This window comes from Camelina sativa, chromosome 7 (genome assembly GCF_030686135.1).
Source record: "Camelina sativa cultivar CO46 ecotype springtype chromosome 7, ASM3068613v1".
Classification (NCBI taxonomy): domain Eukaryota; kingdom Viridiplantae; phylum Streptophyta; class Magnoliopsida; order Brassicales; family Brassicaceae; genus Camelina; species Camelina sativa.
This window is the reverse complement of record NC_141886.1, coordinates 14,659,013-14,891,148: the sequence shown is the minus strand read 5'-3', so window position 1 is coordinate 14,891,148 and position 232,136 is coordinate 14,659,013. Positions and strand designations below refer to the sequence as shown.

The 232,136-nt window shown below is 36.2% G+C and overlaps 24 protein-coding genes, 3 long non-coding RNA genes, 2 other non-coding genes and 8 pseudogenes across 46 annotated transcripts; 16 read left to right on the top strand and 21 right to left on the bottom strand.

Annotated features, from left to right (window-relative positions):
- The first annotated feature begins 7,775 nt into the window (after nucleotides 1–7,775).
- LOC104700991 (putative histone H2AXb) lies at nucleotides 7,776–8,727 on the top strand. The gene is made up of 2 exons (XM_010416613.3): nucleotides 7,776–8,080; nucleotides 8,366–8,727. Exons 1-2 carry the CDS (start codon nucleotides 7,874–7,876, stop codon nucleotides 8,585–8,587), a joined length of 429 nt encoding a protein of 142 aa, XP_010414915.1. The 5' UTR covers nucleotides 7,776–7,873; the 3' UTR covers nucleotides 8,588–8,727.
- On the bottom strand, nucleotides 8,709–10,483 carry LOC104700992 (uncharacterized). 2 transcript variants are annotated; one of them, XM_019227636.2, is made up of 7 exons: nucleotides 10,105–10,483; nucleotides 9,858–10,019; nucleotides 9,484–9,627; nucleotides 9,338–9,400; nucleotides 9,225–9,251; nucleotides 9,034–9,129; nucleotides 8,709–8,950 (listed from the first exon to the last, which is right to left on the bottom strand). In XM_019227636.2, exons 1-7 carry the CDS (start codon nucleotides 10,303–10,305, stop codon nucleotides 8,750–8,752), a joined length of 894 nt encoding a protein of 297 aa, XP_019083181.2. In that variant the 5' UTR covers nucleotides 10,306–10,483; the 3' UTR covers nucleotides 8,709–8,749. The 2 variants fall into 2 exon arrangements, with proteins under 2 accessions (XP_019083181.2, XP_019083182.2); XM_019227637.2 differs by having other exon boundaries at nucleotides 9,344–9,400; nucleotides 10,105–10,415.
- Nucleotides 10,360–10,432, top strand: TRNAA-UGC (transfer RNA alanine (anticodon UGC)). Its single transcript has one exon. It is a non-coding gene; the product is annotated as a tRNA-Ala (tRNA).
- Nucleotides 10,484–12,401: 1,918 nt separating the features above from the next.
- On the top strand, nucleotides 12,402–14,840 carry LOC104700990 (uncharacterized). Of its 11 annotated transcripts, none has more exons than XR_015562714.1 (8): nucleotides 12,413–12,655; nucleotides 12,774–12,883; nucleotides 13,185–13,363; nucleotides 13,485–13,544; nucleotides 13,808–13,980; nucleotides 14,060–14,147; nucleotides 14,239–14,351; nucleotides 14,557–14,840. XR_015562714.1 is itself a non-coding variant. In XM_087460095.1 (8 exons), the coding sequence occupies exons 1-7, from the start codon at nucleotides 12,440–12,442 to the stop codon at nucleotides 14,335–14,337; spliced, it is 930 nt and encodes a 309-aa protein (XP_087316221.1). In that variant the 5' UTR covers nucleotides 12,413–12,439; the 3' UTR covers nucleotides 14,338–14,351; nucleotides 14,557–14,840. The 11 variants fall into 11 exon arrangements, 5 of the variants coding, with proteins under 5 accessions (XP_087316223.1, XP_010414913.2, XP_087316221.1 ...); XR_015562711.1 differs by having other exon boundaries at nucleotides 13,465–13,544; XR_015562712.1 differs by having other exon boundaries at nucleotides 13,465–13,544; nucleotides 14,053–14,147.
- A 294-nt stretch (nucleotides 14,841–15,134) lies between these two features.
- On the top strand, nucleotides 15,135–16,102 carry LOC104704547 (putative F-box protein At3g16210). Its single transcript, XM_087458426.1, has one exon. The coding sequence runs from the start codon at nucleotides 15,182–15,184 to the stop codon at nucleotides 16,100–16,102; it is 921 nt and encodes a 306-aa protein (XP_087314552.1). The 5' UTR covers nucleotides 15,135–15,181.
- A 19,140-nt stretch (nucleotides 16,103–35,242) lies between these two features.
- Nucleotides 35,243–37,244, top strand: LOC104700989 (acyl carrier protein 2, chloroplastic). The gene is made up of 4 exons (XM_010416609.3): nucleotides 35,243–35,815; nucleotides 36,320–36,418; nucleotides 36,622–36,744; nucleotides 36,933–37,244. Exons 1-4 carry the CDS (start codon nucleotides 35,753–35,755, stop codon nucleotides 37,059–37,061), a joined length of 414 nt encoding a protein of 137 aa, XP_010414911.1. The 5' UTR covers nucleotides 35,243–35,752; the 3' UTR covers nucleotides 37,062–37,244.
- Nucleotides 37,245–62,353: 25,109 nt separating this feature from the next.
- On the top strand, nucleotides 62,354–66,348 carry LOC104700988 (putative serine/threonine-protein kinase At1g54610). 2 transcript variants are annotated; one of them, XM_010416607.2, is made up of 8 exons: nucleotides 62,354–62,695; nucleotides 62,780–63,208; nucleotides 63,306–63,590; nucleotides 63,713–64,030; nucleotides 64,479–64,706; nucleotides 64,809–64,909; nucleotides 65,447–65,564; nucleotides 65,876–66,348. In XM_010416607.2, the coding sequence occupies exons 2-8, from the start codon at nucleotides 62,840–62,842 to the stop codon at nucleotides 66,176–66,178; spliced, it is 1,722 nt and encodes a 573-aa protein (XP_010414909.1). In that variant the 5' UTR covers nucleotides 62,354–62,695; nucleotides 62,780–62,839; the 3' UTR covers nucleotides 66,179–66,348. The 2 variants fall into 2 exon arrangements, with proteins under 2 accessions (XP_010414909.1, XP_010414910.1); XM_010416608.2 differs by having other exon boundaries at nucleotides 62,356–62,695; nucleotides 65,879–66,348.
- A 477-nt stretch (nucleotides 66,349–66,825) lies between these two features.
- LOC104704546 (importin subunit alpha-1 pseudogene) lies at nucleotides 66,826–68,437 on the bottom strand (annotated as a pseudogene).
- Nucleotides 68,438–70,500: 2,063 nt separating this feature from the next.
- Nucleotides 70,501–72,124, bottom strand: LOC104700986 (acyl carrier protein 3, chloroplastic-like). Its single transcript, XM_010416605.3, has 4 exons — nucleotides 71,884–72,124; nucleotides 71,308–71,406; nucleotides 71,012–71,137; nucleotides 70,501–70,837 (listed from the first exon to the last, which is right to left on the bottom strand). The coding sequence occupies exons 1-4, from the start codon at nucleotides 71,935–71,937 to the stop codon at nucleotides 70,709–70,711; spliced, it is 408 nt and encodes a 135-aa protein (XP_010414907.1). The 5' UTR covers nucleotides 71,938–72,124; the 3' UTR covers nucleotides 70,501–70,708.
- Nucleotides 72,125–75,042: 2,918 nt separating this feature from the next.
- Nucleotides 75,043–76,231, bottom strand: LOC147941215 (uncharacterized). Its single transcript, XR_015560775.1, has 3 exons — nucleotides 76,050–76,231; nucleotides 75,751–75,953; nucleotides 75,043–75,627 (listed from the first exon to the last, which is right to left on the bottom strand). It is a non-coding gene; the product is annotated as an uncharacterized LOC147941215 (long non-coding RNA).
- A 2,364-nt stretch (nucleotides 76,232–78,595) lies between these two features.
- LOC104700984 (uncharacterized) lies at nucleotides 78,596–79,321 on the bottom strand. The gene has a single exon (XM_010416603.3). The coding sequence runs from the start codon at nucleotides 79,260–79,262 to the stop codon at nucleotides 78,864–78,866; it is 399 nt and encodes a 132-aa protein (XP_010414905.2). The 5' UTR covers nucleotides 79,263–79,321; the 3' UTR covers nucleotides 78,596–78,863.
- A 2,201-nt stretch (nucleotides 79,322–81,522) lies between these two features.
- LOC104700983 (phytyl ester synthase 1, chloroplastic) lies at nucleotides 81,523–86,609 on the top strand. The gene is made up of 13 exons (XM_087458204.1): nucleotides 81,523–82,444; nucleotides 82,797–82,848; nucleotides 83,045–83,100; nucleotides 83,467–83,625; nucleotides 83,729–83,833; nucleotides 83,925–84,034; nucleotides 84,119–84,240; nucleotides 84,385–84,493; nucleotides 84,658–84,791; nucleotides 84,966–85,329; nucleotides 85,710–85,823; nucleotides 85,904–85,995; nucleotides 86,178–86,609. The coding sequence occupies exons 1-13, from the start codon at nucleotides 82,048–82,050 to the stop codon at nucleotides 86,476–86,478; spliced, it is 2,115 nt and encodes a 704-aa protein (XP_087314330.1). The 5' UTR covers nucleotides 81,523–82,047; the 3' UTR covers nucleotides 86,479–86,609.
- A 107-nt stretch (nucleotides 86,610–86,716) lies between these two features.
- LOC104700982 (uricase) lies at nucleotides 86,717–89,800 on the top strand. Its single transcript, XM_010416601.3, has 9 exons — nucleotides 86,717–87,045; nucleotides 87,221–87,429; nucleotides 87,770–87,862; nucleotides 88,056–88,131; nucleotides 88,214–88,323; nucleotides 88,842–88,933; nucleotides 89,013–89,186; nucleotides 89,280–89,373; nucleotides 89,509–89,800. Exons 2-9 carry the CDS (start codon nucleotides 87,223–87,225, stop codon nucleotides 89,590–89,592), a joined length of 930 nt encoding a protein of 309 aa, XP_010414903.2. The 5' UTR covers nucleotides 86,717–87,045; nucleotides 87,221–87,222; the 3' UTR covers nucleotides 89,593–89,800.
- A 4,235-nt stretch (nucleotides 89,801–94,035) lies between these two features.
- On the bottom strand, nucleotides 94,036–95,812 carry LOC104700981 (uncharacterized). Its single transcript, XR_753681.3, has 3 exons — nucleotides 95,670–95,812; nucleotides 95,413–95,565; nucleotides 94,036–94,686 (listed from the first exon to the last, which is right to left on the bottom strand). It is a non-coding gene; the product is annotated as an uncharacterized LOC104700981 (long non-coding RNA).
- An 839-nt stretch (nucleotides 95,813–96,651) lies between these two features.
- LOC147941214 (uncharacterized) lies at nucleotides 96,652–97,389 on the bottom strand. Its single transcript, XM_087458425.1, has one exon. It carries the CDS (start codon nucleotides 97,387–97,389, stop codon nucleotides 96,652–96,654), a length of 738 nt encoding a protein of 245 aa, XP_087314551.1.
- Nucleotides 97,390–101,078: 3,689 nt separating this feature from the next.
- LOC104700979 (myosin-11) lies at nucleotides 101,079–110,191 on the top strand. Its single transcript, XM_087459586.1, has 37 exons — nucleotides 101,079–101,507; nucleotides 102,032–102,160; nucleotides 102,249–102,392; nucleotides 102,473–102,618; nucleotides 102,700–102,856; nucleotides 102,958–103,016; nucleotides 103,115–103,274; nucleotides 103,350–103,499; nucleotides 103,579–103,715; nucleotides 103,787–103,933; nucleotides 104,010–104,111; nucleotides 104,194–104,251; nucleotides 104,341–104,442; nucleotides 104,522–104,559; nucleotides 104,634–104,760; nucleotides 104,863–105,033; nucleotides 105,126–105,257; nucleotides 105,372–105,481; nucleotides 105,574–105,634; nucleotides 105,765–105,942; nucleotides 106,096–106,301; nucleotides 106,405–106,524; nucleotides 106,635–106,733; nucleotides 106,835–107,056; nucleotides 107,284–107,423; nucleotides 107,560–107,671; nucleotides 107,770–107,817; nucleotides 107,920–108,174; nucleotides 108,296–108,451; nucleotides 108,539–108,733; nucleotides 108,820–108,963; nucleotides 109,046–109,116; nucleotides 109,213–109,369; nucleotides 109,463–109,519; nucleotides 109,597–109,677; nucleotides 109,774–109,856; nucleotides 109,943–110,191. Exons 1-37 carry the CDS (start codon nucleotides 101,505–101,507, stop codon nucleotides 110,064–110,066), a joined length of 4,581 nt encoding a protein of 1,526 aa, XP_087315712.1. The 5' UTR covers nucleotides 101,079–101,504; the 3' UTR covers nucleotides 110,067–110,191.
- A 387-nt stretch (nucleotides 110,192–110,578) lies between these two features.
- On the top strand, nucleotides 110,579–111,465 carry LOC104700978 (NDR1/HIN1-like protein 6 pseudogene; annotated as a pseudogene). Its single transcript, XR_015562659.1, has one exon. The product of XR_015562659.1 is annotated as an NDR1/HIN1-like protein 6 pseudogene (transcript).
- A 191-nt stretch (nucleotides 111,466–111,656) lies between these two features.
- LOC104700977 (uncharacterized) lies at nucleotides 111,657–112,537 on the bottom strand. The gene is made up of 3 exons (XM_010416598.3): nucleotides 112,331–112,537; nucleotides 111,943–112,086; nucleotides 111,657–111,815 (listed from the first exon to the last, which is right to left on the bottom strand). Exons 1-3 carry the CDS (start codon nucleotides 112,523–112,525, stop codon nucleotides 111,672–111,674), a joined length of 483 nt encoding a protein of 160 aa, XP_010414900.2. The 5' UTR covers nucleotides 112,526–112,537; the 3' UTR covers nucleotides 111,657–111,671.
- A 5,087-nt stretch (nucleotides 112,538–117,624) lies between these two features.
- LOC104700975 (uncharacterized) lies at nucleotides 117,625–118,604 on the bottom strand. Its single transcript, XM_087456368.1, has 2 exons — nucleotides 118,071–118,604; nucleotides 117,625–117,801 (listed from the first exon to the last, which is right to left on the bottom strand). Exons 1-2 carry the CDS (start codon nucleotides 118,447–118,449, stop codon nucleotides 117,776–117,778), a joined length of 405 nt encoding a protein of 134 aa, XP_087312494.1. The 5' UTR covers nucleotides 118,450–118,604; the 3' UTR covers nucleotides 117,625–117,775.
- Nucleotides 118,605–119,027: 423 nt separating this feature from the next.
- Nucleotides 119,028–121,821, bottom strand: LOC104700974 (FLUCTUATING-LIGHT-ACCLIMATION protein 1, chloroplastic). The gene is made up of 6 exons (XM_010416596.3): nucleotides 120,834–121,821; nucleotides 120,502–120,604; nucleotides 119,950–120,005; nucleotides 119,627–119,791; nucleotides 119,340–119,453; nucleotides 119,028–119,255 (listed from the first exon to the last, which is right to left on the bottom strand). The coding sequence occupies exons 1-6, from the start codon at nucleotides 121,461–121,463 to the stop codon at nucleotides 119,163–119,165; spliced, it is 1,161 nt and encodes a 386-aa protein (XP_010414898.1). The 5' UTR covers nucleotides 121,464–121,821; the 3' UTR covers nucleotides 119,028–119,162.
- Nucleotides 121,822–129,015: 7,194 nt separating this feature from the next.
- Nucleotides 129,016–129,568, bottom strand: LOC109125434 (uncharacterized). The gene has a single exon (XM_019227053.2). The coding sequence runs from the start codon at nucleotides 129,495–129,497 to the stop codon at nucleotides 129,129–129,131; it is 369 nt and encodes a 122-aa protein (XP_019082598.2). The 5' UTR covers nucleotides 129,498–129,568; the 3' UTR covers nucleotides 129,016–129,128.
- Nucleotides 129,569–135,973: 6,405 nt separating this feature from the next.
- Nucleotides 135,974–136,314, bottom strand: LOC147941213 (uncharacterized; annotated as a pseudogene).
- Nucleotides 136,315–136,948: 634 nt separating this feature from the next.
- On the top strand, nucleotides 136,949–140,806 carry LOC147941212 (uncharacterized; annotated as a pseudogene).
- Nucleotides 140,807–144,973: 4,167 nt separating this feature from the next.
- Nucleotides 144,974–145,763, bottom strand: LOC147941211 (FLUCTUATING-LIGHT-ACCLIMATION protein 1, chloroplastic-like). The gene is made up of 4 exons (XM_087458424.1): nucleotides 145,743–145,763; nucleotides 145,534–145,698; nucleotides 145,179–145,292; nucleotides 144,974–145,078 (listed from the first exon to the last, which is right to left on the bottom strand). Exons 1-4 carry the CDS (start codon nucleotides 145,761–145,763, stop codon nucleotides 144,974–144,976), a joined length of 405 nt encoding a protein of 134 aa, XP_087314550.1.
- A 6,550-nt stretch (nucleotides 145,764–152,313) lies between these two features.
- Nucleotides 152,314–152,687, bottom strand: LOC109125433 (uncharacterized; annotated as a pseudogene).
- Nucleotides 152,688–153,646: 959 nt separating this feature from the next.
- Nucleotides 153,647–154,330, bottom strand: LOC147941210 (uncharacterized). Its single transcript, XM_087458422.1, has 2 exons — nucleotides 154,094–154,330; nucleotides 153,647–154,012 (listed from the first exon to the last, which is right to left on the bottom strand). Exons 1-2 carry the CDS (start codon nucleotides 154,286–154,288, stop codon nucleotides 153,647–153,649), a joined length of 561 nt encoding a protein of 186 aa, XP_087314548.1. The 5' UTR covers nucleotides 154,289–154,330.
- A 7,744-nt stretch (nucleotides 154,331–162,074) lies between these two features.
- LOC109125432 (uncharacterized) lies at nucleotides 162,075–162,458 on the bottom strand. Its single transcript, XM_087459694.1, has one exon. It carries the CDS (start codon nucleotides 162,416–162,418, stop codon nucleotides 162,077–162,079), a length of 342 nt encoding a protein of 113 aa, XP_087315820.1. The 5' UTR covers nucleotides 162,419–162,458; the 3' UTR covers nucleotides 162,075–162,076.
- A 651-nt stretch (nucleotides 162,459–163,109) lies between these two features.
- LOC104700972 (FLUCTUATING-LIGHT-ACCLIMATION protein 1, chloroplastic-like) lies at nucleotides 163,110–165,829 on the bottom strand. The gene is made up of 6 exons (XM_087460187.1): nucleotides 164,871–165,829; nucleotides 164,410–164,512; nucleotides 164,105–164,160; nucleotides 163,805–163,969; nucleotides 163,508–163,621; nucleotides 163,110–163,418 (listed from the first exon to the last, which is right to left on the bottom strand). Exons 1-6 carry the CDS (start codon nucleotides 165,765–165,767, stop codon nucleotides 163,326–163,328), a joined length of 1,428 nt encoding a protein of 475 aa, XP_087316313.1. The 5' UTR covers nucleotides 165,768–165,829; the 3' UTR covers nucleotides 163,110–163,325.
- A 1,555-nt stretch (nucleotides 165,830–167,384) lies between these two features.
- Nucleotides 167,385–170,956, top strand: LOC147941209 (uncharacterized). Its single transcript, XM_087458421.1, has 5 exons — nucleotides 167,385–167,867; nucleotides 167,957–168,191; nucleotides 168,287–168,525; nucleotides 168,984–170,517; nucleotides 170,607–170,956. Exons 1-5 carry the CDS (start codon nucleotides 167,385–167,387, stop codon nucleotides 170,954–170,956), a joined length of 2,841 nt encoding a protein of 946 aa, XP_087314547.1.
- Nucleotides 170,957–172,661: 1,705 nt separating this feature from the next.
- Nucleotides 172,662–174,223, top strand: LOC147941208 (uncharacterized). The gene is made up of 2 exons (XR_015560683.1): nucleotides 172,662–173,719; nucleotides 173,831–174,223. It is a non-coding gene; the product is annotated as an uncharacterized LOC147941208 (long non-coding RNA).
- A 4,214-nt stretch (nucleotides 174,224–178,437) lies between these two features.
- LOC104700970 (serine/threonine-protein kinase Nek1) lies at nucleotides 178,438–182,909 on the top strand. Of its 5 annotated transcripts, none has more exons than XM_010416591.3 (15): nucleotides 178,438–178,660; nucleotides 179,022–179,088; nucleotides 179,280–179,346; nucleotides 179,445–179,510; nucleotides 179,597–179,643; nucleotides 179,761–179,806; nucleotides 179,890–179,970; nucleotides 180,055–180,097; nucleotides 180,174–180,223; nucleotides 180,313–180,394; nucleotides 180,858–180,907; nucleotides 180,987–181,060; nucleotides 181,152–181,203; nucleotides 181,292–181,708; nucleotides 181,973–182,909. In XM_010416591.3, exons 4-15 carry the CDS (start codon nucleotides 179,445–179,447, stop codon nucleotides 182,639–182,641), a joined length of 1,677 nt encoding a protein of 558 aa, XP_010414893.2. In that variant the 5' UTR covers nucleotides 178,438–178,660; nucleotides 179,022–179,088; nucleotides 179,280–179,346; the 3' UTR covers nucleotides 182,642–182,909. The 5 variants fall into 5 exon arrangements, with proteins under 5 accessions (XP_010414893.2, XP_087314327.1, XP_010414894.2 ...); XM_087458202.1 differs by having other exon boundaries at nucleotides 178,523–178,660; nucleotides 179,077–179,159; XM_087458201.1 differs by lacking the exon at nucleotides 179,022–179,088 and having other exon boundaries at nucleotides 179,089–179,346.
- Nucleotides 182,910–183,334: 425 nt separating this feature from the next.
- Nucleotides 183,335–184,125, top strand: LOC104700969 (uncharacterized). Its single transcript, XM_010416587.3, has one exon. The coding sequence runs from the start codon at nucleotides 183,448–183,450 to the stop codon at nucleotides 184,039–184,041; it is 594 nt and encodes a 197-aa protein (XP_010414889.2). The 5' UTR covers nucleotides 183,335–183,447; the 3' UTR covers nucleotides 184,042–184,125.
- Nucleotides 184,126–184,264: 139 nt separating this feature from the next.
- On the bottom strand, nucleotides 184,265–191,012 carry LOC104700968 (5'-3' exoribonuclease 4). The gene is made up of 22 exons (XM_087458200.1): nucleotides 190,384–191,012; nucleotides 189,897–189,999; nucleotides 189,744–189,820; nucleotides 189,466–189,657; nucleotides 189,196–189,315; nucleotides 189,017–189,079; nucleotides 188,801–188,935; nucleotides 188,522–188,686; nucleotides 188,202–188,279; nucleotides 187,897–187,983; nucleotides 187,574–187,654; nucleotides 187,376–187,471; nucleotides 187,145–187,215; nucleotides 186,797–186,925; nucleotides 186,633–186,709; nucleotides 186,500–186,540; nucleotides 186,314–186,388; nucleotides 185,935–186,086; nucleotides 185,737–185,841; nucleotides 185,570–185,645; nucleotides 185,289–185,371; nucleotides 184,265–185,204 (listed from the first exon to the last, which is right to left on the bottom strand). The coding sequence occupies exons 1-22, from the start codon at nucleotides 190,594–190,596 to the stop codon at nucleotides 184,568–184,570; spliced, it is 2,856 nt and encodes a 951-aa protein (XP_087314326.1). The 5' UTR covers nucleotides 190,597–191,012; the 3' UTR covers nucleotides 184,265–184,567.
- A 2,313-nt stretch (nucleotides 191,013–193,325) lies between these two features.
- Nucleotides 193,326–194,430, top strand: LOC104704544 (uncharacterized; annotated as a pseudogene).
- A 6,893-nt stretch (nucleotides 194,431–201,323) lies between these two features.
- On the bottom strand, nucleotides 201,324–203,618 carry LOC147941207 (uncharacterized; annotated as a pseudogene).
- Nucleotides 203,619–206,557: 2,939 nt separating this feature from the next.
- Nucleotides 206,558–206,664, bottom strand: LOC147941206 (small nucleolar RNA R71). Its single transcript, XR_015562973.1, has one exon. It is a non-coding gene; the product is annotated as a small nucleolar RNA R71 (small nucleolar RNA).
- A 10,998-nt stretch (nucleotides 206,665–217,662) lies between these two features.
- LOC104704542 (receptor-like protein 8) lies at nucleotides 217,663–226,540 on the bottom strand (annotated as a pseudogene).
- Nucleotides 226,541–232,136: the final 5,596 nt, after the last annotated feature.

The following is a 232,136-nucleotide window of genomic DNA, read 5'->3' as shown; positions in this document are numbered from 1 at the left end:
GGCCTTGAATGTTTGGTAGATTTTGAAAGAGATTTTGGTTTTTGTTTTTCAAAAACTCATTTTCATACCAATCAAGATTTTAAAATTTTGTTTTTCCTAAAATTTAGGGAAACTATTTTGTTGTAGTAACTCATTCACGATTCTAGATTTTTAGTCATCCCATAATTTATAAAATGTAGTTTTGGATTCTTTACGTTAACTTTTCTCAAAAACCAAAAACCAATCTTTTTGAGATTTTCTATAAACAAAAATTAACGGAAAAATCTGAAACTAAAATCTAAAATCTAAAATCTAAAAACTAAATCCAAAAACTTATTTAAAAATTAGCATCCATTTATGGCCTTATAGTGTGAAATTTGATAATTATAAATTAGTATTTATAATTTTTGATAATAGATAATCCATATTAAAAGAGTTTTAAACAATTTCTATTTTTGACAAAAAAAAGGGCATTCTCAAAAATACCCCTTTTTGCATGCCCCTTTTTAAAAATAACCCTTTATGTTGATCATTTTCATAACTACCCATCTTGATTTACAAAATGATCAAATTACCCTTTTTTGAGTGACAACAATAATGTACAGTCACTAATATCGAAAATAAGTTCTCGCCAAAAAAAATTTCTCGCCAAAATCGAAAAATTTTCCTGCCAAAAAATGAAAAAAAAATTGGCGAGAAAATTTTGTTTTTCATTTTATTGATTAAAATATTTTTCATGTAAGGGTAAAATGGTCATTCAGAATTAAAATAGGGCAAAAATTAAAATGATCAAAAGGGGGTATTTTTGAAAAAGAGTATATCAAAAAGGATATTTTTAACAAATTCTTAAAAAAAAAAATTCAGTTTCAGATATGAGTTTGTTAAGACATATTAGAATTTTTGTAATACATCTCATCTAACTCGTCTTATATCTAACTAAACTATTTTGGGTGTTTTAGTAGACGAACCATAAAATACTATCTATCTATACATTTTTGGAGACATTTATAAAATAAATCCCGAAGTTTTCACTTATTTACAGGCATGCCATTGACATTAAATAATTAATTTAATAAATAAATTAACTCTACTTATATTCGATTTTTTTATAAAAACTAAGTGTTTTGAAAGGTAACAAACATAATTGTAAATGTGTACAGATTTTATTTCCTTAGTTTATAAGGAGGTGAGTGAAAAGCTATTTTTTTTTAAAAAGTTGAAAAACTGATTTAATAAAAAATAACTTTTAGCCTCCTATAATATATTTTACTTTCACGAGTTTCGTATGATGGGTTTTTGCGGATTAAAAATCTTTGAACATGTTGCGTGATTCGCCTAGCATGGCGGTTTTTTTGTTTTTTTTTTGTAAGAAAAGGGAGGCTAGCCTCCCTGGATTTATTCAAAATGCATTAAAATTACAATCTAACTTGTTGCGGTAACATAGTTCCACCAACATCTTCAAGCAAAAAAGCATTGACACAACCTGGGACAGACTCTAACAGATAAAAACCTAATGGCAATGAAAAGCCATAGTTCGTCAATCCGTTCGCGAGACGATTAGCTTCCCTATAGACATGCGATATACGGACTATCCAGTCTCGTGATAAGAAGCCATGACACAAACGTACCAGGAAAGACAAAAGATGAGCATCACTGATCCCTGTCTTGAGAAATCCGACCACCATCTCTGAATCCAGCTCAAGTTCCAACCTGGTAACCTGCCGCTCCCAAGAAATTTGCAAACCATAATACACTCCCCATAGTTCAGCTAAAGGTGCATAACAAATCCCAATATTTAGAGCAAACCCCCTAACCCAGTTCCCGGTAACGTCCCGCAAAACACCACCTACAGTAGCCTGTCCAGGATTTCCTCTAAACGCACCACCAGTACTCAATTTCGTCGACCTTTCACGAGGACGCTCCCAACCTATCATTCTCTCAACCCTTACCCTTTGGTCGCTATGCTGAACCATCCTCCTGCAAGCAGTGGTGACTTCTCCCGCCAAATCCTTGAGAAACTGCACTCGGTCTCGACACTTACCATTGGTTCCAAAGATATTACAACAGCACCATTTCCACCCCCATCAAATCCTTGAGAAACTGTCTAGCATGACAGGTTTGGACTATAGAACCAATACTAAAACTATTAGTTTATTTCATATACTATATATTTGTAGTCAAAGTTTGGAAAATTAACTTATAAATTATTTAATATATGAACTACAAAATATTATACATACTACAACACATTCTTAATATTCCAAAAAAAAAAATGTACACACATAAAAATATACACTAGCATATCATATATGCATATACCTCTGTTTAATTATAGAAAACAAAACTAAGTATTTTAAAATTTTATATTCTATCTAATAATAAATTTAATGTAATTAGGTTATAAACTGTATAAAACGTAAGAAGAAAAAAAACATTCTAAACAAAATTATAAATTAATTATATAAAAGTTAATTAATTGGGAATTTGAAAACTAAATAAATTAAAAATTATTATTTAAAATAGAATAATTTATAATTTAGTCATGCGGTGTATCGCGGGTGAAAACCTAGTATAATCATATTTATGTAGCAAAATTATCATCTTGATCGTTTATACTATAACAAGATCAAAACTTTGGAAGTTTAAAATGGAAAAGGAAGAAAATTAGAAAATTATATTTATTTACATGAAAGACATATATCTAGAAGATAATTTAAAAGTAAAAGTTGATTTTATAAAATCAAAGGTTGGTTTTGTAAAATCAAAGAAATAGTTGGCAATGCCTTGGATATATTTCAAATGACATAATCTTATTAGTAAGTAAAAATAAAAAATATATTTAAAACCCCCATCTTCGAAAATACAAAATAAAAAATGATTTTTAAAAGAAAAAAGTATATATTTGTTACAGTTTTATGAAAAAGTCTACTACACACAAAATTTTGAGGATATAGTTTTATTATATTATTTTTGGTGTATTTTCTGTATTAACAAAATTAGTTACTAGATATACCACAAATTTTGTTTGTCATATCAATTTTTTTTTTTTTTGGTATATAATTTTCTTATATTTTTTTGTCGTATAACTTTTTGTTGTTATTTTTGTAAATTATACAAATCATTTATCATTTTTATTTATTATCAAAAATACATAAAAAAAAATTATTATTTTTAGAAAAAAAGAAAAAAAAATATTTTTTTGGTAAACGCCGGTCAACACTTGTCAATGTCGGTCAATACTGTTCAACGCCAAATTCTGGCCAACCAAACACCGGAGTTGAATGTTTATTGTGTTTTATACATAACCTATGTTTGTTTATGGATGTCTTTATGCGATGACAATATTTCACGTAGTTAACAAAACATTTATATTGTTTACATGTGTGGCCATGTGTTGGCGTAACTTCAAGTAGCTGACAGTCATTTTTCCTTTTGAAAATGTGATAAAAATGTAGATAGATAGATAGATAAATATATAGAGAGAGACTTAAAAAAAATCGATAATTTTGCATATTTTAAAATATTATTAAAAACCTGTAATAATCTAAAATATATCCTCTGTTCCAAAAAAAAAAAAAAAAAAAATCAAAAATATATCCATGGTATTCTCAAAGTAGTGTGTAATGAATCGAATTGTAAAGACTTTATGTCCCAATATCACAATAACTTGATAGAATTATACAATCAATGATAACAATATATTTGAGAGGAAATACTAGAGAATTTGTATATTTAATATTTATGAGGGAAAACATATTGTGACAGTTGTTATAAGTGTGAGGATAAACACAAAGGGAAATGTTAGGAGAAAAAAAGCAGTTCGGAATGCCTCTTCACAGTTCAAGATATCATGCCAAACATGTTTATGTTTTATTACATGTAACTAAATTTGGACTCGTGCTAGAGCACATATAGAAATTCCTTTTATTTATATTGTAATTTTTATATAAAATATAATTTATGTGATTGTTTTTAAAAGTTGTTGTGAATAAAACATTATGCAATAAAATTACATGTTAAATATGATGACTTGAATTTTTTTTAGATATCTTATTATTGTTCCGCGGATTAGCCTAATTTTTTTGAAATTTATCAAATCAATCATAATAAATATTATTTCTGTTATTTTGATATATAGTTGCTAGTATAATCTAAAATCACTCTTCATCCGCGGAAGAGTGATTAATTTTTGAGATTTTGTTGCCTATATATGGTTCATTAAATATTTTGTGGAGATTTTATTTTATTTTTTTGGAATATTCTTTTAAGAGGATCTGAAATCGAGATTTAACTAATGGTTACAACTCATATAACCTATAACCTATCAAATAATCAAATAATTAATCTTATAACTCATATTGTGTACTTCCGTTTTATTATATAGGGGACTAGATTAGGATCCGTGCTAGAGCACGGGTTGAAATTTTTTTTATTTATATTATAATTTTGAAAGAAAATATAATTTATATAATTTATATGATGGTTAGCATTGTAAACTGAGAAACGGTTATCATTTTATTTTCTTTTTCTTGTATGAATATGAGAGATGTATTTTGGTGAATAGAGATCTGAATGATTTATATTAAAAGCTTGGAAGGGTGTTAGTTAAGATTTTATTTTCAACTGTACAATAAAATCTTGTAAATCACGATTAAGTGTGATTAATTTCTAAGATTTGATTTATTTTTTACGCCTAACAATATGTTTTTATGCCTAACAATATATATGGTGTAACAATATATGGAATAATCAAGATTTTTTTTTGAAAATTGTATAAATTATTGGAATATTTTTTTTAAGAAGATTCTTTGGGATATTCTTAAGTATATTCATGTAGTCCACAAATTGATCAATTAATCTGTAATATTTTATTGTAACCAACCTATGTATAATATGTAACCTATTTTGTAATCAATTTATAAAAATAATATAGTCTACAAAAAAAATTGTGTATTTCCGTTTTATTATATAGAGGATTCTTCCATGAACAACATTATTTTACTCATAAATCTAGGATATTTGATCAATTTAGCTGAAAGCTGTGTTTGGAGGATTTGTTCTTATTTGACATCAATTTGGATGGTATGTCTAGAGCGAAAAACATGCCTTATGCATTTTGGTTAATTGAGTGGAGTTAAAGGTTCTTCTTAGTATTATTTTGTGGTTTGTGTGAGATAATTGAGTTTCAAATCGCCAATCACGGAAGACTTTTATGAAACTGAAATGACCTATTTTCTTTAAATTGGAATTTTGTTTTCTATACAAATTTTGAAATTCATACATTTTCTTCTTAGAATCAGTTTGTTTGTATTTTTTTAACAAAGTAGATCTTTATGCTTTGAATACTTTTAAACTTTTATGAGGATTTTCATTGATTTTGATCTTTTCAATAGTTTTTTATCTTATTTGAAAATATTTGTTTATGAATAACTCAGGTTAGTGTTTTTGAGCATCCATCATTAATTTTGAATAAGAAGAATGATAACAGGATTTTCACTCATGATATCAATTCTCTATGCAGTTGTAGTACAAAGAGTTATCAATCCAAATGGTTGTATACTAGTTGATAGAATGCACAATCAATCTATGCAAGTCAAACCAAGCACTAAAAGGGGTTATGACTAACAACCTAATATGAATAGAGATAAAAAGAATAAAGAAAAGAACTACTCGACTGAGGTACACGATGCAAACAACTCGAGGCTCCACACGATGTTGATGATCGAGTACCAGATCAGGTTGGGGGTCGAGTTAAAGACAAAAGCTTAAACAATCGATATAAGAAAGCTCCTAAGGATGGGGTAATAAGATCATAAGTATTCCTAATCAGCCTATAATATTTTGCATGTCTCAAGTAATCTATTCTATAGACAATGAATTTCTAACCCTTGCTAATTCACTCTCATAGTAGAAACAATCAACTTTAATCACTTCCCTATCAAACTCTCGTTGGAGAAACATGACCAAGCAAACATTAAAATACGATTCACTGTTGTCAATAAATCCATTACTTATCTAATCTCTTAGGCTAAATGAATAAATCTTTGGCATTAGTTGGTTCAAGCTTTTCAACGAACATCTCTCGGTGCGGAAACGCCTAGGATCTAGTCTCAACCTCTCAGTCTGAAACTAGCATTGAGAACACTAATCCAGAAGGGCATTTTCACATAAACAGTCAATCTAAAACATCCTAATCGATTAAGAACGCTTACTAACCTATCCCATCCCTAGAAACTTTGGTTCACTAATTAGATCTCATCACAAACAATATGACAATGGAGATGAATTAGAATTGCATTGAAAAATAATAAGTATAATCGAAAACAATAAAGAACAGAAAGTAGAATTATAAAACTGGAAAAAGGAAAAAATACTAAAAACAAATCTCTCTAAGAAAATGTTGAAATCGGCTGGAAGTAGCCTGTGTAGCTCTCGCTCTCTCTCTCTCTCTCTCTCTCGTGTGTGGCGTCTCTTTTTTCGAGAAAATAAGAAAGAGTTTATATATGGAAATACTTTGACCTAGTCGCACATCCATCATCTGAAGATCTACACGAGGCTAGGGTCGAGCACCTCCTCGGGTTGAGCTTCGGATAATTCTTTTGAGTTTAGATCCGCTTGATCGGGTTAAGGTCTCAGACTGTTTTTCTTGCACGATCACACCATCGGGTAAATGCTCGGGTTACTTCTCATTCTTGCTCTTTTAAGGTTCCAAAGCACATGTTTTCATCCAAAATATAACAATGCAACAATGCAACACCCAACCTGAATGCAAATATCTAAGGTTAAAAACCTAAAAATGTTAAAATTGGACTCTATACAATGCAAAACATGACTAAAAAAATACCTAAAAATGTGTAAAATAGAGAGACATAAAAAAAATATGTGATAATATTCAATTTTTTTACTTTTCTAAATTCATCGAATTAGACATCAATTTGACCCAAAAAAAGACATCAATTTTTCTTGTTCAATTCATCTTATTTCACTTGAAAAATTTAATGCTAAATTGTATTTATACATATCTTTTAGACGTTTAATTTATGAACTTTTGAAAAATATCCTTTTGAAATTTCTTGTTGGTTAGGATATTGGATGTCATGTATCAAATTGTCTATGTTCACACAAAGCAGAAAATTAGTTTAACCGTTTAGATTTGAAAATATGCAAATCCTAATTGTTAAATCCAAAAATAAATTCATCAATTGTTTATTTTTAAAAAATTATTTACAAATATATGCAATGACATTCTTATAATACTTTTAAAAGGCCAAATGTAACATTTTAATTATTCCTTGCAGCGACTACATGGCAAGTGATCAACTCCCAAGACTTGCCAAATATATATATATATATATATATATATATTATTTTCTGGTTAAAAGATCAACTGTAGTTTGACAAATGACAATATTAATTCTTGAATAATAAAATCTAACTTTCGGTGAAAAAAATATATACATTTCAGTGTAAATTTTTGGATGTCCTCGGTTCACTTCGGATAATTTAGATAAAAAAGTTTAGTACCAAATTGAAATTTTTTATGACTGTTTAGTTCAATTTGATTTGGTTCAGTTTGGTTTTAGTTGGTTTTTCCGGATTTGGGTATTTTATCTAATCGTAACCGTTCGTTCCATTTTGCACCCCACTATTTTGGAAAGACGCGTAACCAAAAAAAAAACCCGCGAGAACTAAAGCAATAGTGCCACGCTGGCAATCCGCGTGAGTCACTCACTAACCAATGACAATCCATCCTCTCAACAGTATATATAAGAAACCACCCTCAAAACCCTAAAATCAACTCCACTCACAAATTTACTCAGCCTTCTCTCCCTCTCTCTACTCATTTTTTTTCAATCGCCTCTTCAAATTAATCTTCCGATTAAAAAAAAAAAAAATGAGCTCCGGCGCCGGCAGTGGAACAACCAAAGGTGGCAGAGGAAAGCCAAAAGCTACAAAGTCCGTTTCTCGATCTTCCAAAGCTGGTCTTCAGTTTCCAGTTGGTAGGATCGCTAGATTCCTTAAAGCCGGTAAATACGCCGAACGTGTCGGTGCCGGTGCTCCTGTTTATCTCTCCGCCGTTCTCGAGTACCTCGCCGCTGAGGTAACGAGCAATCTTCTCATTTCTCGATTTCGATTTCGTAGTTGCCTTTGATTTTTCAATTGCAAAATCGTGTTTAGTCTAGTCAATGATGAGAATCTTTTATTATGTGATTACTCAAATCTCTGTTTTTTTACTTAATCGTGTTTGATCTATCACTAGAAGTTTGCTAATCTTCTGATTTCTGGATCTTTGCGTATTGTTCATGATTTAGCTGATACTGATGATTCAATGGTATGGTCCCTGTAGTCTGATTTTTAATATGATGTTTGATATGATCATATATAGGTATTGGAACTAGCTGGAAACGCAGCAAGGGATAACAAGAAGACCCGTATTGTACCACGACACATTCAGCTCGCTGTAAGGAACGATGAAGAGCTTAGTAAGCTTCTGGGAAGTGTTACAATTGCTAATGGAGGTGTTTTGCCTAACATTCATCAGACACTTCTCCCATCAAAGGTTGGAAAGAACAAAGGCGATATCGGATCCGCTTCTCAGGAGTTTTGATTCTTTAATATGATGGTTACTCTCTTTGTTTGAGTTTTATGCTTGTAACATAGACTGGTCTCTCTGTTCTACAACAGTTTTGAGATTTCATATTACTTTAAAAATGTGTTTGCAAATCGAGTGATGAATATGGTTTGATACTTATTTAGTTCATTAAGAAGATCAAAATGTGGGTTTTGGTATAGCAGATTCAATTGCTTCCATACAAGAACCAATAGGTTTGGCTTTAGCCATGGCTTCTGCAAGTGGAACTCTTGCTTCTCTGTAAGAATGTAATAAGGAGACAGTGTTTGAAACAGCCCATCTGATATGAGACTCCTTTTCGGTTTCTGTGAATCCTAACCATCCCAGAACATCGTTTAACTGCAACAACACCAATTCACAAATGTACATTAGAACTAGAAGAGTAGTCTTCACACTAGAATAGGCTTTGAGTTTGTGTAAACCTTGACAACATCTGAGTAGAAACCTTCTGAGTATCCGAATAGTAAATGTTCGGCTACCATTCCTCCAAGTATCACACATGAAAAGTTGTTCAGTGTCTGCATTCAACAGATGTAACCAATCCATTACAGAAACACTTCGAGCTATAACAAAAAAAAATCACTCATTACAGTTACGTTTAAGGAAATGTTACCTTGGATGAGATATTGCCTTGAGTATCCTACATTGCAGAAGAACAGAAGTATCAAGTTAAAAAGATACACAAACACAACAGAGATATTATATATATGCAAGTATATAACATACAGATACCGATAGATTCATTCGGCCGTCCATATCATCTTTCATTAGCTGGTTTGCAGCACCGACCTGCGGTAATAACATAACTTCTAGTGGTTTGGGACATAGACAAGCTCACAATTTGAAATATGAAAAACAAACAAACCACTTACTTGTTTGAGGAACTCGAAGCCCACAAATTCTACTCTCCCGGTCACACTGGACACATTCTGCGTAACAGCTTCCAATGTTGGCACTTCATAGTGTCTTGGAAGAACTCCAAGCAAGTAACCAACCAGAAAATGCCCAGATTCATGCTGCAGACGTCGCAAAACAAGAAAGTGATATGATCTCATCACCAAAACAAACAACATTGGAAGCTATGAGAGCTACTTAGATAAATTTCTTCAATCATCACTTTACAACAATGTTAAGTTAAAAGTAAAGGCAATACAAACATGTTAAGTTCGAAGCTAGGAGAGCTACTTAGATAAATTTGTAATCACATACTTTAATTTGTAACAAAAAAACTCAAAAAGATGTTCACCTGAACAACAGCGAACCAATCTTCTTCAGATGAAGTTTTTGTTTTTTCCTCTTTAGATATTCTCACTGAATCTTCAACATAAACAGATTCAATGCTTCTTGAGACCGAATCAATCAACGACCGGAGATGAGTTTTGCTACTCATATCTAATTTCTTTGGAAGCTAAATCACACACAAAAAGATGGAATTAGACATGATTTTTTGAAAAAAAAGAAAAGCATGAGAGATAGAGATGAGAGAGAGAGACCAGTTTAGCAGAGCCGAAAGCTGTGAGGCAGCCACGTTTGCCCTTGAGTTGTTTGACGAGAGAGAGAGCAGTTTCGTAATTGCCTCTCGAGAGTTCTTTACTCACTCTCTCAAGTGATCTCCGGCGACGGTCCACCGGAGATCTAGCTCCGACCACTAGTAAGCGGCTGGGTTGGAGGAGATAAGAAGAGGTAAAGTTCATACTGATTTGTGGTTTTTTGAATTTAGTAAAAGTGAATTGTCTTGAAGCAACGATGGGGATGTAGCTCAAATGGTAGAGCGCTCGCTTTGCATGCGAGAGGCACGGGGTTCGATCCCCCGCATCTCCACTTTTTTTTTTAATTATAAAATACTAAAATTTTCCTAATAAAAAAAGAAACAAAAAATCACTGGAATCATTCAAGAATTATACCAGCAGATTTTTGCCAATCTTAGCAAATTAAAATTTAATCCCCTATTTAATATTCCGGATGTACACAACTTCTTTTTGGTAGACAATATAATAGTTATAGGTTATAAAGTTATAGTTATTATTTGATTCATTAGTTGGTTACAAATATGTCATATGGGTTAGCTTCGTTAGTTATACGGAGATTTAGGGTTTAAAATAATTATTTTACCTACATTATTATTAATTACTAGCAATAAATACACTTAAAGATTATATTCTAAAGAATAATACAACTTAAAGAAAAATATATATAGACAAATGAAATAATAAAAACAAATCTTTAACAAAATCTTTTTCTATTAAACACGACTAATAGAGTATTTACACAATCATATATAATGTTAGACAATTAAAGAAATAGAATAAAATCCACATAAAATATTATATGAAAAAATCTGTTATTAAAATTGGATTTGGGTCATTTGTTGGTTATAAAAATATAATACTTAAAAATTATATTTTCACAACATGATTATATTTGTTAATATTTTCACAACATAATTATATTTGTTAATACTTAAAAAATAATATTTGTCAATTTCCTGAGTGATATCGTATCATGTAGCTTCTCTATTTTCTCCTCAGTCTTTCTTCTTTACAATGGAAAATGGTTGATATCTACTTCTCCGGTTTCCACATAATCATGTTACCTCTTCTATTTCTTCCAACCCAACCACTTTCTTATCTCGGTTAAAATGATTTTGGAAACATACGTTACATATTTGGTCTCAAAATTAATATACAATATACTATGAGTTAAGTCATATAATTAACAATCAAAATACAATATATAATTTTAAACACTAAACAAATCAAAGAAAATCAACAATATTATACAACTTAATATGCGGTATATCGAGGGTCAAAATCTAGATCTAATAGAATAGATCTTACAAAATAGATGTTGCTTGCATCACATGATTTCATGACATAGTGCTTGATCCAAAAAAAAATTTAAAAACAAATAAAATAATCACATATACAATGTTCTGAATAAAAATTACAAAATAAACAAAAAGAATTTTAACCGTGCTCTAGCATGGGTCATATTCTAGTTATATGTATGTTCAAATGCAAATAAACCAAACCAAACCAAACTAAAATAATACCTAGACTCAAAAACCTAATCTTTTTTTTTTTTTGGTATGATTCAAAAGGATTCATTGTTTATATATCCAAAAATCTGAAACTGAATCCAAAGGGAAACAAAAACCATACCAAATCATCTAATTATATTTATGTTTAGCTAAAATGTTCACTGTTCATGAATTTAAAGTTGTACTAGATTAGGACCCGTGCTAGAGCGCGGATTGAAATTTCTTTTATTTTTATTGTGGTTGTTATATAAAATATAATTTATGTGATTGTTTTTAGAAATCGTTGTGAACAAAAGTTAAGAACCGGGTTGAAATTTAGGATCCGGGTTAAAAGTAATTGTTTTTAAAAGTTGTTGTGAATAATATTAATTTTTGAGATTTGGTTGCCTATATATTGTTACTTAAATATTCAGTGGAGATTTTATTTTATTTTTTTGAAATATCCTTTATAAGAGGATCTCAAATTGAGTTTTAACTAATGGTTACAACTCATATAACTTATAACCTATCAAATAATCAAATAATTAATTTTATAACCCATATTATATCGTCTACACAAAAAAGTTGTGTACAGTACTTCCGTTTTGTTATATAGGGGATAACCATTTGTTTTATTCACAAGAGAAATATCCAAGGAAAGTCCTTATTGTAAAATATAAACAAAACCCTTTCAATCAAACCGTGTTTACGGGTTTTCTAAAATGTACGGTTCAGAGTGGTTAACTCCGGTCCGTAATTCTCAAAGGAAATAAACCTAGAAAGAGCAGAAATCGAAACTTGGGCGGACGATGGAGAAAAAAAGAGAGGAAGCAGGAGAGTATCATTCCAAAGATTTCGAATGGGAATTTCTGAAGAATATCGTCGAGAAGGATCCTTCTCTCTCCCACCATCTCCATCAGCAGCATCAATACCACCACCACTATTCCCAAAAGCATCCTCCTCCACCAGATTCCCAGCCATGGCAAGATTTTCACTCCCGTCACTCCTCCGGCAAATTCTTCAAGGTACACACAACGATTAGCTTCGAATTCCAGAATCCGTTTGATTTGAAATCAACAGTTTCAGTTACAGTTTGCCGTTTTTGGATTCTAAGAATGACACTATTCGTCTTTCCTAGTATAGGAAAGAAGGTATCTGTTGAAGGAGTTTCCTGAGTTGGTTTCTTGTGGAGAGAACTCAAAACTTTTGGAAGTCGGTTGTGGTAATGGCAGCACCGTGCTTCCGATTTTACGGTATAACTCTCTTCGATCTTCACTTGCAGTTTCGATTTTACGGATACTAAGCATATAGTTTGGATTCCTTGAGTATGATTTTGTAAGTGTTAGTTGAGCTCAAGATGAAGATAAGAATATATGTTTTTGTTTTATTGAATGTTTTATATACGAGTCTTAGACTTTTGTTTACCCGAAGCCGGAGTAAGATTACTAGTGAATCACTTTGTGTTAATGACTCTTTATGAGGTTTATTGTAAAACTGTCAATCTTTCTGTTATTCTTATCTACTTGTGTCTGTTTTATCTTTGGATTTGTGCAGTGGAAACAAGAACATTACTGTATACGCTTGCGATTGTAGCAGTGAGGCTCTTGTTAGGACTAAAGAGAACATTGATCGCGTTATTGCTTCTGTTGATAACTTCCATTCTTTCTGCTGTGACTTTTCAACCTCTGAGTTTCCTGATTGGGTGGCATGTGATAATTGTCGAGACCGTTCAGGTTTTGGTCCTTCTTCACCAATTCATACCCTTTACATATACTCATTGATCTCTCATACATGTCTTACTTATCTTGTACGTCTTATATATCTTCGTTAATAGGAGGGAGTGTGGGGATGCAGGTGAACTATAGATGTTCATTGAATGAACACTGCATCGGCGGGGTGGATTTTGTCACTCTGGTATGTGAACATCGCTCATGTTGTTAAGACCAAACATATATGTTATATTTCTTCAGTGGAACTAGATTTTGTGAGTCATCTCAGGAAATTTGTTATGGTAGTGACAATATAGATGTTATTTATTACGAAAAATATGTCTTTCACGTTTTATAATTTGATTCTTAGCTATTAGGCTCTTTACAGATGGGTTATATGCTTTGCTATGTGAACATCACTCACTGAAACTCGGCTCTTTTTGCCCTAATTTTTTTTTGTTATGTCAGATTTTTACATTGTCGGCAGTGCCTAAAGAAAGAATGCCAAGAGCTATCAAGGAATGTTTTAATGTGCTCAAACCTGGTGGTCTGCTCTTATTCAGAGATTACGGTAATTGTTGAATCAGCATAAGAGGCCATCATTAAGAGTTTTTATCACATCATAAAGAGACACTAATAGGGTAAACACTTTAACTAATATTCAGGCTTATATGACATGACTATGCTGCGGTTTGAGCCTGAGAAAGTTATAGGTTTCAGGGAATATGTGCGGTCAGATGGAACCCTTTCCTATTTCTTTTGTCTCGATACTGTCAGGAAACTATTTATAGATGCTGGGTTCATTGAGGTAAACCTTCTTGTTCTTTATTGTGATTGGAGTATCTATTCTGATATCTGAATGAATAGCAAACTCTTAATATTTTGATTCTCGTGTACAGGTGGAGCTTGAAAATTGTTGTGTCAAAGCAGTAAATCGGAGAAAGGGTAAAAGCATGTACCGAGTTTGGGTTCATGGGAAGTTCCAAAAGCCATTTTAAACTTAAGTGGAAAGGCAAGTCCTGATCTGGTTCAATATGGAACGACTAGAAAGATTTTAAATTCTACGGAAATATTTTACAACTTTATCAATTGGCTTATGACAAGGATAGAAAATGCTGAGTGTAGTTAGATATAATAAAGTTATCCAGCTTGTAACTGTCAACTCCTATAGAATCTAAGACTATGTAAGTTAAGGTGCTACTAAAAATTTTTTGCAGGTAATTTGGTACTTTATAATTGTGAATTAGCAGTAATGAAAAATGTTTTCTGGTGCACCTTACAAGACATTGATTTTTGATTTGGGAACTGCCTAAACCACCTGAACTATCTATGAAGATTGCAGAGTTTAGTTTTTGGATTATCTTTGTACTAATATTATTGATACTAATCTTGATGAGCAGTTCGCGTTCTTTGTTCACTAATCTTGATTTCTCTGTTAGCAATTCCTGTAATTGTAACCTCACGTGTTCATATATTCGATCATCACGGTTTTTTTCCTTCATCTAGTATTTGTTTTGTTTAATTTCTCTTCTTTGACCGTCTTTGTGTTTTTTTTTGGTCGTGTCTTAAGTTTAATACATGTTTTAAGAAGTTATGCTAGAATTGGAAGGTTTCGGGCTTGTTTAAAGATTGAAGTTGCCTATCTACGTAGTGTATAAGAAATTTTACTTAATGTATATGGATTTCCGAATCCAAAAACAATTGTGAAGCAATAACTAAAAGCATTAGTTGTATAAGCACGCTCTCAATATCAATAAATGAGAACTGTACATGAGCAAACTATATAATGACTTGTTTGTTGTTCATAGTAATAAGATATATCATATTTTGATCAATTTTCCTATGTCGAATCAACAATCATCTCATCTCATTTCATTGCACAAAGATGGTTTATACCTTCTTGACCTCAACGAAACAATGTCGTTGAAGCTCGACTTGCCCTTTACATTACCGGCCAAAACCGAACCGGTATGTATTCTTCATTCTCGTGGAATGATTTGTCTGACTCTTAACAACAGTGAGCTAGCGATCTGGAAAATAGGTTCGGAAGAATTCATGAGAATACCAATGGTTGAACCGGGCCAAACCACAAATCTTTTTGGATTTGGTTATGACTGGCTTTCTGATGATTACAAGATTGTGATGATAATCAGTTCCAAAATCTATATTTATGCATTGAAAGGAGGCATTTGGAGAGAAAGTGTACCAAACATTTCTCTCCATTGCAAATTTAAAGACCGGACCGGTACGGTTGTGGAACACTGTATGTATTGGATAGCAGACCGGTCTCACAACAAAAACCCACCAAGGAAAAACACCATCCTGTGTTTCGATTTCGCCAACGAAGAGTACCAAGAACTTTTATTTCCCATGTACACTAAGTCGAAACTCAGTTCATGGTTAGGTGTTTCGAGGGGGGAGCTATGGGTTATCGATCATTACCCGTGTCTAGATAATGACATTTGCTTGTGGCGTCCAACAAGATCAAGAGACAAGAAGATTATGCAGTGGAACATTGACCCGTGGATCTATATGAAGGACAATGTTAAAGAATTCAAAAAGTTTGATGTTGGTTTACCGTGCTTAGCAAGAAACGAGAAATTTGCTGTTGAGTTTGCGTGTATAGCAAGAAACGATGAACTCTTCATAGTGGTAAGAAATGGAGAAGACAAGCTTTTGGTGTATAACGAGATGCGAGAGAAGTTCACTGAAGTTCCATTAATTGGTAGTTCTTTGAAAGGGTTAAGATGTATGACAATATGACTATATGAGTACAAAGTATGTACTATGACAATAGTTTCTATAGTTATGTCTTATGTGTCAAGAATGTTATATATATCTATATATATATATAGATTGGTTCTAATTAATTATAATAATTTATGCAACAAATATCTTATGGTTATTTCATTCAGTTTGAAAAGAGAAATTGTATGGCTTACCTATTTTAAATTATAAATTTAGATTATATGATCCTCTAAAAAGATTTATTGGTGTTGTTTTACATAAAGAAGTGATCTCTGCGAACAATCCAAAATATTTTCACTATCGGGTGATATCTTGTGTTTTTGTTGAGTTTTAAGCCTTGTTTATGCATAGTTTTGTTGCATAATCTTGTCTTTCTAGAATGTTTTAGGAGCATATGCATCTAGTGTGTTGTCTTTCAGGTTCTTGGAGTAATCTCACCACATTTGGAGCATTTGGACCTGTTTTGGAGCAAAGAAGCTAAGAAAAGTGAAGCTGAAGAAGTGACAAAGGATCAGGAAGCACACACGAACATCCCAATCGGTCAAGAGCTCCCCGACCATCCCAATCGGTCACTCCCAGTCGGCTAGATGATAACCGATGCCACTTTTGGACGTCAAAGACAGGAGACGCACGCGGCCATGGCGATAAGCAAGCGGTCCAGCACACGCGACCAAACGTTGGCCGATCGAGCTCAAGACGATGAAAGACAGGAGACGCAAGTGGCCACCTCACGCGGGTAGCAGCTGGCCGATCAATCCTCCACGCCACGAACAGGAGCTACCCGCGGCCAGGACCAGCGACCAAACCGTGGCCGTGTGACTTCCAGCGGTCTTCATCATCGGCCAAGTGACAACCGGTGGAGCTGGAGACACACAAGATCAGGAACCACCAGCGGTCTTCATCATCGGCCAAAGTGTGCCCGGCTGTCCCAATCGGCCATCTCAGCCGGCCAAGGCTTGCCCGGTTCACTTTAGTCCACACTTGTTTTATCCTTAACCCGGGTTTGACCCAGTTTGTTTTGGGTTGATCCGGGTCCTTTTCTGTTTTCCTATAAATACTCTAACCCTATTAAGGGGAGACATATCTTTATCTTATCTCTTGTTTAGCAGCTTTTAGGGTTCTTAAACTTGTTTACTCTTGGTTTGTGGATTGATTGAGTACTTCTAAGTTTATAATAGCAATTTCTTCTTCAAATCTCTTTATCTACAATCTCTTATTATGATTTCTCAAAGATCAAACTCTTTCCTTTGTGTGATCATGATGATGAGTGAGTAGATCCTTAGAACTTTGGGCTTGGTAGATTAGGGAGATAGATGATTGATCTTTGATGTTTAAGGCTTATTTATGTGTTTCCTATCTTGATTAGTGTTAATAATGCTAGATAGCCTTGATCAAGCTTGAATCTAGATATTTGGATTTCCATGCCCATAAGGTGTTTGATGAAATTCCTGAACCAAATTAATCAAGAGCTTTGCATTCCTAGCCAATGGAAATTGATGATTAGGGTGCTTAGTGGTATTTAGACTTGTTTATAATGCATGCTTACCTTGTGATTGCCTTTGGAAATTGTTGATTATCACTTGATTAGCATAGGATCTCTATCATGGAAATGGATTGGTTTGTTTAAGTGTTCTTAGCCATAGGATTGTTCTTGATTGTTGCTTAAGCATCTAGGATTGGTTAGCTATCTCCCAAGTCAATTACCTTGCCCATCTCCCAAGTCAATTACCTTGCCCAAGGTTCACTTGTTTAATCTTGATTTAAAGACTGTTTCTTAGTTGTGTCCTTGTTTGTTTTGAGTTTTTATTGCTTTGAGTTTGCTTTGTTCTCTCTCTTTAATCCATTTTGTTAGTTAAGACTGTTACAATAAACCAATTCCTTTTAAGTTTAGATTGAGCATCTTTGTGTATTCTTAGTGAGTTGATTAATACAAATTGTGGATTGATAATTTAATTGAAGTAAAATTATTACATCATGGGGCAAATGCAATAACCTATTAAAACTATTAAGTATTTTCTTCTAATAATATATATCATTAAAACACTTTACTCACAACTTGAAACTCCCTATCTATTTCATTTTTACAAGATGTTTAGATATAATGCACACAACTTAACGAGGCAGAGTCTCAAAAGTCCCTATAATGTTTTTACTAATCTCCTATCTCCCTCTCTATTCTTCATATTCCCCTCTCTTTCAAACATATGTGTGAAAACGGTTTTACGTGATTTAATTGTTTTAAAACCAAAAAAAAAACAGAAACCAAAAAGAAAAAAAACCAGCTCGACGTCCTCGTTCTCTTCGGATCAGCCGCCGGCCAGTACTCCGTCATCGGAGCTCCATTGTTGTTTTTTATTTTTTCGTTCTCCTTCAAAATGCAGGTTCGTTTTTCACATTAGAGTACTTTTCGATTGATTTTGTTTCTTGATTTAAAATTTTAAAAATTGAATTGGATTTGGATTGAAGATTGCTTAGCACATTAGGTGTTTTAGGGAGGTTTATGGGTCAATTGAGCTATCTAGTAGATAAGAAATGGATTTGGATTTCAGTGTTTGAATCGTAGTGAATTACAGAGATTGGATTAGAACCATTAGAACCCGAAACCATTCCGTTCGATTTTGATAGGAGAGAGAAGGTGGTGAAACTGGTAAAACTAGTAGTAGTACACATGAAGATTGAGTTTGTTGAAAGTAACGTGAATTTGAAGTTGAGCTACAATCCACTAGTGGTAGAAACGGTAGAAACATCGAAACATCGAAACATTGTGAGCTTAATGATGATGAGGATGTTAATGTTTATCTAGACTTCGTTGATTATGAGAAGCGAAGATGTATGTTGTTTGTGAACATTATCCCTTCCGAGCCTCAGCCTGAGTAAGTGCCCACAGGGCCCATAGTGCCCATAGTGGACCGGAGTTCTGTTGGTATGAACTTTGAAAAGGAAGATGAAATCGCACCTAACACCATTGTTGTCTACGTAGACAAAGAACAAGGGAAGGTTGTAGAGGGTGATTCTACTAAAGAGGGTGATGAAGGTGATGAATATTCTAAGCCACAACCTGTTGTAGAACTATGTAAGTATATTGACCCATGGGATGACGGTTTGGCTTTCAGTAAACTTCAAGAATTTCCAAACAAGAAGGCATTGCAAGATGTGGTGGATAGAGCTTCATTCGTTAATTGTTTTAGTTTTACAATAGTAAAGTCGGACAAGGTGCGTTACATGCTAAAATGTACTAAGGAAGGATGTAATTGGGGTTTACGAGCTTCTAGGATTCCAGAGTCGAAGATTTTCTAGATAAGAAGGCACAACAAGATGCATACTTGCTCTCGAGCTAATCAAAGTTCAAGCAACAATAAGAGACAAGGTACTCCACAATTAGTTGCATCTCTTTTGCATGGTGATTATCCAGGGCAAATGGAAACTCCACCTCCTAAAATTATCATGTGTTGAGAATCGCAGAAGCCGATTCACCTCTGTAGTGAACCGCATACTGCGACTCTGCCCCTACTCCTCGTCTACTTCACAGATCAGTTTGCATAACATAAACATAACACATAGATTTAACGAGTTCCCCTCATGCAGAGGGTACATCTCGTGTGGGAATCTTCTCCCACAGACATCCACTATCAATCACTCAAGGTTTACACACAGTGTTATATATACAAAGCTTAGAGAGTAACTAAAAAGAAACCTGAAGAAGAAAACACATAATAGATCTAGTTTTTCTTCTTCCCTTCTCTCTGTTTCTGGTTCAGCTCTCACCTCCATGTATAACCCTGAAACACCTTCGAAAACCCCAAAGAAGCAGCTCCACCTTCGTCTCTCATCAGAGTATCCTGAAGACACCTTAAACCTAGACAAGGTTATGCCCAGTTCTCAGCCCTTCGACCCCAACCAAGGTTCTGCGCACAGCTTCAAGCTCCATAGACGACGCCCTGTGCATGCTCTCTGCACTGCGACCTGCATCTCAGCATCTGCCCTGCACAGTCCCCTGCGCTGTGCCCTACAGCCGCCACCAAGGTACCACCAACTTCTTCTGTGTCACGTTAGCGAATCTTCGGCTTGCGGCTTGTCTGTTTCTTCAACCCTAGCTTCTCTTATATAGTGAAACCCTAGAGCTTATGTCGGTTTAGTCCTGCAGGCCACACAAACCGGATCCTGTATGGGCTACACATCAATATGGGCCCAATTCATGGTTCAGACCAAATAAACCCATATGAAGCAAACATTTACAACAAACTCCACCTTTTGCTTCATTTGGTCCAACTCACAAAATCCCCTTTGTGTTGATTCTTTCCTGAGAAGAAAAAACAAATCTTGTCTTCTCCTGTCGAACCTGCAACTTCCAATGATCCCCATCTTTGTCGACCTTAGGAATTTTCAATTTCATCTTTAGAAACTTCAAGAGATTCGCGAATCTCCCTCAAGCTTCCTTCTCCTGATGACTGTAATCCCACTTGTAGACGAACTCTGACCACTGAATCCGACAACTCCGAAGAAACCCTTACCAACCTTGTTCATTGATAACCAATGCAGAACACAACCAACATTGACTGTTCTTTTGTGTCCTCCAATGCCATCCTCTGACATTGCTATGAAATTCCAAGCACCAATCGAATCCTTAGAATATCTCATGACTGTCACTATATTCGAACTTTCTGAAATTTCAGTATATGAAGCCATACAGCTTCACCCTTGTTCTTTACAGCTTCTCTGAATCGCTTACGATGCTCTTCAGCTGTCCCAACAAGTTCGTGTAACTCCTTACACGAATCATCTTCTTCAACCTTGTTTCTCCTGGTCTTAGAAACACTTATGAAGACCTTTACTTGATTCCCCTGTTACTCACAACAGCTCCACCTAGAACCAGAACTTCTGATTCACCCACAAGTAAAACCTGACTTGCTTGTAGAACCTTGATCTTGAAAACCTTTAGAACAAGTAAAGCCTGAGATATCAACCTCTCAGCATAAACCATCACAACCTTTTCCATGGATTCGGATAAGTACCACAGACTTATTATCATGATTGTATATCATCAATATCCGTCTGCAACCTGATTCACTTGGTCGACCTTTGATTCTTCTCATGTGCACTGAGCTTGAACCAAATTTCCATGAATCCCATGCAGAACACATGAATCATACATGCTTCAAACCTGAAATAATCTCTGATTCATCATGTAAACAATCTCAACTCAATGCATTACTCCTGAGATTGAGTTTACATCTCATTTGTTTAACCATGTGCTTATGAACCCAACCTGTATGATCTGACAATACAAACTCTTGCTCAACCTCATGTTAAAACGAATGTCCGACCAACAGCTTTTGAACCTCTGCTAGTCTCCCTGTAACAACCTTTAGTGCTTCAATCTAGAATCCTCGAAGCCACACCTGCTGTAACAAACCCTGCAATAGTTCTTCACAATTGCAGACCTTACCAAGAAGAAACTTGGTACCAGCATCATACCTTTTCTCACCATTCTCATCAATCAATTTGACATGTCTTCACCATTGATAAATCCTCACTTAATCTCCATTTAAATGACTTTCCTAAGAAACTTAAAGATGCTACTAGACCCACTAAACTTAACTTGCATCTTTAACCACCATAGATCTACTTGAATCTTCCCCTTATACTCACATGCATCCTTATTAAGTGTTCTTGCAAGTGATACCTTCAGAAGATTCATCCACCAGATCATATCTGTAGATGCAAATAGGCGAACCAGAACTTTTCTGTTTCTGATTCTCTTCTCAATGCAAAACCTAACCCAGTTTTCCTTGCACCAGCTTTGTAGATACTTGCAAACTCTTGCACAGTCCTACAACGTCTACAATAGTCTTCTAGAGATTTTAAGTCACCATGTAGAGCAAACTCCACCTTAACAAAGAAAATCTCATTGGCTACAACTTCGACTCTTGGTACTCTTCTGCATTCCCATTCACTGTAAACCTACCTAGATTGTTGTCCTTTAAAATTTCTGACAATCTGATCCATTCCTGAGACTTAACGATTCACCCAACACCTCCCAATTCTGACCACTTCAACATAAATTGCCTGGTCCATCTTCATACTCATCTGAATCTTCGACACAACTTAGTGACCTAACAACCCTCTTACACACAGATTCACCTCTGAAGGCGTCCTATAGTAAATTTGTGACTCCTATAGTTGTACCTTCAACCAATTCCCGAACACCACTACATAGACTTTCAACAACCAAAAACTGATTTTCAATAGTTGAGGACGTCTAGATCCTTGTGTTCTCCTAGTTTCTAGATTCCCTAAACTGAAACAGTTTTGAGTATTCAGAAGCTTCAAAACAGAACATCACAATTACCTTGTGATCGCAGCGGAAACTGAATTCCTGTTTTGACAAGTTTGAGCCTTTTGGATGATGATTTGATTCCCTCTTCACAGCCATGCGCAAAAGACCTTCACACATCCATCCATGAACCTGAATCAAACACTGCAGATAACTCCACCTTAAACTAATCCCATAGTTGATTTAACCTTTGATCAAGAACACCTTCAAGATCATGAATCTTCTGCAACAGTCTCTGGATCCTCCTTGTATGCTTACAACGTCATGCCTGAGTCTTTGAAATCCTGAGCCTGAGCTCTGATACCACTTGTTGAGAATCGCAGACCCCGATTCACCTCTATAGTGAACTGCATACCGCGACTCTGCCCCTACTCCTCATCTACTTCACTGATCAGTTTGCATAACATAAACATAACATAGAGATTTAACGAGTTCCCCTCATGCAGAGGGTACATCTCGTGTGGGAACCTTCTCCCACAGACATCCACTATCAATCACTCAAGGTTTACACACAGTGTTTCATATACAAAGCTTAGAGAGTAACTACAAAGAAACCTGAAGAAGAAAACACATAATAGATCTAGTTTTTCTTCTTCCCTTCTCTCTGTTTCTGGTTCAGCTTTCACCTCCATGTATAACCCTGAAACACCTTCAGAACCCCAAAGAAGCAGCTCCACCTTCGTCTCTCATTTGAGTGTCCTAAAGACACCTTAAACCTAGACAAGGTTATGCCCGACTCTCAGCCCTTCGACCCCAACCAAGCTTCTGCTCCTTTATCATGGTTCTGCGAACAGCTTCAAGCTCCATGGACGATGCCCTGCGCATGCTCTCTGCACTGCGTCCTGCATCTCGGCATCTGCCCTGCATAGTGCCCTGCGCTGTGCCCTACAGCCGCCACCAAGGTACCACCAACTTCTTCTGTGTCTGGCTTAGCGCATCTTCGACTTGCGGCTTCTCTGTTTCTTCAACCCTAGCTTCCCTTATATAGTGAAACCCTAGAGATTATGTCGGTTTAGTCCTGCAGGCCACACAACCCGGATCCTGTATGGGCTACACATCAATATGGGCCTAGTTCATTGTTTAGACCAAATAAGCCCATATGAAGCAAACATGTACAACATCATGGATCTTGTGAAGACCAAATTTGGTGTTGATATATCATATCTCATGGCGTTAAGAGGGAAAAATCAAGTTGTTAGTGATTTGAAAGGTAGCCCAGAAAAAAGCTACAAGACGCTGTCTTGTTATCTGCACATTCTCAAGAAGGTTAATCATGGTACGAGAACATATATGCATTGCAATGAGTATAAAAAATTCATGTACTCGTTCATAGCTTTGGGAGCTAGCGTTGAAGGGTTTTGAGCGATGAGGAAAGTTATAACTATGGATGCAACTTTTTTAAAGAACAAATATTCAGGTGTTCTTGTTTTTGCCTCGGCTCAAGATCCTAATCATCACCATTATCCCTTGACGTTTGGTGTTCTTGATGGTGAGAATGATGCAAGTTGGAATTGGTTTTTGGAGAAGTTGAATACCGTTGTTGGAGACTCATCTTTAAATAGTATTTATGACTGATAGAAATTCAAGTCTCATCAAAGCCATAGCTAATGTGTATCCTCTAGCTCATAATGGATATTGTAGTTGGCGTTTATCCAAAAATGTGAAAGGTTATGCTCGAAACGTCAAAAAGACGTTGTTGCATGGAGATTCATGGAGTGTAGTAGGTTGTATACAGTGGCTGAGTTCGACGTTGCTTATGCTTCTTTTCAGAAAAAATATCCTGCTTGTGCTAAGTATCTTGAAGAATCTATCGAGAAAGAAAAATGGGCAAGATGTGTTTTTCCAGGAGAGAGATACAACCTTGACACAAGCAACTGTATGGAATCGATGAACAACAAATTTAAAGACGCAAGAAGGTACTCCTTAATACCCATACTTGATGCGGTACTTAGAAAAATCTCTGAATGGTTTAATGAACATCGGAAAGATGTCGTGTCTAGATCAATTGAAAATAAATTGGTGCCTTTAGTGGAGAACTACTTACACGATTTATGGGCAACTGGTGAGAAACTAAAGGTGACAGAGCAAAATGGTTTCGAACTTGAATACAATGTCATTGACAGTGACGGAAAGCCTTATTTGGTGAATTTGCGAAAGAGAAGTTGCAATTGCAGATTTTTCGATGTTTAAAAGTATCCTTGTATGCACGCACTGGCGGCTTTCATTACATTCCAAATTTATGGATGTAAGGATATCCAGTTACATGAGTTGTGTTCTAAGTATTATGGGACGGAGCTGTGGGCAATTGCATATTATAGGACAATCTATTTAGTACCAGAAAAGTCTCAATGGGATGTCCCGGATGACGTCAAAGATGTGGGCATCATTATGCCGAATCGGAAACCAAAGAGGGGAAGAAAGAGAACAAAAAAGTATGCATCTGCTGGGGAAAAGCGACCAAAAACTCGACGTAGAACGCAGAACAAAAGGCGGTGGAGACAAGGACTCCAATGGTTGTTATTTGGAGATTCTATTAATGTTCATGTTTGATTAATGTATGAATTATGCTTGGTTTGACTACACTATACTTTTTTTATGGCATAACTCCCTCTTGAAACTTAATATGATGTCTATTAATGTTTTTCTATTTCAACAGATGTGTATCGAAGAGAGTAAAACTGACACAACTAAGATAAAACTGGTAAAAATTGGTAAAATCGGTACAACCGAAAATAATAAAATTGAGAATGAATTAATAAAACCTAAAACCAATGTTGATAATACATATTGTGTAAATGTTCTATTGAGTTTTCTACTATAAATGAATAATTTTTCAAAATATACCTATTTTGAATTGTTATGGAAGAATCTCAACAAGTGTTTCCTTACACTTTTAATGTCACTTTGTAAATAATAACCAAGTAAGGATGACAAAGTTATAGAATTACAAGTTTTAACATATGAATACACAAAAAGCTTGTAATTGTATGTTAATTAAGTTTAATCAACTGTCAAACTAAAAACAATAATGTTAAGGTTTAGTGTAATGAATAAATCTGAAAAATCCCTAAAGTACAACTATGTCCAAGTTTAGTGCAACTGCATTAATCGGTACAACTGTGTGTGAACACGCAGTGTGAATGCACCCATATTGCACATGTGGCAATAATTTAAAGGTTTTTTTCATTTTTTTCTTGACCAGAGCCCCATAGAGTTTCTCCTTTTTCTCAATCGAGCTTCGTTCATCGTTTTCTCTCTCCTCACTCTCATCCATTCTTTCTCTTAGAAACTGAAGCTTCTCTCATCCACTCTCCATCTTGAAAGTCGATCTAGATCTCTAATTTCTCTCTTCTCAAATCATGGAGCAATTTGAGGCGTATCCATACTATGCTGATCAGAAGAGGGCGAGGAAGTTAGACGCGTTGCGAACAGCCATAGCCGATGGTGATTTGGGCATGCCTCTAATATGCACGTGTGGCGAACGAATTGTCGAAGAGATACATCCAATAGAAACAGAGTAAAAGCGATGGTTTACTTGTGTTAAGTAAGAAGTAAATCAAATTAAATCAAATACAATTGAGAGATCTGAGTATGATGTCTGTTCAGTTGATATATTGAGCAGGATGATGGATTGCACAGGCAAAAAATTTGGATTGATGCAATTGAAGAAGAAACGAAAAGCTTAAGGAAGGATGTTGAAAACCATTAAGAGAGATTGAGGGAATTCGAATCCCATCATACTCAGATCTATAATTTGAAGCTGCAGCTTAAGGACAAGACTGACGAGATTGCCAAACTAAGGGAGGTGGTAGCGTGTCTTTCCAGTCAAGTCAATCTCCTTGAAAAATTGTGTTATGATTGATATTATCTTCGTTGAGATGATCACTCTTATCTTCGTTGGTTGGTAGCCGGTTTAGACCTTGTTGAATGATGTTCCTTAAGGATGGATGTTCCTATCTTTTTCTATGAATTCTCTTGATTTCTCTTGTTGAATGTTGTTCCTTAAGGAAGAATGTTTTATCTTTTTCTATGAATTCTATTATTGAATGGTTATGTTTTGCAAAATGATACGAAGTTTTAACATAGTTTAACATAGTTTTAACATAGTTTAACTACGATGGCAAATCCATGAAATAACATAGTTTACATAGTTTTACTATTAATACAACGAAAATAACATAGTTTTCACACCTGATTAGTCTTGGACCTTGTGGTGATTCGGGTGTCAATATTGTCGACGACATTCCGTTTACCACCCCTCATCTTCTTCTCTCTTCCTTCTGCTACTTGTAAAGTACTCAGATGCTTGTTTGGTGAATCTACACGGAGCTCATCATCTTCATCTGCAGGTGCCAGTCATGAAACCAAATATAGTTAACACCTTATACTCTAGTATTACCAAGTATTACTAGAACCTTATACTCTATTATTACAAAATATTACTAGAGTTCTTACCTTTGATTTCTTTTGCTTCTTCACATATTCTTCCAACGGACTGATCCTTTTCTCAAGCCCATCAATTTTGGCCGAAATGTTATTGAACTGGATTTTCATATCCTGCTTCATGGTGTTTAGAAGATCCGCCAATTCAATAGTATCTACTCTCGGTTCTTCAATGGCGTCTATTTCCTCGACCACCACATCCACATTGTTTTGTCCTTACCGAGAAACCACATCTGATGTGTACATCTCCTAAAAAAATACAGATAATCCTCTACGAAGACGCCACATCCAACTGGCAACAACGACATCATGGGTATCGTCTTCCTTAACTTCTTCCATGATTCCATTGAGAAGAGGAATTTCTTCATCAATAGATGGAATCACACTAGCAATTTCCTATGTAAACGATAAACTTTATATACATAACAAACCAATTTATACAAGGAAAAGTAACTTCAATTGTTAGGATAACTAACTGTTGTTGTACCAAGTCTATCAGTTATTTCCTGAAGAGGAAACCCTTTCTGCCCGGTTTTCTTAAACATTCTCCTGCACATCCTAGGACAGTATTCATCCGCATCAGGAATTTCTTCAATGTATTGGTTCTCCAAATTTGGAATTGCTTCAAATAGTAAAAACTACACAACACACATATAACTAAAACTGGCTTTAATTATAAGAAATATCAACAATGAAAAAGACTTCAAATTTTAAAACTAACTCACCTCCAAAGAAATACGGAAACATGGAACAGGCCATAACGCACCCTCTTTTTTCATGACCCCTCCAAAATGTCTCAATGTATTGGAAATCGAATTTAGCATGTGATCGAAAGATAATCTCCCCAAAGAAAAGTTTTACAAAAATCTAGATCATTCACTGCTCTTAGACAAAAATCATCGACACCCATAGCATCTTTCCCCGAGTCTTTTGTCTGGCCTACAATGATGCTTGCTAGAAAGAAGAGGACCGCCATTTTCAACCTATCACGAGAACGATCTGGTTCCATTTCTTCAAGCTCTTTTCTAACGTCTTCAAGTCTAACCTTTTTTTTTATTTCCAAAATACTTCGTTTTCAAGACGTTACTGTCGGCTTCCTTATATTGAAGTGGATAGCTCTGACAGTCTAATCCAGACATCAGCGCATGTTCCCTCAAACTATAACGGATTGGTACACCATTTACAATGAACCATGATTCCTTCTTTTTTTCTATTTATGCCGTTCGAATAAGGAGCATCCACATTCCCATAAGCTTGTGGTTTGGGTCCCTTGGCATGTGCAAAATGTGATTGAATTGTGGATGCTTCTCAAACCAATCCCTCTCATAACTAGTTAGTGGATGCTTCAAGCCTTCTAGCATTGTTAAAGTTTCATAAATATGACACCTTGTCGATATCTTGATTTTCTTGTTGTACTTACTAGGCTTGAAATGTATTCCTAAAGGTTGCATCGCTTCTGTTTCCTCCTCCGATTCCTGCAACAAAACCAGTTTTTCCTAGTTATACCAGTTTTACACACACGAGTTGTACTAGTTCTGCCAGTTTTACACCCGCTAGTAGTACCAGTTCTGCCAGTTGTACAACCACTAGTTCTGCTAGTTTTACACACTAGTTCTACCAAGTATTACCAGTATTACTTAAATTTCAAAATCCAAATCAGTTCCAAATGACAAAGCAAGAGACACACTAGTTGTACTTACACTTGAATCTATGTGGTCGCTCTCACTTTGGCTTGTACTCCTTCTCGAGTTAGTTCCCGAGTTCAAACTTTCCTCCTTATCTTCGTCTCCTCCTTCTCCATCATCATTTTCTTCTCCTTCATCGTCTTTTTCTTCTTCTCCTCCATCGTTTTCTTCTCCTTTCTCATCATTTTCTTCTTCTTCTACTCCATCGCTTGATTCCGCAAAAATGGATCCCTTGTTATCTCCTCCTTCTTCATCATCTTCCTTTCGATTACTTGATTCCGGAGATAAGGATTTTGCGTTATCTCCTTCTATTGTTTCTGGATTCGAACCCGACTCATTATCTCCTTTGGCTTCTTCCTGAGATATAGATTTTGCGTTATCTCCTTGTATTGTTGCTGGACTCGAACCCGACGCTTTATCTCCTTCTTCAACAACCGGAATGGGTTCCTCCGAAACCCTTTTTCTTTCTTCTTTAACCGGAATGGGTCCGACTATCGAATCTGTTTCTCCTCCTACTAACGCCGGTCTCAAACCTGACTCACCTTCCTTTTCCTGATTCTCGTTATTCCCTTCTTCATCCACCAGAATTGTAGGTTCCATAGCCCCTCTTTCTTCTTTTACCACCAGAATAGTTTCTCCCAGATTCGAATTTGTCTCCTTCTTATTCTTCAAACGAGAGCTCCTTCTCGGCAAACTCCCTCTTGTTTTCACCATCTTCTTAATCGATTTAGGGGTTGATTGAAAGATAAAAACCCTAGTTCTATTTAGTTTCACCAAAATCGATTGATCGAGGAGAGTGCGGTTCTCTGAAAATAAAGTTTACAGTTTTTGATTTATTTTTTGTTTTAAATTTCTGGGTTTGTGAATAGATCCGAAAAAGGTTTGCTCAGGTGGATATTACTCAGGTTTTCATTCTAATTATCTTGCTTTTGGGGTAACACTGTAAAACTCCACTTTTTTTATTTGATAAACAAATCAAAAAGATATTCCATTAAATAGAGGGAATTTTGAGATTGTCAGAATTGATTTAGGGAGTTCTGAGACGAAAACTCCAACATAATTACATACACATAACCCTCTTTTGTGTTTATGATCAAAACAACAATTATAGAATCAATCATAAATCAAGTTTTGGGCAACAAATTTTTCAAAATACCACTTCATTGTAATTAGGTCCCATGATCTAATTAACTTGATATGTATTTATTTAATAAAGCTATGCGTAAATCCATTGACCCAATTATATGATGAAAACATTCCTCAACCTCTTTATGTTTTGTATTTATTTTTCATGTTGTCTTTTGAACTGATTGTTCTCTTTATATATATTTTTGCGTTTACCTCACGTCTTAAAAGCAATATAGTCGTGTAATTGCATATGACAAGGAAAAATATTATTATTATTAATTATCTCTTTGAAAATACAATGCTCATAATTTTGGAAAATTAAGTTGAAAAAATTAGAAAAGATGAAACTGATAGTTTTAGAAAGAAAAGAAAAGAAAACCCATCACTAGACAAAGAGATCACTAACATGATCGCGTTAATCCATTCTAGAAACCACATTTGATCAAAATAAAAGTTCTCACCGTCTAAAAATTATAATTCAGCGTGAAATCGAAAAAATATATTTATGTAATAATAACAATCTTTAAAATGTCTTTTATGTTGTGTATTTTCACCATAACTTTTGGTAAAAAACTAGATTTTATTGTTCACAAGCTGTAAAATATCTTTTGTGGTTATGTCCTTTTACAAAGTTGTATATATTTATTAATAGTTGTGTTTTTCACGGTATTTTGTTTGTGTTTTTCCATCACAATTTTTTGTTCTAATAGTTATTTCTTGATGTTCATATATTTTGCCATGTTTTCCCTTAGTATATTCACATCTTTTGCATGATTTTCTATCTCATTTATCCATTATTGCATAGTTTTAGAACTATTTATGCATTAGAGTAGATTTGCATTGCATTTGCATAGTTTCTTGCATAAACAGGTGATTTTGGATCCTAAGTAGCATGGAAGTGATGCTGAAGAAGATTGGAGCTGTCAAGAGAAAGAAACAAGGGATTTGGAGCTGAAGAATCAAGGTCCGGAAGTTCACTCGACCACCCACTCGACCCAGCACTCGACCGTGTGCGGAGAAGGACTCGACCGGATGGGAGAAGCAGAAGAAGAGGCCACTCGACCGGCACTCGACCAAGCCGCCCACTTATTTTGTCTTTTAGCATTTTTAGGGCTTCCCTTCCTTTTCCTATAAAAGGCCTTGTACCCTGCAGCCACAAAAAGAGAGACTTTTTAGAGTACAATCCTAGACCTAGTATTTACCCTTTTGGGGAATTATTCCTTTTTGCTTTTTATTGCTTAGATCTTTTAGCCACTTTTGCTTATTTTTAAGAAATCTTTGATACTTGTTGGTTCCATAACTAAGAATTTGAGTTTGATTTTTTCTTCAATATTGTAGATCTTCATCTCATCTTTCTAATCATGCAAGTTTCATTGATTTCTGGGTTTATGACTTTGTTCATCATGTTTTGTGTTTGTGAGTAGTGGCTTAAGATCTTGAGGATGGATTAGGGTGGATTGGATAAGGTTATGGTTGTTTGGATTGGTCAAGATTGATTGCTTAATATCTCTTCTGGGTTAGATATGCTCTATGATATTCTTATACTGAGAGGGTAATGGTAGATCTTAAGCTTCTTAGCATCTTACCAATGTCTAAGTTGTTAGATAAAGCTAATACTAGAGATTATCATGAAGCATGCTAAGATATTAGATGTTTTGTTGATTTTTGACATTAATGATCTGGTTGTTTAATGCATGCTTTGATATGTAATAGCTAGTGAGAGCTAGGTCTAAGAAGTATCTTGGCTTGATTGTTATTGTCATGAGAATGGATTAACATGTATTAGAAGATCATTGTCTAGAGATAGCTCATTGTTGATTGAGGTTTGTTGACCAATTTAGATAGCCATAGCTTGAGTCCATCCCATGAATCCATCCTTAGGACCTTTCTTTGTTTATTGATTTCCTGTTTAAGTATTGTATACTGATTGCTGCTTGCTCTGTTTTAATATTTGCTCTGTTTCTCACGTTCGCTCATCAACTCGACCATCCACTCGATCGAGCATCCGATCGAGTGCCTGCTCGAGCTCCTTCCAGAGTTCCTGTTTTATGTTCTGCATCTTTCTGTTTCATTTCCTGTTTCATTCTAGTTGCATTATCCTATTGCATTTCATTTAGTTTCTGTTTAATCATGTGGCATTGCTTAGTTTGTTTACTATAATTCTTGTTCCTGTTTCATTTCATTATTGCTTTAATCATTCTGTTTATTTTGCATTTAGTATCCTGCTTTAGTAGGTTTTCATTTTGCATTTCATAATCTTCATTAGGTTGTTAGTGACAAACATCTTTTATATTTAGCTTGACTTAGAAGAGTATTCACATCCTGATTGCTTGCATCACACTCATTATGGTTTGACATCCTTTATGCTACAACTACATAAGGGTAATTGAAACACCTTGCATCCATCTCTATATTCATCATCATATCATATCATCCATCATCATCACACTACAAACCAAGTTTCATTTCTTTACAAATAGTTGTGTTAATTTCGATTTTTATGCAGGGGTGGATCCACATTGAGAATGGTTGATGATGTACTTGCACTCTCTTTTAAAAATTCCCGTCTAGCACCGATTACACTCCGTAAAATCGTTAGACCCATCATTTCTGCCTCGATTAATGACTAATCTCCGCTTATTATTGATTATCTAATTATGTTTGTCTAATTTGATTATAATATGTCTAAACTAATTACCATTCTCAAAAATACCCATTTTTGCATGCCCTTTTTTTAAAATACCCCTCCATATTGACTATTTTCAAAACTACCCCTCTTTATGTACAAAATGACCAAATTATTCTTTTTTCAGTGAAAGCAAGAATGTACAGTTACCAAAATCAAAAGAAAATTTCCGCAAAAAATGAAAAAATTTCCCGCAAAAAATTGAGAAAAATTTCCCGCCAAATTTTTTGAAATTTATACTTTAAAATTTTTTTATAAAATCCTAATAAACGCTTTTAAATTTTTTAAAAGTTTTTATAAGGCATTTACAAAGTTGGTTTTATAAAGCTTTTGTAAAGTAAAAGCCTTGTTTTATAAAGTAAAAGCCTTGTAAAATTTTTTTAGCCGGATTTTTTTTGTGACAAAAATTGTTTGGCGGGAATTTTTTTCCGAATTTTTTTTGGCAGGAAAATATCTCGGAAATTTGTTTGGCGGGAAATTTTTGTTTTTTATTTTATTGATTAAGTGTTTTTCATGTAAGGGTAAAATGGTCATTAAAATTAAAGGAGGGAAAAATGAAAATGGCCAAAAAAGAGGATATTTTTTATTTATTCAACCAAACATTAAATTAAAAGATGACTCCAAGATTGATTGCCCAAATCGGATGGTAAGAGTTCACAAAGAAAATTTCAGAGACTAAAGATCTTGAAAAACGAGCAAGACAATCGGCCCTCACAGTTGATGCCCGCGAAATTTGGATAAGAGTGAAGGAGGGAAAGGACAGTATGAGGGAAGTAAAATTTTCCAACAAATTCGAGAAGGCGGGTCAATCATCGGGGGACTACACCATCGCAACTAATTATGAACAATCCGTCTCAAAAAGTTGACAATCCATACCAGACGCTAGGAGGGACTCCATAGCACAAATCAATGTTTGTAACTCCGAGTGTAATGGTGTAGGGCTTTGCCTAAGACTCCGTGCTCCCAGATGTAGTGTCGTATCTTCAATGCTACAATACCACCGCCCCAGATTCTCTTAATTTTTAACAAAAGGGTATTTCTAACAAATTCTCTTAATATTTTGTATACGGATTATTTTTAGAGCTAAATATAAATTAAATACTTTTTTGTTATTTAGACATTTAAATTAAGAATTTTTCATGTTTTACAAAAACTAATGTACAAAATTTTAATGAAAATCGTCAATTTTTTTATTTTAAAATTTTGTTTTTATGTGTTTATCATAATTTTATAGACAATACCCCGTTTTAAAAATTGCTAGGCGTTAGTCGGGCGGTGAGGGAGGGCATAGCGATTAATTGGAAAATCGGATTTATATCGGCGATTAACCGGTGACTAGTTTTAGGGCTTTTATCTATATATAAGTATAACAGATCAAAATTGCATATCATTTCAAAGATTTAGACTCAGGTCAGTAGTTTGCGTCTTCTTCTACAGCCACCATGTCCACCGTAAGTCGTTCTTGTGTTTTTTTGTATATTTTATTAATGAAGGGCAAAACGGTCATCTCTGCTTCATCCTCTCCAAACGACATACCTGTAAACCCTAATCGCCGTGACGTCGCCAATCATTTTTCTAACTTGTTTTTCAGTGAACTCAAGTCAAATACAACTTATTTTGTTAGCTAAATGATAAATCTAAGATATATTATACTATTCTAGATCAAAAAAAACAAAACTTATCAGTTTTTTTCGTATTCCTGATTTTAACTCCGATATGGGTGAAATCGCGGTGGAGCACTGCCGCTAAGTGCTTAACCGGCGCCTAGGCGGCCTTTGCGGCCGCGTTTTTGAGCAGGAGACAATACTATAGTTTTATATTTTATTTGATGTTTCTCTTTTATCATAAATAGAATTATACATATATTTAGTACTATATATTTTTATTTTAATAAAATAACCTTGAAACTAGTCATTAGTTAATCCCTGATTTTCTCCCTAGATCCCGACCGTCCGAGTAGTGCCTAACGATTTCTAAAACATGGTTTGCACCATATGAACATATAAACTTGTTAGGCATGACTCGATCCTCCTGTAGAATATCTTTTGGTTTATTTTACACGGGCAAAAATTTCTATTGATTGTATATTTGTCTCTCATTTTTGATAACTCTCAAACTTTTGTTGTTTTTAACATAATTTTTAGGTTTTATGAGTAAACTAAACAATTTGAATTTGAATATACAACATTATTATATATTACAACTAAATATTTTTGAAATAATTATAATAATATAAACTTTAACCAACTTTATATATATAATTTACGATTACATTTATCATTATAACTTTTCATTCGATATTTTAAAAATAATATGTTGCAAACATATTAATCCTACTTATTCTAATAGATAAATATATAATATGTAGATTTCTTTCTTTTATCTTGGATTTTATTGCCTTTCTTAATTAATTTAGTTTGTTATTCTGTAATTAATCGCAAAATCGCCGGTGATGGCACGTTTCTCGCTTCAGAAGCAGAAGCGGGTTCGGAATCGTTCTGATTCGCCTCGGAATCGCGATTCGTGAAATGTGGCGTTTGGAAGTGACGTGGAACCGTGCGATTCAGGAATGGAAGTGTGATGGTGCAGATTGGAACCGTCGATGGACATAAGAAACGCGCTTTGTTATCAATGGACATAAGAAACTACCTTCTTTTTTCTTTGTCACATGTATGTAGATTAGTACTAGATTTATGTTACTTTGGTTTAATTATGTGAGATATTGACATAAAAAAAGTGGATTAAAACGAAAAATTGGGTGTAAAAACCACATAACAAGCGACGACCATTAGGGTTCTGAAGGAGGAAGATGATTCCTGTAAGTAAATTACAATTTTACCCCTCTCTTTTAAATAAAAAAGTCGTCAGTTGTATGTGTCGGGACTCAAACTATGGGTGCTGGTATGAATATCAGTACTCAAAGTCACTCCACTAACATGATTTTTCAGAAATATGTCGCAAATAATACTATATAACTAAATCTTTATAAAATCGTATAAATTCTATTTAATTATATAGAAACATTGTATAATTATATTATATATAATATATATAATATATATATATTTATACGCTTCTAACATGTATCCGTTTCCTAAATTTTTAGAAAAATCCGCTTCCGCATTTCCAAACGCGTATCCGTTTCCGATTCCTTGTTATTGTTTTGTGTTTTGGATTTTTGCCAAAATTGTTTTTTAATCTGCCAAAAAGCACCCACCTCACCTGACTTGTCTGCGTTCACCTTCATTGGAATCTCAGAAACGTTTCATTATTTCTTTTAAGACTATAAATTAAAATCTCTCCTACTTGTTTCTTCACTCTCTCACATCTCTTCGTCTTCTCCGCCTCCTTCAATCTCACTTGCCGATCTCTTTACGATTCATTCTTCTATGGCTTCTTCCATTGCTGCTGCTTCTTCCTCTACTCTCCTACAAGCTCGTCCTCGCCAACTGGTATCTCTATCTCTATCTCTCTTCTCTTTTTTCTTTTTTTTTTTTTTTTTTTTTTTATATATATATATATATATACTGGTCTGGTGATTCATCCCATTTTGCTATAGATCTGATCTGTTTGATCTCAAATCCAGTTGTTGTTCTTCTTCAATTGTAGATCTAGTTTTGTCAGAATCGTTTGCTCTTAGATTGATTTGTTGATTTAAAGGTTTTTGTGCTCTGCTGTAACTTTTAATATCGTCGATGTGATGAATCTGTTTTACTTAGATGATTCTTTATTCTCTCCGAATTGGATTTTGTTGTTGTTATCTGAATTTAACATGAGGGAACAACTTTGAATTGGCGACTTTTTAACATTGTCTGGTAATTCAAGAATCCGAGAAGCTTGTTCTTGTCGCAGATTGTTTCCGCTGTTGCGGTTATCTCTTTTCGAGTTTTGCTTTGTAGACTTGTAGTGATTGAAAGTGTTTTGTGGAATCTGATTTGATGATTTGGTGATGGCAGGCGATTGCAGTAAATCCGATAAAATGCAATAGCTTTGGAAGAAGCAATCTTTCTTTTAAGATTCGTCAGCTTCCTACCCGCTTGACCGTTTCCTGCGCTGTAAGACTATATTCTTGTCTCTTCTTCTCTCATATATATATATATATATATATATATGATGATGTGTTCCCAATTCACTTTTACAGCCCCAAAACGTTACTTTAGAAGTTTCAGCAATGCGTTTTGGTTTGTGTTGCTTGATTTGATTGTGGGATAACAAGATATTATTAATTAATCGTTGTTCAAATTGATGGTAAACACAGGCTAAACCTGAGACGGTTGACAAGGTGTGTGCAATTGTCAAGAAGCAACTCTCACTTGATGATACCAAGAAAGTTGAGGGTGCCACCAAATTTGTTGATCTTGGTGCTGATTCTCTCGACACGGTAATTCTTTGTCTTACACATCCACCCGCTTTAACAACAACCATTGAGTTCCAACTCCTGATGCATTATAACCAATGCCCCCTTTGTAATCTTTGTCGCTTGCATATGCTGTGTTCATTGTAAAAGCAAAAATTTGAAATATATATATATATGCGTTTTGACATTTTCTCATGTGTTGGGTTTCGCAGGTGGAGATTGTGATGGGACTAGAGGAAGAGTTTGGGATCGAAATGGCTGAGGAGAAAGCACAGACAATCACAACAGTTGAGAAAGCAGCTGAGCTTATCGAGGAGCTCTTGTTGGAAAAGGCCAAGTAGAAATCGTTTATTACCATTACCAAAAACAAAATTATCAGTCTCATTGTTTCGTTAGCTAGAGAGCGATTGTGTCTATTGAGATTTATGCTATTTTGGTAATATTATTACAAGGCTTGTATTTGACTTTATTATCTTTCTTGTAAAACATATTTTACTTCCACCTTCAAGAAAACCTTTTACTTCTTTCTGGTATGCAAAACATAAGTTTAATAAAATAACTAGTGAAACTGTGGACACCACATTGTAAGCAAATAAGTGTTTCAGAGCTTGTAACCGTCGAACACACTTGTTGGCTTGGACAAGAAGGTTTCAAAACTTCAAAAGATGTTACAAGTTAACTAATTTATATAACTAGAGGTTCATTTGGTTTGAACTGAGAAAAGCTCACGACTTGTCTGAATAAAGTTAGCCAGAAAAAGCAACTTTATTTGACACGAACTCAAATAGATTACCTCGTTATTACGAACTAGCTTCATATTTTCTTACTGGATTTGGCATCTTTCTTTTTGAATTGACCAGAAGAAAAAAAAAATGACTAAAGAAAACTCAAATTGGTAAAACCCAATAAAAAGGAATTGGGACTTGGGAGAATTGGAACTAAATAATACTTTTAAATTTAAATGTCCAAATATATTTATTTTTTAAAAGTTTGGTCATATATTTTATAATAAATAAAAATCAGTTATATGATGCACAATTTTACATTGTAACACTCGCAAACCAAAATTTGGAATTTTGGTGGGTGTGTCGATCGATACAGTATTCGATTGGTTCAACCGGTTCGATTTAATTTCTCCGGTTTGCATGGTTGTTTTAAGAAAGTCTTAGATTCGAGTTTTAAAAGGAAAACTCGACTTCTTCCACTTCCTTTAGCCGTTTTCACACTTTTAGAGAGAAAAAAGAAAGAAGAGTTTTCCCAAAGAAGCATTCTTAAGTTTTTGGAGATTTTTGGTCCTGTGAGTAAGTTTTCTTCCTGGAGAGTGTGGATCCAATGCTAGAAACGTTGTGGGAAGGTTGTTGTAGTGCTAGCTTCGTTGTTTGGGCTTAGATCTCATTGATTGGCAAAGGTGAGTGCATGACCATGGCTTACCTAAGCTAAGATCTTTGTTTCTATGATTTTGTGTGATATGTAATTGTTTTCTTGTGAGTTCTATGCGTTTTTCATGACTCCTGAGGCTTAGATATGCTCCTGGGTTCGTGTGGGACGGATAGGAGAAGCTTGGAGGCGAGATTCAGAGTTTCTGATCGTGAGAGGCGATGCTCGACAGGAGTGTCGATCGACACAAGTCTTTTGTCGGTGGAAACTGATTTGAGGGCGGCGCGTTTGACCTACAAGCATCGATCGATGCCATGAAGAGGTGTCGGTCGATGCAATTATGGATTTCATGAAATACCGAGCATGCGTAGATCGACACAAGGAGTGTGTCGGTCGACGCAGAGAGGTGTCGATCAACACATTATGTGTGTGCGTCGATACAACCTTCGCCAGGTGTCAGTGTTGATCGACATAAGGCGTGTGTCGGTCGACACCAACTCTCAGCAGCGGCTGATGACGTGTTTACTTTGTGTATTGCCTGGTTTGTCTTATTGTTAGTTGATTGTGGCATGTGAGATCTTATTGCTTGTGTGTATAGCACAGTAGATGGAAGGATTGCCTCACTAAGTATTTCTGGTAATACTTACGCCTCTCTTTTGTGTTGTGTCATAGGTAAAGGCAAAGCGTGATCGGGGAATCAAGGCTAAGAGGAGGATCTTCTAGAGGCTTGGTTGTTTGCTCTATTTCTTTGATAGGATGAAGAGTGGAACTTCGTTGTCTAGAACGGTAGTTAGGATTGCTGGTTCTATGACTTTGTGTTATGTTTTGGATTGCTCCTGAATTGGTTTAAGTTATTCATTATTCATTATTTGTTTATTGGATTTGCTTACATGTTATCCGCTGTTGTTATTGATTGGGTTAGGTTGCTAGTGAGTACGGGATCTCTAGATATTTGGATATATATAAAAATATGGGTCGGGTTGTTTCAGTGTGGTATCATAGCCCTTACGGTTCTAGGTACGGGTTCGTTGTGTGCTTTGTGATGTGGATGTTGGGTTGAATGCTTGTGTAACATCCGCGATCCAGAATCCCGGTTTGGGGTGTGTATCGATCGATGCAGGTGTTGCATCAGGCGATACAAGGCCGGTTTGTCGCGAAGCGAGTAAGTTAATTGTTGCGTTTTGGGTTATGGAAAACCCTTATGATGCGTATAAAAGTAGTATTGTCGTATTCTAGCGGAGTTTAGCCATTTTTGGACAGAAAGAGAAGAGAGAAAGAAGTTCTTAAGCGTTTGGTGGGTTTTTGGGAGATTTATAGCTGTTCTTGAGGGACCAAAAGTTTTTAACTGATTTGGTCACAGAAAGGACCAAAGAGAAGGAGGAGATAGCTAAAGGAGCTCAAGCTAAGGCTCTGGAAGATGAGAGAGTAGTACATGTCATAGGTGGGGTTATTCATGAATGCAATGCTGTTTAACAGAAGATGATTATCCCAAAGAAGCTAGAGGACCTTGGTTCTTTCACCTTGCCTTGTTCTCTAGGTCCATTGTCCTTCAAAAAGTGGCTATGTGACCTTGGTGCTTCAGTCAGCCTCATGCCACTCTCTGTAGCTCAAAGGCTAGGATTCAACAAATACAAGTCATGCAACCTCCGCTTAATCTTGGGTGATAGGACTACTAGACTGCCTCATATTCTACTAGAGAACCTTCCCATCAAAATTGGACAAGCTGAGATTCCTACTGACTTTGTGGTGTTGGAAATGGATGAAGAGCCTAAAGATCCACTAATCATGGGAAGACCTTTCTTAGCCACAGCTGGAGCAGTCATTAATGTCAAGAAGGGGATGATTGATCTCAATCTGGGTAAAAGATTCAAGATGAAATTTGATATCAAGGATGCTAAGAAGAAGCCAACTATTGATGGGCAGACCTTTGTGATTGAAGAGAAAGATCAGAAAGCTGGATTTGGCATCTTTGAGGGTGTGGATGAGGCAGAAACAAAGATTTTGGTAACCAAAGAGAAAAATCAAAGTGTCACTCGACCATTCTCCAACTCAAGTGCAGTCGTTACCCTCCCTAAGCGTCGAGACCTGCTTCCTAATCACCAACCGAAAGAGACAAGTCCTCCCGCGCTTGACAGTTAGTCTGAACTCCAAACAACCAAGATTCTAAGGGATGCAGTGACGGAGTTAACAACCATGTTGAAGGAGATGAGAGGGAAAATCATGGAGCTCCAGGGAAAAGTTAAAATTTCTTCTCCAAGAAAAGCAAGCCAGAGGTTGAGGATAATGAAGAAGAGAAGATCTTATCTTCTTGAACCTGGGCAGAATGTTAAAGAGTATATGGTTAGACAAGACATTCTAGAGGGGTCTGCAAAGCCTCTCTATGACCCTCCCAAAGCATAAGGAGTATGCAAAGTCAAGCTCAGAGACTTTAAACAAGCTCACTTGGGAGAAAGTCTCAAAGGTATCAATGTAAATATTTTTTTTAGGATCTTTGTGTTTTTGATTATCGTGTTTAGTTTTCAGGTGTTCAGGGAGTATGGGAAACAGAAAAGAAAATAGTGAAAGTATCAGTCAAAAGAAGGCGCGTCGACTCGACCTGGAGAGTTCAACCACCACCGTGCATTCTCAACCATCGTCGACTCGACCAAAGTCATCCGCCCATTCCCCTGAGACGAATGACTCGACCAACACCTTGGAGCTGTTCCCTCGAGCCACCCAGCGCTGCGACTCGACCAGACCATCACGTTTGACCCGAGTCGTGACCTGTCCACTCGATCCAACGACGTAGATCTGTGCCATCTCCTTGGTATCGCACGCTCCTCAACTCAAGCTCGCCACTCAATCCGGAGAATAACCACGCGACATGTTGTTCCACTCAACCGACAAGAGATCACTCGAAGCTGCACCACTCGACCAAACCTCCCTTCGACTCGAGACGTCGTTCTTCAACTCAACTAGTTCGTTTATCTTGGTTTGTTTCACACCATCTGTTCGACGAACTGACACAAGCACCTGAGGTCACTCCTACAGATCCATAACAAGGTGAGGGACAAAGTCAGTTTTACGCTCCTCCTTGGGCGAGCACCGACTCATTCTTCTACTACTGAGGTACTCCTACCTTCCCTTTGTATATACTATTTCATTCATGCATTGTTTTTGTTGTGATTCTCAAATCCTTCTTCAAATTTTTCTTACACAAGAGACTGTGTAATTTAAGTTTGGGGGAGGGTTTGAGATGATGTATCTGATATTGTGTTTTGTGATTCTTATTTCAAACTTTTTCATCATATCATGTTTGAGTTTGCATCCATTTATTTGCATAGAAAAACCAAAAAAAATTTGAAAAAAAAATTCAAAAATTTCCACATAAACTGAGTGTTTATGTAGTTTGCATTTGCATATTAGGATTAAGTCTAGTGTTATTCATATAGGGTTGTTGCATTTAGCATAGGGGTTGATGATGATTGTAATCTTGTTAGCATGCTGGATTCAATAGGATAGGATCAAGGCCCTTGTTATTAGTTCTTTGATGCTTGTTGATTGAACTTGAAATGTAAGACATAACCAGGTTTTGAAAATTCTCAAAATTGCATTCTATTCTTTATTGAAGCATGTTTTAAATTGACGTTATTCCCTATCTATCTGAACCTAATCCTGACTTGCAATTATCTTGTTATGCATTGAAGTCGAACTCATGGATATAATATACATACTTGGATTGTCTTTCACATTTTTACCACCCTTGTCAATCCAAGTAGCTGATTCCCATCTTTGGAACAGTTCTCCGCACCTTTAACCAACCGTTCTTTCAAGCCAATTGTATTTTTGAGTGTCAGACCTTTTCCGAGTTGAGCTTGTTAGAAAGTGTTAGGTTCTGACCGACAAGAGTAGGATCTTGTGTAGTTCTAGGTCGTGTTATCCAGACTAGTAGGACTAGGTGAGAACTCGATTTTGGGTATTGGGTATGGATTTGTGCAGAAAAGTGAAGAGTAAAAAAAAGAAAGTAAAGGGTAGAAAGTCTTTAGGAGGGGGATGTGTTTTCAAGGTTTACAAGTCTAGTATAGGATTCGGGTTAAGCAAAGTAAAAAGAGCTATTGGTTCTGAGCATAAAATAAAAAAAAAATTAGACAAAGAATAGAAAGTAAATATGCTTAAGATGTCTAGAGTCATTAGAAGAAAAGAAAAAGAACCATAGTGATAATAAAGATTTCTCAGTCCGCTAGAATGATAAGAAGTAAAAACTCCTCCTAAGACTAAGTGTAAAGAGTAAGAGAATGAGTTTGAGATGTTGTTTCTGATGAAGGGTAGAGATAGGGCCAACTTCTGGGTTAGAATGTTATGACTGAGTTTCCTTGGGGACCTTTGGGTAGACAGGGCGCTGCTCTTGTATGTATTAGTTGGTTTCAACCTTTAGCCTTCTCTTACGCTCAACTCCTTTTCATGAGAGAACCTTATTCTGTATTGATAAAACCACTTGAGAAGGAGACCATCTTCGTGTCTAACGTTTCACTCGAACCAAATGAATTCAATGACATTGTATAGCTTGATTCACGGTTTTTGTTAATGAATGTTAAAAGGAATGATTGATAGGATTGCATGTGTAAATTAAAGATAGGAATCGTTTCAATAAAGTTTTTTAATAAAGTCCCTTCACCATGCATCATAGAACTAAAAACAAGGACCTTGATTTTAACTACTCTATTTAGCATGTTTTAGGTTCTGAGTCCTCATCTTCACAACTTCCTTCCATACTTTGTTCTTGATTGTTTGCTTGAGGACAAACAAAGAATAAGTTTGGGGGAGTTGATATGTATATATTTTATACTCTTTCATCATGCATTTGTTATTCATTTTGTTCTCTTAACTCATTGTTTTGCATTGTTTTTAGTCTCTTTTGCATAATATGCATATCTAGATAGTCTTTGCATTGGTCTTGCATACATCTTGCATATTGGAGTTATTTGATGTCACTATATTTTTCCATATTTTAGGTCTTGTTTAGTTCATGTTTTGCATCATATAGAAGTGATTCTTTAAGTTTTATAGCCATTTCTGTCCAAATATGCACTTAGGATGTTTAGAAGCATGCATTACATACATTTGTGCATTTGGAGTATTATTAGTTGTTATGGAGCTTTAAAAGTCTAAGGAAGGACTTGATTTTATTTCTACAGCTAAACAAGAGGACTAGAAGCATCAAGAACGTAAAAGAAAGCACTCCACAATACCACTCGACCAGGCACACGGTTGAGCATTTGGTCAAATTCATAACGAGCTCCTCAAAGATTGATTCGAATGAAGACGTTCCTTTGAGATACAGCTTCAGCATCTTTCATCAAAGTTGTAGACAATCGAGTTACCTTTCCAATGCCGGTGGTCTGAGGTCAATCCAATGTGTATTGCTAGAGTTATACTGTTTTACTGAACAGATATCACCACACCCGAAGTCACTCGACCGTGTGCTGCTGAGGGACTCAACCAGTTAAAAAATAGGAGAAAAGCCACTCGACCACATGCACTCGACCGTGCATGGTCGAACACTTCCAGCCGCATAAGTGTTTTGTCTGCTAGCTAAATCAGGGTTTCCTTCCCTCATTATATATACTCCTTGTACCATGTGGCCGCAAAGAGTGCAAAAAAAATCTTTTAGGAGTGAGAGAGAGTCAGCAAACCTAGTTTTTTCCCCTTTTGGGATTTATTTACTTTATTGCATCATTATCTACTTTTGTTCTTGCTTTTTCCAGAATTTTCTTAGTTTGTAATCTTTATAACTTTCCGTGTGTTGAGAATCTGGGTTTGATACTTTGTATTGAATTAAAGATCTCTCTCTTATCTATCTTATCATGTTAGTTTCATTAATTTCTGGGTTTGAATTTATTATTATCATGATTTGTCCATCTGAGGATGAAACAGAGTCCGATTTAGCTGAACTTCGGGGCAACGTTTGGAGGATGAAACGAAGTCCGATTTAGCTGAAATTTGGTACGTAGCTTCGTGGTGCTACAAGCTTCATATACAATGGTGGGTTTGTGAAATAAAAGGTTGGTTTGTATCTAAGTTAAGTGTTTGTATTGTGGTCTGGCATAGATGGTTTTGTGGTAAGGTTGGAGTGTCGAGTGACACCAAGGTGGTGTCGGTCGACACCAGCATGTTGTTGTGTATTTGGGTCATAGGAAGACAGCTGGAGTTAGGTTTGGATGAGGATAGATCGATGGAAGTGATGTCGTGGGCCTCTGGGTCACTAGAGGAGTTGATAGTGAATTGGAGTATTTGTGGGGAAGTGTTGTCTTTGGCTGGACGGAATCAAATATTTCAGCCCACCTCTCTTGTTACTCGGTCGCTAGGGGTGGTTGGTTATGCGACTTAGTAACTAGATGAGGTGAGGTTTGGTGTGTTTGTGGGAGTTTTTGTAAGGAGCGATTTCTACGCCGGTTGTCTCGTCGGAATTATGGGGTTCCGGTGAGATTGTTTCCCGTGGATCCTGTGTGAGGATTGGGAATCCGGGTGAGGTCGTTTTACCAAGCCACAAGAAAGCTTCAAAAAGTCCCATATAACATTATAACAAGCCAATCAACACATAAACTTGCAGATCAGAGAAATCTCTAGCTTAGATAAGCCATGGTCATGCACGTACCTTTGCCACAAACGAATCTGAACCTTAAACAAGAAAAGAACACTTCCAGGAAGCTCCTACGACGATCCCAGCTACAAATTTCTACAGGAACAGCTTCCAATCTCCCAAGAACCTCAAGAACACTTAAGAACACTCAAAAACTCTTTCCTCTCTTTCTTTTCTCCCAAAACGGCCAAACCTTGGCCACAACAAGACAAACCCCTTTTATACACGTTTCTGAGGGTTTTCCTAACCCGAAACACAACGTTTAACTTAAACTCGTCCGCACAAAAACGACCTTGCATCAACCGATGCACATAGTGCATCGATCAATGTATCCCTTAAACCGGGATTCCGGCTCACGGATGTTATAATTCTCCTCACCAACATAGATTCGTCCTTGAATCTCGAACAACCATCAATCAAGGACTCCCGTGCAACCGTCTCCACGGCCCGCACTACCTCCGACCGATCTACGAAGGTCACCTCTAGGCGATAGACTCACGTTTCAGGCATTATTTGCTCTCGAGTTTTGAAATTTCCTTTACTCATAGGTCGTAACCTTGAGTTTTATTAGCTCCTCATCAGGCCTAATCTTGCATGCCATAATGTTGGCTCCTCATCGGGCCTAAGCCCGCATGCCAAATATATAAGGAAGTACAATATTCGTCACTCGGGTTGCCACCCTACAGCGCGCCCTTGGATCGTCATCCGAAGTCGATATACCAACCATACTCTCAAGCCACAAAGTCCCAGAATATGATAGTACTAGGAAAACTAAAGTTCCCCAAGAGTCGCGAGCAAACAATTCTAAACACATCTGAGTTCTATTCCTAACCAGGTTTCCTTCTCGTGGCTCGCGTAAGACAACACAATGCCCTACCAACCATATATCCCCTCACTGGAATACCTCATGACCACACAAGGATCATATACATGCCCCAAGGGCCGCCACAAAGGCCAAACAAACGTCCTAAACAGGACCGCCACCAAGGCCAAACAAATGTCTTAAACAGGACCGTCACAAATACCACTTGTCCCTAAGGACCGTCACGAAGACCACTCGTCCCAAAGGACCGTCACGAAGACCACTTGTCCCGATGGACCGTCATGAAGACCATACATCCCGAAGGACCATCACGAAGACCACTCATCCCGAAGGATTGCCTCAGCAGGCCACACGTCCCGAAGGACTGTCACGAAGACCACACATCCCGAAGGACCGCCTAAACAGGCACATAGGCTAAACAGAAATGAAACTTTCCATTCTAACTCACATAAAACTTTCCATTTTAAGAACTTTCCACTTCTGGAAACTTTCCTCTTTTAGAAACTTCCATTATAGGAGACTTTACCCCTTTAACCACACTTCACGAAAATTTTGTACTCCGAACACCATCTCATCTTGTTACTTAGTCGCACAACCAAACACCCCTAACCGACCAAGTAAACAAGAGAGATGGGCTGGAATACTCCATTTCCACTCCAGCCACGGACTACAACTAGGACCATGCTAGACAAGTTCAAGTTGCGACCTGCTTCTCAAACTACTTCTTGAACCTTGCCTTCATCCTCACCTCTGGCTTCCAAGTCTGCTCCTCAACACCATCACAGTCCGAAAGGACTCTCATCAAAGGAATATTCTTCTTCTGAATTTTCTTGATCCTCCTCTCGAAAACCCTCACTGGTCTCGCCTCCAAAGTCATATTAGGCTGAAGATCCTCAGGAATCTTATCCAACAACTGATCATCCTCACGGAGACACTTCCGCAAGATAGACACATGGAAAACCTTGTGGAACGCACGCATAACCTCAGGCAACTACAGCCTATTTCTACCGGTCCCACCCGCTCAATCACTCTGAACGGACCCATATACCTCGGACTCAATTTAGTCTCTGACAATGACCTGTTCGGAACCCGCAACATGGCCATCTTGAGGTACACTTGTCTCCCACCTGAAACTCAAGATCTCTCCTCCTCTTATCGGCATAACTCCTCTGCCTATCCTAAGCTTCCTTCATGTTCAGCTTGAGCACCCGAATCTTCTCTGAGGTCTTGATACTAGGATTTTTGTGTCTCTATCCTAGTAGGTTCAATTAACCTTATGCATTGTAGTACTTAAGGTGTTAATCCAAATAGGATTATGCTAATCACAAAAGATGCAATCAGGATAGTACAAGTTAAGCCAATTCAGATATGGGGGTGGTATCTATCAACCTAATGAAGCAGAAATGAAAATGCAGCAATCAAAACAACTTAAAGAAATACTAAGCAGAAATTAAGCTACTAAACAAGTGCAATAAACAAGACTAAGGAGAATTAACTAATAAGCAGAAGTAACAAGAGAAAACTAGAAAAGAGCAGAGCATAAATAAGAAAATAAACTGGAGCTCGACCTAGCACTCGATCGAGCATAGTATGAACCAAGGTCGAGTGCATGGACGAGTGATGCAGAACAGAAGATTAAACTTAAAACTAAATGCAGAAACAATAAAGCAGAAAAAGACAAGTAATTAAATGCAAGAAACAGAAGCAAACAAGTAGCAAATAGATCCTAAGGATGGGAATTATTGGTTGGTATTAAACTTAATCTATCTAGGTTGCTTAACAAAACTCAATCAACAAAGAGCTAATCCTTAGACAATGATCTTAAGGGCTTACCAATCCACTCTCATGACAGAGGTAATCAAGTTTAGTAACATCCTAACCCAACTCTCATTGGTGAAACCATACTAAACAGGCTTTAAGAATCAGATCATTAATGTCAAAAATCACTTTAAACATCTAATCTCTTAGCATGTTTCATGCTAGTCTCTAGACTTAGCCTTATCTAGCAACTTAAACATTGGTGTGATGCTAAGAAGCTTAAGATCTATCATTACCTTCTCAGTATAAGAATAGCATAGAGCATATCTAATCTAGAAAGGATTTTATGGAATTCAAGCTTAAACAATCCTAAACAAACTAAGTTCTCTACCAACCTAACCCATCCTTAAGAATCTATCTCTACTCAGAATCTAATAAATGAGATGTAAGAACACAAACCCAGAAAATGATGAAACAGACATAATCATAAAGATGATGGTAAAATAAGCAACTTTGTAAAAGAAATCAAATGAAAATACTTAAAGGATCAAAAGTTATGAAGATTACAATTTTTGGTGGCTAGACCTAAAAAAACGAGATTGTTCTGTGGCCAGAGTTAAGAGACCTATTTATAGAAAAGAAGGGAAGCCCTAGTTAGCTAGGAGACAAAATAGAGAGGTGGCTCACAATTCGACCATGTGCTCGGTCGAGTGCATGGTCGAGAGACCTCTTCTTCTGCTTCTTCCAACGGTCGAGTCCTCGATCTGGGATGATATCTGTTCAGTAAATTCGGGATAACTTTTGCACCATAACTCCGATCGGCCTGAGACCACCGGCAATGGAAAGCTAACTCAGTTTTCTATAACTTTTGTGAAGATCTTGGAAGCTGAATGCCAACGGAAGATCTTTATTCGGGTCGATCTTTGAGGGACTTATTTTCAATCCGACCGAGTGTTCTTTGGCAAACGGTCGAGTGTGTGCTCGACTCCATTGTCGAGTGGTTGCTTTCCTCCTCTTTTGAGCCTTATTCCCTTGTTAGATTGTCCCTTTTTGATCACAACTTCTCCTTTGTGCTTCCAAAGTACCTAATTCACCTGTTTATGCATACAAATATGCAAATGCAATGCAGATTCTATCCAAATGCATAAACTGAGAATAAAAGACATAAATGTGCTAAAACTAACTCTAAACAATGCAAAACAGGAGATAAATGCATGCTAAAATATGGTAAAATATAGAGTTATCAGGTCTCCTGAACAAAACTAGCACCAAACATGCACCTCTCCCCCACCTGAGTCCAGCATAACGGTGTACGACATGGTCTCCCATACAGAGCCTCATAAGGAGTCATCCCAATACTCGTCTGGTAACTGTTGTTGTAAGCAAACTCTACCAAGCTCAGGTGATCTGCCCAATGGCCACCCCAATCCAACACACACATTCTCAGCAAATCCTCCAACGTCTGGATTTTCCTCTCTGACTGCCCATCTGTCTGGGGATGATAAGTTGTGCGCATATGCACCTTGGTGCCTATCTCTGCCTGCAACGCCCTCCAAAACACCGAAGTGAACTTCAAATCCCTATCAGACACAATACTCGCTGGCATCCCATACAAACTGACTATCTCTTTCACATATTTCTTAGCTAAGACCGCAGCTCCAGCAGTCTTCTTAATGGCTAGAAAATGTGCCGACTTAGTCAACCGGTCAACAATGACCCAAATAGCATCAAAAGTCCGGGACACTGGCAAACCAACCATAAAGTCCATGGTAATCATATCCCACTTCCACTAAGGAATGGGAAGACTCTTCAGTAACCCGCTTGGAACCTGATGCTCAGCCTTCACTAGCTGACACACATCGCACCTCACGATCCAACTAGCCACATCCTTCTTCATCCCGACCAAGTGATAGTACCTCTTGAGATCACGGTACATCTTAGTCGCTCCTAGATGAATGGAGAAGTGGGATATGATTACCATGGGCACACAAATTCGCCCGTCCACCAATATAGTACCATTATCTGAGACCTAATACTCTGAATCAACATTCTTAGAGGCATTCACCAGCCCCAAGCCCAATGGATCCAGCGATACTGCACACAAACTCAACGACTGATCTCTCCTACCAGAGACTCCATAACCTGCTCTTGAGTCGAAGCTACCCTCTTCCGACTCAGAGCATCTGCAACCAAGTTAGCCTTACCAAGGTGATAGGCTATCTCCAAATCATAATCCGCCACCAGCTCCATCCACCGCGACTGCCTCAAGTTCAGCTTGGGCTGAGTGAATATGTACTTCAGGCTCTTATGATCAGTAAACACATGTACCTTTGCACCATAAAGATAAGATCTCCAAATCTTCAGTTCAAAAATTACAACAGCCATCTCCAAATCATGAGTAGGATAGTTGTCCTTATGCTTCCGCAACTGCCGGAAAGCGTAGGTAATCACCTTCTCATGCTGCATCAACACACATCCCAAACCAACTCCGGATGCATCTGCATAAACCACATAGGGTACTCCCTGCTCTGGCAAAGCCAACACTAGTGTAGTAGTCAGCATCTCCTTCAGGCTTGCAAAGCCCTCCTCGCACTCCTTTGACCAGACAAAAGAACCATCCTTTCCCGTCAACTTAGTCATCGGATGTGCCTTGCTTGCAAAGCCCTGCACAAATCTCCTGTAGTAACCTGCCAAACCAAGGAAACTCCTGATCTCTGTGGCATTCTGCGGTCTAGGCCGAACCCTGATAGCCTGAATCTCTCCAGATCTACAAAAACTCCCTTTGCAGAAACAATATGACCCAGAAAACCCATCTCACGCTGCCAAAACAAATTCTGCTCCAGCAGCTTCTCCGGAACCACTCTTAAATGCATTGCATGCTCCTCAGGAATTTTAGAATAAACCAAGATATCGTCGATGAAAATGATGATAGACACGTCTAGAAACTCCTGAAACACGTTGTTCATCAATCTCATAAACGTTGTTGGCGCGTTAGTTAACCCAAAAGGCATCACCACAAACTCATAATCCCTTACCTCGTCCTGAAAGTCGTCTTCCTCACATCTGCTCATCTATTGGTATCTGTTGATAACCCGACGCCAGATCTACCTTGGAGAACTAAGTAGCACCTCTCAACTGATCCAACAACTCATCCATCCTGGGAAGAGGGTACTTGTTCTTCACAGTGACCCGGTTCAATCCCCGGTAATCAATGCACAAGCGGAAACTCTCATCCTTCTTCTTAACAAATAACATCGGCACTCCCCATGATGATACACTAGGAAGGATGAATCCCTTGCTCAACAAATCCTCTGGCTACTTCTTCAGCTCTGCCATCTCTGCTGGAGCCATCATGTAAGGAGTCTTGGATAACAGTCTCGTCCCCGGTTCCAGTTCAATCGTGAAAGGATCAGACCGAGATGGTGGTAATCCCCGGAAAGACTGAAACATATCCTCAAAGTCCTCCACAACCTGAATGCCGCTAACAATAGACTGCCCCATTGACTCTGGCATTGATATGGTAACCAAATAAGTCTCACGGCCCTTCTCGATCATCTTCCCAGCCTGCATGGCCGAGATCACGAGACTCCCCGAAGTCGGTCTAATACCCTGGCAAACCAACTTTCCCCTTGGACACTCAAAATCCACTCTACCCCGATGGCAATCCAGATGAACCATATGTCGATGCAACAAATCCATCCCGAGAATAACATCATACAACTCCACTGGACTGATAAGCAAATCCGCTGGCCACGACTCTCCTGTGATCTGAATATCAACTCCCCTAGCTCATCCAATGACTCTCAAAAACTTGCCTCCCGCAACTCTGACAACTCATGTACGTTCCCCAGGTTCTCCTCTGATATCCACACCCTCCGCACACTCCGGGGTAATGAAGCTATGAGTAGCTCCAGAATCAAACATAACGTGGGACTTAAACCCGCCCACCAAGAAGGTCCCTATACAAACCTCATTTGTTGAGAACCTAACACTTTATCACAGGCAAAACATAAAATCTGAACCTACTGAAAATTCACAAAGTTTAAGTACCAGAAATTATACATGTGATTGCCCCGGCACTGGTTCCACCAGTCTCTACCGCCATGTACACCCTTGGAGCCTGCTCAATCCGTGCCACCTGCTGCACTCCAGGCTGCACCACATGCTGCACTGCCGCCACTGCCATCTGCTGAAACTTGGGACACTTGGGCTTGATGTGCCCAGGCTCCCTGCAATGATAGCATACACGAACCGTTGTAGTCGGAGAACTCCTCTGGGGACAGCTAGCTACCTTGTGATCCATGCGCTCACACCCAAAACACCATGTATCACTCGGTCTCTACGTAGCCTCCCACTTCCTCTGGGTTCCCTGCGTAGGCTTGCGGCCCTTGCTAGAACCTCCCCAATGATGAGCCTTCCTAGGATGCACCACTGGACTAACCGTCATTGTATGTGCCTAGATATCCTGCTCAATCTCCGCTGCAGTTTCCACCAGCTCTACATGCGTAGCATAACTCCATCCTCTGCAATGGACCTTCAAGTCATCACGAAGAGCCCTCATATACCTCCTGATCTGAGCCTCCTCGGACTCTATAGCCTGACCCCCATAAGACAGAAGTTGACTGAACTCCAAGTCCAGCTCCCGCACTGACCGTATCCCCTGAGATAATTGAAGGAACTGCACCTCCAACCGGTCTAATGCCTCCCTCGGAAATTACTTGCGGTTGAACTCCTCCACGAAGTCAGCCCAAGTCATCTCCCTCTGCACTCTCCTTGCAGCCACTAATCTCCACCACACCTGAGCATCACCAAACAAATTGTGGATCCCTATGTCCACCCAAAACTCCTCTGGACATCTGAGCGTCTGGAAGTTACGTTCCACACTTGTCCTCCACGCATCAGCAGCCGTAGGATCTGTACCACCTGAAAACCGAGCAGTATCAATGCTACGCATATCCCTCATCATAGACAGATAACGACCATGTGCTCCCACATCCGCAGCCACTAGCTGCCGCTCCTCCGCCACCACTGGTGGCACTACCTGAACCTGAGTTGGTGCCACTACCGGCAACCGCTCCAACAACTGTGCTAACAAGCCCGCAAGATCAACTCCTCCAGGGACTCCACCTGTTGGGACTCCCACACCCGAGACCCTAGCACCACCGGCCACTCGAATACGAACATCGTCCCCACCGGCCACAGTCATGGATCCCTCCTGAAGGCCCTGCGACTCGCCAACACCCTCAGCTGTCACACTCTGGTCCACAGTATCACTAACTGTTGGGGCTCTGCCCCTACCACGACTACGTCCGCGTCCACGACCACGACCAGCAACAACATCCTCTCTAACCATCTGCACTACCATGAACAGAAAACTAAACAAGCAATTTTAACCATAACACAAAAACATAACTCACCGTGGAATCACACAGTAGGCTCGAAAAGGATGTTCTGGGACTCCATGCCACACACAATTGACTAACTCACATAATCAATTGAAGCATGCAAATCCCAAACATCTACAGCACAATGCCTAGCGAACCCAAACCTAGAACCATAAGTGCTCTGATACCAAATTTAAACGACCCTACCAGTTTTTTCTAATAAATAATAAATAGTAATAATAATAATAATAATAATAATAATAATAATAATAATAATAATAATAATAATAATAATAATAATAATAATAATAATAATAATAATAATAAATACTCTACAACTAGTGGTCCCATACCCACTAGCCACCTAACAACAATCACACAACAACGGATAACACAAACCATAACATTAAACCAATAAATATCCAATAATTAATAACCAATATATAAATTCTAGCAAATCTAATAACCAAACAGCAGGAAACATAAAACCAGCAACCTAGTAATGTTCTAATGACCCAAATCTAGCAACCTAGCAATATCAGACAACAACCAATCGAGTCCCTAGAACATTCTTCTCTTCATTGCCTTGATTCCACAATCACACTTTGCCTTTACCGGCACCACAAATACAAATTGAGATGCATGAGTATTTAATAAACACACATTAAGGCAATTCTCTCATCTACTGGGCTATACACACAAGCAATAGAGACATCTCTAACCATCAACCAACAATCAACAACCAACAATAACAAACCAGGACTATACATCGACCTACACCAGCGGGGTTGCATCGACCGACAAAAGCTTGCATCGACCGACACACACACTGCATCGACCGACGCATGCTCGACATAGCACGAAAACCCTAACCGTATCAACCGACGCCTCCACATGGCATCGACCGATGTTCCTAGGACAAACGCGTCATCCTCGCATTTGCATCGACCAACGTACAAAGTGCATCGACCGATGCACATGCCGAACATCTTTTTTCCCCGAAGCTTCTCGCGGATCTTCGTTTCTACAACCCTAAAACTAGATCCCAAGTCACAAGAAATCTTCACAAAGTCCCATATAACATTCTAACAAGCCAATCAAAACATAAACAAGCAGATCAGAGAAATCTCCAGCTTAAATAAGCCATTGTCATGCACTTACCTTTGCCACAGACGAATCTGAACCTTAAACAAGAAAATAACACTTCCAGGAAGCTCATACGATGATCCCAGCTTCAGATCTCTACAGGAACAGCTTCCAATCTCCGAAGAACCTCAAGAACACTCAAAAACTCTTTCCTCTCTTTTTTTCTCCCAAAAACGGCCAAACCTCAGTCACAACACGACAAACCCCTTTTATACACGTTTCCCAGGGTTTTCCTAACCTAAAACGCAACTTTTAACTTAAACTCGTCCGCACAAAACCGACCTTGCATCGATTGATGCATCCCTTAAACCGGATAAGATTGAACTTATTTCTTCTAAGTGAGTGAATAAAGTTATAAGTTAATAAGCCCAAATTCGAGGATCACTCAGCCGGATTAGAAAGGTATAGAAACTCGTCAAGGTGCAAGGAGCAACGAGGGAGATTTAATGGATTGAGGGGTCACGCAGCAGTTGCGGAAGGCTGCTGATATTCTCAACTCCAGTCGCTGCTAAATATGACACACTAGTCTAGCAAGAGAAGGTTGTTGCTTGGATATTACACACAAAGAAACAAAGAATTGTTCTAGACAAATAACAAAGAGATAGAGTCATAAAATGAAAAGGAAAATTGATTGATGATTCTCAAGTGAGATTACATGTGTTTATATAGGGATAAGAAACTTAGTAACAAAGTCTAATATTAATTATTCTTGAAACTAAAAGAAAATAAATATAGATAGTTGAATGGAGACCCAACTCTTGAAGTTTTTCTTCCCAAGGTGTCCTTCCCAAGGTGTCCTTCCCAAGGTGTCCATCCCAAGGTGTCCTTCCCAAGGTGAGTTGAACTCCATTTTCGTCACCCCTCTTTGACCAAAAAATAATGTAATTATTTTGGGTTTTCTTGGGCTTGTATTAGGCTCAAAGTAGGTTGGACTTGATAGCTATCATCTCCAATAGATTTTCACATGCTCTCTTCGACCATAAGCTCTTGAATTAGCCTATTAAGTGCATTCCTTAGCTTCTTAGCTTTTGCTCTAGTCATTGGTCCTTCAGGTACAAACAATGGTTCCTCTTCAACAAGTTCCTCGGGTTCAACCTCAACTACAAGTTCCTCGGGTTCAAGCTCAGCTACAAGCTGCTCCTCATTAGCTCAATCCATGATCACATCATAAGTACTCCAATTGCGCTCAGAAAAAGATGATGAACTAGGTTGGCCAAATGAAGGCATGATAAGTTTGGAGATTCAGAGTATCAACACCACCAACTCTTGGGTTCCATAGTACCCATTCATACAATGCATGATAAATCTGCAAAATGACCACTCTTCATCGACAATAATGCGTACTCATTAAGAACCTTCTATGCTCATCGCCATTAGGAAACAACCTTTGAAAACATTGCATCCTCTCACAAGAGATTTCTCCATCGCTATAGGGATCTTTTCTTGTAATATCCTCATTAAGCCATATATCACTATAAAATCTTCAACAAATATAAAAATATTATATATTGTCAATAAAAAAATTAAACATATAATTTAAAATTTTCCTAGGATTTAAAGAGTGGGCTAGATAATGTAGATGGGTGTTATTCTTCGTCCAACGAGCCACTAAGATCTTATAAATAATTGTAACGCCCCTGGGTCCTATGTGAAGATTAGAAATCCGGGTGCGATCGTTTAAGTTTGGTACCAGAGCCTCTTGGGAGGATGGTAGTTCTCCTAGATATCAATAGCTCGAGGGGATATGGCCCAGTAAAAGGTGGCGATTGGGGCATTACAACAACATTGTAAATGATCCTATATTAAGACATTTGACGATTTTCTTTCTTGTAGTTCTCAAGCTTCACCTTCTCAATAATAGAATCCCACATCTCATATACCAAATGAAGGCATGACTTGTTAGTGTCACAAAATCTAATCATATCATATATAGGTCTTGTGAAATCAATAATATAAGAAACTTTTTCCCACCAATCATCATCCACAATCGTCTTTTTAACAAAGCTTGCTTTTCCTAATTATACTCTTTATAAGTAGACCAATCCTCACTTATAACCATAGCTTGAAGACCTCTTTTGATAAGCTTAATCTCTTAAGCATCACAATGATGGAAGCAAAAAGAGTATCTACAACTGAAATTATGTTGTAACATCCGTGAACCAAAACTATGCGTTTTGGGGATGGATGTCGATCGACACCATGGGTAGTGTCGATCGACACCAATAGTTTCTGGTTCGACCAGATTAATTTAATTATCGATTTTTGGTCGGTTTGGTTTGGAGAAAACCATTGAACCGAGCTATTTAAAGGATTTGTCGACAGAAAGGGTTTTGGAAGTTTATTTTTGTCGCCGTTCTTTTGTTTTTGAGAGAAAAGAGAGAAAAACAAGTGTTCTTGAGATTTTTGTGATTTTTGAGAAGATTGTTGGCTGTCCTTGGGAGATCTGAGGATGGGAAGGTGTTAGAAGCTAGCTAGGAGGGCTGGATTCGTTGCTATTGGTCTGAATCTTCCTGCAAAGGTAAATACAAACTAATATTTTAAACTTTCTTTTGTAATCTAGATTAATTACATCGTGAACATTTCATAATTATCTTTAAAAACTGAAAATGATTATATTGTTATAAAGCAAATAACTATTTTAACTTATAGTTAAATATTCATCTTAAGTTTACTTCATGTCTATCCATCTCATGTCCACCACTTAACTCTGAAACAACATAAATATAAACAAAAAGATTGTTATAAGACTTAATGATAGTTAAACTGTGAAGAAATATTGTTAAAATAGTGTTATATTTTCATTAATTAGTGGCTAAACATAAAATAGTGTTATGTTTCTTAATAATTAATATTTTTATGTAGGTTGTTCAATGAAATCATTGTTACTGCTAATCTTGGAATAAATGGAGATAATCTAACCTTGATTAGAGAAAAATAATTTGCAAGTTGGTTACAAGAACATGTAAGGAATTATGATTATTATTTTAAAGCTGTTTTGAATTTATGATTAAATAGGAGCCGATTAAATAGTCTTATTCTTATTTTAATTAAATTTAAAAAAACACGTTTAAGATACCATAAACTAGATTTTTAATTTTTAGAAAATATTTTATTTTTATTAATAGTTAAAACTTCTGAGCACTCAAAAGCGCCTAATTTTTCCAAAATATTTAGTAATTTTTGGAATTTTCCCCTAAAACTTACTAATTATTTATTATTGAAACAATCCAACCTGTTTTCTTTAATAATAATATAATTAAATACCCCATAATATTTAATTACAATCCAAATAATAAATCAACAACAAATCAACATGCACAGCGGAAGACAAACCAAACCAACTCCAATTTAATATAAATACCATATCAATTAAAACCAATAAAAAATCATCAATCTAACATGCTTCTAAACCAGGTTCCAACATTAATAAATATAACCAAGACCAACAACACATAACCGAGACCCTATATCATCCTCCTCTTCATCGCCATGATGTCACGCTACACATTACCTGCACCAATACACAATGAGATGCGTGAGTATTACCAGAAATACCCATTGAGTCAATCCTCCTATCTACGAGCTATACACACAAGCAAATCAAGAGTATAACCAAAAATAAACATAACAAACCAGCCATTGAACAGAACATCCAACAACACATTCATAACACCTACACATCATCACACAAAATAAGTCATACAATCCAATCGCTCAGATAAGCTCATGGTCACACACTCACCTTAACAAGCAGATTCTAACAACAAAAACAACCAGGAGAAACTCTCCTTGTATCTGCAACAGTCCAGAAACATCCTACAACAAGTCACACAAACAAAAGCAACCTTGAAACAAACTAGACATAAACATCAGTAAATAACAGTCTCAAAGACATAACCTTAAAATAAAATCTAACTATTAACTATTAAATCCCTCCAGTGGAAAGCTAGCACTAGTCGTCACAGAGCTTCTCTCAAAGTTTCGTGCCGATCAGAAATAAGAAGAGACCAAGATCTCAGTTACAATCTCTGATGGTCCCAACTTGCGTCTAAGAAAATGTGTCTTACGAAACTGCCAATAACTCATCGAGTTTAAATCCAAATCCACTTCTGTAAACAGTAGAATGACTATTAAAGGCTTTGAAATGCCTCTACCAAATTTTTTTACCTTTGAGTACGATTTGATATGTCGAAACTGTTTCCTCCCAAACTCTAACGATTCTGACATGCGTCAATTTCCAACAGATAATGACATTTTCCTTGGTTCTCAAATATTAAAAGAGAATTTGTTAAATACCTTTTTAGGATACTTCTTTACAAAAATACTCTTTATTTTTGAATATTTTTATTTTTACCCTCTTTTACACAACAATATGTTAAATTAATTTTTAGATTTTTTTTTCAGGTATGGGTTCTCTACTTTACATTTAAGATATTCTGAGAGGATAGAATTTAGTATTTGGAGTTTAGGCCTTAGAATTTAGTTATTTTATACATAGAAAAATGGTATTTTGAAAATGGACGACATGGGAGGATATTTTTGAAAAGTGATATAGGAAAATGAGTATTTTTAAAATCTCCCATTCTAAACATATGATATAAAAATTTGCACGTTTTTGGTTTTGGGGTTCAAATTTTGAAACAATCAAATATAACAAATATTTTTAATGATCCTACTAATGTTAGCAAATACATACAAACACACACATCCATTAAAACTATCAAATTTAGTGATTTTCAAATTTGTGATCAAAGTAGTATAAGTGATTGTATAAGTGTAGTGTGTTATATGGAGAGATATATATGTTACAAGTGATTTTTGTTTTGAAATTTTGTTTTGTTAAAAAATGATACATGAGAAGGTTGTGTACGTACATTCTAACTTGACTAAATAGAATGTTAAATCATCAAATACGGCATTTTACGAGAAATCAATTTTTTTTTTTAAATCCTTTATCCCAAAACCGTCGAAAATCCATCGAAAATATTTTAAAACCGACAAATTCCCGGCATACATCAAAATTTTCAAATAAACCCGCAAGATTTCCCGAATTTTTTTAAAAACCATCAAAATGCATGATATAGATAGTCTTGAAAAAGTTGATTATTGGACTAGTGTTTGATATGACTACCAAAATGATGTGATGGATCTCTATGTAAAATTTGTCATCAAATACTCCAAAGTTTCTTTCCAAAACTTCTATCATTCACCCGAATATCGAAGACATTGACATAATTTCTTTAGATACTTGCAAAATATATGATATTAACTGAATAAAAATCTAATATTTTACAAATACAATTTTAAACCAATTTTTTTTGTTGTAGATAATTTCAAAGTGGCATATATGATTTGATAAATGCAGATGGAGTAAATCAGTCTTTGTTTTCAAAAGTATTTGTTAAATAATATAATAAAATTCTGTTTTTAGTAAGCGTCCATGATTATAAAATTTTGAAGTTTAAAACCACTTATGTTGTTGTTGTCATCGTCTTAATGATCAAAGATTTAGAGGAACATTCATAACTTTTCTAATGTGAAACGACCCGTTTTTTATGTAATAAATAATAATAATAATAATAATAATAATAATAATCTAAATTAGTGATTTCGTACTCACTAGCTACCTAACCACAAACAACCAAACAGCAGAATATAACCAACACAATATCATTAATTCAATAACCAACAAATAACAAACCAATAACCAATAATTCAATTCAAGAGAGTCATAAAACATGAAACAGCAACCTAGCAATGTTATAATAACTCATCTCTAACAACCTAACAGAAGTTAGACCACAGTTAATGAGACACTAGAACATCCTCCTCTTCATCGCCTTGATTCCACGATCATACTTTAACTTTACCTGCACCACAACACATATGAGATACATGAGTATTTTATAATCACTCAGTGAGGCAATCCTCCCATCTATTGGGCTATACACACAAGTAATTGAGATATCTATGACACCCCGATTTCAGAGACTTGCGGAGAGGTTTAAAAAAATTGATTTGGCCACCTATGACACCAAAGTGCACTTATCTTTTCGGTCAAGGGTCCTAAGAGAACTCCAGAGTTAAGTGTGCTTGAGCTAGAGTAGTCTTAGGATGGGTTACCTTCCAGGAAGTGATTGTCAGAACTATGCAAGTAAGGACAAAATACAGGGAAAGATCATGTGGTGATTTGTAGGGACGGTAACAAGTCTTTAAAGACTCCCGGACGTAGCAAACCGACCGTCGGATATGGATAGGCTCATGGGTCTAGTGAGAGGACGTGAGGCCCATTAAGGAAGGTGGGCCCATGGACTGGGATTGGACATGGAGCCCACTGAGAGGTGGAGCTCGGGGCGTTACAAGTGGTATCAGAGCCGAACCTAGACGAGTGTGGAGTCGAGTGGGCTCACACCGTCAGGGGGTGACGGTCTTGGTGAGCAACGAGGACGTTGCGATCTGTTAGTGGGGGTGAATTATGACACCCCGATTTCAGAGACTTGCGGACAGGTTTAAAAGAATTGATTTGGCCACCTATGTCACCAAAGTGCACTTATCTATTCGGTCAAGGGTCCTGAGAGAACTCCAGAGTGAAGCGTGCTTGAGCTGGAGTAGTCTTAGGATGAGTGACCTTCCGGGAAGTGACGGTCGGAACTGTGCGAGTCAGGACAAAACACAGTGAAAGATCATGTGGTGATTTGTATGGATGGTAACAAGTCTTTAAAGCCTCCCAAACATAGAAAACCGACCGTCAGATATGGATGGGCTCACGGGCCTAGTGAGAGGACGTGAGGCCCATTAAGGAAAGTAGGCCCATGGACTGGGAGTGGATATGGGACCCACTGAGAGGTGGCAGTCGGGGCGTTACAATATCTCTAACCATTAGACAACAATCAATAACCAAACACAAACCAGACAACTGCATCGACTGACACCAACTGGAGTCGCATCGACCGACACCTCCACATGGCATCGACCGATGCTCCAAGGTCAAACTGTGTCGTCCTCGCATTGCATCGACCGACACATAGAGTGCATCGACCGATGCACATGCCGAGCATCGTTTTTCCTGAAGCTTCTCGCCGAATTCCGTTCCTAAACCACTAAGAACACAAAACCAATACCGCAAAAAGCTTCCCAAAGCCTCTTGCGACTCAACAACATTCTAACAAGCCAAATAAACACATAAAACAAGCAAATCAGAGAAATATCAAGCTTAGATAAGCCATGGTCATGCACTCACCTTTGCCAAGAAGATTTTGAACCTTAAACAAGAAAATCTACACTCCTAGGAAACTCCTACAATGATCCCAGCTACAGATCTCTACAGGAACAGCCTCAAATCTCCGAGAACACTCACAACCCTTTTTCTCTCTTTCTTTTTCTGCAGAAACTGTCAAACTCGGCCAAACCCTCGAGTTTCTGCTTTATAAGCGATTCCAAGGTTTTCCTAACCCCAAAACGGAACGTTTAACTTAAACTCGGTTCGCAAAACCGACATTGCATCGATCGACACTACACTTTCATCGATCGATGCACATCCTAAACCGGGATTCCGGTTCGCGGATGTTACAATTCTCCCCCCACCAACATAGATTCATCCTCGAATCTCGAACAACCATCAGCCAAGGACTCTCGTGCAACCGTCTCCACGGCCCGCACCGATCTACGAAGGTCACCTCTAGGCAATAAACTCACGTTCCAGGCATTATTTGCTTTTGACTTTTGGACTTTCCTTTACTCATTGACCTTTAACCTTGAGTTTCTATTTTAATTCTTTATGGACTGTATGTATTCTTAAATATTCTCATGCGCTGTAACACATGTCGGTTCTAGTTGTCTGTAAACAACAAATCAGAATTATCATTTGTAAAATAGAAAATCAATTGTATGAAAAAGTATGTAAGAAAAATTATTTACAAGAAATAAAGTTTGCTAGAATCTGTAGAAGGTTTACCAAAAAATAATTAAAAACGGATAAAATACCTATCAAATAAAAATTATCAAGAAAACACGCAAGTTAATTTATATGTGTATTTAAAAAACATTACAAACTATTGTAGATATTATATGTGGCTTTCTAACATACTTTGTTCGCATACGTTGTAGATATTCTAGCAAACTTTTTAACTCATATCTCTAAAACTTGAACATATGAATCCAACTCAAATATAGATTGTGATGTAGTAGATGAAACAAAACAAAAAATATAAAAGAAAAATTGAAAGATTAAAGGAGAAAACAATATAAAAAAAACAAAACGAGAGAAAAAAACGTATTTTTGGCTTTAATATTTTTTGTTATGAATTAAATATTATTTAACTATATGTAAAAATAGAATATTATAGTAAATTTGAAAATAGTGAAAAAAAATTACCATTCCAAGACTACAAACTACAAATTATGTAATGTGTGAGAGGGTAATTTTATTTCAACTGTAATCAAAAGTAAATTAGATAATGGTATTTAAAAAAAAAAACAATTCGACACCAATTTCTATTTATTTTATTAATATTAATTAAATGATCTTTGGGGTTTGACCCCGAAGAGATATGTCTTCCTTCCTCTTTCCCCTGCCCTGGTGGTCATCTGAAGAAAAAAAAAGAAAAAAAGAAATTAAATTGACTGTCTCAACCAAACAAACCAAAAAAAAAAAAGAAACGCTCGTTCGTCCTACTTCTTCTCTTCGCTCGTCCGCTCAACACAGCTTCAAGCTTCAAAAGCTCTCTTAATCAGATTCTTGAAACAACTAGGTTTTCTGATTTCAACTTCTACCTACTTTTTTGTTTTTTTCTTTCGCCGGCGCAAATTTGAGCTTCAATGGAGTTCGGAATCATCAATTAGGGTTTTGTTTACCTCGATTCGAACCAAGTAATCTCAGATCGACTTCATTTTCTGGATTTTGAGCTTTCTTGGTTGGTAGTATCTTATACAGTTTTGATGGTTTCTTTGTAGGTTCTTTTTTGGATGAAGAAGATGTTGAGAAATGAAGCTTAGATTGATTGATTGACTGTAATGGGTTGTGTATTTGGGCGAGAGGCGGCGGCAACATCTGAACCTAAACAAGGGAAGAGCTCTAAAGCTAGTGGAGTAGAAGGAGAGAGTAGTGTGCAAGTGACTAAGAAGAGTAATGGAGCTGTCTCTGAAGTAGAGAAGAAGAATGAGGAGGAGATTCTTCCTAAGGAGGAAAATGGCGATAAAGAAAGGAAATCGAAAGGTGATCGGAGAAGGTCAAAGCCTAATCCACGGCTGAGTAATCCTTCAAAGCATTGGCGTGGTGAACAGGTTGCTGCTGGTTGGCCTTCTTGGCTTTCTGATGCTTGTGGTGAAGCTTTAAATGGTTGGGTTCCAAGAAAAGCTGACACTTTTGAGAAAATCGATAAGGTCTTGATTGATTTCCACTTATATTTTGGTGTTTTTTTTTTGAAAATTTCTTCAAGTGGATTCCTTTTTTTTTTTTTTTCTTTTTTTGATGTTGTAGATTGGGCAAGGAACATACAGTAATGTGTACAAAGCAAAGGATATGTTGACTGGTAAAATCGTAGCGTTGAAAAAGGTTCGGTTTGACAATTTGGAGCCAGAAAGTGTCAAGTTTATGGCAAGAGAGATTCTTGTCTTGCGGAGACTTGATCATCCTAATGTTGTGAAGTTGGAAGGTTTGGTTACGTCAAGGATGTCTTGTAGCTTATACCTTGTCTTTCAGTACATGGATCATGATTTGGCTGGTCTTGCTTCAAGTCCTGTTGTTAAGTTCTCAGAACCCGAGGTTAGGCCTGCAGTATCTAAATTTATAGGGCTATTTTTAGTACCTTTTCAAAATTTCCTCTGCAAATATAAGGTCATTTTGGTCTCTTGCTAAGATCATCAGATTACTCCTCCATCTTGCAGGTGAAATGTTTAATGCGTCAATTGATATCTGGTATGGAGCATTGCCATAGTCGTGGCGTGCTTCATCGTGACATCAAAGGATCAAATCTTCTTATTGATGATGGTGGGGTCCTTAAAATTGCTGATTTTGGACTGGCAACAATTTTTGATCCAAATCACAAGCGGCCAATGACAAGTCGAGTGGTCACTTTATGGTATCGAGCTCCAGAGCTTCTGCTTGGGGCTACTGATTATGGTGTAGGTATTGATCTTTGGAGTGCCGGCTGTATTTTAGCTGAGCTCTTGGCGGGAAGACCTATTATGCCCGGTCGGACAGAGGTATCTGGTCAATTCCATCATCTTAATATTTCAGTCAATACTCAATATGCAAGTTGTGTTTTCCCTAGTATCTCCTTCTTAATAATATTTTAAATCTGCTTTTGTGCATGCACGCTCACAGACATACACAGATAGACAATGAATTTACATGAACATATTAGATTCCAAATTAATTCAGATCTCTCCATGCAACTAGAGTGGTTGCTTGGGTAGTTTTATTGAAAATTGGCACTTTCTCACAATGATTATGAAGATGAGCAAAAAAGTAAACCCACAGTGTGCATCGTCAACTTTTATTACCCTGCACTGCACTTTGAACTTCCTTGATGAAGTATTTTTTTACCTTTTTCTCTTTACTGGTCTATAAAAACTAGAAATGTTATAGGAGAGTTCGGCATGCTGAATAATTACTTATTTTCTCTGCATGCTTATGATCATCATGAAATAGGTAGAGCAGCTCCATAAGATTTACAAGCTATGTGGTTCACCATCAGAGGATTATTGGAAAAAAGGAAAATTCACACATGGAGCCATATACAAACCCCGTGAACCGTACAAAAGAAGCATAAGAGAGACATTTAAAGACTTCCCACCATCATCTCTTCCACTCATTGACGCCCTTCTTTCAATCGAACCAGAAGACCGCCAAACTGCGACTGCTGCTTTAAAAAGTGAAGTAAGTTCTTAGGTTTGATTTTGGTGATGCTGCTTTATATGAACTGGCCTGATTATTCTGAGCAGGTTTGAATCAGTTTACTCTGAATTTTTCACTTTCCAGTTCTTTACAAGTGAACCATATGCCTGTGAACCTGCTGATCTGCCAAAGTATCCCCCTAGCAAAGAAATGGATGCAAAGCGACGGGATGAAGAAACTCGGAGGTTAGTAACATTTTTCTCAATTGTGTCTTAATCATCGCTAACCTCAACTGATAACGTCTCTTTCTTATGACACTAGAAATACATTTGCAATTATTTCAGCATGAATACCAGCCCAATATGATTGAATATTCATGTTCAGCATATATGAATCTTAACATGACTTTTGGTGAAGATGCAAATGGTTGAAATATTTTGTATATTTTGGTGTACTCCACTCAAATCATGATTCATATACTGAAAAGCAGGGTAGTCTATACACTATTTCCTGGTAGAAATGAACCACAAAAGAAAAACATGTCCCACTTAGTATTTAGTTGTGTTCTCTCGATTTTTTTTAGTGGAGAGTTTTTCCGACCATACCATATACCGGTTGAGGATCCGACTTTGGCTAGATAGAAGCTGTTACCATCCAGATAGAGTGGAGTGAAACACATTTATTTTGGAAATTCAGATATTATTGTTGCGTCCACCATTACTTGTAGCTATTTTATACTGTATTTGCTAGCATGCATAGACTAACAGTTTTCTCCTGTGCAGACAAAGAGCTGCTAGTAAAGCCCAAGGGGATGGTGCAAGGAAGAATCGGCACAGAGATCGTTCAAATCGAGCGCTTCCAGCTCCTGAAGCTAATGCAGAACTTCAGTCAAATGTCGATGTATGTCCCTCCCAACTGTTTTCTTTTCAATAACATATCTTCTTTTCTACATTTATTCCTGTAGCTCGAATCAGGTTGCTTCTAGGCAAGTACTGTTGTAGGTTTTGGTGTATATACTTGTGCATTTAGGCTGTTGTCTATGTTAGGAAGTGAACTGAGTAATGGTTTTTTGTTATACCACCAATGCTTATGTTTTTAGGAAAGCAAAATCTTCACTAATGTTCTGCTTCTGGCATATCTACAAATACACACACACACAAAGACTGATCCGTTTATTTACATCATCTTTTGTATATTTTGACTCTAAACAGCAGAGAAGGAGATTAATTACACACGCAAATGCAAAGAGCAAAAGCGAGAAGTTTCCGCCACCGCACCAAGATGGTGGAGCAATGGGCCTACCATTAGGTGCCTCACAGCATATAGACCCGACATTTGTGCCACGAGACATGGTCTCATCCTTCACATCATCTTCTTTCAATTTTTCCAAAGACGAACCACCAACGCAAGTCCAGACTTGGTCAGGTCCTCTGGGTCATCCAATCACAGGCGTTTCAAGAAAGAAGAAAGATAACACTAAAAGCAGCAAAGGAAAGAGAGCAGTCGTGGCTTGAGAAAAAACTGTTTACTACTACTTCATGTATAACAATGTAAGTGTTTACTCTCTATTCTTTGTGGCTTCCCGAAGAGAAAATGTTTTAATTCTTTTCAAAATTTGCGTAGACTGTCATGTATTATAACTATATATTTATTATATATATATACACTACTTCTTTTGTTGTTATTAGTTTAAAAATATATCAATCTGTTCTTAACACTAGATAATTGACTTTGTTTTTCGCTTTTCTGCCTTGAGTCGTGATGTTAACGAGTAGACGCAGTCATATTTGCGTTCAGATGCACTTGTTTGTAAGGTTTATGGTTTCCACTTTCCACTGCATTTTTGCATCTAGGAATGTGTTTAACTTTTGGTGTTATCGCTGTGGTTAGACTCATTTGTTCATCTTCATTGAAATAAATCCATTACAAGTTCTATCGCAACGAGGTGACAACAAAAAACTAAGATGTGGTAATTATTAAAATATACTGTCTAAATTTTCAGACAGAGATTTTAAACAAGTTTAAAGTCACCAAAAACAGAGTAAAATAAAATAGATCAAAGCAAACTGGCATCTTATCATTACAGGTAAATTTCAAAGAAAAAATAATCGTCGCAGAGATCACAATTTAGTCAGGAACAATGCTATATACAGTAGCTACATTTTTTTCTTTGAAAGATACTTTATTCCAATCTGCGCTCAAGCTACGAGCTTCTTATTCCCTTCCTTCGGTTGAAGTTGAATCCCTCTGGAGATTGTTGTATTTCCTCATCTTCTTCAAGCCAGTATGTCTCCATAATTCTTAGAGCCTTGTCATAGATCTCACTGTTGTCATGGTTCTGAAGGTCCTCCATCTTGTCTAGCCCTCCTGCATCATCAATCAGCTCAGCGTAATGGTTCATGTCCCCTGTATTACCCAACTTCTTCTCTTCCTCTCCCACTTTCAAAATGTTTTCCAATGTTTTAAGGCAGGGAATTAGGATTTCTGGATCTAGACATCTTAGGAGATCGCATAACGGTTTTATACATCCTTGTTTTACAAGGTATTTGATCTGATCATGAGACCCTTCTGAAGCTGCATTTGAAATAGCCCACGCAGCTTCTTTCTTAATGTCAAATTCAGCACATTGAAGCAGCTTGACCAAGGGTGCAATCAAATTAGCCTCTAATACAACCTGGATCTGTTCTTTGGTTCCCGCTGTGATGTTTGAAATCGTCCAACAAGTTTCTTTTTTAATGCTTTTCTTATAGTTTTGAGTTAGAAGGTTGGCAAAACAAGGCAGAGCACCACTATTGATCACAAACTGTGTTTGTAGATCATCTCCACGTACTATATTTCCAACCGTGCGAAGCGCAGGAGTTACCACTGATATAGAAGGATGGAGGAGAAGTTCAACAAGTCTTGGGACAACACCGGCGTCGATGACAGTCTGGATTTTGTCATTGGTCTCTTTAGAGATGTAAAAGAGAGCCCAACAAGCATCTGTCAAGACTTGTTCATCGGTAGAATGAATTAATCGTCGAAGGGCTTGAAGCGCCTCGGGATTCACCTGGCCACCACCACGAGACAAGTTTGACAAGGTCCATGTGACTTGTCTAAGCATAGACAATTTGGTATGCTCATTAAGCTGATTGAGAAGCGGAACAAGTATTCCACAATTAAGAACATAATCACGGCACTGCTTTGAATCACCAGCAACGTTACCTAACGCCCATACAGCTTGTTCACGGACATCATCATTGGGTGAAGCAAGAAGCTGGACAAAGATTGGAACAGCATTGTGTTCGATTACGACCTTTGTGTGATCCGATGTTCCAGATGCAATGTTTGTTAGAGCCCAAGCTGCCTCTAATTGAATCTTAGGGTTATCTTCTTTCTTAAGAAACTCAACTAACCGAGGCACGACTCCAGAGCCTATCACTTTATCGATTGGAGGACTTCTGCGGATAGATAGAAGCTTCCTGATCTGAGTAGTTGAATTAAGCTGCAAGTCAGGATTTTCCGACCAAACCCCGGCGACCATATCGGACTAACTCTCCAACTTCATATCGTCGACAGAGCCCGAGAAATCATGAAGAGCTTCACGCCTCTTCTTCATCAGACTCTCCTCACGTTTGATTTTACGAACCTCAACCATGTTGTCTTCTCTCCTCCGTCTTCCCTCCTCCGCATCCACCGTAACTTTGTACTGGTTCCGGCGGGCCTCAGTCCTCGCGCTAGGTTTCAGCGACATGGCTCTGTTTCGAGAAGGAGATTCAATAAAGCGAATGAGAAAGAAAAATATTACTCGATCGATTTGCACACAGATAGACGTAACGTATTGAGTTCTGGTGTATATATAGATGGATCCTGCGGAGAAAAAAAGTAAACCCTAGATATGTAAATTTGACTAACTAATTAAAACAAAAAAGGTTTCCAATACCTGATTAAAAAAAGGGAACTAGTAATATGGAAACCTATTTTATAATGTTAATTATTTATACGCTAGGGCTATATAGAAATCTATTTGCATATGTATTTTCATTATATCAGATTAGATATATTCAGGAAAAATGAGATCCAGGGAACTGCATTTCTCAGTGTATTCGGCCCAGGTTTGGAGTCATGAATGTCTACTGGCTTGTCGAGCAAGAGGGTTCAGAGGTGGAGCATGTTATATTGTTTCTGTTTCTCCTCATAATGTTCAATGTTGTTGCCATAATGATGCTCCTCTAATGATTTAGCAATTTGGGTGTTAATTTACTTGAAGAGATAGAATTTCCTATTGTTGTTTTTTAAAACCGTTTTGAGTAACAAATCCAATGAAATAAAAACTATCGATATATATATATATCAACCGTAAGCTACACTTCAGTTTGCTTTAGATAAATCGTAAAAGCATGATCATTTGATGTGTTAATATTAAGCTTTAAAGTATATCTGTCAATTGGGCGGGCCGCCCATGGACATGCCCATGTCCATATACATATGGGCTGACCATGGTCAGACCAAAAAATAAATGGTCTATTTGGGTATTTGATCATTTTTGTCCATTGACCATATGGGCTTAACCAAATAGACAATGGGTTGCCCACTTACAAAAATGAGAAATTCCATTTACAACTAAATAATTTTAAATTATTATATTTTACATTTATAAATTTTTATTTTCATAAATACATTTATAATTTTTTTTCATAAAACAGATAAATTATTGTATTTGCGGAAAAGTGATTTTACGATTTTAGCGGGAAAACACAGTTTTACGGTTTTGGCAGGAAAATGTAATTTTACGGTTTTGGCGGGAAAACACAGTTTTACGGTTTTGGCGGGAAAACGTAATTTTACGGTTTTAGCTGGAAAACACAATTTTACGATTTTGGCGGGAAAACACAATTTTACGATTTTGGCAGGAAAAGTGATTTTACGATTTTGGCGGGAAAACACAGTTTTACGGTTTTGGCGGGAAAACGTAATTTTTCGGTTTTGGCGGGAAAACATAATTTTTCGGTTTTGGCGGGAAAACGTAATTTTACGGTTTTGGCGGGAAAACACAATTTTTACGTTTTTGGCGGGAAAACACAATTTTACGATTTTGGCGGGAAAACATAATTTTACGGTTTTGGCGGGAAAACACAGTTTTACGGTTTTGGCGGAAAAACACAATTTTACAGTTTTGGCGGAAAAATGCAATTTTACGGTTTTGGCGGAAAAACATAATTTTACGGTTTTAGCGAGAAAACGTAATTTTACGGTTTTGGCGGGAAAACACAGTTTTACGGTTTTGGCAAAAAATGTGGATTCTCTAATTTTGGTTTTGAGGAGAAACTGTAATTACGTAATTTTCCACCAAACTCATAATTTTAGAAGAGAAATAACAAAAAAAAAATAGATTTTATCAAAGAAACAACAAAATAAAATTCAGATTTTATAAAAGAAAATAACAAAAATAATACTCAGATTTTATAAGTGAATAACAACAAAAATAAATTCAGATTTTATAAAAGAAAATAACAAAAATAAAATTCAGATTTTATAAGTGAATGACAATAAAAAAAAAAATGGGTTGTCCATGGTCATGACCATTTGGAAATGGTCTTAATATGAGCATGGACACTTTGTGGACCATTGTCCATTTGGGACTGTCCAACTTTGGCCCATGCAAAAGAATGTCCAGATGGACTCGCCCAAATGGTCCATGGACAGACCATTTGACAGCTCTACTTTAAAGTGTATCCCCAACAGAGATTGGAACACGAAAAGTCTTCAATATTCTGGAGTTAAGCTAATTTTGAAGATGCATCATGATGTTACAAGAAGAATCAAACTTCGTAGCAGTTATATTACGAGAGATAAATAAGCAATAAGATACTTGATAACTTGGCAACGATAACTTGCAAGGTGGAATAAAAAGTTCTAGAAGAAATACAAAGTATTGTAATAATTTTCCCAAAATAGAATAAGTCTCAACGGACACAATCGCTCTATAGCAAACGAAACAATAAGAAGATACTGGGGGTTTGGGTTTTCGTGTTTTCGTTTTTGGTAATGGTAGTAAACGATTTCTACTTGGCCTTTTCCAACAAGAGCTCATCGATGAGCTCAGCTGCTTTCTCAACTGTGGTGATTGTCTGTGCTTTCTCCTCATCCATTTCGATCCCAAACTCTTCCTCTAGTCCCATCACAATCTCCACCTGTGAAACCCAACACAAGAGAACATATTAAATATGTATATCTATCTAGTTCTATATTTCCAATTTTGTTGCTTCTACAATAAACACAGCATATGCAAGCGACAAAATTTACAAGGAGTTGGAACTCAATGGTTGTTGTTAAAGCGGATGGGGATGTAAGACAAAAAGAATTACCGTGTCGAGAGAATCAGCACCAAGATCAACAAATTTGGTGGCAGCCTCAACTTTCATGGTATCATCATCAAGTGAGAGTTGCTTCTTGACAACAGCACACACCTTCTCCACTGTCTCAGGTTTAGCCTGATTTTACCATCAATCAAGTCAAGAAACCATGATCATTACAAAACAAAACGCATTGCTGAAACTTCTTAAGTAACGTTTTGGGGGTGTAAAAGTGAATTGGGAACACATCATCGTAATCATATATATATATATGAGAGAAGAAGAGACAAGAAGAGAGAGAGTCTTACAGCGCAGGAAACGGTCAAGCGGGTAGGAAGCTGACGAATCTTAAAAGAAAGATTGCTTCTTCCAAAGCTATTGCATTTTATCGGATTTACCGCTATCGCCTGCCGTCATCAAATCATCAAATCAGATTCCACAAAACACTTTCAATCACTACAAAGCAAAACTCGAAAAGAGATAACCGAAACAGCGGAAACAAGCTTCTCGGTTGCTTGAATTACCAGACAATGTTAAACAAGAAGCAACTAAGATCTATATATAAGAACCAATCCTTCATTTTAACAACGTTCACAAGAACTATTCCGGGAGCGATCAGATCGACCAGACTAAAAACCTCCAGAAAATAAATTCTTAGAAGATAAGTATTCCAATAACAAAAGATCTAAGCAGAAGCAGCCATTTCAACAGATCAAAGTCCTATAGCTAGGCAAACGATTCTGGAATTAGATGTCTACCATATTAACTAGATCGAGATCCGTGTCATAAAAGGCGAAGTGAAAGAAAAGTAAGAAAACAATCAGATCTGTTAACACGATTAGATGAATCAAAAGAGGAGATTAGAGGGAAGAAGAGAAATAGACCATTTGGCGAGGACGAGCTTGCAGGGAAGTGGACGCAGCAATGGAAGAAGCCATAGATTTATGAAGAGATCGGAGGCTGCTGGGGCGAAGAGATGTGGAGGCACAGTGAGAGAGTGATGAACCCAAGTGGGAGAGTTAGTTTTTTTTTATATACTTCTGAGATTCCAATGAAAGTGAACACAGATAAAAAAAGACAGGTGGGGGTGGGTGCTTTGGCAGATATATGTAGTAGATGCAGCTTGGAAAATGATGTTAATTCTTAAAGCTAATTATATTTTCTAAATCTAATTAATTATACTTTTTAAACTTTAATGAGTTCTTTGTTAAGTTGTAATTTTTTTCAATATTTAAATATGAAAAATAATTATATTATAGTAAAACTGAAAGAGAAACTTGTGATTCAATTTTATCCAAGGATTTAAATATGGTGTGCCCTTATCTCAAAAATTCTTTTATACATTATCCACTTTAATTCTATATACCTCTATACTTTTACAACTAGTCCTGGACGTTCGGTTATCGGTGCCGAATTTGAGAGAAGGAGTAAACCGATCGGCAGGTTTTTTTAGAGATTTCGGTTATCAGTTCGGTTCGGTTCGACAAGCCATAACCGAACGGTTATTCGGTTCTCTTCCAACTATCACCTATCCTCGAAGATCTGCCAGGGTTAAGCTGTTAAAATGAGATTGAGTTGCAGATCCGCCATGGATGACTGAAGGAAAGACGAATAGACGATGAAATAAGAAAAAATAAATAAACAAAACGCTATGTTACTTGCGTTTAAATAAATTTAGGATTTTTTTGGGCTTAATATATACATGGATGAATTGTATGGTCAGACCCAATATTATTACAGCCCACGAACTATTTAATATCATTGAAATAAAATAACAAAATCCTAACTCTAATTTGTTTCTCTTCCACTGCCTCTCAGACGTTTCTCTCTCTCCTTCTCCCTCTCACAAAACTGAAAATCAAAAGCCAGAGAACAAATCTTTTTATCTTTCCTGGTTTTCAATTCTTTGCAGTATAACTCACCATTTATCAGTTCTGTTGTCGTCTTTAGCCTAATTTTTCATCTAATCCCCTAATCGTTTTAAAGCTATGAAACTCTAGTTTTTATGTTTGAAGCTCGGGTTTGCTCGCTATCAAAAGGTTTGACATTTAATTTTTTTATGGATTTAATCGATTATACATGGTTGTAACTTCTTCATACTTTTTGAAGAGTTTCTCCATCGGATCTTCTGATTTTTCATAGAGGATGTATATTGTTTTCATATTCGGTTAACCGAATTAACCGAAATAAAATGAAATTCGATTCAATTCGGAATAGAATTTAAAGCAGATAACTGAACCGAATAAACCGAGTACCGAATGAACCGAACCAAATAAAAATTAGGTTTAATTCGGCAAAATTTTTAAAGAACCGAAAATTTAAAAAACCGAATAAACCGACCTGATTTAACTGATAGAACCGAACGCCCAGGTCTATTCACAACAATTCTAATTCTCAGTTTTGCCCCTTTTTTTAGTTTTGCATTATTTAATTAAACTAGAGATATTGAATATATTTAAAAAAACAAAAAAGAAAAAAACAAACCAATCATAACCCATCTCTTTCTCCCTTCCGACATCATCCGTACGACCAACGAAAAACAAATCTTCCACCATTAAAGCTCCATTGAAGCTCGTTTTAGGTAATTTTTGGGTCTATTCAACTGTTTTTGTTCAATTTCAACGTATTTGAAACTTGTTTATGGTGTAGGTAGTGTTGATGTGTTAGATTTGTAATGTGTTCTAATTTGGGGACATTCTTAGATTTAGATTAAAATCATTTTTTTGTATGTTGATCTTGTTAATTCTCATTGGTTCAAGTCTATTAGAGTCATATTACGTTTATAATTTATGGAACTAGTAGTTGAATCGAGCTAGATAGAAATTAGGTTTTCTCCTTTCTATAGATGTAGGTACAACAGATATTAACTGGTACAACTGGGACAACTGAAAGAAAGCGAGAAGTATTTTAATGCTAGTTTGTATTCTATTTGCAAGGAGTAATGAATAATAATCTTTGCACATTCATTCATTCTGATTATGAGAGAAATTATTTAAACAATGGAAATGAAATACAATGGATTTCAAGAGAAGTTGCTCGTCATGCTTTTTTAATGAAAGCACCTATTGAAGAGGTTACTTATTCTGCATTGGTTGATAAAATATACAAAAAGATGATGGTAGTTGCAGGGACGAAGATGAAGTTTAGCTATATTCCAGTTTCAGTGAATCCTAAGAAACCAATATATATTTTTGAGCGTGATGGTATCATGACTCTTTATGCAGGTGAAAAGTGTGAACATAAAGAGCTGCTCAGAAAGCTTGTATGACATTTTCCGTGATTAGTTTCTATGTAGGTGATGTTTGAAATAGTTTTTGTTTTGGTTGTAAGACTCAATTGTTCTATTTTTGACTGCAGGACTGGTTTCTGTAGTTACGGTACAACTGAATGTAACATGTACAACTAGGGTACACCTACGTTTCATTTAAAACTCGACAATTTTTCATACTCGTAGTACAACTACGATACACCTATGGTACAACTTTGAACTTTATAAGTACTAAATTTTAAAATTCAACTAAATCCATCTATTTATATTGTTAGTGAATACAAACATATACAAAACAACTATAGAGCAAATATTATGGTCACTTTGACCATGTAAATTATATGGTCACTTTGATGGTCCAATATAGAGCATATATTCCTAATACTTTGATGGTCACTTTGCTATTTTCATCCAAGTAATTATGTCAAAACATGTAAATCAGTTATTTTAGACATATTATCTTATGATATTGTATAAAATGTATTATAATTACCTAATATGAAAAGTACAACTATAAAAATTTAATTTATTGTAAGGTACTACTGGTAATAAGGTAAAAGTAGTAATGTTCATGCTCGTACAACTATAGGTTTGAAGTACAATTACATGAAAAATTTGGCAATATTTTATTATTTTTCAAATTAAAACATGTGTTAAATGAGATTCATTTTTTTTTCCAAAACATGTGTTAAATGATCATTAAAAACATGTGGTAAATGAGTTAAATGAGATTCATTTTCATCCATATTAAATTCATTAATTTTATTTTAATTCATTTTTTACACAATTTCTTTTTAATCCATTTAAAATACACTTTTAATACATGTTTTAAATAAATTTCAATAACTCATTTTATAAAATGGTCTTAGTTGTACCTAAAATATCCCAGTTGTATCTAAAATATCTCAGTTGTACCTAAAAATCTCAGTTGCAAAAACATCCAAATACAATACATCTAAACTAACGTCAACCAAAAAAAGTACCAACAGAAATCTATTATGAGTTGTAAACACAACTATGATTTACTTTGCAGGTTCATCTTTCTTCTTTCCCCTCTTTCCTTTGTATACAGACTCTTAAGGTATTTTGAAGGTTGACATGTTCTTCATCTTCTTAGTACAAGTCTTCAGCTTCACCAACGTTCATCCACCACTTATCTTTTCAGGTTCCATCTCATCAGTCTCTTCTCCTGTTTCTGCTTCATCTTTTCACTAGCCACTTCATCATTTCCTGCTACTGCATTGCTGAAAGCTTCATCAACCATCTCATCAGCCTCTTCTCTATTACCCATAGTTGTATCCATCCATTGTTGTACAAGAAAACTTATGTGTACCGAAACACAAAGGTCTCTATTCTGCTCCTACACAAAAACTAACCAAAATTTCATTCTATTTACATGTGGTAGCCATTGAGGATTCAAATGTTCTTCGTTTGATGTTAGCCGAGGAAGAGAGATGTCTGATGGTGAATGAGGAGGAATTACTTTACTTGTTTCTACTAGAGGAGGAGATGTGATTGTTGCTAAAGGAGGAAAAGCGATTGAGGCTGGTGGAGGAGGAGCGGTTGAGGCTGCTGGAGGAGGAGAGATTGAGACTGGCGAAGGAGGAACTTTTTCTGTCGGAGGATTGTTCTTTCTCTTTTTCTGACAATCTATACCGTTTCTCGTTTTGGGTGGTATTGATATAGCTGGGATTAACAAAAGAAACAGGTTTTTTTAATCTAATTTTGAAATGAAATCATAGTTTACAAACCTTAATTTCATATGAGATTTTAGAGGCTTACCTTTGAAAGAGAGAAAAAACTGAAGAAATAAATCAGATTTGATTAAGATGCTGAGAAAACAGAGGAGATGTTTGATCGGAGAAGATCCAAGAAGAGATCGTTCAAATTTTTTTTGGTTCATCAGAGAAGAAAGAAGGAGGAATGGATCGGGAGAGAAAAATTTAGATCCAATTTTAGTGGATAACCCGAATGGATCTTGGTTGCGTTGGTAATTAACAAAATTTCTACAAATTTTGTGGTCATTCACCAATTTTTCCATTAAAAAGAAAAAGAAAATAAATTAATTATTATAGGAGGGAAAACGAGAAAGTTTTTTTTAAGATAGGGGCACAACAGAATTAAATCCTTTTATCCAATCTATTTCATCCTTCTATTTTTTTCCGAAAGATGAACTTTAGCATCATCTTTTAAATTTGATAAAAACAATTGTTAGTACAAATATTAAAACTAATAATTATTCTGGCCATGTGAGTTTTATCGACTCTTACTCCAAACACAAATATTTTATAGATATTTTACAAATCTTGGAAGGGTTGCATAAGTTGGATACATTATTGGTAAAATCCCAATCTTGGTTCGTTATTCTCCCAGTTTGTTAAACAATGTTCTTTGTCTTGTCAATTGGTTCACCAAATGCTATGTAGCCTGTAGGCATGTGTATATAGCCGATCCAGATGAATTATGGTTTGTTTTTGGTGGCCAACCATTAAGATTTTCGCAGTCAAGAATTTTACCAAATTATTGGTTTGTCTTGTACTGCAGCAAGCAAGAAGAATTAATTGCTGCAACTACGAATGATGAAGGTCGTTCGAGGTGGTATAAATTAATTAGAGGCAAACTTGGTTCTGTTACTATTAAGGAACTTATCGAACGTTTGATGGGCGAGGCTGATATATATGCTACAACATAAGCTCCCTTATTGCAAAGCTCAAGCTGGCAATCACCACATGGTTTCCTTCTTTCCAGGAATACCATCTTCATCTGATCTTGAACCAACAATACCGCGCAAATGAATCTGCAGGCTCACCATACAAAGAGATCTTCTCCACTTTGATAATCTTTCTCCTTTTGTAGTAACCCTCAACCGCCCTTCCTCCTCAACTGATTCAACTTCCCACAACACTGCTTCATCACCATCACTAGCTTCAACTTTCTCTGCCTGCTAGTTTAGTGCCTTCTAAGATTGGAGATGGAGACAGTACTATTTTCATTTGCAAGTCTTATAATGACACTATCATTTGTAGCTACCCATTGCCCCATCCTGCTTTCGAGCATATCATGTATGTGGCAAATACTAGTTCTTTCACTAGATGATCCCACAAAGTAGAACCAACATGTAATTATAAATTCTTGGTTAAAAACTTATTCGTTTTCAACTTTTTTTGGGTTTTCATATATGAATTAAAAAAAATTATTCCCTCTGTTTTAAATTAGGTGTTGTTTTAAAACTTTATTTTTTGTTTTTTTAACAAGTGTTGTATTACATTTCAATACAGACTTTTGATAAAAGAAAAAAGTCCAGTCATAATCTTTATTTCATTTCTCTAAACTAAATTATCTACATTTATGCCTATAGTTGATAACTTCCACTCTAGGATATTTTTATCTTGTTTTTTTTTCATTCCAATTAAATACTTTTAAAGCAACTTCAAAATCAACATTTATTTAATAAGATACTTGGAATTTATTAATTTCAGATCCCACCATTCAAGATGGGTTGCCAATTAAATTATTAAATTATATTGATTTAAGTCATTCAAAAATATATATACGGTCATCCTACTAAATTAATTGGGAAGTAGAAATATAAAACTAACCTTAAAATATGTAAAAAAATAAAAATTACATTCAATTGCCATTAGAAAAACTTAATTAAGATTAATTAATTAATTAAATAAACATAATTAATTAAAAAAACGAAAATAGGGGCACACATCAAATAAAATAAATTGTAGAAAAGTAAAAAACAAATCTATTAGAATTAAAACTAATTCGTATTTTAAAAAAAAATTAACAGATAAGATTTAGTTGTTCGTTTTTACATGTTAGTTATATTTTTTTACTTATTTCACAACTATAGCAAGGATTTCGTTTAATTGACAAAAGTTTAAATAATTTTATTCATTATATGTAAATGTTTTATTGACAGGCTTTCAATGAACATTTTTAAAATACAAAAATTATAATATAAGCAATAAATATTTAACCACAAACTGTTATAAATAACATAATAACAAAATAAATTATTACAAATTTTCATCAAAAAAAACTCAGCCCGCGGTTTGCCGCGGGAGAATACCTAGTTTGAAGTAAATGAATTTACAACAAAATAATGAAAACAAATAAAGATAAATTTTATGGAATAATGTTTTTAGTGAAGTGGTTAAAAGTCCACATATGCGATACTTCTTATCGGAATTCGACTCCACGAAATCGGGTTAATCACATAGTAGAGATTAACTATGAATCAGGCGTTCTTAATCCAAAGATATCAAAAATAATAAAGATAAGTTTTTTACTTTTTTATTTTTTTGACCTCAGATAAGTTTTATTGAATCCCATATATTACATACGCACATAATATACAGTACATAAATATATCGACTCCATGGTACAATATTTATTACATATAACAAACACATAAAATTCGCCCATCTAGACGCATATCTAGTATATGCCACACCAACCCCTCCATGGCTGATTCACAACTAATGTTTTGAAAAGACGTGCTTAGCTCTCTCTCAACATTTGTCTACTTCCCAAACTTGAACATGTAAGTTCATACATATGTTCTCACCAGCTTCTCTCAGGTAATCAGTTATTGTTTTGTGACTTGGAGCTTGAGGAATTTGGAGGTGAAGCCCACATGGCTCTATTTGGCCTGACCCATCCACCAGCGTCGATCATGGTTGGCTTTTCATTCATGTTCTCCTTTTGACCTAACTTGTTCTCTGAATCATAATGCTTCCATTTTGGGATCTTCATAGTTGTGTACTTCTCCTTCGTTTTACCTTCATCCCTTGAGGTGGTGCCTTTGTAACCCGATTGATTTTGTTCCCTTGAAGTGGCCTGCCTTTGCGTTTGTCTATGACCGATAATTATATTGACTGACTTCTCTACCTGAGCAACTACGCCGTCAGCTCTAAGATCGTGATGAGAAAAACGATAATGGTTCTTCTCGTCGCGTTTGTACCCACCATGACGATCCACCATTTTGCAAGGGAGAGAATTAAGAAAACTGTCTTGTGAGTTTCAAAGTTGGAAAGAAATAAACACACATCTACCTTTTTATATTGCTTACACATGCATGAAGCGTGGTAGAGAAGGCAAGATTCCACACTCAAGAATCGTATTCCTCTACTTTTAATATCAAACGTACAACAAAGAAAAGAGAATATAATCAAATCGTACTTTCACATTTTAAAGTACCATTTACACGAATCTTTTTGCCATCTAAAATCTCATAATATTTGAAACTGCAAACATGAACCTAATAGGAATTAATTTGGACTGCTGATTAGTACTCTTCAAAGTTTGTGATAAAAAAAAAAAATATTATAAATCAGTAAGTATCTTATAGTCATTGCTTTATTTGATTACTTGAACAAATATATTTCTAGTTTGATTTGGACAATATTATTAACATATATGAAATATATATATGCAATTAATTTTGAAAGAAATGCACAATGGTAACATATGAGAAAAATAATAATGGGAAATATCTCATAGAAATTAGCAAGATTCACTTCTTCCTCCAAAAAAAAAAAAAAAAAAACACAAAACCAAAATTTTGTCTCGTTGTGTTTATATTTTATGGTAATAAACGTATTTATAGATGTGTTTAACTATATTCTTTAAAAAAGAAAATCAGAACAATATAATAATGCTTATTTTGCAAATTGCATTGGACGATAGTCGATAGACATCACATTCAGATCCATGCAAGTACCAGTTGTCAGAAACCCAAAATAGTTTATAAAAGAGAAAAAAAGAAGAAGCAAGGTAAAGAGATGTGGTACGTACGATCAGTGTGGACATTTGATCTTGCATAGTTGTCCAAACTAAGACACGGAAGGACTTAATTAAGCAGACAAATATGAATACATCCAAAAGACATACGCGTAGACAAGAATCTATGCTTGCTTTGTTTTGCTTCTTCCTTCTTTACCGTTAAAAAACTTACGGAACCCATTTGAACACGTCTTTCGTGTGAACTAACCCACTGAAACACACACTACACCAAACCTAACTCTTGTTGTTTTTTTTTTTTTTTTTTTCATTATAGTTATTGATACAAAGAATTAGCCTTATGAGAAAGACAAAAAAAAAATATCTACCATAAAAGAGAAATTAACAATTATTTGAAAATGATAGATCTAACTGCGTAATCTTTGATAAACGAATAAAAGTAACAATTATTTAGGTGAACTTATTGGTAGAAAAATCTCCATAATATTTGTTCCTGTTATAAGATATATATTTATGATTTAGGCATCTCTGAGTTCCCTTGTATAAGATATATACCTCCATAAAATTTGTTCTTGGTCTAACTTTAACAAACATACAAAAAAAGATTCTTAATTCATAGACATCAAAAAAAAAGATTGTGAATCACAATCACTCATGATCACCTAGCTAGCAGAATACTTATTGGTGGAAATTTTTAAAATTTTTGGGATTCCGTTGTTGTTGGTTTATGAACTTTTAGATATTTTATACTTTGATGACTCTAAAATACCTTGTTATATAAAAAGTTTTGTTATCACTGATTTTTAAATGTTATAAATTCTAGTGATATAGGGACATAGGATCTTCACTATTTTATTCATTAACCACATTTTTTAGAATACTACGACATGAGATTCTCAAAGTTTTTATATATCAAAAACGTAAATACACAAAAAGATCAAAACCTCTACAAATCTATCAGTTTTTTTTTAATCAACCATCTCTCTGGAAATCTAGCTCTCTCATTATTAAGGTCAGAACAATTAGTTAGAGAAATAAATAAAACGATTAAACATAACAGCTTGGAAATAAAAATGATGATAAGAAAACTTAAATTAATCACACAACTTTTCTACTGAATAATAATTGTTTAGTGGGATATTGAGAGAGGAATTATATATATATATATATATATATATATATATATAAATTGATACAATGAAAGTGAGAAATATGGGTTCAATTTGGAAAAAAAAAATGTATTCTAGGTGAAATTATTTTTAATTAAATTGATAGTGTTAAGGGCATGTCCAATGGAAGAGCGTAAAAGGGTGAGTCAACAATAATAAAATAATAAAATATTTAAAAAGAGGATTCTAACATCTATTTTACATGTGCTAACAGAGGATTGTAACGTTTTTTAGAAACGTAACGTGTTTCTACCCGGTGGAAATGGTCTAAGGTGTCAACCCATCTATAAACATAGCCTATGCTGTGCAATGTTTTTATCACGTATCATCCTATATGTCCCTTTGAGCCATAGTGTTGGAAGCTAACTAATATAAGCCTTTCATGGTTCTACTACTAAGTAGTAAGTACTAACAACTAAATGAGTTTAATAACTTTTTTTGTGTACTTGTTTTATTCCACGTCGCAAATTAAATGTCTCTACCAAAATTGTCTAACTAAAATAAAAAAACACAAGAGTACAAAATTGATTTATTTTTCACTCTAAGTATGAATATGAAAAAAAAAAAAAAAAAAAAAACCAACAAAGAGAGATCGGATGAAATTTCATAACATCTTTTGAAATTATTCCACTTTCTACTAAAGATACTTTTATTAGCACTTTCAATGAAATAAATAAATGTAAAAGGAAACCGAAAGAAAGAAGAAACATTAATAATATTTTCTTACAAAAAATATAATTTTGTCTATTTCAAAAACTTTCGTAGGATATTTTGTAAAGTTTCAATCTTTTTCCATTTTCTCAATTTTTTTTAAGAATTAATTTTCCTTACGTTGCCTGCCTGAATCAACAAAGGCAATGGCAACATGTTCTTCCAGCCTATTGGTGTTATCAAATTTGAGATGGAATTGTAACAAAAGAAGACCCAATTTCAAGGTAAGAGCTCAAATCTCTGGTGAGAACAAGAAGACGACATCAGTGGAGCCTGTGAACAACGGTTCGGTCTCTGTGTCTACTGTCCAAAACCAAAAAGAGGCAAATGAAGTGAACGGGAAAGTAAAATCCCAGAAGAAGATAGTGAGTGATGAAATTGAGCTGTTGTGGGATGATGGTTACGGCTCCAAATCTGTCAAAGATTACTTTGCTGCGGCTAAAGAGATCTTGGAAAAACCTGACGGTGGTCCTCCTCGGTGGTTTAGTCCTGTTGATTGTGGTCGACCCGTTGAAGATGCTCCTACGTTACTCTTCTTACCCGGTAAACCAAATTCAGTTGTTGGGTTTTGTCTGTGCTCTCTCAAACGCTAAAAATTAAACCTTTGTATTCATTTCCTTAGTTCTTTGATTCTTTAGGCTGTTTACTTGAATTCTTAGATCATGTCGTTTTTACTGTTTTTATTATTAGTATCTGATTCTTAGATCATGTCCTTTTCAAAGTTCCATATTTTTTCCGATAATGCTTGATTGTTTAGGCTGTTTTGTTGAATTCTAATAATGGGGTTTTAACTGTCTTTATCTTAAGTAGCTGATTATTAGATCATCGTTGCAAAGTTCCAAGCTTTTAATATGGATTTGACTTTTGTAATGCTTGATGTGAATTTTGTATACAGGGCTTGATGGCACAGGGATGGGCCTCGTTCCACATCACAAAGCTCTTGGCAAGTATGTTTACTCTTTCTTTTTAGTCTCGGTTCTTTGATTTAACACTGGAGTAAGAATGTGCAAGTGGAGATATATAAACTTGAACAACCCTTAATGCAGAAGCAATAGTATCTATAGCAAGAAAACTAATCCAAATAAAAGGTTTCTTGTGGTTATGTTACCTCTTACTGTTGTTATTGTATTTTTCCCAATGCAGGGCTTTTCATGTCTCGTGCCTGCATATTCCTGTACTTGACCGAACTCCATTTGAAGGTAATATAAAACAGCTATATAAACATTTGGTTATACGTACTTGTCTTTTTATTATCATAGCATCGGTCTTCCCTTGCTTCTGTTGGCTTATGTTACCTATATGTCTGTGTATACATAGAGTATATATACATACAACAATGCTTAGATTACTTGCACTCAGCTCATTGTGTTTGACATCAAATGGAAGATTATAATAATGCGAGGAAAAGATTTCCATTAATGAATATGGTTGTCTACGTTTACTATTATATGTATATGATTGACTTCCAAATAGATAGAAATATCGGACGAGTGCTTCTTCTCTATAAGGTCAATAGTTGTTGATGTTGTCTCTGAATGTTCTTTACTGTTGGTTTTACCATTAAGGCCTGGTGAAAATAGTCGAAGATGTTTTGAGGCAGGAGCAGGCAACACGTCCAAATAAGCCGATATATCTTGTGGGCGATTCCTTTGGAGGATGCCTGGCTCTTGCTGTTGCTGCCAGAAACAGTTCATTAGACTTGGTGGTGATACTAGTCAACCCAGGTTCGCAGACACTTACTTATTCAGTTTTGTAGCTTTGTATCTAAATGCATACTTGCATAAGCTTGTTATTTGATGGCCAAATACGTTTCTCTCTTTTTTTTAGCTACATCATTTAATAGGTCACCCCTACAACCCTTGATCCCTATATTAGAGATGGTGCCAGAGGAGCTTCATTTTACAGTTCCATATGCTCTCAGCTTTATTATGGGTACATGAACTGATCTTAATCATATAAGTTAATAAGTCCCTTTTTTTTTTCTTTTTAAATTGTCTTTAATTAGGCTCTCTTGGTATTTTAGGTGATCCAATAAAGATGGCAACACTTGGTATCGACAACCAACTTCCAACAGGTATAAAACTGGAAAAGTTGAGACAGAGGCTTACTAAAACTATGCTCCCGCTTCTCTCTGTGAGTGTTTTTGTTTTATTTTATTGCATTTACTTTGTCCTGTATCAATACAAGATGACATCTTTTCTAACCATACGGTTTCAGGATCTCGGTGAAATTATTCCACGGGAAACTTTACTTTGGAAGCTTAAGTTGCTGAGATCTAGCTCTGCTTATGCCAATTCCCGCATCCATGCAGTTCAAGCTGAAACCTTGATCCTTGCTAGGTTATCTTCTTCCTTATTGTATTGCATTTCTTCTCTCTTCCTTATTTGTGGTCTATGAAAGTAATATCACAGACCTGGCTGGCGTACAATGGTTGACATATTATCAAGAAAATAGAAATGACTTTGGATTTCATGGACTTTCAGTGGAAAAGACATGATGCTTCCTAGCCAAGAAGAAGCGAAGCGGCTTCATGGGGTACTAAAAAACTGCTCAGTTCGATGCTTCAAGGACAATGGGCATACCCTTTTACTGGTAATTATAATTTCACATACTGATTACTTTTGAATGCACTTCCTTTTGTTCTGGATGGTAGGTGAAGTTAATGAAGTAGTGTCAAAAGTAATTTCTTACAAGAAGAGAAAAGCACAGAAGAGTATGACTATTATTCTGTGACTGACTGTTATTCATTTTCACAGGAAGATAGCGTCAGTTTGCTCACAGTTATAAAAGGTACAGGCAAGTACCGGCGATCTTGGAGATATGATTTGGTTTCTGATTTCTTGCCTCCAAGTAAGGGAGAACTTGATTACGCCCTTGATGAAGTGCTCGGGTAACCATGCTAAGTCTTTCTTGACTCTTTAAATTTTTCTGACAAAAACACTGAAAGTAGAAGTTTATTTATTGTCTCGTTCGTTGGATCTCCTCAAAATGAGCAAAAGAGACCCAAATGCACTAAGCTTCATGTGATGTATCTGGTCTGATTTTATTCCTTTGTGATATGTAGATTCTTGCGAAATGCTGTTGGTTCTGTGTTCTTTTCAACAATGGAAGACGGGCAAATAGTGAGGGGACTTGCTGGTGTTCCAGATGAAGGTCCGGTGTTACTTATTGGTTACCACATGTTGATGGGTCTTGAACTTGGTCCCATGTCCGAGGCATTTATAAAAGAGAAAAACATTCTCTTTCGTGGAATGGCCCATCCGGTTCTGTATTCAGATAATAATCCAAGTAAGGAGTTTGATTATAGTGACTGGATTAAGGTATTTGGTGCCTATCCTGTCACTGCAACCAATCTTTTTAAGCTGTTATCTTCTAAATCTCATATCCTTCTCTTCCCTGGCGGTGCACGAGAGGCTCTCCATAACCGGGTTAGCCATCTTTCATATCTTTTTCTTTTCTTAGTTTAGCACATGGAAAATTAGTAGCCAAAAGGAGTGATTCCACCCACTAAAAACGGGTGAAATCAAACAGTCTTGATTATGCCAGCTGAGCCTGCATATCCCCCTAAGGCCATAGAGAGATGTGAACAGAGTTGATGAAACTTTTAAAGTTCATTGTTTAAGAATCCATTCATTGTTGGCTATTTTAAGTCTTCATTGTTTGTTTAAGTTACTTCACCAACCGTTAGCATTTTTTTAACAAAATTTTATGTTATTTGTAAACGCAAACAACATATGCATTTTTAATCTGCTAAATAGGTGTTGTTAAAATTTCTGATTATATATACTACTTTTCTACGACCTTACAGGGTGAACAGTACAAACTAATCTGGCCTGAACAGCAAGAGTTTGTAAGAATGGCAGCAAGGTTTGGTGCAACAATAGTGCCGTTTGGAACGGTTGGTGAAGACGACATAGCTGAAGTAAGACTTCCCAAAATCCGAGTTTCTTGTGCACGGTTATTGAAACGAGGCGAAAATATATTTTTCTTTTGCTATTGCAGTTGGTTCTTGATTACAACGACCTGATGAAGATTCCAATACTCAATGACTATATCAAGGATCTTACTCTCGATACCAAACAATTTAAATTAAGGTAAAATTGCTTTTCATTTAACTCGAACTTGTGATCATGTTTTTGAAAAATTTATTCACATTATTTTGGTGTTTGAAAGATAATAACATAGAAATTGGATATTGAAACAACCAGAAGGGTACTAATGATTGTAGTGGTTGTTACTAGTCAAAAGATTGATGAGTTTTGTTTTGTGATGATAGGGAAGAATCAGATGGAGATGTAGCGAACCAGCCGCTCTACATACCAGGACTGGTACCGAAAATCCCGGGAAGGTTCTATTACCTGTTTGGGAAACCGATAGAGACAAAGGGAAGACCAGAACTTGTAAAAGACAGAGAAGAAGCAAACCAAGTTTACTTGGAGGTAAAAGCGGAAGTAGAGAATAGTATAGCTTATTTGTTGAAGAAACGAGAGGAAGATCCATATAGAAGCGTCTTAGACAGACTAAACTACAGTTTGACGCACACTACCGCAACTCAGGTTCCTTCTTTCGAGCCATGATTCAAACCAAAAAGCAAAAGAACAGAAGAAAAATGAGTAAGGTTAGTCTTTTTACAAACACAACATGTGGTATAGAACATTTCATGTATATCCCATCATTTATATAGTTGAATTCATATTTAACGCCCCAATCCATCACAAACCGTAGATAAAATCTCTTATCTGAATTAAAAAAAAAAAAAAAAAAAAAAATCTCTTATCTGGTTATATGCAGTAGGTTAGCAGTAGTGGGCCTAATGAAGTTTTTTGATCGAGAACAATTTTGCCTTAGATGAAATTGTTGGAGTTCACAAAAAAAAGCCAAACCAATAAAGTAATTTAACCGATTAAGAAAACCAAATCAAACCGGAAATAATTTGAATTAAAATTTGTAAACCGAGATGACCAAAACCAAACTCTCTCACGCAAATCTTCTTGTTCGATCTAACGTCAATCGAATCCGTCATCATCGATCTCACCTCTAACGCAATCTCTCATCTTCGATCACTCACAGTCTCAAAGATAATCTCTCTCAACCCTTTCTTCGTTGCGATCGACACTCAAGCTTCCACTGACGAGTAAAGAGAGGTTAGAGAAACACGATTTGGTTACTTTTCGTTTGAATCGGAAGTGATTTATAATTCGATTTCTGGGTTTGGAATCGTCTACCAAGTTAGATTAGTAAAGCTTTGATCCGCTTTGAGTGTCTTTGAAGAGTTGAAAAAAAAAAAAGAATTCTTTTTGATGAAGCGTACTGTTACAGGAATGGCACAAGAAGCAGATGGGATCAGATTGGAGCAGAGACATGGGAAGGCTCGAGTGAGAGTTGGGAGAGTTTGGCGAGATGCTCATGACGGATCTCATCACTTTGTTGAGTGGAACGTTAGTATCAGTCTTCTCTCTCACTGTCTCTCTTCTTACTACCGTGATGATAACTCCGATATTGTCGCCACTGATACCATGAAAAACACTGTAAGTCTTAAAAAAAAGATTCAAACTTTTTAATTGTCCATTTCAATTGTGGCTGTGCTTAGTCTTGCATTGTAGATCATAGATTGATCTGTGAAATACAACTTGTGTTGGCTCTTGAGAATATAGTGATGTTCATGGTTCTGATGTTGTATTACATGCTATTTGCCTATTTTAGTCATTTAGTGAACTTTCTCTGGCTGGCTTAGACTTGGATTGTTGGTCCTAGATTCTGGTGGTTAGGATTTGTTTCACCCACTTTGTTCTTATTCATGGTTAAATCTGCTGATTTCTTAAATTCACGTCCAAGTGGTTTTGACCAATCTTCTATGTTGGAACGAAGGTTTATGTGAAAGCCAAGGAATGTGAAGATCGACTCTCGGTGGAGGAATTTGCCATACTTATTGGTAAACACTTTTGCTCATTTTATCCACAGGTATGGCAAAATGTATTGGAAAACACTTTCACCATGTTTTTTTTTATAGTCAATTGGATATTTTCACCTTGCTGATTACCCTTAAAGATGTACCGTTTCTTATGCGTCTTGCAATACTGTAATTTTATGTTTTATTCGTTTTGCTGTCTTTTTTTCTCGTTATGGTTAATCTCTTTCTTTGTTGCTTTACCAGGTTTATACTGCTATCGTAAATATCATTGAGAAGCCCTGGGAGCGTGTATCCATCGGTGGTAAACCACATTTACACGGTGGGTTTTCTGACTTTTTTTATATTTATGGAACGAATTTTGCAATAATTTGATGATTTTCTCAATCAATCATTTGTTGAAGGTTTCAAGCTTGGATCGGAGACTCATACTGTGGAGGCACGAGTAGAAAAGTCTGGTCCACTAAACTTAACTTCTGGTATTGCAGGACTAGCTCTACTGAAGACAACCCAGGTATACAACATCTCTCTGCAGATATATGTTGTTAAAAGGTGTTGAATTTTTTATGTTATTACTGTTATATATTTGGATAATGCTGAGTTAAATGTGTTCCATGGTCTTTAGATCAGCATTTTCCAGTTTGATCTCTTGTATTGACTCGTGAGGATACAAATGTGTCTCAGAAACGTAGTGATTTAAAAAATATAATGTCAGTACTAGAGTTTTGGTTAATGTGCTAGAATTCTTTTTTTATATATCTTCTTTATTGCTGTGCTTCGCTTGAACAACTTAGCCATAGCTTTTTCTAATCTATTAAAAATTTGCAGTCCAATAGAAGTCTACTCCTCTAACTTAGAAACTCTATATAGAGAAAATACACAGAAGACTGATCTGAAGGATGAGTTAAAATCTAGAATTGATAGTATTAGTATCAGTCTACTTTGTAAGACTAGTATGTTGACACACTGATTTCAAAAGTCAAGATCTGATAATTGATTGTTCACGAAAACCGCTTTAATGCAAATTAACAGTCAGGATTTGAGAGGTTTGTCAGAGACAAATACACCATTCTGCCTGAAACTCGAGAGAGAATGCTGGCCACAGAGGTGAATGCATCTTGGAGGTAGGAGTTAATTAGCGATGCGACATCTTTCTTATTTGTGATTGATTCTTGAAACCGACATACACGTTAATGGTGGCAGGTACTCGTATGATTCAGTTGCAAGCATCCCAACCAAAGGACTCTACTTCAGCGAGAACTTCATGGATGTAAAGAAAGTTCTGATGGAGACATTCTTTGGTCCTCCAGAAACTGGTGTGTATAGCCCTTCAGTCCAACGCACTCTCTATCTTATGGGAAGCGCTGTACTCAGAAGGTATCAGCATATTCTGTGTATTTTCTCTTTGTTTTGTTTTCTGTTGTGATTATGTGATTCTTACCATGATTAGCTTCTTGTTAACATGAACAGGTTCACTGATGTATCATCGATTCACCTGAAAATGCCAAATATTCACTTTCTACCTGTAAACCTTTCAACCAAGGAAAACCCTTCAATGGTGAAGGTAAGAATGTCTCTGTGATCTTACCTTTTATGATGAAACAATCAGATTAAGTACGGTTAGATTCAAAAAAAAAAAAAAAAAATACTCAGATAATATGCCACAACACATTTGGTTTCTAATAATTTACTTTTGCAGTTTAAAGATGATGTGTACCTGCCAACCGATGAACCTCATGGATCTATAGAAGCGACCGTAAGCCGCATAACCTCGAAACTGTAAGCTTCAGGACAATACAAGGACAAACTAAAGACTATTTCACAAGTTCTGCAACTTTTGGCCTTTGCCTCGTTTATAATATAAAATAAAAAGGGACACATTATGTTGTAATTTGTTAAAAAATTATGTTTTTTTAAAACACAAAATTTTACTTGTGCCCTACAGCAGAACCTCTTTAAATTAATGCACAATATTCTAAAAACTTGACAAATAACTGGGGAGGCTCCGGTATATCTCTAACAATTGACATTTTTCAAATTAATTAGGTTAATGAATTTTGTAACAGTTCATTCACCATTCTTCACGTGTTCAAGAATGTATATAGTTGAGCCATCGTTCGATCAAGCGTTGTGATACGGTTTCGCTACGTTTGTATCTTGAGATCCATGCACTCTTTCTTTTATCGTTTTACAAAAGTTTTAATTGTTAAATCTCATTTGGATTTCTGCGGTCATATAGTTTTAACCAAAAGTAAATTCGTTTTCTACTCACTGGATTTAAAAATGCGAAAAGTAACAATATCAATTTCTAGAGTATTATATTCGATTTTTGAACGTTTCTGTGAAGGCCTTCGGATGTGTTTCACAAAACGCTTCATCACAATATTCTCGATATTTTTAACGTTTTCTCGAAGGCCTTCCAATGGCCTTGTCGTCGAGGCGTCGGCAACTAGGAAATTAATTCACCCTCTAAACACAATGAAGCGTTATTTACGGTTGATTTAAATCAGTAGAATAATAAAACAGTTTTTGTATTTACTTAGATTTGTTAGACAAAACACAATAATAGGAAATTCATCTTATAAAGTTGGAAAAACACAGTTGAGCACACAAACGCACAACAATAAGAGAGCATTATATTTTTGTAATCACTTATTGCAACAACATTGAACATTATTATAAGAAACAATAAAACATGCTCCATTTCTGAACCCTCTTGCTTGACAAGCAGGCTGACATTCATGGCTTCCAAACTGGAACCGCACACATGGAATACCAATGCAGTTTCCAGGGTCTGCACGTATATAAACAACAAGTGATCACTAATTATATATATGCCATATATATTGTATAAGTGTTCAATAAAATATCACACTTTTTTTAAAAAAAAAATAGCATAGATTACACACATAAATATGTATATGGCTAATGGCTATTCTATATATTTTTCCTGAGCAAATGTTATTCAAGTAATGGTTTTCAATGATTAATCGTAGTTATATAAAAGATACTATTATGTACACACAAAACAATAAATGCTACTATTTTTGTAAAGAGAAACCTTACCTCCGAAGGCCAAAACGTCATTTTTCGACATCGAAATTGCCAATATTACTACAAGAAAGAAAGAAACAATAGTTTTTGTGATACTCATCATGTTTTTTTTCCAAGAATTATTGGTATATGAGAAATATATATGTGTTATATGTTTTAGCTTTTTCACAAAAAGGTCTATTTATATTGATCGTGTATAATGTGATAAAACGGATCAGTTATAAATGCGTATCCAAACAGATTTAAAAAAAAATAAAATAATCAATTTCGTTTGATATATAAGGAAATCGAAATTAAATTCTATATGCCAATATAAATAGAACCGATAATTACTCAATATCTTTGGAAACTGTTTAAATGTTGCTTCCATAATAAATCAAAGAATAAAATTAAAATTATATATATATATATATATATACATATTTGATTTGGTTTTATATCGTGAGATATTTATGTAAACAACAAATCAATTTAATAAAATTAAACAAAAACAAATAATAATTTAGTTTAGATTTTACAATATTTCCGTAACAAAATCAAAATAATTAATTATGATTAGTATATATGGAAAAAATTAAAAATCGAAATTTTATACATGTAAACAAATTTAATTTGATACATGTAAATATCTGTACTATATTTTTGCAATAGTTTTATGAAATTAAATCCTGCTTTTTGACTTATTTACGATCTATGCCACTGCATTCAATACAATATAAACTTTAAAAAAATTCTCGCCACATTTAAGTAACTAACATCTTTTTTAAAAACCCCATAAAAAACATCCTAGATTATGTCAGTACTCAATATCCCATAAAAGTAGTTTCAAAAAAATAAGAAAGGCAAACAAACTTAATTCCTTAAAATTATCCACCAAAATCTCTGCAAAATAAAAACAAAGAAACAAAATCAGTGTGCCGGAAAATAAGTTACCAAACTGGCATATAAACTTATTGCAGAGTATATAAGCGATTGCCTAAATTATTTTAAAATGTAAGATTAGGCAAATAACATTGAAATAATAACTCGATGTGACAATCAATGTCACGCACCTTAAGCGGCGATCAACATCAATATCCCATTAAATTACTTATCAAATTCGCATATAAACTAATTGCACAATATATAATCAATTCGCTAAATTACTTCAATTTGTAAAATTAGGCAAAAACATTTGAAAAAATCTCAACATTTTTATGACTGATTCTATTGTACCGCATATTCTTATTCTTCACAAGATTTATTCTTGCTCACCAAGGATTCATTTACCTAGGGATGTTATCGTGGGTAAAAAAACTCTGCCCAGTTCGAACCTGAAACTAGTCCGTCTAGAAAAAACTTGAATTCACAAAACTCGAACGGGTTTTAAGGATTGTGAGTAAATCCGAACGGTTTTTTAGTCTTGTGGGTACCCCAATTTTTTTTTGTCTTATGTGATGTATTTTGGATATTACATTATGAAATTTTATATCTTTAGTTTTTTAGTACCAAATGTGATTTATATTATTTATTTTGTGTATTTTATTATATTTATGACAATTTCAAAATTTTATAACCTTATATCATATAGATAAAGTATATCAAATATATTTAAGAGTTTTGTTAACATAGATAAAACCAAAAGCATAGACAAGAACATACAAAATCATAGAGAAATATCAAAACCAAAAACAAAAGTCACAAAAACAACAACAATTTTTTTTCTCATTCTTCCTCCTCTATTTCTTCCAAAAGCTGATCAGAATCTAAACAACAACAAAACAATTGAATTTATGTCATAATGTCACAATTACATCTCTATTCTTAAATAACAATCTTAATTTTTTTTACCTTGATCTCATACACGTGAGCTACTAGCCACAGATGTAGTACATTCAACTCCATCATCAAAGTTGTCTTCAATGTTATCTGTAATTAGAAAATATAAATAAACAAAGCAAGGGAAGTTAATTATAAAAATAAAATATGGATTCTTACCTTCTAACTCAGCATAACCACGCAACCAGTTTCTAGTACATAACAAGACTTGAAAGATGGCTCCGTTGAGGATGGTGTCTCCGTTCAGGATGGTGGCTCTATCGAGAATGGTGGCTCTGTCGAGAACGGTGGCTCTGTCGAGAACGGTGGCTCTGTCGAGAACGGTGGCTGACAGAGTGAATCGACTTTGGGATTTTAGTTTTAGGTTAACTTTTGGGTGAAAGAAGAGAAACGATTTCATTTTGGTTTATATGGGTTTTTTTTTTAAAGTCTCATGGGTATCCATAATCCAATAAGATAAATCTGAACAAGACTCTCCAATTTGGGTACCCGAACCACTTGAAGCGTGTGAAATATTGACATAAAAACTAGACCTTTGGGTTTCTTATTTTTCATGGGTCCATGGGTCCCGGGTACCCATCGGATTAAAGCCCACTATTAACATCTCTACATTTACCTAATCATCTATATCACAAACATCTACAAACCAATAAAAATAATTTCTCATCGACTCATCTCATCACTTACTACACCGACACCGCTTATCAAAAGTAAATCCATATTTATTTATACGTGTATCAGATCTTTGATTCCAATTCGGGAAACAAATTAATCGATTTCTTCATCGAAAACGTTAGAGTTGTAATCTTCGTCGGCAATATAAAACACGCTTGGGATTTGGTTTCCAATCGGAGAGAATCGTCGGTAATTCAATCAGAGAGAGTCGTCAGCAGTGGTTTCTATCTACTTCTGGTTTTAAATTAGGATTAAAGCTTTGCCTTTTCCCATTTTTACCTTTTTTGTATTTTTTTACTGTGATATATTTTTTTACTATGAGATACAAAAGTTAGATATCCTTATTATAGTAAAAGAGAAATACAACTTTGACTTCGGTCAAAAATACCCCTTACGCCAACAGCTGCAAACATCTCTGAGAAAGTCAATTTTGACTTTAATGTTTCTTGAATCGGGTTATAATTCAAAACAAACCCAAAATTTCAAAATCGGATTTACTTGATATCTTGTGGACATTATGTATGGGCTATCAACATCTATCAAAGACATTTAACGATGACTACATCCGATATTGTTTTCCGAATTCCCAAGATGTCGCTATACAATCTCATCAATATACCATAAAAATAGCAATCTCGGTTGCAAAATTGAAAAACAACCATAAGCGCTCTTTGGATTCCCTAATTTGAATCATATTAAAAATCGTCCAATAATTACACCTCTAACAATATCAATCTCATCAATTAAAAATCGTCCAATATAATAAAAAGATTACAATCTTGGTTCCACATTTGGAAAACAACCATAACAAACAAAGATTGAAATCTCATCATTATCGTTATCTTTACGGTAATTCTGAGATTTCGCATATATTCAAATCATAAATATCGGATACTAATTATCGAAGTGATTTAGTTGTTTTAGTATGGAAAACTATTCCATATACATCATATACTAATTTCCGAAGCTTTTAACTAGCCCTATATTTTTGGAAACTTATTTATAAAACTATAAAGCATATTCCAATTTAGATGCTAAATTAATTGCATATAAAATATTAATTCCATAACAATCTGAAAAAAAAAAGATATTCTCAAATTTTAAAATCTAGCCTGATCACAAACCTATTGTCAAATTTTCTATCCACCTAACCCCAAGAGACTATGACCTCTATAAATAAGTTTTTCAATACCAAAAAAAATAGCACATCAACACTGAATTTACCTTTTAACACGATAAGAGAGCATTTCCAGAAAGCAATGGCCCTTCATTCTCTTATATCAGAGAGTAATAACCTTACAAAGTTGCATGATGCGTCCAAGTTAAAATCCTGCATAAATGGATAATATAATGTCAGATCTATCCAGCCAAATAAAGAATGATGGATCTGATGAGAAAGTAAGTTTTCATGCGTAGAAAACTTAACTCTAATTTTTTATTAATTAACTTAGATCTGTTTTCTGTCTTACAGAGCAAAGGTAACTCTTTCACTTTCAAGCTTCACCTCATCCTATGAGCTTTGTTGGAAAGACTCCAATGGTATGTGTTAGAATTTAAAACGTGTAACGTTACACTTATATACTAAATATTTTGCAGTTCTCATTCTATTTTTTTTTTCCTAGGTTTCACTACTACTAATATTTCAGAAAACTCAGAAACTACTATGGATATTCTATCTATACTTTCATCTAAGCGTAAAGAAGAGGATATTGTTATTTTCAGGACAATCTAAGCACTCTTTCACAAGCAAAAAGCAACGGCATAAAACAATTACACAAATCCTTTGATACGCTTCACACAACAAGGTGACAAAATTATGTGTTAATGATGTTTTGTTCTGTTCTTATTTTGTTATTTTTTGTTATCTAGAAAATCAATCTAGACGATCTGTGTTTACAATAAAATTTTATCAAATATGATCTATATATTGACATTTGTTTTCAGGACATCTATACTACAGCATATGTTCATATGTTCTAATCAGGTATGTACAAAAATTCAATCAATATATATGACCTATTCATGTTTTTTTTATGTGTGTACGTACACTCATTACCTTGCTTTCTCATCCGGAGATAATTATATATCGATGTGAATAGACGAGTCCGGAATTCATATTAGCTAGATATAGCTGTCTTTCATGAACATAATCTGGATCTGATCTGACGGAAATGGATGCTCGAAACTAACCTAAAGAGAAGCCATTGATCTTCAACAGTTGAAGAGAGAGAAATTTAGAAAGTGATTTCACTCAGATTTTTGTCGATTTCGGAAACTTTGTGTACAAAAAGAGAATGAATAACAATAGCTTACCTTTGCAAAACTATCAGATAATCTAAGCACTCAGATTATTGTTGTATTGATCTTTGATGATTGAGAATTTTGCAGATCACCTCGGTCGCTGATTTTGGTCGGTCACTTTCCCTTTCTACCTTTTTTTTATTGACAAAATTGTTAACTGAAGTAAAATTATTTTGGGCTTTATGGACCTTTACAAAATTGTCTGAATTTATTTATGGTTATTGGGTTCTCATACGTGTTTGATAATTGATATGGACTAATGGAAACTGATGAGGTTAATTTTTATTAACCCACTACCATCATCGTTTATTTATCTACACATATTCCTCTTTAATTTGTGATGGTATATATATCTCTAAATATATTTTTGATAGTATTTAGTAGTATTTATAATCAAATGCCAATCAAAGGAAACCTTATAATATTAATTCGGAAGCATTTGATAGTAAAAAACTTTTTTCACTATAAATTATTACATGAAATGTTATTTTAATAAGTGTTTTCAACCATAAAACATAAAAAAAATATATTCTCATTCGTTATAAATTGTAATAACCGTGAAATGTGAAAAAAACGAAAACTACTGGCCATATGTAGCCCATTCATTTATGACCATAACAAATAGAAGAATTATCCCCTCTAAAAACAAGTGTATACTTAGGGCATCTCCAATGGAGGAAACTAAAAAAAGATTGTTACATGGGTTAGAATTATTTTAATATTAAATTTTGAAAATTGTTTGGTTAAATTTTTTTTTAAGAAACTGTAATTTTGTATGCCTCCAATGGTAAGATCCTAATTTTAAGTCTTCATATTTTTTTTTAAAATTATAATTTTAGAAGTAGAAGTTATTTTGTATAAATTTGTAAACATTTTTTTATCTTATAAATCTTTAAAATTATAGCATTTCATAAAAGTTTAAACAAACATTTCGTAAAAGCATATTAAAAACAGATTACAAATACAATTAGTTGTAATCTTGATGTCTGCCAAATTATTGCCATATATTCTCAATCATATCATATTTCAACTGTTGATGTATTTTTCGATCACGAACTTCATTTCGACGTGTCATCATATTGGTGAGATTTGAAAACCTATTTGTAGAATACGTGAAACCCACTTGTGAAGTTTGGTTTGATTCTGCTTGTGTAAATTCTGACAAATCAAACTGAGTGTACCCATCTCGTTCGTCTTCTACTATCATATTGTGCAATATGATACACGCTCTCATTATTTTTCCAATTTTTTCCTTATTCAAAAAAAGAGCTGGGTTTTTGACTATAGCAAATCGAGCTTGCAAGACTCCAAAAGCATGCTCGACATCTTTTCGTACACCTTCTTGATATGTAGCAAATAAGGATGCTTTTGGATCTTGTGGAATTGGAATAGATTGAATAAAAGTAGCCCATTTTGGATAAATACAATCTGTGAGATAGTAAGCTAAATGATATTCGTTTCCGTTTACAACATAATTCACTCTTAGAGCATCAAAAATTGGTGAGCGATCAAGAATATTTATATCGATTAATGTACCTGGAGGTCTAAAAAACGCGTGCCATATCCAAAGATCCTGTGAATCTACAGCCTCTAAAACAATTGTTGGTTTGCCAGATCCACGTGTATATTGACCTTTCCATGCAGCTGGACAATTCTTCCACTCCCAATGCATCAATCGATGCTTCCTATCATCCCATGAAATCCGTGTATCTGTCCAATATCTAGTAGTCATGGAAGATCTTATGGTGTGGGTCTCCTTATGTACTCATCTCCAAATAAATGTATGATGCTTTCAACAAAATATTCCAAGCATGAAAGTGCAGTAGTTTTACCAAGCCAGAGGTATTCATCAACTGCATCAGCTGCAATACCATACGAATCGCTGTTGTAGTCTTCTGGAGTGCAGAGTGGCCCAATCTCCTGATAGCATCTCTTCTTTGTTGAAAGAATGAAACTTCATTTGAGAGTCGTTCAATAATACGCATGAACAAGGGTCCGTTAATTTTAAAACAACATCGAATTAGGCACCAAATTTATAGTAGTTTTTGTTTTCGGCAACTGTTTAATAAAATCTGTTTTTTTTACGACTACTAAATCCCATTCGTGATGTGCCTAATTAGACACCAAACTTAACAAAATATTATTAAATGTGTTCATCAACAAATGTTAATTAACATTGACAGAAAAATGTATAACTAGCCTCTTGTGTACCGCGAGTCATAATTTAGTATTGGAATATGGTTCAACATCACTATAAATAGGACTTATATTAATGAAAGAACATGAGGCTTGATTTATTAAGTGTCCAAATTTAAAAGTTAATCTGGTTTTTTATTTTTGAGTATTAAAACTTTTCAAAGTTTAAAAATATTGTAATATTTAATTTTTTAAAATTTCAAATATTTATAATATTTGAAACTTCTGAAAGGTACACATATTATAAATATTTAAATTTGATAGAATATTTAATTTATTATAGTATTAAAACTCTATTAAAAATTTAAGTAATATTAATATTTTAACTCTATAAAATTAAAAAATATATCAAAATTTAGAGTTAAATCCGTAATATATTAAACAACCTATGAAATTGGTTTTATATAATTTTTTGTTCTTCGTAATTGTCCCAAAATACCAATGTATAATTGTGAGATTTTGGAAGTTGTTTAAAGTTGGTTCCATAATAACAAACAACTAAATTCGAAATTGTATATATATATATATATATATATTTTGGTGAGAACGAAATTGTATATATTTAAACTTATTTGATTTGGTTTTATTGGTCTGAAAATAAAAAAGATTTCATTTATTTCTTATTTTAACTCCAAAATGAGAACAAAAAAAGACTGGAAAAAACAATAGGGGAACCATGAATTCCCAAAATAATAAAAACTAACCACCAAGTAAAAAAAAAATTATGCTCCTTTGAAATTTTAAAAAGCGAAAGAAATACTAATCTCTATAATCCATTAATAATAAAAACTCATAGTCATAACAAATTAGAAACATATGTACATGGATCATTTATGCTTCATGGAGCATACATGTATTATACATATACTATATATGAAGTATAAACGGGCTAATTGAATAATAGAAAATTAAATTATAAAAATTTGAATTTTCAAGAAGAGGTTCATTTATTTTTAACTGTAGCATACATAGATCATTTATACTTCAAATACTTAATGGGAATTCCAAATTAATGTTGAAAAATATTATTTTCTTTTTCGTTAAAAAAACAATAAGACACACATAACGGAAAAAGAGATAGAAAAAACTATCCTTGATTTTGGAAATGTTACGTAGAGTCTCACACCGAATTATATATATGGAAAAGAATTAGATGCCTTGTCCAATAAATAACAGTTTCACATTAGCATGAAAATTGGGTTCCAAAGATTTGTTGATATGGTTTAATCGGCTTTCCAGTTTTTGTCGTATTTTACATATATCACCAGAATGGAACACCAACCAGGTTGCGGTTAGACCGCTCTGTCCAGCTGGTCTTGTCTCAGTTTAAAACTTAAAAGTATTGCTTAAGTGAAATATATATACACTACAACAAAAGTCCACATTCATAGCACATGATAATAGCTAAATTTCCTCAACTGCTATTAAAGATTGTTTATAATTTTGGTTATTATACTATAGCGTTTATTAAACGCTAAGATGGAAAATCTCTAGGTGGGAATCTAAAATTGTTTTATCCGCCAATACTTAGCCAAAATAATTCATTTTGTACCGCCAAAACACTTCAAACCTAGAAAAAAACCACTTATTAGTTATTACCAATCGAAACGGCTTCAACTGCTAGCAACCCATATCGAAAGAGAGATTAGTCTCGCGATTCATGACCCTTGAAAGCTGAAGCAGGTTATCCTTATATTTGGATTCTGTAAAGTGTTTTTTTTTTTTAATCTAGTTTGAAGTATTTATATCTGAAAAATATATCTGTGAAAGACCTGAATCAGCTCTACGTTCATGACTTATGCAGATTGATTTCATGTTTTTTTTTTTTTTTTTTTTTTTTTGCAAGCATTCAAGTGTGTTCAACAACAGTCTCTCGGATTGGTAACGATCCGCAGCAAAATTTGGTTTTTGTCTCTTACATCATAACGAAGTCTCTCCCAAATCAACATGTGCATTGCCAAAGATAAGCTAACTTGTGCTACTGCCTAAAAATGGTAATCATTCTTTTGTACTTGTTTAGAAATGAGAAAATTTGACAATAACGATGAAGGTTATAATTTATGAACACCATTAACGAATATATGTAATAGGAAGAACGAAATCAGCCTTTTACATCCTTCGTCTTCTCGAGGATCATTGGAGAAATGTATTCCTTCATTGTAAAAGAAGTCCCAGCTAATTAGGGTAGCCTACAAAATAAGTGTATTGGTATTAGACAATCTATATCTAGCATTTCATATCTAGGAGATTACCATTACATCACTAACAACTATAAATATATAATTGCTTATATAGATTTATAACACAAATCAACCAAGTCTCATTTTTCATCACCTTATATTGATAATTATTTAGTTTATTTCAGGATAGAACTTACAGATTCATGAGCCAATAGTGACTTGGGTTCTCGACCTTGTTTTGATGTTCTCAAGGTATGTGAAACCCGTAACCTTCTATGAAAGCTCCTAAGTGAATCCATCATTGGCGGCCTTCTCAACTTATAAGGTGAGTTTATGAATTGTATTGTAGGTTTTGATGTGTTTGATTGTATCATACGTCTAGTTTGGTATTTATATAAGTAATGGAGGAGAAATTATAGAGGATGTTTAGGGGTTTGATTGTTCTATTCTATTTTTCAGTTTATGTTTTTCGGAAAGTGAAAGATTTGGTTAGTTTTGGAAATGCTTTTGATTTGAGATGTTATTGTGGAGGATGTTTAGGGATTTGATTGTTCTAATTTTTTAAAAGTATGGTTGAAAGATTGATTACATGATTGTGTGTAGGCGAGTAAATAGCTAATTTTGAAATAGTCTTGATATGGTTGGTTCCTAATTCTCCGTAATACAATATTTATTATGATCTATCTATCAACATATTGATCTCCCTAATTATTTATTGTATTTGTTCACAGGTATCTGTTTGGAAATGATTGTATCATAAACAGGATCCGAATAGAGTAATATCGCACATCTAAGGATCCGCGTGTTTTCACTTAATTAGATTACCTCTTTGCCCTCAAATTTTTTTTTTCTTGTTCTTTCTTTTTTTTTTCGTAGGGGCATTGTATGGCATATTGGTTTTATTGTATTTTTTTTTATTACTAAGTGTGCTTCCCAATTAATAGTATAGATTTGTTTTTAATAAATATGTTTCTCTTTCTAAAATATAACTTATTTTTTAGTTTCACTAAAGTTTTTAACTAAACAAAATCTTTTTTGATTGAGAGATATATATTTTAGGAAAAACGTAGAGAAAGAGAAGGAAGAGAGAGAGTGTGAGAGAGAAGCGACTCCATTCAGGGCCACGAATTGGCGCGAATTCGTAGGGGAAGAAACACAGAACTCGGCGAAGAAGAAGAAGAAGAAGAAGAAGACTATGGCACTCTCTGAATTTTTCATTCACTATTCTCTCTTCCCGTTTTTTCGTTTTTTCCCCTCTTTCGATCCATTTCAGTTTTTTACTGATTCGATTTCAGATTTTAGCTGATCCGATTGAGAGCGGTGTTGAGTTGGTAATTTCCATGTGTTTCCCTAGGGATTGACAATAATTTGCTTAGCTTCCTTGTGTACCAAGTCACTTTCCCCAGATAATCATCTCCCTCATGGATTAGGGTTTTTTATTCAGCCGAGCATTGGATTCGAAGACTCCAAAATGGTACGTGGTTTGATTGATTCTTTCTGTTTTATAGTCGTTTATTTATGTCAACATCCGTATTAATTACAGGGAATCAAAAAATCCAAGTTTTCAGTTTTTGATCAATGAGATGAGACACCCAACACTGACCCTGGCCTTAGATTTTGTGTTTTAACTTATTTTCAGGTAGGTTATTATTGATATTCCATCCAACAGATCTCTAGACACTGATGTATCTCCTAGTAGCGTGTAGGCTTGTAAACTAAAAGACATGGCAAAGTCGAGTGAAAGAAGAACAATGAGATGAAAAAACCTGTATAAACACGCAGTTCACTCAATCCTGACCTTAGATTTTGTGTTTCAGGAATTTTTAGATTTTCAGGTAGCACGAGATTAGTGTGTACTCTTTAGCCCTTTTCCCTGTTAACGTACATAACACGATGATACCTTCACCAAAAGCAGTGTACTGATCTTCGTAGTGGTTCAGTTACTTGAATGTTGTGGATCAACTATCACAATGCTACTTTCTTCCTGGTATACTGCAGGGAACTCCAGTTAACATTATTGTAGGCTCTCATGTCTGGATTGAAGAGCCAGATGTGGCTTGGATTGATGGGCTGGTCGAAAAGATCAATGGACAAGATGTCGAGGTTCTGGCAACAAATGGAAAGAAGGCGAGTTAAAACACATTTGAGTTCTCCATATAATTGAAGCCTATTAGTAGTAGACTGCAGCTGTGTTTCTAATTATTTCTATGTATAGATCACTGCAAAGTTGTCAAAGATATACCCAAAAGACATGGAAGCACCTGCAGGTGGAGTTGATGACATGACAAAACTCTCTTACCTGCATGAGCCTGGTGTTCTTCAGAACTTAAAGATCAGATATGAACTTAACGAGATTTATGTTAGTACCTATACTATTCTTTTCTTTATGGACCATAAGGCTGTGCTTTTCTTGACAGTTTCTATCATTTTTCTTGACAGACATACACCGGAAATATCCTTATTGCTATTAATCCATTTCAACGACTGCCGCACATTTATGATGCCCATATGATGCAACAATACAAAGGAGCACCATTTGGAGAATTAAGTCCTCATGTTTTTGCAGTGGCTGATGTTGCATACAGGTTTTCTTAATTGTTAGCTTTAAACTTTTATTATATATTTGTGATTTATGTTGTCAGCTGAGAGGGAATATATACATTCAGGGCAATGATCAACGAGGGCAAAAGCAATTCCATTCTGGTAAGTGGTGAGAGTGGAGCAGGAAAAACTGAAACCACGAAGATGCTTATGAGGTACCTTGCATATCTTGGAGGCCGTGCTGTTACAGAAGGACGGACAGTTGAACAACAAGTTCTTGAAGTACGATTTTTATATCAATCTAGATTGTTTTAGATTCTTCTTTTACGTTCCTGAGACCATGATTACATTACCTTTTTCACGCCTGTAACTTCTACTTGCAGTCAAATCCTGTCCTTGAGGCCTTTGGTAACGCCAAAACTGTCAGGAACAACAATTCGAGGTGATGTAAACTAATGCATAATTGTGGATTTAACATTTGTTGCATGGCATAACATAGTTTTTAGAATTTGAGCTGATAGTTTATTTGTTTTCTCACAGTCGGTTTGGTAAATTTGTTGAAATCCAATTTGATAAGCAAGGAAGAATATCTGGAGCTGCTGTACGGACGTACCTTTTAGAGAGGTCTCGTGTCTGTCAGATTTCTGATCCTGAGCGCAACTACCACTGTTTTTATCTTTTATGTGCTGCACCACAGGAGGTATAGTCACCAGGAACTCTTCATTAATTCTGATTGTCATTAAAAACTCTTGGTATAACATAATAGAACTAGCAGGAGATCGAAAAGTACAAGTTGGGTCACCCAAAGACGTTTCATTACCTGAACCAGTCGAAATGCTTCGAACTTGTTGGTATAAGTGATGCTCATGATTATATTGCGACAAGAAGAGCAATGGATATTGTCGGGATGAGCGAAAAGGAACAGGTAGGCTTGTGTATGATATTGATCTTCTGATGCAGGTTTAAATGTATTTTGATTTGTCACCCTCTTTATAAATCAACAGGAAGCAATTTTCAGAGTGGTTGCTGCAATTCTTCACATTGGAAACATCGAATTTACCAAGGGAAAGGAAGTGGATTCATCAGTTCCCAAAGACGAGAAGGCGAAATTTCATCTTAACACAGTGGCAGAACTTCTCATGTAAACCTTTCTTCTTGAGAAGATTTGGTGTGTGTTCTCAATACATGCACTAACTAAAAGTCTCGTTTTAGGTGTGATGTAAAGGCACTTGAAGATGCACTGTGTAAACGTGTTATGGTCACACCTGAGGAAGTTATCAAGAGAAGTCTAGATCCACAGAGTGCTTTAATCAGCAGGGATGGTCTAGCTAAGACTATTTATTCTCGGTTGTTTGATTGGTAAGTGGCTGCTTTAACACTTCAAGCATTGGTAATTTACTGTGTTGCTTCTAAGTGAATGTCTCTAGTTATGCAGGTTGGTAGAAAAGATCAATGTCTCAATTGGCCAAGATGCGAATTCTAGATCACTCATTGGAGTCCTTGATATTTATGGATTCGAGAGCTTTAAAACAAATAGGTAAGGATTTTCTACCCCAAGGTTCGGAACTAAGTATTCCACTACATTTTTGTGTTCCTCTACTAAAAGCGATCTGGTGCAGTTTCGAACAGTTCTGTATTAATTTCACTAATGAGAAGTTGCAGCAACATTTCAACCAGGTAATATCTTGATTGTAGTTGGAAACCATTTCCCTTGAGATTCACTGATTAGGCTTTTGGGTTTTACAAGTTTCTGTTGATGTTGTCAGCACGTTTTCAAGATGGAACAAGAAGAATACACAAAAGAAGCAATAAATTGGAGCTACATTGAATTTGTGGACAATCAAGATGTTCTTGATCTTATTGAAAAGGTCATTGCTGATCCATGTAAAAATTAAGTGGACTTGGAAATAACAATGTAATCTAAATATTTTATTGATCTATCTGCAGAAGCCTGGTGGAATTGTGGCACTCCTTGATGAAGCATGGTAATATTATCATCAATCAACTTGAGTTATGTTCATTATATCATTTTTTTTAAAAATGTCTCTTGGTCCTTCAGTATGTTTCCGAAATCAACCCACGAAACGTTTGCGAACAAGCTTTATCAGACTTTTAAGACCCACAAGAGGTTCATCAAGCCAAAACTCTCTCGAACAGATTTTGCTGTTGCTCATTACGCTGGAGAAGTAGGTTCCTGTTCCTTAGAAGATAATTTAACATTGTACAACAAAAGCTACTGTCTTATACGTTTCTTATTAGTACTTCTCCTTTGTGGAATTTCATTTCAGGTCCAGTATCAGTCCGATCTATTTCTGGACAAAAACAAGGATTATGTGATCGCTGAACATCAAGAGTTGTTGGGTGCTTCGAAGTGTCCTTTTGTTGTCGGCCTATTTCCTCCACTCCCGGAAGAAACATCTAAATCTTCAAAGTTTTCATCCATTGGCTCTCGCTTTAAGGTAAGTAGGCTTTATTCTCTCAGAGTATACAAGTGTCGAGGTTGTTTTCACACAAATGTAAGAAATAAGTTGTGATTTCCCAATTGATGCAGCTGCAACTTCAGCAACTGATGGAAACGTTAAACTCTACCGAGCCTCACTACATCAGATGTGTGAAGCCCAATAACCTATTGAAGCCTGCCGTATTTGAGAATGTCAATATCATGCAGCAACTCCGGTGTGGTGTAAGTACTGATGGATAATATTTCCAACTGTGATGTTACTCTAGACATGTATAGTATTAGTATATTACATATATTTATTTATCACACATTTATTGTTGGTTTGTATTCTTATAGGGTGTTTTGGAAGCAATCAGAATCAGTTGTGCGGGGTATCCCACTCGTAAACCTTTCTTTGAGTTCATTAACCGTTTTGGACTTCTATCTCCTGGAGCTCTAGAAGGGAAGTAAGTAAAACATTCCGCTCTATCAATCCAATTGGAACATTTATGTTGGAGCTTAATTCAGTGTATACCATTCTGACTTGTCCTCTGTACAGCTACGATGAGAAGGCTGCATCAAAAAAGATCTTGGATAATATTGGACTCCAAGGATACCAGGTATTGATTCTGCAAGTTTCTTTACTTCGTTCAATAATTATCTACAACTCCTGGTGCCATAGAATATTGTTAATGATTTTATAATTGTCGAATAGTGCAACTAAAATGTATTAAACGTTGGGTAATGCAGATTGGTAAAACTAAGATATTTTTAAGGGCGGGCCAGATGGCTGAACTCGATGCTAGAAGAACTCTGGTTCTTAGTGCTGCTGCCAAAAAAATTCAAAGACGAATACGGACTCATCAGGCCCGAAAACGGTTCATTTTACTAAGAGAAGCCACCATATCTCTCCAAGCTTTATGTAGAGGTGAACCATCTGATTCATCTTATACTCTCTTGATCCTTATCTTGCGTACTTTGTCTCTTGTTCAGAATTTAGAAACGAAAAATCTTCTCATACTTCATGAATGGTTTTCTAGATATAAGATGACTTATAAGTTTTTCTTTGCGAAAATTATAGGAAGGCTATCGTCCAAAGTTTACGAAAACTTGAGAAGACAAGCTGCTGCTGTGAAGATTCAGAAGAATGCTCGGAGATTACATTCTAGAAAATCATACAAAAACCTCCATGTAGCAGCGCTTGCTGTACAGACAGGTCTAAGAGCAATGAGTGCTTATAACCAATTCCGATTCAGGAAGCAAACAAAGAATGCTACAACTATTCAGGTTTGTATTTTTGTGGGAATTATACATTGGTCAGCTTGTCTAATTGTCGAATTAGCTTTGTATTGGCTGTTTTTTTTATTGACATCCTGTTATTAATTTTCAGGCTCAGTGGCGTTGTCACAGGGCAACCATGTACTACAAGAAGCTTAAGAAAGGAGTTATCCTGTCGCAGACACTATGGAGAGGCAAACTTGCAAGGAGAGAACTTCGAAAACTGAAAATGGTATGTGAATGTACTTTGTACGTTCACCATATTATAGCAGCTTATCATGTATGTGATCTTCTAGTTAATTATTCCAAACACACTCAACACTTTTTTTTTTTTATCTTCAGGCTTCAAGGGAAACAGGCGCATTGAAAGAGGCAAAGGATATGCTTGAAAAGAAAGTCGAAGAACTCACATATCGTGCGCAGTTGGAGAAACGCTCAAGGGTATTTGATACAGAAAGCAATCTATATTGTAAAATATATTTCTTTTCGGTAAGATGATTTTGAACCGAACATATAATGGAAATTGTCGAATGGTTTCGCAGGTTGACCTGGAAGAAGAAAAGAATCAGGAGATAAAGAAACTGCAGAGTTCATTAGAGGAAATGCGAAAGAAAGTGGATGAAACAAATGTGCTTCTTGTAAAGGAACGTGAAGCTGCTAAGAAGGCCATTGAAGAAGCACCTCCGGTTGTAACAGAAACGCAAGTCTTAGTTGAAGATACCCAGAAGATTGAAGCATTGACAGAAGAAGTAGAAGGTCTAAAGGTAATATATACTACCTCCTTGTCCTAACTTAAATTCCACTGGGCCATATAATGAAGCTAGTTTGATAACTGAATTCTCTAAATACTGCATGCAATGGCAATCAGATGGTTTATCCCTTCCCTTGGCTATGTTGTTGGTATTAACATGCCTGAAATCGACTTTTAGTGTATTAGAAGCATAGTTACAGATGACTCTATTTAGCATCAGTAACAATTTGTGTTCAACAGGCTAATCTTGAACAAGAGAAAGAAAGGGCCGATGATGCAGCAAGGAAATTTGATGAAGCTCAAGAGTCTAGTGAAGAAAGAAAGAAAAAGTTGGAAGAAACAGAGAAAAAAGCTCAGCAGCTCCAAGAATCAGTGACAAGGTAAGACAATAAAATCATTATTCCCCTATTAGTAGTAAGAACTAAATATAAGTATAGATCTGGTCCCATATATTTTTACATAACGTATAGATTTATGTAAACTCATGACACTGAAAGTTGTAATTATGATGATCAGGCTGGAGGAAAAATGCAACAATTTAGAATCAGAGAATAAAGTGTTACGACAACAAGCTGTGTCCATTGCACCAAATAAGTTTCTCTCTGGCCGGTCCAGGTCGATTTTACAGGTAGGGATAGTACATTAATAAAAACTATAGACCTTTATTTGTTTTTGTTTTTCTATCTGAAGTTAATGGCTTCCCATCTGTTCATGAACACAAAGCAGAGAGGTTCAGAGAGTGGTCATCTATCAGTTGATGCAAGGCCAAGTTTGGTAAGTACCTCCATATGCCTGAGAAATATAGACTTGGATGTTTTTGTGGGATTCTTTTAATCTTGTCATTCATCTATTTGGGTTTCATTTAATTTGAACCAGGATCTGCATAGCCATTCAATAAACCGTAGGGATCCCTCTGAAGTGGACGATAAGCCACAGAAATCACTAAACGAGAAGCAGCAAGAAAACCAAGAGCTGCTTATCCGCTGCATCGTTCAACATTTGGGTTTCCAAGGGAACCGACCTGTTACAGCATGTATTATATACAAATGCTTATTGCAATGGCGGTCATTTGAAGTTGAAAGAACTAGTGTCTTTGATAGGATCATTCAGACAATAGGACAAGCTATTGAGGTTCGTTTGAGCTACTTTACTTTTTAGGGACACAAAAATAAAAGTTATGGATCTGGATTCAGTTGACTTGGTAGTGATTGCAAATGTATTGGAATAAATTTGCATTTTTTTTCTCATTCAGACGCAAGATAACAACAACGTACTAGCATATTGGTTATCCAATGCTTCGACATTGCTTTTACTCCTCCAACGCACACTTAAAGCTAGTGGGGCAGCAGGATTGGCTCCACAGCGCCGCCGCTCATCTTCTGCGACTCTCTTTGGAAGGATGACTCAGGTATGTGTGTGTGACCTACTAATATATATACTTCATCACATCAAATGCATCACAAGTTTTAACATGTCAATGTCAATCTTTCTCTAGAGCTTTCGTGGCACACCCCAAGGTGTGAATCTTGCCATGATAAACGGTGGAGTGGATACCTTAAGGCAAGTTGAGGCGAAATACCCAGCTCTACTCTTCAAGCAGCAGCTAACAGCTTATGTTGAAAAGATATACGGAATGATTCGTGATAACTTGAAGAAAGAGATCTCTCCACTCCTTGGATTGTGTATTCAGGTATATATGGCAATGCGATTACATGTACAAGCAATGGGGCATTCTTTGCTGGATTTAAATATTTTCGGTCACTTACATAATAATAGGCACCAAGAACCTCAAGGGCGAGTTTGGTGAAAGGAGCATCTCGTTCCGTTGGCAACACTGCAGCTCAGCAAGCATTGATCGCCCACTGGCAAGGAATTGTAAAGAGCCTTACAAACTTCCTGAACACTCTGAAGTCGAACCATGTGAGTCTCTATCCTAGCCATTTCAAAATAAAGATCTGAGAGATTCCATGACTTCAACTCATGTCATGGACTCATTTTCCAGGTTCCTCCATTCTTGGTCCGAAAGGTGTTTACGCAGATATTTTCATTCATCAATGTTCAACTGTTTAACAGGTTTTGTTGTTGATTCCCATCTCATTCTCATTTGATGTCTTACACATTACCTTTTTTTGTATATTTAATAAAGAAATTCCCATATCGTCCTTGCAGCCTTTTGTTAAGACGGGAGTGTTGTTCATTTAGCAATGGGGAATACGTAAAAGCAGGATTGGCTGAATTAGAGCACTGGTGTTACAAGGCAACGGATGAGTATGCGGGTTCTTCTTGGGATGAGCTGAAGCATATCAGACAGGCCATCGGGTTTCTGGTACCTCTTTCATGATATGCTGTAAACTTTAGATCAGTCAGTCTCTGTGGGGGTAATCAAAAATGACGTAATTAATGTTGTAATAAAATGCAGGTCATACACCAAAAACCTAAGAAAACCTTGGACGAAATAAGTCATGATCTGTGTCCGGTAAGTGGATGAGTTGTTTGATATTAGGAAGAAATTAAGTACGGATGTTGAAGAAATAGAGTTAAAATTGCTTGCAGGTGCTCAGCATACAACAGCTATACCGAATAAGTACCATGTACTGGGACGACAAGTATGGAACTCATAGCGTATCACCAGACGTATGTTTTCAAATCTGCTTTGATCGATATATATATATGTGCTAGGTGATACCAAATTGTTTAGTAATCTTTTTGGTATATATATATATGTGATAGGTGATAGCAAATATGAGGGTACTAATGACAGAAGACTCAAACAATGCTGTTAGTAATTCTTTTCTATTGGATGACGATTCCAGGTGAGTAATCTCATTTATTCAACCAAAATATGTTAATCTGTTTGTATGAATATTAAATGATGGAATTTGTATTTGTTTGTTGGTAGTATTCCTTTCTCGGTTGATGATTTGTCGAAGTCGATGGAGCGGATAGAGATCGGAGATGTAGAACCGCCACCGCTCATCCGGGAGAATTCTGGGTTTAGCTTTCTATTGCCATGTTCCGAGTAATAAAATGAATTGGTTTAATAAGTTTACACCATCACTGTGTAGCAGTGATAATTCTTCTCTTTTGAATAGAGGTGTCAATAAGTTCAACTTTGAGATTATTTATATAATTCAAACTTTTTAAAGGAGGTCTAACCTGGCCCTTGGACTACTGTACTCGTAGGTTTGTGCCAAACTAATTATAAGATATATTGTTGTTAGCAAAAAACTAGTCGAATGCACCGCCACACAGTAATCTCTTGATCAGATTAGATCATACATGCATGTACAGTGTATATGTGTCATCATCATTCCTAACTAAACCAATATAGTATACCGAATACTTTTGGTTTTGTATTTATCGAATTAAATACTACAAGACTACTGTAACTGTTGAACAACCTCTAGTCTCTTTAAATATGTCGTCTCCGATAAAATTCAACGTTATAGGTGAGGAAGGTAAGATGTTGGTAAAAGTCATGCATGGAAACAACTTCACAACAAATAAATTTGAATATAAACTGGTATATTGGTGCATTAGTTTTACTAAATACAAAGTTTGTAGAGCAATGGGAGATCAACAGAAAATTCATCCGGTTCTTCAAATGGAAGCTAACAAGACGACGAAGACAACAGCACCAGCAGCTCCAAGAAAGACAGAGCTGCTTCCGATTCAACGGCCTATTACGCCTCCTGCGATGCGTAGTAAGAAGGGAAATCTGTGCTGCAAAATATTCTGTTGGGTGTTAAGCCTTCTAGTCATTGCATTGGTCGCGTTAGCAATAGCGGTTGCGGTTGTATACTTTGTCTTCCACCCTAAACTACCTCGTTACGAGGTAAACAGTTTACGAGTTACCAACCTCGGGATCAATTTAGACCTCTCTCTCTCCGCGGAGTTTAGAGTCGAGATCACAGCTCGTAATCCCAACAAAATAATCGGGATTTATTACGAAAAAGGAGGACATATCGGTGTGTGGTACGACAAGACAAAGCTCTGCGAGGGGCCTATACCGAGGTTTTATCAAGGGCATCGCAATGTGACTAAACTAAATGTGGCTTTAACAGGAAGAGCGCAAGCCGGGAACACTGTCTTGTCGGCATTGCAGCAGCAGCAACAGACAGGGCGTGTGCCGTTAGATCTTAAAGTGGACGCACCTGTTGCTGTAAAACTCGGGAAATTGAAGATGAAGAAGATTCGGATATTAGGGAATTGTAAGCTTGTTGTTGATAGTTTATCGACAAACAATAATATCAACATAAAAGCTAGTGATTGCAGTTTTAGGGTCAAACTGTGAGATGTTCTTTGTTCTAGGCCATTTTTTTTACTGTTTACTGGTGTCGCTGTATTCATCATTTTAGTTTGCATTTGATTAATAGTTTGAATTTCTGGTTTTAAGCTATAATAAGATCCAAATTAGTAAAAGTTGTGTGAGATTTTTAAACGCCCAAAATTATTTAAAATAACAAAACAAGTTAGTAACACAAAACAACAGATGAAATTACATACATAGCTTTTCTAATGTCACGTACGGGTTTCTCGGGTTGGGTTTGGGTAAGAACCGTTCGGGTCTTTCGGACAGAGGAGTTTAGGATCCAGTGACATAAATGTAACCCTATCACTGAAAACAGTCATAACTTACTAGCTTGCCTGCCAAACAAAGAATGACGACCTTCTGCTATAACCTCTCCGGTCCTCTTGTTTCTCACTACAACAAGTGTTCCTTTATAACGTCCTCTCTCGCCTAACAATCTCGACGTTACCTCCAACTCCTCCTGAACATATATCATTTCCATTTCAAAATCATCCCTCTCTCTCTAATCCCATTCTATGACACCTTTCAGAAACGGTCAAATAAACGAAAAAAAAAAAAAAAAAGAAGAGGGAGTTGAGGAGACATACACCGAGCTTAGCTGTAGAAAGGAATGCAATAGACATGTCCACAGAAACACAAGGAGGTAATAAGCCTTCGATTTGTACAAGCGCTCCACCAACTTCATCCACAAGATTCGCAATCGCACCATTAGCTAGATTCCTGTCTCTATCCTCCAAAACTTATAAGTTGATCAAACACCGTCCAACAATTGAGTTTCTTTGCCAATATACAATTACAAGGAGATCTTATTCTTTTCCTTGATTCTAAACAAAAATCTCCAAGAAAACAAAAATGGCTCAGTGGAGAAACAAACCAATATTGATCATCATACTCATTCTCTGTTAGATAGCGATAACGGACTCATACACTAGTACTATAAAGAGTATAAACCCAATTCTCATCTTGAAGACGAACCGTCAAACGAAGGGGGACCTTGAAAGAGCAGGAAATGAAACCCAGGTCGACCCGGCTGACTCGGATTCCTCTGAGACTAAAAACCTCGTAGAAGCTTCTTCCTTCCCGTGAGAACTCCTCTTCCAGTCGCTCTGCCTCACCGCAGTCGTTAACCTCATCGCTCAGTTGCAAATACTCGAGAATTTTTTTCTCCATCGTCGTCCTCAATTCTAATTTCTTCCACTTCCAATCTTTTTGTTTTAATATAAATAAACATATACTTTTGTTTGGGCCTTACGTCGTTAATATTGGTTTCGTTGTAAAGAAGAACACATTAATTCTCAGTTTCTCGAATATCGAATTAGGCTCACGTTCAGTTAATTCGTTGCTGGTTTAAATTGAACACTGATGATGCGAGTCGGGGGAACCCGGGGTATGCCGCTGCAGGTGGAGTGATACGGGATACGAAGGGTGATTGGTGTGGGGGGTTTGCAGTTAATATTGGGGTTTGTACAGCACCATTGGCTGAACTGTGGGGGTGTGTATTATGGTTTGTATACAGCTTGGGAGAAGCGAGTCACGAGGTTGGTGGTTGAGGTGGACTCCGAAATAGTTGCTGAATTTCTTTTGACCGCGATCGAGGATTCTCATCCCCTGTCTTTCTTGGTACATCTGTGCCACGACTTTATCTCTAGGGACTGGATAGTCCGCTTTCGTCATGTGTATAGGGAAGCTAACCGTCTCGCTGACGGGTTAGCAAACTATGCGTTTACATTATCACTTGGTTTCCATAGTTTTGCTTTAGTTCCACATGTTGTTGCTCAATTGTTAAACGAGGATGCTGCTGTCGTACATGGATGCGACGAGTATGTTTGTAATTCTGTTTAATTTTTATTAATAAAGTTGGGGGCTCTGCCCCCGTTTTCCACCAAAAAAAAGTTAATTCGTTACTGGTGTCGATGGCTAAGGGTGGATCTAGGTTAGCTTACACCGGGGCAGTTGCCACCCCTACAGTTTTAAAATCCTTAAATAGTTTTAAGGAATTTATTTAATTGCCTCCAATTAAAAAGATATCTCTTTTCTCTTTTAAATTGGTATTTTCTAATTAACTCATTGATTCACCTCAATCAAAATAAACAAATGAACAACCCTCTCTCTCTCGAGAAAGTCGAGTCCTCCTCAAAACCCTAGATCTACAGCGCTGATGCCGCCTAATCCACTTGCCTCTCCGCCGCCCGCGGCTTTCGCCGGTGGTGTGAGAGGGATTTGCTCTTCTTCTTTCCTTTGTTTTTCCAGTTTGTAGTAGTAGGGTGACTCGCTCTCTTCCTCTCCGGCCGTGCTAAGGAGTAGTCCTGTTTCGTCGTGACAGTGCGGCGGATATGACGAGATCTCGGCTCGCCTTCCTTTCTGGGAGACTGGTGGTGGTTTGAAGCTGCTCCGGGCGACTTTCCTTGCAGTTTCAGAGATTCGGATCTGAGTTTTTTGGTCGTGACTTCCTGCTACCTCTATCCTTTCTGCCGGAGATCCTTAGCTGACCGGAGGTTATGGTTGAGTCAGGTCTTAGGGTCTACTGGTTGTTGGGGAGGTTTATGTGTGCGTCGATGTCCGAGATTTGCGGTCATCCTCAAAGTCGACGTTTCTTGAGAGCTTCCTCAAGTTTCTGGTTTCATTTTGGCTAAGAAGCGAGACAACAAGGGAGATGCGATGTGGCCAATCCGGAGATGCACCGTGAGATGAAGATATGCTAATCTGTGCTCCAATCTTTTATCTTTAGGCGATTAGTATTCTGGTTATTGTGTGATTAGTTTGGAGAAGCCTCTGCTCATGCTGGTTTTGCTTCGCGTCTCTTGGTCTGGTCAGTCGGATGTATTGTCCGTTTTAGGTTTAGGACCGGAACAAAGAAAGCCGGAGAAACTAAGCTTTTCTGATAATGCGCCTCTGGGTGTTGATGCTATTGGGACAAGTTTTACATGCCGATCATGAGGTCCTCATAGCTTGGAATTGCTTTGTTCTTCAGTATTGGATTTGGTCTTCTCTGTGTTAGTATTTGTTTTCGTGTCATTGGGTCAATTTAGGTGGTTTAAGAGATGATTTCACTCCGAGTCGTGGGGTGTTATCTATCTCGTTGTGGTTAAAAAATGCAATGTTTCTCGGTTAGGTAACGTTGGATCTACCTAGTGATTCAGGGTGATACTAGATCGACCCATTGCATTTGGTCCAAGTCTATAGAGGTGAATGTTATGTACTTTTGATTTGGTTGTATCATTTTGGATAATGAAAAGTTGATATTGAGCCAAAAAAAAAAAAAATTAATAAATAAACAAATGAACATCACATATCTTTTTTCCCCTATAATTTAGCTAAATTTGTTACAACTTTAAATCCAAATATAAATAATTAATACAGTAAAAACTAAATATATTATTATTATTATTATTAAAGAGAAAAGTAAAGTGTGTGCTCTCGCCACAAAAAGTGCGATTAAAACAGTTGCTCATATTTTCTCTCTGATTTTTCCTCGCCACTCCGGCAATGTTTGTTAATTCTTTCACAGGAGATGTGGGTTTAGATTTCTATGTTTTCTTTTTAGATTTCTTTGTTTTATCAATTTAAATTTCTTTCATTTTTGTGTTCGATGCTAAAAACATGAGTAAATTGTATAAGACACTATAAATTTCCAAAATAATCATATAAAAAATTGAAAAATATAAAAAATAATAATTGAGGACCACTCTTAAAATGACATAATGATAATTCATTCGAATTAAATATTTGAATTCATTTACTTTTTATTTTTTATTTTTTTTAACATAACATATTTATATAAATGAACATGTTTACATATTTATATTTCCAAAATCAATCATTACTTCATAATAAATCAAAATTTATCAAATTAATAAACTTATTTCTTTTAGACATATTACTATTCGGTCAATCAAAAAGAAGATTACCAATCAATCTCAATTTTGAATATAACTAAATAGAAAATTATCACACATTTTATTTATAACTCATTTATAATATACATTAATAAAAATGAATATATATAGTTTCATTGAGGCGGAATTGTTAATGAATGTATAATACAAACAACTATCGTTTTATAGAAAAAAACATATTTTATATTAAAAACGTAAAGCCATTAAACATTTTGACAATTATATATATAGTTAATCCGATCTTGAAATGTACTTACTACTTTATTTTTCTCTTCACAAGATGATGGTTACTTATCTAGTTTTTTTGTAAAAGAAAAAATAATTATGAGTGGAAAAAATACAAAAAAGAATTATAATAAAGAGATGAGACAAACTAAATGACTTTATTAAAAATTTAAAACTTTATTTTTTGAAAAAGAATTCCATAAACCTCTAGTTCAAGAATCCTTTACAAAAATTAATTCTTATAAAAATATATGTTTAGTAGTTTTTTAAAAATACTTGCAAATGGCTGGTTATTTAAAATTTGGATCAATTGAAATATTAATATAAATAAATGAAAACAATGTTTTCTATTTAACTTAAACAAAAATAGATTGCAATTATGTAACATATGCGATCCAACTTTGTGGTTTCGGGATGGGTATTGGTTCGGCCGGTTTGGTTTTAAATCGTGGAATCGAAGCGGTTGCGTTTGGAAAGTCCTAAACCGTGATATTTAATGGAAAAGTCGATGTGAGGGATGTGTGGTTGTTCATTGTCGTTCTAGAGAGGAGAAAAAGAAAGAAAATGTCCCTTTAAGTGTTCTTGAGGAGCTCTAAGCCATTTTTTTAAAGAGCTGTTCCTAGAGTGGAGATCTGAGGTTAAGGACAAGTTGGGAGGCTTGTGTGGTGTTGTTTTCGTCATTATTTGGTCAGAAACTTCTTTTGAAAGAGGTGAGTGCATGACCATAACTTATCTAAGCTTGAAATTCTCTGATTTTGTGTTCTATGAGTTGTGTGATTGATTTCTTTGCTTTTTTCTTCATGATTTCGTGGTTCTTGTTGCCTTGTAAGAGTCATGTGTGAACCTTGGTTGAGCTTAGTGCGGCTAGAGGAGGAGATATGAATTGGAGCTTTGAGAAAACGATGCTTGGCTGGTGACGATCCACACCAATACGAGGACGAAGTGAGGACTGTAGCGAGTGTTGATCGACTTAAACTAGGGTTTTCAGGATGCTGAGTAGGTGTCAGTCGACACAAGGAGAGTTTCGGTCGACACCAACTTCCATCAAGTGTCAGTGTCGATCAACACCAGGAGGGTGTCGGTTGACATCAACCTTCAACAGGCAACTGACCTTCGTTTGTTGCATGGTTTGATTGTGTTTGTTGTTGCTTATTGATTGGAGATTTTCTATGCTTTGTGTATAGTCGAGTAGATGGGAGGATTGCTTCAATAAGTTCTTATGATAATACTCATGCATCTCAATTTTAGTTTGTGGTGCAGGTAAAGGCAAAGTGTGATCTTGGAATCAAGAAAATGAAGAGAAGGATGTTCTAGTGGCTCGTTTTATTGATGTTTAGGCTTCTGTTAGGTTGCTAGAGTTAGGTCCTTAGAATGATATTAGGATGATGGTTATTTGCTTTATGACATTGCTGGATATTGGTTACTGATTATTGTTGAATCATTTGTTTATTGGTTATTATTCTATTGCAATATTTGTTGATTAGTTGTTGGTTTAATATTTGGTATTTATGTTGTTTTGTATTGAATGTTGTTAGGTTGTTAGTGAGTATGAGATCACTAGTTAATTACTATATTAAAAAAATGGGTCCATCGTTTCAGTTTGGTATTAGAGCCCTTATGGTTCTAGGTATGGGTTCGCTGTGTGCTTTATGCATTGATGTTTGGATTGCAAGTTGTAAGTGATTTTGTGAGCTAGTCAATTGTGTGTGACATATGGTCTTAGAACATTTTCTTCAAACTTTTAATGAGATTTCACGGTAAGATTTGTTTTTTGCGTGGTTTCGTTGTTTGTTTGCTTAGCCTTCTGGCTTTGGTAGAGCAGATAATTCATGATTATAGATACTTCTGTTGTTAGTCGTGAACGTGATCGTGGTGGTTGATGGTTTCGGTTCGGATATAGATTTTTAGAATCGCTAAAACCCAATTTTTTTGGTACATAAATATTCAAAGTTTTATCTAAATACCCAAAAAGATTCACCTAAATGTTCGGATTTTCGGATATAAAAGTTTAGGATACAAAAAATATAAAGCTAAAAGTTTGGATTCGAATTCGAATTCGGGTCATCCCGGTTCAGGCCTAATGACTCACATTTTTGAACTTCAGTTATCTTGGCATTTTTCGTGTTAGAATATGGAATCAACAATAAGTGACAAAGGAAAGCTGTCCTCAAATGTAATAAGACTTCGTCTATGAAAGGTGACATTGACAAGTGTCTTGTTTCCAAGTGTGGTTTTGGTTTAAAAATGTGGTTTTAACCAAAATGAATCTAACACACTTAATAGCCACATAGAAACACTATTATTTTGATTCATTCCACTCGTTACCTGTGACGAAAACAAAAAACCAATAATTTTGGAGATGGATTCAATAACAAGACCAACAAAGATGCTAATCAAATTTTTTTGTAAAAAGCTCAGAAATTCAAAACGATTTTCCGAAGAAATTACAATGTTATCTTTAAACAATCAACAAATTGTTTAAAAGTTGGAATTAATTCAAAATCAAACACACATTACAAAAACCACCAAATTATATTTAATATAAAAAATCAAATCAGGACCCTAATAAAATCCTCATCATCAACATCACTTGCCTTGTTGTTCAGATTCATGATGAACAGCTTTCATAATCAACCCATCGTTATGCACAACCATAATCACCGGCGAGTTTCCGATTCCTCTCGCCATCGCCGTCAGTATCTCGGCAACCAAATCCCTAAACTTCTCCGGAACCAGATCTTCACCAAACCTCTCGAATATCGCGTTGTACACGTGGTCCGTCTCTTCCCCGGACGCGACTTCGGATTCAACAGCCACCACGTGATTCAGACCTTGCCGGAGCTCCGATGGAGACAATGTTCCGCTTTTGTCTAGATCTAGAATCCGGAAATAGTCTTCGGTGATTGATTCGAATGATTTTGTATCGGAGATGAATCCGATGAGAGTTTTGCTCGTCAATACCGTTTCGATCATCCTTGAGATCTCGAATTTTTTTTTTTTTTTTTTTTTTTTTTTTTCTTTTGTTGTGAAATTTTTTTGTTTTTTGTTTTTCTTTATTGTTTCGGGTTAAATGGTGGTATTGGTTATATATAAGATTCGATAACGTAATATGTTGCGTGCATGTTTTTTGCCTCGGAGAATATAAATGTCCGGCTTGGTGCAAATATAAGCTACCTTTTTAACTTTTTTTTAAAAAAAAAATGTTTAGATGGTATTTTCTGATAATTAAGACATGTCTTCACATTTACAGATTTGCTTGCATATCCACTATTTTTTTTTGGATTATATGTTGAGTATTATTATGAACTCTTTAAGACTTTAACCAATAGATTATGTGGGATGTATTTTGTTCCATCTCATTATAGTTAAAATATATATATATATATATATATATATATTTACCACAATGATCACCTATAGATTTGCATTTGGTTTAACGTCATATCGAACCTATCTCAGGTAAATGTGACAAATATATAGTAATTTGGCTTAGGTAGATTATAGAGTCTTTATTTAAGATGTTTAGATTTGACTTTACAAAAGCCGAGAGAGATTATGAACTCTGTCGCTTATATTCTTAATTGCCTTCATTGCCGGTTTTTGTAACCGGTCATAGATGGTGTGTTTACACTTTACAGAGTAACAACTAACCAGAGATTGGTTCTATTTGGTTTTACGAGAAAATTTTACAAAGGCCTCAAAAGTGGGTAATCTTCAAGTAGTTCCCTTTCTGACAAAGCGTCAGCCTCGTTCTGCGGTGTCCACAGTACTTCTACTGCCTGCAACATTTTGGTTTCACATCTTTCATTTACTACTAAACCTTTCCCATGAGTAAGTCAACTTACGGATGCAAAATCTCTTACCATCATTTTGCTTCTTGGTATCGACCCGAGTTTCTGTAAGGCTTCCTTCAGATCTATAGTTCCATTTATTGGCGGCAGTTTATGTATACCCTCTGCAGCCACCAAGATGGTTACCTAAACATGTTACAACACTTCCGGTCAAACAATTACCAAACCAAAGTGCAACAACCTAAAATATTGTAAGAAAACACATGCACTAATCTTTTTGGGGAATAGCCTTCTAGACCCGGTTTAACTGTGTTTCCCTATCCCACTAAATGTTCAACTCAGAGTTTGAATAAGTTTACCACAATATATTCATTGCTGAAACCGCTAGCTTTCCGAATCTTTGAGCTTTGTCTCTTTATGCTATTCACGTTTACAAGTGTCTCTTCATCAAATTTTCCCCGTTCTTCAATTGAGAGTTGATTAAATCGCTTTTCTCCCTTTTCTATACTCGGCTTCACATCCACCTGAAAGTACATGATTCAGACAAAATGGTTAGGTACTAAGGTTCTCTTTTGAATCTATGAATGATCCTAGAATTACTAGCCCATGTAATGAATGAACCAGGATAATATGGTGAATACAAGAGCATGCACATCACTCAGGAAAGACTCAGTAGACTTACTGATGAATAACAGGAGATGCAGTAGTCAGGGTGCCTCAGCAACGCCAGTGTTGCCTCTGTAAGACACAGAAAACTGAGTTGCATGAAATACAGCAGAACCAAACAGATAACAAGTGAAAAGAGAAGCATCAATGATGCAAAACCAAGCAGGTTAGAAAGATTCGTAATTCCTAAAACTATCTTAACTAAGAACACAATACTGAACCTGAATCCTGAAATAAAGGTTTTGGTATGCAAGCAATATGTTATACAGGTCAGTATATCACAACACCAAAAAATAATAAATTTTAAATATTTTGCTAAAGCCAAATTAGCTTTAACCGAGCTATTTCTAATTGATGAATCTATCTCCTAGGTTTTCATTTCATCAGAGTTCAAGAACAAATGCGGCAGAACACACAAAAACAAGATAGTGCCACAAGTAAATAAGATTAAAGCTGCGAAAAAAAACACCTACAAAATCTGCATTCTAGAAACAAAAGGAAACGTCTTAAAACATTGTTCACATATAAACGGAGTAAAACAGACAAGATAAATCGAAGAATAAGTTACCGGTTAAAACATAGCTCAGACCCTGTGGCGTGGATGTATCTGCACTTTCAGCAAGACGATTAAAATCTTGTTGTAGTGTCCTCCCCAAACCCAACAACCCCACCTAAGACAGAAGCAAATTCTCAATCTTATGCTTCTTACGATATGTAACTATACCAACGAATAAAAATAGCATTCACAGACTATAACAGAGCTATGGAGAAATCGTAACCTGTAGGAGCACATTCTCAGTCTCATATTTTGACCATATGGCAATGAACAAATAGCGTTCATAGAAGAATATAACAGAAGCTATGGAGAGAAATCGTAACTTGTAAAGACAAATGATTCACCTGTAGCTTAATGACGCTAGTTTTCTGAGTATCGGTTAAAATGCTATCACCCTGTGACCGATCTGAGAGGAACCCAGAGACCAAAACAAACGCAGCGAAACCAACCAGAATCAAAGAAAAGCTCGAAAACCCACCAAACCCAAAACCAACCGCCGGACCCATAAAACCCCCACCGAACGGTGACGGACCATAGTACGGAGCGGTCCGAGCGGAATACGAAAAGCTCGGATTCGATGTTCTCGGCACAGAATACGATTGCGAAGAAGAGCTCCGAGACCTCGAGGAGAAAGAGTTACCACCAATTCTACCACCAGACGCAGCTAAAGCCGTATTAGGATCATAGAACAAAAGCAACCCAAGCAAAACCGCAGCTATAGCTGGTTTCTTCAACGAATCTAACGCTTTCTTGACCTGACCCACGATTTGTTCAAACGGATTCGAATTGGATCTCGAGTCTGAGTCCGAACTCGTCGACTGTTTGTATTTGACGGAGATTTGGAAACGAATCGAGTTTGATCTCCGTTGAGGTTTGGAGTAGAGAAGAACACCTCTGCGATTACGAGGCTTTCGCATGTATGATGGAAGAGGCTGATTCCATTGAAGCGGAGTTAATTCAAGTAAGGTCGCCATGATCGAATTGAAGGATGATGATGGATTTTTGTGGAAATCGATCGCTAGGGTTTATGTGGTGAACATTTGGGGGAAGGAAGAAGACGATAAAACACAGACACTGTTGAGTATGGTCTTGATTGGTGAACACAATTAGAGAGCTCTACCACTTGTACAGCTTTCATTTTTTACCAATCACAAAAACATTATTAAAAAAATCTCCCTATAGCTTACAACTTTGTTTTTTGTACAGCTTTACATACCTTACCAATTAGGTCCATATATATATTTGGAGGGAGATTTTTTTCCTGTGATTTTTTTAGGATAAAATAGTAAATTAGAGATTATGATTGTTTTTGCTTGCAGTCGGTTATGCCTCAAACCGGTTTACAAGTTTTGAAGTGAGTTAAATATAAATTTCTGTGTGCAGAAAACAAATTTTGGACTTTGGCACTTATTTTCAAAGAAAGAAAACAAAATTGAATCCGCAATTACCATTCCGATATTCAGTATACTAACATCAGAACTCGAATAATCATAGCACTCCATCAGCAAATTTTAGAGAATCATAGTTGCAATATCTTATAGTGAAAAATGGGTCACCGAAAAAGATTAGAGTGATAATTTTTTACTGATAATGATTCAAGTCTGATAGATCTATTTAAACGTGTATAACAAATCTCAAAATTGAAAGAGTAGGCGCAGAAAGCTCGTCATCTTTTGTCGTCTTCATTCTTCAAGGCTAGAATAGTGAGCAAAGAATATCAAAGAAGGTGGCTCAAGGAAAACACCTCCATGCTCTCTATTAGATTAAACAAAGATTGCACACAAATTAAAAATGACATAACAAGTCATGGAAAATTGTTAGAGGTAATGAAAAATACGAAACCAAAAAGATGAGAGATTGAATAAGGATACTAGAAAATTAATGGCTATCTCAACGCTGGTAAGCAACACCTCTATCAGCGTCGAAAAACATGTTCACAACTGGTGCCTTCATCATGGTGCCCGAGAGTCGAGAGAGTTTCTTCTAAGAAATGATCAAAATAAATTAAATGGTACATTTACAAGGAAATACAAGGAAATGTACCTGAAAACATATATATATATATATATATATATATAATCGGTTTTTCTCTCATTTTTTTTCCTCCACCTCATTACTACTTATATTCAATTTTAACAAATTAATCCACATCATCAAAGGACATAAAATATAAAGTTAATAAATCAATTGATTAACTCACTTTTGTAATTTTTTATTATTATTAAAAACAATAATTTAAACTAAAATATAAACCAAAAACGAAATGAAAAATAGGGAAAAAATAAAGCTATCATATGTTCAATGGAACAAAAATTACAATTATTAGGATAAAGAAAATAAGAGTTTTTTTAAAGAAACACAAAATTTAAAGATTTTTAAATCAAGAAGTTATTCAATTCATGGTGTTATATTATTAATTCATATTTAAAATTTTGTGTATATTATTATTTTTAATTATAGTATAATATAACTAATAACATATTTATATGTATGTAAAACTTGAGACTATGTTTGTTAGTGTTAAATTATAAATTCATGTTACCGATTAAAACCAGAGCGATTTGGTGCATATTATTATTTATAATTCTAAATAATTTAAATAATTAAAATAGTTTGAGTGATCTATGTTCTTTATCATTTTCAAAATTGAAAAAATGGTAAAATTTGTTAAACAAAGGTGTATCAAAAAAGGAGAAAATATTAATCAAGTGCTCAAAAATTAAAATAATGTATATATTTAAGAGAAATGTATAAGGTTACTTGAAATAAAACATATTAAACAAATTTTTTTTTTAACATCACACACACCAAACAAATAGTGAAAAATACTAAGAAGAAATTTGGGAAAGCTATTTGTAATTAAAACAATTATAATAGTAGTGGTACACTGTAGAATTTTTTAATTAAAGTTTTAACAGAATTATATTTATGGATAAATTCATATACTTGAAACTTAGAGTAATCTTATGAGTTTGTAGATTTAGGAGAATCAAAATAAAAGAACACTATATAGAAACATAGTAGACTAGACATATTTAAAACCAGAAAAAGTTATATATGTTAACATAATTTTTATTTGTCAAAACAGCTAAGATAAAATGTAATATTCGATGTTATATATGATCTTTATGGATAAAAACGAGTCCAATTGTGAGATCGGTTACTAGGAAGCAAAATTTACGTGTAGTACAATACTGTCAAAGAAACTTCACGACAAAGGGTGGGTATATTCTCTAAAAAAAATTTACGTCTACGTTAGTAGGTAATGATCACTCAACCGAAAAAATAAAAGAGTATTAGAAGATGAAAAAGATGAAAACAATTATCATATGTCTTCATAATGAATATATTATTATAATGCAAAAAGAAAATAGATGAAAGAGATGATGAGTGTATACCGTAAAATAAAAAAAAAGAATTAATTGTAAAAAATGTTAAAAAAATAGATAAGTTAGATATCTCTTAATAAAATAAATTTGACATCTATATAGATTTATATTTTAATATTGAATATTTATAATTATATTCAACGGTTCAAATTAATAACAAAAAAAAATTATAGTCCCATGTAACGCGTGGATTATAAATCTAGTAGTAGATAGAGGGTTTTGGTTTAATTCTAACATGACTTTATGTTTTTTTTTTTTTTTTAATTTTGAATATTTTAAAACAATGAACTTTTTCGTCCAACAATAATAACTTAAAATTCGGGTTGACGACTAGCCCTGGGCGTTTGGATTTTCGGTTCGGTTTGGATCGGTTCGGATTTTGCAGATTTCGGATTTTTTAGATTAGGATGTATAGAATCCATTTAGAATCCAAATGTTTTTCGAACCAGATCGGTTCGGATTCGGATCGGTTTTCAATTTTTTTTTAAAAATCCGAACTTACACCGAACTTTATAGATATCACTCGGAAATTATAATCACAAAGTTGGGATAACTTAGATAGCTTTAGCGTGTGACTTATAACCTTAATGTCTGTAACGCCCCAACCGCCACCTATTATTGGGCCTCACGTCCTCTTACTAGTCCCGTGAGCTCATCTATATCGGACGGCCGGTTTGCTACGTCCGGGAAGTTTTAAGGACTTTTTACCGTCCCTACAAATCACCGCATGATCTTTCCCTGTTTTTTGTCCTCAATCGCACATTTCCGATAGTCACTTCCTGGAAAGTCACCCATCCTAAGACTACTCCAGCTCAAGCACGCTTAACTGTGGAGTTCTCTTAGAACCTTTGACTGAAAAGATAAGTGCATTTTGGTGACATAGGTGGCCAAATCAATTCTTTTAAACCTCTCCGCAAGTCTCTGGAACCAGAGTGTCATAATTCACCCCACTAACAGATTGCAACATCCTCGTTGCACACCAAGACCGTCACCTCCGACGGTGTGAGCACACTTGACTCCACACTCGTTTGGGTTTGGCTCTTATACCACTTGTAACGACCCAACTGCCACCTTTTAGTGGGCCCCATGTCCAATCCCAGTTCATGAGCCCACTTTCCTTAAGAGGCCTCACATCCTCTCACTAGGCCTGTGAGCCCATCCATATCAGACGGCCGGTTTGCTACGTCCAGGAGGTTTTAAAGACTTGTTACCATCCCTACAAATCACCACATGATCTTTCCCTGTGTTTTGTCCTCACTCGCACAATTCCGACAGTCACTTCCCGGAAAGTCACCCATCCTAAGACTACTCCAGCTCAAGCATGTTTAACTGTGGAGTTCTCTCAGAACCTTTGACTGAAAAGATAAGTGCACTTTGGTGACATATGTGGTCAAATCAATTATTTTAAACCTCTCTACAAGTCTCTCAAACCAGGGTGTCACAATGTCTCAAGTTCGATTCTTCCTTCCAGCTAGTACAATTTAAATTTTAAAACCAAATCGAATCACAATCAATGTAAAAACCGATCGGTTTTAACAGAGAAACCGAAACCGATCCAAATCGGTTTTTTCAGATCGTTTCGGCTTGGTTTGTTCGGTTTTGGATTATATGCCTGGGGCTATTGACGACCTATTTCTCTCTGAAAACTATCTTATCAAGTCATATAGAGCAAAAACTTTGATTCTAAGTTAGATGTCTCCGAAAAAAATACTTTTTAACTTGTATATCTTTTTTAATCCGTAGTTAAAAATATATTTTTCCATAGAATAAGAATTTTCATCTAATTACCTACGAACTTTGATTTTGTTTAGTGTACTGTTTTTTACCTAACTACCAAAACACTAAAATAAAGTAAACCTAATCTAAAACCAAATCAATTTAATTAATTAAAAAATTAAGAAGAAAAGGACGTACTATGGTTTTTTTTTTTTTTTTTTTTTGTTAACCATTGGGCCAAAACTAACCGGCCCATTAGCCAAATTCCTACATTCGTAGGAACCGGGACTCGATCCCGAGTGTGATGATGCCTTCTATTATGGTTTTCTTTTTCCCGTCGGCTTTTTCTCTTTTGATGATGGGGAACAGTGATATCAGAAACATCTAATTAGCGATTAAAGTTTGGGTTCAACTATAGTTTTCAAGAGAAAATAGTTTGTGTACTTCCCACATGTTTGAGATACGAACAACAATGTTGCATGTTTTTTTCTGTAACAAGCTCATTGAAAACAATAATAAATTTTTTTTTCCAGTAGAAACAAGGGAGATTTTTTATAAAAGTATGTTCATTTGACTTAAAAGTATGTTTTATTTTTCCAGTAGAAACAATAATACTTTCTATAAAAGTATGTTCATTTGACTTATTTTCTGTCTCTCGGACATTTTTTTGTCAACTTTTCCACTGTTCACATAATTTTAATACAATTAACTCTCATCATGTAAGATAAAGTATAACTAGATAGAAAAAAAACAATTTGTATTATAGTCCGTCCGATTTTAACAAAAAAATTGATCCAACAGCTAGAAATGAGCGTGTACCACAACATGAGTAAAAAAATGTGAAAAGTAGATTTGAAAAGATTTGTCACAAATAATAAGAACAATTGGATTGAAACTATTAGTTAAAATTCAATGAACAAGATTTTCTGTCACATTTTTTTTCTTTCTATTTTTCACTTTTTTCTCATACTCTCTTTGTAATCATTTTATTTAATTATTATGACATATATTTTGGATTTTTTTTTATGATTCATTATAATTTTATTTTTTCTACAATTTGAGATCCTTTTACTATATTTAAAATAAATATTTATAATACATATTATCCAATTATACTTGAACATTTGTTTATTGTTATGTGGATGCTAAAAATGTCTTATTATGTGGATACTATACTTATTCTAAAATCAAGTCCACATGGACGATGAGTTATACACGTCGACTAAAAACTATTTATGTTTTGGTGACGTAGTCATTGTTAACTATCAAACAATTTTAACGTCATCATATCCCAAAAAAACCTAAGCATGAAACCGTTCATCATATCATATCCTAAACCCTAAACCATAAACCTCTAAGCCCTAAACCCTAAAGCCTAAATCCTAAACTATAAACCTTAACCTTAGATCATAAACATAATCATAAATGTAGTTTCATAGCAATTTTAACAAATGTATCCAAATATGAAGATCTTTTACTAAAAAACATGAAATTGACCTACCCCAACCTGTAAACTTTGAACCTTAAATTAGACCAAATTTTTTATAACTTGCATTATATTCTTTATAAATTTCCAAATTCGTTGATGTTGTTCGCGATTATGTGGATGGTTAATATGCATAGATAGATACTTATTTTTGGATGACCAAATAAAAAACAATACGAATACCTAACTAATTAAACAACGTGTGGTTTGGTAAAGTAGTCATGATTAACTATCAATCGATTTTAATCTTTCATGTTAAAATCAACTCCACATGGATGAGTTATACACGTCCATTAAAAACTACTTGTGTTTTGGTGAAGTAGTCATTGTTAACTATCAAAAAATTTTAACCTCATCATATCCCCTAAAAATATAAGCACGAAACCATTCATTATTATATCCTATACGAAACCTCAAACCCTAAACCTCTAAACCGTAAACCTGAACCCTAAACCTTAAACCCTAACCTTAAACCCTAAACCCTAAACCTTAATTCCTAAACCCTAAAATCTAAACCCTAAAGCGTAAATTCTAAACTTTAGACCTTAACCTTAGATCATAAACCATAATCATAAATTTAATGTCATAGCAATTTTAACAAATATAGCCAAATCTGAAGACCTTTTACTAGAAAACATGAAATTGACATACCCTAACCAGTAAACCCTAAACCTTAAAGTATGCCAAATTTTTGACTTCTTGTATTACATTCTTTATAAATTTCCAAATTCATTGATGTTGTTCACTATTATGTGGATGGTTAACATGCATAGATGGATACTTATTTTTGGATAATCAGAGAAAAAACATATGAATACCTAATTAATTAAACAATTTGTGGTTTGATAAAGTAGTCATGGTTAACTATCAAACGATTTTATAAATTTCTGAATTTATTGATGTTGTTCTTAACTAGTAAAGAAAGTTTTGGAAATTATATTACTGGTTTTTGTGCTAGAAACACTTGGAATCTGGTGCCTCAATCCTTTGATCTTAAGAGAAAGATTTCACTGAAAAAACTCTCTAACCAAGTGTTAACTAGAAATAGATTAAAAAATAAAAAATAAAAGAATAATGAAACTATATAGTAATGTGTTTGGAGAGATAGTTAGAGGATTTTTTTTTTCTTTTTTTTTGTGCACAAATAGTTAGAGGATAAGAAAGTAAAACACTATAAGAAAAGTGTGTTGTGGTCCAAAAGTGTATTAAAATGTTATTTTTTTATAGAAAAGTGTGCTAGAATACAAATATTCCTAGAAACAATTAGGGGGGTTATTGGTTTGGGATTTAATGAGAATTTTAATGACTTTAAAAGTTATGTAAAATATGTTGTTATTCAAGACTTTTTAAAACTCTTTAAAAATTTGGTGTTATTAGTTGTGGATTTGTAAAAAGTTATCTAAAATCTTCATAAATCTAATGTTATTCAAGTAAAACAAAAGAATCTTGGATTGTTAATGAATTCAACTATTCTGTTATTGGTTAAGGATTCTATATTCTTTTCTTCATAAAAAAAGTCATGTAAACATTCTCATCAAATAGAAAAATTGTGAATCATAGTCCATGACTTTTTGGGAGGCAAATAAGAAAAGCCATTGACGACGTCGAAAATTCCCTGCATATTCTCCGTACAGGGAAAGTAAAAAACATGTATGGACTCCATGTTCGATGAGATATGGTACATTTGAACGGTGCTATTTATGTTAACTAAAGGATAACTAAACAACGGTTTAAAAAAAAAGACAAAACTTCTGAAATGCTATTATTATATCATTGATTTTTTTTAGAGATAACATGTTGAATTAGCTAAATTATTAATGTAAAGTTTTTGAGATCAAAGTTTAGGTTCTACGATAGTTTTCAAAAGAAAATAGTTTGTGTATTCATGACGAGTAAAGGATAACTAAACAACGGTAAAAAAAAAAACTTCTCAAATGCTATTATAATATCGTTGTATTGTTTTTTTTGGAGTTGAACATGTTGAATTAGCTAAATTATTATAAAATTTTTGAAAAGTAAAAAACGACAGAGATTATAAAATCTAAACTCTATTTTGGAGTAGGAGGGGCTGCACCAGCAGTTCTTAAACATTGTTCTTTTAGCATAGGAGGAAAAAACGGAATAAATGGAATTTTTGGCATGCAATTGGCTTCCACATCCAAAAATGCTTTGCAACAAGCAGGACCTATGTTACTGAACCTTCCAGTGAATATCGATTGAGCAATCTCTGTAACGCATCTAGGAATATCCATCACTACTGACCAACATTTTGTTATATCAGGTAATCCTGACATTCCTGGAATTGGTTGAAATGGAAATGGAAAAGGAAACGGAGCTGGAAACTGTGGTAGTTGAGCATTTACGGAGACCACAACGCATATGGCTGCCAGAAGAAAAACAACATTTTTGATAGACATGATGAGATATTGCACTAGGGAACAAAAAATACCCTTCAAATATGTTTCTTTATCAAGCTTGGTTTTGATGGATGAACGATAGTACAGCAGATGTTTATTTATATGGGAAGAGAAAAAGTTACCGTATTAATTACGTTGACAAAACGCCTTTGAATTTTAACTACAATTGATATTAGATTTAATTTAGCCGTTCATAGTATACTTAAGTTGATAAATTTTAAGTTTTAACGTGTATCGCCAAATATATGTTTAATGTTTAATGCTCCATACATTTTTGAATGATGAACGATCTTTGCTTATTATATGGAATGAAACGGAACTCATGTGGGTATTAGATCTTGCGTAGCCATTTTATAAATTTAGCAACCAATAAACCGGTTTACATTTTTATTTTAATTTCGAATCGATCTTATTTAGGTTTGGTTTCTAAAAGTTTCATACGCTTGATGAACTTTTCAATGACTTGTCGTTAGAAAATTTCAATAGGGGGTGAGATTTTCGTGCCCATATGTTGTTAGCATTAGTACCATGAGAACTTGAAAGGTTGTAACATCCGCGAACCAAAACTATGCGTTTTGGGGATGGGTGTCGATCGACACCATTGGTGGTGTCGGTCGACACCATTATTTTCTAGTTTGACCAGTTCGAGTTAATTATCGATTTGGACTGGTTTGGTTTAGAAAAAACCATTTAATCGAGTTATTTAAGTGTTTGGTCGACAGAGAAGAGTTTTGGCAAGTTTTGTTTGTCGTCGTTTCATCGTTTTGAGAGAAAAAGAGAGAAAGAAGAGTTCTTGAGTTTTTTGTGATTTTTGAGAAGATTGTTGGCTGTTCTTGGGGAATCTAAGGCTAGGAGGGTGATAGAAGCTTGCTGGGAGTGTAAGATTCGTTATTGTTGGTCAGAAACATCTTGCAAATAGGTGAGTGCATGACCATGGTTGATCTAGGCCTGAGATTCCTTTGTTCTTGCTTGTGTGTTGTTGTTTTGTATATTTTTCTTGCTGGGAATGGTTGCTATAGGTTTCTACGGATGCCTACGGCTTGGGATTTGAGTATTGGATGATTTGGTGGTGATTGGAGGCGAGATGCGACTCTGGGCTTCGAGCGGTTCAGGATTCCAGAGTCAGTGTCGATCGACACCAGGAGGGTGTCGGTCGACACCAGTGAGCAGCATCGGTCGACACTGTGGGGTAGTGTTGGTAGGCACTAAGAGCCAGTGTCGGTCGACACTTCGCTGGTGTCTGTCAACACTTCCCTTCCAGTGAGACTATGTTTGCTTCCTGGTTTGTTTGTTTTGTTTGTTGATTATTTTTGGACATTGGTATCTCAGTTGCTTGTGTGTATAGCCTAGTAGATGGATGGATTGCCTCACTGAGTGTTTATTAAATACTCATGCATCTCAATTTGTGTTTGTGATGCAGGTAAAGGCAAAGTGTGATCTTGGAATCAAGACAATGAAGAGGAGGATGTTCTAGTGGCTCGCTTGGTTGTCTGGCTTCTGTTAGGTTGCTAGAGTTGAGTGCTAGAATGTTGTTTAGGATTGTTGGTTCTCTGGTTTATGGTTATTGGAACATTAGTTTATGATTTGGAATTAATACAAATTGTTTACTGTTGGATTATTGGTTATTTATTGGTTCTGTTATTTCCGCTGTTTGTTGTGATTATGGTTAGGTGGCTAGTGAGTATGAGACCACTAGTTGTAGAGTATTTATTATTATTATTATTATTATTATTATTATTATTATTATTATTATTATTATTACTATTATTATTATTATTATTATTATTATTATTATTATTATTATTATTATTTATTATTATTATTATTATTATTATTATTATTATTATTATTATTTATTATTATTAAAAAAAATGGGTCGGGTCGTTTCAGTTTGGTATTAGAGCTCTTACGGTTCTAGGTTTGGGTTCACTAGGCTTTGTGCTGTAGATGTTTGGGATTTACATGCTTTGATTGATTATGTGAGTTAGTCAATTGTTTGTGGCATGGAGTCCTAGAACATCCTCTTCAAGCCTACTGTGTGATTTCACGGTGAGTTTATGTTTTTGGGTTCTGTTTAAATTGCTTGCTTAGCCTTCTATTCATGGTAGTGCAGATGGTTAGAGAGGATGTTGTTGCTGGTCGTGGTCGAGGACGCGGTCATGGTCGTTGACGCGGTCGTGGTCATTGAAGGGGCAGAGTCCCAGCAGTTAGTGATACTGTGGACCAGAGTGTGATAGCTGAGGGTGTTGGCAAGTCGCAGGGTTTCCAGGAGGATTCTAGGAGTGTGGCTGGGGGGAGCGGTGTTGGTGCTCGAGTGGCCGGTGATGCTAGGTTCCGGGTGTGGGAGTCCTAGCAGGTGGAGTCCCTGGAGTTGATCTTGCGGGCTTGTTAGCACAGGTTTTGGAGCGGTTGCCAACAGTGGTACCGGCTCAGGCTTAGGTAGTGCCACCAGTGGTGGCGGAGGAGCGGCAGTTAGTGGCTGCGGATGTGGGAGCACATAGTCGTTATTTGTCTATCATGAGGGAGATGCGTGGCATTGATACTACGTGGTTTTTGGGCCGTACAGATCCTACTGCGGCAGATGCGTGGAGGACGAGTAAGGAACGTAACTTCCAGACTCTGAGATGTCTTGAGGAGTTCTGGGTGGACATAGGGGTTCACAATTTGATCGATGATGCTCAGGTGTGGTGGAGATCAGTGGCTGCTAGGAGAGTGCAGAGGGAGATGACTTGGGTTGACTTTGTGGAGGAGTTCAACCGCAAGTACTTTCCGAGAGAGGCATTGGACCGGTTGGAGGTGCATATGAGTACAACTTATCATCCCCAGATAGATGGGCAGTCAGAGAGCGCAATCCAGACGTTAGAGGATTTACTGAGGATGTGTGTGTTGGATTGGGGTGGCCATTGGGCAGATCACCTCAACCTGGAAGAGTTTGCTTACAACAACAGCTACCAGGCGAGTATTGGGATGACACCTTATGAGGCTTTGTATGGGAGGTCGTGTCGTATACCGTTATGCTGGACTCAGGTGGGGGGAGAGGAGCATGTATGGTGCTAGTTTTGTTCAGGATACCTCAGAGAAGATTCGGGTTCTCAAGCTGAACATGAAGGAAGCTCAGGATCGGCAGAGGAGTTATGACGATAGGAGGAGGAGAGATCTTGAGTTTCAGGTAGGAGACAGAGTGTATCTCAAGATGGCCATGTTGCGAGGTTCGAACAGGTCATTGACTGAGACTAAGTTGAATTCGAGGTATATGGGTCCGTTCACAGTGATTGAGCGGGTGGAACCGGTAGTATATAAGTTGGAGTTGCCTGAGGTTATGCGTGCGTTCCACAAGGTTTTCTATGTGTCTATGTTGCGGAAGTACCTCCATGAGGATGATCAGTTGTTGGCTAAGATTCTGAGGATCTTCAACCTAACATGACTTTGGAGGCGAGACCAGTGAGGGTTCTTGAGAGGAGGATCAAGGAACTTCAGAAGAAGAAGATTCCTTTGATGAGAGTCCTTTGGGACTATGATGGTGTTGAGGAGCAGACTTGGGAGCCAGAGGCGAGGATGAAGGCAAGGTTCAAGAAGTGGTTTGAGAAGCAGGTCGCCACTTGAACTTGTCTAGCTGGTCCCAGGTGTAGTCCGTGGCTGGAGCGGGAATGGAGTATTCCAGCCCATCTCTCTTGTTTACTTGGTCGCTTCGGGGTGGTTGGTTGTGCAACTAAGTAACAAGATGAGGTGGTGTTGGGAGTACAAAATTCTCGTGGAGTGTGGCTAAGGGGAAAAGTTTCTTGAAAAAGAAGTTTCTAAAAGAGGAAAGTTTCCAAATGTGGAAAGTTCTAAAAATGGAAAGTTTGATGTGAGTTAGAATTTGTCCATTTTTAGTGGTTGTGAGCCTTGGTGGGGCTTGTATGGCCTTCGTGGCGGACTTTTGAGTCATTGTGCCGTGTGTGTTGGTCTTTTGAGACATTGTGTGGCCTTTGTCGCGAGCTGTTTAGCCAATTGTGTGGCCTTTGTGGCAGGTTGTTTAGCCAATGTGCCTGTTTAGGCGGTCCTTCAGGATGTATGGTCTTTGTGATGGTCTTTCGGGATGTGTGGCCTGTTGAAGCAATCATTCGGGATGTGTGGCCTGTTGAAGTAATCATTTGGGATGAATGGTCTTCGTGACGGTCCTTTGGGATGTATGGTCTTCGTGATGGTCGTTTGGGGCAAGTGGTCTTCGTGACGATCTTTCGGACAATTGGTCTTTGTGACGCCCTTGTTGAGGACATTTTTTTGGCCTTTGTGGCGGTCCTGTTTAGGACATTTGTTTGGCCTTGGTGGTGATCCTATTTAGGACATTTGTTTGGCCTTTGTGGCGGCCCTTGTGGCATGTATATGATCCTTGTGTGGTCATGAGGTATTCCAGTGAGGGGATATGTGGTTGGTAAGACATTGTGATGTTTTACGCAAGCCACGAGAAGGAAACCTAGTTAGGGACAGGACTCAAACGTGTTCAGAATTGTTTTCTCGTGACTCTTGGGGGATTTTAATTCTCCTAGTACTGCCATATTCTGAGACTTTGTGGCTTGAGAGTATGGTTGGTATATCGACTTCGGATGACGATCCGGGGCGGGCTGTAGGGTGGCAACCCGAGAGACGAATATTGGAATTCCTTATATTATGGCATGCAGGCTTAGACCTAATGAGGAGCCAATAAAAACTCAAGGTTAAGACCTATGAGTATAGGAAAGTCCAAAAGTCGAGAGCAAATAACGCCTGAAACGTGAGTCTATCGCCTAGAGGTGACCTTTCGTAGATCGGTCGGAGGAGTGCGGACCGTGGAGAGGGTTGCAGGAGAGTCCTTGGCTGATAGTTGTTCGAGATTCGAGGACGAATCTATGTTTTGGTTCGACCAGTTCGATTTAATTATCGATTTGGACCAGTTTGATTTAGGGAAAACCATTAAACCGAGCTATTTAAGTGTTTGGTCGACTGAAAAGGGTTTTGGCATGTTTTGTTTGTCGCCGTTTCATCGTTTTGAGAGAAAAAGAGAGAAAGAAGAGTTCTTGAGTTTTTGGTGATTTTTGAGAAGATTGTTGGCTGTTCTTGGGGAATCTGAGGCTAGGAGGGTGAAAGAAGCTTGCTGGGAGTGTGAGATTCGTCATTGTTGGTCAGAAACTTCCTGCAAAGAGGTGATTGCATGACCATAGCTGATCTAACCTTAGATTCCTTTGTTCTTGCTTGTTTGTTGTTGTTTTGTGTGTTTTTCTTGCTGGGAATGGTTGTTATAGGTTCCTACGGGTGCATACGGCTTGGAATTTGAGTATTGGATGATTTGGTGGTGATTGGAGGCGAGATGCGACTCTCGGCTTCGAGCAATTCTCGATTGCAGAGTCAGTGTCGATCGACACCAGTAGGTGTTGGTTGACACTAGTGAGCAGCATCGGTCGACACTATGGGGTAGTGTCGGTCGACACTGTGGAGTAGTGTCGGTCAACTCCAAGAGCTAATAGATGGGAGGATTGTCTCACTGAGTGTTTATTAAATACTCATGCATCTAAATTTGTGTTTGGGGTGCAGGTAAATGCAAAGTGTGATCGTGGAGTCAAGGCAATGAATAGGAGGATGTTCTAGTGGCTCTCTTGGTTGTCTGCCTTTTGTTAGGTTGCTAGAGTTGAGTTCTAGAATATTGTTTAGGATTGTTGGTTCTCTGGTTTATGTTGATTGGAACATTAGATTATGATTTGGAATTAATACTGATTGTTTATTATTGAATTATTGGTTATTTATTGGTTATGTTATTTCCGTTGTTTGGTGTGATAGGTGGTTATTGGGTATGAAACTACTAGTTGTACAATATTTTTTTTTTATTATTATTATAATAATTATTATTATTATTATTTATTATTATTATTAAAAAAATTGTAAAATATTTATTATTATTATTATTTATTATTAAAAAAACGTGTCGGGTACTTTCGAAAGTGAACTGTGAATTGATATCTCTAGGTCTAGCTAGTACAATTGGAAGTATAGCTTCCGCTTGATAGAATCATAGAATAGACTCATTTGTACCCTTGTTTGCAACTGAAATTGTAAATGCCTTTACGGTTCAGCTTGGGTGGGCTTATGATAAATTTCAGTTCAGCTAGACGGCTTTAGCAATCTGGCTTGTTCCCTTACTAAAACCATTCACAAAAAACTAAGACCTGTTGGTAGTTTTAGTTGTGGCTGTGACTTGAGTTTTTTTTTTGGAAGTGTTCTGTAATGGTTTCTATTCTAAAGCAAGAATCGTACTTTCGAAATAACTTTCACGCAGCTTAGATAATGAGGCTTGGCAAAATCATAGAGTATGATTTTGTAGTTTTGAAGAGTGACTGAATATATCATTGAATAATCGAAAAAAACATCATCGTTATATTGCATACAATATCATTAAATCAATGTTATTGATCAACTAAAACTAAAACGAACAAATGGTTTAAAACATAACTATTTTAAAAATTCTACTTTGTGGTAGGAGGAACTGCGCCAGAAATTCTTAAGCATTGTTCCTTCAACATAGGAGGGAAAAATGGATTAACGAAAATTTTGGGATGCAATTGGCTGCGACTTCCAAAAATGCCTTGCAGTAAGCTTGACCTATGCTACCAAACTTTCTAGTGATTATTGATTGAGAAATCTCAGCAATGCATCCAGGAATATCCATCAACATTGACCAACATTTTGTTATATCAGGAAATCCCGGTATAACAGGACTCGGTTGGAATGGAAATTGTAGCTGAGCATTTACCGAAACCACATTGCATACAACCGCAACAAGAAAAAACATGTTTTTGATAGCCATGATGAAGGAGTTAGGAAGATTCAAATATAATATTGGTACAAATGATTCTTTCTCGAGTATGTTTCTAAATGATAAACAATATTAACCTCCCTTACTTATATTTATACGAGAAGAAATGAGCATTGGTATTAGCTAGTAGTTGTTTTGAAACGTTAGCGGACTTTTACACTACAGGAAAACAATGCGATTTCCGACGGACCTTATCCCGTCGGCTATTTCTAATGGATTCTCGACTGATTTACGACGATAATTCAATCGTTGTAATTTGCTGGTAATCCGTCGGGAATTACCGACGGGATTTGTTCCGTTGGGAATTCTGGACCATATCCCGACGGAACACTGACAGATTAAGTCTTTTAGACTATTTCGTCAGAACTCAGTTGGTATTCCAATGGTCATTTGTTACCATTATTATAGTCGTTTTAAAATTGCCGGTGATCCATCGGGCTTTTGTTACCGTTTTGTAACCGTTGTTTTAGCCGTTTGAACGACAAGAATGGCCGACCATTTTTCGACGACATACCGACGGATTCTCGACGGAAATGATTTCTATAAATAAGTATGGGGACTCATTCTCAAAACAAACTTGTTCTTACTATATTTTTCTTGCTCTCCAAATAAAAAACGAGAAAAAATGTCTTCTTATTTTAGATCGTGGATGGATGAACCAATGATGGATCCAGAATCAAACTTACTAAGAGATGAGTATGCAAGAGGCGTAGGCGAGTTCATGGAATTGGCTTGTCAGCAACCGGAAGTTAAGAAAACACGTAAGTTGAAATGTCCATGTGCTCTTTGCCGAAATTCTCATAATATTAGGATTGATTTAGTGTGGAATCACTTGTATTGCAATGGGTATATGACTGGTTATAAGATTTGGTTTCTTCATGGAGAACGGTCGGATTATGCTAGTACTAGCGAACCAAATATTGCTGCTAGTTTAGAAGAACAGAGAATGGATATAGATTTTAGTGTAGGTACTTTTCAGATGGTGAATGATGCATATAGGGAAAATATGCAGTCGACTAGTGGTGATGGAGATAGGATAGAGGAACCTAATTTAGAAATCCGAAAGTTTTTTGGAATGTTAGATGCAGCGAAACAACCACTATACCCAGGATGTAGAGAGGCTCATTCTCCTTTATCATCTGCAAGTAGATTGATGACGATTAAGACAGACTACAATTTAGCGGAGACTGTGTGGATGCGATAGCAGATTTTCTGAAAGACGTTTTGCCTGAAGATAATATTTCACCAGCTTCATACTACGAGGTTCAAAAACTGGTTGCTGGTCTTGGGTTGCCGTATCAGGTAATAGATGTGTGCATCGACAATTGCATGATATACTAGAGACAAGACGAAAACCGTAGAAGATGCATATGGTGCCGCAAACCACGGTTTCAAGAAACAAGTGGCAGGGTTCCCGTTCCTTATAAACGAGTGTGGTATTTACCCTTAGCAGACAGGTTAAAGAGGTTATACCAATCTGAACGTACATCTGAGCCAATGAGATGGCATGCAGAGCATAGAAGAGAAGAAGGAAAGATCACACATCCCTCAGAAGCAGAAGCATGGAGACATTTTCAGTCAGTGTATCCGGATTTTGCGTTTGAGCGTTGAAATGTTTACTTAGGACTCTGTACGGATTGTTTCAACCCATTTCAGAAGCACGGAAGGCAATATTCATTGTGGCCGTTAATCGTAACACCTTACAATCTACCACCATCGTTGTGCATGCGTCGAGAGTTTTGTATCTCTCCATCCTTGTTCCCGGTCCAGAGCATCCAAAGAGGTCACTTGATATCTTCCTCCAGCCATTGATTTATGATTTGCAAATATTATGAGAGCATGGTGTTGAACCATATGATGTATCAACTCAACACAATTTTCAGATGCGAGCGGCATTAATGTGGACCATAAGCGATTTTCCAGGATATGGTATGTTATCTGGATGGACCACTCATGGACGATTATTATGTCCATATTGTCAAGATAACACAGATGCATTCCAATTAAGTCATGGACGCAAGACATGTTGGTTTGATTGTCACCGAAGATTCCTACCACCTGATCACCCTTATCGTTGTTCAAGGAATTTGTTTAAGAAGAATAAGAAAGTGTTCGATGATCCACCACCTGTTATAGATGGTGAGACTATGTTAACTCAGTTTAGAGATTTTGGAGCAGCAAGGACTCCTGACGTCGGTGGTAATGGACATGATCCGGTTGATGGTGCTGGTGTAAATCACAATTGGCATAAAGAGAGCATTCTTTTTGATTTGCCATATTGGAAAGACCTTTTTTAAAAAACATAATCTTGATGTCATGCACACTGAAAAGAATGTATTTGACAACCTCATGAACACCGTCCTATATATTCTAGGGAAGACAAAGGACAATTTGAAGTCTAGATTAGACTTTCCATATATTTTCTCTAGACCTGAGCTTGAGATAATGGCAAACAGGAGATGCCCAGTTCCGATATATCGGTTAAATGCGTCTTCAAAGGTGGCTTTTTCAACTGGATTACCCATAGTGTGAAGTTCCCTGACGGTTATGCATCTAACTTGCGTAATTGTGTTGATATTAGAGAAGGAAAATTCATAGGAATGAAGAGTCATGATTGTCATGTTGTTATGCAGCGACTTCTTCCATTTGCTTTTGCCAATCTTCTGCCAACAAATGTGCACGAAGCAATTGCAGGTACGTTTGATCTTTGTTAACGATGAACATATTTTCTATCTATTAATAATCAATAGTAATATTAAATTTTCTCTTGTCTATTTTGTAGGAATTAGTGCTTTCTTTTGGGACTTATCCACAAGAACACTTACTGTTGACGGTATCCGCAATTTGGAACAAAATATACTCATTCTTCTTTGCAATCTTGAGAAGATATTTCCATCGTCTTTTTTTGATGATATGGAACATCTACCTATTCATCTACCGCGAGAAGTAGCACTTGGTGGGCCTGTTCAATATCGATGGATGTATCCTTTTGAGCGGTACATGTTTCACCTAAAGAAAAAAAGTTAAAAATTTAAGCAAAGTCGAGGGTTCTATTGTGGCACAAAGCATTAATGAAGAAGCCTCACACTTTGCGGAATATTAGTTTTCTTTGCAAGTTCGTACCAAGAGTCGACGTCCTTCTCGTCATGACGATGGTGGCGAGCAACCAACATATCCCGTATACGTTCCAAGCTTGTTTACTCAAATCGGCCGCCTTAGTGGAAAATGGAAGAATTTTAAACTTTCAGCGCATGAGTATACTCACTTGCACATGTATATTCTCACCAACTGTGAGGATATTATTGATTATGAGAGGTAAGTATTTAAAATATACTTATGTATATAAAATTAAATTGTTTAGAATAAATAATTTCATTTTTTTTTTGTTTTACAGGATTTACATGGATGTAATACGCTTCTACTATCCGGAATATACCAAGGATAAACTTGAGGAGCTTAAAGAGAAGGATTTCGCTACTTGGTTGCAATATTATGTAAGTTATATAAGTAACTTTAATAATTAATAGTAAATGATATATTGATTAATTATTCTAAAAAATTTATAGGTATCAGATGGAATTTCAAAAGGTCAATCATTTCCAACATAGTTAGTAGAGATCTCTAATGGACCAAACTACATTGCAACGGCATATCCGAGGTATTGCACGAGAGGGTATGCTTTTAGGATTCATGATGATGGAGATAGGAGGACAACAATTAATTCTGGTATATCAGTTAAAGCCGACGTTGTGTACTATGGTATCCTTAAAAAAATATTGGAAATTCGATATCCGGGAATGTTGAACCTACGGTGCATTGCGTTTGTGTGTGACTGGTACGATCCCACAATTGGTGATGGCGTAAGAGTTGACCAATTTGGTGTTACGTCAATAAATTCAGTACGAAGGTTAATGAAATATGACCCATTTATTCTTGCATCACAGGCTGACCAGGTATGCTCATTTCTTAACATTCAATTAGAAAAGCATCATTAGATGTAGGCCTGGGCAAAATACCCGGATCCGAAGATCCGATCCGAACCGAACTAAAAAACCCGATCCGAACCCGTATCCGAAATTGTAAATTACCCGAACGAGTTCTTAATCTCTAAATCCGAAATACCCGATCCGAACCCGAACGGGTACCCGAATGCCCAGGCCTAATTAGATGGTATATATAATTAATCATTTTTATTACTTGTTAAAGGTATGCTACTTAACCTATCCTCGAGTTACAAACACGAACGACCCATGGAACACAATTACGCCAGTAAACCCAAGAGGTCAAGTATATGGAGTTGCAGCTCACGACAAGCGACAATTGCCAGATGGCTTCGGTTGAACATTCCCTTGAAGTTGATCTTGTGGTTGACTTCACCATGTTCGGAGATGAAGTAGTGCATTCAAAGTCAGAGGAAGAAATTGGAGAATTTGATGATGATACAGACTCAATTTTTTCTGATTATTCAACAGACTCCGAGTAGAAAATAAATGTTAATTTCATATTTTATTGAATAAAAATAAAAGATCAAACACTATGGTAATGCAAGTTTTATAATAAATTTAATTAGATCTACCCTTAAAAAATTATATATAAATCTAATACATATATAATTAAATTTTGACAATAATTTGTTATATAAATAATGAGATCTAACAAAAAAAAATTAAAAAGAATTTGACAATAAGTTAGAAAACAAATAATAAAGGCTTGTGATATAAAAATTCAATATTTATAATAACAATTTTTTTAATAATTTGTAATCTAACCAAAACTCCATAACAATTGAGTTTGTCAAATAGAATTGAAATGTAAATATATAAAACATGAATAACCCATAAGTCCGTTAGTAATCTGTCGGGAACTCCCGACGGATACCCGACAGCCCGAAAAGTTTTCTCGGGTTTATGAATTCAAACGCATTTAACACGTGTTTTTAAATATGTCGGAAAACCATCGGGTAAATATCAACAGATTTCTGACAGATTTCTGATGGGTTTAGGGTATAGGATACAGAAATATGAAACTTTATAACTTAACACATTCACAAACACTATTTCTTATGTCTTAAAACACAACCAATCAGTTTTGGTCTATTATATTACTATAAGTTCAAATTTTAAAAATTTAACATGATTTCATGATAAGTGTTTCTATATACACTTAGAATGTTACTTAAGAGTTTGAATGTTATGATTTACTAAATTTTAAAATTATTTTTTTATATAGTTATTTTTAATGGAACAGATTTGCAAGCTGTGTAGTATACTTATTGTAATGGTAATTGAGTAGTAAAGATATTTTTCTATATTTACGAAGTTTTTTGAACTTTTTAATAGATCCGTCGGGAAACTGTCGGTAGTAACAAAATTCTTCGTCAGGATTCCGTTGGATAAACCAAAAATTTAACCCGGGAAGATATTTTTCCGAAATTTTTTGGTTATCGCGGGAAGGATTATTTAATAAAATTGGGTTACTTAGTGTAAGCCCAAAAACTTTTCACCTTCTCTTCTCAACCTAGCCGACTCATTTCTTCTTCCTCCCCCATATTTTTTTCTTCACCGGTTCACTTCTTCTTTTTCCCGTTTCTCCCTCTTTCTTTCTTTTAAACCAATTGAGTTTGTTCCTCATATCAACACAACCACTCAACAATGTAAGATTTTTAGCATTTTATCTCAAATATGTTTGATTTGGGATTTGCAATGTTTGATTTCATTATATGTGGCTGATTCAAAAAGTAAAGATTTTGGGTTCAAACATGTTAGATTAGGTGTTCGCTATGTCAGATAAAGGGGTTGTTAGATACTATGATTTTGCTTTTTCAATTGTTAAGAATTGGGTTAAAGTTTAGTTTTCCTAAAATCAAAAATAGGAATTTATTGATTAAGGGATGGTTCACTTGATCTATTTGTTACTATTTATATGGGTTTTCACTGGATTTTTGTATAACTGTTATATATATTTTTTTTTCAAAGGGACTACGAAGCATATCGTTCTCGTCGAAACCGCTCCACCCAAAACCGAGAAGAACCCAATGCTTCTGGGGCTGAGTTTCAAACCCCCTCCACACGAGCTTCGGGATCGCCTACAGCTGCCTCACCTCCTGTCATAATGACCATAGAGGATTTCGTTTCTCAACCGGGACGAGAACGTCTTCCAAAACTCCATCCCAACTACATCGGAGATGCTACATGGTAAATCTCAAACTCTAAAACACTTATGATTTCTTATTTTTTCATATATATTTCAGATCATTTTTCTTTGTAGGTTTGAGGCATCTGGTAACGGCATTAGCAAATCTCTAAATCGGATGATTTGTGGACTCCTCAAAGAACCTTAGGAAACATACTCTTCAATGCCAAGTGATGACTGTGACCTTTGGTTGAAACAGTTTGCGGTAATACTACATTATCTCAACCTTGATTTCTTTATTGGCAAGCTTAATTTGTATACATACAGAGATGATCATGTAGTATTAAAAGATGTTGCAATCAGACTAATCATCTCTTTTACTCTTGTAGCAAGATTTTACCTGGGAGCCACAACTGACATCTAGAGTCCGTCGAGAGTTTGACAAAGAGGCAGCCACTCAATATTCCAACACTTTATGTGAGTGGAAGAAAAAGTGGAAGAAAGGAGAAACTCCAAAGGGAATAAACGAGAAGGTGTATGAAGGGTTGCAAGAGTATTGGGCACAATCCAAGACAAAGGAAACTGCTACCCAGAAATCTAAGAACCAGAATAGCAATCGAGGTGGCAAAGGGAGAGCAACGCACAATTCTGGGTCAACAAGCCACTATACCCGTGGAAAACAACTTGTAAGTTTTCAACATTTTGTAGTTCAAAAGTTAACTTCATCTTTGGATTAAAACATCTTGATTTGTTTTGAAGACTAAAAGAGATGGTGTTGCTCCTGATCACTTAACGTTGATGGAAGACACCCACACCAACAAGAAGACCAAACAAATTCAAGACCCTTTGGCTAAGGAAGTGATTGAAAATTCTCGTAAGAGGATGGAGGAGTTTAGGTTATCCCAACCTTCAGCCGATGGAAATGGCTCTCCAACACCAATCCCCGCCGAGATGATTAACCAATTCGTTCTTGAGGTCCTCACACTTTGATTCAAATTGTTTTTTTGCTTATGATTCTTTTTATACATTTTGTTCTAATTGTTCTTGGTTTCAGGAAACTCCACAAACCAAGGGTCGAATCTTTGGATTAGGAAATGTGGCAAAAAGACTTTGTACTTCTTCATTTCCAATATATGATCGTGATCCTGAACTTCTTCGAGTCCTCCAAGAAAAAGATGAACGTATTGAAGCTCTTGAGAAGATGATGGAAAAAGAGAATGAGAAGAACAAGCTGAGAGATGAAGAGCTTGCATCGTTCATGGCAGAGATGCGATCAAAGTTCCCTGTGAATTCAAGTTCTTAGACCTATTTTCACAATATTTAAGTTTTATTCACCATTTTCTTTTTCTTTTTGATTTTTGGGATGATTTGTGAAATTGTATTTTGTAGTCCAAATTTATGAATTTAAATGTTATTACCTAATTAGCAATTGTTGTCAAAAGAAATTAGATTTATTTTTAAATATTTATCTAACTAGGAAATTAAATATTTTTAAAATATGTATTAATAATAAACATTAACCATTCGTCGGAATTCCGTCGGTAAAAATAGAGAATAACAGAGCAAAAACAGAGAAATGAATAATTTTAATTGTCGGGAATCCGTCGGTAAACTCTGTCGGGAGACCGTCGGGAATGTAGCCGTCGGAAAATCCGTCGGGAATAACGAAATATATGTCTTGGGAAACTGTCAGTTTCCCCTTGCTATTATCTGTCGGAAAGTTATCAATGGTCGTTGCTTATTACTCTGATGGGTGCTCGACAGCTACATCTCAACGACAATCTCTGTCGCCATTTCGTCGGGAACAAAAGTCGTTGGTAATCCGTCGGAATAATATGCCGTCGGAAATTTATCAGATATCTGTTGGATGTACTTTCGGATTCCCGACAGATATAATATTCCCGACGCTCTAGAACCGACGGACTGATGCCATATGTAATCCGTCGGTTTAGGTTGTTCCTAACGGGTTACAGACAGATATGGCCATCGGTTTGCGGTTGTTTTCTTGTAGTGTTATTAGGTAATTTAATTAGCAGTTTCTTTTTATATTTCCACTTAATTAGCAAATTCTAAAACTGAAGTAGAGTCCAAATTCCCTCTATTATACGACATTACGACATTAATTAGAAAGCATTGAGAATTGACCATATATATGTGATTTGATTGGGGGAGATGAAATATAACCGAAGGCCTTTATTCAAACCGGAATAGCTAAGAATTAATCTATTAAAACCGGTTCATAATCTATCATTTTGAAATTTAATTTGGTCGTGTTGGCTATACCTTCAAGTTGGAGTACTGAATCCATGTTATTTGTTTCCAGGGTTTTATGCTTGTAAAGTTGGAATCGTATAAAGTACTTTCTATCTTCTTTCGAAAGAAAAAAGGTTTTGAAGTTTATTAATAAGTAAGAGTGTTTTTTTAATTTCCGTGCTTCGGTATTAATTCCTTTCAAGGTTTCAACGAATTACATGAATACAAGAGAGTCTTGCATCCTTGAAGGTGTCTCTCACGCTTTTTAACTAGTAGAAGTTAAAGGCTTCAAAAGTGGGTAATCTTCAAGTAGTTCCTTTTCTGACAAAACATCCTTCTCGTCTTGTGGTGTCCACAGTATTTCTACTGCCTGCAACGTTTTTATTTACAAAAACCATTCATATATTAACAAGACTGAACCGTTCCCACATAATTGACTGCTAATTACGGATACAAAGTCTGTCTCTTACCATAATATTGCTACTCGGAATCGATCCGAGTTTCTCCAAGGCTTCCTTCAGATCAGCAATTCCCTTTATTGTCTGGAGTTCACGTGGATACTGTGCTGCCACCAAGATGGTTACCTGAACATGTACAAGATAGAAAGTTAAACAGTTATTTAAACTCTAAAGTACAATAACCTAATGTATGTACCCACCCACGAAAACACATACTTGTTAAACAAGTCAAAAATTTGATCGAGCTTCATTATTAATATACTCATTCTATTCTATTTGAAGCACAGCCTTCAAGACCCGGTGAATAACTAAACTCACTACACTATCCCACTAAACGTTCAACTTTGGTGTGTTTCTAGAAGTTTACCACAATATATTCATTGGTGACACCGCTAGCTTCCTCAATCTTTGAGCTCTGTCTCTTTATGCTATTCACGTTAACAAGCGTCTCCTCATCGAATTTTACCCGTTCTTGAATAGATAATTGATTAAATCGCGTCATTCCTTCTTCCGAACCATACTTCAGTTCCAACTGAAAAGTATATGATACAAACAGAGTTGTTTAATTCTGTATACATGTTCACTGAGAATAATCATAGTATCACTAGTCCAGGTGAATGAATATACAGATCACACAAATCATTCAAGAAAGAACGGAACCAGTGGACTTACTGATGAATAGCAAGAGATGCAATACTCCGGGTGTCTCATCAAAGCCAATGTTGCCTCTGTAGTAATAATACACCGGAAAAAAAAAAAAAAAAAGAGTCACAAGAAAAATGAGAAGCAAAAGCAAGCAATCTAGAAAGAAGATTTTGTAGTCCCCAAAGTCTCTCAACTGAAAACAAACGTTAGCACTTTATCATGTAACTGTCTACATAATTAAACCCTTAAACCATCTTGTGTTAAATGAGATATTTCTAAATAGTTCCACAAGTAGTGAACAGAATCAAAGATGCAAAAGAAAATACACAACATGTTCATTCTATATAAACACTGAACAAAAAAAGTCATAATCAACCATTATTCATATAAAACAGATGAGGTTACCGTTTAAAACATAGCTTAGACCCGTTCGTGTGGATGTATCTACAGTTTCAGCAAGGCTATTAAAATTTTGTTGTAAGGTCTTCGCTGAGCCCATCAACCCCACCTGACAGGATAACAGCTTCAACATACCTCTGATGAGAAACTGCGCGCAGACGGATAAAGGTATACTACTTTTTTTCTTTTATACAATTAGATCATTGAATTGGACAAACCGAAAAATTCAACAGATAAAGTCATAGAAGACGAATGTTTAGAGTGGTCACCTGTAGTTTAAAGATACTAGTAGTTTATGACCTGTAGCTTACATAGATATCACAGAATGGATCAATGACCTCTCTTTAATCGATCTGGGTTCTCAGGGGAATCAATATACGTGGAAGCGAAGCCGAGTGGAGGAGAATTTTGTGGCTAAGCGGTTGGACCGAGTGTTGTGTTGTGCGCAAACCAGGCTGCAATGGCAGGAAGCAACAGTAAAGCATCTTCCTTTCCTAGCCTCAGATCATACTCCTTTGTATGTGCAATTATCACTAGAAGTTAAGTTGGATCCCCAGAGAAGACCTTTTCGCTTTGAGGCGGCATGGCTTACGCATCCTAGCTTTAAAGATCTTGTGTCCACATCTTGGAAGGGTGAATTGAAAACTCCTGACGCTCTTTAGAGTTACAGTCCGCTTTAAGAAAATGGAATAAGGAGGTTTTTGGAGATGTTCAGAGACGCAAAGAACAGTTAATAGGGGAGATCAAAGCTGTTCAGGACTTGTTGGATATTGGTCAGACAAATGAGCTTCTTGCCAAGGAGGAAGAGCTTCTAAAGGAGTTTGATGTTGTTCTGGAACAGGAGGAGATGCTTTGGTTCCAGAAGTCAAGAGAAAATGGATAAGTCTAGGAGATAGGAATTCAAGGTTTTTTCATACCTCCACCATCATTAGGCGAAGGAGGAATCGCATTGAAAGCTTGAAAAATGATGAAGGTACGTGGATATCTGACCCGCAGGTGTTGGAGAAGCTTGCGATTGAGTTCTTCACACGTTTGTACTCTATGAATGATGTGGATGCGGTAGTGGATTGTTTGCCTAGGGTTGGTTTTTCAAGACTTACTCGGGAAGACTGTATGTGGTTGAGTAAATCCTTCACAGCTGCGGATTTTGAGAAGGCAGTTCGTAGCATGGGAAGTTTTAAAACTCCTGGACCAGATGGTTACCAACCAATATTCTACCAGAAGTGCTGGGACATTGTCGGAGATTCAGTGGTAGGATTTGTGCTAAGCTTCTTTGACACAGGGTGTTTGCCACCGAACACTAATGATGCTTTACTTGTTTTGATTGCTAAAGTGGTTAAACCGGATCGGATAAACCAGTTTCGACCGATTAGCTTGTGTAATGTTTTATTTAAGACTATTACCAAGACTATGGTGGAGCGACTTAAGACTTTGATGCCAAAGCTTATCGGACCAGCTCAAGCTAGTTTTATTCCCCGAAGATTAAGTACCGATAACATAGTGGTGGTACATGAGGTTGTAGACTCTATGCGGCAGAAGAAAGGCCGGAAAGGATGGATGTTGTTGAAGCTTGATCTCGAAAAGGCGTATGATAGGATCAGATGGGATTTTCTGGAGGACACCCTTCTAGCTGCAGGATTTTCAGATATTTGGGTGCGGTGGATATTACAATATGTCTCGGGGCCATCTATGAGCCTGTTATGGAATGGGGAGAAGACAGACTCGTTTAAACCACATAGAGGATTCAGACAGGGGGATCCCTTATCTCCATATTTATTTGTCTTGTGTATGGAGAGGTTGTGTCACATGATTGATCTATCTGTGGCGGATAAGAAGTGGAAACCAATAAGTATATCTAGAGGAGGTCCGCAGCTATCTCACATTTGCTTTGCTGATGACCTTATGCTGTTTGCGGAATCATCAGTGGCACAAATAAGAGTGATTTGGGGTGTGCTACAGAAGTTTTGCATAGCTTCTGGGCAGAAAGTCAGTCTTGAAAAATCGAAAATCTTTTTCTCTAACAATATTTAAAGAGACTTGGAGAAGCTGATAAGTGAGGAGGGTGGAATAAAATCTACTAGAGACTTGGGGAAGTATTTAGGGATGCATGTTCTCCATAAGCGTATGAATAATGAGACTTTTGGAAGTATTTTGGAGAGAGTTTCCTCTAGATTATCGGGGTGGAAAAGTCAAGTTCTTAGCTTTGCGGGTCGGCTAACTTTGACAAAAGCTGTGCTATCGTCTATACCATTGCACTCCATGTCTACTATAATCCTGCCACAAGCTACATTAACTTGTTTGGATAAGGTTTCTCGAGCTTTTTTGTGGGGTAGCACACCAGAGAAACGTAAACAACACTTAGTGGCCTGGGATAAGGCTTGTTTGCCTAAAAGTGAAGGAGGTTTGGGGATAAGGGCTGCTAAGGATATAAATAAGGCGCTTATAGCAAAGGTAGGGTGGCGGTTAATAAATGACAAGGATAAACTCTGAGCCAGAGTGGTTAGAAGTAAGTATAAGGTTGGTCATATTCATGACACGACATGGACTAGAGTCAAGAGTAACTAGTCTTCGACATGGAGGAGTATGGGGACTGGTCTGCGTGAGGTGATTGGTCCTGGTCATAGTTGGGTCATTGGTGATGGCAGAACCATCAGATTCTGGGTTGACATATAGCTGTCGTTTGATACGCTTGCAGGGAGTGGTCTAGATACCGGGTTACCTGGGAATAAGTTGGTCTTGGCAAGATAATTATGGATTGAGGGAGTAGGTTGGGATATGTCTCGGATTGCTATGCATATTCCTGAAGATAAGAGACTGGAGCTGTTATCTGTTGTTTTGGATATCTTCACAGGAGCAAAAGACAGACTGTCATGGGGATTTACAACGGATGGTAAATTCACTGTCCGTTCTGCATATCGACTGCTAACACAGAATGGCACTCCTAGACCAAATATGTCTGCATTTTTTAATCGGATATGGGGCGTACAGGTACCAGAAAGGGTACATACGTTTCTTTGGCTTGTCGGGAATCAAGCGTTGATGGTAAATGTGGAACGACACCGACGACATTTGAGTGACTCGAATATTTGTACGGTTTGTAAAGGTGGAGTTGAGACAATCCTTCATGTTGTGCGAGATTGTCTGGCTATGTCAGGCGTGTGGCTACGTTTGGTTCCGATGCAGAAAAGGTCTGTGTTTTTTTCTCAAAACTTGTTTGAATGGGTGTATGATAATTTGGGTGAAGGTGGATCTCAAGATGTATGTCCTTGGTCTATTAAATTCGCAATGACAGTCTGGTGGGGTTGGAAGTGGAGGTGTGGGAACATATTTGGGGAACACGGTAAATGCAGGGACCGAGTAAAATTCCTTAAAGATCTTGCACAGGAAGTGGCTATGGCGAATCAGTTGGATAAAGCAGGGAAACAACGACCAGTAAGGGAAGAGAGAATGGTAATGTGGAAGTGGCCAGAATCGGGTTGGTTGAAAGTGAACATTGATGGTGCCTCTCATGGTAACCCAGGTCTAGCTACCGCAGGAGGAGTGTTGCGGAGTGAGACAGGGGAGTGGCGGGGTGGTTTTGCACTGAATATCGGGCGTTGTTCTGCTCCTCTGGCTGAGTTGTGGGGAGTATATTATGGTTTGTGTATGGCTTAGGATCAACAGGCAGGTCAGGTGGACTTGGAGATTGACTCGGAAATGGTAGTGGGGTTTTTGAAGACAGGGATAAGTGGGTATCATCCGCTGTCTTTCCTGGTACGGTTGTGCCATGGCTTTATCTCAAGGACTCGATAGTCCGTATTTCTCATGTGTATAGGAAAGCTAACTGCCTAGCAGATGGGTTAGCAAACTATGCGTTTTCATTACCGTTAGGTTTTCATACTTTTGATTATGTTCCGGATGTAGTAGAGCCATTGTTCAGGGCTGATATTCTGGGCCACGCACGGTCTCGTAACGTTTGCTTGTAATTTTTTCTTTTCATTTTAATAAATCACGGGGCGACTAAAAGTCGCCCGATCTCCTACCAAAAAAAAAAAGATATCACAGAATATACCTAAAGGAATCATCAAAGTCACTCCAATCATTAAAATCAGTACGAAGGTGTTATAATTAGAATATGAAGACGAGTAGGAGTAGCAGTAGCTCGAAGAGGAAGAAGAGCTATTTGAGCTTCCAGAACTGGAAGAGACGGCGCTACCACCAGACGCAGCTGAGGCGCAATAATTATGACCACATAAAAAAAGCAGACCGAGCAAAACCGCGGCTGTAGCGGGTTTTTTCAAAGATTCTAAGGTTTTCTTGATCTGAATCGCGATTTTCTCAGATGAGTTCTTCCATATCTGAGGGCGATTCGTGTCGGATCTGAAAACGTGGATTGTTTATATTTCACGGCCATTCGAAGAGGAATAAAATTTGATCGGAGTTGAGGTTTGGAGTAGAAATGAAAACTAGGATCATGGTGAAGATGTTGCATATATGAAAAAGATGGTTTCCATTGAAGCGGAGTTAGTTTTAGCAAAGTACAAGTAGCCACAATGATCGATATCGTTTGAAGCTAGAAATGGTGGCTAGGGTTTATTTCTTAGGGTATATATTCTAAGACTTGAGATACATTTGGAGGGAGTTTTATTTCAAGAAAAATAATATAATAGATAAAAAAAAGGAAGACAAATATATAATAAAATATCTACAAAACCGGTTGATGGCTCAAACCGGTTTATAATAAGTATGGAGATTTGAAATGAGTTAAATTTATTTTACTGTATAGTGTATATATATGTGGAGACAGAAAGTAGAATGCAAAACTCCAAAAAAAAAAACATCAAAAACAAAAAAACTTTAACGAGAAACTAAACAATTCCAATTTAGATATTAGCTTTTTTTTTTGTAGAAAAAATATATACTCTTTCTGTTTCACAAAGAGTGTTATTTTGAAAAAAATTTGTCTATTACAAAAAATAGTGTCATTTTATGTTTTCAATGCATTTTTTAATTAGAAAGAAAAAACTTTCAGTGCATTTGTAAAAGGTAAAATAGAAACTGTAATATTTTTCTTCATTTATATTCATTATGTTAAAATGACACTTTTTGTGAAACAGATGGAGTATTAGATTAAACCAATACATGTGGGAGATTTTTTTCAGTGATTTAATTCTAACATGACTTTATGTCATTTTTAGTTTTGAAAGTTTAAAAACAGTGTACATTTTCTCTGTGAACAATACATTTGGATTAATGAACTATTTCTCTATAAGAACTTTGGCATCAAGCCATATAGAACTCAAACTTTGATTTCAAATTAGATATCTCCGAAAGTTTTTTTTTTCAACCCGTATATCTCTTTTAATTTATAGTTCAAAATATATTTTTCCATAGATTAAGAATTTTCATCTAATTACCTACAAACATTGGTTTTAATTAGTGTACTGTTTTTAACTAACTAACAAAGCACTAAACTAAAGTAAACCTAATCTAAAACCAAATCAAAATAAATTAATTGGTTAATTAAAAATTAAGAAGAAAAGAAAGCAGGATGGCTTTCTTCTTCTTTCGGCTTTCTCCCTTTTTGATGATGTGGAATGGTGATATCATAGACATCTAGTTCGAGATCAAAATTTGAAAGTTTGGGTTCCACGATAGTTTTCAAAAGAAAATAGTTTCTGTACTTCCCACATGTGTGAGATACGAACGCCCATGTTGCATGTTTTTTTCTATCACAAGCTCATTGAAAATATATATTTTTTTATTGTAGAAACTAAAAAACATGTAATATCGCTTGAAGCTTTACCATATAGTTATAAACGGTCACATATTTGGTGTTACGACATATCGAAAGGATTTATGAAAACACTTTCAAATTCTAAATCATTGCAAGATAAAATTTATAATGGACTCCATGTTCGATGAGATATGGTACACTTGAATGGTGCTATTCATGTCAACTGAAGGATAACTAAAACAACGATTAAAAAAAAAAGATAAAACTTCTCAAATGCTTTTATAATATCGTTGTATATATATATTTTTTTGGAGTTGAATATGTTGAATTAGCTAAATTATTATAAATTTTGTAAAATAAAAATGACAGATTATAAAATTCTAAACTCTATTTTGGAATAGGAGGGGCTGCACCAGCACTAGCAGTTCTTAAACATTGTTTTTTTAGCATAGGAGGAAAAAACGGATTAAATGGAATTTTCGGCATGCAATTGGCTTCCACATCCAAAAATGCTTTGCAACAAGCAGGACCTATGTTAACAAATTTTCCAGTGAATATCGATTGAGCAATCTCTGTAATGCATCCAGGAATATCCATCACTACTGACCAACATTTTGTTATATCAGGTAATCCTGGCACACTTGGAATTGGTTGAAATGGAAATGGGAAAGGAAACGAAGCCGAAAACTGTGGTAGTGAGCATTTACCGCAACCACAACGCATATGGCTGCAAGAAGAAAATCAACATTTTTGATAGACATGATGAGATATTTCATTAGGGAACAAAACTTCAAATATGTTTCTTTATCAAGTTTGGTTTTGATGGATGAACGATAGTACAGCCGTCGTTTCTTTATATAGGAGGAAATAAAGCTACTATATCAATTACGTTGAAGAAACGTCTTTAAATTTTAATTATTGTTGATATTAGATTTAATTTAACCGTTCATAGTATACTTATTAAGTGGCTTACGTTTAACATGTATCGCCAAATAAAAGTTTAACTAGGAAAAATAAATGAAAAAATCAACTCACACGTAAAAAAAAAGGATGTTATTTTATATAATTCACATTAGTTAGATGATACACTACAAGAAAACACACTGTTTGCGACTCCTATAAACGTTGCTAAGTAGTCGCAAATAAGGGTTTTGTGACTTCTTAGCGACCATTTTTGGGAGTCGTTAAAAAACGGTCGCAAAATAAAATGGTCATAACATCATCTCTAATTTGCGACTGACTTCCGACTAGAAAATATAGTCGTATATAAGCGACTGTTAAGTGATTGTATCTGGAGTTGCACATTTCTGACTGAAATGCAACCAAGTTTACTTACTGACTGTTTTGTGACCATATTTAGAGTCCAATAGCGGGACGATTTTGGGACTAATTACAAGAGTCTGAATTTGGAGTTTTTGTTTGTTATTTTGTTTGGTCACAAACTGGTCACATGTTTGTTATTTGGTTTGGTCACAAACTAGTCACATGTTTGATATTGGTTAATTTCCAATTTAAAACGCTATTAATTAAAAAGAAAATGATGATTAAAAATACTAATCATAGCAAAAGATTATCCTTATCATACCATAATATCATCCTAATCTTACCATAACATCATCTTAATCATACCATAATATCATCCTAAATCATACCATAACATCATCCTAAAAGAGTTTAAACACAAAAGATCATCCTAAATGAGAGGAAATACAAATCAAGTTCATTGGGTGGAAGAAGTGTTAGACAAAGGAGAATTGGCTGCTGCCGTGGCTTGTGTGGTGCCTCCTCTCGTGGCTTGTGTGGCTGGTTCATGGTCAGTAGGATCAGAAGCCATAAACTCGGCCAACTCAGAATTTTTTTCATTCATGAAGGCGAGGAGCTTCTGGAAGCTAGCCTGAGACTGTCGATGTTCCGCATCACGGCGTGCATTTTCAGCCTCGTGTTCAGCTATCTTGCGCCGAAGTTGATCTTGAAGATCCTGAACAGTTGATGGGCTCACATAGCTCTCTTTCCTTTTTCTTTTGTTAAGTGTGTCGACAAGAGATCCAAGGCCAAAAGGGTTGCTTTTGATATCTGTCTGAGTACACTGAAACAAAACATAACATTCAGTTAAGCGAGAATACTCAAACCTCATTAAAAGAAAATCAAAAACATTAAGTAAAATTACCTGAAGAAAGATCTCATTCTTTTGATCAATGCTGAGAGTTTCATGACTTGAATGTTCAGAGGAATTATCTGAAGTATGTAGTCCATCCTCATTCATTTCAGACAATTTCTCTTCTATGGTCTTCTCATAGGTCTCAGCAACTTGTTTCGCTTTTTGATCCACAAAAGTTCCATCAGCCCGAGTATGTGTTTTCATAAACACTTCGCTAAGTGATACATGACGTCCCAACTCTTCCTCCTACAATGATAGTCAAACAGATTAAATTCACATAAGCAGTATTAGAAAATTAGAAGTTACGTAATTGGATGGAAACCGAAGACTTGCCATTTTTTGATGAACTTGCACAAATGATTTCTGACCGGCTAAGTCTTTGTGCACTCCAAGACCTCCACGAGTAGAGTTTCTGCACTGTGAAGCATTCTCACTCTTCTCAATAGCATCAGGGGTTTCCCAGTATTCCCACATCTCAGCCCATAATGTATCATGAATCCATGATGGTTGCACACCTCTCCTCTTTGATTGACTGACAATGCCTTTCATCCGCTTCTTGGCTATCTTCAAGAAACCTTCTTTAATAAGGTCAATAATCCCGGTATCCCACCTAAACTTCCACTACATCACACAAACAGTTAAAGTTAGCAACAATTCTAACTCATACATAGAGTAAACAATAACATGTTGTGAAAGAGTCAACATTACCGCAAACGTCCTGAAGTATCTCTCTTGAATGGGTATTGGAGTCACCTTCCAACTGTAGTAAGGCCCATCAAACTTCCTCCTAAAGATTCCAGCAATCGCTCGAGACAGCCTCCCTTTGTGTCTGTTAAACCTGTTATAAAAAACAAGAACAACAACTTATATCACAGACTAAAACCAAATGGTCCCAGAAGACTAACCTATATCACAACAAACCTATATCACAACAACAAACTTATATCACAACAAACAACTTATATCACCACAACAAACCTATATCAAAACAACAACTTATATCAAACCTATATCAAACTAAAACCGATATCAAACTTATATCACACAACTTATATCAAACCGATATAACTAAGATCATTTATACCGTTTATATCAAACTTATTTGATTCTTATCACAATATCAAATAAGAATCACAACAACAAACCTATATCACAACAACAAACTTATATCACAACCTATATCAAACTTATACCACAACCTATATCAAACTTAAATCACAACCTATATCAAACTTATATTACCACAACAAACCTATATCACAACTAAAACCTATAACAAACTAATATCAAACTTATATCACACAACTTATATAACTAAGAGAATTTATACCATAAAGTCTCGATTCCTGGAATAGGTTGCTAAGACAGCAGTGGTAGATGCTCGCGACCTGGAAGAGCAAGCAAACGATCCAAAATATCATTGTAGTCAACATTTGGATTATGATTTTGTTGAGGTGGATTAGGATGTGGGATTCCTCCTTCGTCGCCATCTTCCTCATTAGGGTTTGGTGGCGGTACAGCTTCTGGAGCAGGAACCGGTGGTGGAAGAGCAGGAACCGGCTGTATCCTCGGCGGTGACTGTGAAGGAAGGCTTCGGTGCGAATGGGTCCCGGAATGGTTCCCAGATGTCCTTGGCGGAAACTGCGAACGAGGGCTTTGATGCGACTGGGTCCCGGAATGATTCCCAGACTGTGTCCTCGGCGGAAACTGCGAAGGACGACTTTGATGCGAATTGGTCCCAAAATGTGTCGCCGATGGGTTGGACGAGTGAGAAGAAGTTCCGGGAGCACTGACACCTCTGGTGGCGTTTTGACCATTGTATGTCCTTACACCCGACGCAGTCCTGCCTCCACGACCTCGAGATCTACTACCGCTGAGAACCATTAGATTGGCAAATCAGTTGAATGAGAAGAGAAATCAGTTGAATGAGAAGAGAAAAGTTTGAGAGAGAAATCGGCAAATCGCCCTTTGAGAGAGGATAGAGTGTTAACCCTAGATCGAGAGTGGCTAGTAATAAACGAAGAGAAGTCGTTTTGGTTTACCTAGTTATTAACGAAACAAGTCTCTAATTGGTAGCAAAAGAGTGACAAACATAAATAGTCGTAATATAGTGGCAAATCAGTCGCAATTTGTGACCAATTTACGACTACCATATATATGTCACAAACTAAAAATCTTGAATTCTACACATTATGAACAAAACTCACTAAAGAGAACTCATATTAGTAGTATAAAGTACATGTAATAGTAAGATTTAGTAAAACAATGTTTACTTCACTTAGTTTTGAATTTTTCTTCATTGCAACACATTCTCATATAAAAGAACATGTAACACTTGAGATAAATTTTGAAATTATGGATGTTTAGTTTATAGTCATGGAAATTTAATACTTTGAGAAAGTTATTATTGATAAGGTGAGCAAAACAAAGCATAAACTTCACCCTAAACATGTAAATGAATCTAAAATGTGAAATTTCAAAATAAAAAATATGGAGAGTGGCTAAATAGTCTTAAAAGTGTAGCTAAATCAGGTGTTAGTCGCAAAGTATTCAGGTATCAGTCACAATATCGTTGCAAAACAGGTCTCTAATTGGTAGCAAAAGAGTGACAAACAGAAATAGTCGTAATATAGTGGCAAATCAGTCGCAATTTGTGACCAAATTATGACTACCATATATATGTCACAAACTATAAATCTTGAATTCTACATATTATGAACAAAACTGTTGATATAAATCACTAAAGAGAACTCATATTAGTAGTATAAAGTACATGTAATAGTAAGATTTAGTAAAACAATGTTTACTTCACTTAGTTTTGAATTTTTCTTCATTGCAACACATTTTCATATAAAAGAACATGTAACACTTGAGATAAATTTTGTACTTATGGATGTTTAGTTTATAGTCATGGAAATTTAATACTTTGAGAAAGTTATTATTGATAATATGAGCAAAACAAAGCATAAATTTCAGCCTAAACATGTAAATGAATCTCAAATGTGAAATTTCAAAATAAAAAATATAGATAGTGGCTAAATAGTCTTAAAAGTGTAGCTTAATCAGGTGTTAGTCACAAAGTATTCAGATATCAGTCACAATATTGTTGCAATTTGTGACGTCTTTGCTACTAAATAGGGGTATAAAATGTGGACGCAAATAAATCCTCACGACGTTTTTGCGACTCTCTTTACCGATTATATAGTTCGTCACAGAGTAGTCGCAAAATTGTGACCATTATGAGACGAATTTATTTTCGACGCAAATTATTTCTTATGTAGTCGCTTATGTAAAATCATTTTGCGACATTTATTTTTCGTCGTTAGTAAGCGACGTTTTTCTCTCTAATTTTTTGGTAGTCGTTGAGTCGTCGCAAATTAGTTTCAAAAGCGTCGCTATATTTTGCGACTGAATAAGTAGTTACAAAATGTAGTCCCAAAATACATGTTTTCTTGTAGTGATAGAAGAAGCATTAAAAGTTAAAAAAAAAAGCAAAATAAATCCCTAAACTTTCAGATAGTGAGACTTGTCCTCCTCCTCGGAGGGTTTGAGATGATGATCAAGACGAAGAAGTCCTTGGAAAAGAAGGGTATTGACAAGGATCAAGACCGCTACGAAAACACAAGGGATCCAAAAAGGTCGCTGGTAACCTAAATACCCAACCAAACACAGTACAAAATCGGCGTAGAAAACCTGTTGAACACGGACTTCAACTGGCGGAAAAGAGAGTAGCACGACGGCCAATAACCCAGCCACCAACAAGAATTCATAGATACACAATTCTATGGTCTGACCATAGTATGACATTCCGCACACTGATACCATCCCAATTCCGACCAAGTGAGACCAATCACCCGAGTTCTGCGTTGTCGGATCTGAAACCGGAACGTAAAAATACCTCACCACCATACATGCAGAATACAATCGGTGCTGCAAAGATTAAAACCACCACCTCCGATTCTTCTTAAGACCACGATGAACATAACGACGGCCACAAGAGTTCGATGGAGAACTTAACCAAACCACATATGCTAACATTGCTATCCCGCGATATATCCATCGCGTTTTCTGACAATTTACTCCTTCCATTATCATTATCGACTCACTCCTTAAACGCCTTAGATTTTGCTCAACTCCGGATCCTAAAAGCCCCGAATTATCTAAGCGACTACGACCTGTTCTTTTGTTGATCGCTATCCCAGTTACTGTGACTAAAAATTAAAGAAGAAAAAGCTGAACTGACAACATAATTTTATAAGAAATCAGTCCCTGATAGTTTTAGAGATGACGACATGTACTAATTCTATAATCGCTGGTTATTGTGGCGACTCCTCTGCCGTTGCATCACGCCTGTACTTTTTCCATCGAGAACTCCATATTTTCCAGCGACACATTGTTGTCAACAAACTGGTATCATGGAGTCTGGTTTCCGAATGCTACGCCTAATTATGCTTTCTTAACTTGGTTGGCAGATTGTTAGAGATAGAATCCCAAAACTAGAAGTAATATCAAAACCCCTTTATTATAAAGTAAAGAAACAGAACAATAAACGTAATAAAAGTAAAACTCCCCAAAGAGAACTAAGTTCTCTTCCCTCGGCCTAATTCGTGGATGAGTCTTACAACCTAGACTTCGTCTCTATTATATAATCAAAGGTAAAGTAAAACCCTAAGAGAAAAGGAAATAAGAAAAATAGAAATAATCCTAAATAGCTAAATAACATTGTCGACCGCTCCAAAACAGCCTTGTCCTCAAGGCTGGATTCAAATCTGACCTGCCCGTATATAGGCATTATCTCGCCATCTATAATTGTTTCGTCCTCTGCCAACATCAAAGCTCTAAGAGACTTATAGGGACAATCACGTTGAGGAGAGTAGGGTTGCTTACAGCGGAAACATAATCCTCTTGCCTTTATGTCGTGATACTCTTGGTGTGAATATTTACGTGTATCCCTTGGCCTTTAAGTGTTGCTGCTTGAACCAACCTGAGAAGATGTATGTGTTCACACAGCTTGTTTCCCATGATCAAGGGTCCGTAAGGAATGATTTGGAGTCCCAAAACTCTCTTTAAATCGCTTAACTGCCTTATCAGGTGGTTTGCCTTTGTCCCCATAGTAAATATCCAGCTCTTTTTCAATAGACCGTGAAACACGAATTGCCGTTCGTAATTCTCTATCATCGTATGGACGAAATTTCACATGAATCTCCTCTTTTAGTCCGTTGAGAAATAACCCGAACTGAAGGTGCAGATCTTGAGAAGGAATTTGAGCTGCTCGTGCAAGAAATTCAGTGACAAACTCATCCACTTAACCTGTTTGTTAAAGGGCTGCTATTGCTCGAACGGAGATGTTGTAATGTCTCCTCCAAACTGTTCCATCCATTATGTCTTAAGATGTACCCAAGACATTGTTGGACTTTGCTGGCAAAGCCACTGTAACCAGTGCAGCGCATCGCCTACCACTGTCATGAAGGCGATATTAACTTTCTTATCAGGATGTGTGCCTTGAAGTGAGAAGTATTGCTCAGCTTGTGCCAACCACCCAAGTGGATCGATCTTCACCGTTCAAACTCGGCATCTCGACTTGCCGCACCACACAGAGGTTATCGTCTTGAGAAGCTTCCATCGTAACTTGCTGCTCCATAGCATTACTTTAACTGTAGAAGCTGACGAGAGGTCGTGCGAGTCGGAGGTAACCCCACTCTTTTGACCAGAACCTTGCATAAAATTGCTTAAAAAGGGTTTGCATCTCATCAAATTTGGCATATATCCCATTGATCTTTGAAAACAAAACCTCATGAATCTTTTCTAAAGTTTGAAGATTCTTAGAGAAAGTATTATGATTCTTCTCTAAAACGTTCACCTTGTCGTGTCTGTGTCATTCTTCAGGCGTTCGTCTTTAGGTCGGACCAATTGTTAGAGATAGAATCCTAAAACTAGAAGTAATATCAAAACTCCTTTATTATAAAGTAGAGAAACAGAACAATAAACGTAATAAGAGTAAAACTCCCCAAAGAGAACTAAGTTTTCTTCCCTCGGCCTAATCCGATTGAAACCTCCAAAGCTCTCAATTGCCTGAATGAGTCTTACGACCTTGATTTCGTCTCTATATATAATCAAATGTAAAGTAAAACCCTAAGAGAAAAGAAAAGAAGAAAAATAGAAATAATCCTAAATAGCTAAATAGAAATATTCGTAACACAGTTCAAAATAGATTATCGACAGGGGAGCGCCGGCGGAAATGGAACCCATCACACCGTCTTAACTGCCTTTTCTGTGGTGAAGAGGAGACAAGGAACCATCTTTTCTTCACCTGCCACTACGCTGCAGAAGTCTGGTCCACTTTTACGGTAAGACTGCTTGGAGCAGATCTCTCTGGAATGGTCTCACCTCCTCGCTGTCATCAACAACTATCTATCCGCCTTTTCACCATACGGTACACTTTCCAAGCCACTATCTATCAGCTATGGCATGAACGTAACAAACGGAGTCATGGAGAACCTCCCCTCCCAGCTCTCCGTTTTGTCAAGCTCATAGATACGAATGTCCGCAATTGATTTACATCCATCAGAAACAAAGGCGATTTAACATATGATGAGGGGCTTTCTCTTTGGTTTGCCACACGACAACCTTAGCTATTATCGGATAAATATCTGCTCAAGTAATTGTTAAACAATCCTTTGAGTTTGAATTAATTTTACATTCAATTCTAAAAAAAAATATGTCCTTCGTTGTCGTATTGTTTTGACAGCTCCTACGTCTATTGTCGTTTTGCACAATCGCTGTCCTAACCCAGCGATCAACAAAAGAACAGGCTATATGTATGAAAGACAGGATTTACATTTTTCCCTTTCTTTCAAAGTATTTACATTTTTTTTCTTTGTTATTTTCCTTTTTTCTTTAGAATAAAAAATTTTCTATTTTGAAAACTACACCATATTTTTGTGCGTGTGAAAAACTACATTAAATATAAGTGAAATGGCTAAATTAACCGAATTACGAATAATTAATACTTTTGATATTTAAATTATATTTTTTAATAAATATAAAAAGATAAATAAACACGTAAAAGAACTTCTGAACAAGAACATAAATCTTTCTCATATAGTATTGTTTTTTGTTTTCAAATCTTGAAAAGAATGAGAGAGATACATTGGTTAACTTAACATGATTCTCGGCTATTATTCAATCACGTAACTGGTATTCTCATGAATCAAACCTAAATAACCGGTAGAACTCTAGAAGTACTTTCAGAAGCACCCTTATCAACTAATGCTAAGATGGTGCATCAATGCCTACGTGTAAAGTCAAAAGAGTGTAGAAGATAGTGACTTGTATGCATCAACGCTGAGTTTAAACTTCTCTTGCGCTGCCGCCTGGGATTTCAACCACATTACCAAAAAAACAATTTTTCAACAACACATAAACTTAAAACAAAAAAAAACAACCTTTTTTTAACTACGATCAGTTTAAAAAGAAAAGTTGAATTATATTATTACCAATAATAAAAAAAATTATAGTATTGTTTTTTCTCATTTTAATATATTATTTCTTAATTTTATTTATTTATTTAATCTTTCTATTAATTATAAGTAACATAAATATACACTAAATGAGTATTTTAAGCTTATTTTTAAAATAAAAAAAATGTGATTAAGTGGATATTTATGTGGCAGAATAAGAAAAGATAAAATTTAACTTATAGATATAGTTCGCTGTTTTTGATATTGATAAACAGTCTTTGCTTAATGTATGGAATGAAGCGGATCTCATGTGGTATTAGATCTTGTGTAGGCGTATGCGTATAGCTGTCTCGAGCATACGTAGGGAAAAAAAGCAAAAAATATTTACTGCTCCCCTCGTAGTAGAGTATGATTTTGTAGTTTTGAAGAGTGACTAAAATATCCTTATATTGCATACAATATCAAAAATCCAATTTTATTGATCAACTAAAACTAAAGAGAACAAATGGTTTGAAATAACTATTCTAAAATTCTACTTTGTGGTAGGAGGAACTGCGCCAGCAATTCTTGAGCATTGTTCTTTCAACATAGGAGGGAAAAATGGATTAACCGGAATTTTCGGGATGCAATTGGGTTCGGCTTCCAAAAATGTCTTGCAACAAGCTGGACCTATACTATCAAACTTTCCAGTGATTATCGATTGAGAAATCTCAGTAATGCATCCACGAATATTCATCAATGTTGACCAACATTTTGTTATATCAGGTAATTCTGGTATACCATGACTCGGTTGGAATGGAAATGGTAGCTGAGCATTTACCGAAACCATAATGCATACAACCGCTACAGCAAAAATCACGTTTTTGATAGCCATGATGAAGGAAATAGGAAGATTGAAATATAATATTGGTACAAATGACTCTTTCTCGAGTATGTTTATGAATGATGAACAATACTAACTTCCTTTAGTTGTATTTATATGGGAAGAAACGAGCATTGGTATTAGTTGTCGTCTTGAAACGTTTGCGGACTTTTTATTAGGTAATTTAATTAACAGTTTTGTTTTTATCTCGAGTTTAATTAGCAGATTCTAAAACTGAATTAAAGTCCAAATCCCCTCTCTATGATACGACATTAATTTTTCACCCAAAAAAAAATTATACGACATTAAATAGCTAGAAAGTATTGAGACCATATATTTGATTTGATTTGATTGGGAGAGATGAAATATAACCGAAGGCCTTTGATCAAACCGGATTAGGAGTAATCTTTCTTGTATTTCGAGCTTTAACTCGTGTTGGCTTTACCTTTAACTTTAAGTAGGAGTCGTGATCTCCATGTTATCTGTTTCCAGGGGGTTCTATGCTAGTAAGTTGGAGTCGTATAAAATACTTTTTTTCTTTTTCTTTGAAAAAAGATTTTGAAGAAGTTTATTAAACCGGATTTGCAATCGCCTATCGGTGATGGATCAAAACCGGTTGATAATAATGTGGGGACAAAATTAAAATGCAAAACTCGAAAAAAAAAACTCTATGGATTTTGATAAAATAAAAAATAACCGAAACTTCAAAATTCAAATTCTATTCATACCAATAATAGGATCAACCAATCCGGTTTATTAACTGAACTGAACGAAATCCGGTATTAACTAAATAAATGTTGGTTAAATCAAGTTTAAACCGGTTTTGGCCGTGAATAAGGAATCAAAGTATCAAACCCAATTAAGCTCTAGATATATCGCACGACGCACGGTTTGCTGATGATACTAAACCGATTCGGATTTAGAAAGGCCGTAAAAGTGGGTAATCTTCAAGTAGTTCTCTTTCTGACAAAACGTCCTTGTCGTTCTGTGGTGTCCAAAGTACTTCTACTGCCTGCAGCATTTTGTTTTACATCTTTAATTTACAAGACTAAACCATTCTCATGATTAAGCAAGTTACGGATACATGTATGATTCTCTTACCAATATTTTGTTACTCGGTATCGACCCGAGTTTATGTAAGGCTTCCTTCAAATCTCCACTTCCCTTTATTGTCTCCAGTTTAAGTGTACCCTCTGTAGCCACCAATATGGTTACCTGATCATGAACAACACACTTCCTGTTAAAGAATTATTAAACACATAAAAGCACAATAACCCAATGTTACTTTGGAGCGAGTGTGTTTTGCAAATTATATAACTGCTTTCGCCTTTTTGACGAGGTTTATAACTGTCTTGCTACCCTGTCCCACTAGACTTTGGAGTTTTTGTATAAGTTTACCACAATATATTCATTGTTCAAACCGCTAGCTCTATGAATCTTTGAGCTTCGAATCTTTATGCTATTCACGTTAACAAGCGTTTCCTCGTCGAATTTTCCCCGTTCTTCAACGGAGAGTAGATTAAATTGCTTCTCTCCTTCTTCTATACACGGCTTCACATCCACCTGAAAAGTACATGATACAGATCAAAGAGTGGTTAGGTTCTGCTACCATATACTTACTAGACCAGGTGATGAAACCAGGCTAGAATATGATAATGTTGCAACTCGTTCATGATGAGAGAGAATCTCTGGACTTACTGATGAATAACAAGAGATGCAATAGTCCGGGTGCCTCAACAAAGCCAATGTTGCCTCTGTACGTAATACACAGAAAAATCAAGTAGGCTAGAAATGATATGTAGTTTTATACAGGTCACTATAGTTTTCATTAACACCTGCAACTTATTTTAGCAATTTACATCATTTAAGTCAAATTAACATTTTTTTCACCAAATAACGTCTTCATTCTAAACACAGAAGAAAAAGGTCATTTAACATTTTTCACATATGATAGGGTAAAAAAATGATTTTAGTATATATATATCTCAAGGAATATGTTATACCGGTTAAAACATAGCTTAGACCCTCCGGTGTGGATGTATCTGCAGTTTCAGCAAGGCTATTGAAATCTTGTTGTAAGGTCCTCGCTGAGCCCAGCAACCCCACCTGACACAGATATACATATCGGAATAATAATCTAATCAAAGTGTAAGTGCAACCGAAGCATAATCAAATGAAATTGTATAGCTAAATGATTTGGTCATGCATTCTGAAGGTTTACAAAACACTTTGTCTTCTACTTTTCCTTTTTTTTTTTTTTTTTTTTTTTCTTTTTGGAAGTGTCTTATTAATACAATGAGAAAACTTCATTCAGCTCAAGTGTTTCAGCTATTATTTGACTATTCTAGTAATTCATCTAACGTACCAGTCAAACCTACAGGTATGACAATATATAGTCCTTGTGAGCAGAGTAGCTAAGAGAATATTATCGAATTAAGGTTTCAAAACTAAAGAGAGAGATCACCTGTAGTCTAAGGACGCTAGTTGTTTTAGCATTGGTTAGAATGTCATTCTGTGACTTGTCTACAACCCAAGCAATGGCTACAGCCGCTGCTATAACTATCGTAACAAGATACAAGCTCCCATCCAATATTTCAGGCGAATCCGAGACCTTGGATCTCGAAGCCGATTCCGAGGAGCTCGGAGCTGAGTCCATGGAGCTTGGAGCCGATATCCATAAGCTTGGTTCCAAGTAACAGGAGTTTTCCGAGCGTGTAGACGAGTAGCTCGAAGCTGATGACGATGGCGACGAGTAGCTCGAAGCTGATGACGATGGCGACGAGTAGCTCGAAGCTGATGACGATGGCGACGAGTAGCTCGAAGCTGATGACGATGGCGACGAGTAGCTCGAACCTGATGAAGATGGCGACGAGTAGCTCGAGCCTGATGACGATGGCGACGAGTAGCTCGAACCTGATGACGATGACGACTTAGAAAACGTTGTAGAAGAGGAAGAAGAGCTCTTAGAACTCTGAGACCTAGACGAGAAGGCGCTACCGCCAATTCTACCACCAGACGCAGCCAAGGCCCAATTATTATCACATAACAAAAGTAGACCAAGCATAAATACCGCAGCTATAGCAGGTTTTTTCAGAGAATCTAATGTTTTCTTGATCTGAATCTCGATTTTGTAAAGTGAATTCTTCCGTAATTGAGCATGATTCGATTCAGATCTCCCATCTGCATCAAAACACGTTGGTTGTTTGTATTTGACGGCGATTTGTAGACGACCAAGATTTGATCTGCTTTGTGGTTTGGAGTAGAAATGAACATTAGGATGATGATGTCGATGTTGCTTGTATGCAAAAGATGGGTTCCATTGAAGCGGAGTTAATTTCAGAAACGTAGAAGTAGCCACCATGGTCAAATTGCTCAATGCAGGAAATGGTGTAATGATGACTGATGGCTAGGGTTTTGTTTTCTTTTTCTTTCTTCAGGTCGCTAGGGTTTTATAGGGGCAAATTCGTGAGATTGACTGGAAAAACATTTGGAGAGAATTTTTTTTTTTGTTTTTTTTGGGTTTTTTTTTTAAAAAAAAAAGAGAAAAACCGGTTTGGCAATTGGTAAGCTGAAATATTAGACTAAACTGATAACCAATGTGTTAAATTAAACAAATTTTTCTTTGGTTCACTCTCTTATTCATCTCATCTTAATTAGCCAACTAGATTAGGACCCGTGCTAGAACACATAATAATTTTTTTTATTTATATTATAATTTTAAAATAAAATATAATTTATATGATTGTTTTTAACAGTTTTTTGGATAAAACATTATGCAATAAAATCATATGCTAAATATAATGGCTTGAAAAAAATTCATATTTTGTAAGTTTTATATTATTAATTTTGTAATTTTATGTATGAAAAATAGTTATGTTTGTTGTTTGTTTTTATTTTAATTTTTGAACATGTCTAGTGAAAGTTTTTTTTAATATGACCCGTGCTTAGGTAAGATTTTATTTCCAACTGCACAATAAAATTTCGGAAATCACGATTAAGTGTAATAAATTGCCAAGATTTTATTCCTTTTTATTCTAAGAGTATATTTTTATACATAACAATATATATTTTGTAACAATACATGGAATACTAAATATTTTATTTAGGAAATTGTATAAATCATTGGAATATTCTCTTTAAGAGAATTCTTTGGAATATTCTTAAGTGTATTAATATAGCCCACGGATTGACCAATTAATCTATAACGTTTTTTTGTAACCAATCTATATTTTTAATCTATAACCTATTTTGTAACCGACTTATAAAAATTATATAGTCTACAAAAAAAGGTTGTGTACTTCCGTTTTATTATATAGGAGATCAAAATACAACAATATTTCATGTAGTATTATATATAAAAAAATAAATTAAAATTAAAATCAGAAAACAAAACACAGAAGAAAAAATATTTGTAGACATTTTATTAAATGAGTTTAAATATTGAGTTGAATTTATATAATAAGTTTAGGATTTCAATGTTTCAAATAAACATACCTATACCTTGGGTTGAGTTTAGAAATGAGGATTTAGAGTTTACATTTTACAATTAAACGAGATAATTTGTCAGTTTAAATTTATAAATAAAGATTTAGAGTTTAAATCTTACAATTAAACAAGATTATATGTAAGTTTGAGTTTATAAAAGAAAATTAGAGTATATAAAAAAGAGAGAGAGAGATGGTGGCGTCTTCTCGCTCTGAGGGCAATTCCCTGGGTGATCTTCGATTTTCTTTCTTTCCCCCTCCTTCTCCGATTTGGAGTTTCTTTCCGACCAACAAATACAGTTTTTTGTCTTTGTTTGGACGGTTTTTGTCTGTTACAGCTAATTGTTGACAACTACCGTTCCGTGTCTTTCGCGTTCAATAACCGCTTCGACAAACCGCCATGGCCGAACCCATATATATACAGTCCTCTGGTTTGTTGGATTCACACACTTTTCAATTCCCCTTTCTCAACCCTCCATTTGATAAACAAAAAAATGAGTGACCATCTTCTAAAAAATCTCCAGAATTTGGACTTGGGAATCAATGAGGCTCTGATTCCTTTACCACTAGAGTTATGTGGCCATGCTGCAAATACGAATCGATTCTCCTTAATCGTTTCGGTTTTGAACCCAAAGAAGCAAAATTTGAGAGCGATTCTGGGGAAAATGCCAAGAATCTGGGGTTTTGCTAATAAATGTCGTCGGCCTATTCTTGGGGAAGGAAAGGTTCTATTCATTTTCAAGTCTGAAGAAACACTTAACCTTGTCCTTCGGCGTGGTCCATGGTCTTTCAACAACTGGATGGTGACGGTTCACAGATGGTATCCAAACATTACGGATGAGGCTATGAAGTTCATCCCTTTCTGGATCCAGGTTCGTGGTATACCTGTTCAATATCTCACAACTGCAATGGTTAATTACATTGGAACAAAACTTGGTGCTGTTGAGGATATAGATTTCAATGAAAATGCTAATCTTGTTGAATTTGTGTAAACTGGAACTGTGATCAACCCTTAAGGTTCCAAAGGAACTTCCAATTCGCTGGGGGCGAAAATACCATTCTCAAGTTTCGCTATGAGCGGCTTAAGAATTTCTGCTCTAAATGTGGTGCTTTAACTCATGATGCAAAAGAATGTCCACTCTCCTTTGATGAACCTCCTGATAATGATCCTAATAATGATAATCCACCGGAGAATGATGAGGCAGGGGATGCAGATCAGGATGAATACTACCCACATTCGGACCAGTTTCCTGATTTGCAGGATGCAGACACAGACACTCCTCAAGAAGTCTACGCAGATGGTTATATCCCAGGATTATAGAAGGAACCAAAGGACAAATAATTTATAATCACTGAGTCTGACGATTCTTCTGCTCCGAGTGTCTTTGAAGAACAGAACTCACTGCAGAGGGTCTTCGGTATCTACTGATGAAATTCAAAGATGGTGGTCTCAATGCTCAGACACATTTGCTGTCACAAGATAGTCTCATGACTTCTACCAAGAAGCGCAAGAATGAAGATCTCGAACAAAACTATCGGCAGTGTGAAGCATCAAAAGATCTGACGGTCCTGAGTCAAATCAAGAAGAGGAACAAGATTGAGTCTAAGGCATTTTCCAATACCAACCATATGGATGTAGCCGCGGGGGGGGGGAGGGGGGTACCTCTAATTCCTCCATGAGAGTCTTCTCCTAGAACTGTCAGAGCATATGTTCGCCGCTGACTCAATATCGATGAAAACGTTTATGTATTATGTTAAAACCACATGTACTGTTTTTATGTGAAACATTAAACGATTGTAATGTAGTATGCAACTTTGCTTCTGTATTAGGTTATAATAACATTGTAACTGAACCCCCCCCCCCCCCCCCCCCCTAAGTCGGAGTGGTGGATTAGCAATGATGTGGGATGATGATGTTCAGTTGTCCGCTCTGTTTCAGAATGAACTCATCATTGATTCTCACATCAAGTTTAATAATAATGACTTTTATTTTTCTGGTGTTTATGGTAACCCAAATCCAAGCTTACGACATATTTTTTGGGACTATCTCGAACACCATAGCTCTACTCGTCTTGGTCCATGGTTGATTGCAGGAGACTTCAATAAGATTACCAGTAACATGGAGAAAGTTGGAGGTCCTACTAGGGAACCATGGACATTCAGAAGGTTTAATTCACATGATTTCCACCTGTGATCTTAGTGATTTAAAATCAAAAAGAGACAAGTTCTCCTGGGTTGGAGAACGCCGCAGCTATACCGTTAAGTGTTGTTTAGACAGGGTGATGATCAATTCGGAATGGGCAGCTTTGTTCCCCAATGCAGAGGCAGAGTTTCTTGAAATTAATGGATCAGATCATAAGCCTATTCTCACAAACTTTAACCCGGTACAACAAGCTTCTACCAAAACATTCCGGTTTGATAAAAGACTCACAGAGATAGAAAATTTTGCTCATACAGTCGAGCGAGGGTGGAACTTATGCAAAAAACAGAGCTACTGTTCCATATGTGATCAAATAAATGCCTGCAGAAGAATGATGGCTAAAAAGAAACACACTACTAATCTAAATTCAGCCAAACAAATAGAGTACTTTCAAACAGAACTTAACAGAGCTATGGAGAGTATGAACATGGCTATACGAAGGCACATTCCAAGGCTTCAAGCAGAACTAAGCAAGGCATATAGGGACGAAGAATACTATTGGCACACAAAAAGTAGAAATAAATGGTTGCATTGCGGGGATCGTAATACTGGTTTCTTTCATGCGAGTACAAAAATTAGATATGCGAAGAATCTAATATCCTTTATTAAGGATATGGATGGTAAATTATATAGTGGAGGTCAAAACATTGGTGACCATGCCCAAAACTATTTCTCCACAGTTTATACATCAAGCAGAATACCGGTATCATCAACTGATTTTGGAGATTTTCCTGTGACAGTTACTCCAGATATCAATGCAGACCTAACAATAGACTTTACAACTGAAGAAATATATGATGCACTCTCTCATATTGGTGATGACAAAGCTCCCGGACCTGATGGTCTTACAGCACGCTTCTACAAAGAATATTGGGAAATCATTGGTCCAGACGTTACAAAGGAGGTTAAAGATTTCTTTGAGACTGCATACATGAAGTCAACTGTAAACCATACCAATATATGTCTCATCCCAAAGACACCTGAGGCTGCTACTCTATCAGGCTTTAGACCTATTGCCTTTTGCAATGTTTTATATAAAATTATATCCAAATGTCTTGTTAATAGGCTTAAAAAACATCTTGATGATATATTTTCAGATACTCAAGCTGCATTCATACCAGGAAGATTGGTCACAGACAATATTATAATAGCACACGAAGTTATGCACTCAGTAAAATCTAGAAAGAGAGTCTCAAAAGATTATATGGCAATTAAAACTGATGTCATTAAAGCCTATGATAGAGTTGAATGGGATTTCCTAGAAACAACAATGATCCTATTTGGTTTTTCAAAAAAGTGGATACAATGGATCATGGCCTCTGTTCGTTCGGTAAATTATTCAATTCTAATCAATGGCTCACCATATGGAATGGTTGTTCCAGAACGAGTCATAATAAATCACTTAATCGACATAAGAGTAAAAGATGGTGATATTAGTGGAGTGAGAATAGGAAATGGAGTTCCCCCCCCATCACACATCTCCAATTTGCTGATGATTTCCTTTACTTTTGCCAAGCAAACGCTAGGAACTGCAGAGCAATAAAAGAGGCATTTGAGGTCTATGAGTATTATTCCGGACAACAGATCAACACCAGTAAATCGCTTATAACTTTTGGTTTTCGGGTTCCCGGCCAGTTGCAGAACATGCTAAAAACAATCCTGCAAATTCCTAACCATGGAGGTGGAGGCAAATACCTTGGTCTGCCGGAACAGTTTGGTAGAAAAAAGAGTGAAATGTTCCGCTACATTATTGACAAAGTAAAGGATCGAACATCGAGTTGGCGTGGGAGATATCTATCACCTGCTAGAAAGGAGATACTTAACGGTTGCTATGGCAATGCCTGTATATTCAGTGTCCTGCTTTAAACTCCTTTTGGGTGTACTTTCTGAGATAGACAGTATACTTCAAAAATTTTGGTGGGAGAAAAGCAGTCATGATAGAGGAATCTCATGGGTAGCATGGAAATGTTTACAACACTCAAAAGCAGAGGGAGGACTTGGTTTCAACAAACATGGAGAATGATACAACATCCTAATTCATTGTTTGCAAAGATTTACAAAAGTAGATATTGTCGAGATGATAACATCCTAGACGCATGTCAAAGAGCCAATCAATCTTATGGTTGGGCATCAATTCTTGAAGGTTTAAAGGTTATTAAATTAGGATACCGGTTTGCTGTTGGCGATGGTAAAAGTATTCGGTTAAATATAGATAATGTTACTGCAACTCATCCACCGAAGCCAGTTCATACTTCATACTACTATAACAAGCTCCGACTCTCACATTGGAGACCTTATCTGCATAAATGGTGACTATCGACATTGGGATTCTGCAATAATACTAAATGAGATAACGGATGAAGATCAAGAACACATTCACAACATCTATCTTTCATGCGTCACTAACCTAGACAAAATTATATGGCACTATACTAAATCAGAGAATTATACGGTCCGCTCAGGATATTGGCTGTCTATGCATAATCTAGATACCACCTATTCCTCATGGCTCTCTAATACTCAAACAAAAAATATGGAAAGCTGATATTTTACCAAAATTAAAACACTTCCTATGGCGTATTCTTTCCAAAGCTTTGCCAACTCTTACACGTTTGCAAAGTCGTGGAGTGAACCTAGATCTGATTTGTCTCCGTTCTCTTCAGGCGGATGAAACCATTGAAACATACTTTTTTCATGTCCTTTTGCTGAATCAATATGGTTGTGTACCAACTTGTCAACTTCTATTCTTGCTTCAAATTATGCTAATGCTGAGTCCTTTCTCGAGGTTTTGTTTGACTTTTATAAGAACAGTAATAATAACAACCCGAGTGTGGAACAATTTCTTCCATTCTGGCTGTTGTGGCATATATGGAAAAGTAGAAATAAAATTTACTTTTGAAGGCATAAAGGACACTCCAAGAAACATTGTTGTTCGCACATACTCTGATGTTCGAGAATGGATTCGGTTACATGAGGAGACAATAAACAGGAAGAACAATACCTTTACACAAATAACGAGAACATGGTCAAAACCCCTGCCTCCTTACATAAAATGCAACTATGATGCTACTTTTGATCATCTAACAAACCAGTCAAAAGAGGGTTGGATTCTTAGAGACCACAATGGTGTTTCTTAAGGATGGGGAGCTTCGGTACTAGGCCGTGTATCATCACCTCTTGAAGCAGAAGCTAAAGCCCTTTTATCAGCATTACAACAAACTTGGATCAGAGGAATTACATGTGTAGAATTTGATGGCGATAATGAATCACTTACAAAGATACTATAGGGTGAACTTATAGATATATCCATTGCTGGTATTATTCAAGATATCAAGTATTGGGCTACTCGGTTCGACAATACACGATTTGTTTTTTCCCTAAGAACATGTAATTATGCTGCCCATTATTTAGCAAAGTTTGGTTGTACTAATTGTAATTTCTATTCAGATTGTTTTTCTCCACCGTCTTGGCTTTCCAAGCAATTGTATAACGATTATTTTCAATCATTAATATAAGGGAGATTTTCATAAATAGCACTATTTTAAGTTTTTCTTCCAATATTAGCACACATGAATGTTCCAAAACTAACACAAAATTATATCTTTAATTTTGAAATCTAAATTATTAAATACAATTGTTCTCTTATCTCATCAACTATTACAAATCTGGAATTTTCATCCTCCGTGAGATTCGAGATTGGGTCAAAGATATCGGAGACTCACAATGGTAGCTCTCAAGTTGGCATCTCTCGTCGATCTTGGATTGGCTTCTCCTCTACCGTTCCTGCTTTCCTCTGGTCTCCGCATCTCTAGTTATCTCTCTCTCTCTCTCTCTTTCTCTCTCTCTCTCCCTCTCTCTACTTGTTTTTATCTCTTTCGATGCTGAGAAGAGTTAATTTACATTTTTTTTATTTCTTTTGCATGTTTTTCTCTGATTGGTACTCTGATTTTTCTTGTAAAGTTTCAAATTGCTCGATTTGGGACTACGCTTGCGAGATATAATATTAATCATCTTATACGGATGTCCACATTGATGAATTTACAGGTTTTTTGATGGTGAAATGGATGTAAATTATCAGTCTAGTTCATGAACGAACTTATACAGTTATACTATATGAGTTGAACAAATGTAAGAACTTTTTTGATCTTTTACTTATGACACTGTTTGTTTACAGTTATTATCTTCAAATGTTTCTTTGTATCGAAACTCTGATCCTGCCCTTGGTAATATATATTGAAGGTAAGATATATTGCTTAGATTGTGGAATCATGGATGTTAAATATATACAACTAGAGACTAGCTGTATATAAAGCTTCTTCAGATGTTTCTTTCAATTTTTTTGTTGGCATTCTCATATATATATACAGCTAGGGACTAGGGAGGAGTGATGGAAATCTTTTTGCTTTGAGGGCTTAAAGAAGCTTGTGATCACAATGTAGGAGTCAGCAAAATATTGTGTGTCCAGACTCTTGTTTTGTGGAGGATGGAACAGTTCTGAAACTATGAAACTTTCAAGTCTATGGAATAATTCACGTTCAGAGCCTATGAAACTCGTTCAAGTAGTTTTTCCCATGGAATCTGCTCAATCTTCTCTTATTTGGCAACCTCAGCCTCGTTCAGTTCGAAGATGTACGTCCACTCTCTCTCTCTCTCTCTCATTGATCATTGTTTGATATTTCCCTGAAATTCTTCTTCTTCCTCCGAATCTTATTATTTTGTAGTCGTATTTTGAAAATTCAGGAAGCATTGTTGAGAATTCAGGAAGATTTTCCTCAAACATATTTCTAGATTTCAATTTTTATAGCAAAAATTGGGGTTGAAGATATCTCCAAGCGACGTGATGTATCTACATACGACACAAGATACAAGTACGATTTGAATATATTTAAAGAGAGTGTGTTGACATTTCATAGGATTACATTCCTTTATCCAGTTTCACTTTATCTGTTTTTAGACTTCTATGATGCTTGTGAAACATTTTTGGATTGTTTTTGTACTTGTGTGATGTTTATGTGTCATGATAGTGTCATATGTTTCTGTGTTATCACTTAGTTTTAACGATGATTGAACTTAAGGAACGATTCTATGAAATTTGGGAATAATTCTATGAAATTCGAGAAGGCTTCTATGAAATTCAGGAAGGCTTATTTGAACTTCAAGATGAACTTCATAAATTATTTTGGATTTTCTAACATCAAGATGTGCATAAAAATGAAATCATTACCACTTAGGCACTTACTAATGGAGTAATCTACTAATATTTGACACATTTTTTTTAAATAAAATGTTAAATTATATTCAAAAGAAAAATAATTGTTTTACAACTAGTGCAACACTTTTTGATCATTTTGTGTTTGAGAAATTTTTTGAAACAAATCATATCATATATAAACACATTGAAGCAAAAAAAAATAGTCATTTAAAAACATATATATTTAAAATTTAGGAAGGATAAAATAATATTCAGGAAAGACTCATTGCAATTGGGGTTGAAGATATCTCCAAGCGACGTGATGTATCTACATACGACACAAGATGCAAGCACGATTTGAATATATTTAAAGAGAGTACTCATTGCAATTCACGATCATTTTCATAAAAAAAAATGATTGAAATATCATATGAGATTACATTTTGAAAGTTGGTTTCTGTATAAACCTCATACTCGAGTAATTTGTGATACATTAAAGCACCACAAAAAAATAAAAGATTCAAAAATTTATTTCTTTAAATTAGGAAGAATTTCATAATATTTAGGAAAACATATTTAAATTTTAGGAAGGGTTTCCTAAATGTTCATAAATCTCAAAAATAGTAACCATCATAACCAAATAATCTTCCATTACTTTGCCTCATCCACACTACTAGCCAAATAAGTGGTGTAGGCTGCTAACCCAGGGGATTCTTTTTTGATAGAAGGCATTCACGAACATAACCGAGGACATACAAGTTGAAGAAGCCAAAGACATAAAAAAAAAAAATGAACACTTGGTATGCAATAACTTTGGCAAGAAGAGAAATCATTCACGCATGACTTTTAAACTAAAAAATTTAAACATTTTATCTTCTGAAAAGAGAGATGGGATTAAACGTGAAAAGTCAGAGAAACAATAAACCTTAGGAGACCCATGATCAACGTAAATTAGCATGATTAAGATTTAGGATGAATATTAGTCTCTATAGGAAGATAAAATGCAAGTGCTTCTATTGCAAACGTCACATAGACAAAATCAAAATAAAAATGATTAAGAGGTAATCTCAAATCAGACTGAACAGTTTGATTCACTTAGGGCATCATTAATGGGAGAACAATTTTTGTGTTCTTAGATTAAATATATAGTGAAAATAATGTTAGATCAGTTGTTAAGATCATAGGTAAAAAAAATGGGAGAACTAATTATGGTGTTCTTAGAATAAAGATATAGTGAAATAATATTCTTAAACATATTACAATTATAAAAACTTATAAAATAACATTTAAATTGCTTACTTATATAAAAGCAATTATATACTTATAAATTAATATAATATTCTTAAACATATTACAATTATAAAAACTTATAAATTAACATTTAAATTGCTTACTTATATAAAAGCAATTGTATACTTATAAATTAATATAATATTCTTAAACATATTACAATTATAAAAACTTATAAATTAACATTTAAATTACTTACTTATATAAAAGCAATTGTATACTTATAAATTAATATAATATTCTTAAACATATTACAATTATAAAAACTTATAAATTAACATTTAAATTGCTTACTTATATAAAAGCAATTGTATACTTATAAATTAATATAATATTCTTAAACATATTACAATTATAAAAACTTATAAATTAACATTTAAATTGCTTCCTTATATAAATGAAATATTTTTTTTTCCATAAAATCTCGTCCAATCACATGAAGCCACGTCAAATAAGAACTGGGCTTAGATCAGTTCTACATCAAGAACTAAAAAAAATGTTCTAAGCCACTATTCATTATTTTTATAATTTTTTTGGGCTAAAAACACCCTTGATGTTCTCCCATTAATGATGGCCTAAGATCAATACAGACTATGTGAATTTAATACCCATCAAATCATGAATAATCACTTAATTCCATAACCATTGAATCATGAGCAATCATCAAATCAGATTTGTTTTGCTCTTAATTTTGATAATCAGATTACAGATTTGGTCGATGAGATCTCAATCTCATCTTTCACGGTGGCGTCGACGTCCGAGAAACAACACGCTTTCTCCATAAGAAAGTCACTATCATCATCTCCTCCTTCACCACTAGCTTCGGCTGTTCGAGCTCCTTTGGCAAGGAAACCGACCATGAATATCCCTTTTGGCAGCAGAACTGGTTTATCGGTCTGCTTTTCGTCATGCGTTTGGAATTCTTCTGTCTCTTTATCTTCCCTTACCTTAGCCTCGATCCTGATTTCGATTACACATCTGTCTCCGCCGCCGCATCTGGTAAAGAAGGAGTTGAGGTGTGTTTCGTTCCATTCAATGCCTTTCAAAATCGGGATGACGATTGATGGAGGAAGACGATCCCGGAGACGATGATTGTTGGAGGAAGACAATGCCATAAGAAGACTGATACGACATCATAGCAAGTATTATGACACAAAATTTTAACTTTAGAACGACAAAAAATAAAAAAACGGAGGGAGTAGTTTGTAGATATATATTTTAATTATTAAAAATTTAAAAAATTATGAGTTGAAATAATCTTACCAATATAAGATTAGACTTTCGGATGTTATCAATTTTATGGATACTGGACAAGAAGAGTATTCCGTTCCTAAAAAAACAGGTACATCTAGGTTATATACGTGAAATAAATGAAATTGAAACCGAATCCAAATTTGATTTAACAATTGGAAATGTTTGGATTAGTTTACAATAATATATACGTAAATATTAACGTCACCTAACTAAATATTAGTTTAGAATAATATTAACGTCACCTAACTAAATCATATATTTCAATAAATAATAATAATTTCAATATGTATTGATGCTATTTTTGTAACAATTAAAAGTGTATGCTAAGTTTAGAAGAAATACTTGAATTAGTGTTACTATAGGGTATTTATCTTAATATAAATCATTTTTGCTGAAAAAAAGGAAGATTAGAGTCTATAGTTGAATGAGATTATGTGTCAATTTGAGTTTATAAAGGAACATTATTTATATTATATTTATAAAATATATGAAAAAATTTAGAAAGGTAATTTGTGTATATATTAATAAGCTTACACACAAATTTATAAAATTTTCAAATTTTTAGTAGTTTTTTTGGTAAAGTTTGAAAGAGAGGGTATTTTTGAAAAATAGTATTAAAAAGGATGTATTTTCGAAATTCTCCAATTAAAGTATCTTTTTTTATTGATGTATTATCAATTTACAACTCTGTCATGTCATATAATCGTCAACTAAAAATCCGAATTAAACTTGTGATATAATGTGAAACTATATTTTACATTGGTGTTGTTAAGTTTAAAGCGTAATAAAATATCAAATTAATAATATTTTAATTTTTTTATTGTTATTATTGATTCAAAATCATTCCGTCATACAGTAAAACCTCTATAAATTAATATTCTATAAATTAATAAATTTTGTTAGTCCGAAGTTGGGCCATTGTAAAAAAATAACAAAATTCGATAAGATAATAAGATAATAATTTATTTGAAATTCCTATGTAAATTATGGTTCCAATAATATCATAAATTAATAATCATGCAAATTTACACATATATATAATATGTTGATATAATAATGTATGTTTCTCCTAAATCTCATATCTATAAAATAATTGTTATGTTGTATTTTCAAACTATAATGATATAAAATATTTTGTAACATTTCATAAAGATAGCTATATATATTTTTTTAAGTTTTCAGTTTCCAAATATCCATCATTTACATTTTGATAGTTTGATTGTCTACTAAAATACAACAATTGATATTATTATTCATGAATTTATATATGTCATGTGTATAAGTGGATTTGTGTATTGTATTTGTAATTTATTGTTAATAATTTTTCTAAATATTACAAATTCAATTCCAATACTATAAAATTTAGAACATTTGAAAATCTAATTTTATTTTGTTAAAGTTGTTTCAATTCATAATTTTTTAAAATTAAACTATTAAAAATATATCTATATATTAATAATTATTAATTTATACTATAAAATAATAATTATAAATAAATTAATATCATTATAAAATAATAAAATGTCTTCATTCCAAACATTATTAATTTATAGAGAATTTACTTATTTAACTCGTAGACCAATATAACTGGTGGTATTAAAAATTTTTTAGTAGTTACAAGGAAATATGTAATTATGATGTTACAGAAAAGCCACCATTAATGGATCTTTCACTCTCTCTCTCTCTACCGAATTTGTCATCTTCTTCGTCCCCACAAATCACTCTCGAAGCTTGTCTTCCGTACTTGTTCCTCTTCTAAACCTCATTGGACCTAAATCCTGTGCCTCTCCCCATCAGATCGCTCTTCTCTCACCCTCTTAATCTGATCTTTTGAGGTCAGTAACTCTCTCTTCTTACATTATTTGCTCTGTAATTTAATCTTTAGGGTTCATAACTTCATATAATCTCTGCTTGCTTCTCTTTTGTTATCTTTGTAAATTGAGCTGTAGAGCTAGTTTCAAGATTTCATATATCACACACTTGTTTGCTGATTCAACATTAAGATGTAGTTGTTCAATGTTATTAGATTCTTTAGCCTTTAAGTTAATTTCTCTTCTAATGTAACTTAAAGTCATAGCTGATGCCTGATAGGATTAAGTTCTCTGCTTCTTTCATTTGCTTAATCAGACTAATAGTTTACTTACCAGAGCATGTGTTTACTTGACTTTGGGCTTACATTTGTTGGGTTTTCTTCAGCATCCGTTTAATGTCTTCATCAAGCATCACACTACTATTTGCTTCACCTCTCTAGGTTACGCTACAGGTAAGACAATAACCAAAACTAGACATGGAACTGTATGAGATTCTCGAGCAAATAGGAAAAGGATCTTTCGGGTCAGCTCTTCTAGTGAGACATAAGCATGAGAAGAAAAGGATCTTTTTTGCTGCCTCTGATTTGTGGCTGAATAAAAAGTTTGAATTTTGTTTTCTGATATCGTGTATTGGTTTCATTAGATATGTATTGAAAAAGATCCGTCTTGCCCGGCAAACTCAAAGGACCAGACGATCTGCGCATCAAGAGGTTGGCAACTCTGTTTAATCAGTTTTAAATCTTCTAGTGCTCTATGTATGCTAATCCTTTTCGTATGGTTTGATCTTGGTTTCCCCTACTTTGAGTAGATGGAGCTCATCTCGAAAATGCGGCATCCATTTATTGTGGAATACAAAGATTCTTGGGTGGAAAAGGTAAGATAGACCTTCTGACTTAAAACAAAAGTTTATATCATTCCACACCTTTTGAGCTGATAAAGCTTTTGTATTCTTTCTCTTAGGCTTGCTATGTGTGCATCGTCATAGGTTATTGTGAAGGAGGGGACATGTTAGTTTTTTGTTTTTAATGTTTCTGGGGTTTTCAGCTTTTTTTATATCTAGATTCACCTATCTTGTGCTCATTATAGAGATTGTGACGCAGCCTCACTTTCTTCTTATGCTACAGGGCAGAAGCCATCAAGAAAGCCAATGGTGTGCATTTTCAGGAAGAGGTGCGCATTTCTTTTCTAGGTGCTTCTCATGAACATTGATTAGATATAATTATCGTCCTATAATCCTATTTTGTGCTTTCCAGAAACTGTGCAAGTGGCTTGTTCAGCTTCTGATGGCCCTTGATTACTTACACACGAACCATATTCTTCATCGTGATGTCAAGGTATCAATCTCATGTTGCTATCTGCACAATTCAAAGCTTAATGCTGAAACTTTCCAGATGCTAATATTTTGCATTTATGTCCAGTGTTCTAACATATTCTTGACCAAGGAGAAAGATATACGCCTTGGTGAGCTTCTCTTTAAATGTTCTTGTCGACCCATCTTCAGAAAAATAGAATATCAACCTTATTATTGCTGTTACAGGTGATTTTGGGTTAGCCAAGATTCTAACATCCGACAATCTCACTTCCTCCGTGAGTTCTATAATTACTCTATCATATGCATATCTGCCACAGTGTTTCCTTTATATCACTTCTAAGATTAATGATCCTCTTAATGCCAGGTTGTCGGAACTCCCAGCTATATGTGCCCTGAGCTTCTAGCTGATATACCTTATGGTTCTAAATCTGACATTTGGTCTTTAGGTGCGTTTTTTTGTATCTAGCAGTCTATTTTTACGTCACTTATTTTCTGCATAAGGAAGCAGTAATCTACTCTTTGTGCTTGTACTAATAAAGCTTCTTCCATAAGTATCAGAAAAGTTTACTGCAGTTTAGTCTTCATGAATCATTAAATCATAAGGATGACTGAAGAGAGTTCTGATGAAGTCTCTTTATAAATACGAAATTAGGGTCTCTTTATAAGTACGAAATGCAGATAGATTGTGTGGGGTGTTAACTGATTGTGATAGCTTGATACAGTAAGCGATTATCTCGTTCTAATCCCTAGTTGGTTCTTTGATTCAGTTTTTGATTCAGTTTCTGATGTGATAAACAAAGAAAAGCATTCTAAAAACTAACAATTTTATCTTAACAAACATATTGCATGTGTTGCCAAATATGTATCCTAGGATGATTTACTTATGGACACATAAATTTCTTACTGCAGGATGCTGTATATATGAGATGGCTTATCTTAAGCCGGCATTTAAAGCATTTGTAAGTTGCTGTGTGATAGAAACATATCTATCTTTAATGCAACTTTTCATTATAGTGCTTATCAAAACATCTTGGTTAGGATATGCAAGCACTGATTAATAAGATAAACAAGACAATTGTATCTCCGCTCCCCGCAAAATATTCTGGTTCATTGTAAGTTTTTAGTTTTGTTTTGCTTATACCTTCATATATATCTTGGGGGGGGGGGGGGGGGTCTGTTTATTGTTCTGAACCTTCTTTTCAGCCGAGGTCTTGTCAAAAGCATGCTGCGAAAAAACCCAGAAGTTCGGCCATCTGTATGTATAAGTACCTTACCTAGCTTGTTCATATAAACTTAATTGCCAATGTTGTTTGTTAACTATGCGAAGTATAAAATTTTCACAGGCCTCAGATTTACTTAGACATCCACATCTTCAACCTTACGTTCTAGATGTCAAGCTCAGGCTCAATAACCTGAGGAGACGCAAAACATTACCGCCTCAGTTGCCAAATTCTAAGGGGATTATGAAGAAAGCTCATTTTTCTGAACCCGCTGTCACTTGTCCGGCCTTTGGGGAGAGACGACATAGTTCTCTCTGGAATGATAGAGCTTTGAATCCGGAAGCTGAAGAAGACACTGCATCATCTATCAAATGTATAAGTCGCAGGGTTTCAGATTTATCAATTGAGAGCAGCAGTAAAGGAACAGTGATATATAAGCAAGTTTCTTCAAGTGCATCTAATGTCTCGAAGTATCCTCTTGCAAAAACTTCAGCGACATCCAGAAGAACCATGGAAACAGGAAGGAGATTCGAACACTTGGTAATACTCACTCCTTTTTGTTATCTTAGAATCAGTTGCCAAAAAAACACTACAGAGTTCCATTGAAAGAAAATTATTGCGGTCTGAATTATCTTTATAAACTTCACAGATGCTATTACATGGCTGCCAATACCATTACCAGACAATCCTGTCTTGTTTTTGTTTCTCTACATGTCTCAGATTTCTAAATACCAAAAAGCCTTGTCTTGTAGAATTAATACCTTAGACACTGATGACCATGATTGCCTTTTGCTTGGTGTTCAGCATCCAGTTTCAGGCGGTACCACCAGCAAGTTAGTTTTTTCGTCTCGCCGGACTTCTCTACCATTCACGAAAAGGGCTACAACCCAAGAAGCTGCAGCATACAATCCAACAGTTGGGATCTTGCAGAAAGTGAAGTCTCCAGAATATTTCATTAATGAGCCACAAGTTGATAAGATTGGTATTTTTCCGTTAGCTCCATATGAACAGGACATCTTCTTTACTCCCATGCAAAGGAAAACATCGTCCAAAAGCTCATCTGTCTCAGACCGCTCTATAACAAAAGACAAATGCACAGTTGAAACGTGTAAATCAGGATCTGATAACATCACAAGGTGGCAGGGTATCCAACACAACATGTTAGAATACATAAGCGACGGGTCATCATCATCTGATCAAAATGCAACTGCGGGTGCATCAAGCCAGACCACATCATCTAACACAAGAAGATGTCGATTTGACCCATCATCGTATCGTCAACGAGCTGATGCTTTGGAGGGCTTGCTCGAGTTTAGTGCCAGATTGTTACAAGAAGGGAGATATGATGAACTCAACGTGTTGCTTAAGCCTTTTGGCCCAGGTAAGGTGTCTCCCAGAGAAACCGCTATATGGATCGCAAAGAGCTTGAAGGAGAATCAGGACAAGGCAAAAACGGCAGATCTAAAATGTTAATAGAGAGATACCACCTGTGGGTCTCCCCTGACAGGCTTCACTTTGTCTTAATGTTCGGTTTAGCAAGTTATGCTTATGTAGAGTTTATTTAGGTATGATGGCTGACACTTGTAAAAGATGAGTAACAGAAGTAGTAGGTTGCATTTCTGAACTCTTTGCTTGAGCCGAACTGCTAGCTTTGCATTTTTAATTTGTAGACCTTGATAGGACTAACACTTTTTACGTCTTCTGTTAATTCAGGCTTCAAAAAGGTTTCCAATTTCTTTAATGATTGTTTTTTTTTGGTTTGAAGTATTTTCATACATTTTAGAATTTTTTGCGTTTTTAGTTTGTTATTAAAAAAGGTAATAAGTATTTTGCGGAAAAAACTTCCCAAGGTAAATAATCTTAAAGGCATCGATGACCCAAGATTGATTACGAGGAGATAAATTTCTCTGGTATGGACGTTTATATTCTTGATGAGTCTAGCTAAAGTAGTGAAGATCACGAAAAAAAATCTAAATAAAACTCTTGAGAAGGAATTTGAAGATTTTTAGTCTTAATGCTACAGTGAGATTTAGGGGGCAAATGGAAATGGAAAAGGCTGAGGGACATTTTGTGGGGGTAAGTAAAGAAATAAGATGGATTGAAAGAAGGCCACGTGGTTGTCACAATACTCTTCAAAAATCTTATCCGGGGGGGGGGGGGGGGGGGGGGGGGCAGCATATGCCCCTTTCTCCCTCTCCAATGGGATCCATCTTTCGACATTTTCATCATCTCTAACAATGAACAAACCCAAAAAATTATAAGAAGTAAAAAAGGAACCAATGGCGAGTGCTACCTTCTCCTTCTGCCCTCTCTCCCAGTCCCATTCCCATTCCCATATCCATTCTTCTCTCATCAAACCGACGCCGTTTCTCAGATATGGCAAGAAACTACACCACCACATCTTCATCACCATCTCTTATCCAACTCACCATCATCCTCGTTACTTAGCCGTTTCCAGAGACGATGCCGCGACGCCTCTTCCTTCTTCCGACCAAACCCAAGAAACAGAGACCAAAGAAGTCGAAGACACTATAGAGAAACGAAGGATGGAGGAGAAGTTTGCTGTTCTAAACACTGGCATCTACGAGTGTAGATCATGTGGGTACAAGTACGATGAATCAGCGGGTGACCCATCGTACCCGATCCCACCGGGTTTTCAGTTTGATAAGTTGCCTCAAGATTGGAGATGTCCAACGTGTGGAGCTGCTCAGAGTTTCTTTGAGAGCAAAATGGTTGAGATTGCTGGTTTTGCTCAGAATCAGCAATATGGACTTGGTGGCAATGCTCTTACTGGTGGTCAGAAGACTGGTTTAATCTTTGGCTCTCTTTTACTCTTCTTTATGCTTTTTTTGAGCGGCTATTTCATCCAATGATTTATATATATTTTCTCAACTTTCATGTTATTACAGCATGTCACCAATTTTACTTATGTTTCAATACACCATTATTCTCATCAATATGACACTACCATCATTTCTACTGGAGAGCCTGGTCCTTAATCTACCAATGTTAGTCCAGGGCTCGGATCTTTAAACTCGGATTTATGTTGGTTAGTTGGGTTGCCTATCATGTAAAGATGATGTAGACACGAATCAATAAGCAAACTGAAATAGATTAAGGAAACCAATAGACAAATGCTGTAGGAGGAACAACGAAAGTTGAATAACCAATTGCCAAAAGCTGTCTAAAGACTCTAAACAAGTTTTACTGTAATAAATAAATATATATAACAAAAGAAATGTCCCAAGGTACATTGTACATTTGCCTTTAGCTTTAGCCAGAAATTTAAGATATAATTCATGGCAGAAGATGAAGCGGGGACGTCATACAAAAGGCCATTGCAGCAAAAGAAAGGGACTCACCTGTACAGAAACCTCCCTAGCGCCTCAACTAACAATCTCACATGTTTGCGCCTCGATGACTTGGTTGTGTCTTGGCCTGATAAATTACTTTCTTTACCGGCTTTCCATTTGTTTCACCATACCCAACTCCTTCCCTGTAGTATCCACCGACGAAATTACCACCTGGCTGTGTACCGATCCATTGGGTGGGTGGTGAGGGTAACGGGTTCAAATTTGCATTAGCAGCTTCTGTATAACTTGAATACAACTGTTTGCTTCTGCTTACGTTATCTTCTATCGATAAACCAGACATTCCAGCTCTAAGTCCACCACGGTTTTGCTGCTCTACTACTACCTTGGAGTTGTAGTTTCGGTTATAGTCTTGTGATCCATTTGATGGACCAGGATATCTTGGACCGTTGCTAAACGTTCCCTGTGAGCTATTGTTATACTTTCCATAGTAGTAATAGCTCGAGTCATCATCATAAGCTCTCCTGTGAGAAGAGGGACCCGGTGCTCTTGGTCTATTGACTCCACCATAATAATGATTACCCGGTACATTTCGGTAGTATCCATTTGGGTCAATTAATCCTGAAGCCGAACCAGTAGAGGATTTCATGTTAAGGGTGTTTTTGATCAGACGATGAGCTGCTTCTCCCAGCGAAGGTCCGGCTATAGCTCCAGCCACTTGAGGCCTGCACAGTAGATATATCTTATGGTTCCTTTAACCTACTTCACACTGATCTTCAAAATATCAGTCTGTAGTATAATCTCCTTACCTATCTCGGGCTTGTCGACGTCGGTTGCTATTGTCTTCATGCCATAAAGGGGGAAATGGCTTTATATCTGCTGACGTCAAGATCTGCAAATTGAACTTCCATAATGAATATTTTTTTTTGCAACGAATATTTAGCAGATAAAATAGACTAGCAAGAAGACATTGACATTTGAGATGCAATCAAATAGATTCTCCCAAACGCTAATAAGAAAACTTAAGTTTCTATTTCTTTTAATGCAGACAGGACTACTGTTCATGACGAACTCCTATGTGGAACCATACCTTGTCCGGAATGATCGCTCCTCTTGGTGGTTCTGAAATATGAGAGTGTTTGGCAGGACACAGGTACGTAACGTTTCTAGAAAAATTTAGAGGAAAATCTAAGTGAGTAAAGCAAGACTTCATCCATTTTATACAACACTAAGAATTGTGAAGCACAAGAAACGCACAAGGCTCGGTTCTGCTCAATCCATGGCAAACCATTGACAGGGGAATCCACTCTAGTTTGGAAACCATTCCTTCCACTAATCCAGAGAAAACCGTTCATTCCTTGGCTGCAACAAATACAAAAGAATTGAGGATTAAGAAGCTTGATAACCAGATTATACACATCTTGTTAATTATCAATTTAGCCAATCACAGCTAACCTAGAATTCGGGTCAATCATCCATGGAAGACATTCATGTGGAGGCATGTGCTGGTAGAAATGGTAGTACTGCAGAATCCGTTGGCCCAGTGGATGCGCGGGGTGTACGTATAACAAGTCAAGCATCACACTGTTGCGTTGCCGTTCTTCCACCTGCCAGATGGATACATACTGTAATTAGCCATTCTAGTCAACACAGACACTGCCATCAAAGCTGATGGCTACGTCAATCTAAGCTGTAGACCTACTTTATAACTAACAAAAAAACATTCTGAAAGTTCAAGAATCATCTTTCAAAAAGAATTATAGTTTCCTTTGAGAGAAAAAAGTTTTGACCAAACAATCTGCAAATATATTTGAAGTAAAGCTTCAGTTCAAACCGTTAGCGTTTCTTCAAGCTTCCTTGTAGCAGTTAACAATAATTTCTCCTCAATGAAAGGAAGTTTTGCAATACCCTGGATCACATCAAGTTCAAAACACACAACATCAATAGCTAAAGAACAGGATAAACAGTCTCAGTATGATAACATTATCACTTTATCCACCGAACACAGAAAAGCATGAACCTGCCAGGCGAAGCGCTTTCCATTCATGTCAATCTCAAAATCTATTAACAGAATAAGATCTTATGAGTGTCCACTAGCCATCATAAATATATAGGAAAACAACAATAAATATATATTCAGCATCAACAATTACCGGCAGGGTAAAATTTCAGGATCGGGGATGAGGGATCAGTCATCAACTTCCGGTATTCTCCAGGCAGAGCATTTGAACTGCGGCAACCAAGAAACACAATTTACATCACCACAGACCACAGGTGCCCAAATATTTATATTAAAGGTTCCACAAAAGGAAAGAACCTTGCAGCCGGCAATGTTCCCATTAACTGGTCAAAAGGTTTGAAGGGCTCTCCAATGAAAAATGTGATCTCCAAATCAGATAGATTCTTAAGATCTGAAGCAAATGGAGCATAATGGTATGGGTAAAACCTGAAATAATTAGAAGAAAGGGTTAGCAATCGAAGACTTGCATTTCATATTTGCAACTTATATATCTCAGCAAGTGACACCTATATCAAGGTCTTTCTCGAGAAGAGACCCATCAGTCTATTATAAAATAAGATATTCTAGTAGTTGTTAGAATGCATGGCTCTCATGGGAATAACATGACATCTCTATTTGTAAACTTTTTGTAAAAGTCAGACTGACCATTGCCAAGAGCATACACCTTGGTAGTAGTATCGGCAAACCCAGCACAAACCTTCAACATATTTTAGTACCTACAAGGAAAACAGGTTTTCAAACTTAATTATAAGTTTATGTTCATTCTTGAGTCATTTCAAGAAAGTAGTTCACTTCACGAGAACTGTGCAGATATCAAGAGTTATCTGCACAGTAGAAAACTCTCAACATGAGGGAGTTAATTGACGTAAAACTAACCATGTCTTGTTTAATTTGCTCAGTTTCCTCTGGATTGGTCGTACTAAGTTTCTCTGCATAATACCTCTCCTTGTAGCCTGGTTCTCCTAGCTTAATCTACCCAAAATAAAAGAGAAATTATAGTTGTAGCTCCTATACAATTTTTCGTGTTAATATACATCTCACAGGCGAGAAAACATATGCACTACACTATTTTACCTTATCGTCTATCGGTTCAGGTGGTACCTCAGATGGATCTCTTCTTGATCGTTGTTTCATTTCTTCATTGTTCTCCATTGACTGATACCAAAATCAGCACACCATTAGCCATAACTATGAAGACTGAACATAGCGGAAGAATATGATACAAATATCAAACCCATTGATTACAAGTGGAACTAGTTATTGCCTTATAAGGAGTATCATTCACTCAAAAGCGAGCTTTCAGGTAGTGCCTATAAGGGTATGAGCACCCACCTTCCCTAAAGCCTCCCAAGTTTTTTTATTTGTGTAAGGGGTATTAGAGTATAGGTTACAAATACCTGTTTTATCCGTGTTCTTTTCTGAAATATTTTATCTTCATTAACAGCAACAGCTTGAATGAAATGCTCTACCCTATCTAGTAAAACCTATTCAGTGCAGAAGAAAAGAAAATTGTCAATGTGTTAATGTATTATAAAAAATGAACTCCATGGATATAATGCAGTTCAGGATTTCATTGGCAATCATATAGCCAGACAAAATAGAAGCAACGCAATTTAATGGAAAACTTTACACAGCTCATACAAAATAGCAATGTGAAGCGAGAATGAAATGTGGGAGAAGATAAAAACAACGAATAACTTACCTCACCAGAATCTGTTAAATAGCCTCCCATAACTGAAAACTCCTTTCTGTAAACATGCATCAGCAAGTTTATAGCTCCCTGAAGTAACAAAGAAACGGGAGTATTAAGATTTAAAACAATTGAGTAACAGACTCTCTCTTTTTTTTTTTCTTTTTTCTTTTATTATCATTTTGATAATCCTGAATCCCCAATGGTATTATAGAGAATGAAACAGAATATTGATTCTCCACAGGGCTTTTACTATATTTTACAATCTACACTACCATCATATTAGGTATAATAGGTAATTAAGCAATGAAAAGCTTTCATCATGTACATACCTCTCGAATTTCCAATGTAGGCATATGAGGAAGGAAGTCATTGCCAACAAAAAAGCAAAGGAATACAAAGTCGTCTATAATTCTCTCAAAATTGATCACAAAAGGAGGATCTGGAATGGCCAATTCATATTGCAGATATTCTCGCAACACCCAAATGTTCAGGAACTATAAAAATTATTACATAAGTAAGATATGAGAAAGCTCCCAAAGTAAAAAATAATGGCATGTTGTTCAATTGCAGCAACATCTTTTGAAGAAGATAAAGAAAACTACTTAAACCTGGTATTTTTTCTTGTGGATTGGAATATCAGATGCTGCATTTGTGCTACCTGATTTTCCAGGGCAATCTGCCGCAAAGTGACCAGTTTGTCCACACACAAAGCATTTCTCTTGTTGGCCAGGGTAAGTGATAACCTGGAATGAGTAAGATGACTCATAATTTGACAGACTGAATATTACAGAAAATATAGAGCATATGGGTGGAAAACAAGCTACCTCTCTTAAAATTGAAAAGTGAACTTCATGTGTGGCTAAAGAGAGCATTATCAAATCTGCATCCTGCATAACAATATACAGCTCTTAGCAAGAAGCAATATGCAATATGTTGGAAGAAGCACCAACGCCTTACCAAGTAAATAGGAAGTAAAACAACTACATTGTGGGTTAACACTAACCAGACCGTATAGACAATGCCGTGTATTTGGATCAAAACCAGGAAGATTACGTTGGAGACGAATGTATGACATTATCTTGTGTTCTCCTTCGCCCGGAACATTTGAATCAGAAAGTATTACCTTCAAATAATAATCCACAAATTCTTAGGAAGAAAAATTACCTTGAAAACCACATATGTAAAGGGGCAACGCTAACTAAACAGAAGCTAGAAGAATGCAAGTCTTGCACAGTTCGGAAATATCAACAAAGTTAGATGAACAGTATCACACCTTAACATATCTCCAGCCAGGGTTACGGTTTAACCTAGATTGGATGTAATACTGAAGAGCTACTGAAAGTATAGCCATAAAAGGGGTCCCAGGAGTAATGACATTTGAATCGGCGGTATCTGCTTTTTCTTTAGCAGACAAGATTTGGCCCTCAGTCTCAAATTCTTTTCTCAACCTATCTTCCTCAGCTTCCTATGAAACCAGATATAGTGTAAGCAACAGTGAAACCCATGCAAAGCCAAAAGTAAATGTAAAATAGGAATATAAAGAGACCATACAGCCTCTGCTGCATCCTTTGCAGCCCTGAAACGTCGAGAACGCTGCTGATTCATCTTTGCTCTGGGTGCAACACCATCTGCAACATCATAGATAATCAGACCCAATCCCATAAAGTAAAACAGACAGGGGAGAAGAAGGAAGCACAAGATCACCTATAGCCAAATAGAGGATCTTCCTCGGACGTATTAAAGTAAAGAGATGGTCAATGTACTCAAACATCGATTTAAATACATCATCGTACGTGGCAGGTGCAGGCTGCATCGTAATCAAAATAGGATTAGCTAGTAAAATCTTAAGGGAAATCAAGTATCACCATAAGACATATTAAGGTGTGACTGCCTAATACGATAAACTCAAATTCCAATCCCCTAAATCTAGTACCGCCAATGTTGGCCATTGCTTCCATTGACTTTTTTTTGGTAAGCAAAATCTACGAAAAGAAGCAGCAACTAGTACCCTCCTTATTCCTCTCCCATAACTGGTACTAAATCAAGATTAATCTTCTCCAACAATCTGCTAAACTCAATGATTTCATTTTTCTCAATAGTCAATACAAACAAACAAATCCATATATATATACTGAGTAGTACCTAATACAATCAGGTCAAACCCTGGACCAAAGCTATATAAATTACATACCTTTCCTTCAGGGTGGAAACAAGGATGAATGATACCATTCATGTCGAGATACAAATTATCAAATTCGAAGCCGTTAGGGTTAGGTCTGGTGATATCAACAGGGATTAGGTCACCACCGCGACCACCTCCATCGGTAGGTTCTTCCTCAACGACGTCGCTAATTGACTTGGGGTATCGGTCGGCGAGCCATCTGTAAAACGCCGGGACTCCCATGGCGGCGGCGACTTAGAGAGATCCGAGTGTTGGCGATTTCTTTCAGGCTCACACTTTTTTTTAGTTTTAAACAAAGAAAGATACTAAATTTCAACTTATTTACTCCCTTAGCTGTCACCACCAATGAGCTCTTTTAAGACATGACAAGAGAAGAAGCTTTTAACCCCAACCAACTACTTTGGATTAACGGCATGATTGGTTTCGCCGTTGCGGCGTAGAGATGTTTTAGTTTAACCTTTTGAGTTTGTAATGTAGAGTTCCCGATCTCTCGAGATTAATGAAGAAGACTGCGCCCCTAATTTATTATTATTGTGTTGGAGATAGATCGAGACTTCAATGGGCCGGATTTTACTTTACCCGCATCCTCAAACGGGTTTATTTTTGGTCTCAACTCTCAAGACTCGATTCTATAATTTATGATTGGGATCCATTCTAATAACTAGATTTTAATTCAGGTATATTGCAGGACAAAAAAACTAAATTTAAAAAAATTATACGGTAAATCCTCTATAAATTAATAAGGTTAGGATCACAAAATTTTATTAATTTATCGATAAAAGAATAAAATATTAATTTATAAAGAGATTTTTTTTTCATTTTCATAGTTTTAAACATTTTATTAAAAATCAGATATTTTTGTTATAATTCACACTATTATAAAATTTTCTTAATTTATAATTTTGGCTATCGTAATAATATGATGAATGTCAATAATTTACTAGATTATCCAGGTGAAAATGATAAATGTTTAGAAGTTCAGAGTTTAGAATAAATTGTTGTTACTATCCTTCATGATGAAGTCCAAGAAGATATTGTGGTATCTTTAGAACCAATTATATGTAATGAACTATCGCGTCTAGGACGCTCCCAAATTTTTGATACAATTTGAGAAAACAACACAAAAAGTTTTTGATGCAATGAGAAAGATTATAGATGAGCTCAAACAAGAATGCAAATTCAAGAATAATTTATGAACATTAGTTTCTATCATTATTAATTTATGATATTTATAGGACCATATGTGTAACGCCCCGACCGCCACCTCTTATTGGACCCTATGTCCAATCCCAGTCCATGGACCCACCTTCCTTAATAGGCCTCACGTCCTCTCACTAGGCCCGTGAGTCCATCCATATATGACGGCCGGTTTGCTACGTCTGGGAGATTTTAAAGACTTGTTACCGTCCCTACAAATCACCACATGATATTTCCCTGTGTTTTTTCCTCACTCGCATAGTTCCGACAGTCACTTCCCGGTAGGTCACTCATCTTGATACTACTCCAGCATAAGCACACTTAACTGTGGAGTTCTCTCAGGACTCTTGACCGAAAAGATAAGTGCACTTTGGTGAGATAGGTGGCCAAATTAATTCTTTTAAACCTCTCCGCAAGTCTCTAAAACCGGGGTGTCACAATATGTTTACATAGGATTTCAAAAAAAAGTATTATCTTATTATTTTATCGAACTGTATCATTTTTTACACCGGCCCAACTCGGGACCGGAAAAATTTATTAATTTATAACGAGTATTAATTTAAAGAATATTAATTTATAGAGGTTCTACTGTATTTGTTTGTTAATTTTGTTTCTTTTGTTTAGTGTTTAAGATTGTATAATTGTATTTTGATTATTTATTCTAAAATTTAACCAGTTGTATACTGCTGACACGACGAGACAAAAATTTAGTTTTATTTATAATAATGTTACATTTTCGGTATCAAATTTTTTATAGTTAAAAAATTGAAATTTTTAGTGTTTTTTAGATTTAACCCATGAAACAGTTATTCTTACATTATTATATTTTTAAATTTTTTAGTGTTTTTAAATTTAACCCATAAGTTTTATACTTATTAGATTTAATCGGTGAAATAATTATTTTTACATTTTTCTATCAGCATATTAATAACCATTAGTGATTTTAATTTTTCATATCAAACAATATAATTCTTATTGAATATTAGAGTTTTTAAAGGGAAAAAAATATTGTATAGATATTTTTGGCATATGTTATTAAGTGTAATAAATTTCTAAATATACAAATTGTTTTAGGAAATTATAAACCAAATTGGTAGAGACATTTTAGGAATCTAATTGATTTTTTTTTTTGTGCAATTTTTTTAAGAATTAACTTTATAAATAAGTATAACTTAAAGGGTAGAACACCAAATGTACTTAAAAAATATTAATATAGATTTTGGATTTTATTTTTGGGATAAATTTTTGGTATTTTGAAAATTCCATCTAACAAATAATTTAGTTTTCACTCTGCACAATTTGTTCTCTCTTAGATGACACCAAAAGTTTATAAAAATAAAATGTTTATAAAAACATTTAATATCTACAACAAGGGTGTTGAATAAAAAAGAAAATCGATGTGGATTCATTTGAGTTGAATGCAAAAAAAGTGGAGACTTAGTGATACGTGTCAGATTGTGATTGAAGGGAGTGGGGAGAGAATGTTTTTCTTTTGACCGACACTTTTTTTTTCTTTTTATCTGTTGTTTTCCTATTGGTTATCCAGATTTTTATGTTTTTTTATCTCCTCTCAATTATTTGGTTGTAATCATTTTTTTTTAAAACGAAATTTATATCAAAATTCATAATTTTTTAAAATCTATATATAGAGACCATTTTCGTTTCATTTGGAGATAAAAAAAAAATGTCATTTCTCACTATACTATATCTTCCTATCAACTCTTTATACTTTTAAAAAAAAAATTTGTTGTTAAATGGATCCCAATAATAATCCGTTTAACACTCAAAATTCTTCTAATCATCCGTTCAACTATCCAAATCCCAACAATTATCAGTTTCAAAACCAATCCGCAAATCACCCCAAAATGTACCAAATTATGGGTTTTCACCAAATTTTTTCATGCCATCAGCTGTCCCAAACTATCCTCCATATTTTGGATCGATGATGCCATATCCATCTCAAACACCTTCTTGTTCTTCTACTCCAATGGGTAATGTTTCAAATGTTGGAGTAAATGAATTTCCGAGATTTTCTACACAAATGGCTCTTGGTGATTGAGCGGTGGTACTGAAGCCACTCCAAATACAGAAGATTCAACTCCAACTCGCCGGAAAAGCCCCAAATGGACAACAGAGAAAAATTTGGTGTTACTGAGTGGATGGATTAAATATGGAACATACAGCGTTGTTGGTAAAAACCAAAAAGGTGAAGCTTATTGGGGTAAAATTGCTGACTACTGAAATGAGCATTGCTCATTTCATCCTCCTCGTGATGGAGCTTCATGCAAAAATCATTACAACTACATGAATAAAAAATAGGCAAATGGATTGGTGCTTATGATAACGCCAAGCGTTTACAACAAAGCGGCTGGTCGGAGAATGATGTATTGGCAAAAGTGCATGAATTATATTCAAGTTCTACAAAAAGCCAATTCAATTTAATGTCAGAATGGCAAGCTGTTCGTGATCAACCACGTTATGGTAGTCAAGTAGGAGGAAACACTGGATCTGGGAGCAGTGGATCGAAGAGATCCCGTGAGAGTGATGCAAGTGATTCTAGTTCTGTAGGATCTGTTGCTCGTCCAATAGGGAGAGATGCAGCTAAAAAAAGGGAAAAAGAAAGGTAAGGGCGCAGCTTTGGAAGTAGTCAACGAAGAGTGGAATGAATTCAAACAATTCAAGACGCAAGAGTTGGAACGATTGGACAAAATAACCATGAGGCAAGAGGAAGCAAACCAATTAATGAAAGAAAGAACTGAAGGTAAGAAGATGAAGATGTATCTAAAGCTAAGTGAAAAGGAACATCTTGATGACCGAAGTAAAGAGTTGTTGGAGAAGTTGAATCACGATCTATTTTGAAATTAACTATTCTCAAGTGTCTGGTTCGGTCATGTATTTTCTATTTTAATAATGTGTGCTTGTTTCAATATGCTTTAATAATGTGTGTATGTTTCTTTGTGTTTTTTGTGTGCTTGTTTTCTTCTTCTTTAATAATGTGTGCTTGTTTTCTTCTCTTTTAATAATGTGTGTCTGGCTCTTTCTCCGACAATGTAACCCATCACTCTCGACTTTTATCATAGAATCTAATCTATTTTCTTTTTTTCTTTTTTAATAATGTGTATTTGGCTCTTTCTCCGACAATGTAACCCATCACTTTCGACTTTTATCAGAGAATCTAATCCATTTTGTTTTTTTCTTCTTTAATAATGTGTATTTGGCTCTTGCTCCGACAATGAAATCCGTGACTTTTGGCTTTTATCACGAAATCTAATCCATATCTATTAATTAAGTAAATGTAATGTTTGTTTGGAATCCGATGATATCAACCACTTAATTTCTTATAAATGAAACCTCATTTTTTCATTTTTGTATACCAATAACACAATCCTCATCTTACTAAAAAATATCAATAACACAATCCTCAATGGATCCATCTGATTTTCCTTTTGATGTCGAAGCTTACAAATGACAGTCAGAAATTGAAGAAAGATACATCGTGAACCGGTTTAGAGAGCGTCAAAACAAAATAGAAGAAGATTATCCATGTCGTAGCAAGAGAAAATGCTTTAAGAGAGATCATGTAGCCGTGAACTAAAGATTGATTGACGACTACTTTGCCGATCAACCTACATATGATGATGCAATGTTTCGTCGACGATTCCGAATGCGAAAACAAGTTTTCCTCCGAATCGTTGGTGACCTGTCAAGCAGTGACAACTACTTCACCCAACAAGTTGACGCAACCAATAAAGAAGGTATATCCCCATTAGCAAAATGTACCACAGCTATGCGAATGTTAGCATATGGTATGGCGGCAGACGCGGTCGATGAGTACATTAAAATCGGAGGTACTACAGCATTGGAGTGCTTGCGTAGATTTTGTAAAGGAATCATACATTTGTATGAGCAAGTGTATCTCAGAGCTCCAACTCAAGATGACCTCCAAAGAATTTTGCATGTCAGCGAGATGTGGGGGTTTCCGGGGATGATTGGAAGTATTGATTGCATGCACTGGAATGGAAAAATTGTCCTACGGCGTGGGAAGGTCAATTTACTCGAGGAGATAAGGGAACCACCACTGTTATTCTTGAAGCAGTTGCATCTCATGATCTATGGATATGGCATGCTTTTTTTGGATGTCCAGGCACATTGAACGACATTAATGTTCTAGATCGTTCACCAGTGTTCGATGATGTTGAACAAGGAAATACTCCAAAAGTGAACTTTTTTGTGAACCAACGCCCGTATGATATGGCATACTATCTAGCTGATGGTATATATCCTTCTTATCCAACTTTCGTCAAATCAATTCGTCTTCCTCAAAGTGAACCAAACAAGTTATTTGCACAACACCAAGAAGGATGTCGGAAGTACATCCAATGTGCATTTGGAGTGTTACAAGCTCGATTTAAAATCATTCGCGAACCAGCACATTTGTGGCACATAGCCGATTTAGCTATGATCATGCGGTCATGTATTATATTACATAATATGATTGTTGAGGATGAGCGAGATACATATGCACAACATTGGACTGATTATGATCAGTCTGAGGCAAGTGGTTCTAGTACATCACAACCATTCTCTACCGAGGTGCTACCTGCCTTTGCAAATCATGTGTGTGCTAGATGTCATTTACGTGATTCAAGTGTCCATCATGAATTGCAAGCAGATCTAGTCAAACACATATGGGCAAAATTCGAGATGTTCCGTGATTAAAAAGGTTCTTAAATTTCTCTGTGTGATTTAAGTTAAGATGATTGTACTAATTAAGTTATGTTCGTTTTATTAGCTGTATTGTGTGTGTTTCTATTTTCCGAATTTGTAGTTTGTGTAATTTTATTTGTTTTAATAATAATAATTTTTATTTTTGTCATATTAAAATATTGGCTAAAAGTATAAAATTCAATTTAAAAATAATCATGTGACTTTTATTAATTTTAAATTACCATAAATATGTTGTTATCAAATTAAGTAAAATAAAAATAAAAAGTGAAAATTGTGGGGTAAGGTGTTGAATTTTATTAAACAAAATTGTTGGAGAGGTTAAAATTGATCTGGGTGTTGAATGATTAGGTGGAAGAAAGAGAAAATGATGTGGAGTGTTAAAAGATGAGGTGGAGGGTGTTGAAAAAAAAAACCATTGTACATGGTCTTATGTCACATGTTGTTCTAATACTGTGTCTTTTGTTTTTCTTTGAATAAATTTCGCAGTCCTAATTTTTTTTTTGTCAACAAAACATTAATTAGAATAGGACTCCAAGAATGGTAGCCTTGATAGTAGGTTTTTCACCAGTATATCAATTCCCTATGCAGTTATAGTACAAAGGGTTATCAATCCAAATGATTGTTTTGTTACCAGATAAGATGCAATCAGAAACAAGCAAGTCAAGCCAAGCAAAATAGGGGTATATGCTAACAACCTAAGGGAAACAGAAAACATAAAATAGAAAGAACAAAAGTCAAGAACAACTCGAAGGACGAGACGATGCTGGTGATCGAGTACCAGGTCGGATTGGTGGTCGAGTTGATGTAAAAACTGTAAACAGTCAAGATACGAAAGCTCCTAATGATGGGGTAATCGGTTCATAAGAATTCCTAATCAACCTAGAATGGTTTACAAGCCTCAAGCAATCTATTTCCTAGAAAATGAATTTCTAATCCTTGCTAATCCACTCTCGTGGTAGAAACAATCAATCCTAATCACTCCCTTACCCAACTCTTGTTGGAGAAACATGGCCATGCAAGCATTAAAATCAAATTCATTATTGTCAATAAACTCCTTATACATCTAATCTCTTAGGCTAAGTGAGTAAATCTCTGACATTAGTTGATTCAGACATTTTATCGAACACCTCTTAGTGTGGAAATGTCTAAAATCTAATCCCAACCTCTCAACTCGAAACTAGCATTATGATCACTAATCCAGAAGAAAAATTCATAAAAGTAATCAAACTAAAACATCATAATCGATTAAGAACACCTACTAGCCTATCCTATCCCTAAAAACTTTGGTTAACTACTCAGATCTCATGGCAAAGAACATAAACCTAGAAATAAATTAAAATTGCGTAATCAAAAAGATGAAAAAGAGATAAAGGTTTTATTAGAAAGAAGCAATATCAAAATGTAAATAGAATTCAAGTTGAAAGAATAACAAAAGCTGGAAAAGAAAATGCTAAGTTCTAAAAATCGCTCAAAGAAAATTTGAAATCGGCTCTCTCTGCTTGTTCCCCAAAAATGGATTAAGAGGAGGTTTATATATGGAAACCACTTGACCTAGCCGCACCATATAGTATCCGAATCCTAACCCGAGGAGGTGTTCTACCCTAGCCTCGAGCTCTACTTCGGGTGCATGGTCGGATAGGCGATTAGGTGGTTCAATTCTTTGATCTAGATGTATGTACGTTGACTAAAATAAGAATAACTCTTGAACCACACCTCAGATTGGCTTGAAATCACCATATTTGGAAAGCTAACGTGATTTCCTATAACTTTCATGAAAACTTTAGAAGCTGAATCGCAACAGAAAAGCTTCATTCGATTTGAAGCTGAATCCTTCAAATCTTCTTGTGTAAACCCCATAAATGACACCAGATCCTTCCTTGTGATAGGTGCAAATTGTCAATCCTTCTTTTTGCTCATTTTAGGCTCCAAAGTACTTGTTATTATCCAAAATACAACAATGCAACACACTAAAACACCTAAATGCAAATATCTAAGGTTAAAGGACCTAAAAACACTAAGGACAGACTCTTAACAATGCAAAAATTGACAAAAATATGGTTAAAAATATGTAAAACAGAGAGACATCAAGCCTAAACTAGAGGAAAGGTTTTTATAAAAGAAATTGATGAGAATAACGATCTAGATGACTGAGCAAGATAATCCACCTTCAGATTCGACGAGAGTGAAATATTAGACAGGGAAAAGAGTGGAAAGGAAGCCCCAAGCAGGTGGAAGTCATCTAGAATATTATAAAACGCCAGCCAGTCTTCAGGGACTTGAATCATCACAACTAGTTCTTTACAATCCGTTTCAAAGCTCTGACAAGCAACTCCTCTAACAAAGATACTCTCCATAGACCAGAGCAGAGCTTCCAACTCCAAATGGAGAGAAGAAGGACTTTTTCTAAAACATCCAGCTCCCAACAGTAAAGTCTGATCATTGTCGTTACAACACCATCGTCCCAAACCTGAATTGGAGTCAAATGCTTTCCAAGATCCATCTATCTGACAACATGATACCTGACCTCGGATTACCAAAGGGACCAAAGAATCTGAAGGACCTGAGGTACCCGAGGAATCCTTTGGCCGAGAATGCGCCTCCTCCCAATATTTTTTCATTTACAGCCTGATTAATAATATCATTTGGCTCGAGCTGTGTGCCTTGAAAAAACTTTTTTATTTCTATCATTTCAGATCGACCATAAGATCTAGGGTAACTATTGATTATCTTGTTCTCCTAATAGAGGTGACCCTCTTTAAGAGATAAAATCCAAATTCGAATACAAGGGTTGATGCGTACATCAAACCAAACAACGAAGACATCTCTGAACCAAACGACCATGCTCCGGAGATACCTACAGGTAGTCAACGGACCTATGACACAATCCCGCATTAGAAAGCTTAGGGAAATGTTCAATAAAGCTGTCAAGACACTGTTTAGCTCCATCAACGGTCCAACAATTAAAACCAACAACATGCGCGTTGAAAATCATCAACGATGTGATAATTTTAAAACTGAACAGCTAGACAATCATGGCGGTCCAACAATTAAAACCAATAACATGCGTGTTGAAAATCATCAATGAAGTGATGATTTTAAAACTGAACAGCTAGACAATCATGGTGGTCAACAACAGGCGAGGGAGACAAGCGAGCTGATGATTCCGACAACGAGGAGGATGAGGAAAAATCTCACGAAGGCTTGCTACCAACTAACGACTACACGCCAAATAAGAAACATGAAGAAAAAGAAGCGAGCGAATACACTACTCCAATCTGGCCTCTAATCCCATCGAACAAGGTAAGTTCGGTTTTCATTGTTTCCATTTTCTCTTTTTTTTTGTAGGATCTCGCCACGAAATTTGTTTTCGTTTTAGAATCTAGAGTCCTAGAGAGTTGAGATCAAAGCCTCCAAGAAAGAGGTATGTGCCTCCCTATTTCCATAGAGACTTACAAAAGCGAATTCGAAAGTTGGTACAGGGTTCCAAGATGGTTAAGGAGTACTATGAGGAGTTGAACAACTCTTGAACAGCTTAGAGACCAAGAAATTTGAAGAAACCCTCATGGCTCAATTCCTTGAAGGTTTGCTAGATCGCATTACCCGCAAGGTGGAGAGACATCCTTACCATGACCTACAAAACCTGTTGCACTTGGCTATCCAACCAGAGCAACACATCAAGCATAAGATGGCGGTCACCAACCGCGTCAAAAATAACTCGTGGCTTCCAACTACATCTAAGCCATAAGATAAAGAGAATGTGATAGAAGTGGAGTCTCAGTTTAAAAGGAACACGATGGAGTCCTCCAAGGACCCCGAAAAACCCGTACCCGGTAAGACAACTCAACCCACTTGCTTCCGTGACATTGTCTGTTGTAAGTGTCAGGGCGTAGACCACATGGAGAGGGAGTGCCCTAAGCTGGGAGTCATGATCATCACTTCTAGAGGATACGAATCCCAAGATGATTAGGAGGAAGAGACTCAAGATTCTGATGGCAACATTGAGTACCCCGACATTGGAGAGTTGTTAATTACTCAGCGAGTGCTAAGCGTGATAATCAACCCGGAAGAAACAGCCTAACGGGAGAACATCTTTCACACACGTTGTACCGTGAACAAAAAGGTATGTAGTCTCATTATCGATGGAGGTTCTTGCACTAACGTGACTAGCAAGCTTTTGGCTGATAAGCTAGGATTAGTCACCACCAAGCACCCGAGACCCTACCTCCTGTGGTGGCTTAATGACTCCGTAGAACTCAAGATTGCGGAGTAAGTTACCATACCATTTAGTGTGGGTAATTACCAAGACCAATTTCTATGTGATGTATTGCCTATGCATGTTGGGCACCTACTACTTAGTAGACCGTGGCAGTACAACCAAGAGACCATGCACGATGGAAGTACCAACTATTATTTCTTAACCCACAAGAAATGTAAGGTCATTTTAGCTCCGCTCTGCTTAAGATCAACAAAGATGTCCAGATAAGTAAAATCAATCTCATTGTTTCATCAAACACGGTTAGTAAGGTTTTAAACTCAAACACATTGTGCGACTAACGGTCTTCAAAGAGAGCTTGTTCTCAGGTTTAAAGTGTCTAGAATTACCAGCGGAGGTGTCAACATTACTCAAACAGTTCAAAGACATGTTCCCGGAGGACATCCACCTAGGCTGCCACCCGTCCGAGGGATGGAACATCAAATCGACCTTGTTCCCGGATCCGCATTGCCAAACAGACACACATACTAGATGAATCCCACATAGGCTAAGGAATTGGAAATGCAAGTGCAAGATTTGACTTCCAAGGGATATATCCGAGAGATTCTAAGCCCTTGCGTCGTCTCTGTATTATTGGTGCCAAAAAAGATGTGCGTCGACTGCCGAGCCATCAATAACATCACCATCAAATACCGACATCCCATACCCCGTGGCAGAACCAGGATTTCTGCTTATCAGGGTCATAATATAAATTTAACTAAAAATACATAAAACTTAATTAAAATCATAAAAGTCATTACAAATACAAATCTTAAAGATACATTCTACGTTCACTCATGTCTTGGAATCGTTTTATCACCGCTTCGTTTGTAACAGTATTAAGAACATGTTTTTCAATAAAACAAACTAGACAATCACATAAGAATACATCACCAATACGGTTACACAAGGTCGTATCTACAAAAGTCATTGCAGAGAAACATCTTTCGACCGTTGCAGTCGCAATCAGAAGAATCAATGATAGCTTCAAAAGTCGATATACCAAAGGATGTGAGAGATGTTTTGTTGTCTCCACCATCACACGAGCAAGATTACCAAAACTCTTTAAATTTGTAAACCTTTCATCTTTTGTCACATTATCAAGATAGATCTCTAGCTGATGATCAAGAGATTTACGCTCTATAAAACTAAAGTCGTCTGGATAAAACTCAGCCAATCTCATGAGCAACGACTTATTAAACTGACGAAAAGAATCAGTTGGGCTCAAGGATGAAGTGCAGACAAGTAGTTCAGAATTTACCTCATCAAAACGATCATTAAACTCTTGAAGTTTCATATCTAAAACAGTGTTGAAACAGTCCACCTTATAGTGATGCAAGTTAGTTATGCCTGTCCTTTTTCTTAGTCTTCTTGAATCAACAAATTCTTCCTTCATTATTTGCATTCCAATGTCATTTTGCTCATTAAACGAACTAGCTTTAGCCATAAAAGCTACCATCCGTCAGCTCTAAGCTTTTGCAACAGATTTTTAGTAGATTCCACCAATGAAATAGCATTCAAGATATCTTTGTCTTTCCTTTGTAAAGCCTTTATAAGTTATCAGTGAAACCCATAACAAGCAACATCAACTGCAGATAGAAAACAAAATCAAAGGTGTGAAAATACTTGAGAATACTATATGCTTGTTTTCTTTTGTTGGAGTTTATGCTTTCATCTTGGATATACTTGAGAACTTTAACTACTAAAGAAAACAGCTCAACAAGTCGCAATAGAGTCTTATAATGTGAACCCCAACGAGTAGTTCCAGGTCTTTGAAGAGAAACTTCTTGATTCAACCCAGTTCCAGTCTTAATCTCACCATTGCTGATCTCTTCTTCCACTATTTTCCTATAGTTTTCCCGGATCATATCTTTTCTCTTACATGAAGCTCCAACGACATTCAACAAAACAGAAATCATTTCAAAAAATTCTCCAACTTCAAAATGCTTTGTTGCTACTGCTATGACAACTAACTGAAGTTGATGAGCAAAGCAATGAACATAATATGCGGAGCTACTTTCTTTCAAAATCAAAGATCTTAGTCCATTGAATTCTCCCTTCATATTACTAGCTCTATCATACCCTTGTCCTCTCACCTATTTCAAACTCAATCCATATTTTGCAAATAAAGAATCAATAACATACTTCAGAGTTAAAGAAGATGTCTCCTTGACGTGAATAATGTCAATAAATCTTTCTTTGACTATCCCATACTTATCAACAAAGGGAAACACCACTGCCATTTGCTCTTTGTCTGATACATCGACATATTCATCCACCAGCAAACCAAAGACATCATTATCCATCTCTTCAATAATAGTTTTAGTTACCTCTTCCGAAAAGCAATGTACAATGTCTTTTTGAATTGGAGGAGATGTCATCTGATTATTCTTAGGAGCATTATGCAGCACAACATTTTTTACAGCCTCATTCTGACCAGCTGTATATTTCAAAAGCTCTAAAATATTACCTCAATTTGCTGACTCATCTGACTCATCGTGACCACGAAATGGTAATCCTTGATGTAAAAAATGTCTAGAAACATCAATGGAAGCATTCAATCGGATTCGGTAATAATTTTTTACAACATCGCTTTTCTTATAAAGAGCATGTTTGATAGACTGAACTTGTCTCATCAAACACTTACATTTCCTTTTGCATTTTTGTGAAAAGTATTCACGCCATCTCCCACATGTTGATCCAACCCCTTATTCCAACCACAAAAACCAGTTGATACAAAACTATCACTCCCACCTTAATTTTGAGCTTGATCTCTAAATAAGTAACAACACAAGCAAAATTCTCTAACTGTATCCATGCTATATTCCAACCAATCTCCATACTTATCAAATCATTTTGGATTAAAATGTCGTAGTACTCCTCCAATTGCTGTTTGTTTAAAATTATGACCACGAGGTTGACAAGGTCCTCTTGTCAAATACATACCCCGTACTTCATCCCTTTGGTTAGGATGATAAGTCAGAATACTTTCTCTTTTTGATGGATCCCATGGCAAATCATCCAAATCAATATTCGGTGGAGGTTTCCTCTTCACAAAACGATCCATCAATTTGTTATGATCTGATGTGACTGAGCTTGAAAAATAAACAAAGAAGAAGCAACCCTTCCACTAGAAAAAAAATATGCAAAGAAGAAGAAGCTGGATCATTTTTTAGGTAAACGATACGACAATCACAAAATAATATTATTAATGGGCCTAATTATATTATATGTACTTCAAATATATTTTAATGGGCTTAAAAATTATAAAGTAATGTATCGTAAAAAATTTACAGGGTCAATTGTCTTGTTGGACATGGGTCAATGTAAACTTTTTAATTTATAAGTGTCAATTGTTTTGTTGGACGTGGGTCAATGTAAAATTTTTAATTGAAGTTCAGTAAAAAAATTTTAATCCATCAGGGTCAGTTGACCCCTATTGTTCTTCTCTCCCTCCGCCTCTGCCCATACCCTGCCTAGACGATATGCTCGATGAACTAGATGGAGCTACCATCTTCTCGAAGGTAGATCTGAAAAATGATTACCACCAAGTCCATATGAGGGAGGGAGACGAGTGGAAGACCAAATAAGATATATACAAGTGGTTAGTCATACCTTTCGGCCTCATCAACGCCCAGGACACTACCATGCGACTTATGAGGCCGAAAGGTATGACTAACCACTTGTATATATCTTGGTTGTTCTAAGGGCTTATATATATAAATTTGTGGTTGTCTATTTTGATCATATCCTTATCTACAACAAGAATATATCCGATCACTAATTGCACCTTGAACAAGTTCTCGAGACTCTCCAAAAGGAAGGAGTCTACACGAACCTCAAGAAGTGCGTCTATTGTACTGATCAACTTGTTTTTGTAGGATTTATTATAAGTTTGCAAGATATACAGGTTGATCAAGAAAAGATCAAGGTACAAAAATCGGCCTTGCTAGAAGCTTTCACGGTTTGGCCAGCTTTTATTGGGGGTTTGTAAAGGATTTTAGCACCATTGCTACACCAGTTACGGCAGTAATCAAGAAGCATATAGCCTTTTCATGGGGAGATGCCCAGGAGGAAGCTTTTTGGGAGCTTAAGCCGCCTCACTCCAGCCCTTATTTTGGCACTACCTAACTTTGACAAAACTTTTAAGGTTGAATGTGATGCTTAAGGTTTAGGGATTAGAGTCATGCTCACGCAAGTAGGATGCCCTATAGCATACTTTAGTGAGAAGCTGAGCGGAGCCACACTCAATTACCCAACGTAAGACAAAGAACTATAAACGCTAGTAAGGTCACTTAAGGTTTGGTAGCATTACTTGCTTGGCAAGAAATTCGTGATCCACACCGACCATGAAACTTTGAAACATCTATGTGGGCAAACCATACTCAAGAGGATACATGCGAGATGGCTTTAGTTTGTGGATACTTTTCTATACGTCATCAAATACAAGAAGGACAAGGAGAACATAGTAGTCGACGCCATATGTCGATGCCACACTCTCATTATCACCATGGACGCCAAAGTGTTAGGCTTCAAGCATGTTAAGTCAGCCTATTGGGAGGACCCCAGATTTGGTCAAGTATTTAAAGAGTGCGACAAAGCAGCTTTTGGATCTTACTACAAGCATTACGACTATAAGAGATGTTGTTGAAATGCTTGAGTCAATCAATGCTAGAGATTTACCCACTTGGCCTAAGAAATTAGATGTGTAAGGAGTTTATTGACAATAATGAATCGGATTTTAATGCCTGCTTAGTCATGTTTCTCCAACGAGAGTTGGGTTTATATCACGAGAGTGTTTTAGCAAGGTTTAAAGGTTCATTGTCTAGGGAATATTTGCTTGAGGCATGTAGGACATCCCAATTCGATCAAGAGCACTTATGAGTCGATTACCCCATCCTTAGGAGCTTTCGCATCTTAATTGTTTAGTTTATATCTATAACTCAACCCCTTACCCGAACTGGTACTCGATCACCAGCTTCGTGTATACCTTCAAGCTGTTCATCCTTGTCTTCTTGATCCGATCTTCGCACCTGATCCTGTACCCGAATGCTTGCATCGAGTACTTAGGTCATGTATTTCTTGTTCTTTTATTTACTTTTGCTTACTTTAGGTTGTTAGAAAACCCCCATTATTGCTTGGCTTGACTTGCATTGTTCTGATCATATCTTATCTGCTAGCATAACAACCATTTGGATTGATAACCCTTTGTACTACAGCTGCATAGGGAATTGATACCCTGGGTGAAAATCCTGTTATCAATTTGGCGCCATTGCCGTTTGGTTGAATTTTGTTTGCTACATTTAAGATTTCAGCACTTACTAGATCAAGTTCTTTTTCTATCCATCGGTTCGGAACAGACTTGTTTACCTTCGTTTTTGTTTGTTTTACATTTAAGGTACAACCCGATTACCCACCCGACCCTTCACTCGATCTCCTGGATTGGGTAGACCTTCGTGTACTCACTCGGTTAACTGATTGTTCATGCAAACACGATCCAAGGGTAGTGAACACTTGAGTCCTTACATAGACAACATCGATAGACCATGGTTACTCCGTCAACAACAAGTCCAGCCACCGCAACCAACCACAATTGAAGAGGTCATGAATAATCAGAATGGTCCACCAGCTCCTCCAGAGAGGACCAACATAGGAGAAGGAGATGCTCCATCTACTCATACTCAAAGACATGGCATCGTGCCACCTGCTGTTCAAAACAACAATTTTGAGATGAAGAGTAGTCTCATCTAGATGATTCAGAGCAACAAGTTTCATGGCTTGCCAATGGAGGACCCATTGGATCACCTGGATAAATTTGATAGGCTCTGTAGCCTCACAAAGATCAATGGAGTTAGTGAAGATGGATTCAAACTCTGGCTTTTCCCATTTTCTTTGGGTGACAAAGCACACATTTGGGAGAAATCACTTCCCAAGGAGTCTATAACCACATGGGAAGCATGCAAAAAGGCGTTCCTCACCAAATTCTTCTCCAACTCCAAAATGGCAAGGCTGCGGAATGACATCTTCAGCTTTCTTCAGAAAAGCAATGAGACGTTCAATGAAGCTTGGGAACGTTTCAAGGGATACACCAGCAGATGCCCACATCACAGATTCAGCAATGCTTCTTTGCTAAGTACACTTTACCGCGGTGTAATGGAAACTTTCTCAACAAGGATGTTGATGAAGGTTGGGACCTAGTGGAGAACTTAGTCCAATCTTATGGGATCTACAATGAGGAGTATGATCGCACAATACGATCTTCTGAAGAGGATGATGTCAATTACAAGCGAGACATGAAAGCCCTCAATGACAAATTGGACAAAATCCTCAACCAGCAACAACATGTCCATTCCATCTCAGAGGAAGACCAATTTCAGCCACAAGATAGGGAGAATGCCCAGCTAGAGGATGTGAACTACATCAACAATCAAGGAGGTTACAATAAAGGGTACAACAACTACAAACCAAACCCGAATCTCTCATAGTGTAACCCCAATGTTGCTAATCCTCAAGATCAAATCTACCCATCCACAGTCCATGGAAACATGGGCCCGCAAAAGTCTTTTGTCCAATACAATCAAGGCTATGCTCCTAAGCAGCAATACCCCGAAAATTACCACCAACCAATTGCACCACCTGGATTCCCACCACATCAAGGATCACAGAACCAATCTCAAGAGGCTGACCTACACGGATTAAATCAGCAGATGATACAGAGTCAGGCATCTACAACGATGGACAACGCTAAACGATTCGCGAAGATGAGCAACAAGATATATTCTGGGTACAATGACCTGAATGCTAAGTATGACTCTCTCAATACTAAGTTGAGATACCTAGAGGGCCAAAACATCGCTCAACCACCTCAAAAACTAGGCCAACTTCCCGGTAAAGCTGTCCAGAACCCAAAAGACTATGCCACTGCCTAGGCCATCTTTCTTGAAGATGTTGATGATTACCTCACTGAGGACAGTGATGTTCAAGATGGGGAGGATATGGATAATAGTGGGATGTATGAGCACCAATATTACTTATCCGAGTATGAACCCGACCCCTCACCCGAGGAGACCGATCGAGTTGACAATCGAACACTAGCTCGAGCATCACCACCCAATGCACCACTCGAGGCTGAACCCGATGACGTACTTGACGATGGTGATCAGACGATCCATCGGGTAGACTTTCAAATGACGAATCAATCTCAACTTCTTGCAGCTGAGGAAGGAGAATTAGAGGAAAGGTTCAGAGCAACTCTTGATATCTAATTAGAGGCGCTTGTAGAGGGTATGTCTAAATGAAAAGCCCCACTCCTAAGCTCTTGCCACCACACGCTCTTTGAGATAAAATCATCAAAGAGACAGCTCAGTTGGAGATGGTAAAGGAAGATGTTAAAGAAATTGGGCATACGATCCTGAGGAGTGGAGTGTGTTTAGATCCTGAACTAAGGATCAATGAAAAACTGGAGGATCCCGGTTCTTTCACTTTACCATGTTTAATAGGCCTTCGGATCTTCACCAATTGCTTGTGCGATTTCGGAGCTTCAGTCAGTGTCATGCCACTTTCAGTTGCCAACAAGATGGGTTTCAGCAGTTTTAAACCAAGCAGCTTGTATTTGGTCCTAGCTAATAGGACAATTAGACATCCCATTGGTGTCCTGGAAAACTTGCCTCTCAGGATCGGAAGAGTGGAGATTCCTACCGATTTCATGATCCTCGACATGGATAAGGAATCAGAAGATCAACTTATCCTAGGAAGACCATTCTTGGCAACAGTAGGTGCAGTGATTGATGTGAAAAAAGGACAGATCAACATTGAGCATGGAGAGCACATCAAGATGAAATTTGACATCAAAAATGGGATAAAAAGGCCAACCATCGATGGTCAGGTTTTCTCCACCCAAACAATGCCAAGGGAAATAAAACATCGCCAAAAAGTTCATGCTGCCTTTGCTGTGGAACAAGGACAAGAACCAGAAAATCCGTTGAGTCAGTCCGCTACAGTGGAGATGATTCCAGAACCTCTCCTTCTCAAAAACAATGCTTGAAGAGCATGAAAAGTCAAGTTTAGTGACTTAAAACAAGCTCACTTGGGAGGAAGTCCCAAAGGTATATTTTAATCCCTTTTCATTTAATTTTATTTTCTTTATTTCGTTTTGTTTAATTTGGATTTTACAATATTCTTATGTTTCTATAAGTTTTCATATTTAAAAAAAAAAAAGGATAAAGAAGAAAATAGAAATTTTGGGGAACCCAAGGCTGTACCCGAATACGTACCCAACGCGCCTGATCATATACCCACTCGGGTGGCGGTGGAATCTGAATTCAACAAAACTCTAACCCACTCTCGGTGAAGCCATAGTAGCCGACCCTCTCTATTTAAGGAGTCCCGAGCCTCTACTCCCCAACATCATAAATCCATAAGTTTCCTCTAAACCCTAAAATTCTTTGTCTTCCAAACTTCTTCTTTCTCTCTGAGAAATCGAGTTTTTCAATCTTGCTGGACTAACCCTATTGATCTTGGTTTAGTATCTTTTCTTCTTTTAAGGGACACTCACCAATGGCTCCAAAGATCAAGACATACAAAAAGAGGGGAACCAGGTCGACCTCCACCGCTGCCAGAACAGGAGGAGACGGCATCGATGCTCACGATTCCCGAGGAGGAGGAGACGCTTCACATTCCCAACTGCTGAGTGGACATTTCCCATCCCCTACTCGACTCGACCCGATTCGTCACCCGAGGAGGTACTCGAGCACTCAATCGTGTAGACACCCGAGTTCGTTCTCCAAGCCCGGTAGCGAGTGCAGTCCGCAGATCTCCTTTACGTTGGGACTTGTCTACGTCCGAGAGAACCGTTACTGATCCGATGGAGGTCGATTCAGATGCCAAAGGAGGAGAACCGGAGGAGAACCAAACCTCCCAGTTGAGAAGCAGAGCCATGGTTGCGAGGGGGAAGAGACCAGCTTCTGAAAAGGCTGCAAAGGTAGCCGAGAGAGCGGCGGAAGAAGAAGACCAAGACACCGATGGTGAGAACCCTGATAATGAGGAGGAGTGGAGAGAACACACCCAGACGGCGTCGAGGAGGCTGAAGCAAAGAGAAGTGGAGACACCAGCCAAAGTCTTCAAGGTCCTCTGCAAGATGAGCTTCGTTGGGACCCGCTACCCCCACCGCAAGACGATAAAGCAGTTGGGGATTGCTAGAGATGTCGAGTTCCTCTTCGACATGTGCCACATGGGCCAGATGATGCGAGCCAACCTAGAAGCCTACGAGGAGGAAATGGTCCACTTTCTTGCCACACTACAGTTACACTACTGCGAAGACCACCTGAACCTGCTACCCGATGGGGGGATCGGGTTCATCACCTTCTCCATGCACAACAAGGAGTACCGGCTTACTTTCAAGGAGATGGAGGGGCTGTATGGTTTCAAGGTTGGTCATGGAGAAAACATGGAGGTCAACAAGGAAGAGATGAAGTCCCTATGGCTGACAATAGGAGATAAGCTTCCCTACAAATCCACAAGAGCCAAATCTGCCCAAATTAGGAGCCCTGTCTTGAGGTATTTTCACAAGTCCATGGCTTGCACTTTATTCGCTAGGAAGGAAACTTGGAATTTGAATGATCATGAGCTCCATATGTTAGACATAGGCTTGTGTGGAATCCTGGATAATGCTAGGGATGGTAGACAGCTAGTAGGAGATTTAGCGAACACGGGCATGGTCTTTGTTTTGCTTGATCAGTTCTTGTATTTAAAATCCTGGGCCATGAAAACTGAGAGGTGAGAAGGATCTGGCGAAATCTCCATAGGAGGTTTATTCACACCAATTTTCGTAGCTTGCGACGTGCCCCTGAAGGGAGTGGTACATGAGCCGAGATGGCTAGATATTGACTACCTCACACTGGCGAGATTCTTGGCTTATGAGAATCCAAATGGTAGGTTGCTCTTCAAGTTCGTTCATCCAGCAGTTGGAGCAACTCAAATAATTTTGCTCAACATTGTGTTCACAAAAATTTGGCTAGGGGCAAACATAGACTTCATGCCACCATTATAGGAGCTGTACAACCCTGAGGGGGAATCCGAAGCTGAAGAGAAAGAGCCAACATGGCAAGGACAAGGAGATAAATTGGAGGATTATGATTTTGAGGAGTATGTTTGCTCTCAAAAGCAACCAGTAGGGGTGAGAGAAGCTCACAAGAGGATCGGGTGGTTGAAGAGGATGAACAAATTCCTAGCAAGGAAAGTGAAAGATCTCACCGGCACAGTCAAGGCGATGGGAGGTCAGATCAGGGAGCTACAAGACAAGGCAAGCTGTGCCTCAGTTCCCGCTTCAGCATACGCACCCACATGGATGGGAGGAGCAGACCACTAGGAGGATTCCGAGGTTGGGTACCTGCAGATCCTCATAGGGGGTCATCATTCGAGCCACAAGCAGAGGAGAGTGCAACCAGACCTGATAGATCACGGAGAATCCACTCAGATGCCTATTCGACGCCTCACCCGACGGGGCACACGATGTCATATCCAATGCCTCCATCGAGCACACATTTGGGTGACCAATCGGGTCCTTTCCCTCAGACCTACCAAATGCCATATCCAATGCTTTACTCGATGCATCTTGCGAGCAGCTACACAGGTGACCATTCTGGACCTTTCCCACCATACCCATCGTACTACCCGATGCCCTACCCGGTGAGCTACGCGATGCCTTACCCGATCAACCCCTCAGATGATGGTCCGAGCAGGTCGTCCGTACACATAACCGAGCTTTTTGATGAGTAAATCCCGGTACCTGCTAAAGCCGGCGACGATCCTAGGTACACTTTGGCGAGCATGGAGGCTGCCACAACATTCTTCTTCACCAACCCATAAGGTAGAACTTTCATCCAAACCATTGTTTATACCATTGGATTGTGTTTTATTTTTCTTTGTGTGATTCTCGGATTTCTTTTTCAGACTTTTATTTACACAAGGGACTGTGTAATTTAAGTTTGGGGGAAGGTCTGAGAATGTATTTAACATTGTGTTTTATTTTCTTTTCTTATTTCAAATTTCTTGCATACTAGTTTTATTCATTTGAGACTACATCTATTTGCATTAAAAAAAATCCAAATTTTTTTTGAAAAATTTTAATTTTTTTTAAAAAAAAGAGAGTGTTCATGTAGTTGCATTTACATATTAGAATTGAGTCTAGATTGCTTCATATAGGATTGTTGCATATGCATTTTAGGGGACAATGATTAAAACCACCTTGTTTAAAGTCCAACCTTAGGATTGAAGTTATAACCCTTAATCACAGTTCATTGTTGCTAGATCAATCTTTGGAAAAAAATGAAAAATCTTTGTTTAAAATTTTGTGTCTTTTGAAAGCTTCTTCCACTTGTGTGAAACTTGCTTGAACAATGTATCATCTCTATATTATTGGACTTAACCTGAACTTAAAATTATCTTGCTTATGGAACTTGAACGCTTGCTCATGGTAACTCTAAACTCGGGTTAACACTCTATTTTTGCCAATCTTTTTGTTTAACCCGAATTGTTCTCCCTACCCTTTAACCCAAACCTTTTCTTTCAAGCCTTGTTGCGATTTGTTGAGTGAGGCCTTTTCAGCTTTGATAGTGCTATAGATTGTGAAACCTTGAGAGTATTGAGAACGACAAAGAACTGGCTCTTGTTTTAGCTAAGTTTAGAATCATTTGGACTAGCTAATAGAATCGGTTTTGAAAGATATGTGGTTAGCATGTTTATTTGGGGTTGGGTTCAGGAATAAAAGAGAAACTAAAGAAGAGAGTCCCTAAGATTCAGTTTAATTAGCTCTAAGCCTCTAAGTAAAAAAAGAGAAAGAGAAAGATCTTGCTAGTCTCCTAGAAAAAAAAAAGAGAAAAAAAAATTAGGAGTATAACAAAGAGAGAAAAAAAAATGTTGTAAAAGAGAGCTAGATTTTTAAGTTAAAACCTTAGGGATTGTAAAAAAAAAGGAGTTAAAATCAAGGTTGTGGGCAGTTTTACTCTAGGGTGTTTTATAAAAAGAAAGTGAATCAGAAAAGGGTAGATCATCAAGAGTTAAGCTTTGTATGCCTCAATTGTTCTCAATATTAGATAGTTTTCACAACTGTCTAGCATTCCTTCTTTTGAGAATAAGACACCCAAAGATATTGTTTGAAACTACCTACCAAAAAGTCTTACCCTTGAAACCAATTGAGCTTGATTCACTTTCCACTCGCAAGAATTCGCCAAACACTTTAATGAATGTGAAAGAGATGTTCTTTGGAATTGCAAGTCTTTACTGTTAGCTGGAGGATGAACTAGATCGATGCATGGTGATAAGCATAGAAAAATATTTGTAACTATAGAAAAATATTTGTAAGTATGTTGATTGATCTTAGCACCGTTAAACTATCTTTATGGACTATAGCTTGAATCCTTCGCTTAGTACTATAAGGTTATGAGTCCCCATTTTTGAACCTCATCCTCCTACTTCCTTGCTAGAGGACTAGCAAGAGATAAGTTTGAGGGTGTGATAACTCTCTAATTTACATGTTTTAGACACCTTTTTGTCCATATTTTGCATTATATATACCCTAACTTTAGCATTTTTAGGTCCTTAACCGTAGAAATTTTCATTTAGGCCATTTAGGGTGCTGCATTCTTGCATTTGTGCATTTTGTATGAAAATAGGTGCTTTGGAGCCCAAAATGGAGAAGAATGAGGTAAAACCTGAGCATGTACCCGAAGGAGTGATCATGCAAGAAGAACAGTCTGAACCTCAACCCGATCAAAGAGGATCTAAGAACAGGAAGAACAACCCGAAGCCCTACCCGAGGAACTACCCGAACTTGGACCTCGTGCACTGCCTCGAGCAGACCTTCGGGCAGAACTGAGCAGCTAGGTTAAAGGGGTTTCCATATATAAACCCCCCCCCTTTCTTCTTCTCGAGGGGACGCCGCAGACACAAAAAACACAGAGAGCGAGAGCTTCTGAGAGAGCGAGAGAGAGCGATTCAAACATCTTTTCTACTTTGTTTAGATTCGATTTTACTTCTTTTGCATTTCTTTTTAGTTTCGATTATGTACTCTATTACTTTTATCTTATTTTCAACACAATGCAATTTTCATTCATTTGTGTTTTTATGCTTTTTACCATGAGATCTGAGTAGTGAATCAAGGTTTCTAAGGATGTGATAGATAAATAAGTGTTCTTGATTTGTTAGGATGTCTTAGCTTGAATGTTTATTTTATAGAAATTCCCTTCTAGATTGGTATTCTTAATGTTATTTTCAGACTGAGAGGTTGAGATTAGATCTAGGGTGTTTTGCCATCGAGAGATGTTGTTGAAATGCTTGAATCAATCAATGCTAGAGATTTACCCACTTAGCCTAAGAGATTAGATGTGTAAGGAGTTTATTGACAATAATGAATCGGATTTTAATGTCTGCTTAGTCATGTTTCTCCAACGAGAGTTGGGTAGGGGAGTGACTAAGGTTGATTGTTTATATCACGAGAGTGTTTTAACAAGGTTTAGAGGTTCATTGTCAAGGGAATATTTGCTTGAGCCATGTAGGACATCCCAATTCGATCAGGAGCACTTATGAGTCGATTACCCCATCCTTAGGAGCTTTCGCATCTTGATTGTTTAGTTTTAATCTATAACTCGACCCCTTACCCGAACTGGTACTCGATCACTAGCTTCGTGTATACCTTCGAGCTGTTCGTCCTTGTCTTCTTGATCCGATCTTCCACCCGATCCTGTACCCGAATGCTTGCATCGAGTACTTAGGTCGTGTGGTTCTTGTTCTTTTATTTACTTTTACTTACTTTAGGTTGTTAGAAATCCCCACTATTGCTTGGCTTGACTTGCATTGTTCTGATCATATCTTATCTGCTAGCATAACAACCATTTGGATTGATAACCCTTTGTACTACTACTGCATAAGGAATTGATACCCTGGGTGAAAATCCTGTTATCACTATGTCCGCCACTAGAAGAGTGTCATATGTAATTTTCCAAAAGAAATGCTGCGTTTTAGGTGCAACGTGAAGTTTCCATGCATTAGCTATTAAATCTGTACATGTTGGGCCACATTCGACCTATTCGACCATTTCCCTTGCCAACCCATAACCTGATTTTACCGAATATTTCTCGGATCTATGTCATACCAACTGATATGGTTTAAAAGACTTGCTTATAGCCAAACTCCGAATAATCTGAATATCTGTCGGATCCATAAATTCATGAAGTAGAGGCAAGTGCCACTTTTTAGTGACCAGATTGATTAATTAATTAACCCTTAAATTTGTATGTAATAGCCTAATCCTACCATTCGTTGGGCAAGAGTGTTGATCAGAAATCCAAGAATCTTGCCATATCGAAATATTATACCTAGATCATACTGTCCACCTTGCACCATGCTCTACTAAGCTTTTAGTCAAAAAAAAAATACTTTTTCAACCAAACGACGGGAAATGTGGCATTTTGGCTAATCAATAAATGATATTTGTTCCTAAAATACCTACTATGCAGCACTCGAGCAAAAAAGGAATTCAGGTATTGAATTAATCGCTAATACTGGCTAGTGAGCATCACATCGTTGAATTTATTCATAGCTCGACAACCAAGCTTCTACTACTTTTTTCTTCACACAACTTATCCCAAGCCACCCAATGTAATCTCTGATCCTTATCATTGGAGCTCCACTAAAAATTTGATATGGCGCTTATTAATTTAGATGTCAAAGCCTGAGAAAGATTAAAACATGACATAACATAGGTTGGGAGAGCCAAAACAACTAATTTAATTAATATCTCCTTCTCACCTTTCGTTAGATATTTTGCCAACCAAGCATTCACCCGATCATTCATTCTGTCACGAACATAACTGAAAACCTTATTTCTTTAACTTTCAAGGCTTTTAGGGATACCCAGATAGAAGCCTATATTCCCTTCTTTAGAAATACCAATTATATTTTTTAGCTGCGTTCTACATTTGTTTGATACTTTCTTCCCAAACAAGATAGATGATTTTGCAAGATTGACCTTTTCTCTCCAGGCGTTACTTTGATTACCTCCATGGCAGTCCAAATTATTATTTTTTTTTTTTTACGTGGTTTCCTTCTCGTTTAACTGTGAGTTTTTTTTACTTGTTTCGTTGGAAGTTCAGTTTACAAAAATGATCATAAGAGGTTGTGACTAAGAAATTTGTGAGAAATTGAAGAATTGACGTTCGGCTTATATTTTCCGGTAAAGATTTGATTCACTAGAATCATAGACTTTGATGGTAGGTTGAAGTTGGCGACATTAGCTCTTCTCCTAAAAAATGTGCTTTTCTCTCTTCTCATTATATATATAAATTAAGTTCTTGAATGTTTGATGTTTTTGAAGTAGTTTTTGGCTTTAGTTTTTATAATAATTTATTTTATATCTATTCATGATTTTGAAAAAATAAGTTCTCCTAAACATGATAGAGAATCTAGTAGTTAAGTATTTTAACAAATTTTCAAAGAAAAAATAAAAATTCATATATTTTGGGTTTCTCCCTCCAAAAAATATCGATCACATATATATAAATTTTTTGCTTATTTGTTTTTGCCAAAAAATATAATCCACCAACATTAAACCAAAACTAAATAAACTACCAATCAAGCTTTTAAGAAAACTAATATTTATATCAAAAATCAAAAACCAGAAAAATCTAAATCTAAAAACTAAAACCAACATTAAACCAAAACTAAATAAACTACCAATCAAGCTTTTAAGAAAACTAATATTTATATCATAAACCAGAAAAATCAAAATCTAAAAACTAAAACCAAAAATCAAAATCTAAAGTTAAGTATTTTAACAATTTTTCAAAGAGAAAATAAAAATCCATATATTTTGGGTTTCTCCCTCCAAAAAATATCGATCACATATATATAAATTTTTTGCTTATTTGTTTTTGCCAAAAAATATAATCCACCAACATTAAACCAATACTAAATAAACTACCAATCAAGCTTTTAAGAAAACTAATATTTATATCAAAAATCAAAAACCAGAAAAATCAAAATCTAAAAACTAAAACCAAAAATCAAAAACCAAAATCCGAAACCATTTTAAAAACTACAAACATTCATGGCCTATATTTTCTAATTAATAAAATATAATATAGTATAATAGAAATTTTAACAAAATTAAAAGATGTCAATTCTTATCTATTTGTTCCGATTACGTAAGGGGAAAATGAAAAGAAGTAGAGAGAAAGGCCAAGGAAGAGAACAATAGGGTAATAATGGCTGTGACTGATCATGTTTGCTTCTAACTTCTATTTTGCAACCGTTTAACTGTGCTTTTTCGCGGTCATCTCCATCATAGGGATTTATATCGCCGTTTCATGACCTGCAGCTGCCGCCAGAGATGAGATAGGATAAATACTGATGATGTAAGGGGTTGACGTGAGAGAGAGAGAAAGGAAAAAATTGAGATATGTTGGTTTGAATTGCTAGCGACGAATCGGTTGTTAGGATGTGGTCTCACACTCTCACTACACTGTCTCCTCGCCGTTCTCCTTGTTACCGTCAGTCACGGCAGGTCTAAAGTTGCATGTCGTATTTATAATACGTTCAGCCAAGTCGGACTCTCGTTCAACAGCCAATCACAAGAAGAGTTTCTTTTATTCTTCAAAAATACAATTATTACGTTTCTTTCTCAAAAGTATCCCTAGAAAATATATTTAAAATACAATTATAGTTTTGAATGTTTAAACTTTCGTTTTATGGTATTTTTGAAAAACAACTTAGTTTATTAGTATTTTAAGGTATTTTAATACTTATTTCTTACCTAGATTATTGAATTCATTTCAAATGATTTATATGGTTTGTACCAGATGATTCGATTAACATTAGTTCAGCTCTGGCAACACCCGGATCCCAAGCATGCTCATCTAATCAAGCTCGCTAATACATTACATAAGTTAACTTTATACACAAACATAAAATTTTCATAACGATGCATATCGATGGTTTCAACACTTCAACTCGGTACCTCTATAGTTGATACTCTTATTAATAACTATGTAAGGTAAATCCAAAGCATACATAGTTATAGAAACACAATTGTAGAAAAAAAACGAGGTGAAATGACTTTAACGCAACATACTTTTGGCTGAGGCAATGGAAGCGTCGACAATGCGGAGCCATGCGCGACGCAAAGGACAATCAAAGAACATAAGTATTAGAAGGCCTATCAGTGTGGTTAAATAAGTTGAAACAATACTAAAATAGAATGCCAACATGTCGAATGGGGCTTCATCAACTTCTTCTTCTCCTTCATTTTCTGATTCCTTTGAGCTCTTCTTAGCCTCACAACTTCTTTTGGTCGGTGGTCCACAAAGAAGGGGATTTCCCAAGTAGCTGTTCTCGCTAAAGGTATTAAATTGCATTCCTTGGGGAATGATTCCAGATAAATTATTATAAGATACATCCAAGACAACAAGAGAAGAAAGGCTGGTTAGTTGGTGAGGAATTATTCCTTGTAATATGTTATGCGAAAGATCAAGGCTCTTAATATCCTTGAGATTGGAGAAGCTGGATGGTATGGAACTTGAAAAGAAGTTACGAGACAAATTCATGACTCGTAGTTTTGTAAGATCTCCAAGCTCTGCTGGGATAACCCCATGTAATTCATTGCTTGACAGATCCATTCCATACATATAATCAAGCACTTTATTGGTGAACTCAGTTGCTCCAAAATAAGTATCATACCTTCGCTTAGTTGCAAATTTAATTTCAATGCCTTGAAAACTAGAGGATATTACCTCGAATTCCTTTACCACAAATGTAGACTCGTAAAATTTGAACGGAGTAATCTTCCATATGGCTGTACCTATATTGAAATTTGTATCTTCTCGTCCAAACGATAAATTATATAGGCATGAAGGTATGATGCCATTGAGCTTGTTATCTGAAAGATCTAAAAGTCTGATTTTGCTCAAATCACACAGCTGTCTTGAGATTGATCTTGTTAAATTGTTTCCCCTCAACAAAAGAATATATATGCTCTCGGTATTGACAAATTCTGGAATACTCCCAGAAAGTTTAATGTTCCGTAGATCAAGTATTTGGACATGTTCCAACAACGTGTCAGGAATAGGTCATGTGAGGTTGCTGTCGTGTAGAAACAATTTTATCCCAAACTCCCCACCAATATGTGACGGTAGAGATCCAGATAATATGTTTCCAGATAGGTCAATAAGTGAAAGAAAGCCAATGGACATCAAAGATGATGGTATTGTACCTTCTAAGAAATTGTTTGATATCGATAAGATAGTGAGACGAGATAAGTTAGACATCCAACCTGGAATAGCCCCCGTGAAAAAATTGTTGGACATGTCAAGAACTGATAATGTAGTGTTGGAGCTAAGCAAACCAACTCCGGTCTTCCCTGTAAATAAGTTGCTATCAATTCTCAACTCTTCCAGTGAAGTAAAGCTTGTTCTTCTTGGAAAAAAAATGGCCACTAAACTTGTTGTGAGAGAGTTTGAGGTGTTGAAGTGAAAAACACCCCGTGACAAAGCTTCTAGGGAGATTCCCAGAGAAGTTATTATAAGATAGATCCAGGAATGTCATGTTTACCATCTCACCCATAGACGATCCTATATGTCCTTGAAACCCATTATTTGAGTCGTTCATTTGTACCAGATTTGGAAACGCATGACCAATATTATCAGGGAATGGTCCACTAATATTGTTTTTTTTGAATAAAATGTAAAATTTATTCGAAAAAAAATAGTGTTTACATCAAGTGCAGCATGAAGTTAATATAGGTTTTTGAGAGGAAACTAGAAATTATGTTTACAAAATGTATTTCGAAATCCATCTAGTGGTGCACTCAGCGTGAACCCAACCACTCTGCCATACAGCAAGTGAGACCTCCTCCAAACCGAAGCGAGAGCAGCCTGTTGCGGACTTGTCTGTCAAGATATTTGATAAGCTGATCCGAAGATACTGGTGTCTTTCCATGACGACGTCTATTTCGCTCTTGCCAGAGCAAGTAGATCGATGCCTGGAAAGCATAGCGGAACAAAAACAGAGTTGCAGACCCCAAGGAAGTGTCCACAAGTAGATACATGTTACTATCCCAATCTGTCGAGAATTTAGTCATGACTAACTTAGAGATGAGACCGGTCCAAACTGCTGAGGAGTAAGGACATGCGAAGAAAAGATGATTGTGGTTTTCTTGCAATGCATGGCAGAAGGAACAAGAAGCGTCGACCCGTGAATTCCAGCACAACATACGGTCCCCCATTGTCAAACGGTTCAGCGTGGCGATCTAGACAATAAAGGAGTATTTGGGTGTGGCTTGGGAAAACCAGACACCAGCAGCCCATGGTTTCCTCTGTCCTGAGATCCGGGTCTGTTCCCAAGTTTCTCTGGTGCTAAATTTGGCCTTAAAACAATCCCCGTTACCCCGCCAAAGGACCACGTCCTCTGTTTCCAGTAGTCCTCTGTTTCGAACTGACGTGAGAACCATCTCTAATTGATTCAGGTATTCGACTCGATGGTGTCGTTGTCTATGAGTGAGTGCCTCGGCTACAATTGCGTGGAGACCAATCCCCATATCAATAGTACCACGCGATCCTACAAGTTTGAATAAGCAGCCGAGTGGCGACCAATTATCATGCCAAAACGAGATGTGTTTTCCATTATTTACCTCATACCGAACAAACTCTACGGCTAAAGCTCGATATTTGAGTAGCTTTCTCCACATCCAAGAACCGGAGGTACTATTTTCTTGAAGAGACCAGAAGGACCCCTGTTTGAGTAGATAAGTTCGAAGCCAGGCCACCCATAAGGAGTTCGACGATAACATTCGCCATATGAGTTTCAAACAGCTCACCTTGTTTGCTTCTTATAGAGAACGCAGACCCAAACCACCCTCTTCCTTCGGCATATAGACATCAGACGACAAAACTTTAGCTTTTTTTGCATTTAGAGAAGGACCTGACCACAAGAACGCATAGTACATACTGTCTATCTCCTTTGTACAAGCTGTTGGCAAGTGGAAAGCTGACATCCAAAAGTTTGTGAGACTGTGGATGACTGAACTGATGAGCTGAAGACGCCCCACAAAAGATAAATATCTCCCTGTCCAACTGCTGAATTTTTCTCTAATGCGTTCCAGTAACGGTGTATAGTCAGAGGTTGACATACGCTTGGTTAGAAGCGGTAAGCCAAGATAACGGACAGGAAGGGTTCCTGATGCAAATGGGAATGAGTGTAGGATCACATCTTTTTCACTGACTGTGACTCCAGCCATATACAGTGTAGACTTTTCAAGGCTAATATTCAGGCCGGAAAAGCCTGCAAAGTCATGAAAAACCTGAAGAATACCCTCAATAGACGTCTTAGTCCCATCAGTGAATACCAATAAGTCATCTGCGAAGCACAAATGTGTGAGACTGATATTCTTACATCAAGGGTGATAACCAACTCGCCTATCCTTAGCTGCTTTATCAAGCATTGCAGACAAAACTTGCATGCACATCACACATAGATAGGGTGACAAGGAACAACCTTGTCTCAACCCTCTTACACTGCGGAAAAGTCCTGACAACTCACCGTTTACTTGAACGGAGAAGGAAGCCGTGGTAATACAAAGCTCAATCCACTTAATAAACTGCAACAGAAAGTTCAGAGTGTGGAAAATACTAATAAAAAATGACCATTGTACCGAATCGAATGCCTTAGCGATATCAATCTTTATGGCACTTCGGGGAGACACAATATCCTTATGGTAATTGGCAACTATCTCTGAGGCAAGGAGGACATTCTCCATTAAAAGCCTGTCCTTGACGAAGGCGGATTGGTTAGAGAGATAAAAGCAGGCAGCAGTCATTTAAGCCGGTTGGCAAGGAGCTTGGAGATCACCTTGTATGTCACATTGCAGCAAGAAATTGGTCTGTAATCCTTCATCTCTCTAACCTCTTTCTTCTTAGGAATAAGTCCTAGAATGGTAGTATTGACGCCCTTTGGTAAAAAACCAAACTTAAAGAAAGATTGGACCGAAGCAACAAAATCATTCTTAATGACAGACCATGTCTCCTTTAGAAACACCACATTATAGCCATCTGGACCAGGACTTTTGTCCTTTGGCATAGAGAATAAGACATCTCGTATCTCAGCCTCCATTACATCCTTCACCAGCATAGTTTGATCCGATTCTGAGCAACGATAGGGCAGCAAAGCCAACAGCTCATCCGCACCGAGAGACTGGTAGTTTGACAGCCTATGGCCAAGAAATTCACGAAAAAAACTCTCTGCTTCCTGCTTTATTGTCTCTTGTGTATCTGCAAGTCTGCCATCCGGACACTGAATCTCTTTTATCACATTTCTTGCTTCCCGGGCCTTTGCTGCACGGTGAAATGCCCTGTTATTTCCATCGCCGACCTTAAGCCAGTGCAGTTTGGATTTCTGTTTTAAAAACTTTTCCTCCAACCCTGAAACAAACAGCCATCTACTATAAGCAACTGCCTCTCTTTGCATTATCTAGTCTGTAGGATTTTGCAGGGTGTCAATCTGACAGGTACAAAGATGCTCAAATGCATCTTTAGCTCGCTTTTCCAAATTACCAAGGCGATCTCTACTTAGTAACTTGATATGTGGTTTCAGTGCTTTTAATTTTTTTGAGAACCGATACATTGCGAAAGTTGAGTGATGTAACGGTTCAGAGCCATCCCAAAAATCTTTAACCATTGGCAGAAATTTTTCATCATCTACCAAAGCATTACAGAACTTAAATGGCCGTCGCAGTTTAGGTTTGTCTCCCCCAATTGTTATGCGGCATCGTAGGTGATCAGAGCATCCTCCTGCCTCAAACACACCGTAGGACTGTTGATACTCAAGGAGCCAAATATCATTAACAAGAACCCTATCATGTTTTTTACAAATGAGACCAAACTCACGCTTATTACACCAAGTGTACATCGGACCATGAGATTGCAAATCACTAAAGGAGCAATGCTGCACCACCTCTTGAAAGTCATGCATCCCCGGTGACACCATAGGCTGGATATCAGAGAGTGAATGCTCACCTTCAAAATTTCATTAAAATCGCCAAAAACCATCCATAGTTTATTACGGAACAATAGAGAGTCTTGATGAAATTTCAAATCCTCCCACAACACTTTTCTATCATCAACACCATTTGCTGCATATACAAACGAAACAAAAAACTCCTTCTCAGCACCTTCCAGCAGGACGGAGCAAGTGATCACCTGACTACTTGTGTAACAAGGCGTAAGACGGACACTGGAATTCCATACCACCCATATCCTTCCTCTTCGATTGAAAGTGTAATTTGTTAAATAGGACCAATCAGGAAAAACTGAAGCAAGAATAGCTGCAGCTTTTGTTTCCTTTACCCTTGTTTCCAAAATACAACCAAACTGAAAATAACCCCTCTTAACCCAATCTCGAACTACGCAATGTTTTGACATTTTGTTGAATCCGCGAACATTCCAAAAGAAATTCGACATAAATTAATGTTGGGTACCCGACTTACTCGGGTCGCGTTGAGGCTGAGTAGAAGGGTTGCTAACATATTTATGAGATATCTTCGAAGCACGTGGGATTGATTCTCTTAGGGTTACAGTAGGTTTAACTCCACGTCCATTTGTCCCCACTGCAGGCACAACAGACACCGGTGCAGTTGAAGGTAGAACAGGAGGAACAGCGATAGAATCACCAACATGTGTTGAAACAGGTGGAGCTGCCTCCTTTGCCCGAACAACATCCTCCTCTGCCTCATCTTCATCCCCCTCACTCAAAACCGAGTAGGAGTTAGATAACAGAGGTACCTCACCAGTCTGCACCAGCGTATTCTATTTGTTCGGACTAGACATAGGCTTATGACCGGTTTTCCGTGGAGTTATCCACTCCTGAGCTTCCTCTGTCTCCATGGTTTTAGTAACATGAGCATCAACCGTCCCCAAAACTACTTCTGTAGATTGGTTTATAATCTCCTGAGCAGGAGCGTCTGCAGTCCCCACTATCTCTGTCTCCTTCACCGCTAGAATCGTTGGAACAACCTCTGATTCAGTTGGCAAAGCAGTTTTCAGACAGGCAGCCTGCAAATGTCCCCATTTGCGACACTGACTACATTGAGGAGGTAGCCAAGGATAATAATATTTGACCACAGTATCTAACTCCCCCTCCTCTTCTCCAGCCAAGTGGTATTCAACGGGTAAGGTTTTAGTGAGATCGGCCTCAACCAGAATTTGTGCTTCGTCAAAACTTGAGCATGCCTCTGTTTTTGGATGTAAACGTATAGGTGTACCCACTGCACTTGACAAAAACTGCAACCCCTTGTTAGTAAACATGGTGTGTGGTATATTCTTCAATACAACCCACAATAGAACAGACTTCAGCGCTGGTTGTGCCTCCTCAGCGAAAGGCGTCCATTTTGAGAGGATCATTGGAAGACCACCTATGTTCCACATTCCCCGGTTTAAAATTCTGTGCCTGGTACTCTCACTGCACACACGAAATTTAACAGTGAAGTCGTTAACCACAATGACATCAATGAGTGAAGATTTATCTCCCAATCTCCAAATTTTATTGACTATCATGTGAATCTTCCCCAAATGGGGAGCCTTTGAATTAAGAAACTTTCCGATGACAAAATCTTCCCACAGTGGTTTCCCATCAACAAACACATCCCTGGGAACCACGACACGCTGCTTCCCCTCAATCTCTGTTACCACAAACGCTTGTTTCATGAATTTGTGCTTCTGCGCCGCCTTCAGCCATGGCTTTTGACCCAAACCCAAACCCTTTGAAACTGTGGTTGCGGCTCCATCCTGGGAGGAGCCTAACTCTTCTGATAAAACCTTAACCGAACTCCCTTGACTCCCCTCTACATCCAAAGGCAGAGCCAGATCCAACCGTGGTTTACCGGACTCAGTAGTCCGAGGCGGCTGATCCGCCGTAACCATCAAACTTGATAGCCAAGGAAAAAACCCTAATCGCCTTTGTAATCGCCCTCCAAGTGAAATTTGTTTGCATACGAAGAATTTGGTCCACTAATATCATTCACTGAAAAATCCAAGAACTGCAAATTATGCACTATTGTAGGCATCTAAAAGATAGTGAATAAATTGTTCTGCAAATGTAATACTTCAAGTGTCGGATTATTCGCCAACAGCCAGGTAGGAACATTTCCGGATAATATGTTCCTCGATAGATCAATTAGACGCAAGTTCTTCTGGTACAAGAGAAAGAAAGGGATTTTCTTTAAGCTGCAAACTTGTAGTACAACAACACTCAGTTGAAATTTTGGCACCAAATTACTCTCTGTTTTGATTTCTGATGTTGATGAAAGTTTGAACACCCTAAGCTTTGTTAGGTTGGAGAGCAGATTATTCTCTTTTGTGAAGTTGTTATCTAATAATGATAGATACTCGAGGGACTCAAGGCTGTTGAAACTAGATGGTAGATTTCCACTTAACTGGTTGGATGAGAAATCAAGAACCTGTAGCTTGTTTAGTCTACCAAAACAAAGAGAAATCTGACCCACAAAATAATTTCCACGGAGATTGAGCTCTTGCATATTCTTCATTTCACAAACTACTGCAAAAAAAAAAAAAAGTAGTTTGGAAAACAACAAGATATTGTGAATAATAGAAGTAATTGTATTTGTCTCGATAACTCTAGAGACATTTCTTATGCATAAAGAGAAAGATTAAAAATAAAGCTTGCCTTGCAATTCCATTATGCTAGAAAAAAAGTTGTAACTTAGATCCAGAGCTTCTAGCATTTTTAAATGATTCAACCCTACCGGAAGACAAAGAGACACAAAGCAAGACAACTATAATTATTATGTATATGACAACATGAATAAACGTGTTATGAAATTAAATCTATAGATGGATAGTGGTGATTGACGTAGATGGTACCTAGCATGGTGCCGTTTAGTTTGTTCTTACTAAGATCCAACAGTTTCAAGTTTGTCAATTCTTTTATTTCTGAAAGATAGTCCAAAAAAATATAAGAATGATTACAACTAAAAGAAGAGATAGCAAATTGTAGCCATATAAAAACCAAATGAAATAACCAAACATACATCATTACTAAGTAGGTTACAAATAACATACCTTCAAAAGGGAAAGGGCCTTCCATAAAGCTGTCCTGAAGGGAAATACTTATAAGTGATGTAGCAGCATTAAGAAAAGGAAATATGTTGTTGTTGAATCTATTGTAAGAGAGATCCAGAATCTCCAGGTTCCTTAATCTCCTTAAGCTTCTATAACCTGAAAACGAAAAGCGTGTAAGCGAGTATAGAAAAAGTAACTAGTCCACCCTAATCACTTCAATATATCATATCATATATATTTTTTAACTGAATGGAATCAAGAGAGTATAGCTTATGGAATTTGGAAGAAATCAAGATTGACTGTTGGATGTAATTTTGTGTAAGTCGACATCAGCCACATATAATAAATCAATGCTTTGGATGAAGGTATTATAACCTTTTGATGCAGGGGAAAAATGTAACTTAAGTAGTTTCAAATCTTTAGAAAATGTTGTTTCCAAACATAGACCAAAACTGTAGTCTAGACTGTGAAACCCCAATATACCTCCAATATTATCAATGAAGCCATTGAGCCCTGCCAATATTTCCAGACTTCGAACCTCTTCAAAGGGATGTAGTAAAGAAAGATTTAGGAAACAATTTTCTTTCAAATTCGTAGCACGAATGGAAAGCTTGATTAGCCGCCTGCTTGTACGATTGCACATAATGCCCTCCCACAGGCAACAATCGCTCTTTGTGTCATTATTCCAAGTAGGGAAAACATAGTCCAAGTCCGGTTCTTGCGTAATTGACATCCAATATTTCTTTAGCTACAATAAAGCTTTTCTTTCTTTCTCAATGCAGATTTTGCATTCATGCAGCTGCCCCAGTAGCAATATCACCCATATCAAGTACTGGCCTAAGAAACGCTTACCTTCCATTGCAAATAACATTGAAAAAAAAAGAGAGAAGGAAATGTATTAAAATCCCTAGAAATTTGGGACTATGAGTTCAATGCAAATGCTTCCACGGTTATGAGAATTCAACAAGATATATATGATCCTCTCCATATATTTAGAAAAGTCGAAGTTCTGTGGCACATGTATGTGAGTGATCACTATTGTTTAGTTTGAGTTGTATGATATGCAGGGCAGTCGAGGTCGTTGTAGAAAACACCCATCATCGGATGCTATGTGTATGGCTTACAACTCATATTTATACCACGTGATAAGTCAGTCAAGTAGAAGACAAACTCAGTTGGGCCATTCGAATATGAACTTATTAAACAAGTAAACTTGCGACATAAGCACTAAAAAACGTTCTTTTAATATATAGAAGATAATTTAACCATATTTATCAAGCATGCCGATTGTAAAATCTTATTATAAGAAATTTGAATCTTCAAAATTAGTTGTTAACTTAAACGTTATATACTTTCTCTATTCCATTTTATAAGATCTTTTAGTTAAAAACACAAATTTTAAGAAACTACAAATATTGTACCATTGAACCAAATTCAACCAATAAAAAAAAAATACTGCAGAATTAAATGCTCAAAAAGTATTAAATTAATATTAAAATGTATAGAAACTTGAAAATATCTTATAAAATGGATCTTATATATTGAAAGAGAGAGAGTATATAATAGTGTGTGTAAATTAAATATAGTTTTAGAAAAACCCACCAAATAAATTCAGAAAACCCTGTGCATGTTACCTTTAAAATTCAAACATTATCAATAAAATTTAACATCTAATTCTTAATTATACCAGATAAACTTGAAGTTGTTTTCATAGTCATGATTAGAATGAATAAACCTCCACCGCCAGTTCCACCTGCGCTCGAGATTAAGGCAGCAAAGAAGCATAAAACTCCAACCACAATGAAGATAGCTTGATTCTTTAGGAGATGTTATCCCTTGTTTGGACCTTGTATAGCAGCTTTTGATTATATTTGGTGGATTCTGTTGATTAATCTCTTCTTGTTGACTAGGTTAATCTGAAAAAACATATAGGAAAAGAAGAAAAAGGAAAAAAAGGTCACTTTTTGTTTCGTCTAGCTGAAAGCTTGAAACTTTGTTCTTTATATTTGATGGTCTCAGAGAGTGGTGAGCACATTTTATTTGCCCGTTGCTTTCAGATGAGTAGGCTGCAAGTAACCTCATTGACCTTAAGTACTATAAACAATATGAAATTTAAGATAGATTCGTCCATTTACCTGTGGCTTATATAAATATATATATATATATATATATATATATATATATATACTGACGAAGAACAATTCTAAGAAAAAGGTTAAAAAAAAGTTATTGTCTGAAACTGTGGAATGCGTCGTCTTAGAAATATGAATAAAAAAACTCTCTTAAAGATAAAAAAAAAAAAAACTAGATTATAAGCTAGCGTCGATGTCGTTTATTCTTCGTGCAAAGTTCTCAAATGATATTTTGTTATCTATATATCAAATCATTTATTTGTTAAGAAAATATTATTAACAACAATATGGATGCTCTATATTGCTTAGTAAAGTAAGTTTTATGTTTTTACTAGATAAGAACCTGCCCGATGTGCGGGTCTAAATTTTGTAAAGTAAATTAAATTTTAAGAAATATCTATTAAAATTTATTGTATACTATTTATATTTTTTTTTCTATAATACAATAATTTATATCTATATACAATTTTTTTATGTATGTTACCATTAAAAGTGTATTTTTTACACCTAGGTATACTATATGTTACAAATATATTATTTACTACCACCGAGAAAATATATATATTAACAAATAAAGTCAACTATTATATATCTCTTTACTTTCACTTTTGCATAGTTTTTTTAATCACTAAAATTGTTGGCTTAAACATATTTTGAATAAAAAGTAAATTACATCACAATAGTGTATGACTAACCATGGAGAGAACCTCGGTTCTGCCCTCCTCCCTTATGGAGAGAACCTTGCGTCCAACTTCCTCCATCTTCGAGAGAACCTTCACTCCACCTTCCTCCCTTGGGGGAGATAACCTTGCGTCCAACCTCCCCCATCTTCCTTTCTTGGGGAGATAACCTTGCATCCAACCTCCTCTACAATAGAGAGAACTTTGGCTTTGTCCTCCTCCTATGTGGAGAGAACATGTTCACGTCTTTTTGCTATATCAAAGTGGCTAGCTCTAGCAACCAATGAAACAAAAGACTTTTTTCTAACATCACAAAATCTTTTGATAGTAACTAATGTTAAATTTTCTAATGTATTTTATCGAAGTTTCTTTGACACACCATGATGTAGTCTTTGTCTCCAAGCTCCTATGGATCTATCAACAACGATTTACTTTTTCCAATCTATCTATGTTTGTTGTAGGCTTGTGCTTGATTAGCCTATTTTATCCAACCATTAGGTTGATGACCTTCTCCTCTTTATCTCCTTTTAAGATTGAATGAATAGTAACAACAATGTTTGCACACAAAAAAAAAAGTCTATGACCAACCAATCAAGGTTAAGAAATTAGAAGAAATTTAATTTGACGTAACTAATGAAATAATAAAAAATTATAAGCACGGTAATATATGAATCTCAAGTAATTCAAAGATGAAAATATAAACTAAATAAAAAAATGAAAAACTACTACAATAAATTTTAAAATACAGTATTAGGAAAAGAAGATGCATATATTGATGTTCTATTTTTTTTTGTCAACATATTAATATTACATATTCCAAACTGAAAAAGTAGAAAGTAGGAGTATATTTTAGTTTTAAAAAATAAGAAAAATTTATCTTCCCATTAAAATAGTTTTGTAACAACCCGTCCCGTGGACTCCACTAGCCCCCTGCTAGCTTGCCCCCATAGGTCCCAAGCTGGCCCTGCAGGGCATCGATCCTAACCCCTCACCGTAGAAAGGAACTCACATGGTCAATTGGTGACAGCTTGTCTTGTGGGAAGGTTGTTATAGGGTGGGGACCATGGTTCGCAGAACGCCTGGCGCACCAATAACCTACTGGTGGATTTGGATATCCACAGTGAGGGGTTAGGACCAGCTTGGGGCTTATGGGGGCAAGCTAGTGGAGGGCTAGTCAAAAATAAATTATTTTGTTAGATGAATAATATGAGACGATCTATGTTTATATGAAAGTGAGTATTTTTTAGAATTAAATATTTTATATATTTTTTCCTTAATTCCTTTTCTATTTTATGAGAAAATTTATTCCAAAGAGCTCATTATTTTTTTAAAAATTTCTTGCTTCCCACTTTCTTGTAAGACGTACTATATAAGATCACTTCCTGTTTAACATTTTTAAGTCAAAGATTACGTAGTATGCATTATGAAATTGAGAAACGAAACAAAATTCAAAGAAACGACGATGAAACGACTTGGTAATATCTAGGAATTTTTTTAATATATTTGCTTCGATTAGACAACAAACATATTGCCTTCGAGACTTGTCAAACAAAAGGTTAATAAAAAAATAAAAAAGAAAATTTTACCAAGAAAAACAAAGCTTTGGTGAAAAATATGTCATATTCTATTTGCATATATAGAGGAGTGTATGTACAATTCTTTTTCTTTTCGGATTAACAAAGTTTTTTTTAATATAATAAGATTACAATTATCTTATACATCGTTTTACCAAGCTTGAAAACTGTGATTTCTGATCGTTAAAATTGACACGTGTCACGATCTGATGAGTTACTAACTTTGATATGTGATTTCTGATCGTTAAAACTGACACATGTCACGATCTGATTAGTTATTAACTTGGATATTGTATCGTTAAAACTGACACGTGTCACGATCCGGTGAGTTTTTAACTTTGATCTCTGATCGTTAAAACTGACAAATGTCACGATTTGGTGAGTTACTAATTTTGAGAACTAAGCTTTATATAATAAGATAGATTATATTTAAAAATTAATCTCTTAAAATTTAAATGATTATATTTAAGCTCAAGAATATTTTTATTGTTATAAGAGGTTTTAATTTTAAAATTTTATTGTTATAAGAGGTTTGAATTTTAAAAAATCCATCATTTAATTTATATTAATGTAGACTCAAATATGTTGCACCATATAACAAGTTCCGTGGTATTTTGATTTTTTTTTATAAGTTTGTAGATTTTTTAAATATTTATAATAATAATTTAAACTTGATAAAAATTTAAAATTTATTATATCCAGTTCAACTAAAGAACCGAGTTAACGGCTTGCGTGTAAGAATCAAACGTCTAAGTTCCCTTGGGAAAATAGGTGATATTATATCGTTCACCTTTTGGAAGATTGTTTAGTTTTTGATGGGCTGAATCAACCAGAGGCTAGGTGTAACGACCCGCGCTGGGTGAACCAACGGTACACATGCAGTACATGTGGCGGTACGAGTAGTGGTACGCATGCTGTACAAGTAGCAGTACATGTAGCGGTACGTACGGCAGAACACGCAGCGATGAACGGTGGTACAGTTGGACACTGGCCATGGGTTCGATAGGTTAAAGGGATCCAAATGAGAATAGAGAGTTCGAGACTACCAAAGTGACAAGAGTGAACAAATGTTTGAACTGAAGAAAACAAATCACAAGTTTGCAGTGATTGATGATGCAGGCATGTAAGTTTCTAGATGAAATGGGATAGTGAAGTGTTTAGTATAAGTGACAGTGAAGTGGGGACTGTTGGGTTAAATGGCCGCATCGGTGAACGATGGATCGGGCCGATGGACGACCCGGGGACTTGAAAATTCTTGCGAAGGATTTAAACCGACTCACAAAAAAGGAAACTCGAGAGAAATGGAAACTCGCAGCAAAGGCAATCTGGGTAGGATAAGGATAGTTGCAAAAAAGAAGGGAACTTAGGGTGCGATAAGGCTTATCGTTTTGGGAATTCCAAGGCGGTTTAGTCAACCCTATAAATAGGTTGATAACCCTAAGTTCTCGAGAGAGCACCGCATAAAAATCCTTAAGCCGCCACTAGAGAAAGAGAGAGAGATCCATCGAGCTAGACCGAGTTTTCCTAAGTTAGTCGAGAATCCGAGATTCATAGTCAAAGGAGAGATCGGTAATTGATCCTTTAACCTTAGTCCATCGATAGTTTTACGGTCTTGACATTGGATGGTAACGATGGACGATGTGTCCATGTAGTGAAACAAGACCGAATCGAGGGATTATACATATAGAACAGGAGAAAAGCCGTGAGTTAGCTCCTAGGGTCGAAACTGAAGGTGAGTGCGTGACTGTGGCCGAGTTCTTTCATCGATCTCTTGACCGATGGTTCATTTAGTCTTTATTGCTTACTTGTCTTGGTTTATATTTTTATTGCAATAAATATAGATGGTTGGTCTAAACGATTTGGACAACTATCCTATGGGTTATTTGACATGCATGACTTGATTGAAGTTGACCTATGTCGGTTTGAGATTATTGAACTGAGCGTAATGAGACGGGATGACCGCTCCACTAAGCAAACTTGTTTGCTTACGCCTCCTTTTATGGTCGCCGGAAAATAAAGGTCCGAGGATTTAAGTGGCTGGCCAGCTCACATGATGACAGCAAGAAAGGGAGAGGATGGTG

Coding starts and splice junctions, on each gene's coding strand:
- LOC104700991 (XM_010416613.3), top strand. CDS start 7,874: ATGAGCTCCGGCGCCGGCAGTGGAACAACCAAAGGTGGCAGAGGAAAG. Junction 8,081..8,365: donor TCGAGTACCTCGCCGCTGAG/GTAACGAGCAAT, acceptor GATCATATATAG/GTATTGGAACTAGCTGGAAA.
- LOC104700992 (XM_019227636.2), bottom strand. CDS start 10,305: ATGAACTTTACCTCTTCTTATCTCCTCCAACCCAGCCGCTTACTAGTG. Junction 9,130..9,224: donor AAGGCAATATCTCATCCAAG/GTAACATTTCCT, acceptor TGTTGAATGCAG/ACACTGAACAACTTTTCATG. Junction 8,951..9,033: donor TCTACTCAGATGTTGTCAAG/GTTTACACAAAC, acceptor GTGTTGTTGCAG/TTAAACGATGTTCTGGGATG.
- LOC104700990 (XM_087460095.1), top strand. CDS start 12,440: ATGGAGAAAAAAAGAGAGGAAGCAGGAGAGTATCATTCCAAAGATTTC. Junction 12,884..13,184: donor ACCGTGCTTCCGATTTTACG/GTATAACTCTCT, acceptor GGATTTGTGCAG/TGGAAACAAGAACATTACTG. Junction 14,148..14,238: donor TAGATGCTGGGTTCATTGAG/GTAAACCTTCTT, acceptor TCTCGTGTACAG/GTGGAGCTTGAAAATTGTTG.
- LOC104704547 (XM_087458426.1), top strand. CDS start 15,182: ATGTCGAATCAACAATCATCTCATCTCATTTCATTGCACAAAGATGGT.
- LOC104700989 (XM_010416609.3), top strand. CDS start 35,753: ATGGCTTCTTCCATTGCTGCTGCTTCTTCCTCTACTCTCCTACAAGCT. Junction 35,816..36,319: donor AAGCTCGTCCTCGCCAACTG/GTATCTCTATCT, acceptor TGGTGATGGCAG/GCGATTGCAGTAAATCCGAT. Junction 36,419..36,621: donor GCTTGACCGTTTCCTGCGCT/GTAAGACTATAT, acceptor TGGTAAACACAG/GCTAAACCTGAGACGGTTGA.
- LOC104700988 (XM_010416607.2), top strand. CDS start 62,840: ATGGGTTGTGTATTTGGGCGAGAGGCGGCGGCAACATCTGAACCTAAA. Junction 64,031..64,478: donor TTATGCCCGGTCGGACAGAG/GTATCTGGTCAA, acceptor ATCATGAAATAG/GTAGAGCAGCTCCATAAGAT. Junction 65,565..65,875: donor AACTTCAGTCAAATGTCGAT/GTATGTCCCTCC, acceptor GACTCTAAACAG/CAGAGAAGGAGATTAATTAC.
- LOC104700986 (XM_010416605.3), bottom strand. CDS start 71,937: ATGGCTTCTTCCATTGCTGCGTCCACTTCCCTGCAAGCTCGTCCTCGC. Junction 71,407..71,883: donor AAGCTCGTCCTCGCCAAATG/GTCTATTTCTCT, acceptor TGATGACGGCAG/GCGATAGCGGTAAATCCGAT. Junction 70,838..71,011: donor GTGCTGATTCTCTCGACACG/GTAATTCTTTTT, acceptor TGGGTTTCACAG/GTGGAGATTGTGATGGGACT.
- LOC104700984 (XM_010416603.3), bottom strand. CDS start 79,262: ATGGTGGATCGTCATGGTGGGTACAAACGCGACGAGAAGAACCATTAT.
- LOC104700983 (XM_087458204.1), top strand. CDS start 82,048: ATGGCAACATGTTCTTCCAGCCTATTGGTGTTATCAAATTTGAGATGG. Junction 82,849..83,044: donor CATCACAAAGCTCTTGGCAA/GTATGTTTACTC, acceptor TTCCCAATGCAG/GGCTTTTCATGTCTCGTGCC. Junction 85,330..85,709: donor GAGAGGCTCTCCATAACCGG/GTTAGCCATCTT, acceptor ACGACCTTACAG/GGTGAACAGTACAAACTAAT.
- LOC104700982 (XM_010416601.3), top strand. CDS start 87,223: ATGGCACAAGAAGCAGATGGGATCAGATTGGAGCAGAGACATGGGAAG. Junction 87,863..88,055: donor TTTGCTCATTTTATCCACAG/GTATGGCAAAAT, acceptor TTGCTTTACCAG/GTTTATACTGCTATCGTAAA. Junction 88,324..88,841: donor CTCTACTGAAGACAACCCAG/GTATACAACATC, acceptor GCAAATTAACAG/TCAGGATTTGAGAGGTTTGT.
- LOC147941214 (XM_087458425.1), bottom strand. CDS start 97,389: ATGACTACTAGATATTGGACAGATACACGGATTTCATGGGATGATAGG.
- LOC104700979 (XM_087459586.1), top strand. Junction 106,525..106,634: donor AACTTCGAAAACTGAAAATG/GTATGTGAATGT, acceptor TTTTATCTTCAG/GCTTCAAGGGAAACAGGCGC. Junction 109,370..109,462: donor GACAGGCCATCGGGTTTCTG/GTACCTCTTTCA, acceptor AATAAAATGCAG/GTCATACACCAAAAACCTAA.
- LOC104700977 (XM_010416598.3), bottom strand. CDS start 112,525: ATGGAGAAAAAAATTCTCGAGTATTTGCAACTGAGCGATGAGGTTAAC. Junction 112,087..112,330: donor AGGTCCCCCTTCGTTTGACG/GTTCGTCTTCAA, acceptor TAAGTTTTGGAG/GATAGAGACAGGAATCTAGC. Junction 111,816..111,942: donor TTTCTACAGCTAAGCTCGGT/GTATGTCTCCTC, acceptor ATATATGTTCAG/GAGGAGTTGGAGGTAACGTC.
- LOC104700975 (XM_087456368.1), bottom strand. CDS start 118,449: ATGATCGAAACGGTATTGACGAGCAAAACTCTCATCGGATTCATCTCC. Junction 117,802..118,070: donor TCATGAATCTGAACAACAAG/GCAAGTGATGTT, acceptor TTTTCGTCACAG/GTAACGAGTGGAATGAATCA.
- LOC104700974 (XM_010416596.3), bottom strand. CDS start 121,463: ATGGCGACCTTACTTGAATTAACTCCGCTTCAATGGAATCAGCCTCTT. Junction 119,454..119,626: donor TCAGCAATGAATATATTGTG/GTAAACTTATTC, acceptor TAACATGTTTAG/GTAACCATCTTGGTGGCTGC. Junction 119,256..119,339: donor TACCAAGAAGCAAAATGATG/GTAAGAGATTTT, acceptor AAAATGTTGCAG/GCAGTAGAAGTACTGTGGAC.
- LOC109125434 (XM_019227053.2), bottom strand. CDS start 129,497: ATGTCTATCAAAAATGTTGTTTTTCTTCTGGCAGCCATATGCGTTGTG.
- LOC147941211 (XM_087458424.1), bottom strand. CDS start 145,763: ATGATTATTCTCAGTGAACAT. Junction 145,699..145,742: donor TGATTATTCTCAGTGAACAT/GTATACAGAATT, acceptor TATACTTTTCAG/TTGGAACTGAAGTATGGTTC. Junction 145,293..145,533: donor TCACCAATGAATATATTGTG/GTAAACTTCTAG, acceptor GTACATGTTCAG/GTAACCATCTTGGTGGCAGC.
- LOC147941210 (XM_087458422.1), bottom strand. CDS start 154,288: ATGAAAACACATACTCGGGCTGATGGAACTTTTGTGGATCAAAAAGCG. Junction 154,013..154,093: donor AGAATGAGATCTTTCTTCAG/GTAATTTTACTT, acceptor GTTTTGTTTCAG/TGTACTCAGACAGATATCAA.
- LOC109125432 (XM_087459694.1), bottom strand. CDS start 162,418: ATGGCTATCAAAAACGTGATTTTTGCTGTAGCGGTTGTATGCATTATG.
- LOC104700972 (XM_087460187.1), bottom strand. CDS start 165,767: ATGGTGGCTACTTCTACGTTTCTGAAATTAACTCCGCTTCAATGGAAC. Junction 164,161..164,409: donor TCTAAGCTATGTTTTAACCG/GTATAACATATT, acceptor TATTACGTACAG/AGGCAACATTGGCTTTGTTG. Junction 163,970..164,104: donor GCATCTCTTGTTATTCATCA/GTAAGTCCAGAG, acceptor TGTACTTTTCAG/GTGGATGTGAAGCCGTGTAT.
- LOC147941209 (XM_087458421.1), top strand. CDS start 167,385: ATGAGTGACCATCTTCTAAAAAATCTCCAGAATTTGGACTTGGGAATC. Junction 167,868..167,956: donor TCAATGAAAATGCTAATCTT/GTTGAATTTGTG, acceptor ACCATTCTCAAG/TTTCGCTATGAGCGGCTTAA. Junction 168,192..168,286: donor TCAAGAAGTCTACGCAGATG/GTTATATCCCAG, acceptor TTTGAAGAACAG/AACTCACTGCAGAGGGTCTT.
- LOC104700970 (XM_087458201.1), top strand. CDS start 179,113: ATGGAACTGTATGAGATTCTCGAGCAAATAGGAAAAGGATCTTTCGGG. Junction 180,098..180,173: donor GGAGAAAGATATACGCCTTG/GTGAGCTTCTCT, acceptor TTGCTGTTACAG/GTGATTTTGGGTTAGCCAAG. Junction 180,908..180,986: donor AGCCGGCATTTAAAGCATTT/GTAAGTTGCTGT, acceptor CATCTTGGTTAG/GATATGCAAGCACTGATTAA.
- LOC104700969 (XM_010416587.3), top strand. CDS start 183,448: ATGGCGAGTGCTACCTTCTCCTTCTGCCCTCTCTCCCAGTCCCATTCC.
- LOC104700968 (XM_087458200.1), bottom strand. CDS start 190,596: ATGGGAGTCCCGGCGTTTTACAGATGGCTCGCCGACCGATACCCCAAG. Junction 186,926..187,144: donor GGTGTATGCTCTTGGCAATG/GTCAGTCTGACT, acceptor TAATTATTTCAG/GTTTTACCCATACCATTATG. Junction 186,389..186,499: donor GAAAGCGCTTCGCCTGGCAG/GTTCATGCTTTT, acceptor GATGTGATCCAG/GGTATTGCAAAACTTCCTTT.